Source organism: Mytilus galloprovincialis, chromosome 2, assembly GCF_965363235.1.
Source record: "Mytilus galloprovincialis chromosome 2, xbMytGall1.hap1.1, whole genome shotgun sequence".
Lineage (NCBI taxonomy): Eukaryota > Metazoa > Mollusca > Bivalvia > Mytilida > Mytilidae > Mytilus > Mytilus galloprovincialis.
Genome location: NC_134839.1, coordinates 114,195,651 through 114,484,008, shown reverse-complemented (window position 1 = coordinate 114,484,008; position 288,358 = coordinate 114,195,651). Strand labels below are relative to the sequence as shown.

At 32.7% G+C, this 288,358-nt stretch overlaps 12 protein-coding genes and 1 long non-coding RNA gene across 17 annotated transcripts; 6 read left to right on the top strand and 7 right to left on the bottom strand.

Annotated features, from left to right (window-relative positions):
• Positions 1 to 15,549: 15,549 nt before the first annotated feature.
• Positions 15,550 to 30,169, bottom strand: LOC143065488 (lysosomal acid phosphatase-like). 2 transcript variants are annotated; one of them, XR_012975484.1, is made up of 12 exons: positions 30,017 to 30,169; positions 24,954 to 25,049; positions 24,304 to 24,390; positions 23,241 to 23,399; positions 22,341 to 22,436; positions 22,005 to 22,094; positions 21,108 to 21,252; positions 20,429 to 20,511; positions 19,331 to 19,505; positions 18,986 to 19,105; positions 16,272 to 16,450; positions 15,550 to 15,771 (listed from the first exon to the last, which is right to left on the bottom strand). XR_012975484.1 is itself a non-coding variant. In XM_076239073.1 (11 exons), exons 1-11 carry the CDS (start codon positions 30,110 to 30,112, stop codon positions 16,338 to 16,340), a joined length of 1,260 nt encoding a protein of 419 aa, XP_076095188.1. In that variant the 5' UTR covers positions 30,113 to 30,169; the 3' UTR covers positions 16,226 to 16,337. The 2 variants fall into 2 exon arrangements, 1 of the variants encoding a protein (XP_076095188.1); XM_076239073.1 differs by lacking the exon at positions 15,550 to 15,771 and having other exon boundaries at positions 16,226 to 16,450.
• Positions 30,170 to 44,234: 14,065 nt separating this feature from the next.
• On the bottom strand, positions 44,235 to 47,386 carry LOC143062503 (uncharacterized). Of its 2 annotated transcripts, none has more exons than XR_012974794.1 (3): positions 47,238 to 47,386; positions 44,978 to 45,066; positions 44,235 to 44,500 (listed from the first exon to the last, which is right to left on the bottom strand). It is a non-coding gene; the product is annotated as an uncharacterized LOC143062503 (long non-coding RNA). The 2 variants fall into 2 exon arrangements; XR_012974793.1 differs by lacking the exon at positions 47,238 to 47,386 and adding an exon at positions 46,214 to 46,252.
• Positions 47,387 to 53,072: 5,686 nt separating this feature from the next.
• Positions 53,073 to 81,378, top strand: LOC143065487 (putative HTH-type transcriptional regulator YjiR). Its single transcript, XM_076239071.1, has 10 exons — positions 53,073 to 53,280; positions 66,169 to 66,281; positions 70,125 to 70,279; positions 72,753 to 72,905; positions 73,714 to 73,840; positions 75,898 to 76,020; positions 77,565 to 77,679; positions 79,104 to 79,175; positions 79,600 to 79,703; positions 80,969 to 81,378. The coding sequence occupies exons 1-10, from the start codon at positions 53,125 to 53,127 to the stop codon at positions 81,105 to 81,107; spliced, it is 1,257 nt and encodes a 418-aa protein (XP_076095186.1). The 5' UTR covers positions 53,073 to 53,124; the 3' UTR covers positions 81,108 to 81,378.
• On the bottom strand, positions 59,775 to 62,205 carry LOC143061963 (zinc finger CCHC domain-containing protein 12-like). The gene is made up of 2 exons (XM_076233819.1): positions 62,191 to 62,205; positions 59,775 to 62,140 (listed from the first exon to the last, which is right to left on the bottom strand). The coding sequence occupies exons 1-2, from the start codon at positions 62,203 to 62,205 to the stop codon at positions 61,316 to 61,318; spliced, it is 840 nt and encodes a 279-aa protein (XP_076089934.1). The 3' UTR covers positions 59,775 to 61,315.
• Positions 81,379 to 85,994: 4,616 nt separating the features above from the next.
• LOC143065486 (uncharacterized) lies at positions 85,995 to 89,313 on the top strand. The gene is made up of 3 exons (XM_076239070.1): positions 85,995 to 86,210; positions 86,793 to 86,881; positions 89,008 to 89,313. Exons 1-3 carry the CDS (start codon positions 86,073 to 86,075, stop codon positions 89,192 to 89,194), a joined length of 414 nt encoding a protein of 137 aa, XP_076095185.1. The 5' UTR covers positions 85,995 to 86,072; the 3' UTR covers positions 89,195 to 89,313.
• A 7,876-nt stretch (positions 89,314 to 97,189) lies between these two features.
• LOC143065480 (uncharacterized) lies at positions 97,190 to 105,957 on the bottom strand. The gene is made up of 2 exons (XM_076239061.1): positions 105,619 to 105,957; positions 97,190 to 99,268 (listed from the first exon to the last, which is right to left on the bottom strand). Exons 1-2 carry the CDS (start codon positions 105,661 to 105,663, stop codon positions 97,520 to 97,522), a joined length of 1,794 nt encoding a protein of 597 aa, XP_076095176.1. The 5' UTR covers positions 105,664 to 105,957; the 3' UTR covers positions 97,190 to 97,519.
• A 5,399-nt stretch (positions 105,958 to 111,356) lies between these two features.
• LOC143065481 (secernin-2-like) lies at positions 111,357 to 143,881 on the top strand. Of its 2 annotated transcripts, none has more exons than XM_076239062.1 (6): positions 111,357 to 111,459; positions 114,534 to 114,706; positions 118,032 to 118,219; positions 121,313 to 121,512; positions 141,143 to 141,349; positions 141,879 to 143,881. In XM_076239062.1, the coding sequence occupies exons 2-6, from the start codon at positions 114,548 to 114,550 to the stop codon at positions 142,397 to 142,399; spliced, it is 1,275 nt and encodes a 424-aa protein (XP_076095177.1). In that variant the 5' UTR covers positions 111,357 to 111,459; positions 114,534 to 114,547; the 3' UTR covers positions 142,400 to 143,881. The 2 variants fall into 2 exon arrangements, with proteins under 2 accessions (XP_076095177.1, XP_076095178.1); XM_076239063.1 differs by lacking the exons at positions 141,143 to 141,349; positions 141,879 to 143,881 and adding exons at positions 122,780 to 122,986; positions 123,791 to 129,409.
• A 7,730-nt stretch (positions 143,882 to 151,611) lies between these two features.
• LOC143065478 (integrin alpha-8-like) lies at positions 151,612 to 187,685 on the top strand. Of its 2 annotated transcripts, none has more exons than XM_076239057.1 (21): positions 151,612 to 151,898; positions 155,170 to 155,306; positions 164,902 to 164,966; positions 166,067 to 166,249; positions 167,278 to 167,323; positions 172,537 to 172,635; positions 173,058 to 173,171; positions 174,937 to 174,995; positions 175,356 to 175,511; positions 175,875 to 175,986; positions 176,318 to 176,497; positions 176,987 to 177,202; positions 177,663 to 177,826; positions 178,947 to 179,084; positions 180,124 to 180,617; positions 182,207 to 182,372; positions 182,965 to 183,102; positions 184,548 to 184,676; positions 185,123 to 185,212; positions 186,620 to 186,745; positions 187,357 to 187,685. In XM_076239057.1, the coding sequence occupies exons 1-21, from the start codon at positions 151,762 to 151,764 to the stop codon at positions 187,516 to 187,518; spliced, it is 3,111 nt and encodes a 1,036-aa protein (XP_076095172.1). In that variant the 5' UTR covers positions 151,612 to 151,761; the 3' UTR covers positions 187,519 to 187,685. The 2 variants fall into 2 exon arrangements, with proteins under 2 accessions (XP_076095172.1, XP_076095173.1); XM_076239058.1 differs by lacking the exon at positions 151,612 to 151,898 and adding an exon at positions 151,963 to 151,980.
• On the bottom strand, positions 187,248 to 201,871 carry LOC143065479 (cyclic nucleotide-binding domain-containing protein 2-like). Its single transcript, XM_076239059.1, has 12 exons — positions 201,206 to 201,871; positions 200,331 to 200,516; positions 197,562 to 197,731; positions 196,961 to 197,120; positions 194,836 to 194,984; positions 193,786 to 193,864; positions 193,559 to 193,624; positions 192,825 to 192,963; positions 192,056 to 192,150; positions 191,001 to 191,174; positions 189,233 to 189,393; positions 187,248 to 188,269 (listed from the first exon to the last, which is right to left on the bottom strand). The coding sequence occupies exons 1-12, from the start codon at positions 201,764 to 201,766 to the stop codon at positions 187,702 to 187,704; spliced, it is 2,508 nt and encodes an 835-aa protein (XP_076095174.1). The 5' UTR covers positions 201,767 to 201,871; the 3' UTR covers positions 187,248 to 187,701.
• Positions 201,872 to 215,142: 13,271 nt separating this feature from the next.
• LOC143065477 (uncharacterized) lies at positions 215,143 to 224,259 on the top strand. The gene is made up of 4 exons (XM_076239056.1): positions 215,143 to 215,222; positions 216,287 to 216,393; positions 217,317 to 217,458; positions 220,441 to 224,259. The coding sequence occupies exons 1-4, from the start codon at positions 215,169 to 215,171 to the stop codon at positions 220,579 to 220,581; spliced, it is 444 nt and encodes a 147-aa protein (XP_076095171.1). The 5' UTR covers positions 215,143 to 215,168; the 3' UTR covers positions 220,582 to 224,259.
• Positions 224,260 to 227,604: 3,345 nt separating this feature from the next.
• On the bottom strand, positions 227,605 to 244,582 carry LOC143065476 (D-3-phosphoglycerate dehydrogenase-like). The gene is made up of 10 exons (XM_076239055.1): positions 244,237 to 244,582; positions 241,733 to 241,884; positions 241,123 to 241,188; positions 239,209 to 239,365; positions 238,455 to 238,587; positions 237,603 to 237,904; positions 237,045 to 237,177; positions 233,546 to 233,691; positions 231,454 to 231,670; positions 227,605 to 230,345 (listed from the first exon to the last, which is right to left on the bottom strand). The coding sequence occupies exons 1-10, from the start codon at positions 244,369 to 244,371 to the stop codon at positions 230,185 to 230,187; spliced, it is 1,602 nt and encodes a 533-aa protein (XP_076095170.1). The 5' UTR covers positions 244,372 to 244,582; the 3' UTR covers positions 227,605 to 230,184.
• Positions 244,583 to 254,681: 10,099 nt separating this feature from the next.
• On the bottom strand, positions 254,682 to 270,591 carry LOC143065475 (pyridoxal phosphate phosphatase PHOSPHO2-like). Its single transcript, XM_076239054.1, has 3 exons — positions 270,532 to 270,591; positions 257,717 to 257,903; positions 254,682 to 255,312 (listed from the first exon to the last, which is right to left on the bottom strand). Exons 2-3 carry the CDS (start codon positions 257,901 to 257,903, stop codon positions 254,744 to 254,746), a joined length of 756 nt encoding a protein of 251 aa, XP_076095169.1. The 5' UTR covers positions 270,532 to 270,591; the 3' UTR covers positions 254,682 to 254,743.
• An 11-nt stretch (positions 270,592 to 270,602) lies between these two features.
• Positions 270,603 to 285,523, top strand: LOC143065474 (cilia- and flagella- associated protein 210-like). Its single transcript, XM_076239053.1, has 9 exons — positions 270,603 to 270,755; positions 276,077 to 276,297; positions 276,621 to 276,794; positions 277,291 to 277,496; positions 278,220 to 278,430; positions 278,934 to 279,019; positions 279,770 to 279,962; positions 284,107 to 284,271; positions 284,939 to 285,523. The coding sequence occupies exons 1-9, from the start codon at positions 270,710 to 270,712 to the stop codon at positions 285,293 to 285,295; spliced, it is 1,659 nt and encodes a 552-aa protein (XP_076095168.1). The 5' UTR covers positions 270,603 to 270,709; the 3' UTR covers positions 285,296 to 285,523.
• Positions 285,524 to 288,358: the final 2,835 nt, after the last annotated feature.

The window sequence follows — 288,358 nt, the reverse complement described above, 5'->3', positions numbered from 1 at the left end:
AGCTTATTGATGATTGTAGATGTGAACTGGTCCCATGCTATTGACGATATGATATCCCATTATTAACCTGACCATTAAAATATATGCGGTTTTCTCGCATTCTTGTTGACAATATCTCAAATTTTAGGGCCTCGAATAGTTTTTCTGGTTCCTTTAGATTTTTATTACAAAATAGTGCATATTCAACACAGTTTTGATATATAGTATACATTAACTAAGTGGCTCATTTAAAATATTTTTTCATTCAGTTTGTTTTACAAAAAACTTATATGATATCATTCAACATTTTTTTTATGTTATTTCGAATAGACAGAAAAAATATTACAGTCATTTCTTATGATTTTGTTCTCAATTCCATTTTAAACAGTAGAAAAACATGAAAAAACGTTGACGACGTCACGGTCACATGACTAAATTATGTCTATGGGCTGATAACAAAATAACGTCAGCCAATCAGAAGACGCGTTACTTCAAAAATTAAATTATATTAAAACAAGAATGTGTCCAAAGTACACGGATGCCCCACTCGCATTATCATTTTCCATGTTCAATGGACCGTGAAATTGGGTAAAAAATCTAATTTGGCCTTAAAAGTAAAAAGATCAACCAAAAGGGAACATGTGTACTAAGTTTCAAGTTGATTGGACTTCAGCTTCATCAAAAACTACCTTGACTAAAAACTTTAACCTGAAACTCGCACTTTTAATTTCTATGTTCAGTGGACCATGAAAATGGGGTCAAAAGTTTAATTTTGTTTTAAAATAAGAAAGATCATATCATAAGGAACATGTGTACTAAGTTTCAAGTTGATTGGACTTCAGCTTGAAGTTCATCAAAAACTACCTTGACCAAAAACTTTAATCTGAAGTGGGACGAACGGACGGACGGACGAACGGACAGAAGGACGCACAGACCAGAAAACATAATGCCACTATACTATCGTAGGTGGGGCATAAACTAGAGGCTCTAAAGAGCCTGTGTCGCTCACCTTGGTCTATGTGAATATTAAAGGAAGCAGATGGATTCATGACAAAATTGTGTTTTGGTGATGGTGATGTGTTTGTACATCTTACTTTACTGAACATTCTTGCTGCTTAAAATTATCTCTATCTATAATGAACTTGGCCCATTAGTTTCAGTTGAAAATGTTAGTAAAAATTTACAAATTTTATGAAAATTGTTAAAAATTGACTATAAAGAACAATAACTCCTAAGGGGGTCAATTGACCATTTCGGTCATGTTGACTTATTTGTAAATCTTACTTTGGTGAACATTATTGCTGTTTACAGTTTATCTCTATCTATAATAATATTCAAGATAATAACCAAAAAGAGCAAAATTTCCTTAAAATTACTAATTCAGGGCCAGCAACCCAACAACGGGTTATCCGATTCATCTAAAAATTTCAGAGCAGATAAATGTTGACCTGATTAACAATTTTACCCCATGTCAGATTTGCTCTAAATGCTTTGGGTTTTGAGTTATAAGCCAAAAACTGCATTTTACACCATGTTCTATTTTTAGCCATGGCGGCCATCTTGGTTGGATGGCCGGGTCACCGGACACATTTTTCAAACTACTAACCCAAAAGATCATTGTGGCCAAGTTTGGATTAATTTGGCCCAGTAGTTTCAGAGGAGAAGATTTTTGTAAAATATTACTAAGATTTATGAAAAATGGTTAAAAATTGACTATAAAGGGCAATAACTCCTAAAGGGGTCAATTGACCATTTCGGTCATGTTGACTTATTTGTAAGTCTTACTTTGGTGAACATTATTGCTGTTTATAGTTTATCTCTATCTATAATAATATTCAAGATAATAACCAAAAACAGCAAAATTTCCTTAAAATTACTAATTCAGGGGCAGCAACCCAACAACGGGTTATCCGATTCATCTGAAAATTTCAGGGCAGATAGATCTTCACCTGTTTAACAATTCTACCCCATGTCAGATTTGCTCTAAATGCTTTGGTTTTTGAGTTATAAGCCAAAAACTGCATTTTACCCCTATGTTCTATTTTTAGCCATGGCGGCCATCTTGGATGGTTGGCCGGGTCACCGGACACATTTTTTAAACTAGATACCCCAATGATGATTGTTGCCAAGTTTGGTTTAATTTGGCCCAGTAGTTTCAGAGGAGAAGATTTTTGTAAAAGTTAACGACGACGACGGACGACGGACGACGGACGACGGACGACGGACGACGGACGCCGGACGCCAAGTGATGAGAAAAGCTCACTTGGCCTTTTAGGCCAGGTGAGCTAAAAAACAAGAAACGAGAAACACGTTTATATTACATAAACAAACGACAACTACTGTAATCAGATTCCTGATTTATGTTCATTACTCAGGAGCCAAATAAATAAAGACTGTTCGTCCATTTGTTTCTTGTATTAAAACATATCATTAGATAATTACATTCTTTTCTGAAATTTTGATATTGAGATTATAATATATAAATGAATGATGGTTGTCAAACCATTTCTGCCATTATACATTGAGTCCTAATTTGCGGGACAGGACAATATTAGTATTTTTCCAGCACCGTCTTATATTTCATGTTTTTAGTCTTGTTTTGACCCGGTTAAATATTAAGTAGAAATTTCTTGCCAAGTGACAGTAATATATTTGCGAAGTTGATAAGGAAGCCCGTTCCAGCGACACATCTATATACCTTAATAAAGGAAGTGACACACCTCATTGCAGGTTTGGTGACCAGTACAGTAAACAAACATGTTTATACGAGGTTACCTCAATATAAAACCGAGTCCCTTTTATACATGCCATATAAAACAAACAATGTATTTATCTATTGTTATCTTTTATATGTATGCGCCGTACATAATTGATTTTATTCCTTTGGTATGTATTCCATATGGCGGTGCTCCTACTTACAGGAGGCTTATACACAGAAGAAGAAGCCGAGCGCCATCTGTCGTCATAATGATCGTTAGCATAATACAACGTAGTCTCGATAACCCAGACGCATATTTAAATATAGCGTCTGGGGTGATTAACCGGACTGGTCAGATATTTATAGGGGGCGTAACAAATAATTAAATATAGAACATATCTATAAATAGCACTTCCGTTATCCCCATTATATTTAAAAAAAAAAATAATAACAACAGTAAAGATCAGTAAACAGTGTAACGTTACATGTATATCTATTAAAACTGACATTCTTGTAGCTGATCCTGTTGCCCAACTTGCAGATGGGCAATCTTAAAAGAACGATAAAAAATACTGTAATTAGCGGCGATCTTTTTTTCTGAATTTTTGTCACATGTAAAAAAAAATTAAAGACATGATTTTTTTTCGTGGGAAAAATTTGGTTGATTATGTCATATAAGGAAACACTGTAGCATGACTGTATAGTGCCCTCCTTATAACAAGTTCTGGATCCGCCACTGGTCGTGTATAGAGGATACCACGCTCTCTGTGCGCTAAGAGAGGGATCCGTAGGTGGACCGTTGTACATAATCCAATATACCTCAATTTTCTGGCGAGTTATAATTTCTCGAACATGTATCCCCAACGGGCTATAATTTAGGACCTCATCTTTATAATTATTGTTATTTTTTTTTTTCGTCCTGAACATTACCATGATTACCATTATTTACCACAAGACGATAACCAAGCAACCCAACTTGAAGATCTATTTTTATATTTTAACACACCACGTTTAATATTCTCTTATCTTCATACTATAAACTACCATTTTTCTCTATTTTCATATTATAGCACACCACTATATATATTCTCTATTCTTTATATTGTATCACATCGTCCTGAACATGCATGAAATATTTGCCACTTGACGTTAAGCAACCAACAGTCGGTATATTGTAGCCACGTTAGTCTGTATTCCTTAATTTTAATTTTTATCCATTTTTCTTAGTTTTGTCTCATTCTTATTTCTGTAAATTCTTGTTATAATTTATGCTTTCCTTTTTATAATAATCTTTCAAATATCTGATGCACTTACCTTACTCGAAAAGCACACATCAAGTTACGTTTATGGAAAGAAAAACAACTCTAAGATTACAATGTAAAATTTAAAAACCCTGTTTAACAACTTATCACTGGCAGATCAGTGAGATCACACAATGAGTCAACTCAATTTTTATTTACAAAATTAACTGATCTTAAAATTGCTAACGACAGAATAGTCTGAATGTTTCACCAATAATCTATATCGCCTAATCCTTTTGGGAATTAAACATTTGGGGACCAACCTTCACACAATACCACTTTGCCAGTCTCCGTGTCTATGAAGAAATACAGAAGTTAACCAGTCATTCATGAAACCCAATACTCTTTGAATGCATGTTTGAATCAATCACATTGAAAAGGTGGAATGGGATTTATCCCATACTGCATGATAACTTATACAAAAAATAACTGAAAAGTGTATTCTCCTACTACAAACTATTATAATATCCATCATGACTTTTGTATAAAAGGGCAGCTTCACAAAAACAACAACTTCGAATTCTCCTGTACATGTGAACCTTTATATAAAATAAGGAGATTGCTAATGAGGCAACAACCCAGCAGAGTTCAAATGACATGGATATTCGCAAATAGAATCACTGCTCGGCCTCCAATATTAAGAAAACTCCATACCATATAGTTAACTGAGAAGGGCCAGACATGTAAATGAGATACAACGCAAACATGAAAACTGTTAAATTGTTTATATGATTTTTAATTTGTTAATACAAATCTTTAAAATTCTCCGACATATCTGACAACAATGTGTTTTTTGATGTTTGTTTCATTTACTTAATATATGTCTGTGTACCTTTTTTCGCTTTGTGGTTGCTGTCAAAATAATGTTAACCCAACATTTTTGATACTGTGATTTATTTATAATGATTGCTGCTGCAGTAATTAAAAAAAAAATCTTTGAATCTTTTTTCTTATAAAATTGAAGCTGTTTATGATACAATGAAAATTCGAATATTTATATAGTTTTTTTTTTAATTCTTCACATTTTACACATAACAACTGTGTCCCGAAATCATCATTGGTTTGTCTACAAAATAAAGTAAATGTTAAAATCATATTAATTTTTGGTCACCAGCATAGCATATATGAAAAACAAAATGTTTGGAAAAAAAACATAAATCATATAGAAATATACATTTAGAAATGTCTTGGTGCAAGCTGAATTCCGCTACGGGATGCGAGATTATCTCGCTGTGGTGATGACACGACCCATTGGTTGCATTGGGTTGTTTCCTCCTCTCTTGTCGGGTTAATGTCTCTTTGACACATTCCCTGTCTGTATTCTCTATCAAAATTATGCATGAATTTTTATCATTGTTAAAGGCCATACATGCAGTTGCCTATACTTGCTCTCATCCACCTCCTTTGAACTTGGGGTGGATAGTTGTCTCATTGGTATTCATACCGCATGTTCTTGCTTGTATAATGTTGACCTTTTGGTACTTTTATTCTCAATTTTTGTTTAAGTCAACAAGATGTCCTCTTAATCATGTTGATGTCTACTTTTGGTAATGTATGTCATTGGGTTCACCGGTTGCTGCCTCATTGACACCTCCTTTCATTGATGCTGCATCTATTGTTTTACTGTCTTGTTTTACATCAAAAACAAATTTACAGTGTATTCCTCATGCCATGGTTTTGTTTCAAGGTTTAGATAGCCAATTGGTATATATTCACTGACAACATTTGTATTCTTTTAAGGACTTTTTTTAGTGTGAAAAAAATGCCTCTTAAAAGTGCAAAAAAGTATTTTTCGTTTTTAAGTTGACCAGTCCAGACTTTGTTTACTAACAGTATATTTAAATTACTTTTCATAACAACGTGTCGCACTTCTTAAATGTTTGTATAAGCTAAATGCATTTGTTTTAAAAAAAAATCGAGCATAAATCATTTTGACCGTTTGGTCAGGTGTATGTACAAAATCAGTGGCATCTTCTAGATATACTTTGTTTGTTTTTCGTCTGCTTATGTTTTTGAATTGCGTTCCCTCCTTCCCCCCTTTTTTTTTTACACATATCAAAATGCAAACTCATTTATACATTACATATAAATACAACAAACTTATCTTGGATGAAGTTCATATTTCGGCGTCATATTACTTTTCCATCAAGTATTTTTAAAGTTAACAACCCCAAAATGTATTTATAGCGTACACACGACTGTTCGAGTGGTCCCAGTCAATACAAAAATTGCCATTTATTGTATGATTATTAACTTGCTTACGTAGCACGGACATGCATGAAAGAATATATAACTACTCGTTGTTTCAGTTTGCATTAAAATTTATGTAACAGTTTGTGGTGTTATATCATCTTACATACCCGTAGCTAGGGGGAGTTCGAGGGGTTCGTCCGAACCCCCCTTGAAAACAAATAATGACTGTTAAAGTCAACGTTCTGTTCGAATTGTGACTGTTAAAGTCGAGTTTTTGAGGCCAACGAACCCCCCTTTGGAAATTTCCTGGCTACGGGCCTGTCTTACCAAGGTTTGATGTGATGTTATTTTCCTTCGCGGTCATGGAAGCCATGCTGTCTGGTGTTTTCCACGACTTGTATGTCGTCACAAACAAAATATAAATAGCTTTAAACAACAATCGGTACACTCGGGCTTTTCAATAGTATTATCGTAATATAATTTCTTCCGAAGTCAATAACCAACTTCTTGGTTATTCGTCTTGGACATTATCTTTAAAAACAAGCTAAAAAAGCCGATACTATTCCGAATGTCATAAATTACCATTTTTATATCACTTGTCATCCAGACGCTCTACTTTGAAAAATAAAGCGGCTGGATGATCGAGACTAAATACAACGATGACATTTAACACTTCGACATTTCACACATCGACAATTCATGAATCGACAAGTCACTGTGTGACATGTTACAAGTTACAAAACATCAATATACAAAAAGGCAATTTACCAATAAAGAATTTTGAAATCTACAAGTTACAAATTGACAATTAACTAATGAAGGATGTTGAATTTTGATACAAAGATACAAGTTACAAATCGACAATTTACGAATGAAGCATTATGAAATTGCACAGTTACAAGTAACAAACTGACAATTTACCGATTAAGAATGTTGAAACTACAAAGGTGCAAGTTACAAATTGACAATTTACGAATTAAGCATTATGAATTTCACAGTAACAAGTTACAAATTAACAATTTACGAATTAACAATTTAGAAATTGCACAGTTACAAGTTACGAATTGACAAGTTACGAATTAAGAATTTTGACCCCGTTGGCTTTCCATACCAATGGGATACATTTGATCTGTTACTTGTTACCCCGCTCCCATGTTGAGCAAATGGTATATATATATTGATACTCCTTTTGCTAAACAGTTCATTTTAGGGGTCTCTTCAAGTTCGCCGTATATACTATGTCGATTTCTTTTAGAAATTAAAGACAATGGCTTAGACTTTAGCAACTAAAGATTCATGTGTTGGGTGTAAATTCAGGATAAAAACAATATATTTACAACGTCGAACAATATTCAGTGTACTCACGAGGAATCAGAAGAAAAATCGACAAGCCTCGCTTTTCGACATGTTTCTAAAGCTCATACAAATAAATTTTATATTTTCCGACAATGTTCATATATAGTTTATATATATTTAGACTTACTTGTGAACGTTAATATATCTTTTGACATGATTATCTTACATACTGTATTTATTCAATTCTATTCTTTTAGTGTATGTTTACTTGTTTTTGTTAATACTTCAATCCAATCGAATAAATAGATAATAATGTATTATATTATTCATAGAAATTATTATCGTGTTTATGTGAGTCAGGCTGAAATGAACACTGTGGTGAAAAAGAACAACATTAAAACGATGCAAATAAGAGAAGTGGGTTTAAATCAAATAAGACAGAAACGAAACAACACCTGTGACAGAAATAAGAAATCTAGCAGTCGACTTATAGTATTATTGAGAAGGAAGCAGGGAATTTGTCAAAGGCTCAGACCTCAACTGTAAACTGATTGAAAGATTATGTCATCTTATGAGAAAATCATATGAAAATCAAGCACAAAACCCGTTAAGGGTTAATTATTATACCATCATAAAATATAAGAATAAGAATAAGAATATTTATTATTCCAAGCAAGGGCCGTTGATGGGCAGCATAACATGTATACACGTAAAACAGTACATCATGATTTGTAACAATTTTTTTTTTATATATTGAACTGAAACATTAAAAACTGAGTTCCGACAGATGGTATTATCTTCATTCTATAACAAAAAATCACAAACATTTAATTCCAGGCAGGATAATTACCACTGTTATTATATACATTAATTAACATTTCGTCTAACATCTAGACATGTAATAATATAGCTCCATAAATATTTAAGTACAGACATATTTTCATTAGTAAATAACCAAACAAATTTTGCCTCAATTAGGACAAATACAGTTTATCTCCTTGAAAAATATCTCCCTATCATTTTTGTATGCTGGACAACTAGTAAAAATGTTGTTCATCTTCAAACAGATTTAGAGTAAATTTCTTACAAAACCTTTGGTCTCTTTCTAAATATAAAGTGTTATACCTGTCTCTGATTCTATGGCACTTCTCAATTGAAAATTGTTTAAAGATAGATACATAAATATACGACATGAACATGCGACTGCTTTTAGAATAAATGTGTTTATTCCCGATGCAAAGACCCAATATCATTTTAAACGACCTGACAGCAGTATCGCTATATCTCTTCTGAGTAAGTGTGTAAAAAGGATTTGATAAGCTTTTTAGGCCAATGACGACATTTTTGTGTCTTGTATAGAATATTACCATAAAAGCCGGGTAGGATGTGAAATACCTGAACGTATACTGAGATGTCTGCACGTTGATTTTTATTTACGAATAATGTCCTTGTAACGATAATAAGGTTTAGCTGAGACTACTATAACACATATAGTAGTCTCAGGATTTAGTAAATATTTTGACACGTTTGTGATATGGAAAACCCTTGTGTAATAAGTTTTCAGCGATACTGAGATTTCTTTCGTAAAATCAATTACATTGTTACATATAAAAAAAACAAGCAAATCAAACCAGTTGAGACGGATTCATATAAGTTTTACCAAACTTTTTTTCCGAATCCCATATTTGAACTTCATGTAACATTCTACTATTTATTCTTGTAATTTTTCACTAATAGACACTGTTTAAACGAAGGAAACGTCACCATCTAAAAAATATCATACAATAGGAAACGAAAAAACATCTCTGTTATCGTAAATTTTGGTACGAGGCTTCTTTCATGTGAGACTGCAAGACAAATACATCACAATTCAGCGACGGCGACGGCGGCATCTGACAACTATTTATATTTAATGGTTTTTTTTTTTATATCAAAAGTATAGAAGACATAGAAGTTTAATACCTTGTATGCAAATCCCTTATATTTTTATATCACGAAGTTTTCTGTCTATCATATGCCTATTGCTATTTTCATGGTTAATCAGCTGCTTGAATATATACATGTATCTCCCCTATCGTAGAAGTTTATGTTTGCACTTCATCCATCCGTCTGTCTGTCCACCGTGCAAGTACAGCAAATCAGTTTTCAACGCTTTTTTCATCCGTGCTTGCAGAGTATTGATTTTTTTTAGGCTTTTCAATATCCCATTCGTATTAAACCGAGACTCCAATATAAACCACAAGAGTTCTGGCATTGTAATTTATAAAAATATTTCACAGTGTCTAGCTTAACTGTTCTTGGTCGGGTTGTTGTCTCTTTGACACATTCCCCATTTCCATTCTCAATTTTATTGTTTTTTCACTATTTATATTGGTACCCCAAAACATAGAATCGACCGGGCCTTTTCCCCCTTAGAGCCCCCAAACTCTTTAATTAATAAAGCTAACGCAACGCTATTCAGAAATCAATAAAAAGTGTCAGTCATTTTTAAAATTTGAAACATCGTTTATTGCTGACCAGTTTTGCTGTTTATAATTTATGCCTTCATATCATAATTTGAGATAAAAGAGCCGATGATAGCACTAGAATTTATATATAAAAAAACATCGCTTAAGGGTTACCATGTTGCCTTTAGAAATAGTCTGGTATTTTTAATGAAAATTGGAAGTAGGAGAAGATTTGGACATTCTGTGTTTTTCCCCTTTCCACCAAAAATATTTTACATTATATCTGAGACTACTATAACACAGTAGTCTCAGATTATATTTATTGCTTTGAACACTAGATAGATTCATACATTAGTTTATTGACGGAAGTATTTTTATACACGTACACATCATTTTTGTCCAGTCTGCTACGAAAGTTGCAAAATGCGATAGAAACACTGAATTGTTGTAAAGCTTTATATTTCTTAAGGCAGAAAACTTGGATGCTTCATACCTTATGGTACAAAGATCCCTCGTCATATGTCCACTGTCCTTGACCTCATTTTCATGTTTAGTGACTGCTTAAAAAAAATTGAAGTTTTTTGGTCATATTAAAATACTCACTTATTATGAGTAATATGATAACAGTTTTTGGTATATGCCATAATATGGAATCCCTGCAATGTCTACATGTCTGCCAGACAGAGTTTAATGGATCAATGATCAAAGTTAAGTTTTCGTTGTCCAGTCTGTATCTCAGATACTATAAGCAATAGGTTAACTGTATTTAGGAGTATAAAAATTATTGTTAGATATGCATATGTCCGTCTGGCAGTTTTCATATGATCTTGACCTTTATTTCATGGTTCATTGGACATTGTAAGATTTTGTGGTTTTGTCTATGTGGTCAGATGCTATGAGAAATATGGTCACTATAATTGATATATGGAATCATTGTAAGGTTACATGTCTGCCTGGTCGTGACATCCTTTTTCATAGTTCTTTAGTAAATGTTGATTTCATGGTTTTGTCAGTTAATCAGATACTTTAAGCAGTGTGTCAACTATATTTGGTGTATGGAATCTATTTGGTGTATGGAATCATTGTAAGGTGTACATATTCGTTTGGTAGGGCTTATCTTGCATACATTTTTTTTCAATATACATTGGTAAATCAAATGTAAAGTTTTCATGGTTTTCTCAGTTTCACAGATACTTTAAGCATTAGGTCAACATATGGTGCATTGAAAGATTGTTAGGTGTACATGTCTGTCTGGCAAGGTTCATCGGACCTTGAACTCATTCTCATAGTTCATTGGTCGTCAATGTAACATAGATACATCTCGTCTTGCTGATCCTTTTTGCATTTTACACTCGAAACCTGTGTACCTCATAAATTGACATACACAAATAAGGCATGCACAATTTGATTTCAATCTAATGAGCAGTTTCAGAAAAAAATTGTTTAAGAAAAAGTTTATGTCAAATGGCAGTTAAACAAGAGAGATCATACCAAAGTGACAATCAAAACCACAAAGGATGAACGACAGACAGCAACATGACCAAAAGAAATAAGAAAAGACACACAACAGTCTACAAAACCCTACACACAAAAACATACCAAAGGACATCAAAAGTTCCAGTGAAAGTTCAATTAGGTGATGTCCCCAACTGTTTCACCAGATGACATATCTGGTACCAAATGAGGGCCCTGTATGTAGTCATCTATAATATTGTTATTTCTTGTGAAGCCAATCTGACAGTCTTCAGTATTATAGTATATTTTTTGTGAAATACTTTTTACAGTCAACAATCATGTTGTTTTGAATTTTCAGCCATGTCAAATTTTGGACCACTGACAATAGAAATGTCATGGTACTAGATCTAAAATACTGAAAACTACAGTGTAATACATTGTACAAACAGTGATACGATAAATGCTTCTGTTTGATTGGCTCATTTACGCCTGAAAAGGACATATAATGTCAAACTGGTGTGTGCAAGACTAGATCAATGATTCACTATGTGTTTTGCTCAGTTTGAAAGTCATATGGCAACCTACATGTATATATAGGAATTGTTGCTTTATCATTTTTGGTTTCTGGTGTACGTTTGTATCATTGGCATTCTTACCCCATCTCCTTATTTTATAAGGCTAAAAGAAAATCTTGCTGTAAAGTTTTTATTTTTTGTATTTGTTTAATACATGTACATAAATTGTGAATTTACAATAAAAATACATTACCAAATACATATAATGCTAAAAATTTGCTCTTTGGAATGACACACAATTTTGATCATATATATATATATTCATATGTACAAATGTTAAAAATATATCTGCATATCTACAAAAAACATGAGACAAATTTTGAGCAATTCTGAAGAAAATATGAACTTATAATAATATAAATTAAATTTTTACATATATACAAAAACATTCCTTTTTATAAATCATATATGGAGGCTTAGTAAAGTTTAGTGTTTTCTGTTAGTTTTTATTTTCAAGCAAGAAAGCAAAAATCAAAGAGCAGAATGCTCTGAGGGATACGATTGCCATAGTTTTCATTGACACATGTATAGCAGTTCTGCCAACTTTTCATTAAGCAAATGCATGAGATTTGGCCGAAATTGAAAAGATCAAAGAGGAAAAAAAAAATAGATCAAAGGATACTGCCGCAAAAAAGCATGAACATGCGTGAGTCTCAAGCATTTTTGGCAGCCCTGGTACAGCTTGATAGTATTATTTTCAAAATTAATTCAACTGCACAGGCAAAATGTAATAATCTGAATAGTTACTCAACTTTAAAAGTAGCCAATCCCGGATACACGTGTATGAGAAATGTACTTATTGTGTTTTATTTTTGTACTATCACATACATGTGATGGACTGTGAAACTCAGATCAGGAGATTGGGACTCAGATCAGGAGGTTTTTTATCGACATTAATTTTGTCGTTAATGTAACCGTACAATGTAGAAATTGTCTTTTAAAGTGTTCTTTCATTTACATCATAATGTAATGTGTTTATACACCCTAGTACCCTTGTTGCCTTTCTATTGAATCTATCTGAATGATTATCAAATAAAAATATTGAGAAGAATCTGTTTCTTGTTTAGTGTTGTGTTTGAAAATTAATTGTTCACTGCTTGCAAATAAATGACTATATACAAATAAGAAAGAAATATGCTATACATGTATATTTTAAACATCATAAATTAATTAAAAAATAACTAACAATAAAAATAGTAAATTGTATGTTTTTTTTAGCATTATAAAAGTATTTTTTCTAGAAACTTGAGACTCTGTGTTAAAGATTTTGCTTTACTTAGTTGAATGACTGATAATCTATTTTACTGACCAAAATTATTGAGACATTTCTACACCTTTTGTTTAAGGGATACAGAGTTTAATTCAGTCTGTTTTTTTTTTTTATCTTTATTCTTTCTTTACAGTTTAATAATTCAGTCTGTAATTATGTATTTAAAATGTTCTGTTATGATATACATGTACATATTTATGATATACCTATAAGCTGTATTGCTTTTGGATTGAAATAAACTATTAAACTATTAAATTATGTACAATTCTGCATATTAATAGATTTTTGTAAGGTCAGAATTCTTATATAAATTTCAATTTAATCTTTGAAAAGAAGTCTAGATTCCCACAATATTTTGTAAATTTATATTATTTTGTTTGTCCAAAACATTTGAGTTCATTTAATTACCATCCTTTTATGGTTATTTGATTAAAATATAATTCATTTATTTTACAATTTACATTTTTGAACGATAAATAACTTATAATAGGATAAATCAAAGGGAAGTAACCAAAATTTATTTCAAAAATTTAATACACAAAGTTTTTATCACACAACAGCAATTAGCGATCATTAGCCAGACGTAAGCATCGTTGATTACCAGTATGTTTGACACCCAAGCTGCCAAGAGAAGCCATATAATTACACATCTTCTTTGATTTGCAGGTAAAATTTGACACAGGTGTAAATTACACCTGTACCGTAGTAAGAGATTATCAAAAATGGAAGCTGAAAATTTTCTTTAGAGAAATATTTCATACACTGGATTTTTTTCTCCTTAACGGGAAGACGGGAGGAGACCCCTGAAAACGGGAGTCGGGAGGTTCACATGTATGCTATCAATTCCAAGTTTACTTTCCACAGCAGTCAGTGAGAGTGAGAGAAGGTATTTCACTTCATATCTTATCGTCGTTAATTCTAGGAGGAACCCAATTTCTAACGCTTTAAAAATTATTTTTTGGGGTCAGTGGGCATGACTCCTTTCCGTACACACTCCTCTGTTTAAATTAAGATCATTCTTCATATGATACGACGTTTATGAGTCGTAGTGTATTTCGTTGACGGAAAATACTTCCGGAAGGCCAGAAGGGAGACAACTCGAAACGATAATATGGAAGATTCCATTTCGGCTGAAGGGGTGTTATAGGTAAACATATAATTTAAATGTAAATATTTTAATTTAAATGATGCATATGATTTAAAATCATGCAACAACAATAACCCTCAATAACAGACAGACATAGAAAGAATCCCATGAGTTTCAAATTAATCAATGAAGTGGGGAATCCAGAGCAACCACTCAATCTCATACCCCTTGAAATCAAGAAAACTATACGCATGCGCATTAATACATAAACAAACCCCCGACTTGCTATTTGGAACAAGAACGTTTATTAAATGATATGATGAATGGTTCTCCATTTCTTTATGAGAGTACAGTATCAAATATCAGCTTCATAACGGTTTAATATAGAAAAACTCCACTTCAGTTCTTATATGACAGAAATAGAATTATCGGAATTCAGAGAACTCTCGCATTTATCTAAACTGGGGAATTCCCTCTGACGTGTTTCTAAATTTATAAAAACACTAAATATAAATACTGCTCAATTCTGATTTTCCGTGTTGTTAAAAACACGCATATAAGTCAAGGGAAATATCAAACATGAAGATTATGAGAAGAACATTACAGGAAAGTTGTTTATGTTCATTTTTTTTTGCTTCTTTTTACCATTTAAAGCAAGACAATCATAAGAATCTGAGATGTTGCTGAATGTTTAGAATAAAACGGTTGACGTGAGGGAATGAGCCCTGAGTCAATGGTAAAAGTCTACAGATTGCTTAAAAGCAATCGTATCCCAAAAAGTGTTTTACTTTTGAAAGACATGTAGTTAAAGGTTGTCCCTATAATAAATAGTTTAAAAAGCATTGCAAAAAATCGTAATAAATGTGCTATTGATTAAGAATTATTTTCTAGGATTAAGGTTAAATAACAGTGAATGTTAATGCTGATTGTTAAATGAATACAAAGACCTCCAACTACGATTCTCAAAAACTATGTGAAGTTTGAAATCACATCATTCAATTCAATACTTCAGCTTGAGGAAAATTACTATAATATCAGCAAAATTGATTATCTTTTAAGATTGCACAGATCGGAGAAGAGCTACACATTTACAATTCATTACAACTCATTACTGTTAGCATGCTTGATGAATGTGGATGGACAGACAAAATGATTGCAATATAGCCCTCATTTTGAGAGTGGGGGTGTAATAAATAATTCCTGAGAAAGAAAGGCTTGTTGTGTATACGTATGTAAAAATGATAAAAATTCTGGCTTCAAAACTCATTGTAGTATTGCAATACTGTCATTGTATATTTGTGACATTCAAAGTGTATCCCTGTACACCAGATAGTGTTGTAACTGTGCAAAAGCATAGAAAAATAATATGACATATTAATCAACTGTATACCATATTGACAGTTATGTAATACTATTGTTGAATTGAGCAACTATTAGGTGTCAATCAATAGAAATATCTGGTGTACAGTATTACTGTAATCAGTCATATATCTGGTGTACAGTATTACTGTAATCAGTCATATATCTGGTGTACAGTATTACTGTAATCAGTCATATATCTGGTGTACAATAATACTGTAATCAGTCAAATACATGTATCTGGTGTACAGTAATAGTGTAATCAGTCATATATCTGGTGTACAGTAATATTGTAATCAGTCAAATACATGTATCTGGTGTACAGTAATAGTGTAATCAGTCATATATCTGGTGAACAGTAATACTGTAATCAGTCAAATACTTGTATCTGGTCTACAGTAATAGTGTAATCAGTCATATATCTGGTGTACAGTATTACTGTAATCAGTCATATATCTGGTGTACAGTTATAGTGTAATCAGTCATATATCTGGTGTACAGTAATACTGTAATCAGTCAAATACATGTATCTGGTGTACAGTAATAGTGTAATCAGTCATATATCTGGTGTACAGTAATACTGTAATCAGTCATATATCTGGTGTACAGTAATAGTGTAATCAGTCAGAGTAATCATCATAATATTGTAACTGTACATATTCATATTCTGCAGTTGGTCATCTAAAGTTTCTGTATGACACTTGTATCTTCCTCATCCGAATAAACACCACAACCAGGATAACGAGTAAGATCAAGATTACACCTGCTAGTACGGCTGTAGTGATCTGGTCTGAAAAATACAAAACACTAATGTTAAAATGAGTAAGATCAAGATTACACCTGCTAGTACTGCTATAGTGATCTGGTCTGAAAAATACAAAACACTACAGTTAAAATGAGTAAGATCAAGATTACACCTGCTAGTACTGCTATAGTGATCTGGTCTGAAAAATACAAAACACTACAGTTAAAATGAGTAAGATCAAGATTACACCTGCTAGTAGTGCTATAGTGATCTGGTCTGAAAAATACAAAACACTAATGTTAAAATGAGTAAGATCAAGATTACACCTGCTAGTACTGCTAAAGTGATCTGGTCGGACAAATACAAAACACTACAGTTAAAATGAGTAAGATCAAGATTACACCTGCTAGTACTGCTATAGTGATCTGGTCTGAAAAATACAAAACACTAGAGTTAAAATGAGTAAGATCAAGATTACACCTGCTCATACTGCTATAGTGATCTGGTCTGAAAAATACAAAACACTAATGTTAAAATGAGTAAGATGAAGATTACGCCTGCTAGTACTGCTATAGTGATCTGGTCTGAATAATACAAAACACTAGAGTTAAAATGAGTAAGATCAAGATTACACCTGCTCATACTGCTATAGTGATCTGGTCTGAAAAATACAAAACACTAATGTTAAAATGAGTAAGATCAAGATTACACCTGCTAGTACTGCTATAGTGATCTGGTCTGAATAATACAAAACACTAGAGTTAAAATGAGTAAGATCAAGATTACACCTGCTCATACTGCTATAGTGATCTGGTCTGAAAAATACAAAACACTAATGTTAAAATGAGTAAGATGAAGATTACGCCTGCTCATACTGCTATAGTGATCTGGTCTGAAAAATACAAAACACTAATGTTAAAATGAGTAAGATCAAGATTACACCTGCTAGTACTGCTATAGTGATCTGGTCTGAAAAATACAAAACACTAATGTTAAAATGAGTAAGATCAAGATTACACCTGCTAGTACTGCTATAGTGATCTGGTCTGAAAAATACAAAACACTAATGTTAAAATGAGTAAGATCAAGATTACACCTGCTAGTACTGCTATAGTGATCTGGTCTGAAAAATACAAAACACTAATGTTAAAATGAGTAAGATCAAGATTACACCTGCTCATACTGCTATAGTGATCTGGTCTGAAAAATACAAAACACTAATGTTAAAATGAGTAAGATCAAGATTACACCTGCTAGTACTGCTATAGTGATCTGGTCTGAAAAATACAAAACACTAATGTTAAAATGAGTAAGATCAAGATTACACCTGCTAGTACTGCTAAAGTGATCTGGTCGGACAAATACAAAACACTACAGTTAAAATGAGTAAGATCAAGATTACACCTGCTAGTACTGCTATAGTGATCTGGTCTGAAAAATACAAAACACTAATGTTAAAATGAGTAAGATCAAGATTACACCTGCTAGTACTGCTAAAGTGATCTGGTCGGACAAATACAAAACACTACAGTTAAAATGAGTAAGATGAAGATTACGCCTGCTCATACTGCTATAGTGATCTGGTCTGAAAAATACAAAACACTAATGTTAAAATGAGTAAGATCAAGATTACACCTGCTAGTACTGCTATAGTGATCTGGTCTGAAAAATACAAAACACTACAGTTAAAATGAGTAAGATCAAGATTACACCTGCTCATACTGCTATAGTGATCTGGTCTGAAAAATACAAAACACTAGAGTTAAAATGAGTAAGATCAAGATTACACCTGCTAGTACTACTATAGTGATCTGGTCTGAAAAATACAAAACACTAATGTTAAAATGAGTAAGATCAAGATTACACCTGCTCATACTGCTATAGTGATCTGGTCTGAAAAATACAAAACACTAATCTTAAAATGAGTAAGATCAAGATTACACCTGCTCATACTGCTTTAATTATCTGGTCTGAAAAATACAAAATACCAAGATTAGAATGGATTGGTTCAAGAATAAAAGTGAGCATCTGCTTGAATTCATATAAAGTTATAAAGGGGAATAACTCTAGAACAATAAAAGTGTGCTGACCAAATTTGTACTTGATCTGAGTTTTGTGGTAATAAGCGTTGTGTATAAGTTTCATTACATTTGATTTAGTCAAACTAAAGTTAGAGAACAGAAACTAAAAAATACAGCAATTTTTCCATTTGTAAAGGGACATAACTATAGATTGGTTTAAGTCACACCACCAAAATTCAACTTGATGGTATTCAGTTTTTTGAGTTATAACAAATCTATGTATCAAGAGTCAATGGAATTATAGCACTTTAAAATGAATTAATTCTGCATTCCTGGAATTGATTTGAACTATAGCCATTTAATAATAAGTCACTGAATTCTTTTATTCAAATTTACAAGAAACCTATATATGGTATTGACACTGTGCATGAAGTTGAATATAAATCTGTTAAGGCAGTATCAACTTTATATAGAAAGAGATAGAATTGAAGACGGATGGACAGACAGTTTTATTACTGTAGGCACTGCTGACAAGCAGTAGCTCTAGTAATCAACTTACAAGTTGTAAATGAAACTGTATTATCATCAGACTTGACTCCACATTCTTTTTTCCAGTCCACAGGTATATACGGTTTGGTTATTTTCTGGAAGTCTTCTAAAGGACAATCTTCAGCACATCCTGAAATTAATATATTTATTCTTTTAATTCAATTTATTGTTTGAAAAATTTATTGATTAAGTATCTATCAAGAAGTTGGTTAAAAAAAAGATTTCTATTAAAAAGTTTACCAAAAATATTGAATAAGTGATGTTTTGATGTTCATTGAAAGGGAGGTAATCACAAGGTTTTGAGATGCTCTATCAGTGGTATTTTGATAGATTTATATGAAAGGAAGATATTTACCTGGTACAGTTAGAAGATATGCTCTATCAGTAGTATTTTTATACAGAACATTAACATAGTATTTCTCTGCAGAGTTCTGATGGAGTTCTACTAAAACAGATGCTGCATATGGCGGACTGGTTCCATTCGCAAATAGATTTAAAGCAGAGAGCAAAGCAGCAACAGTTGTATCATGCTGTAACAGATAAAAGCAATTAGTCACAAGAAGCAACATTTCTGGTAACACAGGAAAACTACAATCATCTAAATTTTGTGAAAAAGATCTATTGATATACATGTACTATGTTGTTTTGAAGATAGTTGCTAAACTCAATAATATTCTTATGTTGTCTATAAGTCTTCAAATGATGTTATTTAAATTTAATTTTCCCTAACTATCTTACAACTATTTCCACCTACACATTGTAAAGTGATGAAGTTCAATTACCTCTGAAAACAAATGTTCAGAACCTTTGCAACAACACTTTGAGGGGTCTGTATGTGGCCTTTTTAACAAGTTTAAACTTAGACTACATGAAGATTATAATACTATTGATTTTGTACAGAAATACACGAATTTGTTTAGGTTTTTTAGTTGTGTATATAGCACTTTTATAAATACAATAATGAAGCATTTCTTTTGGTAATAATTTTGGCTTTCTCCTGCCTTGAAAGTGACTTTGTAATTCATAGCAGTCATATCACATTGTTATAAGATAAACTTTATCCACATCAATAAATTCCTTACAGTTCATTCTTCAAGGCATTTAAATTTTAAATTGTTCTCCATTTTATTTTTACCAAGCCTCTACAGCAAACATTATTTTTGCCATGAAATGAGCTGGTTAGATAGAAATGCTAGTGCAAGTATACATGTACATGTGCAATACTTTGATTGATTTTGGAACATTCAAGTACGAAATAAAAGATGAAGTTTTAATCTGGTTTTTTTATGGATCTTATAACACTCAATTTTCAAACAGTGACAGACTTCCAATAGACATTTTTCAACCTGATTAAGGTTAAACATATGTATTGATATTCATTTGCATAAGGTCGATTTTTATCTGATGCAGCTCAAATGTTATATCAAATGAAGAGACTTTTATTTTATCTTACCCCTGAATACATAAACATTTTAGTGTTAGTTTTATTTTGAGAGGCAGCTACCATCTGCTGGACAAATTCACCAAGAATTGGACCTGAAAAAAATAATCTTATAAGATGGACCTATATATTTAAGAGTCTGTTTGATAGTCACATTATGGAATTTGATGTGATTGTCATACAAGTTAGAGGTTTAGCTAGCCCTATAACCAGGTTTAATCCACCATTTTCTACATTATGCATGTACTTAGTCAGGAATATGACAGTGGTTATCCTTTGATTTGATGTGTTTGAGCTTTTGATTTTGACATTTTATAAGGGACTTTCAAAATTGATTTCAATATTTTTGTTATTGACTTTTAATTGATTCCTTTTATCCTTTTTATAAAACTTCTCAGGGTTGTTTATAGTCATCTGGAGATGATTTTATATCAGACAGATCTTTAATACTGTAAATTCGTTATTATTTGTGGAGTACCAATTTTTGTTTAAATTCATGGGATAGGGAGTAGGGGCATTTGATCCCAGTTTGTATCCTAGAAAATAAAGTTTTTGAGAACTACTGGTGTTTGGAATTCACCATGAAGAGAATCTTAAACAGATAGTGAAAATCTTCTAATGTTCACAAATGATTTTGTAATTCAATTGTAACTACATAAAATAACTCTTCCATAAAACTAGAGAATCATACCTCCCATTAGTCGACTTTTTTCGAGTCCACTGTACAGAAGTCTGAATTGCCAGCTGTCTAGGAAACGTAATTTCTCATACACAGTCATGTTTTCCTGTTTCCATTGCTGATTAGCCCAGGGGGATACTGTTAGGTTGTGGGCTTTCTGAAAAAATATGTCAAATCTCACTATAAACCAAAAGTGCTTGAGTTGATGATAAAAATAAACAGATGTGTTATGAATGCCAATGATACAACTAGCAATCAAAGAATGACAGTGTAAAATTATCAATCCTTTAAATATTGTTTTTAGTGGTACTAACATTGATTTTGTTATTAATAAATGAAATCATGACTTAATATGTATTCATATACAGTTCTGTAAACTAACTATCCGACATCCTGTTGATACTCATGGCATGGCACAAGATCCTGTTTTTCTCAGACTGTTTACCAATTCTTTAAACTAAATCCAATGGACATATGCTGATTGATAATTTAGTCTGGGAAACATGATGGACTTTTTAGTTGTAAATAGTTTTTTAACTTATAATCAGTTATTGAAGGTTCTCTTAGATTGATAATTTAAATGTGAGTCTTTAGTCTTTTTGGTAGTTCTTATTGTGCTTTGCTTGTTCTGATTTTTAATCGATTTTTAGTTTGCTCTTATTTTATTCTGATACACCACTGTTCTGGGTGGGGTTGAGTGCTCATGAGTGCATGTTTAACACGGTCAAACTCTGTATTTGTCTGTCTGAAGTCAGGAGCCTGTAATTCAGTGGTTGTCATTGGTCATTGTCGTTTTATACCATTTGTCCTTATTTCTATATTGAGGATATAAACATCTGTTAGTTCGTCAATAAAGATTGATCTAAACAAAAACAAGTATTTACAAAATATGAATAGATAATTGTGTACCTCACAAAACAGTGTATCAGCAATCTGCCAAATGTTAGAAATATTTTCATGATCCATTCCTGACATCTGTCCCACAAACTTGTAAAAATCCTGAAATTATACAAAATAATAAACATATGATACTCAATTGTGAGTCATTCTTAATTTCTACATTTCATCCACAAGTTAGTATAATAAAAAAAAAAGTTTTTGATTTAATTTTGGATGTAACCTGTCTTCTGATTGCCCGATAGTCTATTGTCTATCAGCTTGTACACATAATTCTGACATGTTTACTCCTTAAAAATGGAATGATAGATCTTTTGATTTTTTAGTTTAAGAATGATTATGACTTACTTTGTTTCTCATTTCCTCTTGAGCTATCTCTTTTGTTTTCATGGTTTCCTGGTACAGTTGATCATATCGTGGACAATTCTCACCCATATTTATCACCTACCAAAACAAAGTATTTATGTAGATACATGTAGTTGTGGTATTTATACTGTTTTGGAAATTTGATATCTGCTATTCCAATGGATCCTTTTTTGGGGAGCCAGAAGTTTAAAAAAAGATGAAAAAAGACAACACAATGGCCAAAATAAAAGAGAACAAAAAATAAACTGTACACAAAACAGTTATTTCAAAAGAAACCTTAATATGAGGCAACATAAACCCAAACCACAGCCAAAATAAAGAATGGTGCCCCAAATGGGTCAAAATATTTTGTCTGGTATGTACTGGTATAGATTAGAAATGTCTGTATTCAAAACTTAGTCTCCTCTAGGGAGTATAATCTTACAATGTCATATCTGTTTTTCATGAATTGTTTTGTTAGGAATTAGGCCATTAGTTTTCTCAATTGAAATGTTACCTACTTTTAATGTCAGGGCCTTTTATAGATGACCATAGAGTATGTTTTCTTTTCATTGTTGAAGGTCATTGCATAGCCTATAATTGCTTACAGCTACTTCATTTGAACTTTAGTGGATAGTTGTCTCATTGGCAATCATACTACATTTCCTTATTTTTATAAAATCCTCTTTCTTGGGTCTGGTATATACTGGTATGGGCTGCCAGTTAGTAAGGTTTGTATTCCATACTTGGTCTCCATGAAGTGTGTGTGTGGGGGGGGGGGGGAATCTTACATTGCCCTCTTTCTTGGGTCTAGTATGTACTGGTATGGGCTGCCAGTTAGTAAGATTTGTATTCCATACTTGGTCTCCATGAAGTGTGTGTGTGGAGGGGGGGGAATCTTACATTGTCCTCTTTCTTGGGTCTGGTATGTACTGGTACGGGCTGCCAGTTGATAGGTAGGTTTGGATTCCATACTTGGTCTCTGTGAGGAGGGTATAAACCAGCTAGGTTACAATAGGCACTCATTAGACATCGGTCTTCATTTGAACTGGCAACTTCTATCTACAGTAAGATGTTTCTGTTTAATTCAAATCTGTCTACTACATCATTATACGTAATGTGATTTTATTTTAATGCACATTTAGTGTATCAATTTTTAGATTGCTTAAATTTTCTGTCAAATCAACAGTAAACATGTCATAACAAAGGAGAGATACCATATTGTATTGCTTGGATTAACAAATGTTGGATTCATTCACTATAAATGAAAATAAAACAACACCAAACTTAAAAATGCTGTTTTGATGTAATTTAATCCGCATTTTAATTGTAAGAGGAACATAATATCATTGTTTGGTATTTTCATATGTTCAACATCACAATAGTCTATTTATCTATTCCTGTAATTGATCCTGTAATTAGGGATCCCTTTTTTGGTTGTCTCCCTTAGGAGGGACATGAAATTGACAATGGAGAGCTAGCAGAATAGGCAATTTTATCTGTGCGTAATGTGTGTTACCTTGAAGTTTTTTTTTAATTTGCTGTTAAGCTAAACACTTTTGATATTTTTTCAAAATAAATTTTGTTAAACGCCGATATATCACTTTAAACTTATCATACTTTGAGTGGGCAAAAGGAAATTTTGTCTTGCATGGAACCAGTCTACGATTGACAAAGTAAAACAATTTGTTTAAAAAGTGTGTAATAACTGAATTAAATCGGTAATTGACAAATTGATTATTGGTCATGTTGTTTATGCACAAAGATTGCTCATGAAGTAATAACGAAATTTTTATTTTGTCTCCAATTTATGATTTTCTTCAACCTCTTTACATCTCATTTTTTTTGTATTTAACAAAAAAAGATCTATTTCATTAGTATTGAGCACCTTACCCTTTAAATAACAATATTTCTCAACATTTCTGAACCTTTACTGCAATTGTCCCGTAATCATGCAATGACTTACTTCAGTGTGTACATAGGAACTATTCAGGAAACCTTCATATCTTTTTCTTAACCATTGACCAAAATTGTAGTGCATCAACATCCCTTTCTGAAAACAATAAAAACAACATATAATCAGAAGTAGTGCATCAATTTACCTTTAAGAAGAAATTACAGTAGCAGACAGACAAAGAAAGAAACTCCTTCTGACCTGGTCGACTTTGAAACTTGTCCGCCTATTTTTATCAATCAAGACGTAAATATGAAAAAATACAAACTAATATCATGCAAGTCATGTGATCATTATTACAGAATCATGTGATCATTATTACAGAATCATGTGATCATTATTACAGAATCACAATCATGTAAATAAGGCTGACATTTGGAAATTTTTTTTGCCTTTAATTTTTTTTTTTAGTGCAGACTGATTAAAGATAGACGGATGGATGAACAGATAAAGAGACAGACATGTAGACAGAATTATGAGGGTAAAACTTGATGCTTCCTCTAGACTATGTTCAGAAACACACATAATTTACATGGTATAAAGATGGGGTTTTCAGCCATAGTGTCCTTAAGAAATCTTGTTTTGAGGCTAATTTTTACCTTTCAAAAGCATACATGTATATAGAATAGCAAACCTCTTGTCATATACATGTAAGTACCTACCTTAGTTAACCATCCCAATCCTTGTGGCCACTTGTCAACTTTGTTTTTATCTGTAGGATATATAACCACTGGAGACCTATCTCCATGACGATACACCTAAAACAAAATAACTTTACAGATAGTTTATTTGACAAAAACTCATCTATACACTTTTTTCATATTACCAACATTTGACTATGTAGTTTGTATTTTCTACAGACCTACTCAGTCTGTGGTATAGTATAAGTTATCTACGTTCATATCCATAGATATGGGTATTTTAACACCCTGAAATACCCTAGTACACCCTTGAGGCGCAGACGAAGGGTGTACAGGGTACTTTAGGGTGTTAAAATACCCATATCTATGGATAGGTGTACAGGGTACTTTAGGGTGTTAAAATACCCATATCTACGGATATGAACGTAGATAACGAATTTATCCACGGTCTAAGTCCAATTTGGGCGATTTTTAGGGAAATTCGGGTACAAAGTTTTTACATTATTCAAAAAAGTTTTATTGAAATTTGGAAATTTCACATATTTTTTACAGGGTGTAGGGTACTACCTTTGGAATAATAGGATAAAATTGTTTGAGGATTACATATTTAATTACATATATTAATGGATCATCAACAGAGTATAATTTATTCACTGGAACAACACGAAATTTAGGAAAAATAGACTGTTATTGTTCTGAATGACTGAAAAATTATGAATCAACTCAATATTCTTTACATACGGACGTGAAAGTTATTTATTTGTTGTTCATATTTATGTTGATGGATCCAATATAACAACCATGGAAAACTGGCATTTGTGGAACAGTGTCATAGTTGCTGAGCAACTCATTAAAGTTTATTCCAGAGAGCTGATTTCTGAACTCTGTCATTTGCGTTACTTGTGAAGTGGACGCCATTATTGAGGTTCTAGCCGAAGTAGGAAGTGCCAACGGTTGAACAGGCGAAGGTAATGTTAGTTGTTGATTTGGGGCAGGTAAGGCATTTGCATCAGGATCTCTTCCATTCATTGCAGCATCAATTATTTGTCCCATTTGGAATTTTGCCTTGTCGGAAGTTCTTTGATTATATATGGCCAAACTCGACATACTTTTGTGGCCAGTGACAGACATAATTTGTGCATCAGCAAAGTACCTGCTTTCTGTAAGAATTGTTGCACCGGTCGCTCGGATTGAATGATTTGTGTAAACTTGTGATAATGAACAAAGTTTACTTAACTTATTCATAAATTGAGCCAAAGTGTCACGACCAACTGGATCCCAGTGGTCTTTGCCATAAACTGTTGCATTTAGGATGCAATTTTGAAATGTATTTCTGAAAAGCTGCCACTGGATAGAACACACTATGAGGTTGCTCTGGCATAATTGCAGTGACATTTTCCTTGTCATTGAAGCAGTGATTCTTGGTAAGTTCGTCCATTTCTTTTGTCATGTACTTTGTTTTTGGATCTGTTTTAACTATAAAAGTGTCTTTTGTCATATTTTCAGCCCCTCGTCTAAAGAAGTACATTCGTATGTCAAATTGTACTTTATTTAATAAACCAGTAGGGGAATTTGTTTGCATAAAAGTTGAAGAGTACAATTTTGTCCTGTCAATTTCTGATATTATTGGAAAGTGCTGTGTGGCTCCTTTTCCGTTGGCTTTTTATTCAGTAAGGGCGGTTTTAAATACTGATTTGATTCATTAAAGGCTTCATGTTTCATGATGTCAAACTCCTTTAAAAAAAGGGGAGCCTTTAGATATCTATTTAGAGAGTATCGGAATGAATCCAGCGAATTTACTTTATACATTTCTCCATCTGGTTTACGGGCGTCAAGATAAAAATGTTTCAGAACATCATTTAGCCGACCAGGCCCATACTGTTCAAACAGTGTGTCTTCATTTTTCTCTGCGAGATATTCTCGTAGTAAGTTACCAGCCCTTTTGTTTGCTTTTTCTGTTGATGACGCAATGTTTTTTTATCTTTTGTCCAGAATTTCATTTTCTGTGTGAGAAGCAAAACGCTTTGCCATTTTCAATATGGACGCCGTCAGCGTATAAACGTGCGTGCCATCCCCCGGGTAAATGGATAGCAACGTCCGGGGATATGGGTTAGCAACACCAAGGGGCTACGGGTTTTGTAACGACGTGCGTTAACCAATCAAAATCCTAGATATATACTAAGACGGGGATAATATATGATATTCTGATACTTCGTCAACTAAGAGCAACTGAAAAGAGTAAAATCAAGCTCAGTACAATTTTTTGGATGTCTTACCATGGAGTAAGTAACCTGTCGGAAAAAAATAATCAATCCCGAGTCAAAAAAAGTAATATTAAAATAGGTTTTTTTCTGTAAAACAAAACTTAACTTTAGACGTTTGTTGTTAGATGAAGTTCAAAGGTTAAATTTTGATATAAAGTTTAACTATAAATTGTCATATATATACACACAAACACTATGACTTCTTATCAACTATGTGGCTCATTGTTTGTCATGCTGTCTTGAATCAAAATGTGATAAGTCCCTTGCCAAATCAGATAAGTGGGGAAACACTAAGAAGTCTGTTACCATTCTAATCTGTGAGTTATGGATTTTTGAGACTTAAAGCCACATGAAACTTCAAATTAAAAAAAGGATGCATATGTTTTTTTATAACTAAATGACTAGTTTTTATTATAAAACTTTTGTACATATACTTTTTTCTAAAGAAAATTCTATAATTTGTTCAAATCTAGAGGAAGTTTACTTTTTTTAATTGTTTGCTTCCAGTAAACAATTCGCTGATGTGTTTTCCGTATGCAGTGAACTCAGCGTGACCTTTCTTGTAAAAATCTGGTGATCACAATACGCAGGGATCTGTCTTTCAAACAAATTATTATCTTTTTGTAAATGTTATACAAATGCTCAATATCCATGCTTTTTTGTTGATTGTTTACTGAGGTGACAATCGGTAAACTACAGCTTCTAAACACAACAATTAATTAGCTGCCATATTTTCACATCATAACAGACCTAGAGAAATATTTTTTTTGACAATAATAGGATATGGAAACAATGATAAAATCGTACAAAGAAGACTAAGTTTATGACATATACATACATTGGTTGAAGAATAGGATAAACATTATTTTTATAAAAGAGATGATTTTTCATTTCCTATCGTTAATTATCCATTTTTAGATGGTGACGTTCCCTTGTCACCATCTTACGGTGTTTATATATCTCAACTTGTACGATTCGCTCGTGTATGTAACAATGTTTTAGATTTTACCGAGAGAAATGTATGTATTACTGAAAAATTATTACACCAGGGTTTTCGATATCACAAACTAGTCAAAACATTTACTAAATTTTATCATCGGTATAAGGACATCATTCGTAAATATAGCTCAACATGCAGACTTCTTATACGTTCAGGTATTTCACATCCAATTTTTTATGGAAATATTCTTTTTAAAGCACAAAGGTGTCAGTATTCACCTCAAAAACTAACAAAACCTTTGAATAGACTTATTAAGAAGGGATATAGTTACGATACTGTTGTCAGGTCATTAAAGATTGCATATTTTGGCGTTAATATTGATTCACTTATACGGTCTTTGCATCGGAACTAAACACATTTATTCAAAAACCAGCTGTTGGCATGACACGGGTTATGTTCTTCTCATATATGTTATGATGGTATGATACTAAACCCCTAACGGGAAGGATTGTGCCTGATGTTCATATGATGAAATCATAATCTTTCAGTCAGTTTAATTGAAGTCTGGAGCTGGCATGTCAGTTAACTGCTAGTAGTCTGTTGTTATTTATGTATTATTGTCATTTTGTTTATTTTCTTTGGTTACATCTTCTGACATCAGACTCAGACTTCTCTTGAACTGAATTTTAATGTGCGTATTGTTATGTGTTTTCTTTTCTACATTGGCTAGAGGTGTAGGGGGAGGGTTGAGATCTCACAAACATGTTTAACCCCGCCGCATTTTTGCGCCTGTCCCAAGTCAGGAGCCTCTGGCCTTTGTTAGTCTTGTATTATTTTAATTTTAGTTTCTTGTGTACAATTTGGAAATTAGTATGGCGTTCATTATCACTGAACTAGTATATATTTGTTTAGGGGCCAGCTGAAGGACCCCTCCGGGTGCGGGAATTTCTCGTTACATTGAAGACCTGTTGGTGACCTTCTGCTGTTGTTTTTTTCTATGGTCGTGTTGTTGTCTCTTTGGCACATTCCCCATTTCCATTCTCAATTTTATTGGTTGAAGAATAGGATAAACATTATTTTTACCAGTCACTTATTTCATATGACCAAGGATTTACTATACAAATCCTTGATATGACTTAAATGTATGCCTACACTTTGTAAAAAATTGAAAATATGGAATTAAAAAAAAAGACTTTATTCCACAGTTGGGCCCAAATAAACGTATTTACACTTTTGGTATTTAGCTGAATCTTGCTTCCAAATGACCTTAGATCTACTCTGAATCACCTTTTGACGTCAAGCAACAATCACTTTTAAATTGTGACGCCAAATATTTTAAATTATGATGTCAAAGTTTACGGGAACCTGTGTGATTGTACGTAATGGCGGACAAATTTGAATACAAGTGTAAATATGTCTATAGGGAGTCCATGTGCCAAATACCAGTCACGCATAGGCTGATCCAAATTATTGTGCTGTGAAAACGGGAAATGAAGTCTACCAGGACATGGGAAATTACAAAAAAAAATGAGAATTGCTGACGTACATTGTGTAAGCGGGATACGGGAATCTGACAAAACAGTAAGCAGGATCCGGATCAGAACCCCCAACGAGACCCCCTTACAAGTGAGAGGTTTGGCTAGCTATCAAACCAGGTTTAAATCCACCGTTTTCTACATTAAAAAATACCTGTACCAAGTCTGGAATATGACAGTTGTTGTCCATTCGTTTAATGTGTTTGACCTTTTGATTTCGCTATTTAATTAATCCATTTTGAATTTTCCTCGGTGTTCAATATTTTTTGCGATTTTACTTTTTAAAAATTGTATAAATTATTTGATTTGATTTGAAAGATCGGGTTCATAAATATTTGACATTACCAAGTTAATCAGACGGAGGGTTGGATCTGCAGTAGTAGATGCTGCAAACCCCGCGAAGAAAAGCACCAACAATTTAAAATTCACTTGAACTTTCATTTTATGGACTGTACGTCATTCTTTCGACACCTCTCTTATCCCTACGATTATAGAGGATAAAATCTTATGACTTCCGAATAGACAGGGGAGTTAATTTCCCGCCATATCGAATTTTCTTTGAATAATAGATTATGTAAACTCTGTCATGGTCTGTAATGAGGAAATTATGGTGGCAAGATGCGGCCATTTCGCCTTTTCGCGTTTTCGTGTTTTCTTCCTTTACTTTGCAAACGCGAAATCGAGAAATCGAGAAAGCGAAATCGAGAAATTGAGAAATCGGGAAATAGGGAAATCGAGAAATAGGGAAATCGAGAAATAGGGAAATCGTTATAGGGAAATCGGGAAATCGAGAAATCGAGAAAGCAAAAACGCTAAAACACGAAAACGAAAACGCCAAAACGCGAAATGAATTTCTCGATTTCGCGTTTTTCCTTTCTCGATTTCCGCCCGATTTCCCGATTTCCCGATTTCTCGATTTCTCGATGTCTCGACTTTCCCGATTTCCCGATTTCTCAATTTCTCGATTTTGCTTTCTCGATTTCTCGAATTCCCGATTTCGCGTTGGAAAAGTGAGAGGAGAAAACGCGAAAACACGAAAAGGGGAAATGACCGCATCCGGCCACCATAGGAAATGGAAGATGAGATGAATTGTCCCAAGTAAGGAGCCTCTGAACTTTCTTAGTGTTGTATGATTTTTAATTTTAGTTTCTTGCGTGTATAATTCGGAGTTTAGTATGACGTCAATTATTACTGAACTAGTATACATATTTGTTTGGGGGCCAGCTGAAAGATGCCTCAGGGTGCGGAAGTTTCTCGCAGCATTGAAGACCCATTGGTGGCCTTCGGTTGTTGTCTGCTCTATGGTCGGGTTGTTGTCTCTTTGACACATTCCCCATTTCATTCTCAATTTTAGTATTAAATAAAAGATAGCTATCAAGGAAATGGTCGGTTTATTAAAAAAAAAAAAAGGATAAATACAAATCATATTGTCACATAATAATTAGTAAGTATAAACATTAACAAGTTAATAGGTAAAATAAACAAGAATGTGTCCCCAGTATAGTATAGCGTGAAAATGGGGCAACATCTCTAATTTGGCATTAAAATTAGAAATATCATATCATAGGGAACATGTGTACTAAATTTCAAATTGATTGGACTTCAACTTCATCAAAAACTACCGCGACCAAACACTTTAACATGAAGCGGGACAGATGGACGAACGGACGGACGGGCGGACGGATTAGCGGACGAATGAACAAACGGACGCACAGACCAGAAAACATAATGCCCATAACTGGGGCATAAAAAACTTTAAGTTATATAAGAAGTGGCACACTTATAATTCATAAATAATAGTTGAAGTTATGAAAATAGCATTTCACATTTACATGATGATCACCGGTACATTAAAAAACGCAAATGGATTAAAACTACTATTGAAGATTCAGTATTAGATTTATACAGTATGTATAGCAAACATGCATAGCCTGTACAATGTCATTGATTGTCACTTAAGAATCGTACACTGTGAACTTTTTAACACTTAACACAATATTTTAAAGACTGAAATGCTGAAAACAAAGTTCAAAGTTTTCGATAAGGTCAGGGTTTAAGACGTTAAAAACTCATGTAGACGGAAGAGGCATGAACATCTTCAAGCTTCTCTAAAAATTCATTATTTCTACGATATAGATCCTGAAATTAGCACATTGATCGCCGGTGTATAGTACCATGTGCAATCATATCACATCTCCTTATCTTATGTTATGCTTTTTTTAATGAAACAGTTGTTGGTAAGTAGTATTTCATGAAACCCCAAAACAATCGAATTTGATTAGAAACGTAGACATACTTCATTAAAGGCTCTCGGTGGCCGAGTGGTCTAAGAAGTTACTTCTGTAATCGCTAGCCAGTCAACACTGATGTTGTGAGTTCGATCCCCGCTCGTGCGGGTGCACTCGTTTTCAACCTTAATTTATCCTTTCAATGTTGATCTATTTATTATTTTCATTCTGGATGTCTTCACTTGCAGGACTGAATGTCCAGTCAAAAGGTTTCAACTTTAAGTTTACAGCCGATTTCATTGAGTGTGAAGCCAAATTTAAAATCTTTGGTAAGCTTGCTTGTTAGCTGAACCGTGAAGTCATTATTATCCAAGGTTTACTACCCTCCTTTCGAAGTAACATAGTCCATCAGACAGATAGATTGGTAATCTGCTGGACTAGTATATTCTTAAAGGAGGGTAGTTAACCTGACCTAACAATGACTTTATGGTTCAAGCTAACTAAAAATATTACCTTTGACTTCACACTCAATGAAATCGGCTGTAGTATTCACCAAGTTCAACCTTTCCGGTATTGAATAAATATTTGAAGTTACTAAAAAAATCTTATTTATTGCATTAGGGACATTAAACTGTAGTACTAGTAGTGCAAGTTGTGCCTTCATTAGCAAGTGAGAGGGAAAACAAGTTCAACTACCGTTTTTGGTGAATATTCAACAACTACCCTAATTGTTTTTTAAGTAGCAAGAAATATTGACTAAGTCCAAAAATCTGACATTTTTAGAATATTTGAAGAATAATAAAAATCTGATTGCAATACATGCTTCAATTATGTGTACAATAAACCTATTAGGTATTAAAGCTGTATCTCAAAAACTGTAGGAGGATAACCGACTCTATATATATATAGCTTGTACCAAAAATACCGGACATTTAAAGAAAATTTTATAAAAAAATCAAAACCCTGTAGACAAACACACCTCTGTTATAAATGAAAAGCTTTTTAGGTCAAAAACTGAAGGAGATAGCTAGACGTATATATCCGGACAGAAACAGACGAACGGACGGATGGATGGGCGGACAGATCTAAATTAACGAGCGTGCTCGACATTTTGTCCCGTGAGGGGAGGGAATATGTGAAATAGTATTAAGAGGACATACTTTACATGTACATTAAACAGCTAGGTAAGAAGTACCAGTGCACTCCAGGAATCGGTAAAGGTTTGGCATGAAATTTTGTCACTTACATATAACTCCAGACAAAACAAAATACACATTCGAAATGGCAAAGAAATACACATGTTTTTTCGCGCATACTTCATAAGTTTGTTTGCCATTGGTCTTATCCAATTTGTATTTATGCAAGTAAAATATGTTAAAAGTAATTTCGCTATAGCATGTTTGACGTATTATAATGACTTGTCTAAATATGTAAACATATCGGATTATTTTTTAATTTTTGCATGAACCCCTTGAGGGGCTCATGCTTATATATTGGCGAGTTTTGGATGTGTCTATGGGCCACTCGATATCTCTCGGCCGGAAGTCAGAATAACATTCTCGGAACGTCTCTAAAGTTTTCGGTCATTTATACAGGTCTTAACAGGTTGTTATCTATGTCTTTGATATGGTCCCTTGATGGCCCTTGACGACGCAATTATATTTGTTTTAAAACGACCACTGTGCATTGTGTGTATCTGGGTCAATTATAACGTGGTATTGTCTGTTGTCTCGATAACATGTAAACTAATTATGTTTGAAATTTAACCACGGGATACTGTGTACTTCATCATACTAGACTTACGGGAGATAACGTTCTGGTTAAAATATTAATTTTAGATCGGAAACCAGAAGATAATATTAGATCGGAAAACAGAAAGATAATATTCTTATCAAAAGTATTTAATTCAATCGGAATCAAACAAATATATACAAAATAAATACTGTATTTATGTTTCTGGAGAAACTAACAATGATTGAAATCAGAATATTTTCAGAGTTATAATTAAAGTATTTTATATGACAAGATACTCTGCTTTGGTGTTTTATAATATTCATTTGTAAAGGAAACATAAAAAATAAAACTAAATAAATTCTTGCATCGTTCAAAAAAAAAATTGTGTATAAACAATAATCATTATATTTCTACATTAATTATTTCATACCATTTTAGTTTTTATGTTTTATGAGTAATTATTATTTATTTTTTTGTCTTGTAATATATCCATAAAACGGAAAGTAAGATCAATTTATTAAATATTTTAAAAATTTTATACGGTCTTGAATAAATATACTTGTGTCTGTGTTTTCAATTCATAAAGCATGATTTTAAATCCTTGCAGCTCACAACAACCTTACAAATAATTTACAATAATTACAACAAAATTTAATTACAACCGCAATGTTGATTATTTTATACTGTTAGTATGGATTTAGAAGTCTTTGCTTATATTTTGTATAGTAATATATTCACATTGGAATGTTAGAATTTAAAAATAGATTCATTTGATAAATAAAAAGTCCATCCGTAAATACTTGACGTTCGTGTTTATTGATATTATATGATTCAAAAGAACTAGAGCACACCCGCGAAATCGCGGGCATATACAGCTTGCGAACTGTTGTAGGATGATTTTTTGTAAAAGATATTATGTATGGAGAATTTCATAAAAGGTATCAAAAGCTCTCTCCCTTTTTCCCTCTCCCTTTTTCCAAAGTCCGATATTTGTTTCCTTTCTGTTAAATTCAATTATTTTTGTGTGTCTGGCCTCAGACCACAATTATTCTTCTCCTTTGCTACAAGGCTTCTTTTGGTAATTTTAAGTCAAATTAAAGTCAAAATTTGCACCGTTTCAAACATGAAATAAATGTAACTGCTTATATATAGACCAATATTACGGTCTAATAAAATATGCTTCGAGGACAATTCTATCAGTGCTTTTTCTTTTGAGGGCCTTATTTACATGCCAATGGTAGGATATGAATCATGTATAAATGACTAAGGCTTATTTGAGGGGTGGTCGGAGGGGGCCTGATCCCGAAATCCCGAAATCGAAAAATATATTCCCATAAGGATCAATCCCCAAATCCCGAGCTTAAAAACACCAATCCCGACGCCTCGAAAAAGGTCCTGTCTGCCTCTAATCTCTACCTTACTTTCATTTTTGCCAAATCACTATTTTCCCTTTCAACAATAAATTTTTTATGCCCCATTTATGGGCATTATGTTTTCTAATCTGTGCATCCGTGTGTTCGTTCGTTCGGTCGTCCGTCCGTCCGTCTGTCACGCTTCCGGTTAAAGTTTTTGATCGAGATAATTTTAGATGAAGTTGAATATGTTTTACTTATTTTAATATATATGCAAGTGGTATGAACCCTTAAATAGTAAACATTCAAAGAAAGCAGTAGAGAGAATACAATATATTAAAGTAGTATAATTGTAGTTTACATGTAGATAAACGCGAAAAATAATTGTCCTCTATTGTCCTCTATAAGGAGGTATAATAGTTGTGATTCTTGCGATCTAAACACCATGATATGGAGAACGCTCTGGATGGCTTATTTATTTTTCATTTTTGTTATCCATCATATGATTGGTTGTACTTGTGTCACGTTTTCCTTTTTTATATATATGCAACTGGTATGACCCCTTAAATAGTAAACATTCAAAGAAAACAGTAGGAAGAATACAGAGAGTCTCTATATATTCAAGTAGTATAATCGTAGTTTACATGTAGATAGACGCGAAAAATTATTGTTCTCTATAAGGAGGTATAATAGTTGTGGTTCTTGCGATCTAAACACCATGATATGAAGAACGCTCTGATTGGCCTATTTATTTTTCATTTTTGTTATCTATCATACCATTGGTTGTATTTGTGCAAACCGGAAGTCTTATATATGACTAAAGATCAGTCCGATGACGGAATCATATCCGGACTCCTTTTTTGTAGTTTTTCTCCCAAAATATCTCAATCTGAATAATCATAAGAATGGATGACAAATGCGACTATGCATGTTACCTATAGGACACAGAGGCATGATGATTGATTTACTGTGGAAGGAAGAGAAGCGACACACAAAATGAGGTCTTCTCGTTTAATAGTATAGATTTGAAAAAAAATACTAACAGGAACGTTATAGGGAAAATTCGCGATTTTTTTCTTATGGTTTAAATATGTTCATAATGACATAAAATATATATTTACAAAGTTTTATCGCTAAATGTGCAGTAATAAAGGAGAAATTCAATAATTAATGAAAAAATATTAACTACTTCCTGTAGGTCGTGACGTTTTCTCCTGGTTTTTGCATGCCGGGATTTAAAATACAATCATTAAAAGTCTTGGTTTTTAATCATATTTTAACGTAATCGTAAGCGCGCCGATGACTTATGCTTTATCTAATTACCAGCCGATAATAAGAAGATAAAACGCACAGACGTGCAATTGTACACATTCATGAGATAAATTTTCTATGTTAAACGTATATATTCGAATTATTTTTTTAGACAACACAAAAAGTTATAAAATTATTTTTAATTAATGCATTTTCGGACTGATAAGGTGAACAAATTAAAGTACAATAATCTGTAAAGACAATAATTTGGTGTACTCTTATTGCCCTTTTACTATCTCTGCTATGACTAGGTTTATACAATGTGTGTATTCACGGTTCTGTGGCAATACTCGTAGATGGCTTGTTTAAAGGTAAATTGTTATTTGCACTTCGGTATTTAACCACGCCTCTAGGGCACACCTTGCCAGGTGTGACTGTCTATTCGGAGCAGTGGATTATAAAACAAGGGAGCATTTAATACACACATTAAAAATACAGGTGACAAATAAAAATAGATCGCCGTGGAATTATTAAAATATATTTGGTGCTATTATTTATTTGAATTCAAATAAATTAATTTACTAAGAAATAAACAGTTTTCGGTTAAAGACGGGAAACTTAATTCATGTGTCAGAATAAAATGATATACACCTCTTGTCCTTGATTTAATTCTCATAAAAAAAGGGGAACTTAGAAATTAGAAATAGCTTTACCAAATCATTTTGATTGTCTTTATTAGGCAAAAAAATGTACGAGAACACTTTCATTTAGACTTTTGAAGCCCATGTATTAATTAATATCTGAAACTATCTAAAGATAACTCTACCGAAGCGGAATATAATTGTACGAATAAAGAAAAAAAAAATGTTTTTAAATCTTTGCACATTTATGATTAATTATTGTTATCTATTGTTCATTTAATTATACTTAATTAGTACCTTAAATATGTCTACCGCTCGGCATTAAATCTTGGTGTGGTAGGAAGGGATTATACATATAGATTATATTATTTGGATGAGGATTTGAGCTAGCCTATAAAAACACATTAATTAGTTAACATACATTCGAGACCAAAGGATATTAACTTTGCTAATTCAATTAACTTTTACTCACATATAGTTTCTCTCATGATTTGTGCGTGCTTGTTTCTATAGGACAGTGTATATATTGTCCCAAAATTAATCATAAAATCGTAACTAAAAATGTCTAGTTCGGAGGTTGATAGTAAAAAAAAAGAGGTTGATAGTACTAACAGTGGTTCCAGTCCGGTCAAGAGAGGCAGATTTTGACGAGTATGGTCAATTTGGGTACGCACTAGAGCCAGAGTATACCGAAGAAGAGCTCCATAAAATGGAAGCTGCAGAAAGTTCCCGAAATCAAGATATCCTTAGCAACCCTCGCCAGTTTAACACAGCCGGATTGGTGTTCGTGTACTAAATGCATAGTTATGCCGTAATTGACGGAATGTCTTTGTTTGCCCCGAATTTACTCTCTTTGATGGTAATATTGAATTGGGTGAATGCATTAGTGACAATATCGATTTCAGAACAGTTTGTCTGAACCCGGTTGTTCTTGAAACAAGCTGTATAAGTTTTCCGAGGTACAAGCGCCATAGAGGGAGAGCTCCAGACGTACTAACTCACAGACATGTTCACATTTAGTTGAATTATACAATATGCTTTTAATTTTGTTCACTGTTGAAGGCCATACCGTGACTTATATAGCTGCTTAAGTCCACTTCATTTGGGTAAGTGTCTCCCAAGTAAACAAACCACAACTTCTTATTTAATCAAATGACTTATCTTTTTGCGAAAGTTTGGTATGCAAAAGTGCAAAGTTATAAATGGGTGTCTTGCAATATCGAAGTGATAATGTATTTGTCAGATCTCTTATATCTTTTGACGAAATCAAACCATCATGGTATATTCTGCATTTGTATAGACCGAAGTGTACTAAATGATATTCATATTATAAATGTTAAATGAAGAACAAATATTAAACCTATCTTTTTATTGTTTTCCGCCCATGTCTGCTCATCGCCAGAAATAAAGTTTGTCGCACGAAAAAATGGTATTAATTCCAGAGTTAAAACTTATTTTCCATGTTTTCTGGTATTGTACGAAAGAGAATTGACCTAACAAAAGAATTGCTATCTTAGGCTGTTAGTAACACATGTAGAGCAGTGGGTCGTTGTTGGACATATAAATCTTAGAAAGTGTATCATCTGTTAAATTTGCAGGTCACTGAAAGGGGAAGTCCCATACGGAAGTAGGTGTTGAGGATGATTTTTTTTTATCCAGTGACACATATTACATGCGTATTCTTGAACGTTTGATACATCATTTACTCTCAAATTGCAAAAACGAAAACTTCCAATTGTATTTATAGTATTTGTATTTTTATCCATCTGATGAGTTAACTAAAGCCTTTTTCAACTGATTTGTATAGTTTGTTCTTCTTCTTCTTCTTTTGGTATACAATAGTCTATCGAATTCGTTGATTACACACTGTTGGCTTACGTGGACTAGTCTATTTACAAAACTTTTACCCCAATTTACACAAAATGTATGTTTCTTTCTTATGTTCAATGTATACATGTATATAATTTAAATTGCGCTATAGTTCCGTAACTTTCTATCCAGGCGTATAAACGAATCGTCGGCAAATGCGTACATTTTTTAAAATCAATATTTCTGGTATGTTCCAATCTGTCCTTTACTATTGACAACGAGTTTATAATACATTTTCCTAAATTAACCCTTGGAAAAAATATGTAAATAGATTTTTATTTCTTCAAATCTTTTTTTTTTATGATTATTTATAAATAATATTCTTTACACCAGAAATGTTATTTATAAACAAGCGTATGAGTTAAGTAATGACTAGTATATTATATCACTTTCGGACACGCAAGACAGAGATGTATATTATAAACCTGATAGTTCAAAATGGAAAGTTATAAGTTATCGGCCGTGTACACCGATCAATACCTACAGAAGTGAAACGATGCATGAACTTGCAAGCCCGACAGGAAATCGCTTGAATACCTGGACGTGTCACCTCACATCCCTCACAATACCTTTGGGAGTAATACCTTAAGCCATGCTGGTGATCAGATGAGGGAAGATCCGAATTTATTTGAATAAAGTTTATTACTTTAAACAGGAATATATATATTAACTTAGATATACTGTTCCCAGCTTTAAAGAATTATGAACGAATTACATTTTCGAAAACAATTTTCACGGAACACTTATTTATGATTTGAACTTTGACTTTTTAATTAATTCCAATATTAACAGTTTAAAAATAACAGACTATGGTTATTTAAAAAATTGATTCATTCACATTATAGATCACATTTCAAAAGCACACTATCGGTTTGCGTTCTCAAAAATTCCGGATAAAATGTCAATGCATCCGGAGTCAAAACATTTAATGTAAGCCGTTTGACATTCGATTTCAACTACATGTATTAGATTAAGATATGTGATGACGCAAATGCGTATTCTTTTCCTGGGTATCAGTGAGATGCTTTCTATTTTCTATTTCGTGCGCTAAAATACTACTTAATAAAATTGAGAATGGAAATGGAGAATGTGTCAAAGAGACAACAACCCGACCATAGAAAAAACAACAGCAGAAGGTCACTAACAGGTCCTCAATGTAGCGAGACAGTCCCGCACCCGGAGGCGTCCTTCAGCTGGCCCCTAAACAAATATATACTAGTTCAGTGATAATGAACGCCATACTAATTTCCGAATTGTACACAAGAAACTAAAATTAAGAAAATACAAGACTAACAAAGGCTAGAGGCTCCTGACTTGGGACAGGCGCAAAAATGCGGCGGGGTTAAACATGTTTATGAGATCTCAACCCTCCCCTGCATGCTATACTACTAAATTCACTCGTGGAAGCTTATTTTCGTTTTTGTTATCTAAATTCAGGACACGGCAGAAAGAGCTTTACATGCGACTTTCAAGCACGGTCATCATTACTAACGGTATTCTGACCTCGAGTTGTTTCTCTTTTGTTTCTTTTTTGAGTAACTGTCCTATTATAAACTTTGACCTTTTCAAAAAGCTGAGGACTGTCTACCCAAGGAATAGATTCCTTAACTTTGTAATGTATTTAGCCTTTTAATTTTTTTCATTCGAGCGTTACTGATGCTTTTTTTTTTGAAGACTTAACTCGTGTCTGGCGTTTTTTATATCTACATACCTTTTTATATAAATTGGTTATTTTGAAAGTGTGTACAGGTATTCATAAACTTCTGAATTAAGAAATTTTTTGGCAAAACTAAGTTTCTCTGTATAATGTTTGAATTGATTTAAGTAAAATCAGGAAATCCTTAAAATTTGAGATGTTTTATGAGACCAAAATAAGTCTCTTCATAAGAGGTCCCAAACATGCATGCCACAGGTTTAACCGCATACAACATCTATACCATGAGTAAAGACAGCTTCAAATACGAGTTGAGAATATAAAGGCATTCATTTAGGAAACAAAATATAAAGATGTGATAGATCAAATAAATGCATCCAGAATTCCAGATTATAAAGCAAACTGAGTGCATAAATTTATATTGCGATAGGTTTGTGCAATTTGCATAAGTCATCCGGTTAGTAGAAATTAGGATTTGCCAATGGGTTATAATCGGAAAAAAATATGTACATTCCCAAGTAATATATAAAATAGTCGAGCTTTAAAATAACTATTCAAATAGAAGCTGTAAATATATACGTCCAACTGGCTTCTTCTATTCACAGTCAATTATTTCAATTCAAAAGCAAACACAAATTCAGCAACAATCTTTTGGTGACCCGGCAGTCAGCGGTCTTAGGTTCATGTATTGCTTTTCTTTTTTTTAAAGAAAGCAACTTGTTTTAGACATGAGCGCCAACGTAGACCACCATGATATTTTATTATGTGAAAGATACATAAGAGTACAGTTGATGGTTGAAAATTTCAAGATGGTCTACGTTGGCGCTGATATCAAATTTTGTCTCCGAACATAACGAAATTGTAGATTTTTTTACACTTTTCGTCGTTTAGGGCTTTTCAAGGTCTCAGTTTGATAATATTTGAGTACATAACACCTAAAAATAAGGTTCTACATGGACGATCAGATACTGCAGTTCATTACACAGGCGTGATGGGTTTCAACTTCAAAGTTTAAAAATTCTGGAAAAAGGGGGGCCAGAAACGGCCCTTATCATACCTTGTCCTTTGAAGCCACGTCCGATCAGAATGGAGACGTTAAATCCAGTGCCTCGTATAAAGATAATGCAACGCTCTTTGCACGTTAAGAACCCTAGCAACAACTCTTTTGAGCAGGGTGACCTGTTGCAAGTCTAAATTTCTGTCCCTATTCAATATACCCTTATTTCTCGTGGTAACCGTTTAAATTCAATCCCGGACGCCTCTATTACAGAACCTACCTATTGTGTTTATTCAACGTTTATTTAGTTCCCGTCCTGAATATGCATAAACTTGAATATTTACCAATGGACGTTATAGGCAACCAATAAGCAACCACTTTATCGTCTAATTAGTTATTAGTATGAATCGATATTAGTAGAAAATGAAGCCGTGCTGTCCAATAAAGGACCCAAAGTAACAAAGAATGGGTCATTTATATATATATATATACTTTTATTTATACTTTGATATGAAATCTCTTATTTCAGTTACTAACTATACTTAATATTAATCAATTTAATCAAAAATAAATAATGTTATATATGTATGTCCTTTGTTTAACCGATTTTTAAATTATATTTTAATTATTCTGCTCATTTTGGGCGTCGTGATTGGCAAATACCATATTTGATTGTTGTTTGTTTGCATATCTTACTATGCAAACCAGAGATTTTTAGTTATGAAATCAGTTTACATTTCTTTCAATTTAAGATGTAAAATAATTATATGCCTGACCCACGTCAGGAGCCTCTGGCCTTTGTTAGTCTTGTATGTTTTTTAATTTTAGTTTCTTGTGTATAATTCTGAGTTTAGTATGACGTCCATCACGTTATCACTGAACTAGTATATATATGTGTTTATAGGGACCAGCTGAAGGACGCCTCCGGGTGCGGGAGTTTCTCGCTGCATTGAAGACCTATTGGTGACCTTCTACTGTTATTTGTTCTATGGTCTCTCTGACACATTACCCATTTCAATTTTCAATTTTATACACTCTAACGTCAAGGATTTGGAAATAAGTTAATTTAGGACATCAATAAAAGATCATATAACTGAATTAGACACGATAAAAACAGTTACTCTCTTTACATCTTGGATTGCCAATGAGACAATCATCAACAAGAGGATAATTGACGTTGTCGTAAGCAGTTATATACATCACCGTGTGCCTCCAACAATGGGAAAAACCCACACCGCTGAAGTTAATTTAATACTTACCAAGGGCATTTTGACGACTCAGTTGAGCAGGATCGATTTTACCCGTGTGAAAATATCAATAGTTTTAAGAGTGGTCTCCCGTCGTTCAGTCTAGTCTATTCGTCTATTTTTAGCCACTGCTTTGTCAGATCTACTTTGACTAATGAGATTTGAGTGTCTGCTTGGTGAAGGTACCTTCCACGTCTTGTTTAAATACGAGTGCATTGGTCACGTATAATGACAGAATATAGACAGTTACTGAAAACAAGGAAAATGCGCCCCATCATGCTTTAAAAACTCTAATAATACAGTTTACATGAGCTTAATGTGTTCTCTGTGACCATGCTTGCTTTTTTTGTAGGCAACAGAGTGGATTTCAGATGGACCAGGATCACAGGCTAAACAATGATTTTGTAAACCATAAAAGTCATTTTTCGTATGTCAAAAACGGGGGCGGGTAATTATGAAATCCATACTGACAGTAAAAGATCAAAAAGCAACTTTTGCATAGCTAAAATTTGTCTTTTTGTTAATATTTCTTTTGATTGACTTAGGCCGTTTCAATTCATATTTCATAGTGTGTCTTTTTTTCGAAGTTGTGATGTTACACTATTTTTTCAGGTTGGGTGAAGGTTGGCGCCTAATAAAACGTTCAAATCCGCTGCATCTTTTTGTACATGTCCTATACGTCAGGAGCCTGGTGGTGTTCAGAGGTTGTCGTGTTTTGATGTGGTCCATAAGTGTTTCTCGTTTCTCGTTTTTATATAGATTAGACTGTTGATTTTCCTGTTTGAATGGTTTTGCACTAGTAATTTTGGGTCCCTTTATATTTTGCTGTGAATTGTGAGCATAGGCTCTGTTTGAGAACCGTACAAGTTTGACCTATAATGGCTTACTTTTACAAATTTTGAATTTGATGGAGAGTTGTGTCATTGGCACTCATACCACATCTTCATATCTCTAAATATTAGAGGGGAAAAATCAATTATACATTTGAAAACTTATTTAAATAAGAATAATACAAGTGTGGTAATAAAAAATCGAAAAGGACGATATGGTGAAATAAAATCCTTCCAAATAATAGATTTATGTTACATTTGCATTTTTTGAAAATTCTGTTTTTAACAATATCAATGGTTATGTAACGAGTTAAGTTTAACAATAGGTACATTTACTTATCTGGTCTCGAAACGGATGTGGCCTACATTATACCACAACAAGGAAGAATTATTGGAACTAGTTTATTTTTAAAATTCAGAATTTCACTTGACTTTTAATTTTATTTCCATTTCTAATTAAACATGTAAAGGATGCATTTGTGTTCAAAATAAAAGAAGCGTATCTATTTAACGATAGCTTGTTTGTTGTTGACAATAACTATACATTGTACATGTACATAATAATGTAATACACTCAATTTATCATTAATAGAGTGTGTTGTGTCAGAGCATCTTCGCTAGCCAAGGGTTACGATCCACTCCCGAGAACGGGCTAGCGAAGATGGATAGATACTTGAAACATGGAATATATTTACCACTGTCCGTCAATTGAAGCAAACAACCATTAACAAAGATGTAGGCTAGCAAAACTTCTTGTTCATAATGGCAAAATATAATTTTATTCATTACAGTAAGTATATGCATCGTCACAGTGGTGAAACCAGATATTGATATGAATGTCCTACAAGCACACTGGACAACATTGACCTGGTATAGACACAGCTCGCTCACCACATGCAGGTCTTTCGCACGTCAACTGTTGGTCGATACATAAAATAAGGCCATCACTGCATTTACATCCATAACAGTCGTCATGGAAACCTATGTCTTCACCATCCCCATACCAATTACCGTCTCTGTAACAGGCTGAAATTAAATTCATTTTAAAAAAAAATATTGATTTCCATTTCCAACCCCATTCCCGAAATAATGTCGCACTTACATTTTTATATTGTTAGTTGAAATATTGTAGAACCGAATGAATGAACTTGAGTCGCATTGACCTATGTTTTTAGCATGTTGGTTAATATTGAACATAAAACAAATGACCTTGAACAAAACATGCCCCAAAACTCTTAATTTGCCGCAGTCGTACAATGCTGTTGTTTGGAATGAACAATAAAATAAATATTAATTTCATTATATGTAGGCTGTAAACAGGGGCGGATGCAGGAATTTTCGAAAGGGGGGGTGCTAACCCAGGGCACCCAGGGCAAAGGGGGGGGGGGGTGCAAAACATATGTCCCGATACAAATGCATTGATCGGCAAAAATAAAGGGGGGGGTGCGCACCCCCGGAACACCCCCCCCCCCCTGGATCCGCCACTGGTAAAATAGAACTTACCATTTGACGCCAACGTTGATGAAACAATCAACAGCATGTACATACAAACCCCAAGGTATTTAATCATAGTTAATGTTCGAATAGTCAACCTGAAATATATAAGTCGAACGATGACCACTAAATGTATAATTTAAATCATCCAGTATACACAAAAATGGTCATTGTATATGTAGTTCTTGAAGTAAATAAAATGTTTAAAATTACTCGGCACATCTCTGGAAAAATCTTCATCGGTTCATAGAAGGATCCAAACAAAAACGCCGAATGTGCTTGAATAAGCTGCAACTTGAGTTAATTGCAACTACACCAGAAGAGATAATAAAAAAAATCTCATTGAATCCATAAAAGACTGATCTACCATTGCCGCGGCTGGCAGGTCAACAATACCACTGCTAGCCCATATTTGTGTCTGATTGTCAATGTTCTATATGGTCGTTATTTACATTATTACCATTGTGTCCGTATCGCAGCTGGTGCACTGTTTGTCCATAATGGTGCCTGGTAGCCAATGCTTCAATATGGTCGTTATTTACATTATTACCATTGTGTCCGTATCGCAGCTGGTGCACTGTTTGTCCATAATGGTGCCTTGTAGCCAATGCTTCAATATGGTCGTTTTTTTACATTATTACCATTGTGTCCGTACCACTGATGGTGGACCGTTGTCCACAATGGTGCCTGCTAACCAATGCTTCTTTATAGGAGTGTTTTTACATGTACTACCATTGTGTCCGTATCGGTTGACTGTTTGTCTACAGTGGTGCCTTGTATCCAATGTTTCTTTATGGACGTTATTTTTAAAAATGTATACTGCCATTGTGTCCGTACAGCTGATGGTAGACTGTTAGCCCTTTCTAGTGCCTCGTAGCTAATACTTTTATATTGACGCAAACAAAGAGACAGATTTTGATTTCATATTTTTAGTTCTTAATTCTGTTTTGTAGTAAAATTACATGGTTCCAACTGGCTTCATGAAAATTTATCAGCTGATTAATGTCTACATTTTCTATGTCCAATTAATTTTGATGTATTGGCTTTTTAATGCATGGCACTATAGTGCAGTTGGTCGTGTTTCATGAACAGAAAAAAAAAGATAATAATCAAAACAAAACAAAAATGATGTAAACTCAAAGTTGTTTTTGACCAAACAATATCAAAACTGTCTTTTATGTATTTGTATTGTAATTCATTATCAATTAAATAGATATACACAAAGCTAATACTAGTATTACTTACAGCGCAGTGATATTTACAGTGTCGTTATAGTCAATACACTAACAACCAGTATAAATAGTGTATTGAATGCCTGCAGACATGACAACATATGTCTGTAATGGTTTTCATAAAACAGAATTGACATTGAAATTCGGCAAATAAAGCCATAGATGACACAGTTCACCATGGCATATGTATTAACTACATTCTCGAAACCATCCTTGTGACAAGTGTATACCATTACAGATTTGATTAAATATGCTGTTAATAGCTTTCATTGAAAAAAAATTCAGCCAGGACCGCTCACAATAAACCGATTGTAAAAGCTTATTGCGTTGTGAGAATACAGAGATATGGTATGGCTGTAGTTGTCGGATGTAGACTTTGGATCTCACCTTTGAGTTCATTCATGCCAACCAAGAGAGAATTTGACCAATCAGACATCAAACGGGTCTTTTACCATGATAAAAGACTTTGACCACTCAGAGAACTAACGGGTCTTTTGTCATGATAAAAGACTGACCGCTCAGAGAACTAACGGGTCTTTAACCATGATAAAAGAATTTACCCACTCAGAGAACTAATAGGTCTTTTGCAATGATAAAAGACTTTGACCACTCAGAGTACTAAATAAACTCATCATAGATACCAGGATTAAATTTTGTATTTACGCCAGACGCGCGTTTCTTCTACAAAAGACTCACCAGTGACGCTCGAATCCAAAAATGTTAAAAAAGCCAACGGGTCTTTTACCATGATAAAAGACTTTGAAAACTCAGAGAACTAACAGGTCTTTTGTCATTTCAAAAGACGTTGAACACCTCTTTTTAAAGCAAAGGGAACATGAATATATAGACTTAATATGTTAAATTAACAAGAATCAGCATTACATTCTTTCAGCTTTTCTTCCATTTTTTCGCCTATACCAAAACAATAACTCTGTTTGAAATAATATTAGTTACATAGTGTGTTAGTGACCTAATATGATATATACAGGGTCAGTAAATTCGTCACTATAGCACACTATGTAACGAATTTATCTTACCGACTATCTTTATTTGTTGAATTTAGACTGAAGTTGTCTTGTTTGCCTTCATACGATATCTTCTTATTTCTGTATTAAAGTGTTCAAGTGTTCAATTTTAAGAACCTTCTTCAATTGGTCTGCACTAAAACTAATGTAAACGATAAATATCTATAATCAACAACCTTGATATAACAATATTAAACAGAACTTCCAATACTTTTAAATAATCAAACACTGCCTAAGTCGTAAATCCACTACTAACCGTGTATTGAAATAAGCCCCGTCTCCCTACTAACCTAATATGGAATATACACGGTCTCCACGAGGTCGCTTTTAACCAATCATATTCCTAGAAATGTATAGGAGGTAAGATAAAGTTGCATATGGTCTATCTGAAAACAATTTCGAATCTGCTTTGTATTATGACAACAAATCAGTAGCATTTATCTTACCTTAGTTTTATGTCCTAATACATCTTTGTCTGGAATATAGGTTTTCATTGTTAAATTGGACCTTATATTAACCATTATTAATATTGTTTGCTTGTATTATCAATTAGTTTTTAAATGCAAAAATTGTATTCAACAGTTTTTGCGTCATGTTTATCACTTAAGTTAGGCGCTAGTTCCCTAGTGGATTATGCTTAATGCGGTTATACACAATTGACTTCATATCTTTCCTGACGAATTATGCGGTTTTGAATTAATAAATAAGACAAGTAAATCAGAACAAAGGAACATATATTTTTTGTCTTAATAACAAGTGTGGACACAGATGAGTGTGGATAGTATGTTTGGATGTTTGACAGTGTTTTATGATAAATGTAGTTCTATGATTTTCCTATATGTGTTATTAACTGTGTTGCACGATGACAACCAACCTGAGCATTAGGAGTGTTGTTTATTTTATATTCAGTTTAGTTTTTATGTTCCAAACGGGCATGGAAGAGACACTAATTGCATTAGTTACCAAATGATTAGGATAGAATATGTTCCACATCTTTGATTTTGGATACATTTGATAGCTAGGAGGGCAACACATAATAGGTTCAATTTTTCGTGATTTTTTTAAATTGAGAGATGATATCTGAGAACATGATATAAGGAGACTGTAATTCAGTGGTTGTCGTTTGTTTATGTGTTACATATTCGTTTTTTCTTTATTTTTTGTACATAAATGAGCCTGTTATTTTTCTCCTTTGAATTGTTTTACATTGTCATTTCGAGACCTTTTATAGCTGACTCTGCTGTATTAGCTTTGCTCATTGTTGAAGGTTGTGCGGTGACCTGTAATTGTTAATTTCTATGTCATTTTGGTCTGTTGTGGAGAATTGTCTCATTGGCAATCATATCACATCTTTTTGTATATGTATTTGCTAACTATTTGTATGGTTCTATTTATATATCTTTGTGGTGGCTTGTCAGTATCATTAGTAAAACACTTTAAAATGTTGAATTGATCCTCAGATTAGAAGACATTTATTGGTTTTTAGTAATGACAATGCCTAACATGATGCTTGGGCCTGATGAGCTAGAAAGTAAGCTTCTGACCTGTGCTGTTTTCTATCAATTCTTTGATAATATCTCCTTCAAAGCTGGTGAAAGCAAAACAAAGTTTTGACCAATACGAAAATGATATCACCGAAAGAACCTTTGTGAGCATGCATTAAAGACTCATAACTGCTCCAAAAGTTATCTGAAAGAATTTCAAGCATGTCAAGTGGATATTATAAACATTTACTTAATATGTCCAAATATCTAAATAGTTATAGTATTCAATATGAAAATGGTATTGAAAAATTATTCTCTTTTCATTTTTTTGTTAATATGTGGATACAAATATAAGTGATACCAATACAGTATTTGTTGTGGTATGAAAGTGTTGCTGTTGTAATTAACATTTACTGTTACAATGTTAATTCACACAAAATAAACAAACGAGTAATAATGTTGAAATTTTGGTCTAATTTTTAACATAATTGAATGACCATTTACACTCAGGACCAAGTCATCAGTAGGCATTACAGATGTATTAATACAACCTAGCATCATTTTGCTAGTAGCGGGAGTAGCATTGTTGTGTAAATTTGTTCTTTTTTTTTTTAAATTTGGTCAATGGACAAATAATGTTTGGTTCAAACAAAAAATAAAATGCTTTTATCGCCCTGTTACTTACATTGTACATAGAAATGATAATACTTTGAGATATCCTTGCACATGAGAGTTGTCTGTAAAATCTTTATTTCACAAAGAATGAATTGCATAACAATGAACCGAGCTCAAAGCAAAGCACTTTAATTATACACTTAGACAGAGAGCTCAATCCAGTGATATACTTTGTACAACAGGTCCTTCATGAACATCCATCAACCAGAACCATATCTCAATAACATGCCATACTACATTTGGAGCAGAAGTCCTGAAAAAGACATGATTTTTTTTTATCGTATTTAAAGTATATATGCATAGGTTAAAACTTTCACAAATTTGTGGTATAATCATTCAGTGTCTGGTTTGTCTTAATAAAAAATGTAGAAAATGGAGTTGTAAGCCCGAAGTAGTGATATGTATATTTGTACCATTTACTGTAATCAGAGACATATATACATATGTGTATATATGTCTCTGCTGTAATCAAATAAGAATATCCTCTCTATCTCATTGCAGAATTAAAGAAGAATGTGTAATATAGTACACTAATGCCCGTCTTGCACTATCAGTTTCTATGATTAGTGTACCGGGAAAGTGGGGTCAAAAATCTAATTTGGCATTAAAATTTTGGAATAGGAAACATGTGTGCTCAGTTTCAAGTTTCAACTTCATCAAAAACTACCTTGACTAAAAACTTTAACCAAAAACTTTAACCTAAAACTCGCACTATCATTTTCTATGTTCAATGGACCGTGACATTGGGTTCAAAAATCGAATTTAGATTTTAAATAAAAAAGATCATATCATAGGAAACATGTGTACTAAGTTTAAGTTGATTGGACTTCAACTTCATCAAAAACTATATTGATCAAAAACTTTAACCTGAAGCGGGACAGACGGAGGAACGAACGGACGCACATACCAGAAAACATTATGCCCCTCTACTATCGTAGGTGGGGCATAACAATACTGACTTATCAAGAGCAAAACTACATAGAATGATAATGGCGATACTGTAAAAGAGGGGCGAAAGATACCAGAGGGAGATTCAAACTCTTAGATAAAAAATAAACTGACAACGCCATGGCTAAAACATAAAAAGACAAACAGACAAATAAAAGTACACAAGGAACAAAATAGAAGTCTAAAGACTAAGCAACACGATCCTCACCAAAAAATTGGTGATCTCAGTTGTTCTGGAAGGTATAGCAGATCCTGCTCCACATGTGGGACCCGTCGTGTGTGTTGCTTATGTTAATACAAATCAGGTATATAGTCTAATTCGGTAGGTCACATTCGTGAAAAGGGAAAGGTATTGTAGTTACGACATATGAAACATATCCGATATCATCTGTGAAACGTTTATTCCATAACGGTCAACCAACTCGTGATGGCGTCCGTAAAATTTACGAAGGGATGATTTCAACTTCACCATTTGGAACTCTTGGTTTAATAGCTTGCTTGTGAGCACAAACACTTATATATCAAGGAAATCATGATAGGAAATACAAGCCCGGGAATATCGTATCAATTGGGAGATATATACTCCGTATGCCGGCGCTGCTGGAATGTTGCTACATAGAAATGGAAAGTTCAAAATTGGGTATCTGAAATCATCTCTTTAGTCGTAAAGTTATGTTTTCAATAAACTCATCATAGATACCAGGACCAAATTTTATATATACGCCAGACGCGCGTTTCGTCTACAAAATACTCATCAGTGACGCTCGAATCCCCCCCCCCCCCAAAAAAAAATAAAGTACGAAGTTGAAGAGCATTGAGATCCAAAATTCCTAAAAGTGTTGCCAAATACAGCTAAGGTAATCTATGCCTGACGTAGAAAAGCCTTAGTATTTCAAAAAATTCAAAATTTTGTAAACAGTTTATTTATAAATATAACAATAGCAATGATAATTCATGTCAGCACAAAAAGTGCTGACTACTGGGCTTGTGATACCCTCGGGGAAATAAATCTCCACCAGCAGTGACATCAACCCAGTGGTTGTGTTTAAACTAATCATAGATACCAGGACTAAATTTTATATATAAGCCAGACGCGCGTTTCGTCTACAAAAGACTCATCAGTGAGGCTCGAATCCAAAAAAGTTAAAAAAAAAAAAAAATAAATAAAATAAAATAAAAAAAAAAAAGTACGAAGTTGAAGAGCATTGAGATTCCAAATTCCTAAAAGTGTTGCCAAATACAGCTACGGTAATCTATGCCTGACGTAGAAAAGCCTTAGTATTTCAAAAAATTTAAAATTTTGTAAACAGTTAATTTATAAATATTACAATATCAATGATAATTCATGTCAGCACAAAAAGTGCTGACTACTGGGCTTGTGATACCCTCGGGGAAATAAATCACCACCAGCAGTGGCATCAACCCAGTGGTTGTAAATAAACTCATCATAGATACCAGGACTAAATTTTATATATACGCCAGACGCGCGTTTCGTCTACAAAAGACTCTCAGTGACGCTCGAATCCAAAAAAGTAAAAAAAAAAAAGCCAAATCAAGTACGAAGTTGAAGAGCATTGAGATCCCAAATTCCTAAAAGTGTTGCCAAATACAGCTAAGGTAATCTATGCCTGACGTAGAAAAGCCTTAGTATTTCAAAAAATTCAAAATTTTGTAAACAGTTAATTTATAAATATAACAATATCAATGATAATTCATGTCAGCACAAAAAGTGCTGACTACTGGGCTTACAACCGACCCTCATTGTAAATTTCTAGATGTCAAATCAATATATGAGGCAGACTTAACTGTATCTGTAGTATCCTTTATCTCTAGTTCGATGGGATAGATTCGTTCAACATAGTCACCAAACTTTTTATTATTTAGTGAGAGATCATCATAGTCATCAAATTTTGTATTATTTAGTGAGAGATCATCATCTATATAGCGGAACATAAAGTTAAAGGATATTGCTAACTTCTTATCTTTCTTCCTAAGAAGTTCATGTATGAAGTCAGCATCATAATGACAAGGAAACAAGTCGATTACACCTTATTGCTAATCCCGGCTGCTTGAACTTTTGACGTCAACAACAATCACTTTTCCATTGTGGCGTCAGATATTTTGCTTTATGACGTCAAAATTTTATGGGAACCTGTGTGATATCCAGTAATGGCGGACAAATAGCGATAAGGTGTATTGGTTCCCATTGGAATTCCGACAGTCTGTTGAAAAACATGTCCTCCAAACGTAACAAATATGTTATCAATGTTGTAAAAGTTACCTTGTTTTGTTACCTCCACGACGAAATGGTTACATCGGTTACATGCAAGTGGTTACATGTGTCAAACATTGAAAAAAAATATTTCTCTGTGTTCATTGCAGGGGAAGTAATTTGTTGCCACTAGATTTTACAATGAAATCGTACTGAAATCGCTGAAATAAATGAAATCTCATGATCACGCTGAAAAGGAATGAACTGAAAATCGATATTTTGGGATAGATATCTGTAACTTGTATAATACCATGTGATTTTGATAATGTGTAAGGTTCATTCTATTTTTGTTTGTTTGATTTGTTTCGTTTTTTAATTGTTTTTTTTATTTAAATTGACACTCTAAAATGATTGTAATCAGGCATAAAATATCATAAATCGCCCAAAGTGACTTTTATATCTGAATAGGTACAAGAACGTTTAGTTTCGATCAGTTTTATTCAACGTTAAACTTATCAGTAAACCAGGGTGTCCCTTACTGTTCTCCATACATTATATTTTTCTACCGGTTAACATTGAGATGGCGAAACAGTCCAAAAGAGATTTATTTGAGGACTTAGAACTGTACAATGAGAAAGAAGATAATCCTGTTATTCCACTTGCAATGGGTGCTCCAGGCACAGACACAATCTCTGGTTGTAAGGAGATCTTACTGGAATCGACCAGGATAACACTGGTATGTAAAAATAACACGAGTTATCTCCCTGTTTATGTGTTTTAAATTCATTGAAGTGTTGATGTTTCTTGTTTGAGGACAAGAAGCATTTTTGCATGAGTTTTTTAAAGTTATTTTGGTTTGAGACGGTTAATGTGGATGAATACTGAATTAAAATCAATAGAAATTTTAATCATTTGTCAAAATGTTGTTTATAGTGCCTTTTTCCAAAATATAATAAAAAGTATGGGTCACCACACTTTTTTCACGCTTCATCAAAATTGACAGATTTTGTATAGATTATGCACAGGCACTTGTCTCTCAAAAAAAAATCCTACATACTTTAATTTAACACTTTATATTAAGGTATATAGAGGAAAAAAAATTCTGAAGTCTTAGACTAGCAAATATTGCATCAATTTGAGAACCAAGTCCTCATTTTTCTGCCTCTTCTACCAGGCCACACTGTTCAATTATTTTCGAATTGCAAATTCAAACAGTACTTTATTTTTCACCACTCCATTCAAGTGCTCTGGGTCAATGTAAATTATCAAACTTTCTATATCATCTTTAATTTTTTTTATCTTGGGACTGACCAGGGTTTTAGCTTGGTGAGAAGTGGCCACTCTTGTTAACTTTCGGATAAATTATAAATAGGAGACAGAAATGAACTATATTGGTTAGAGGTACACATAGGGGAGGGTTGAGATTTAACAAAACACTTTTAACATCGGCACATTTGTTGTACCTGTCCCAAGTCTGGAACCTCTGCCATAGTCTTTAATTTTTTTTTTCAATTTTCATTCCTTTTTATGTTTCTGAGTTTATTGTGACGTTCATTTTATATGAACTAGTACACATTTTTGTCCAGGGAACGACCATTTAACTTCTACCCTCTCCCAATTTCTTGACGTTAAATGATTGCTCTCTTAGGAACCAGCTTCCGACCTCCTACTGGCGCATGATGTTCTCGCTGTGTCGAAGACTCGTTTTTGTTTTGCCTTGGGCTGTTTTCTACTCTTTGGTCGGGTTGTTGTTTCTTTGACACATTTCCTATTTCCATTTTCAATTTTATCAATGTCGCAGGAAGAATGGAACACCATATAAAATCGACTTGGGATGAGGGATAAATCACCATAAACCCATAAACTTGTCGTTGTAATGCGTGTGGGCCATTTCTGCATTTAATGAGTCGTCCAATATATAAATACTTTATTATATAATCTGCAAGTATACAAATTGTAACCCAAGTTTACAATTATGTTCCAATAAATATGAACAATATCTATACTGAAATATTTGCATGCAACGGAGCTTTATTCTGACCTTAACTTATATACCAAAATGCGGCTTTCAAGCCATACTGAATTCTATATATGAAATACTAAAATAACTTTACTTTAATTGAAACATTTTAAACATTGCTAAAAGAATAAATAAATTTACAAGTACCTGCAGCGTAGACATTAGTCTGCCGCCTCGGGGGGGCCACTTGCTATATAATTAGTGGTAGGGATGAGCCGCTGGAATAGGTCACTTTTTCATGCTCTACGATATATGAAAAGGGTTAGAAATTCAGATGAAATATATCAATAGGTTGTTATTATCACTTGCTTGATTATATCATAAGTATCTGAAACTAATCAGATGTCCGTATTTATTTTTGATGCGGTTAAACCACAGTCGTAAATGCATCAGTTATTTGTCAAACCAATTAAACTCTATTTATTCTGATGTGGTATTTCCACTGATGCCAGTGATAGATGCAATAAATCCAACTATTTTGACATTTGCACCTAATTAACATTCAAGGGTTTGTATACATAAAACATGATAACAATTATTTAAAGAAATTCCATTGTGACAGCGTCCTTTAAGAGGGAACGGCAATGAAACTTTTTATCAGTTTTTATCAGTTTTAAATTAATATTTTAACATGTTAAAATCAGTGAAGGTGTTACACTCTGCATGCTCTGGGGGTGATATTACATTTATCTGACCACAGATGTAATACCATCTATGATCTGACCAAACGTCTTTTATATGTATTGTAATTTGGAATTGAATATCTTTATAATGAAAGATGTAAAACGGCAATAAGAAAAAAGTGTTTAAGATGACACGATTGTGACCAATTTATTGGAAAAGAAGGTGATATTATTGCGACTATTTACAAGATGATGAGCGGGGAAAATATTGGAAAATATTGAAATATATCTATAGGTCTGTTTTTTTGTTAATTAATATATGACAAGGTATATATTTTTGATTAACAAAATATATGAAAAGGGTGGAGTACTTGATGTCTCAGCTGCTCACCCCTACCAAAAAAAGTTTGAAGTGGCCCCCCCGAGTCTGCCGCCTCCCCGATTGTAATAATGACCAGTGACTAACTTTAAAAGTGAAATTGTATTAATATATATATGGTTAGTATTGCCGCGCTTTGAGCTCATGCAAAACTCATGCTATTTAAATATAAATATATATCATTTAAATAATAAGAATCGCTTTAACTTTCTATTGTACTAATTTAAATATTGAGTACGTAAAGCAAAGCATAGCGTATAAAGCTATAGTCTATTTCAAAATATGCAGCGCAAAACTATTGTCGTCAATCGTCAAGAAACATGATGATATGAAATATGAATATGATATGAATGGAAAACATATAACACGGAAAACACAATTAATATGAAATGCATAATAATGAACCAAAATGGATAAATATATCCGGTGACATACACCCCCTCCTACAAAAAGTTTCGTCTCGAAACTATATCGAAACCAATATATCAAACCTTATACAACAATATGACACTTGAAATTTGGGCATTCTAGATAGGTATGCGGCAAACGCCTCTATACCATATAGCAATGACCAAAATTCAAGACAACCAATAGGATTCACAAACAAATAACAGAGCAAAAAAATATCAAAAAGTTAAATAAAATTAAAAAAATCTTTCCTCATTGCTTTGAATTGCCGTTGACAAACGATCAATCCAAATTCTTGCCAAATCAAATGTAGGATGTACCCCATCCACTAATCTGTTATACAAATATCTAAATTTTCCACTCTTACATTTATGTACAGGAGAATGAAAAAATGGAGTGATAACATGATTTGTATGATTAAATTCTGTAATAAAATTATTTACATCCTGTATAATGGAGTTAAGTTCTAGCTGCATCCTATCGTATGCATTCTCATACTTTAAATGACTTGTTTTTCCAATAGACAATCTATGTAAATTCCAAAGACAGAAACTCATAGTTGTAATAGTAGCAAAAACTACCTTACAATTTATACTTTTCAATTTAGTTTCTGTATTTACTATAGTATTCTTTAGTCTCAATGCATGTTCAAAACAACTATTGTCAGTTCTTTTAAGAAATGATTCCTCATAATTTGATCTACGATTCCTTTCTAAAGAACAAATATCCGGTATTCCAGCTATGAAATACACGATTTTCAGACCGTCTATATCTTTAAGATCCTCATATGCATATTTGCACAAAGTTTCCAATTTTCCTCCAGGCACTACACGTACTAACGTTTTACAACGAACTTTGCCTTCTAGAACTTTTCCTCTACTAGACGTGTAAATATATGTATGCTGATTCATTTCTGTGAAACAAACAAAAATGAAACTAAATAGAAATAAAACTAAATTCCAAATATCAATAAAAAAATATTCAAAGGTTAAAACATTAAAATACTAGTATCTAACATAATCTTGAAAACGGACTGGCGGTTTCACTTGTCTACTCGACCGCCGCACTTGAATTTCAGACTCTGGTTGGACATAATCTAAAGCGCTCGGCGCATGATTATCAGAGGCGCTTGACGTTTGATTATCAGGACTGGTTTCTGATTCACTACTGACGGGAACTGGGTTGCTAAACTCAGATACATCTAAAATACTTGACCTCTGACCATCAGATTGTTCAATACTACTGTCAGGACTACTAGATCGCTGACTTACTTCATCTAGATTCAAAATGCCCGGATGAAATTCATCCGCTAAAGGGTTCAGAGGCAGTACTATATCTACTCGACGCCTCGGGCAATCGTGCACTAAAAACTCTTCTTCTGAATCAGATTCAGAAATATCAGATGAAGTAATTGAAACAACTTGGTCGTCCGTAGTGATTTCGTCCACTGTTTTATCAGAGTCTAAAACTTTGTCTACTAATACAGACGGACAATCTTTCTTCTTTGAAACTACATTTCTCTTATCTTGGGAGTTCTCACTACACTGAGGGTTTAAAATGGGAATGGAAGTAATGGGAAGTAACATATTCCTATGTACTGTTTTACGGCCCCGACCGTGTTCCTGTCTGATGATATAAACCGGAATATCAGAGTCAGGTTTTGAAACTATAACATAAGGTTGTTTACCCCACTTATTTTCTAATTTATGTTTCCCTCTAAACGCCACATTTTTAAGTAGAACTCTATCACCAGGCTCCAGTACTGACTGTCTGACTTTCAAATCATATCGCGTTTTATGACGTCTCCCAGTCCTTTCGGCTGATTTTTCAGCTGTTCTATAGGCAAACTGCAGTCGTTTTTTCAAATCACTCACGTATGCAGAGTGATCTTTTGTAACAGACTGGTTTGGATTACCTATAAAAGCATCAATGGCAAGCCGCGGGTGCCAACCAAACATCAGATAATGTGGGCTGTATCCAGTTGTATCGTGTTTTGTTGCATTATAGGCATGTACTAACGGCGCAACATACACTTTCCAATTGGATTTCTTTTCATCATCAAGAGTACCCAACATGTTTAATAAAGTCTGGTTAAAACGCTCGCACTGACCATTCCCTTGCGGGTGATACGGAGTAGTGCGAGATTTTTTTATGCCTGCTAATCTACACAGTTCCTGGATAACCTTACCCTCAAAATTTCGTCCCTGATCACTGTGAAATCGAGATGGAAAAGAATAGTGCTGAATAAAATTTTCCCATAATGCTTTAGCTGTAGTTTTAGCGGACTGATTTTTCGTAGGTATAGCTTGAGCGTACCTCGTAAAATGATCCGTAATGACCAAAATATTCTCATACCCTCCCTTTGACTGCTCAAGAGTTAGAAAATCTATACAAATGAGCTCCAAAGGGTAGGAAGAACATATATTTACCAATGATGCAGAATTCCTGCACTTCGACTTTCTGAGTATGCAGTTCTGACAGTTCGAAACTTTTCTCTCTACGTCTCTATCAATACCCGGCCAAAAATATCTTGATTTCACAAGTGATAAAGTACGATCGCGCCCCTGGTGACCTACATCGTCGTGCAGAGCAGTCAGTACTAGTTCATGGTAAATAGAAGGTAATACTAGTTGAAACACAGCTTCATGATTAATGTAGCTTTTCCTATATAAAACCTTATCTTTCAGACAAAGTTTATCCCATTCTCTCAATAATCTTCGGACAAGATCCGTCTCATGAGACATCTGACGCTTAGTGAGTCTATGACCGGTTGTAACTAAATCAATAACTCTACTTAAGCATGAATCTTGTCTCTGCTCATACGTCCAATCTATATCAGCGAATTTGGATGTATCGGCTAAAATCTCGCTATCGCTGTCTATAAACTGAATATCATGTGACAAACATACAGTTTCAATAGCAGGGTTTGTATCTGGAGTTAATACTATAGATTTACAAATAGCCTGAACTACGTCACTAAAAACTTCTTTACAATCGGACGGAAGTCTAGAAAGAGCGTCAGCGTCAATATTTGACTTGCCTGTTCTATACACAATGCTGAAATCATAGTTTGACAATGAAGCAACCCATCTATGGCCGGTAGCATCTAATTTAGCTTTACCGAGAACGTACGTAAGTGGATTATTATCCGTTCTAACGGTAAATTTGCTACCAAAGAGATAATCATGAAACTTGTCAGTTACAGCCCATTTAAGCGCCAAAAATTCTCTTTTATGGGCTGGATATAACTTCTCTGGGCCACGTAAGCTACGACTAGCGTAAGCTATCACCCGTTCTTTACCCTCCTGTTCTTGATACAAGACGGCACCTAAACCGGTACCACTTGCATCAACGTTTACAATGAAAGGTAATGAAAAATCTGCATATGCAAGAACTGGTGGGTTTGTCAACTTTTCAATAATAAGATCAACAGCATTCTGTTCCTCGGGACCCCATTTCCAAGGACTAGGCTTACTAGACTTCTTTCGTTTAGACCCAAGGTTCTTCTTGTTCGTAGGGTGTCCAAGAAATAGGTCATTAAGAGGCTTTGCAATCTTAGCGTAGTCTCTAATGAATTTCCTGTAATAGGAAGTGAAACCTATAAACCTACGAAGGTCCTTAATGCTCTTTATAGCTGGCCAATTTTGGACTGCTATAACTTTCTCTGGGTCGGTTTTGATACCGTCGGCGGACACTATAACACCAAGATATTTAATCTCCTTCTTAAAAAATTCACACTTGCTACCTTTGAGTTTTAAGCCGTGGTGTTTAAGACGACTAAAAACAGACTCAAGCCTAGCAAAATGGTCATCTATGTTACGTGAAAATACCACAATATCGTCTAAAAATACTAAGCATTCACGTAAATGAGCTTCTCCCATGCATCTTTCCATCAATCTTTGAAACGATGCCCCTGCGTTTGTCAGACCAAAGGGGAGCCTATTAAATTCATAGAACCCCAATGGACCTAACGAAAACGCGGTCTTATGCTTGTCTGACTCTTTAATGCCCATTTGCCAATATGCCGATCGAAGGTCCAGTCGCGTAAAGTATTTAGCCCCAGCTAGACAATCAATTGTCTCGTCAATGCGAGGCAAAGAATAACTGTCCCGAATTGTCTTCTTGTTTAAAGATCTAAAATCTAAACAGAAGCGCAAAGAACTGTCCTTCTTACGCACGAGAACCGCGTTACTGGCGTAAGGACTGTTAGACTCCCTTATACAGCCCGCCTCCAGCATTTCACGTACATGTTCTCTTACCTCATCGAACAATGCTGGAGGAATACGCCTGTAAGGTTGTCTAAAGGGTTTGTCATCTGATAACTGGATCTCGTGCTCCATCAGATCTGTGAGCCCAATGTCAGTGGGTCCTTGGGAGAAAATAGACCTATACCTGCTAATTAAACCTTTCAATCTGAGTTTAGTATCCTCAGGAACATCGAAACTCTCTAAGTTAATTCCTAGGGATGATAACTCCTGATCAGACAAACTCCCTTTCTCTTCATCAACAGCGCTTTCAGCACTGTGCACATCTACATGACGGACAACCTTAACCTCGTTCAGAGAACACAAGTGTGTTTTAGGTTTTATGACCATAGCTTTGGCCGTCATGTTAAATATTCTAACTGGGACCCGACAAGTTGACCCCTTAACGTTTACTACCCGTGGACATACTGACACATCTGACAAGTCATCTGACAGACTCTCAGTCACTACTGTACATGCTTCTGGTGTCTTAGACCTTGCTAAACCAGATACATTTAAGACAGATAAAGGTTTGATCTTGATGGGATTTTTATTCGTAGAGTAAACTTGACCTATTGCTTCATCTTTGCTAGAATTAAAAGCAATATCCCACTCTCTTGGGATCTTGTCTATGTTAGTTTGCTGTCTACCAACCATAGAACATGAATCTAACAATCTGATAACATTTGTACCAATAATAACAGGTACATTTTTGTTATAATCAGTAAGAGAGACAACCAACAATGGTATCATAAAATCTTGCTCTACAAAATCAACCTTTATACTAGCTTCTATGTAACCTAAATACGGTAAAGTGGTACCTCCTGCCACACTAATTGATAAGCTAAAGTCATCTAAACTTTTCAATTCAGGTGGAGGTGTTAACTCATTCAACATACCTTCAGATATTGTTGATATCATGGACCCTGTATCAATCAAAGCCTTACACTTTGTATTATTAATGTAAATAAAAGATTCATTTGCTAAACCAATCATACGTTGAGCAAGAATGCTCTGCGTACAAGTATCAACAAGTTTGGGACTAGGCACATTCTCAGGCCTATATAAGTCTCTGGTTTGTCCCTCAACCGAGACCTTTACCCGTTTAAACCCCTCGTCTGAGAATTATAATTCTGGTTTTGTTGGTTTCCTGTATAACCACGGCCACGCCAGCCACGGTTATTATTAAATCTACCCCTTCTATCAGACCCTCGATAGTTCCCGCGACCTTGGCCACGAAACTGACTATTTGACGAACTTGTATGATCATCAGGTTTACTTTCTTTTAATTTCTTTAACTCTCCCTCAAATGATTCCATTCTAGTATTCAAGAGCTTCATGGACTTAATCATCTCTTGCATACCTGACTGTTCAACAACCGCAGGTTGATGTTGAATCTTATTGTCAGAACCTGAGGCATAATTTGATAAGTCCAATTCAATAGATCGGATCTCTTTTAATAACTGATCAAATTTTTCAACAGTATCGTATTTATAACGACTAGCATTTTTCAAAAGGGGATCTCTGAGACCTGACCACAGCTTTGATCTAAGCATGTCGTTTTTAGCCTGTGAGCTAATTTGACCTTTTTCAACAGCTTTTTGGGCAATATCTTCAAGTCTCATACCATAATCAGCAACAGACTGACCTTGTTTCTGAGTTTCCATGTAAAACTTTTGAAGCAATGCTTCACTACTGAACACATTTCCATATATCCCATCTAATTTTTCAATAATCTGTGTGGGTGTAGCCCCATCTGGGAGTGATAACAATAAACCCCTAGCTTTACCTTTTAGGGACCCTCTTATACACTGCAATAATATAGTATCTGTATAATTACCTTCCCGTATTATACATTTAACTTCGAACTTCCATACGTCAAAAGACACTTCACTTTTTTCTTCCCCAGAAAATACAGGTATCTTGGGTTTTGCATATGAAGAGTTTGAACAAGAAACGGTAGTATTATTACCAAAACCTGCAGCATAAGTTGCCACTCTTGCTATAGACGAAGACCTAACAGGTGCCAAAGGAGGCTTAGTATGAGCAGTAGTTCCCCTTATAGGAGTACTATGTCCAAAAGATACATGCTTCTCACTACTTAATTTATCAAACTCATCTGATGTTACAACTCTAAAGCTTGTATTATGATTCAAAAACTCAATCATTTTCTGAACGTGTTCTTCTGAAATCTTAGGTTCAGTTTTTAAACCTTGTTTTGACTCCGCTTCAGCCATCACTTGAACTTTAACCAACGACAAAAACAACACAAAATAAACAAAACAAAACAAGGACAATACACATGAATGAAATGAAAATGATGTAATGATGATGAACTTACTCATATATCTGTGTCAATGCAAGTCGCTTTCTTACGTCGCTGCTGTAACTATTAGTGCGTAACTTGTTAAATCAGGTGCGTGCTTCTATTCATGCACAAACAATAATCAAATCTGTAAAATACAGTAAAGATGATAAAATATATTCAAACAATAAAACACAATGAATTTTTAAATCAATAAATATTTATAACAGTTTGTTTTCATAAATGAATGTCAAATAAATACTACTACAGTTCACCGGCAACAGTTGTAAAAATCTCCATCCGTGCGGAACGTTGATCGATTAAATTCCTTCTATGTCTAGGTTGTCACGTGATAAAGCAATACACATTCACCTTCACAGGTATGCTGACCGTGCATGTTTCAGTTGAAATTTGTAAATTGACTTTCACTAATAATAAATAACATCAAACATATTTACATGATGTAGTATGAGCTTCCCGGTAGATATGCGCACTATAAGAAATATGAATTTCAAATATACCTTTCAAACAACAGGGTTTCATAGTCGTAAATTCACAATATATAAAGCAGTTGCTGACATCAAAGTTGACAAGTGGTTGTTGTCTCACCATGAAGTAGCGGTACTAATTGTTCCGGAACCATTTTCTCGAATTTGACTGTATAACAATAAACGTTGGACGATCTCGGTGGAACCTCCAAAATGTCGCAGGAAGAATGGAACACCATATAAAATCGACTTGGGATGAGGGATAAATCACCATAAACCCATAAACTTGTCGTTGTAATGCGTGTGGGCCATTTCTGCATTTAATGAGTCGTCCAATATATAAATACTTTATTATATAATCTGCAAGTATACAAATTGTAACCCAAGTTTACAATTATGTTCCAATAAATATGAACAATATCTATACTGAAATATTTGCATGCAACGGAGCTTTATTCTGACCTTAACTTATATACCAAAATGCGGCTTTCAAGCCATACTGAATTCTATATATGAAATACTAAAATAACTTTACTTTAATGGAAACATTTTAAACATTGCTAAAAGAATAAATAAATTTACAAGTACCTGCAGCGTAGACATTAGTCTGCCGCCTCCCCGATTGTAATAATGACCAGTGACTAACTTTAAAAGTGAAATTGTATTAATATATATATGGTTAGTATTGCCGCGCTTTGAGCTCATGCAAAACTCATGCTATTTAAATATAAATATATATCATTTAAATAATAAGAATCGCTTTAACTTTCTATTGTACTAATTTAAATATTGAGTACGTAAAGCAAAGCATAGCGTATAAAGCTATAGTCTATTTCAAAATATGCAGCGCAAAACTATTGTCGTCAATCGTCAAGAAACATGATGATATGAAATATGAATATGATATGAATGGAAAACATATAACACGGAAAACACAATTAATATGAAATGCATAATAATGAACCAAAATGGATAAATATATCCGGTGACATAAAGGATTTGCTATTCTCAAAGATCTCCATAGACATTTACGTATACATATTAATCCAAATAATTATGACGTCTTGAAAGGCTATTATATTTTTTTTCAAAATAAAAAATAAAATAGCCTTTCAAGACGTCATAATTATAATTATTAATTATGACGTCTTGAAAGGCTATTATATTTTTTTTCAAAATAAAAAATAAAATAGCCTTTCAAGACGTCATAATTATTTGGACTAGTTACATATATGCTGTTTATGTCACTCCTTTGAAGAAGCACCGTAAATAAAGAAATGGACAGTAAATTTAATGTGATTAGTGTGAATCTTAAAATTCTTTTACATTACAGTTAAGATCAGATAACAGACAGTGGGTTGAAAACAGTTAACACTTTAATTTTATCTCAAATTACAGTTAACAACACCTTGAAAATGGTTAACACTTTAATTTTATCTCAAATTACAGTTAACAACACCTTGAAAATGGTCAAAACAGGTTAACAGTGAAAGGTATCCCCGCCTTTCTGAGATTATGCATGATGGAAAATCCAATTATGTGTGATAAAAAAAAAACTACACCATATAATTTTAACTTGTTGCACATGTAAATATGTGTCTGAGTGTTTCCAAATAAAGTATATTGTTATTGTTATTGTAATTGTTATTGTTAAGTAAAAATGTGAGAATAAAGCTCTTATGAAATGCTTTCAGATAAGAAAAGGAAAATAAACGTCGTCACCAGACTTGTTTTCTTAAGTACATATCAAAATAGGTAAATTCACAACACTTTTTATTATAAAAAAGTACTTTATCTCCACTTCAATCTGAGTTATCTTATCTTATGTCGCAAAGTTGGAAAAAATACCGAATCAAACAAAAATATTGCTTTTTTGTTGAAAATATACAGCTGTGAATATGATAAACACGTAATTTTCTATATTAACATAAAAATTCTTACACGTGAAATACATACTTCTCTCAAAATTTGCACATTTCATTAAAGATCTAGACCAATTATTATCTGCTAAGTACTACAAAATCCAAGATACCCCAGTCACCTTAATATGACGATCAGTAAGTAGGCCACGGTGTTATAAGAAAACCCACACCTGTGACAATTCAATATTGACCTAAACTATGTAAGACATAATATACAATACAATACAATACAATATTTTTATTTTCCAAATTAAAGAGCCCATTAAGAGCATAACATTAATTACAACATAACATATTCATTACAGAGTGATTAAAGAAACATAAAATAATAATTCAAATGCATGAGGAAAGAATCAGTGGGCAATAGATGTAGCATCAAACGAACAAAATATTTCATTAATTTTTAGTATAACTGACACAAGTTTATAAAAACTTATAAAAGATGCACATTTTTTAAAGTTGCATTTTTGTGGACGTCGCATGCAATGTTTCCGTAGATTTTACTTTTTTTTCAGTGGAAACAACATCTGTTTCTATATAATGTGGACGTGTTGCCGTGTGCATTCAAATATAATAGCTATGTTGAAAGACGTGCGCAATGAACAATTATGAATATACGAATTGTTTAATCTCTAAGATAAAACTGTATGATGCTTGCAAAGGTACTCGGTGAAATTTTTGAAAACTGTTATAGAAGGTTAAAAAAACACAAAAATAAATAGCAAATTTACCTTATTAAACAATGCTCAAGTTACTGAAAGCGTCTGTTGGCCAACGTTGGGTGTAAAATTTCGCAACACCATTCGGTCGGAATGGAGACAACGATTCCTGATGGAGAATATAAGCTCTGCTTGGGCTCAGTAAATGCCTGTTTGTTATTTCATGGATTTGTTTTTGGTCATGGTATTGCATAGTCTGTTCCTCCCTTGGAACTTAACACATCGCTCTATCAAGGTCACAGTCGATAAACTTTGACAATAAAACACGAAAAGTTAATAAGAAGGCAAAATTTAAACGTCCAGTATGTTAAGAAAAATAAAATCGTTCAAAGAGGCTTGACTTACAATTCAAATATACATGACCGTTCAATAATTCCTAAACATTATAAGAAACTCGTTTGACTTTAATTCATTGCAATACCGATACTTGCTGCTGTTCATCATTTCAGGAGCAAGATCATATGTAAATCACATAGGGTGTTTTTCTGGATTTATCAGGATGTTTTTAATTTGTAGACAAATGAAGATGAGAAATACATATTCCAGTACGGTCCCATGAAAGGGGATCCAGATTTTTTGGACGAGTTAGCGAGGTTTCTATCATCAGAATACGGGAATGACGTAGACAGGTAATTGCGTGTCCATAGTCTTGTGTTGTCCAACGAAAATCGATCAAAACTGTTTAAACCAATAAAAAAATGCTGAAAATACCAAAAGAGAGAACCAAACTCCTAAGTCAAAGTGAGACCGACAAAATCATGGCAAAAAACAAAATACTACAGTCTCCAAAAACATAACGAATGGAAAACGAAACACTATGGTCTTTAAAAACACCATGAATGAAAAACAAAACACTAGACCTTCAAAAACACCACGAATGAAAAAAAAACTACTGTCTTCAAAAACATCACGTATGAAAAACAAAACACTTTGTATACAAGTCTCTAAAAACATCACGTATGAAAAACAAAACACTACAGTCCTCAAAAACACCATGAATGAAAATCAAAACACTACAGTCTTCCGAAACACCACGAATGAAAAAACAAAACACTACAGTCTCCAAAAACACTACGAATGATAAACGAAACACTATAGTCTTAACAAAAACCACGAATTGAAAAACAAAACACTACAGGCTTCAAAAACACCAAAAATGAAAAACAAAATACTATAACTTTTCCTAAACACAACGAATGAAAAACGAAACACTACAGTCCAAAAACACAACAAATGAAAAACGAAACACTGTAGTCTTCAAAAACACCACGAATGAAAAACAAAATAGTCTTTAAAAACACCACGACTGAAAAACAAAACACTAGTCTTCAAAAACACCACGATTGAAAAAAAAAACTACTGTCTTCAAACACATCACGTATGAAAAACAAAACACTTTGTATACAAGTCTCTAAAACATCACGTTTGAAAAACAAAACAATACAGTCTTCAAAAACACCTCAAATGAAAATTAAAACACTACAGTCTTCCAAAACACCACGAATGAAAAACAAAAAACTACAGTCTCCAAAAACACCACGAATGATAAACGGAAAACTAAAGTCTTAACAAAAACCATGAATTGAAAAACAAAACACTACAGGCTTCAAAAACACCAAAATATGAAAAACAAAATACAATAACTTTTCCTAAACACCACAAATGAAAAACAAAATGCAACAGTCTTCAAAAACACCACGACTGAAAAACAAAACAGTAGTCTTCAAAAACACCACGATTGAAAAAAAAACTGTCTTTTAAAACATCACGTATAAAAAAACAAAACACTTTGTATACAAGTCTCTAAAACATCATGTATGAAAAACAAAACACTACAGTCTTCAAAAACACCACGAATGAAAACCAAAACACTACAGTCTTCCAAAACACCACGAATGAAAAACAAAATTTTAGTCTTCAAAAACACCACGAACGAAAAAACCAAACGCTAGTCTTCAAAAAACACCACGATTAAAAAATTCTACTGTCTTCAAAAACATCACGTATGAAAAACAAAACACTTTGTATACAAGTCTCTAAAAACATCATGTATGAAAAACAAACCACTGTAGTCTTCAAAAACACCACAAATGAAAAACAAAACAATACAGTCTTCAAAAACACCACGAATGAAAAACAAAACACTACAGTCTCCAAAAACACCACGAATGATAAACGAAACACTATAGTCTTAACAAAAACCACGAATTGAAAAACGAAAACAATACAGTCTTCAAAAACACCACGAATGAAAAACAAAACAATACAGCAGTCTTAAAAAACACGAATGAAAAACGAAAACAATACAGTCTTCAAAAACACCACGAATGAAAACCAAAACACTGCAGTCTTCAAAAACACCACGAATAAATTAAAAAAAAACCAATAGTTTTCAAATCACCACGTATGAAAAACAAAACACTACAGTCTTCAAAAACACCACGAATGAAAAACAAAACACTACAGGCTTCAAAAACACCAAAAATGAAAAACAAAATACAATAACTTTTCCTAAACACAACGAATGAAAAACGAAACACTACAGTCTAAAAAAACACAACAAATAAAAAACAAAACACTTGGTATACAAGTCTCTAAAAACATCACGTTTGAAAAACAAAACACTATAGTCTCCAAAAACACCATGAATGATAAAATGAAAACTATAGTCTTAACAAAAACCATGAATTGAAAAACAAAACACTACAGGCTTCAAAAACACCAAAAATGAAAAACAAAATATAATTACTTTTCCTAAACACAACGAATGAAAAACGAAACACTACAGTCTCCAAAAACACAACAAATAAAAAACAAAATACTTTGTATACAAGTCTCTAAAAACATCACGTTTGAAAAACAAAACACTACAGTCTTTAAAAACACCACCAATGAAAATCAAAACACTACAGTCTTCCAAAACAACACGAATGAAAAACAAAATACTACAGTCTCCAAAAACACCACGAATGATAAACGGAAAACTATAGTCTTAACAAAAACCATGAATTGAAAAACAAAACACTACAGGCTTCAAAAACACCAAAAATGAAAAACAAAATACAATTACTTTTCCTAAACACCACGAATGAAAAACAAAATGCAACAGTCTTCAAAAACACCACGACTGAAAAACAAAACAGTAGTCTTCAAAAACACCACGATTGAAAAAAAACTGTCTTTAAAAACATCACGTATAAAAAAACAAAACACTTTGTATACAAGCCTCTAAAACATCATGTATGAAAAACAAAACACTACAGTCTTAAAAAACACCACGAATGAAAAACCAAACACTACAGTCTTCCAAAACACCACGAATGAAAAACAAAATACTAGTCTTCAAAAACACCACGAATGAAAAAACAAAACGCTAGTCTTCAAAAATCACCACGATTAAAAAAAGTCTACTGTCTTCAAAAACATCACGTATGAAAAACAAAACACTTTGTATACAAGTCTCTAAAAACATCATTTATGAAAAACAAAACACTGTAGTCTTCAAAAACACCACGAATGAAAAACAAAACAATACAGTCTTCAAAAACACCACGAATGAAAAACAAAACACTAGTCTTCCAAAACACCACGAATGAAAAAGAAAACACTACAGCAGTCTTAAAAACACGAATGAAAAACGAAAACAATACAGTCTTCAAAAACACCACGTATGAAAAACAAAACACTATAGTCTTCAAAAACATTACGAATGAAAAACAAAACACGACAGTCTTTAAAAACACCACGAATAAAAATCAAAACAATAGTTTTCAAATCACAACGTATGAAAAACAAAACACTACAGTCTTCAAAAACATCACGAATGAAAAACAAAACACAACAGTCTTCAAAAACACCACGTATGAAAAACAAAACACTACAGTCTTCAAAAACATCACGAATGAAAAACAAAACACAACAGTCTTTAAAAACACCACGAATAAAAATCAAAACACTACAGTCTTCAAAAACGCCACGAATATAAAACGAAATACGATGTTTCTATTATTTGAATACACATATGAAGTAAACAAGCAGGTGTTAACTCAAGAATAAAATAATGAAACATTGCGTGAAATTATTTTATAGTTAAACCAACGGATTGGCTGGCATATAGCAATATTGTCACTCCCATCTGTCGGTAAACTTATCATATCTACCAGAACTAAAAAGAAAGAGATGCATTTGAATCAGAGCAATATATAATTATTCAGCCATTTACAGTCAGAACAGTCGTAACATCCGATGCCTAACGGACCTCTCTGCACGTTATAACATTTGCAACAACTACTAGTAATTTTAAAAGGGGTCAGTAGGTGGCATGTTGCAATGGAAAATATGTATCCTTACATGTTCCAGTGGCAGCTTAAATTTTCAACCGTCTATCATGTGGACCCACTTTGCAGAAGTACTTTGTGATTAAAGTTTCTTTTAAGAATATTTTTTTCTATTAGAACTTTATTTAATTCCAGCGACAATTTGATGGCCACTGCTGGTGCCACACAAGGCCTCCACCTGACAGCGAGTGTAATGTTTGATAGGAGTACTCCAGTATTCGTTGAAGATCCAACATATTTTATAGCCATTAAAATACTAAGGGAAGATCTAGGAATGAATATCATACCAGGTAAATATACTAGTATTAAAAAACTATGCCAGCAGATTTCGATAAGCTTGTTTTCCATTAAGAGAGGTATGGAAGTTTGATCACCAATTTTGTTTTTATACGGCCGCAAACAATTTTTTGTGGTCGAATATTGGTATCACGTTGTCGTCGTCTGTGTCGTTCGAAGACATTTGGTTTTCGGACAATAACTTTAGTTCAAGTGAATGGATCTCTTTGAAATTTAAAGACAAGGTTTGAAACCACAAAAGGAAGGTTGGGATTGATTTTTTTGGGTTATGGTCCCAACAGTTTAGGAGTTAGGGGCCTTCAAGGAGTCAAAATAAGCATTTTTCTAGTTTCCAGACAATAACTTGTGTGTTAGTGTATGGATCTTTCTGAAATTGTACCACAAGGTTTTACATCACAAAGGGAAGGCTGGGATTGAGTTTGGGGATAATTGGCCCACAGGTTCACAAATAATGGGGCAAAAAGGGGAAAAAAACAAGCAATTTTCTAGTATCCAGACAATAAATTGTGGTTAAATGTTGGATCTCTCTAACATTGTTATGCAAGGTATCACAAATAAAAGGGACACCTGGGATTGAGTTTTTGGGGTATAATTGTCCCGAATGTTCAGGAGTTAGGGGGCAAAAAAGGGACCACAAACAAGCATTTTTCTATCTAGTTTCCAGACAATTACTTGAGGTGAAGTGTATGGATCTCTCTGAAAAATAGTACAGCAAGGTACCATACCACAAAGGGAAAGCTGGGATTGAGTTTGTGGGTAATTACTGAAAGGGCGGTTAAAAAGAATGTTGGTTTTTTTTTGGGGGGGGGGGGGGGTATTTTTTTTTATAATATTTTTTCTTATGAAATTTTCCGTTTTTCCATTGATTTATTGTCGAGCCTGCAACTTTTGTTGTAGAAAGCTCGACAAAGGGATAGTGATCCGGCGGCGGTGGCGTTAGCTAATTTCTTAAAAGCTTTATATTTTAGAAGGTGGAAGACCTGGAATCTGGATGCTTCATACTTTGTATATAGATGCCTCATGTTACGAAGTTTCCGTCAGTCACATGTCCAATGTCCTTGACCTCATTTTCATGGTTCAGTGACCACTTGAAAAAAAGTTCAGATTTTTTGTAATGTTGAATTCTCTCTTACTATAAGTAATAGGATAACTATATTTGGTATGTGCATACCTTGCAAGGTTCTCATGCCCATCAGACAGTTTTCAGTTGACCTTGACATCATTTCATGGATTAGTGAACAAGGTTAAGTTTTGGATGTCAAGTCAATATCTCAGATATTATGTCGCAATAAGTCTAGTATATTCGGTTTATGAAGGACTGTAAGGTGTACATGTCCAACTGGCAGGTGTCATCTGACCTTGACCTCATTTTTATGGTTCATTGGTCAAAGTTAAGTTTTTGTGTTTTGGTCTGTTTTTCTCATACTTTATGCAATAGGTCTACTATATTTGTTGTATGGAATGATTAAAAGGTGTAAATGTCTAGCAAGCAGATGTCATCTCACCTTGACCTCATTTTCATGGTTCAGTGGTCAAAGTTAAGTTTTTGAGTTTTGGTCTTTTTATCTAATACTATATGCCATAGGTCAACAATATTTGTTGTATGGAAATATTTTATGATCTATATGTCAGTGCACAGGTTTTATTTGACCTTGCCCTCATTTTCACGGTTCATTGCTCAGTGTTGAGTTTTTGTGTTTTGGTCTATTTTTCTTAAATTATAAGCAATAGGTAGACCTCATTTTCATGGTTCATTGGTCAATGTTTAGTTTTCTTGGTTAATGTTAAGTTTATGTGACAGTTGACAACTGTTGTAATAATGCTTTATATTTAGGAGCATCAACATAGTATCAATGATTAGTAAAGAAGGCGAGACATTTCAGTGTGTGCACTCTTGTATTTCTTATTAGTATTTTAAAGCAAAAAATACTGATATGACAGGAGATACACACCAAAAGCAGGAAATTTTCAATTGCATAGTATTGCGCTATAGCACAGTAATGCGTATTAGCAAGAAATCTTCAATTGCACAGTATTGCGCAATAGCAAGAAATCTTCAATTTTACACTACTGTGCAATAGCACAATATTGTATCAAAGCAAGAAATCTTTAATAGCACAGTATTGGGCAATAGCAAGAAATCTTCAAAAAAAAAAAAAATGAATACAAATATTTCTACCCATATCAAATTTTAAAGATTTTTCACCACATTTATTTTGTGTCAGAAACCTATATTATGTCAAAAATTTGATCCTAATCCAAATTCAACCAGTATCATGCTTGAATGTGTATCCAAACTTGCACCAACTGTTCAAGTCCGACCTCTGCGGTCGTATTAGGCTGCGCTCAGCGAAGCATTTTATTTTATGAGTTATAATTATTGAAAATCATAATGTAACATAAAAAAATACCAGCCTGTCAAATTAAAGTACTTTCTATTCTTGATATAAACATTTTCATTTTCAGTGCCTACTGACGGTGATGGTATTATTCCTGAAGCATTGGAAACAGCTATAAAAGAAAAAGTTATAGCTGGTTCTGAGACGAAAACACCTTTTAAAGGAATGGTGTATCTGATGACCACTTTCTCAAACCCTCGAGGGATTTCAACGTCTCCAGGTACGTATTTAGCGGATTTTAACATAAAAACAACGTATCCTGGTACGTATTTAGCGGACAACGTCTCCAGTATTTAGCGGATTTTAACATAAAAACAACGTCTACAGGTACGTATTTAGCGGACAACGTCTCCAGTATTTAGCGGATTTTAACATAAAAACAACGTCTCCTGGTACGTATTTAGCGGATTTTAACATTAAAACAACGTCTCCAGGTACGTATTTAACGGATTTTAACATAAAAACAACGTCTCCTGGTACGTATTTACCGGATTTTAACATGAAAACAACGTCTACAGGTACGTATTTAGCGGATTTTAACATAAAAATTATTAAAAAAAAAACCAATAAAAAAAAAAACAACTACTGTAAAGATTTTGTAATTTAGTTCAAATTGTACACTACCTATAAACAACTTCTGATATATACCTGTTATAATTTATAATACAGTCCAGAAAGACTAGAAGACACCCAAGTAAACGAGGGCATGTGAGTTAGATCAGTGTGTTAATGGCTGTTTGTTGCTCTATGGTCGGGTTGTTGTCGCTTTGACACATTCCCCATTTCCTTTCTCAATTTTAACCTTAAAAACTCGTACTGTCAAGTGTTGGGCATAGGTGTAATGTCTATACATTCGAGGGGGGTGTCACGCCTTTTGGAATACAGGGGTTACCAAAGTGGAGAAGTCGGGCTGAGAGATATAGGGATAAAGAAAGTTGAGTGTTGGATTGTGGGTGGTGGAGGTAACAAATTGGGATCTGGAAAAAAGAAGGGAAATAATAAGAATTACTATTTATGATATTTTTCAGAAAGATGTCGTAGACTAGTACACCTTGCCAGAAAATATGATATGTTATTGTTCACAGAAGATGTGTATAATTTATTGTCCTACACAGGAACATGTCCACCACCTCGACTCATGTTCTACGATGACAAGTAAGCGAGAAGTCTGCCTGTAAACACATCAATTTTGTCTGTAAACACATATATTTGGGTTCCATGAGCAGTCTCTTAAAACCTGATGAATTACATTTAAAACTTGAATTGAATTTTTGTTTAATAAGTGCTACGTTAGTTGTAAATGATGATTAAATCTGAAATAGAAATTGAATAAAGTTTACAAACATAATATTCAGTGGTCTGAAAAGGACAACGATTTATCATAGTCAGGGGCGTAGCTAGGTATTCAGTCAACTGTAGGCACCAATCGGCAGGGGGTCTGGGGGCCGATTAAGGCCACCACCAGGTCCAGGACAGAGCCCTTGAAGGGGTTCAGGGGTCGAAGCCCTCGACGGAAAACGGTTTTCAGCGTTTTAGCTGCAAAATTTTATGTACAAAAATATTAAATTTACTGGTTATTTAATCATAATAATTATAATATACATGATGAAAAGCTCGAAGAATTATGGATAATGTACCATGTTCATCTGACTGGTGAATTGAATAACGCAGTACAATCCGTAATATATATATATATATATATATATAAAATATACAATATGCATTGCCATTGGCGGATCCAGGGGGAGGGGGGTTCCGGGGGTTGGAACCCCCCTTTTTTTGGCCGATCAATGCATTTGAATGGGGACATATAGTTGGAACCCCCCCTTTTGTCCTGGGTTGGGAACCTCCCTTTTTAAATTGGCTGGATCCGCCCCTGATTGCCCAGCGTAGATCAGCATATCCCTTTAACTAAGCAGTGCACTCTGTTTGCTATTATCATATCTATTCCGTTCTGATTGATATATACGTTTAACTTATTTAATACTAGTAGTAAATATTGATGATCCTTCTTTAAAAAAAAATAGGCACGTGAACAATGATACTACTGTATAATAGAACTATCCTTTTGGCTAGACATCAATCATCAATCTTTTGAATCTTTAACCTTCATCCTAGCCACACAAATACATACAGCCATAGTCGATGCCTAACAAAATTCAAGAAATTCGTATTTCTTTATATCCTCTACTGTAAAATCCCTACCTGCTTAGGAATTTTGAATAATTGTCAGAGGCAGATTTAGGGGGGGGGGGCGCAGGGGGCCCGCCCCCCCCTTTTTGGGAAAAAATTTGGTTACTTATATAGGGAATCACTGAAGCGTGACTGGAGCGGGCCCCCTCTCAGGTCAGTCAGTGGGCCCCCACTTATGAAAATTTCTGGATCCGCCACTGATTGTGACCATTAAACGCAGATTTGAGAGTCCTCAAAATTACTGGAAGCCAGTTGATTGATTGATTTTTTTACAACCAGCGTCAAATATATATGCAAGTTCAGGACCGTTGAATTTTTTTTGCCAATAAATACAATTTGGAGCTAGGTCCTATAATAGGTGTCGTCCAGGACGAAGGTCTGGAAATTTAAAAATGCCATGCATTGGAAAATGAGGGATTATTGGATAGGAGCAGAAAATTTGCCTTTCAGTAGACCAACTACGAACTCATCAAAGAGTTGCATTCTCTCTACAACTAAGCATCGGATTTAGTCCCCATTCTGACCAGACGTGACTGCGTATTTATACATCCTGCACAGCCAAACGGACGACCAATATTTGCAAGTCGGGTGAAGACAAAGTGGAAAGATGGTTGAAAACTAACAACAACTAATTAAAAACTCATGTGTCTAAGTTTAGGTTCTTTCAAGTTTTTCTTGGTAGAAGTGAAATGATCTGAACCAAAGTTCTAGTTTATAGTTTCAATATAAGGTAAAATCGTAATAACATTCAATTCTATCCAATATTCAATTCACTAAGGACGAGAGACTAGTGTACACATGACATTCGATAATTAAAGAGTTTTGACAACTTCACCGGCTTTCATCTACAGATAAAGTTGTTCATTATTTTTTTAAACAAAAAAAAACTATTTGTAAAAAAAATATGTGTAGGCACGTGCCTAAAGTGCCTAACGGCAGCTACGCCCCTGATAGTGTTTCCCTCATCAATGCTGATTCAGACTTTTGAATTCCATAAGTATAATTTTCTTTCTTTTTAGGAATGATGACGATTTCAAAGGTAATGTATTATCAAACGGGACTTTCTCTAAAATCCTAGCACCAGGCATAAGACTAGGATGGATAGAAGCTCCAGAGAGAATTCTAGAGCTTGTTGCTAAATGGTAAGTTATACTCTAAGATTGTAAGTGGATTAATAATTACCGCAAGTTAATTCTCGATATAGTTGTTTAGTTTTGGTCAGTATTCAACTCGCTGAATGCAGTTATCTAAATATTGTACTATAACTGGTAACTGGTACACAATGAGAAATTTGAAAACCGTATACGACAAAAGAAACTACTTCTAACTTAGCCATAACAAGTTTTTATGACGATATTCCTCTTAGCGCATCCTTTGATGTGAACATTTTAAAACTTGTACGGCTACAATTTTAACAGTTCTGTGAAAAGAATGATTCTCAAAAAAACGTAAAATTTTATATTGTTAAAGATGCCGGGCATTTCACACCTTACAATATATTTTAATATCGTAAATAAGAGCTTGAAAAAATGAATAGAAATATATTTATCCTGTTAGTAGCTGGACTCAAAAGCTTGCAGAGATTTCTAATGTGTTTTACTTATAAGACCAATTGTCCAGATCAGCAACGGGTCAGGCTTTCATTTTCATGTGTAGTTTGTTGTTGTTTGTCTTTGTTTTCTTCGTAATCGGGTGTTTTTGATGTATGTGCTGTTTTCTCGGGAGTCTGTTGACGAATGGTGTGGTGTAATGCTTTTTATCTTACCTCCTATACATTTCTAGGAATGTGATTGGTTAAAAGCGCCCTCGTGGAGACCGTGTATATTTGATAATAGGTTAGTAGGGAGGCGGGGCTTATCTCATACACGGTTAGTAGTGGAGTTACGTCCCTTTATATTCCATATAAGGTAGTAGGGAGGCGGGGTTTATTTCATACACGGTTAGTAGTGGTGTTACGTCCCTTTATAAAAACAAAACGGTACTGAGAAAAAATCGTAAAGGTTTCAACAGACGAAGAAATTGATGATTAAGATTGAAATAAATTCATATAACACATTTAACCCTCACAAGTTGTTATTGTTGGTATCTGTTTTTGTAGGATCAATGGAAGTAGTTTCTTAATGCTAACAGTATTGAGGCCTTCGCTCTCACCCCATATGGAATTTACTGACCCCATATATACCGTATTAGGTCACTAGCACACTATGTAACTAATATTCTTCGGAGTCAGGTGTTCGTGTGGTATGTTATCTTTCGCATCAGTCGAGTGTTGATGGTTGGTGGTGTGTTTGGTGTTGGACGTATGTGTTGTCTGGTGTGTTTGGTGAAAGTCACGTGTTGTCTGGTGTGTTTGGTAACGGTCAACTGTTGGTAGTTTGTGTTGTCTGATGTGTTAGGTGAGAGTCAGGTGTTTGTGGTTGGTTATCATTTTTTATGTAGTTGTTTTGGTAAAATTTATATTTGTAAGCAAAGACAACAGTGAAAGAAGTTAAAACACTTGGTTCCGCGAAAACCTTACGAATGTAATATCTTATTTTCTGTGGCTAAAATTTAAAAAAAAAAATCTTCCTATAAAAATGAGGATGTTTGGGTTGTCTTAAGAAAACAATAGTATCGTCGGACGATTTCTTTCGTTTCAAAAATAAATATATTTATGAAGAAAGTTAGGGCTTGATTTTGCTTACAGTAACACATCATGGAGTGGAGGATGTTTTAACCACTACGCTTCAAGACTGATGACAACAGCGCTGAAACAAGGGATGCTCACTAAACATCTACATAAAATCCGGAGTATATATGCGGTAATAATACTATCAATTACATAAAATCAGGAGTATATATGCGTTAAAAACACTATTAATAACATAAAATCCGGAGTATATATGCGGTAAAAACACTATTAATAACATAAAATAATGAGTATATATGCGGTAAAAACACTATTAATTCATAAAATCAGGAGTATATATGCTGTAAAAACACTATTAATAACATAAAATAAGGAGAATATATGCGGTAAAAACACTATTAATTACATAAAATCAGGAGTATATATGCGGTAAAACACTTAATAACATAAAATAAGGAGTATATATGCGGTAAAAACACTTAATTATACAAAATCAGGAGTATATATATGCGGTAAAAACACTTTTAATAACATAAAATAAGGAGTATATATGCGGTAAAAACACTATTAATAACATAAAATAAGGAGTATATATGCGGTAAAAACACTATTAATTCATAAAATCCGGAGTATATATGCGGTAAAAACACTATTAATAACATAAAATAAGGAGAATATATGCGGTAAAAACACTATTAATTACATAAAATCAGGAGTATATATTCGGTAAAACACTTAATAACATAAAATAAGGAGTATATATGCGGTAAAAACACTATTAATTACATAAAATCAGGAGTATGTATGCGGTAAAAACAAGTTATTTATTCATAAAATCAAGAGTATATATGCGGTAAAAACACTTAATTATACAAAATCAGGAGTATATATATGCGGTAAAAACACTTTTAATAACATAAAATAAGGAGTATGTATGCGGTAAAAACACTATTAATAACATAAAATAAGGAGTATATATGCGGTAAAAACACTATTAATAACATAAAATAAGGAGAGTATATGCGGTAAAAACACTATTAATTACATAAAATCAGGAGTATATATGCGGTAAAACACTTAAAAAACTCTATTAGTTATGCAAAATATCTACATAAAATAAGGAGTATATATGCAGTAAAACACTAATGATTATACAAAATATCTACCTAATTAAGGATCATATATGCCGTTATAACACTTTTAATTATGCAGAACATTTACATAAAATAAGGAATATATATGTGCGATATGTATAACAACACTATCAGTTTTAAAGAAAAAACTAACTTGCATTTGATTAAGTGTTTTAAACATTAATTTATCCAATGAAAAAAAAAACAACAAAAAAAAAACCCTGTATCATGAAATATCATTGTCTTGAAGACTGCTAATTCCGATATGACCAATATTGATTATGAAGTCACAACCATTTTTATTTAGGATCGTGCATGTAGAAAGGGAAAAGCACCCTTATTTTAATTTCTTGTATATGCTGATATGCTGTGGTTTTTTTTAATTTGACACACGTTATTTTTGTTCGTTTACTCTTTTGATTACTTCGAGATATATAATGCTAATTATAAAGTATAATTTCAGCGGAGAATGAATTTGTTGTATGATTTGTTATGTGAAGATTTCCCTGTACCTATTGTTTGCGAAAAACCAAAGGTAATAATATATATGTTGTTAAAGGAAATTTGTTTATACTGAGTGATACGTTGTTGTACATATAGCTATACCTTGGAGTGGATTTGGGGTGGTATTTAGAGAAAATATCTTCCCAAATAAAAAACACAACAATAATACAAAACTAGAAAATGGGCGGCAATTCCCACGTTAGACTTTGAAATATAAGTATTTCATTATATCTTTTTGGGGGCCATGAATGTACAGTCCAGCTGTAGAATGAACTTAGGTTTGAGTTTTCTAGGTAATGCCAATACATACTTATCTTCGGTTCACTTTGTTCATTTTATATCTTATTTTTATCGATAAATATAATAAGATGGCATTTTGATGTCTTTTCTCTATTCTTTGACTCTTTATTAAGGGTAGATTTAACATTTATTTTAACAGTTTCATTGCATTTTAGGGTGGATTTTTCTTGTGGGCAGAATTGCCATCGTCGTTGGATTCCAAATTACTTCTTCAGATTGGGATAGAGAAGCATGGCGTCAATTTTATCATAGGATCAAGGTAAATATTATCTGTTTAGTTTTAATATTTTTTTCACTTGTCGGATTTTATTTTATTGATATTGTAAGGGAATTACATGTTTAACCATCCAAATGGACCAAGTGGAACACCACCAGTTCAGCTATTTTGGACATATGGAGCACCATCAGTTCAGCTTTTGTATATTTATGGAGCACCACCAGTTCAGCTATTGTGGATGTATAGAGTACCATCAGTTCCGCTCTTGTGGACGTAGTGAGCACCACCAGTTCAGCTATTTTGAACGTATGGAGCACCACCGGTTCAGCTATTGTGGACGCATGGAGCACAATCAGTTCAGCTATTGTGGATGTATAGAGCACCACCAATTCAGCTATTGTGAACGTATGGAGCATCACCGGTTCAACCATTGTAAAGTTATATGCATATGCACATTCATGGATATACAATCTGTCGATACATCTGTCCTGGCATTGTATAAGGTCATGTTTTTCTTTGACAGTTTATGATGTCTTTACACTAAATCCATTGGATGTTGGATGTTTACTGATTGATAATTTAGTCTTAGATGCATGTTTTTTTAAATTTATTATTAGTTGTTTGTGGCTTTAAACTAGCTGTTAGTAACATCAATTACTCTCAGATCTGTACTTGGTGTCTTTTTGTTGTTGTGATGTTCAAGTACCCAGCCATGTTCACTATAGATTTGTTTATGTTAGATGTATTTCTATTTGTATCCATCTGATCAGTTAGCCTTTTTAAATGATTGTTATAGTTCGTTGTTATGTTGTACGGTTACACCACTGTCATAGGTTAGGTTGAGAGTTGGGATCCCTCTAACATGTTTAACCCCGCCACATTCTGTATGTGTGTGTCTGTGTTAAGTCGGGAGCCTGAAATTCAGTGGTTGTCGTTTGTTGATGTGTTACATATTTTTTTTTCGTTCAATGCCGTTAGTTTTCTCGTTTGAATATTGTCTTGCATTTGTTATTTTGAGGCCTTTTATAGCTGACTATGCGGTATTGACTTTGCTCATTGTTGAAGGCCGTACGGTGACCTAATTGTTAATTTCTGTGTCATTTGGTCTCTTGTGAAGAGTAGTCTCATTTGTAATCACACCGCGTCTTCTTTTTATAAGTACATTTTAGGACATTATATTAATATCGGATTTAAACTAAAAAACTGGACTGTTTTCAAAATGGACAGGAATTATCATTGATACTCATTATGTTGATTGGACTAGTAACTTTACTTGAAGTAAAATGTGTGTTTGTTTTATGTTTTAGCACATCACCAACGGAAAGTTATAAAAACTGTATCAGATTGTCCATTAGTTTCTGTGATGATGAGAAATTAAAACGAGGCGTCCAGAAACTGAAAGATGCTGTGAGAGAATACCAATCAATATGGGGCCAAGACAAATAGGGGATAGTTTACTGAGACAATCATTTTGTTTTATTTTTGTTGGTTAGAGGAATATAATAGGAGCTTACCAGGACATATCTTTACAGTAAATTAAAATACAATCACAAAAATATTTCATATGAATGATTTTGAATTTTATTGTTATAATTTTCACCAGTATTTTTCTTACTGAAATGCAATAAGAGTATAAAATATTGTAATGCAATAAGAGTATAAAATATTGTAATGATTTTAACATTTATATACAGAATAAAAGACGATGCAAACCAAACGAGGTAATATTTGAAGAAAGACGAAAACTTGAATTACAAAATTAAAGAGAGGACAACAACAATTTGCACTGATAATAATTAATAACATCATGCATAGTTAATGACACATAATGAACACGGCATACGAGACTAAGAATGAATATTGCAAATGAGACTAAATCATGAAAATAATAAACAAATCTTAAAAGGTTCCTCCGAAACTTACGTACCAATTGCTAAGGTTGCTGTCAGGATAAACATGTAATGCTGTCTTCTAAAATAAAGAGCTGCGCCATGAGCGCATGATACGCCCGTCGCTTTTTCAACTAATAAAGTTCCATTACTCCTCAATGTTTTATCAGAAATTTATTTTTAAAACTAAAGGGAGGTAATTATAAATATAAAACTAGTCATCAAAATTTCATGAAATCTGCTCAAAGCACTTTTGAGTTATTTTCCAAAAACTGGAGAATCCCATCTTTTTTATGAATAAAATCTCATAACTCGGAAACGCAAAATCTAAAATTTATAAAAATTGAAATGGAGCTTGAGTCAATAAATATAAACTATTCTACAAAGTTTCATGAGAACAGCTCAAAGCATTTTTGAATTATTGTACGAAAACTGGAAAATCACAATTTTTTAATGAATAAAACCCCAAAACTCGGAAACCTCAAATCTCAAATTTATACAAATCGAAAGGGAGCTCACGTCAATAGATATTTCCAATCCACCAAAGTTTCATACAAACTGAATTAAGCGTTTTTTTAAGTTATTGTACGACATGTGGACGACGGACGGACGGACGGACGGACGGACGGACGGACGGACGGACGGGCAACGGTATACCATAATACGTCCCGTAAACGGGCGTATAAAAATGAATTAAGTTATCAGTATGCAAAGGGTGGGGTGGCTTCCTCAAGACGCTATTTCTAAATTTTGAAGAAGCTTCTGTCGAATTTTTCAAATCTAAAAGTTTGACAAAGTTATTGATGTTTTAAAAACGCAAACCCTCTCTAAATTTACTAAAAGTAAAAACTCCATGAAAAAAAAACCGTTTAAAATATGGAAAAACGAAAATATTTTTTTGTCTTCGGAATTTTTCATTAGACTTTTATTTTATGTCTTAATTATAAGAAATGTTTGGACATTACAAATGAGATAATAATAAAAATGACCATTTGAGGGTATCAGCTAACAAAACCTAAAAACATATCAATATACATGTCTATGTAAGATTGACAAAATAGACATATGATAGTAAGCAGTAAGGAATGACAAACCTGGACATACGAGTATAGTAATCATTAGCCTATTAAGTAGTAAGGAATGACAAACCTGGACATACGAGTATAGTAATCACCAGCCTAGATAGTAAGTTGTAAGGAATGACAAACGTGGCCATACGAGTATAGTAATCACCAGCCTAGATAGTAAGTTGTAAGGAATGATAAACCTGGACATACGAGTATAGTAATCACCAGCCTAGATAGTAAGTTGTAAGGAATGATAAACGTTGCCATACGAGTATAGTAATCACCAGCCTAGATAGTAAGTAGTAAGGAATGACAAACCTGGACATACGAGTATAGTAATCACCAGCCTAGATAGTAAGTTGTAAGGAATGACAAACGTGGACATACGAGTATAGTAATCACCAGCCTAGATAGTAAGTTGTAAGGAATGACAAACGTGGACAAACGAGTATAGTAATCACCAGCCTAGATAGTAAGTTGTAAGGAATGATAAACGTGGACATACGAGTATAGTAATCATCAGCCTAGATAGTAAGTAGTAAGGAATGACAAACGTGGCCATACGAGTATAGTAATCACCAGACTAGATAGTAAGTAGTAAGGAATGACAAACGTGGCCATACGAGTATAGTAATCACCAGACTAGATAGTAAGTAGTAAGGAATGACAAACGTGGCCTTACGAGTATAGTAATCATCAGCCTGGCCATACGAGTATAGTAATCATCAGCCTAGATAGTAAGTAGTAAGGAATGACAAACGTGGACATATGAGTATAGTAATCACCAGCCTAGATAGTAAGTAGTAAGGAATGAAAAACGTGGCCATACGAGTATAGTAATCACCAGCCTATTTTAGTTTAGTAATGATATAGTGATAATAATAAACAGTCACTAGAGAATTAGCAAAGAACATCAATCACTTAATCCACTGTTATGTCAAATATAAAATATGAAAGAAGTATTATATAGTAGTACATAGAAACTGAGAATAGTCGAATCTTTGATAAGAAGACGAAAGTAGGTATTAGTACAATAATTAGATATTTAATTCATAACAGAACATAATATTACATTGATAGGGTTTTTAACGGGCGATAGCATTACAATGGCATCACGTACTACTGCATAGAATGAAAATTTAAGATTTAGTGGACCCAGTTTAGAAATAATACATTGGAATCAAAGACTGCTTTAATTTTTCCTTTTGGATTATGAATTGCCTCAGTTTCAAAAGCTACCTAACAGTTGAATCTTTAAATGACATATTGAAAACACCAAACATATTTCTGTGGTAATATTTTGCCTTAGTGTCAGTGTGTTCCTTGTCAAGAGAAGTCTTTACTTGTTTTATCTCACAACCTATACATAGACTTGTATAGTGGTGAGACACAGTGATGCTGGATTTGTATTGCCTCTTTCGCAAATTAACCTGTAGCACATTTGCTTCGATGTCCCATGGTTTTGTCGTTGGATCATTTATAAAGCATACAATTCTAATGATTCAGTCGTTTGACCAACTGACAGGATCCTGTCCACAAGCCCCATTTTATGTTATGACACATGTACATTTACTTATAACATAAACTTTATAAGATCTACTTATTTGGTGTACATGGTTTACTTATTACCCATCACTACACACACTTATCTTGTATCTACATGTGTATCGGGTTAGATTTGTCATCTGTTTAGCTTCTGGGTATAAACATGTGATGATGATTCAGATAAGACATGACGAGAGAATTGTATTCAACGGATCACCATGTAGGTCCGAAGGCTGTATAGTGGCTTGTAGTTAGCCTATCGTATAATTGAGGCTATACAGTGGCTTTTCGTTCTCCTCTCATTTAAAGGCTATCGTATCATTGACGGCTGTAAATGGGCTTTGAGTTTTCCACTGGGTACAGGTTATCGTATCATGAAAGGGTATATAATGATTTTTACTATTTAGTTATATCATTTAAAGGCAATCGTGCCATTGAAGGCTGTAAATGGGCTTTGAGTTTTCCACTTGATATAGGTTATCGTATCATGAAAGTGTATATAATGATTTTTACTATTTAGTTCTATTATTTAAAGGCAATCGTGCCATTGAAGGCTGTAAATGGGCTTTGAGTTTTCCACTTGATATAGGTTATCGTATCATGAAAGGGTATATAATGATTTTTACTTTTTAGTTCTATCATTTAAAGGCAATCGTGCCATTGAAGGCTGTAAATGGGCTTTGAGTTTTCCACTTGATATAGGTTATCGTATCATGAAAGGGTATATAATATTTTTACTCTTTAGTTCTATTATTTAAAGGCAATCGTGCCATAGATGTAAATGGGCTTTGAGTTTTCCACTTGATATAGGTTATCGTATCATGAAAGGGTATATAATGTTTTTACTATTTAGTTCTATCATTTAAAGGCAATCGTGCCATTGAAGGCTGTACAATGGCTTTTAGTTCTTTTATCACGATTGTTTCGATATAGTGCTTCCTCATTGATACTTTACTCTCATCTCTTTTGCATAAAAGTGTACACAATTAAACAACAAACACACTGAAATAAAATAATTGGTTTTACATATATGCTATTTGCCTCTCACCAACCATCAATATATATAAGTTATAATCCCATATGTAAGAAATTAAATCTAAAATAATATTCTTACATGTTTGTTGCTTCGTCCATATCTTTTCAATCGATAAAGCTTTATATCTGATAGTTTACATGAATGAATGAAACAAAGTGTCAAAAACAACTTTAAAACATGTTGTTATATCAATATTAATTTGATATATCTGTTTATACTTTAACAGTTTACACATTCAGTGATTTTCACTGTTTTGACATGGTGAAATATCTTATTTCGACTTCAAATCCTCGTAGATTTCATTGTTTAACCAGAATTTAATATTTTATTCCAATAATGCATCTCGGGACAATATTCTTTTTTACGACAAATTGAATATAAATTTATCGTACGAAAGACATGTATCAACATCTTCTCTCAATTCAATTCAATGCAATTCTTTGAATTGAGTTACCACCTAATTTCTTGAGAGAGAGAAAAAACCAGTCAAGGTGAAAATTGTACAATTCAGACAAATATATACAGGGAAAAAATAGTTGGTCCATAAGAGCAATAGTTATTTTTATTTGTCACCTGACACGCATTTTTACATCGTAATATTTTACTTATTTCTACGCAGATTATTTTGGACTGAATTTCCTGGTATTTAGTCATAAATGACCAATGACTTTTTCGAGGAAGAGTTATATAGCCTAACATTATAAACCCTCCGAGAAGGCATTTAAAATATTATACGTATGAACGGTTTCATCGTACAAATATGTGTTAACACAGGTAATAAACCGACCAGGTAAAACATTTCATTCATTTAAAAGTTTGTAACGCGTAACAAGAAAGTCGTCCTATTTTTCGCTGAACCTTTCCAAAGTACACAATGCCTATCAGTGAGTCTGAAGCCAACAAGATCTTTGATGTCTGTGATGCCAACAAAGATGGCAACGTAACAAAACTGGAATTGTTAAAGGGATTAACAAGCTATTTCCAGAAAAGCATTTCAGTGGAAGCTGCAACTGTAAGTTTTATTTTACAAACATGTAATATTTTACAAACATGTAACTTATTTGTTATGCATGTAACTCATTTTACCAACATGTAACTACTTTTACTATTGACTATAATTGCTTGAAAATCGTTGAATCGTTCTTACAATTGGTCATCTAGGACAGTTGATTTCTGGAGTCATTGATAATATCAAAATTTCTACACTGATAATTTTCACTATATTCATTTATTATTCACTTTTCACTAAAATCAGCTACGATAAGTTTACCATTGTCCTGTTAGCCAGAATTCAATCTAAAATCCAAATTGGCAATAAAGCATTTCAACCTTGTTTTACAAAAACTCTAGAATTGACGAGTTGTTCCCTTACTCTATCAACATATAAAGTACACTATTACAAACCTTTAAAATCTTGGCAGAACCTCTTTTAGTTCCCTATATGCTGACAGAACGTCGACAACTTTTACACATTCCAGTGTAACACTTGCATCATAGTTTCAATGAAATAACCTGGGTTGCCGCCCTTTTGTCATGTCCATGCATAAAGTTTCAAATTATATGATCTGACTGTGTCAATACTTTTGGATTTCAGGATATCTTTATGGGTTTGGATGACAACAAAGATGATAAGATAACTAGAGATGAATTTCTGAACCAGTTATGCAGGAAGTTAAATAGACGGTATTTATCACCCTAATAATTTTTGTCTGCTTATTGATTTTTTTAGTGTCGTGTTTTAATGTACTTTAAAGAGTATTTTTCTGTGATTTTATCAAATATTATAAAATGTTTACCATGATTGATTGTAGTTTTTTTAAAAGGAAATTAAAATTTAAATCTTCATATTTTACCTATTTATTGTGACCTTAAATTTTTAAATCTCGAATAATTTTAATTCGCCAGTAGAATATGTTTCTACACCATTTACAGATGTGCGACAAATATAGGTTTATTATTCACTCCCAAGGTATTTTTTCATATCTGATTTTAGTGAAGTATGCCAATTATTAATCCAAAAGACATGTATTGATAGACAATATAAAAATAAGGAGATGTGGTGTGACTGCCAATGAGACAACTATCCAACAAAGCTTATTATTACGTAATGTTGCCTTAATTTGACGGATTTATGGTTTAATCTTCTTACAGAATAATGTACATATTTTTATATGACATACTCAATACTAAGTAAAGTGATTTATACTTCACAGCAACCCATACAATAAACTTTCAGCATAGAATTCAAACGACATTGGTTTGAAATAACGTTACTATCGTTAAGAAAAAAATTAATGCAGCACGGATGATGAAAAAACATATAGTTCACTCCCACTTAAGAGTGCCAGTATATGAAATAGAAAGTGTTCATTTCTTTGATTGCGATAAATGGACGTGGGAAAACCCTATATTCCAACAAACACAGTAGTATTTGTACTTAAAGTCGCACTTTATTTGGAATATAATCATATTGTCAATTTACGTGGAATTTCCTGTAATTAACACCCAATTTTACTGCAATATGACTGCAGTGGATGATCAAAGATATGGAAGTATTTTAAAATACACAAATGTATTCATGTTTTCTGAAAAGTTAAAGATTGATTGCGTATGACATATGAACCAGATGTTAGAATACAAGGAAAGACTTGGAATTTTTGAAATACTAAGGCTTTTCTATTTCAGGAATAGATTACCTGAGCTGTATTTGGGAAAACTTTTCGGAACTTTGGTCCTCAATGCTCTTCAACTTCCTTATCTAGCCTTTTAACTTTTTTCTTCGAGCGTTACCGATAAGTCTTTTGTAGACGAAACGCGCGTCTGTTTAATTCTGGTATGATAAGTTTATTAAGTTGGTAGCGGATTCAAATCTGTTTCTAGTATACACTGTAAATATCGTGCTTAGAATTTAAACACTTGTGATACATGTTTAGATCTAAACGTGTTTAGGATTGTGTTTAATTTCTAAACACATTTTTCAGTAAGCACATAATATTTAAACATGACGTGAATTCAAACACGTTTAAAAATGAAAGTGTATAGAAATTAAACACATTTTCTAAGCTAAACACGATTCTAAACACAATCCTAAACACATTGTACTGAGACACGTTTAGATCTAAACTTGTAAAAAAAGTGCACAAAAGATGTGCTTAGAATTGTGTTTAGGATCTAAACACAATTTTTACAGTGTATATTCTTAAAAATAACGTCGAACTAGTCGTGAACTAGAGGTGCATGGAGAGTGTTCTGATTAATGATTGACTAGTATACAAGTTTAAAGGTTTTATCCAGGAGGGGCCATTGACTTCACTGGAGACTAGCTGCATCGTCGTCTACTTACAGCTGTGGTCTAAATACCAAGGGGTTTCGACATATTCAAAGGTGTTATATTTCGGATTCAAACTCAATGAGTAAACTAAGATGTCTATAAGGGAGCTACCATTTGATTTTTATGGGGGGGCTAGGATGAAATTTGAAAAAAATAGGCAGGACAGGAGTTTTGAGTAAAAAAAAAGGCAGGATGAGACACTTTGCAAAAAAAAAAGGACGGATGACAATTTAGGTAAAAAAAGTCAGGATAAACTAATAAAAAAAAGGCAGGACCGAATAGAGTGAAAAATAAAAAGGCAGGACAGAGATTACAACTAAAAAAAAATGCAGGACAAAATTTTTCATCCTAGCCCCCCCCCCCCATAAAAATCAAATGGTAGCTCCCTAAAGGAGGAAATTCAACTCTTTAATGAAATAGCTAATTGTTATGTTCAAAATGTTATCATGCTTTCATGAAGTTTCTTTTTTCTTTTCAGTGAAGCATTTGATAAGGCGTTCAATGAAATGGATAAAAATGGAGATGGTACTTTATCACGTGCTGAGGTAACCACCGCCTGCCGACAATGTGGTTGTAGTGACGCTGAAATAGATGACATGATTAAAAGTATTGACAAAGATGGAGATGGCCAGATTTCAAAAAAGGAATTTATGACATTAGTTTAAATTTTCCATTTATTGTAAATAGACACGTCTGGTTCCAGTTACGTTCGATATGAAAATGTTAATTGAATTATGTTTGTGTAATAACTGACGAGAACAACATCGGATAATATCATGGCCTATCCGTTTGTTGTGGTGTAAAAAAAGCATTTATGTAATTAGATCGGTATATAATGACTACAATAATGATTTTAGAATCCGATAGAAATATGGAGATATGACAGATTATATATTTTATAAAAAAACATGCACAAATAAATCATTTAAATATTTCAGTCAGTTAATTTGCATATGACGATAATAGTTGGTTCAAGTTATCACAAAGATTGCACCCATCTATAATACTAAAATAACGAGGTCCAATTTGTCAGCCGTCATCACGTAAAAACGACAAATCAAAGAATTCAACTTTATATATAACTAATATAGTACAAAGGTGTAGATTAAAAATTACACCACTCCAGGCCCTTTTGTTTTCCACGTAATTAATATTGCCAATAATTAAGAAGTTCCGGGTCGAGTCCGATACCGATACCAATAGTATATTCACCTGTCACCTATTACATTATCTGTACGTTCCGCATCTGACAGGCGCACCACCAAACGGTGTATTCAGGATTTATATGCTATATACACGGGTCATAATCACAGGGTTGATACTATTAAATTGTCAAATTGTTACCTATTGTAGTATTTTAATCAGTAAGACTTTCTTAGATAACAATACGAATACTAAAAATCTGGACTAAAAATAAGGCGTATACTATAGGTACAGTTTTCAATTTGTTAGCGGGCATGACCTAAAACAGCGAATCAAAGAATTCAACTTTATTTATAACTAATATAGGACAATGCTGTTGATTAAAAAACACTCCATTCCAGGACCTTTTGTTTTCCAAATAATTAATATTACAAATAATTGATAAATTCCAGTTTGACGGGTTCAAACAGAAAGATTTGAAAGCAGAGAAAACTGTGTATCTTATAATCGGCATGACTTTATCGTGACTTTATCAGATCACAATACTAATATTAAAATAAGGCTTGCGCATAGTTATATACTTTAATTCAGTCGCGGACCCGCGATATCACGGGTGTGTTCTAGTGTAGTATATATATATATATATATATATATATATATATATATATATATATATATATATATATATATATATATATGTCTTTGCCTTGAGAACAGAGATCCCCTTGAATTTCTAAGAGTTTAAACGTATACTATAATTCTATACCCCCTCTTTATCTCGAGTCGTCCTAGGAGTTCAATTTGTCCACTATCCAGCAGTATTTATGCTGGTAAAACTTAATTTGTGTCTTTTTGAGATGAAACATTGAGATCATATCTGGGAACAAGTATAGGTTAACAAAACAAAATATCTATGAATATAAAATCTCCCCCCAAAAAGGCGTGGTTTATGAATCAGCTGTATTTACAAAGTGCAAGTATAATAGATAAGAGAATATATGATTGGAATAAACTGATCGATCCTTTCAACTCATTTCACCAAAGCCATCAAATAACACATCAAAGAAGGCGATTTATATCTAAGAAACATTCATACCAATAAGTCGAAAATAAATGACAACGACATGGTAACAAAAAAACAAACGAAAAAGGCCGAAGACAAACACATGTACACAAAATACAACATAGAAGACTGAGTAACATATGTACTCGCACCAAAAATACAACATAGAAGACTGAGTAACATATGTACTCGCACCAAAAATACAACATAGAAGACTGAGTAACATGTACTCGCACCAAAAATACAACATAGAAGACTGAGTAACGTATGTACTCGCACCAAAAATACAACATAGAAGACTGAGTAACATATGTACTCGCACCAAAAATACAACATAGAAGACTGAGTAACATATGTACTCGCACCAAAAATACAACATAGAAGACTGAGTAACATATGTATTCTCACCAAAAATTGGGGGGTGATCTCAGGATCTGCAGAAGAGTCATAACATCCTGCTCCAAATAACGATTATTCTGCTCTTTGTTTTTTATTTTTGCTATTTAAGTTTCATGGTTTTTTTCACGGTAACATCTTTTCTTTCTCCAAGGAAAACTGTCTCAAACGTTCATATTCGGTCATGTATTAGGGTTAGTTTGAACAATATTTATTCAGATAAATCAATATTAAATGATATTGTACAAATGAAGTAAATATTAAGGATTCAGAACAAGCAATTTTCTTTTACAAGTCTGTCTCCTTTTACACAAAAAATACTGGCATGCTCTGTAATAAGTATATGAATATAAAAAAGGTGGAAAATGCATTTGAAAAGAAGACGGGGGGAAAATACAAAATTTTTTTTTTTTGTAATGTATACAGTGTGAAATGCTTGAGTTCCTATTGAATGGTGAATCAGTAACACCAAGGATTATCACGTTTGCTTTTGATAATATATTTCTGCACCAAGCTAAATAAAAGACTGTTTTGCTCATCTGAGACTACGTAATTTTATTTCAAGTTTGCGAGAGATTGGAAAAGATTTTGCTTCAGACGAGCTCAAAAACAAGCTGACTGGTAAAATTAGTTGACATTAAAACACTGCATCCTTTGAATTCCAATCCTCCAAACATGTATTTGTCAATGCAATGTTAAAAATTTTGTTGATGTTAAGTCGATAAGATGAGTTAGTTCCCCTTTCCCTGTAGTTGACAATTATTTGTGTACATGTTTCGACTGACTTATTTTGTTTTGTATTAAATATGAATGAAATTGATGGAACCAGTTGAAATTAAAAAAATAATCCTTATTTTTCATGTATCTATTCACCTTTGTCTTCCATTTAATTCTTCACTCGTGGCGTTTTGGATGAATGCAGTTCTAACATTACAAATGATGTGCAGTAAAATTAAAGATCTAACGTTTACTTACTACACTTGGACTGGTACAACTTCTGGACAGTCCGATTGAGCAGTATCAAATGCACTAAATGTATTTTGTTATTAGCCATAATTTTAAGACCTGTAGATTTTATAATTTCGTGGTTGCTTAAAAGACCCCCACCCCTCCCCCCAAAAAATCCCCGAGGTCTTTCAAGACTTTACAAAAGCTGGCCTTAGATCGTGTGGTTCCTTTTGTGAAGCTGGTTGAAGATAGTATGACTCCTTTTTGGTTATATGAATAGCTGTGTTTGTATCCAGCTTCGGTTTCTCGTCTTGTATAGCTTTAAATATTTTAGGCGAGAATCATATAACGATGGACACATTTTCCAAGACGCCGTTTGTATCTGACGGTAGGGGATCACACAAAGCGGCATTTGGTTGTTATGTTAAATGGGAACAAATTACATTCACTGCAAGAGGATTTTGACGTAAACTTGTTATAGTTTCTTTAGCATATTTAAAAATGCACATTGCCCATTCATCTTAACAAATGTAGCAAGTCATATTCTAAGATTGTTAAACAGCCCGAGAGACTAAGCATCAAGAACCCCATTGAAAACGGTGAACACAAACGTGTACCCCGGAAGATTGAACAACAATAATTCAATTGAGAATGGAAATGGGGAATGTGTTAAAGAGACAACAACCCGACCAAAAGGCAGACAACAGCAGAACCATATTTAGCCGTGATGAACACACGCCTTGTACCCTGAAAACCCTATACGAACCATGATGAACACAGGAGACTGAGCAACAAGAACCATATACTAGTAAAAACCATGATAAACACACCGTATACCCCGGGGAAACTGAGCATGAAGAATCATATAAAAACCATGATAAACACACCGTATACCCCGGGGAAACAGAGCATGAAGAATCATATACAAACCATGATAAACACACCGTATACCCCGGGGAAACAGAGCATGAATAATCATATAAAAACCATGATAAACTCACCGTATACCCCGGGGAAACAGAGCATGAAGAATCCTATAAAAACCATGATAAACACACCGTATACCCCGGGGAAACAGAGCATGAAGAATCATATAAAAACCATGATAAACACACCGTATACCCCTGGGAAACAGAGCATGAAGAATCCTATAAAAACCATGATAAATACACCGTAAACCCCGGGAAAATGAGCATGAAGAATCATATAAAAACCATGATAAACACACCGTATACCCCGGGGAAACAGAGCATGAAGAATCATATAAAAACCATGATAAACACACAGTAAACCCCGGGGAAACTGAGCATGAAGAATCATATGCAAACCATGATAAACATACCGTATACCCCGGGGAAACTAAGCATGAAGAATCCTATAAAAACCATGATAAACACACCGTATACCCCGGGGAAACTAAGCATGAAGAATCCTATAAAAACCATGATAAACAAACCGTATACCCCGGGAAAATGAGCATGAAGAATCATATACAAACCATGATAAACACACCGTATACCCCGGGGAAACAGAGCATGAAGAATCATATAAAAACCATGATAAACACACCGTATACCCCGGGAAAATGAGCATGAAGAATCATATAAAAACCATGATAAACACACCGTATACCCCGGGGAAACAGAGCATGAAGAATCATATAAAAACCATGATAAACACATCGTATAACCCGGGGAAACAGAGCATGAAGAATCATATAAAAACAAGATAAACACACCGTATACCCCGGGGAAACAGAGCATGAAGAATCATATAAAAACCATGATAAACTCACCGTATACCCCGGGGAAACAGAGCATGAAGAATCATATAAAAACCATGATAAACACATCGTATAACCCGGGGAAACAGAGCATGAAGAATCCTATAAAAACCATGATAAACACACAGTATACCCCGGGGAAACTCAGCATGAATAATCATATAAAAACCATGATAAACACACCGTATACCCCGGGGAAACAGAGCATGAAGAATCATATAAAAACCATGATAAACACATCGTATAACCCGGGGAAACAGAGCATGAAGAATCATATAAAAACAAGATAAACACACCGTATACCCCGGGGAAACAGAGCATGAAGAATCATATAAAAACCATGATAAACTCACCGTATACCCCGGGGAAACAGAGCATGAAGAATCATATAAAAACCATGATAAACACATCGTATAACCCGGGGAAACAGAGCATGAAGAATCCTATAAAAACCATGATAAACACACAGTATACCCCGGGGAAACTCAGCATGAATAATCATATAAAAACCATGATAAACACACAGTATACCCCGGGGAAACAGAGCATGAAGAATCATATAAAAACCATGATAAACTCACCGTATACCCCGGGGAAACAGAGCATGAAGAATCATATAAAAACCATGATAAACACATCGTATAACCCGGGGAAACAGAGCATGAAGAATCCTATAAAAACCATGATAAACACACAGTATACCCCGGGGAAACTCAGCATGAATAATCATATAAAAACCATGATAAACACACAGTAAACCCCGGGGAAACTCAGCATGAATAATCATATAAAAACCATGATAAACACACAGTAAACCCCGGGGAAACAGAGCATGAAGAATCATATAAAAACCATGATAAACACACAGTAAACCCCGGGGAAACTCAGCATGAATAATCATATAAAAACCATGATAAACACACAGTATACCCCGGGGAAACAGAGCATGAAGAATCATATAAAAACCATGATAAACTCACCGTATACCCCGGGGAAACAGAGCATGAAGAATCATATAAAAACCATGATAAACACATCGTATAACCCGGGGAAACAGAGCATGAAGAATCATATACAAACCATGATAAACACACAGTATACCCCGGGGAAACAGAGCATGAAGAATCATATAAAAACCATGATAAACACACAGTATACCCCGGGGAAACAGAGCATGAAGAATCATATAAAAACCATGATAAACACACAGTAAACCCCGGGGAAACTCAGCATGAATAATCATATAAAAACCATGATAAACACATCGTATAACCCGGGGAAACAGAGCATGAAGAATCCTATAAAAACCATGATAAACACACCGTATACCCCGGGAAAACAGAGCATGAAGAATCATATAAAAACCATGATAAACACACAGTAAACCCCGGGGAAACTCAGCATGAATAATCATATAAAAACCATGATAAACACACAGTATACCCCGGGGAAACAGAGCATGAAGAATCATATAAAAACCATAATAAACAAACCGTATACCCCGGGGAAACTGAGCATGAAGAATCATATAAAAACCATGATAAACACACAGTAAACCCCGGGGAAACTCAGCATGAATAATCCTATAAAAACCATGATAAACACACCGTATACCCCCGGGGAAACTGAGCATGAAGAATCCTATAAAAACCATGATAAACAAACCGTATACCCCGGGGAAACAGAGCATGAAGAATCATATAAAAACCATGATAAACACACCGTATACCCCGGGGAAACTGAGCATGAAGAATCCTATAAAAACCATGATAAACAAACCGTATACCCCGGGGAAACAGAGCATGAAGAATCATATAAAAACCATGATAAACACACAGTAAACCCCGGGGAAACTCAGCATGAATAATCATATAAAAACCATGATAAACACACCGTATACCCCCGGGGAAACTGAGCATGAAGAATCATATAAAAACCATGATAAACAAACCGTATACCCCGGGGAAACAGAGCATGAAGAATCATATAAAAACCATGATAAACACACAGTAAACCCCGGGGAAACTCAGCATGAATAATCATATAAAAACCATGATAAACACACAGTATACCCCGGGGAAACAGAGCATGAAGAATCATATAAAAACCATAATAAACAAACCGTATACCCCGGGGAAACTGAGCATGAAGAATCATATAAAAACCATGATAAACACACAGTAAACCCCGGGGAAACTCAGCATGAATAATCCTATAAAAACCATGATAAACACACCGTATACCCCCGGGGAAACTGAGCATGAAGAATCCTATAAAAACCATGATAAACAAACCGTATACCCCGGGGAAACAGAGCATGAAGAATCATATAAAAACCATGATAAACACACCGTATACCCCGGGGAAACTGAGCATGAAGAATCCTATAAAAACCATGATAAACAAACCGTATACCCCGGGGAAACAGAGCATGAAGAATCATATAAAAACCATGATAAACACACAGTAAACCCCGGGGAAACTCAGCATGAATAATCATATAAAAACCATGATAAACACACCGTATACCCCCGGGGAAACTGAGCATGAAGAATCATATAAAAACCATGATAAACACACCGTATACCCCGGGGAAACAGAGCATGAAGAATCATATAAAAACCATGATAAACATACCGTATACCCCGGGGAAACAGAGCATGAAGAATCATATAAAAACCATGATAAACACACCGTATACCCGGGGAAACAGAGCATGAAGAATCATATAAAAACCATGATAAACACACCGTATACCCCGGGGAAACAGAGCACGAAGAATCCTATAAAAACCATGATAAACACACGGTGCACCCCGGGAAACTGAGCATGAAGAATCCTATTAAAACCATGGTAAACACACCGTGTATCCCGGGACACTGAGCACGAAGATTCCTTTAAAAACCACAATTAACATGTATGCCACCAGAAGACTGAGCATCAAGAACCATTTAATAGAATAGGATGAACACACGCCATGTACCCCGGGAGACTGAGCTACAATGACCCTATACACATACAGCAGTTGGTTAGGAAGTATCAAGTTTTCCTCAACTAATTCTCGTCCTCTTGCTCATTTTAAGTAAAACACTGGTGATAAGATAATGTGTTAAAAATGTTAAGTTAACATTGTATGTGACATGTATAAATAATAATGTGTTTAGAAAAGCGAGTATTACCGGTATTAAACAGGTTTTACTATAATGTGTCTGTTTTTGGGTTTTATTTTCTTAATTTTTTTTATATACTTTCTCCAAATTTCATTTGAAAACCACGAGACGTGTATAGTGGTAATACTCTTGATTGTCATTCTATTAACTACAAACATTTATAAATATAATCTCTATTTCTTGAATAAACAGCACACATGTTTAATATAAAAAAAATACAAATACAAACATTGATTCATTGTATTGCAAAATCCACATGCTATTCTATGTGCAAATGTGACCATAACCGACTTCATTTCTGCTCGGTGCATATTTCTAACTTTTTCGGCTACTAAATTTCTGGACGAAATGGTTTGGCAGTTGCATATAATTATATGCACTATGTATGCAGTGAAAATTGTGATTCTCTAATAATTTGCAACTACTGAACAATTAAACCAACAAGATTTGATTAAGCTCTATAATTCACATGTATAAACTGAATTTGCTATGAAACTTTTGCTCGAGGTTTCTGTCGATTCTGAGTTGGTGCTAAAACACTTTCTGCTATTCGTGGTTTTCCTATGATATCTTTGCGCATGTGTGGTTTCGTTATTCCCGCCTTTTCTCCATCAGCATCATAGAAAAATTGCAAGTCTGATTCCGATTGTTGTCGACCTTCGTCGACGAGATATTCAGCAAGATCAACCTCAGAGTCGGTATACGTCGTTCCCGACGCAGCACTTTTTATGCTCCTTTCGTCGTCCTGTGATTGAGCCATTTCTAACCGATGCGTAACAGCCTCGAGATCATATGCTAGCTCTCCGTTCAAATATTTCTGCATAGATTTATTAACACTAGCGGATTTCGATGTTTTGATTAAAACTATTTGCTTTTCGAGTTCTTTCTTCGCATTTTGTTTTTCTTTTACTTCCGTTTTCAACGTTTCTATCTTATGCTGTATGTCTCCGATGTAATGAATAAAATGTGGTCTCATTTCCAGTTCTAAGAGGTAGTCCTCCTGAACCACCGATTTTTCGTATTCCAACATCTGTAGGGTGTTCTGTTTGTTCTCAATATCAATTTCAATATTTTTACATCGTTTGAATAACTCTGTGTATTTAGGGCTATTGTTTGGAAGGAATTTAATCTGATCATTCATTCGGTCAAGATCTGCTACTGCTCTTTGAAAATCTCGCTGTGCTCTTTGCATTTTATTATCGACTTTTTCAAAACTATTCGTTAGCGCGTCGGATCTCTTTTCTCTTTTTGACAATTTTTTTTCATCTTTAGCTAGACTGACGATTATCTCCTGTTTTTCTGTTATATCTTTATTTATAATGCTTATATGCTGTTTTACCTCGCTTACCCTCTTGTCGACCTCGGCAGTTGGAACTCTACTTCTTGCAGTCGGTGTATTTAGCACTTCCGGTGGCGGAGGAGGAGGTGAATGTGTTTTAGGCTTAGCTTTCCTAAGAGGAAGACGTTCTCCGTATATTCTGACTGCAAGAGCAAGCCATTCTCGTCCTAAATCGATTCCTCTGTAAGATTTAACAAACACATCTGGAACCAGCCGGAGAATGGGTTCAAATGAATGGTAATTTTCAAATTGCAGAAGTTCATGATGACTGTCTGGATCAAAAATAGAAATGTCTAGATTGCCATCACTGAGTAGTTCTCCCCAAACTCCACTTAAATCCTTGAGTTCTACTACCACGGACGGTAAACGCGCATGGTCTCTTGTCTCCTTTGATGCCTTGGAAGTCGTTTTCCTCGAACGAGAGGACTCTGGAGTGGCGAGGCCTTTTAACTGAGGTACAGCGGCAGCATTCGGAAAATCGACAGGATCGTAATACTCTTCATTCAAACTTTTTAAAATGTTACTATCAAAATAGGCTTTTAGATCTCTTAAATATCTAACATCGCGGTCGAAAGTTTCAAAACTTTTCAGACATCTCAACTCGTGATCGGAAGCCCTTCCTTTAATAGCTGCTTCCTCTATAGATTTGATCAACTGGCGGACTTGTCTCATAGACTGAATTTTTCTGTTTGGATCTCCTGTGTTAACTCGTTGACCACCCCGTGACCTTGGAGTGTCCATTTCAGAATTTAAAGTCAGCAACATGTCATAAAGATTATCCTTAGAAAATCGTGAAATGGCATGTCTAAGTAGTTTCTCGAATGCCATTAATTGCTTGGGTATTCTGTCAGGACCCTCGATACTGGAGCTCATGTCTCCACCAATAAGACCTGGTGTCTGAAATATATAATTAAATTTGTATACTTATTATGAAAACTTATATCCTCAATTATTTCATTTACTATTATGAATTTTATATCAATATACTAGCATATATATATACTAGACGTTCAGAACGTTTAATATAAGAATATCGAGATGCAGTTTGAATGTCAAGTTTAACAACTAGTGAACCAGAGACCAATCGACGAGGATGTACACAAATATAGTGCAATGAATGACCTTCAATAATGACAAAAAACACCGCGTATCGTTTATTGGTTAAATACGAGAAATTAGAGATAAAATCAAAAGTTTATCCTACACGGTAGTAGAAGCCTTTAAAAAGGTTCGTGAAATTCAATGATGATTTGAAAACGTATATTGATGTTTTTGATATCTAAAAACCCATGACTGTACTAAAACAACTAAATCAATTTATTCTTAAAATACACCCAATTCAGATGCTATTTACTGAAAAATGTATTGATATCTAAATAACATTAACCATGTAAAATACTGTATTAAAACATGTAGGCCATTCATCAGTGAAATACAGAAAAAGGAAAACAAAATATTTAAAAAAAAATCTTCAAGTAGTGTCTCTCAGTTTATCATGAAAATATTCTGTCCATTTTTAATGTTATCTTTTGAAAGTATGATAAAGTTGTAGACCACAGACTGCGAGCAACTAAATTTCAAGTAAGTGCATTTATAAGTAAATTAGGTTGAACATTTTTTTTTGCTCCAGATGCTATCACTTGATCATGAAAAGAACTTCTCACATAGTTTTGTATTACCTTTCAACTAAAAACCCACATTTTTTAAACGATGATATTCGCAGTTTTATTAATTCCACACAAAATAGTCCAAATCGGCTACATTGAATGGAATTAATCTATATAACTACACTGTAACTGAATTTGGAGTGTGCTGTCCCCTTGGAGGATATCATAAAACAAACAAACAAAACATATCATTTTTCCCATATTTAAAATAGTAAATGTGGCAAATACAACGTAATAATTTATAGCATTGTGAGACATTTGGCAATTCTTTATGTGTTCTTGACCTGTGAAGGTCAAACAGTACCGAATTGTTGTTATTAAGATTTCAATCACTATTTACATAAAACGTTTAGCTGCCTGTCATTGTCCACTATTAATATACATTGTATATCTCTAAAATCACACCACGTTGTTTAACAATTATCTATTGTAATTTCGTTGACATGTTTGAAGTTCATTAAATGGATTTTATTGTTGATGCTTATGTGTGGTTCGTATAAACCAACAGAATGAACTTAAGTTCGTTTTAACGCCATTGCTTTATCTCAGAAGATGGTTTTGTCACCAGCCTTGTGCCCTTTATAGCTGACTATGCGGTAAGGGCTTTGCTCATTGTTGCAGGCCGTACCAAGAACTATGGTCTCTTGTGGAGAGTTGCCCATTGGCAATAAAATCACATCTACTTTTTTTTATTGTGAGGAAAACTCAGAAGAAGATACCATAACTAGGTTTACCAATAAGGAATATCTGGACCCGGGGAACGGCTAGGTTTATCACTAGCAGATATCTGGGGTTACGCTTTCAAATAATGAAACATTGAGCTACGTTTATCAAAGACATATACATAGGGTTAGGATAGTGGGGCTAGGTTACCACTGATGGATACGTGGGGCTAGGTTACCACTGATGGATACGTGGGGCTAGGTTACCACTGATGGATACGTAGGGTTAGGTTACCACTGATGGATACGTGGGGCTAGGTTACCACTGATGGATACGTGGGGCTAGGTTACCACTGATGGATACGTGGGGCTAGGTTACCACTGATGGATACGTGGGCTAGGTTACCACTGATGGATACGTGGGACTAGGTTACCACTGATGGATACGTGGGGCTAGGTTACCACTGATGAATACGTGAGCTAAGTTTAAAACCACTGATGGATACGTGGGCTAGGTTACCACTGATGGATACGTGGGACTAGGTTACCACTGATGGATACGTGGGCTAGGTTATCACTGATGGATATGTGGGACTAGGTTACCACTGATGGTTACGTGGGGCTAGGTTACAACTGATGGATGCGTGGGCTGGGTTACCACTGATGGATACGGGGGCTAGGTTACCACTGATGGATACGTGGGCTAGGTTACCACTGATGGATACGTGGGGCTAGGTTACTACTGATGGATACTCGGGGCTAGGTTACCACTGATGGATACGGGGGCTAGGTTACCACTGATGGATACGGGGGCTAGGTTACAAATGATGGATACGGGGGCTAGGTTACCAATGATGGATACGTAGGGCTAGGTTACCACTGATGGATACGTGGGGCTAGGTTACCACTGATGGATACGGGGCTAGGTTTCAATTGATGGGTACGTGGGGCTAGGTTACCAGTGATGGATACGTGGGGCTAGGTTACCACTGATAGATACGGGGGCTAGGTTACCACTGATGAATACGTGGGCTAAGTTTAAAACCACTGATGGATACGTGGGCTAGGTTACCACTGATGGATACGTGGAACTAGGTTACCACTGATGGATACGTGGGCTAGGTTACCACTGATGGATACGTGGGGCTAGGTTACAACTGATGGATGCGTGGGCTGGGTTACCACTGATGGATACGGGGGCTAGGTTACCACTGATGGATACGTGGGCTAGGTTACTACTGATGGATACTCGGGGCTAGGTTACCACTGATGGATACGGGGGCTAGGTTACCACTGATGGATACGGGGGCTAGGTTACCAATGATGGATACGGGGGCTAGGTTACCAATGATGGATACGTAGGGCTAGGTTACCACTGATGGATACGTGGGGCTAGGTTACCACTGATGGATACGGGGCTAGGTTTCCATTGATGGGTACGTGGGGCTAGGTTACCAGTGATGGATACGTGGGGCTAGGTTACCACTGATGGATACGGGGGCTAGGTTACTACTGATGGATTCTCGGGGCTAGGTTACCACTGATGGATACGGGGGCTAGGTCACCACTGATGGATACGTGGGGCTAGGCTACCACTGATGGATACGTGGGGCTAGGTTACTACTGATGGATACGTGGGGCTAGGTTACCACTGATGTATACGTAGGGCTAGGTTAACACTGATTTATACGTGGGGCTAGGTTAACACTGATGGATACATATGTATAGGAGAAGGGGTTGTTGTGATCTTAGCCTTGAGACGCTGCTTGTGCCTTCGACAGCTTTACAGCAATAGATGTTTATAATATTTCGTTTCAATACTATATTAATTTTTCATTGGTATTTACTGAAGAGCACAGTATCACTTTGGTCTTGTTAATTATTGATTTAAATCGTTAAAGCAGTTTTCAATACATAAATCGAATTCGTTTGTAATGTTATAATTCTAAAGCAACAATGCAGGACTGATTGTTTCTATAGCTATAGATCGTTTTACACAGGTTTGTTTTTAGTTACTAAAATTATCTTATTCAATTTTTTCATTTATGGCATATTTTAATTATTCATCGAGGAGTAAAGTAATCACGTTTATCTCTCAATTGCTATTAATACAAATCGTTCTACAGCGGACTTTTTACCTAAACATATTGTTCTTTAAAAAAGCCATTTTGAAGGAAACAATGAAATTTTGATTGTTTCTAGTTATGCGTCAAAGTAATCATTCAGTATGTAAAAACCCAGTTGTATTATTTTTTTTTTATCTTGTATAACAATTCTCAATTCTGTTTTCTAAATTATTGACTCAATGTGTGAGTAAAAGAACTATGATACAGCATATAAAACTATTTAACATGTGTTCTTTACAAAAGTATAATATAAAATGACATATACCTCATATCACTTTTATTCATACAAAAATATTATACAAATATAATATAGATATCAATTATTATTATTACATACTATTCAAAACTTGTTCTCAGCTTTTCAAAATTGATCTTTTCATTTATTTTCATGTTCTATAAATTGTAATACGTGTTACTTTCTTCAACCACACGGGGAGCTATTTTGTAAACATTAAAAATATTGTAATGAAAGAATCATTGTGATTTAATTTTTATTCGTTTTATCCATATAATAGGAAATGACAGTTGAACCACAGACTCTTTTATTACACAATTGGTTTGTCCAAATAAAAAAAAAACAATTCTCGTTTTTTAAGGAGAATTTGCACACCAGAATTTATATATGTTGTATAATATACACTCTATTTTGTCCACAGCGCTAAAATATGGTATATGCTATTGCAAAGTCTGTAACTTGTTTTCAAGTTGGTTGCTCTCTATCATATTAATTTTTTTTTTGTAAATTCATGGTAAAAGTTTTATAATAATAAAAGTGCTACGTCAGTCTGTGTGTTTGTGATAGTATTCCTCTTACTTTATCCAAGGTTCATATTAGAACCTCTTTTCTATATACAAGCTGACATCTTGTATTGTGCACCACAATCCCACCCCCTTAGCCGCTTAGAACCAGTACAACCATCTCAGCGATCCTTAGACGTTAACATTTCTACTTGAAATCATAGAGAATTTGATCCGAGTATTATAGGGTATAAATTTAATTATTTTTAAAGGAAACTCTTATTAATTTTAGCCAAATATTTATATCTTAAATAAAGTTTGTTTTCCCAGTATATTAATATCTAATCTAAATAAATGCAGCCATAAACTTTTATCAACGTATTACTTTGTTTGCCGAAGTGAAAAGGTTTTAAATTAACCAAACTATCACACTTTTGAAAGCCTTGACGAAATTTTGCTTTAACTTTTTCAAATACAATTTCACTGTCTAGAATAAATAATAAACCCGACAAAGGAATAACAAACTTATATATGTAATCTAGTCTGTGCGTCACAGTAACATTTATAAATAATTGATAATCTTATTGGTGTGATTTTATTATCAAACTTGCAGATTTTAGGTATTGCTTCAGTTAATTAGATTTCATTTATTAGAATTCTTTCATGTTCAATAAAAGACCTATATAACAGTATTAAGAAAACAATGAAGTCCAATAAACAGAAGGTTAAACGGGTCTATCTCGTCTAACATGATGTAATAGCACGGGAAAATCAATGGAAAATGGTTATAATAGGGGCTAACGAAAAGTAATTAAATTTCTACCGATATAAAACAAAACCACAAAAACAGTATAATGGGGAAATTGTACTAAGTTGAAGGCCGTACGTTGACCTATACGTTTACGTCATTTGGTGAATGGTGGATAGTTCTTATGTTTCTATTGAATCTCATTAAGTGAATACTGGATTAGTCCATACTGAATTCAGACACGTTTCTACATCATGTATATACTAAGCTGAATTAAAAAAAAACTTGAAATAAATAGAGCAGTTATTCAGAAACTAAGGTTCCAACTGACCAAGACAAAGTTGATATTAAATGAATTGGGGTTTTGTTAAACTGAGTCTTAAAGTGTTTATGTCTTATACCTCCTTGGCTTTCGTATACTTTTGGTATGAGTGTTCACAATGAAGGTAAATCCAGAAAAAAATATGAAGAAATCAGTAGTGATATTTTCTTTTTCTATTGATGTCTGAATCTATTACATTTCACAATTCAAATTCTTTACACATATCAATATAGGCCATGTTTGACATATAGTAAAGTAATGGGCTAAATTCCAAAGAATACTAAAGTTAAAGTCCAGAGATTGAATCGTATATTTTTTTGTAAAGAAACATAAAACATAAATCATTATTAAAAAGTTAAAAAAAAACAGAACCGAAAATGTATGAAACTAATTAGGACATACATCAACAAGTTAACATCCCAACAATGCCAATAACACTAGAATACCCATATGTCCATTTGCCTAAGTTTACCAAGTCATGAACCACCATTAGAAGCTGGCATATGTATATCATAATGTTTTTCGTAATTTTGATAATTATGTGTAAAAGGAACACCTGTTAGTGTATCTCTTAACTTGTATAGAGCTTGACATAATTCTACTAGGTGCATGTCTTTAGTTGAAGACTGCAAGTTTTACTTTAGGGGTCTTTTTTGTTATTTTGTAGTTGGGTTGCTGTTTCATTAAGGTATACCTTCAATCTCCTTTTATTAACATAGAACAAGCCTTTATATGCCATATATTTATTTTAGAGTACACGATACATATTTCTTTTGATATTCCAGAACATGCATGATATATTTGCCACTGGACATTCGAAAACAATGACCAGTCAACGATAGATATTTCTGAAGTAATGATCACTAAGCACAATAACTGACAAACACACGACTATAATATATGTTAAAATATAAATGGTTCGATTTGAAAGACTGCGAGCAGTAAACTTTGAGTGAGTATAACCGTTATATATATAATTCTTACCTCGAGGAGCATGTCTATATCATGAGATACTTGGTTGGTCAGCATCTTGTTGTGGTATTTAAATCCAAATTCTATTCACAATTACTCTTTATTTCATTTTTCATTTACCAGTTTAAACAATAAAATATTTAGCGAATGTTTGTTTTCGTCGAAAGTTTATCAATACAATAAGACGTGCTTAATCCATCTCTAATTTAATCCTTCGTTCTAAACAAACACTTGTTCTGTAAAAGAGTTGTCAATTATCTGCACATGTAAGAAATCACAACACATGAGTTATATTAGACTAATCTAACTCTCAGATAACGGTTTATTTGTCAGAATCAATAAATTCTGAGTTGTAATCAATGAAAATAATTTGTCTCCATTCGTTTTTCTTAAATTCGATATTGAATAGGTTCGTGTCAATAGAAACCTGTCGTACCTAAATTCCTTCTAATAGACCGTAAGTTAAAAGGTGTGATCAGTTGGAACTTGTACTTACAGGCTAAAATCTTTTATTTATATAACATTGACAATGCCTAGCCATTCATATGGATCGTTAGAACTGGCTTATATGCTAAAATGGCATGTAAAGAAATTAAAGTCTGTGGGTTTTAAATTCATTATCTCTTTATTATCAGTCATTTCCCCGATAAATCAGTCGCTGATAAATGAACAGGACTTTTTTAATATGTGTATTTTTTTTATAATCTAGCGTCAAATTTAAAACTTCAAAGTTTTTAATAATGTAAATAATAATCTCCAAGTTTCTTAAAATTTTGTTTTTAATAAAGATATGAAATTACATTTTGTAGATTTTAACTTTATATAATGACATGTTTTTTCGATCTATTTAGAAGATATTCAATATATATAACTATAAACGGAAACATTTATCTTAAGCATTTATTAATCAGAATAAAGCTTTAGATCCAATATATTAGATAAAAAGCCATTAAATAGGATTTAGATTATCATTACACAACAATATTACTTTTTTTTTTGAATTTCTAAAGATTTTTAACAATTCTGGTTTTGCGTCTGTATATATGAAACCAAGACTTTGTCTAGGTTATAAATGCCCCATAATTTGGAATGTTGCTTCATAAAAATGAAATTTAAAGCGGACCACAAAAAGAAAGTTAATGTCATCTTTTTTATTGAGTATATTTCATTGGGCCATTTCTGTTTTGCCTGTAAACGTTCCCAATGATTACTATAATGTTATTTCTGTTGTTTTTTTCTGTTTTCATTTTGGGGGAAAAGGGGGGGGGGGGTGTTTGGCGTTTAAAAAAAGTGCTGTAGACGTCAGTTATGATCTATTATTTTTACTGTTAAAAATCTTTGACTACACCCAAGTCGTTAGCCAAAATAAAAGGGAAAATATGACTGGTAAATTAGAAATTGTTTTACTGGATGGTTTACAGTATCACACTTGCACGTTATATAGGATTTGATGTTGCCACAATATTTTATCGTATTGCAGAACATATAACCAGGTTATAAATGCTTAAATGCATTTAAAAAGAGAGGCGAGATATACCAGAGGGACTTTCAAACTCATAAGTCGAAAATAAACTGACAATGCCAAAGACAAACATAAAACAACAGATAAATAATAGCACACAAAACACAACATAGGAAACCAAAGACTGAGCAACACGAACGCCACCAAAAAAATGCAGGGATCTTATGTGCTCATGAAGAATAAGCATATCCTGCTTTACATGAGGCACCCGTCGTGTTGCTCATTATAGTACAAACTCGGTATAAATAACATGCACCAAGGCTTAAAATAGAACATAGAGACAAAATGAAAAAATTGTCCAGTATCTTGAAAACCGTCAGGTAGGGGATATCTGGCTAGGCAGGAATGTTCAAAATATCAAAATATACCTACTGTCCATTTTGTACAACATTGTTTGACGAATCCATATTGAAGTTATTGTGATAAAAAAAACTTTTTATCAATTTATGCCGTAAAAAGTTGTTTCCCCTAAATCAAAATTTCAACACGCTTCTTCTATTTTATAAAAAAGAATATGTGGTATGATTGCCAATGAGAAAACTCTTCACAAGAGACCAAATGACACAGAAATTGAAAACTATAATTACATAAGGTAGATAGTAGGAAACTCGGTCAAGTAGGTTGATTGAAAAATGCTGGGTTATTAATACAGAGTCTTTGAATGCTGTATTTTCCCCTCAAACAATCGATTCAAAGATATATAGACAATAACTGTTTAGTGTCTTTAAATATCAGCTGTATTTGTACGAGGCTAGGAAACAAGGTGTATGCGAGCTTTTAGCGAGCTATTACACCTGTTTCGAGCCGAGTACAAATGCAGCTGATATTTAAAGACACTAAACAGTTATTGTCTTTATCCTGCAATAAGTTCTGTATATTGTTTGTGTTTTGAAAGACACAAAAACTAACATATTTAGCATTTATTTTCGATTTATAATCCCTTGAGGCCCGCGTAGTAATATCAAAATCACACATTACGCCGAAGACGGTTTCACAAAAAAGAATCTCGAATGGTCAACAATAATACATCGCTCAAGGTGAATAATTATCTATTTTAACATAACAATTAATTTCAACAGTAAAAACAAATAACAAAACATTGTCGAATTTAAAACAGAAGTGTACGAGTTGTCCTACGCTTCAGACTTGACATTCACTAAACATGCATGCTGAAATCGACATGGTTGATTTTGTACACAGACATACACATTCAAGTTTTGAAATCGACAATTGTCATCGTCATTGGAATGCAACTGGAATACACATTCTGAGGTCACACAGGTTCAGTCCGGCAGTGGGCGGAGCTTTAAAGCGATATCTGTATACTATACAGATATAGGATAGCGATATCTGTAGGGCTGTATCTGTATAGTAGGACACCTAATTGCAGGATAAAATGCATAATACGAAAATCTAAAAGCATGTGTGTCTGCTATCTATGTCTTTAAACAGACCGATTAGTCAAATCTAGGTCTGTTCTACCGGGTCGACACGTTCCTTGATATTATGTGGTACAGAAAAAAGTTAATGTTCAATAAAATGTTCCCATTTTAGGTAAGATAACACGTGCATGTACTTAAGTGAAAAAAAAAACGACAAAATATCAAAGAATACTTCAAGTACTATATTGTACTCGAGTCACAAGTAAGCTATAAATGCATTAGAATACTTAGGTTTTAAAACGAAATGTTTGTTTTCAATGATAACAAATCAATCATAAAATAAACGGTACAACAAAATCATTTTAAATTGTCTCCGTCGTTTAAAGTTGTTGTGTGGGTATATCACAAATTACTGTAAAAGTCCCTGATATGAAATACAGGTATAAACTATGTGAGACTTAAGCATTTACACAAATTTACATTCTACTTCATGATACTATGATATAGTCTATACCTTGTGATGAACATCATGTTTGCTAGGTTTGGTTGATTTGATATTCCAAGATGCAGCCAGTATTGCAATGTGATTTGTTTTTGTACTCATATGAAGCAAAGGCATACAAAACCTTCTCTAAGAAAATTAATAAACCTGCAAAGTTCTCATAACATTGAGAATAGAAATGGGGAATGTGTCAAAGAGACAACAACCCGACCATAGAAAAAACAACAGCAGAAGGTCACCAAAAGGTCTTCAATGTAGCGAGAAATTCCCGCACCCGGAGGCGTCCTTCAGCAGGCCCCTAAACAAATATATGCTAGTTCAGTGATTATGAACGCCATACTTATTTCCAAATTGTACACAAGAAATTAAAATTAAAATAATACAAGACTAACAAAGGCCAGAGGCTCCTGACTTGGGACAGGCGCAAAAATGCGTCGGGGTTAAACATGTTTATGAGATCTCAACCCCCACCCCCTAATACCTCTAGCCAATGTAGAATATATGTTAATGATGTCCTGCCAATCAATAACCCACATTCAGTGAGTGCTGAACTTGAGATTTAGTATCCAACCGAAATTTGAAGGTCTGCCTACTGCCTTGTCGACGCATCTTATTTATGGTATATGATTTTAAATGGTATATTTTATAGACAATAACTGTTTAGTGTCTTTAAATATCAGCTGTATTTGTACGAGGCTAGGAAACAAGGTGTATGCGAGCTTTTAGCGAGCTATTACACCTGTTTCGAGCCGAGTACAAATGCAGCTGATATTTAAAGACACTAAACAGTTATTGTCTTTATCCTGCAATAAGTTCTGTATATTGTTTGTGTTTTGAAAGACACAAAAACTAACATATTTAGCATTTATTTTCGATTTATAATCCCTTGAGGCCCGCGTAGTAATATCAAAATCACACATTACGCCGAAGACGGTTTCACAAAAAAGAATCTCGAATGGTCAACAATAATACATCGCTCAAGGTGAATAATTATCTATTTTAACATAACAATTAATTTCAACAGTAAAAACAAATAACAAAACATTGTCGAATTTAAAACAGAAGTGTACGAGTTGTCCTACGCTTCAGACTTGACATTCACTAAACATGCATGCTGAAATCGACATGGTTGATTTTGTACACAGACATACACATTCAAGTTTTGAAATCGACAATTGTCATCGTCATTGGAATGCAACTGGAATACACATTCTGAGGTCACACAGGTTCAGTCCGGCAGTGGGCGGAGCTTTAAAGCGATATCTGTATACTATACAGATATAGGATAGCGATATCTGTAGGGCTGTATCTGTATAGTAGGACACCTAATTGCAGGATAAAAAGATGTAAATTGTATTATCTGGTTCTGTCCTGGCCTTTTATAGCATTTTTAATAGTATTAAACAATGCTGTTTTCTTATATGTCTCTAATTTATGTCTAATCTTATGTACTTGTCATGAAAGCCCTTTAATTGGAAATGAAATATTCGTATTCTTATTATTATTCTATTTATGAGTTCATGCGATTCCCTCACCTTTTTTGTTAGCTATGTTTGGAAATAATAATTATAATACCAGATGTAGTAAGATTAAACTCACAATTTATTACAAAAACAGGAATTCAAAAAGTATGTTTATTTATGTACAATGTCTCCTTGAGAGAGTTTGAAGATGTGGAATATTTTAGATGTACTGAATTTTTTTCTGACATCTTCTAGGTTTGCACTGACCGACATTTCTAAATTTGTACAGGTCCAATGTTACTATGTATGGATCATCTGGATTCATCAATAATGTTTGGTTTTCAATAAGTATACAATTAACTAACTTTTCCATTGAAATTTTGAAATAGGGTTGTTCAAATAGGTAGATATGTATGTTATGTAACATTTTAAGCATATTTCCTTAGTTTTTATATAACAACTATGATTGTTGAGAGATTTTACCTTAGTTATTGTCTTTCAGCTAACCAAAATTCAATGGAATTAGTGTAACTACGTTAAAAAAATACTAAACTACGAGGAAAATTCAAAATAGAAAGTCCGGCTCTAATCAAATGGCAAAATCAAAAGCTCAAACACATCAAACACATCATGAAACGAATGAATAAACGAATAAACGGTCTGCGAAATGAATTGCATATTTTTTTTTATATAATGAATAATACAATCTAATGAATAATACTATCTATGAAGTATAGTTGGAAATGGTTATCGAAGGTGTCCAAAATGCAATATTTGAATATCTGACAAAAGTGATATAATTAATATTTTCGGAAATTGTTCAAAGCTGTACCGGCAATTTCTGTTATTTAATATTGGACTGGGTCCCAGTTCATATTTCGCATCTGTCCCTTGATTAATATGCATCTGTATCAGTTTATGTCAGAATCAATTCATCAGATGACTGTCTGTGCATTGTAATTTTTAATGAGATATTGGTCATAGGTATGTTATTTAATTGTTATGCAAAATCGTTCACCAACCCCATTTGTTTAGTCAATATTACTGTTACTGTTTAAAAAAAATGTGCTTTGAATAAGTGCCTCAGTTTTAGTTTCTTTAGTGAGGGGGGATAGGACCTTTATCGGGACACCGGGATCGGGTGTTTTTAAGCTCGGGATTTCGGGATTGACCCTTTCGGGATCCGGGAATCCTTTTTTTCCGATTTCGGGAAGTCGGGATTTGCTTTATTTAAATTCGGGACCTTGGGATTTCGTTTTTTAAAGTCCGGGATTTCGGGATCAAGACCCCTCCTATCCCCCCTCTTTAGTGGTGCTTTGCATGTATTTCCATATGTCTGTTCTGATTCTTTGCAATGTTATGGGTATGCTGCTTATACTGATCGAGCCGGTATCCATAATAACTTACAACTTGTATTCACATTGTGAAAAAAATAATCATATATATATCCATGTCTTCTTCTTTCTTCTTTTTTCCCCACTATCTGGAGTACCACCACTTTTGTAGTGTAGCACGGATAAGCAACTGATTGATACTGTAAGCAACTGTGTGCATGTCCATGACAATATACCTAGAGTTATCACATTGTTATTAATATTGTCTAAGACATTATGCAGTGAAATCATTTTGTAACTATACATGTCATTTTGTAGTGTTATGACATTGTAATCATACATGACATTAAACAGTGTAATCACATTTTAAAAACAACTATCATGATTTGTAAATACATTGTAATAATATATGACACCATACAGTGTAATCACATTGTAATTATATATGACATTATTCTGTGTTGTCACCTTGTAATTATCAATGACATTCATGACAATATGCAGTGTTATCACATTATGAATATCCATGACATCACACAGTGTTATCACATTGTCATTATAAATGATATGCAGTGTAATCACATTGTAATTATCAATTACATTATGCAGTGCAATCACATTGTAAATATACATAACAATATGTAGTGTAATCACATTGTAATTATCTATGACATTATGCAGTGTAATCACATTTTAATTATTTATGACATTTAGCAGTGTAATCACATTGTTATAATAATGACATTATGCAGTGTTATGACATTGTTTGGTTATAACTATACATGACATACAGTGTAATCACACTGTATCTATCCGTTTTATTATAAATAAAGTTGGTGTTTTTACTATCTTCTGAATGGTTAAAAGAATTAGCTTTATTTTCAATGTTATCAATTTTTATGAAGACACTCCCACTCTAACGTTGTTTTATTCATACGTAAACATTTGTGTACGTTGTTATTCGTATCAATATATATCTTTGAGCCTAATTTTTGATAGAAATTTATTTATAATGAATGGCAATAATTTATTTTGAATTTATTGAACCATAAAATTAATTTTTGACTCTTCACATTTAACATAATCCGCTTCGCGGATTATTCAATGTGAAAAGTCAAAAATTAATTTTATGGTTCAATAAATTCAAAATAAATAACAGCCATTCATTAATGCAGTGTAATCACATTGTAATTAATCATGACAATATGTAGTGTAATCACATTGTAATTATACATGTTATTTTGCAGTGTAATCACATTGTAAAGTATACATAACAATATGCAGTGTATTCACATTGTAAATATACATGACAATATGCAGTGTAATCACATTGTAACTATACATGACATTTTGCAGTGTAATCACTATGTAACTATACATGACATTTTGCATTGAAATCATATTGTAAATATACATGGCAATATGCAGAGTAATAACACTGTAATAATACATAACAATATGCAGTGTAATCACATTGTAATTATACATGACATTATGCAGTGTTATCACATTGTAAATATACATAACAATAAGCAGTGTAATCCCATTGTTATAATTATGACAGTATGCAGTGTTATGAAATTGTTTGGGTGTAATTATACATGACAATATGCAGAGTAATCACATTGTAATTATACATGACATTATGCAGTGTAATCACATTGTAAATATACATGACATTATGCAGTGTAATCACATTTTAATTATACATGACATTATGCAGTGTAATCACATTGTAAATATATATGACATTATGCAGTGTAATCACATTGTAATTATACATGACATTATGCAGTGTAATCACATTGTAAATATATATGACATTATGCAGTGTAATCACATTGTAATTGTACATGACATTATGCAGTGTAATCACATTTTAATTATACATGACATTATGCAGTGTAATCACATTGTAAATATATATGACATTATGCAGTGTAATCACATTGTAATTATACATGACATTATGCAGTGTAATCACATTGTAAATATACATGACATTATGCAGTGTAATCACATTTTAATTATACATGACATTATGCAGTGTAATCACATTGTAAATATATATGACATTATGTAGTGTAATCACATTGTAATTATACATGACATTATGCAGGGTAATCACATTGTAAATATACATAACAATATGCAGTGTAATCACATTGTAAATATACATAACAATATGCAGTGTAATCACATTGTATTATTATACATGATATTATGCAGAGTGATCGCATTGTAAGTATCTATGACATTTGGCAGTGTTATCACATTGTAATTACACATGACCTTGTGTAGTGTTATCACATTGTAAACATGTATGATATATTCAGTGTAATCACATTGTATCTATCCATGATATTATGCAGTGTAATGACATTGTAATTATACATGACAATATATATGAAGTGTTATCACAAACTTTAATTATCCATGACATCATGCAGTTAAATAGCTTTGTAATTGTTTAGGAGAATGTGAAGTGTAATCAGAATGTAGTTTTCAATTTATATATCCAGGACAAATACATTTTACTCCTATTGAAACAGTCACTGGAGAACTACTACATGTATGGTATTATCTACAGCTACATACAGTTGATTTAATGTAATTGTTAATTAGAATTTAAGCAATGGATTTACATTAATTTTCATATATAAAATGAAGTCATTCTCACTTGATATGCCTTAATTGATTTTTAGAAATGTATTTCTTTTTCAGAATTTAAATTGAAGATGGCTAAACCTCAGTCTTGTGACACATTTGTTGCTCTTCCACCGTCCACTGCTGATGGGTGTATTATATTTGGGAAGAATTCAGACAGACCTGATGAAGAAGTACAGGAAGTGGAATATTACCCTAGTAAGGAACACCAGCCAGGATCTAAAGTTATGGTAGGTATAGAGAATATTACCCTAGTAAGGAACACCAGCCAGGATCTAAAGTTATGGTAGGTATAAAGAATATTACCCTAGTAAGGAACACCAGCCAGGATCTAAAGTTATGGTAGGTATAAAGAATATTACCCTAGTACGGAACACCAGCCAGGATCTAAAGTTATGGTAGGTATAGAGAATATTACCCTAGAAAGGAACACCAGCCAGGATCTAAAGTTATGGTAGGTATAGAGAATATTACCCTAGTAAGGAACACCAGCCAGGATCTAAAGTTATGGTAGGTATAGAGAATATTACCCTAGTAAGGAACACCAGCCAGGATCTAAAGTTATGGTAGGTATAAAGAATATCACCCTAGTAAGGAACACCAGCCAGGATCTAAAGTTATGGTAGGTATAAAGAATATCACCCTAGTAAGGAACACCAGCCAGGATCTAAAGTTATGGTAGGTATAGAGAATATTACCCTAGTAAGGAACACCAGCCAGGATCTAAAGTTATGGTAGGTATAAAGAATATTACCCTAGTAAGGAACACCAGCCAGGATCTAAAGTTATGGTAGGTATAAAGAATATTACCCTAGTACGGAACACCAGCCAGGATCTAAAGTTATGGTAGGTATAGAGAATATTACCCTAGTAAGGAACACCAGCCAGGATCTAAAGTTATGGTAGGTATAGAGAATATTACCTAGTAAGGAACACCAGCCAGGATCTAAAGTTATGGTAGGTATAGAGAATATTACCCTAGTAAGGAACACCAGCCAGGATCTAAAGTTATGGTAGGTATAAAGAATATCACCCTAGTAAGGAACACCAGCCAGGATCTAAAGTTATGGTAGGTATAGAGAATATTACCCTAGTAAGGAACACCAGCCAGGATCTAAAGTTATGGTAGGTATAAAGAATATTACCCTAGTAAGGAACACCAGCCAGGATCTAAAGTTATGGTAGGTATAAAGAATATTACCCTAGTAAGGAACACCAGCCAGGATCTAAAGTTATGGTAGGTATAGAGAATATCACCCTAGTAAGGAACACCAGCCAGGATCTAAAGTTATGGTAGGTATAAAGAATATTACCCTAGTAAGGAACACCAGCCAGGATCTAAAGTTATGGTAGGTATAGAGAATATCACCCTTGTAAGGAACACCAGCCAGGATCTAAAGTTATGGTAGGTATTAAGAATATTACCCTAGTAAGGAACACCAGCCAGGATCTAAAGTTATGGTAGGTATTAAGAATATTACCCTAGTAAGAAACACCAGCCAGGATCTAAAGTTATGGTAGGTATAGAGAATATTACCCTAGTAAGGAACACCAGCCAGGATCTAAAGTTATGGTAAGTATAGAGAATATTACCCTAGTAAGGAACACCAGCCAGGATCTAAAGTTATGGTAGGTATAGAGAATATTACCCTAGTAAGAAACACCAGCCAGGATCTAAAGTTATGGTAGGTATTAAGAATATTACCCTAGTAAGGAACACCAGCCAGGATCTAAAGTTATAGTAGGTATAGAGAATATTACCCTAGTAAGGAACACCAGCCAGGATCTAAAGTTATGGTAGGTATAAAGAATATTACCCTAGTAAGGAACACCAGCCAGGATCTAAAGTCATGGTAGGTATAGAGAATATTACCCTAGTAAGGAACACCAGCCAGGATCTAAAGTTATGGTAGGTATAAAGAATATTATCCTAGTAAGGAACACCAGCCAGGATCTAAAGTTATGGTAGGTATTAAGAATATTACCCTAGTAAGGAACACCAGCCAGGATCTAAAGTTATGGTAGGTATAGAGAATATTACCCTAGTAAGGAACACCAGCCAGGATCTAAAGTTATGGTAGGTATAGAGAATATTACCCTAGTAAGGAACACCAGCCAGGATCTAAAGTTATGGTAGGTATAAAGAATATTACCCTAGTAAGGAACACCAGCCAGGATCTAAAGTTATGGTAGGTATTAAGAATACTGAGACACTAATGTAATGTGAATTGTCCTAGTAAGGAACACCAGCCAGGATCTAAAGTTATGGTAGGGAGACACTAATGTAATGTGAAATGTCCTAGTCAGGAACACCAACAAGGATCTAAAGTAGGTATTAAGAATACTGAGACACTAATGTATTGTGAATAGTCCTAGTTAGGAACACCAACAAGGAGCTTAAGTTACGGTAGGTATTAAGAATACTGAGACAATTCTGTAATTTGAATTGTATTGATTGTTTTGAACTTAAAGATAGCAGTAACTGTGAGTAGAGTTGATACTCCATGTCTTTTTAGCTCACCTGGCCCAAAGGGCCAAGTGATCTTTTCTCATCACTTGTCTTCCGTCGTCGTCCGTCGTCATTGACTTTTACAAAAATCTTTACATCATTACAATGATGAATCGGATAACCGGTTGTTAGATTGCTGCCCCTGAATTGGTAATTTTAAGGAAATTTTGCCGTTTTTTGTTATTATCTTGAATATTATCATAGAAAGAGATAAACTGTAAACAGCAATAATGTATAGCAAAGTAAGACCTAAAAATAAGTCAACATGACCAAAATGGTCAATTGACCCCCTAAGGAGTTATTGCCCTTTATAGTCAATTTTTAACAATTTTCATAAAATTTGTAAATTTTCACTGACATTTTCCACTGAAACTAATGGGCCAAGTTCATTATAGAAAGAGATAATTGCAAGCAGCAAGTATGTTTAGTAAGCAAGATCTACAAACACATCACCATCACCAAAACACAATTTTGTCATGAATCCATCTGTGTCCTTTGTTTAATATTCACATAGACCAAGGTGAGCGACGTCTTTTATATTTTGTGCTTAGTACCAATCCGATGAGTCAATAACTTTCCAAATGAATTAAGCTGTGTTCTTATGATGTGTTGCTACACCATTGTTCCAGATAAGAGGAGGGGTTGAGCACGCACAGACATAATTAGACCATGCAACAATCTTCATCTTAAGTGTGACAGTGTCTGTCCAAAACCAGCTGAATGTGTTATCCAAATTTTGTCTTTGATGTCTGCTATAATTTTCTCATTCTTTGCTGCATTATAAAAGTTTTTATCAATCACACTTTATCATATCTAGGACTTTTATAGATTGTAGCTAACAGAATTATAAGATATTGTTTTTTCTAATTTTTAAAGGGTTTATGGTCATGATGGTGACCTGTAGATGCTCGCATCTTTTCAATTGCTTTTTTAGTCTTTAGGAATACGCATGTACACATGCTGTCACATTGACAATTATATCACATCTCCATATTTTTATTAAGCTATATACAATGTTTATACTGATATTTTCCCTGTGTTTCTAGTGTACATACATTGAGATAGACCAAGTACCAAAGACAAATGATGTAATCCTCAGTAAACCTGCTTGGATGTGGGGGGCAGAGATGGGAGCCAATCAACATGGGGTCTGTATTGGAAATGAGGCAGTGTGGACTAAGTTAAATAGTGATGATGATTTGACAGAAAGGCTGCTTGGAATGGATATAGTAAGGTATGTCTAATAACCATACAAGTATTTGATATGCCAAATCTAACCATGTACCAGGTATTCTGATTGTGGGTCTCATGATAAAATAAGTCCACATTGAAGTCCAAAGGGTCCAAATTCAACTTGATTTGATTTCGTAAAATTTAATTCATGAGGTTCTTTGATATGCTGAATCTAACCATGTATTTTGTCATAAATTATTTGGCTTTTTATAGCTGACTTAATACAGTATGGTTTTTGCCCATTATTGAAGACCATACAGTGCCCTATAGTTGCTTACGCGCAGATTATTTGGACGCCCGTGGATAGTTGTTTTATTGACAATCATACCACAGCTCTTCATTTGTTTATGTAAAGCAGATAAATATGCACTAAGAAATGCTTATAAAGATGAACAGTAATAGTGGCAATTTCATATGATCTTACAGCATAAGGCCCATTGATTCTTGATATAAATTTTTTATTTAGTAATTGACTTTTGCTTTGATGGAACCATAAAGCTATATTATTCTGCTTATTGATTGTGACCCAAGTATTATAAAGGAGGATCCATAAAGTTATTCACATTTATACTTTTTTTACAAGTCAAAGACCAGGAAATGTTATTCAGTGCATGCATCTTTTTATTCAAAATGAGATAACTTTTTAATAGATATATATATTCCTTGACATCTACATGTACTTTTCCTTGATAAACTTTTACATCATCTTTGTGGTTTCCTGTGTTAAACAATAAACAAAAGTACACAACACCAACTTATAAAACAAATAGTCATTTGAGACAGTGTAATTATGATAAAATACTTGATTCATCAGGAAATTGAGACACTTGTTTTATTATTATCATGTCTGATAATATTGTCCTGTCTGTCACATAATATGAGACAGAGAAGCTTATCTATGGGATGCATTGCAATGTCTGTATAAATCTTCACTTTTCCATTTGTCTTCAGAACAGCTGAGAAGTTCATTTCTTGTATATGATGTGAGGTTTCTGTCTGCTTATGGTTATTCTCCTTGACAATATTTCCCTGGTAAAATGACCGTAGAATGATTTTAGGGTGTCTTGTCCATCTAACAACGTTCATCTGATTCTGACCTAATTCACATGGTACATAGGTAAAAGATATGTTTTCATGATTGGGTCTGTTTCTCAGATGATAAAAGGTCAATTATATTAACATGGTTAATGGGTATTGTGTGTGGAATAAAGATTGTAAAGTACAATCTAACAAGGTTCTTGAGACTGACCATGACCTTATTGATGTTTGAATTGTTTCTGTTATACCTGTTGTAAAGAAGACAGGGAGATTAAGGAATTTCAGGAGAAATAAATGATTTCATTATTGTGTCACATACTGATTGAACATTATATAACATCATAATAAAAATATACATTAAAACAACCTATACCCCAGCATTGTGTTTAATTTAAAATCATGAACTGTAATTACTTTGTTTTAAAATTTCAAATCATATTAGATTTTTAGGCTTCTTTCTAAAAGAATAAAGACGACCAAAAACAGATGGAAGTGATTTATGAATTACATTTTAGGTGAAAAAGACTTATTGGCATGTTTTTTTCATTATAAAATTACAATTTGATATGTTTTACAGAAATAATACATTATGAATTATGGTAGCAATATTTTGTGTGCAACACGTCTGAGTTCATAATAATAAATCTCAAGTTTGTCTGGTTTCTATACGACTGCAAATTTTTTGCTGTCGTATATTGGTAGGTCCAAAGACGAATGGTTTCCGGATAATAACTTTTATAGTATAAGTGAATAGAAATCAAAAATTTTAACACAATGTTTATAACCACAAAAGGAAGCTTGGGATGGATTTTGGGGGTTATGGTACCTAAGGTTTAGGAATTAGGGGCCCAAAACAAGCATTTATCTAGTGTCAGGACAACAAGTTGTGTAAAGTATTTCAATTGTTCTGAAATTGTTCCACAATGTTTAATACCATAAGTAGAAGATTAGGATATATTTTAATGGTTAATATGGGGCAAACAGTCTAGAAATAAAGGGCAAAAAAGGGGCCAAATACAAGCATTTTTGTAGTTTCAAGACAATAAATTAAAGTTATCTTTCTTTGTCCAGAATGGTTGTTGGATCACCTAAAACCAATGCTTTATGAAATCTTTGAAAATTGGTATCTTTCTTTGTCCAGAATAGTAGTTGAATCAACTTCAATCAATGATATATATATACAATATACAATGTAATATTCACTTTACTACCAACTGATAAATAAAAGCAATCTTTACCATTCAGTGATTACAAGCACTTTGATTACCATTCTAGGGTTATGCCCCGTTACAAGTGGAAATATTTAAGAATTTTTTAGTTTCTGTTTCTTAACTCAAGTTTGTCTTAACTAAATTTAATGACATGTGTATATAATGCTTTATTCCTCTAAACTTAGTTTAAGTTCATTTTTTGGAAGCTTCACTTTTACAGTTCTTGAGTCCCTTTATAATGTTATATGCTAGCAGGGGCATCCTCTGTGTCCCTTTGGACACATTCCCCATTTATTTTTTTAGAAGTTACTATTAATTAATATTAGTTTTAACCATGACTGTATGATATTTTATATTTTAATATTTTATAAAGTATATTAATGAGTAGTTATTGTTGCAAACTCCATTAGAAATTTGAATTGAGATCATTTTTGGAATAAGGGAAAGGGGGAGTGAAAAAAAATTGGGGGGTGGGTTAAATTTTTCTCATTTCAGATTTCAGAAATTAAAAAGAAAATTTCTTCAATTTTTTGTTGTTGAGAGGATTAATATTCAACATCATAGTGAATTGCTCAAAAGCAAAAACATGATTTTAAGTTCATTAGACCACATTCATTCTGTGTCAGTAACCTATGCTGTGTCAACTATTTAATCACAATCCAAATTCATAGCTGTATCCAGCTTGAATGTAGTGTCCCTACTTGCCCCAACCGTTCAGGGTACGACCTCTGCGTTAGTATAAAGCTGCGCCCTGTGGAGCATCTGGTTAAACTTTATCACAATATATAATGAATGCACATATTACAGTAACTAAGTATTGATAATTAATTTTGTTTTCTATTAAGACTTGTTCTTGAAAGAGTGAAGACATCAAAAGAAGGTGTTGAACTGATAGGAGAATTATTAGCTAAGTATGGACAAGGGGGATCCTGTTACGAGTCCACACAACGGTCATCTTACCACAATAGTTTTCTGTTAGCAGATAGAACAGAAGCCTGGGTCTTAGAGACAGCTGGCAAATTCTGGGCAGCTGAACTAATTAAAGGTAATCTTACATTTACATGTTTGACAATATCATCTTATTCAACATTGTATGGGAAATCCCATTGAAGGCTAAGAAAGAATAAACAAAAATAATTGGAAATTGTAAATTTAAGACATTCAGCAGTCTACAGGGATCTAGTCCATAATCATTTCAATAAGGCAGCCATTTGTTTTTTTATCTTAAATAAAATAATTGTAAGAAGACTGTGTTGAATGCCATACTTTTATACATTGTGACGTGGATGGAAAGTTGTCTCATTGGCACTCATACCACATCTTCTTATTTATTTTTAGTATGGTTGCCTAGGTTTTGTCCATTTACAGACAAGGTTGGATTTTGGAAACTCATGTACAATGTATACTAATTTTAATGCACTGAAAATATAATGATCTCATTGATTTATTGGAATAATTATTGACCTTTTAACCTGTAAAAAAATGTGCCGTTTTGTTTAAATCTCTCAGGAACATTCGTCAAAATTATGCACACAAATTAGTGAACATTAAACAATACATGCATTCTGGACCTTCCAGTTACTTAAACTTTATTTGATAATACATGTTGTCTTGAAGTATATGAATTTTTACTTCAAAGATATTTTTATACAAAGCTTTCTCACCATCATACAGTACGTGTTTGATAAATGATCTTGGACATTCAAACATGTCATAAGTTAGTATTAGTGATTGCAAAGATTCATTTGGCAGTGGGTAAAAATGTTTTAGTTGTTGCAGTCTAATGACTTTACCCCAGAGTAGTTTAAAGCCTTTTTTCCCCAGAAATAGTTTTTTTTGTAGATTTATATATGCTTGACATTTTTTCATCTTAAAAAGAATTAATAATGAAGCATGAAATAAAATAATTAGTATCGCAGTGTTTAAAGACATCATGGAATTAATGGAATCCAAAAACACAAAAGACTCAGGAAAGGTGAGTTCAACAAAAAAGTTTATACACATTGTAATTTGGTAATAAAATAATATGAAAAGATTACTTTAGTAACATATCTTATTAGGAGAATTTATTTTTTTCATTGTACATCATAAACTATTCACATATCTACTAATTATCTTGCAAGTGGTTTTTTGCAACTGGATTTTTCTACATTTCTACTGCAATATTTTTTCTCAGATAATTAAATGGTTTCTTCCTGTTAGTTTTATATGTTTACATGATGGTAGTTTTTAAAAATACTTCGATGATGTCTTGAGCACTATCATTTACTGCATGGGTCCAATCTGTTAGTCGGTTTGTTATTTATTTACAGAGGGAGTAAGAAATATTTCTAATCAGCTGACTATTGGTACAAAAATAGACATGATGTCACCTGATCTTATACAGGAAGCAACAGCGCTGGGGTTTTACAGTAAAGAAAAAGGCGCCTTTCATTTTAGTAAAGTTTTCTCTGATGACTACTGCCTTGAAGGGAGATACAAACATGGTAGAAGAATGTTACAAGAATATTCTAAAGAAGGTAAATAAGTGTGAAACAAATCATGAAGACGTTTCCCAGGTATGAGAATGGTTGAGCGCTCACAAACATGTTTAACAGCCCACATTTCTATATCTCTCATATCTTGCTGTCAGTAATCAGATTTCTTACCTGGAAATTTTAATTGACGTTAAAGACCATCAATTATACATGCCCAAATTTAGGTATCAGGCAGTTGGTATTTAAGTGTTTAAATTGTTTCTCATTTTTTTATGTTTGAGCATCTTTTACAGCTGACTATAAAAAATGGACTTATTTTCATTTTTGAAAAGTATACAGTGACATCTAGTTAAATACATCCACGTCATTTGGACTTTGTTGGACAGTTGTCTCATTGGCATTTAATCAACAATAAATTAGATAAATAAGATCTGTATTGCCATGTAAACATCATTAGTTTGTGTAAAAAATAACCAACAAAAGACATAAGGTAGCAAAGAAATACCAATTTGTAAGAAATGAACACAAGGAAAAAAATTAAGACTTCTGTCCTCAGTTCTAGTGACTGTTTTATATATATTTTCATCATGTTCCATTAAAGAGAGGTTAAGCAATTCTTTTGCTTTTAGCTCTGACATTTAGTGAACCATATCAATTGGCATTAAGAAAGGCAGTCAATAACAATTGTTGATAAAACTTTGGGTGTAACACATTTAGAATCGATAAGATTCGATTGCTTTATTTTATAAACAGATATTGATCTAATAAGGTTAAAGCAATGAAAAAGATGGAAAGTTCTATATAATAATTTGTTGAAATGAATTAAAATTTTATTTTACTTTTCAGGCAAATTTGGAATGACGGATATGGCCAATATTTTACGAGATGAAAGCAGTGGCATATGTATGACTGGTGGCTATACATCAACAGGAAGTCAGATATCTGTGATCCCCACTGGTGCCTCTCAAGCAGTACACTGGTTCACTGCTACACCTAATCCTAAGCTCAGTATATATAAACCATTTATCTTCTGTACTGGTGTAGATATCGGTGACCTCACTGTCTCACCCAAATATGGAGCAGAAGATCCGATTAACATGAAACCTAGATTTACCAAAGAAGTGGATAGAAGGCATAAACTATATAAAGCACATGGTTGTTTTGTGACCTCTAGAAAATCATCTGTGGCAGGAAAATTAAAAGATCTGGAGAAGAAATTCATACAGGATATGACAGAAATAAAAGAGAATTATAATGAAGAGAAAAAGGAAAAAGCTTCAGAAATCTTTAAAAATATGTGTACTCACGAGTTAGATTTCTACAGAGAAATTGGGTAGGGTAGACATAGTAATTGTGAAAGAAAACAAAACTCAATCAAAGGATATTGCTTTGATATTAATTTTGCTTAATATTTTCTCATCAGAAACTTATTTTCCACTGTTTTGGAAACAAAGGCAGGAAATGGCTTTGCCAGTTTGGATGTAAAATACATGTACTGACATCAACCATATATCGGTTGATGTTTTCTGTGAGAACTTCTAATTGGTTGATTGTAGCTATGTTGCTGGTCACCTGTGCTACTGATTTCATTTAAGGACATTCTTTAAGCTAAATTTCATAGTTTGTCATCTATATATATACCAATATTATTTAGTAACATACCTTTTATTTTTGTCGAGCCTTCGACTTTAGTCGAAAAAGCGAGACTAAGCGATCCTACATTCCGTCGTCGTCGTCGTTGGCGGCGTCCACAAATATTCACTCTGTGGTTAAAGTTTTTGAAATTTTAATAACTTTCTTAAACTATACTGAATTTCTACCAAACTTGGACAGAAGCTTGTTTATGATCATAAGAAAGTATCCAGAAGTAAATTTTGTAAAAATAAAATTCCATTTTTTCCGTATTTTACTTATAAATGGACTTAGTTTTTCTGCAAGGAAACATTACATTCACTCTGTGGTTTAAGTTTTAAAAATTTTAATAACTTTCATAAACTATCCTTGATTTGTACCAAACTTGGACAGAAGCTTGTTTATGATCATAAGATAGTATCAAGAAGAAAATTTTGTAAAAATAAATTTCACTTTTCTGTATTTTACTTATAAATGGACTTAGTTTTTTTGCTAGAAACAAAACATTCACTCTGGTTTAAGTTTTTAAAATTTTTATAATGTTCTTAAACTATCCTGGATTTCTACCAAACTTAGACAAAAGCTTGTTTCTGATCATAAGATATTATTCAGAAGTAAATTTTGTAAAAAAAAAATCACTTTTTCCGTATTTTACTTATAAATGGACTTATTTTTTCTTCCAGTTAACATTACATACAGTCTGCAGTTAAAGTTTATAAAACATTTATTAGATTCATAAACTATCCTGGATTTTTTACCAACCTTGGAAGCTTCTTTCAATCAAAAGACAGTATCGAGAGGGAAATTTTTATTGACGTTTTTCCTCATTTTTGTTGAGTCTGCGATTAAAAGCAAAAGTAGTCGAGACACTGGGTTCCCTGGAACCCTTACGAATTTTTATTAATTTTTTTCCAAATATGTTATTATGCCAGATATTGTTTTTTCTATATATATATATATATATATATGATAAAAATTTTAAATTCGCAAACTACATTTCACATCAAATAATAACAGTTCATTAAAATATTGTCACTAGCGCTTTCATGCCTTCTGGCAATCTTCAGGCGACGTTCTAACAATGTCCTTGACGACACTGCCGTTGGTAACGTTTATTACGTTACAATAACGAACTGTTATTATTTGATGTGAAATGTAGTTTGAGAATTTAAAATTTTTATTATATACATTCTGTACACCGTCTTTATTTACTTTTGCATAATATAACATATTTATGCATAATATAACATGTTCATGCTGTATTTTTAGCTCTGGTATGTGAGCTTATGCCATCACTTGGCGTCCTTTGTCGTCCTTTGTCATCGTAAACTACTAAAAAAAACTTCTCCTCTGAAACTACTGGGCCAAATACCTTCAAACTTAAATAAATCTTCCTTAGGGTAGTTTATAAATTTTATTCTAGGTTTTGATCCATCGACAAACATGGACAGAATGGCTAAAAATAGAACATAGGGGTCAAATGCAGTTTTTGGCTTATATCTCAAAAACTAAAGTTTTTAGAGCAAATCTGACATGGGGTTAAATTGTTCACTTGGTCAAAATCTATCAGCCCTGAAATTTTCAGACAAATGGAACAACCCACTGTTGGGTTGCTGCCACTGAATTGATAGTTTTAACATAATTTTGTAGTTTTTATACGACCGCAAAAATTGAAAATTTTTTGGTCGTATATTGGTATGACCTTGGCGTCATCGTCTGCGTCGTCTTGCGTCGTCGTCCGAATACTTTTAGTTTTCGCACTCTAACTTTAGTAAAAGTGAATAGAAATCTATGAAATTTTAACACAAGGTTTAGGACCACAAAAGGAAGGTTCGGATTGATTTTGGGAGTTTTGGTCCTTACATTTTAGGAATTAGGGGCCAAAAAGGGCCCAAATAAGCATTTTCTTGGTTTTCGCACTATAACTTTAGTTTAAGTAAATAGAAATCCATGAAATTTTTACACAAGGTTTATGACCACAAAAGGAAGGTTGGGATTGATTTTGGGAGTTTTGGTTCCAACAGTTTAGGAATTAGGGGCCAAAAAAGGGCCCAAATAAGCATTATTCTTGGTTTTCGCACAATAACTTTAGTATAAGTAAATAGAAATCAATGAAATTTAAACACAAGGTTTATGACCACAAAAGGAAGGTTGGGATTGATTTTGGGAGTTTAGGTCTGAACAGTTTAGGAATTAGGGGCCAAAAAGGGGCCCAAGTAAGCATTATTCTTGGTTTTCGCACCATAACTTTAGTGTAAGTAAATAGAAATCTATGAAATTCAAACACAAGGTTCATGACCACTAAAGGAAGGTTGGGTTTGATTTTGGGAGTTTTGGTCCCAACAGTTTAGGAATAAGGGTCCCAAAGGGTCCAAAATTGATCTTTGTTCGATTTCATCAAAATTGAATAATTGGGGTTCTTTGATATGCCAAATCTAACTGTGTATGTAGATTCTTAATTTTTGGTCCCGTTTTCAAATTGGTCTACATTAAGGTCCAAAGGGTCCAAAATTAAACTTAGTTTGATTTTAACAAAAACTGAATCCATGGGGTGTACTTTGATTTTTGATTTTTGGCCCAGTTTTCAAGTTGGTCCAAATCGGGGTCCAAAATTAAACTTTGTTTGATTTCATCAAAAATTGAATAATTGGGGTTCTTTGATATGCCAAATCTAACTGTGTATGTAGATTCTTAATTTTTAGTCCCGTTTTCAAATTGGTCTACATTAAAGTCCAAAGGGTCCAAAATTAAACTAAGTTTGATTTTAACAAAAATTTAATTCTTGGGCTTTTTTGATATGCTGAATCTAAACATGTACTTAGATTTTTGATTATGGGCGCAGTTTTCAAGTTGGTTCAAATCAGGATCCAAAATTATTATATTAAGTATTGTGCAATAGCAAGAAATTTTCAATTGCACAGTATTCAGCAATAGCAAGAAATCTTCAATTGCACAGTATTGTGCAATAGCAAGAAATTTTCAATTGCTCAGTATTGCACAATAGCAAGAAATCTTCAATTGCACAGTATTGTGCAATAGCAAATATTTTCAATTGCACAGTTTTGCACAATAGCAAGAAATATCTAATTGCACAATATTGTGCAATAGCAAGAAATTTTCAATTGATTGGAGTTATCTTTCTTTGTCCAGAATAGTAGTTGAATCAACTTAAATCATTGTTTTATACAATATACAATGTATATTCACTTTTACTACCAACTGATAAATTAAAACAATCTTTACCATTCAGTGACAACAAGCACCTTTTGTTACATTTTAATATTTTATGATGTATTTAAATGAGTAGTTATTGTTGCAAACTCCATTAGAAATTTGAATTGAGATCAGGGGGGGGGGGTTAAATTTTTCTCATTTCAGATTTCATAAATAAAAAGAAAATTTCTTCAAGCATTTTTTTGAGAGGATTAATATTCAACAGCATAGTGAATTGCTCAAAGGCAAAAAAATATTTTAAGTTCATTAGAGTAAGACCACATTCATTCTGTGTCCGAAACCTATGCTGTGTCAACTATTTAATCACAATCCAAATTTAGAGCTGAATCCAGCTTGAATGTTGTGTCCATACTTGCCCCAACCGTTCAGGGTTCAACCTCTGCGGTCGTATAAAGCTGTGCCCTGCGGAGCATCTGGTTTGTCATTATCTTGAATATTATTATAGATAGATATAAACTGTAAGCAGCAATAATGTTCAGCAAAGTAAGATCTACAAAAAAGTTATCATGATCAAAATTGTCAATTGACCCCTTAAGGAGTTATTTCCCTTTAAAGACAATTTTACACAATTTGTTCATCAAGTTTGCTAACATTTTCGCTCCTCTGAAATACAGGTGAGCGATTCAGGCTCTTGAGAGCCTCTTGTTTTATATTACATATGGTGTAGCATCCTCTTTTCGTTGGATATTAGGATCATGTGTTTCAAAGGTTATTTTATTTATCAAAAGCCTTGTTTCTATTTTTAAGTATATTGATGCTATGTTTCTATTTCTATGTATATTGACAGTCAATTTAAAAAGTCTTGCTAAATTTAGATTAATAATGTCATGACGTCACACATAACAACCATGGAAGGAGCACTGCAGCAGACGTAAAGAAAATTTCAAGTTTATCAGAAGGAGATATAAAGAATTTTATGTTAAATGCATATGCTAAAAATACAAGAAAGCTAACACAACAAGCCACAAAGTTGTGTAAAGAATATTGATATTTTCAATTACATGTTAAAATTTTGGCAAAATACAATTTAAAAATACCTATAAAGAACATTGAACACCATTTTCCTAGTACATTATTTACATATGTAATATATAAATTAAGGACTTTTGAAGAGGTGAATAAAAATATATGAAACAGGTCAATATACAATGTATTGATCTCCTCAAAAGTCCATAATTGATAAATTACCTACTGACATAATCAAGATCATTGTTGATACATTTGAAAAGTTTTAGCAATTACGTAAACTAGCTATTTATTCTAGAAATATGTAAAAGATATGAAGTACTTACAAGATTTATTAATACTAGACACAACTAAGTCAATGAATAGATTGAAAATATGATTATCGAAAGCCAGAATATTTTTGTAAGACCACATTTTATATCTAGAAGACAAAATAAGTAGTTACGATTACTTTAGATAATTATTGATCAATAAAACTTTTGTTATATTTCAGTGTAATTTGTTGAAATATGCAAAACATACTGTTGTTTTAGGGGTTGAATGTTAAAGTTTTAATACAATTTAATGGTTAAAGTTGTTTATTTTTCTTGGGATATATATTTTGCTTCAAGATTAAAAATTTTAAACTAGAAATTGTTTTTATAAATATTGTTATTGACTCAGATTTCATTTAACTCACCTGGCTCAAGGGCCACTGCAAGCTATTGCCATATTGATAAGATGTCTTTATCCAAGATGGCTCTCATGTTTGACAGGTCTTTGTTAGGACTTGCACAGTCAATATTTAACATGGAAATTGCCGTTCCATAATTAGTGCTGTAACTCTCTGTCTTTTTAAAAGATCCATTATAAGGTAGATTATCCTTACTTCATTTTCTTTATTGTTCCCTTATAAAATATGCACCTTTTATTCATTTTTATCAAATCCACTATGGCTGAATAATAATAATAACATTAAGATTGGTCATAAATCAGTTATTTATCAAGAATGGTTCAAAAGTGGTATAAGATTTGTAAATGATATAGTTGACCAAAATGGATGGTATATTTCACTTGACCAATTTAAGAAAAATTATAACATTAAAACAGATTTCCTTAAATTTCAGTGTAATTTCAGCAGTAAAAGAGGCATCAAAATCTTTCCCTAAAGGATCTTACAAATTAGTTTGTCCTTTTATACCATCATGTCTGCAAGTATTTTTAAAACATTATTAAGTAGCATATTAATCTATTGCAATAAAATAGCATAATATATTTGAATAAAGTAGTTAAAGATTATTCGCTTCTCAAAGTGTAAGACGCAATAAAAATCGTATGCTTGCACCATCTTACCGAAATACGGATTTAATTAAGTCCTGAACATTTCGACATTTCTTCGTTTATTTTTATCAAAACTGGTTTTAAACAAATCACAAGTACGTGTTAAGATCCGACTAAATACCTATTTCCTGATATGGTCAGGTAAATTTGCTATATAAAGGATCAAAAGATATGTATTCTGTACTGACAAGAAATAATGTTATTCCTAGTGGACAGCTAAATTGGGTTAAAATTTTAGATGAACAGAATCTGAAGAGTATAGTACAGTATTCAACAATCGATTGATTCGACACATTTTATTTTGTAGTATAATTATCTTGTCAACTGTACTCGATCGTATCAGTTTGTCTATTCAATCAATTGTTGTCCCATATTAACATACTTCATTCATGTCAGGATATATCAACTCAATCAACTGTGCAGTCGGATCAGGATTGTGTCGATTGTATTCAATCGTTAGGATTGTGTCACAGTTTAACAATATAATCAACTCAGTCAATTCTATTTTCTTATTTCAAACCCTACACAATGGTATCGATCCTATTCAATCTTTACGATTGTGCTACAGTTAAACAAAATAATCATCTCATTCAACTGTATTTTCATATTTCAAACGTTGCACGATCATATCTATCGTATTCAATTGTTACGATTGTGCAACAGTTGATCAATATAATCAACTCTATTCTTATTTCAAACTCTGCACGATCATATCAATCGTAACAAATTGTTACGATTGTGCCACAGTTTAACAATATAATCAACTCAGTCAATTCTATTTTCTTATTTCAAACCCGACACGATCGTATCGATCGTATTCAATTGTTACGATTGCGCAACAGTTGATCAATATAATCAACTTAGTCAACTCTGTTTTCATATTTCAAACGTTGCACGATCCTATCGATCGTATTCAATCGTTACGATTGTGCCACAGTTGATCACTATAATCAATTCATTCAACTCTATTTTCATATTTTAAAAGTTGCACGAGAATCCATCGTATTCAATCGTTACAATTGTGCCACAGTTGAACAATATAATCAACTCAGTCAACTCTATTATTTTTTCTAACCCTGCACGATCGAATCGATCGTATTCAATCGTTATGATTGTGCCGCAGTTGAACAATATAATCAACTCAGTCAACTCTATTTTCATATTTTAAACTCTGCATGATCATATCGATCGTACTCAATCGTTACGATTGTGCAACAGATGATCACTATAATCAACTCAGTCAACTCTATTATTTTTTCAAACCCTGCACGATCGAATCGATCGTATTCAATCGTTATGATTGTGCCGCAGTTGAACAATATAATCAACTCAGTCAACTCTATTTTCATATTTTAAACTCTGCACGATTGTATCGATCGGATTCAATCGTTACGATTGTGCCACAGTTGAACAATATAATCAACTCAGTCAACTCTATTTTCATATTTTAAACGTTGCTAGATCGTATCAAACTTGATCAATCGTTACGATTGTGTCACAGGTGATTAATATAATCAAATCAGTCAACTCTATTTTCATATTTTTAACGATGCACGATCGAATCAATCGTATTCAATCGTTATGATTGTGCCACAGTTGATCAATTTTATCAACTCAGTCAACTCTATTCATATTTTAAACGTTGCACAATCATATTCAAATGTACGATTGTGCAACAGTTGATCAATATAATCAACTCAGTCAACTCTATTTTCATATTTCAAACGTTGCACGATCCTATCGATAGTGTTCAATCGTTACGATTGTGCCACAGTTGATCAATATAATCAACTCAGTCAATTTTATTTTCATATTTAAAACGTTGCACGATCCTATCCATAGTATTCAATCGTTACGATTGTGCCACAGTTGATCACTATAATCAATTGAACATATTTTAAACGTTGCACGATCGTATTCAATCATTACGATTGTGCCACAGTTGATCAATATAATGAACTCAGTCAACTGTATTTTCATATTTCAAACGTTGCACGATCCTATCGATTGTATTCAATCGTTACGATTGTGCCACAGTTGATCACTATAATCAATTCATTCAACTCTATTTTCATATTTTAAACGTTGCTCGATCGTATCGACCTTGATCAATAGTTAAGATTGTGTCACAATTGATTAATATAATCAAATCAGTCAACACCTTTTTCATATTTTTAACGTTGCACTATCGAATCAATCGTAATCAATCGTTATGATTGTGCCACAGTTGATCAATTTTATCAACTCAGTCTACTCTATTCATATTTTAAACGTTGCACAATCGTATTCAATCGTTACGATTGTGCCACAGTTGATCAATATAATCAACTCAGTCAACTCTATTTTCATATTTCAAACGTTGCACGATCCTATGGATAGTGTTCAATCGTTACGATTATGCCACAGTGATCAATATAATCAACTCAGTCAACTCTATTTTCATATTTCAAACGTTGCACGATCCTATCCATAGTATTCAATCGTTACGATTGTGCCACAGTTGATCACTATAATCAATTTATTCAACTCTATTTTCATATTTTAAACGTTTGCACGATCGTATTCAATCGTTACGATTGTGCCACAGTTCATCAATATAATCAACTCAGGCAACTCTATTTTTATATTTTAAACATTGCAAACTCGTATCGATCTATCTGCTGTTTCTACATATTAGAAATATGGTCTAAGATTAATCAACTCTGTAAATTGTTCACGGTGCTAGATGGCATATTGATACAGACTACAATGCTGTATGGCACATTAACACGATCAATGGAGCTAGATGGGACACAGACACAGCACGCATTGCTGGATGGCACATTGACACAGCTAACGGCACTAGATTGCACATTCAAAACAGTCGAACCCTAGCTCTAATTCTTGTTTTAACTATAACCCTAACCTATACTCTTAACTCAAGAACACAATAATGAACATACGGCACTTAGAGATATATTGAGACAATCAAAGGATCATGCAGTCTAATGATTTTTATACGACCGCAAAAATTAAAAATTTTTTGGTCGTATATTGGTATCACGTTGGCGTCGTCGTCTGCGTCGTAGTCGTCGTCTTGCGTCGTCGTCCGAATACTTTTAGTTTTCGCACTCTAACTTTAGTAAAAGTGAATAGAAATCTATGAAATTTTAACATAAGGTTTATGACCACAAAAGGAAGGTTGGGATTGATTTTGGGAGTTTTGGTCCCAACATTTTAGGAATTAAGGGCCAAAAAGGGCCCAAATAAGCATTTTCTTGGTTTTCTCACTATAACTTTAGTTTAAGTAAATAGAAATCTATGAAATTTTGACACAAGGTTTATGACCACAAAAGGAAGGTTGGGATTGATTTTGGGAGTTTTGGTTCCAACAGTTTAGGAATTAGGGGCCAAAAAAGGGCCCAAATAAGCATTATTCTTGGTTTTCGCACAATAACTTTAGTATAAGTAAATAGAAATCAATGAAATTTAAACACAAGGTTTATGAACACAAAAGGAAGGTTGGGATTGATTTTGGGAGTTGAGGTCTGGACAGTTTAGGAATTAGGGGCCAAAAAGGGGCCCAAGTAAGCATTATTCTTGGTTTTCGCACCATAACTTTAGTGTAAGTAAATAGAAATCTACGAAATTTAAACACAAGGTTCATGACCACTACAGGAAGGTTGGGTTTGATTTTGGGAGTTTTGGTCCCAACAGTTTAGGAATAAGGGGCCCAAAGGGTCCTAAATTGAACTTTGTTTGATTTCATCAAAAATTGAATAATTGGGGTTCTTTGATATGACGAATCTAACTGTGTATGTAGATTCTTAATTTTTAGTCCCGTTTTCAAATTGGTCTACATTAAGGTCCAAAGGGTCCAAAATTAAACTTAGTTTGATTTTAACAAAAATTGAATCCATGGGGTTCTTTGATATGCTGAATCTAAAAATGTACTTAGATTTTTGATTATTGGCCCAGTTTTCAAGTTGGTCCAAATCGGGGTCCAAAATTAAACTTTGTTTGATTTCATCAAAAATTGAATAATTGGGGTTCTTTGATATGCCAAATCTTACTGTGTATGTAGATTCTTAATTTTAAGTCCTGTTTTCAAATTGCTGTACATTAAAGTCCAAAGGGTCCAAAATTAAACTAAGTTTGATTTCATCAAAAATTGAATAATTGGGGTTCTTTGATATGCCAAATCTTACTGTGTATGTAGATTCTTAATTTTAAGTCCTGTTTTCAAATTGCTGTACATTAAAGTCCAAAGGGTTCAAAATTAAACTAAGTTTGATTTTAACAAAAATTGAATTCTTGGGCTTATTTGATATGCTGAATCTAAACATGTACTTAGATTTTTGATTATGGGCCCAGTTTTCAAGTTGGTTCAAATCAGGATCCAAAATTATTATATTAAGTATTGTGCAATAGCAAGAAATTTTCAATTGCACAGTATTCAGCAATAGCAAGAAATCTTCAATTGCACAGTATTGTGCAATAGCAAGAAATTTTCAATTGCACAGTATTGCGCAATTGCAAGAAATCTTCAATTGCACAGTATTGTGCAATAGCAAATATTTTCAATTGCACAGTATTGCGCAATAGCAAGAAATATCTAATTGCACAATATTGTGCAATAGCAAGAAATTTTCAATTGATTGGAGTTATCTTTCTTTGTCCAGAATAGTAGTTGAATCAACTAAAATCATTGTTTTATACAATATACAATGTATATTCACTTTTACTACCAATTGATAAATTAAAACAATCTTTACCATTAAGTGATAACATGCACCTTTTGTTACATTTTAATATTTTATGATGTATTTAAATGAGTAGTTATTGTTGCAAACTCCATTAGAAATTTGAATTGAGATCAGTTTTGGAAAAAGGGAAAGGGGATGTGAAAAAAAATAGGGGGGGGGGGTTAAATTTTTCTCATTTCAGATTTCATAAATAAAAAGAAAATTTCTTCAAACATTTTTTTGAGAGGATTAATATTCAACAGCATAGTGAATTGCTCAAAGGCAAAAAAAATATTTTAAGTTCATTAGACCACATTCAATCTGTGTCCGAAACCTATGCTGTGTCAACCATTTAATCACAATCCAAATTTAGAGCTGAATCCAGCTTGAATGTTGTGTCCATACTTGCCCCAACCGTTCAGGGTTCAACCTCTGCGGTCGTATAAAGCTGCGCCCTGCGGAGCATCTGGTTATTACATGTTGACAGCCTTCACTCTTTCCTAACCTAATTCTGTCACAAGAAAAAAGCCTACTGCGCTAGTTTGCATATTGACATAGCCTACGGCGCAAAAGGCACATCAACACAGTCTACAGCGGTAGATTGCATATTTATTACAGTCTAACTGTTGCCCTAGTTCTAACCCTAGCCTGAGTCTGACACAAATACATAGACTACGGCGCTAGGTGGCATATAGACACGGTCTACGGCGCTAGGTGACATATAGACACAGCCTACGGCACTGGAAGGCACATCAACACAGTAGACAGCGCTTGATGACATTTAATACAGTCCTACTATTACCCCTTTTAGCTAACCTAACCTAAGTATGACACAAAAAATAGCCTACGGCGCTAGAAAGCATATTTATTACAGTCTTACTGTTACCCTTAATCTAACCCTAACCTAAGTCTAACACTATAGCATAGCCTACCGAGCCGCTAGGTGGCATATAGACAGAGCCTACAGCACTAGAAGGCATATCAACACAGTCTACGGCGCTAGATGGCATATTTATTACGGTCTAACTATTACCCTAACTCTAACCCTAACCTAAGTTAGATACAATAACATAGCCTACGGCGTTAGGCGGAATATACACACAGCCTATGCCGCTAGAAGGCACATCAATAGTCTACAGGGCTAGATGATATATTTAATACTGTTTTACTATTACCCTTACTCTAATCATAACCTATAGCTAAGTATGACAGAATAAAATAGCCTACGGCGCTAAGTGTCATATTGACACAGCCTACGGCGCTAGACGGCATATTTATTACAGTCTTAATAATACCCTATCTCTAACCCTAACCCAAGTCTGATACAATAAAATAGCCTATGGCGCTAGGCGGCATATACACACAGCCTATAGCGCTATCTACAAGGCACATTAACACAGTCTACGGCGTTAGATGGCATATTTATTATAGTCTTACTATTACCCTAACTCTAACCCTGACCTAAGTTAGATACAATAGCATATCCTATGGCGTAAGGCGGCATATACACACAGCATGTGGCGCTAGAAGGCACATAAACACAGTCTACGTCGGTAGATTGCATATTTATTACAGTCTGAATGTTGCCCTAATTCTAATCCTAACCCGGGTCTTTCTATTACCCTAACTCTAACCATAACCTATAGCTAAGTATGACACAAAAAATAGCCTACGGCGCTAGAAGGCATATTTATTACAGTCTTACTATTACCCTAAATCTAACCGTAATCTAAGTCTAACACAATAGCATAGCCTACAGCGCCCCTAGGCGGCATATAGACACTGCCTATGGCGCTAGAAGGCACATCAACACAGTCTACGGCGCTTGATGTCATATTTATTACAGTCTTACTATTACCCTAACTCTAACACTAACCTAAGTCTGATACAATTAAATAGCCTACGACGCTAGGCGGCATATACTCACAGCCTATGGCGCTATTTAGAAGGCACAACAACACAGTCTACTGCGCTAGATGACACATTCAATACATTCTTTTTATTATCCTAACTATAACCCTAGCCTTAGTATGACACAATAATATAGTCTACGATGTTAGGCGGCATATTGAGACAGCCTACGGCGCTAGGCGACATATTGACAAAGCACACAGCCTTACAGGGCATAACCAATACAGACTTACGATTACCCAAACTCTAACCCTAACCTTAGTCTGATACAATAACATACGCATAAGGCGCTAGGCAGCATATTGACACAGCGTACGGCGCTAGAAGGCATATTTAATATGTACAGTCTTCCTATTACCCTAACTCTAACTCTAATCTTACTAAGTCTGATACAATAGCATAGACTACGGTGCTTGGCGATAAATTGACACAGCCTTTGGTGCTAGAAGGCACATCAACACAGTTTACGAAGCTAGATGGCTTATATTTAATACAGCTATAAAAAAAAATGCACAAGGCGCAATTAAGCAGACATATCTTTACATACTACAGCACAAGCAAGCAAATTGGCCTTACTTTCCTATAATGTTCATTTGATAATAATTTTGAAATAATTTTGAAATAATTTTAATGTTGGTTTGCTCATTTCAGTTTCCTCATTTTAATGTTCTATATATATACTGCTGTCATAAACTGGCTACTACTACCAATTTTTGTCACACAAATGTTTTTCTCTTCTGAAACTGGTGCTATGAACCTTCTTCAAACTGGAATTAATGTTAAAAATGATTTATCAGTGTTAAAAGTTGTTGAAACAGCAAATTCCTATGCTTTAACTTTTGTATACTTTTCAATTGTGTGTACTTATTATGTTCACTATGTACTAATACCCATTCTGACATATATAATTTTCATAGTGTTAATCTCCATAAGTGCTGAAGTGGGAAATATGTAGTACTATAACTTATTTTGTCTTTATCCATAATATTTATTAAATAGTTACCATTAACAAATTGAGTAGATTGATTCAATATATGACGTTCAATCATTATCGATAGTATCGATCGTTACGATCGAGTCTTCATCAAAACACATTGAGTTGATTGATTCGACATATGATGTTCAATCTTTATCGATCGTTATGATCGAGTCTTCATCATAACACATATGCATTGAGGTTATTAAATCGACAAACAATGTTTAATCGTTATCGATCATATCAATCGTTACGATCAAGTCTCAATCATAAATAAATTTAGTTGATTGAATCGACAAAAGATGTTCAATTGTTATCAATCGTTACGATCGAGTCTCCATCATAAATAAATTTAGTTGATTGAATAGACAAACAATGTTCAATCGTTATCGATCGTATCTATCGTTAAAGATTTGTTGAATAAGTCGATCGTTAATGTGTCTATTCAATTTATTCTTTTTAATTGAATTGAATTAAAACCTGAAGGAAAAATCAACTTTTGTCAAATCAATCGATTGTCGGATACTGTACCTTAATGAATCTGAACTGGAAAAAGATTTTCAGACTGCCTTTTGCTGTTATTAAAAATGTAAATTACAGTGGTTGCAATATAGGATTAACCATTGCATTATTGCAACAAATCAGTATTTAGTTAAAATGAAATTGAGCGATGATCCTTAATGTACATTTTGTAAATCAAATAACAAGTTTTTAGAACACCTATTTTTGGGATTGCAATACTGAACAAATTTTCTACAGGATATTGATAACTGGTTCCTTTCCAGTAGAATAAGTCTACCAATCAAAAAAATAAACTTTCTTTTTGGAGACTTATCCAAGATATTCCCCAATAACCCATACAACATGATTTTTCTTTATATTAAACAATATGTGTATAATTCTAGATGCTTTAAAAAGAATCTCTCATTGCAAGCAATGATAATAAAGCTGAAATATATGTATAAATTAGAGAGCATGATAGCTGTAAAAAATAAAAAAGATAGCTGAATTTGACAATGTATGGAATAATTTTGAAAAAGGTTTATTGAATACCAGCTAACGTCTTCCTTTTTTTGGTTATAATTACTTATTGACTGTCCCTTTGGTATCTTTCGTCCCTCTTTTATGACTATTTAATTATATTTTTTTTTAAAGAAAAAATTATTGTCATTATTGTTACAAAAGAAATATGTCTCGTTAATTTTGAAAAGATTTTTTTTTTCAACATGAATATGGGATATTTAAAATATAGATAGGGATGTAACTGGATAATCCTTTTTTGTTTTTTGTGTTTTGTTTTCCTTTATTTTTTTTTATTTTTCTTTTTCTTTATCTTTTCAATAGAAAATGTAAAATATTTCCAATTAAGATATATTTATAATTATGACATTGTAGTTATATTATATGTATTATAATGTATGTATGTCATGTATATTATCTTTTTATTGTTGGAAATAAAAAAAAAATTAAAAAAAATAATAATATAATTATTGAAAGCCAGAATATTTTTGTAAGACCACATTTTATATCTAGAAGACAAAATAAGTAGTTACGATTAGTTTAGATAATTATTGATCAATAAAACTTTTGTTATATTTCAGTGTTATTTGTTAAAATATGCAAAACATACTGTTGTTCTAGGTGTTGAATGTTAAAGTTTTAATACAATTTAATGGTTAAAGTTGTTTATTTTTCTTGGGATATATATATTTTGCTTCAAGATTAAAAATTTTAAACTAGAAATTGTTTTTATAAATATGGTTATTGACTCAGATTTCATTTAACTCACCTGGCTCAAGGGCCACTGCAAGCTATTGATATATTGATAAGATGTCTTTATCCAAGATGGCTCTCATGTTTGACAGGTTTTTGTTAGGACTTGCACAGTCAGTTTTTAACATGGAAATTGCCATTCCATAATTAGTGCTGTAACTCTCTGTCTTTTGAGATTTTAAAAGATCCATTGTGAGGCCGATTATCCTGACATCATTTCCTTTGTTGTTTCCTTATAAAATATGCACCTTTTATTCACTAAATACTGCTCAATTTCACAAAAAAAAATCTGTATACTCCTTAACCCATTATTTTCAACTACAAAACAGGTACTGGTAAACAAATGCAAAGGGGGCAATGAAAGTGCTTATTTAAGACAACTTGGCAAAAGGAAAAGGATGAAATCAAACAAAAGTCTCAAAATGCTAAACAGAAAAACAAAAGACTGAGCAATAAAAACTCAGCACTCTAGGAGAACACAGTATCACCACACCAGTTACACAGTTTGGAAGATTATGAAATGATGTTTGGTTTATTTTTGTACAGTGAGAAGTTTAGATTTGATTTTGATAAGTTCCTCTTTCTGTAATAAATCAGATCTTTTTCAAGAATCTGTAGGTTGCATTTCTGTAAATATTGACAATGCAATTTCCCATAGGAACTCCTTTTACGGCTAAAACTGTACCACTTTTACTATGAAGTTTTGAAAAAAATCTTATCCTAGAATTGAAAGTTCATATGCACCACAATTTTTTTCAAAGGTCAAAATATAGGGCTGTGCGGCATATTTTCAATGTTTATATGCCCTGAACTTCTCAGAGTTTAAACTTACACTAATTTTCTTAACTACCCCTACCTCGAATGAAAGGTTACCACAGATTTCAATGTAAACAATGTGCACGTGTTTATTTACTGGTAACATTCCCAAGTTCTGTCTCTGCGATATGGAACACAGAGAGCATAACTGGGAACCAGTATGTAAACAAAATTAATTTTCTATGAATATTCTATTACTCCCCAAAAAAGGCGTGTTTTGAGAAACAGCTGTATTTACAAAGTGCAACCTGTAAGGTGCCACTGCTGTTAACCTTATCAAGTTAATTACAATGAATTTATCTAATTGTTACAACTGTACTGAAGTCACAAATGAAGATAAGAATACAGTATAACAAACTGAATTGAAATATTCAATATTTTCTAGTTGGCATCCGTATAAAATAACTACTTTGTCTCGAAATATAAATTTTATTTGTGCAAGGCTTAGAAACAGGTCTTTGCAAAGACATTATGGGAATTAATTTGAAATAGAAATTACAAAGTTAAACACAATATGAACATCTCAGGTTTATTTATGTTCTATTGTGAGAAAGGATTTTGTTTTTAAAGAGCAATACCAGACAAAAAGATTTTTTTTTTTAAATTCTCTATAAAAAAAAATGTTACACTAAACCGACTTAGTTTCTTAGGTATTTTAGTTTGCATGTAGCCTTCTTATTTATTTTTTGAGTATATATAATAAATTTTGAAAGAATTCATGTAACCTTAGAATTGTTTGGTCATTTTTATCAAACAAATTATATTTCCAGCTATCCAAGTGGTGTTTCCTAAAATAAAATAAAAGAAAATGAAGAAATTATTGTTTCCATTGATTACTTATTTCAGAGGGAGTAAGAAATATTTCCAACCAGCTGACCATTGGTACAAAAATAGACATGATGTCACCTAATCTTATAGAGGAGGCTAAATCATTGGGTTTGTACAAGGAATCTGATGGAAATTTTAATTTCTCTGTCGTGTTTGCTAAAGATACTACACCTGTCAACAGATTTGTTAATGGTAAAAGACTTCTTGAAGAATATTCTAAGGAAGGTGAGTGTTTCAAACATACCAGAGACTTAATTAAATACAATAAGAAATTCTATTGATTCCAAAATCAGGAATGGTCACCTTTTTCATGGTGTCACAATAGCAAAATAGAAAATATGACATTATAATTGAATTTATACTAATAAAGAACCTAGATTAAGTAAAACACTAATCAACTGTTTTGAGAAAGTAAAAATCAGCTAAAATAAGAGAACGATCAGTATTACCCTACATCATATGGTACCATCTTTATATATTACAATCAGTATTACCCTACATCATATGGTACCATCTTTATATATTACAATCAGTATTACCCTACATCATATGGTACCATCTTTATATATTACAATCAGTATTACCCTACATCATATGGTACCATCTTTATATATTACAATCAGTATTACCCTACATCATATGGTACCATCTTTATATATTACAATCAGTATTACCCTACATCATATGGTACCATCTTTATATATTACGATCAGTATTACCCTACATCATATGGTACCATCTTTATATATTACAGGTATATTTGGAATGAGAGATATGGCTAAGATTCTACGTGATGAGAAAAATGAAATCTGTCGTCTGGGTGGTGGAGGTTTGAGTCTGTCGACAGGAAGTCAAATATCGGTAATCCCAACTGGTGCATCCCTTTCCCCACCTCTACATTGGTTTACAGCCACACCTAATCCCAATGTTAGTATCTACAAACCATTCATCTTCTGTCCTGATGTAGATCTTGGTGATCTTACTGTTTCTCCTAAGTTTGGTGCCGATGATCCATTGATTATGCAGCCACGTTTTAGTAAAACTGTTGACAGGAGACATGCCCTTTACAAAGGACATGAAAACTTTGTCAAGTTGTTGAATACGGAGAATCCTATGGGATTAATGATTTCACAGAATCTGAAAGAATTAGAAGATAAATGTGTTGAGGATATGATGGAAATCTTACAAAACTTTGATGAAAATAGCTGTAAGAAAGTGTCACAAATCTTCAAACATATGTGTAATATTGAACTGAATTTCTACAAGATTGGATAAACTAGCAACTTTTAGATATTTAAATAGTATGTGATGTCTTGCAATAAATGTGTATGTGCTCTTGTGCTAATGATGATTAATTCACATTACAAATTGTTTCTTGTTTTATAATATCAATCAATGTAATGTAATGGTCAATGTGATTGTGTTTTGATATATTTATTATTTTTGTAATTTATTTATTTTTTTAATAAAAAAATCTTTTGCAATCTAATGAAATATTTCATATTAAAATTCCTAAAACATTGAAATGAACTAAACTTACACCGTGTAATTTATGATGTTTTTGTGGTTAGAGAATATTGAATATCTTTATGTTCCTGTCCTTTTTAATCGATCTAGCTGATAAAAGATCTTATATGAATCATAAAATGAAGCAAGCATAGAACGTGATATTTGATTGTGTACCTTATTACTTGTATTGTACACTTGTGTTAGGCTGTATTGTTGTATTATATTTGTTAGAATATAACGATTTTTTGAACATTCCAATTTGTACAGTTGTGTCCGGTATTTATATTGGTAAAGTATTAATATGCAGATCAATGACATATTATATATATTTGCTCACATTTTTACATATTTTATGATAGTGTAATGCTCATACTACAGAACTATAATGTTAACTTAAGAATTATTATACTGAATCTTAAATAGTCTCTCAAAGATTAACAGCAATGCACTCCATTGCAGTTTTGCTGTTCCTGTTAGCTAACAAGTTTGTACAAAACAAAAAAAGTCTAAATAGTTTTTTCTTTGATGAATTCTTTTTTCTCAAAACTTTCATACAATTTAAACATGCAGTTTTAATTATACAAAACTGATGAAAAAATGAAGACTTTAACTGTGTTAGAAAATCAGCTAGTGTAAGATGTTATTTTTGTTGTAATCTGTTATTCATATATTACGTTTCTCTATGCAAAGTTATTCAAACATCTTGTCTGAAACAACTGCAATCAATCAATCCCTAAAACCCAAAAGTAACCTTGTTTTACTAAAACAATGTTTATTTACATTCCTTCCATGTATGATGTTACCTTCCAATGGACCAGCATGAACAATGTTATTAGCAACTATTGAATATTGATAATAATAAGATAAAAAATAGCTTCTGAATTGTTACTAGTAATTACCCCTACGAAAATAATTGGTAGTAATTCAACAAACATCACTTTCTAAATCTACAAATGCTGTTAAAAAGTGTTTATGTCAGACATATGTTGACATTTACCTTTCTTACCAATGTGTTTGGAACATTTTAATCAAATTAAATCAAAGTAGTAGTGCATAGAAGCCAGTGAACAACACAGACTTTTAAAGCATTCACTTTTCAAATTTATATTAAGAATTGTGATGTTTTACATATGCTGTTAATATATTAACCGGGACGTGCAATGTTGTCAGTCATTCTTATTAACCATAAGAATGTGTATGTGTATGTGTTTGATATACAAGGCTTAAGAATAAATCAGTCAAATAGTGTTTTTGTTTTATTAGAAATACTTAAGTTGTAGTCCATATAATAATGGGCACATATACTCCTAAAAACATCTATACTTCATTGAGTTTTGCTCATTGTGGAAGCTTTACAAACAAACAGTTTTATTTAATACCGAATTCCTGTATACATTTACATTTTTGGCCTCTTGTGGATAGGTGTCTCATTGGTCACCATACAACATCTATTTATATTATATGGAATTACCTTATAAAGAACTTGTAGAAGAGAAGACAACTAATCCGATATCTTTATTTATATTATATGGAATTACCTTATAAAGAACTTGTAGAAGAGAAGACAGCTAATCCGATATCTTTATTTATATTATATGGAATTACCTTATAAAGAACTTGTAGAAGAGAAGACAACTAATCCGATATCTTTATTTATATTATATGGAATGACCTTATAAAGAACTTGTAGAAGAGAAGACAACTAATCCGATATCTTTATTTATATTATATGGAATGACCTTATAAAGAACTTGTAGAAGAGAAGACAACTAATCCGATATCTTTATTTATATTATATGGAATGACCTTATAAAGAACTTGTAGAAGAGAAGACAACTAATCCGATATCTTTATTTATATTATATGGAATTACCTTATAAAGAACTTGTAGAAGAGAAGACAGCTAATCCGATATCTTTATTTATATTATATGGAATTACCTTATAAAGAACTTGTAGAAGAGAAGACAGCTAATCCGATATCTTTATTTATATTATATGGAATGACCTTATAAAGAACTTGTAGAAGAGAAGACAACTAATCCGATATCTTTATTTATATTATATGGAATGACCTTATAAAGAACTTGTAGAAGAGAAGACAACTAATCCGATATCTTTATTTATATTATATGGAATTACCTTATAAAGAACTTGTAGAAGAGAAGACAGCTAATCCGATATCTTTATTTATATTATATGGAATTACCTTATAAAGAACTTGTAGAAGAGAAGACAACTAATCCGATATCTTTATTTATATTATATGGAATGACCTTATAAAGAACTTGTAGAAGAGAAGACAACTAATCCGATATCTTTATTTATATTATATGGAATTACCTTATAAAGAACTTGTAGAAGAGAAGACAACTAATCCGATATCTTTATTTATATTATATGGAATTACCTTATAAAGAACTTGTAGAAGAGAAGACAGCTAATCCGATATCTTTATTTATATTATATGGAATGACCTTATAAAGAACTTGTAGAAGAGAAGACAACTAATCCGATATCTTTATTTATATTATATGGCATTACCTTATAAAGAACTTGTAGAAGAGAAGACAACTAATCCGATATCTTTATTTATATTATATTGAATGACCTTATAAAGAACTTGTAGAAGAGAAGACAACTAATCCGATATCTTTATTTATATTATATTGAATGACCTTATAAAGAACTTGTAGAAGAGAAGACAGCTAATCCGATATCTCTATTTATATTATATGGAATTACCTTATAAAGAACTTGTAGAAGAGAAGACAACTAATCCGATATCTTTATTTATATTATATGGCATTACCTTATAAAGAACTTGTAGAAGAGAAGACAACTAATCCGATATCTTTATTTATATTATATTGAATGACCTTATAAAGAACTTGTAGAAGAGAAGACAACTAATCCGATATCTTTATTTATATTATATTGAATGACCTTATAAAGAACGTGTAGAAGAGAAGACAGCTAATCCGATATCTCTATTTATATTATATGGAATTACCTTATAAAGAACTTGTAGAAGAGAAGACAACTAATCCGATATCTTTATTTATATTATATGGCATTACCTTATAAAGAACTTGTAGAAGAGAAGACAACTAATCCGATATCTTTATTTATATTATATTGAATGACCTTATAAAGAACTTGTAGAAGAGAAGACAACTAATCCGATATCTTTATTTATATTATATTGAATGACCTTATAAAGAACTTGTAGAAGAGAAGACAACTAATCCGATATCTTTATTTATATTATATTGAATGACCTTATAAAGAACTTGTAGAAGAGAAGACAGCTAATCCGATATCTCTATTTATATTATATGGAATTACCTTATAAAGAACTTGTAGAAGAGAAGACAACTAATCCGATATCTTTATTTATATTATATGGAATGACCTTATAAAGAACTTGTAGAAGAGAAGACAACTAATCCGATATCTTTATTTATATTATATTGAATGACCTTATAAAGAACTTGTAGAAGAGAAGACAGCTAATCCGATATCTCTATTTATATTATATGGAATTACCTTATAAAGAACTTGTAGAAGAGAAGACAACTAATCCGATATCTTTATTTATATTATATGGCATTACCTTATAAAGAACTTGTAGAAGAGAAGACAACTAATCCGATATCTCTATTTATATTATATGGAATTACCTTATAAAGAACTTGTAGAAGAGAAGACAACTAATCCGATATCTTTATTTATATTATATGGCATTACCTTATAAAGAACTTGTAGAAGAGAAGACAACTAATCCGATATCTCTATTTATATTATATGGAATTACCTTATAAAGAACTTGTAGAAGAGAAGACAACTAATCCGATATCTTTATTTATATTATATGGCATTACCTTATAAAGAACTTGTAGAAGAGAAGACAACTAATCCGATATCTCTATTTATATTATATGGCATTACCTTATAAAGAACTTGTAGAAGAGAAGACAACTAATCCGATATCTTTATTTATATTATATTGAATGACCTTATAAAGAACTTGTAGAAGAGAAGACAACTAATCCGATATCTTTATTTATATTATATGGAATGACCTTATAAAGAACTTGTAGAAGAGAAGACAACTAATCCGATATCTCTATTTATATTATATGGCATTACCTTATAAAGAACTTGTAGAAGAGAAGACAACTAATCCGATATCTTTATTTATATTATATTGAATGACCTTATAAAGAACTTGTAGAAGAGAAGACAGCTAATCCGATATCTTTATTTATATTATATTGAATGACCTTATAAAGAACTTGTAGAAGAGAAGACAACTAATCCGATATCTTTATTTATATTATATTGAATGACCTTATAAAGAACTTGTAGAAGAGAAGACAGCTAATCCGATATCTTTATTTATATTATATGGAATGACCTTATAAAGAACTTGTAGAAGAGAAGACAACTAATCCGACATCTTTATTTATATTATATTGAATGACCTTATAAAGAACTTGTAGAAGAGAAGACAACTAATCCGATATCTTTATTTATATTATATTGAATGACCTTATAAAGAACTTGTAGAAGAGAAGACAACTAATCCGATATCTTTATTTATATTATATTGAATGACCTTATAAAGAACTTGTAGAAGAGAAGACAGCTAATCCGATATCTCTATTTATATTATATGGAATTACCTTATAAAGAACTTGTAGAAGAGAAGACAACTAATCCGATATCTTTATTTATATTATATGGAATGACCTTATAAAGAACTTGTAGAAGAGAAGACAACTAATCCGATATCTTTATTTATATTATATTGAATGACCTTATAAAGAACTTGTAGAAGAGAAGACAGCTAATCCGATATCTCTATTTATATTATATGGAATTACCTTATAAAGAACTTGTAGAAGAGAAGACAACTAATCCGATATCTTTATTTATATTATATGGCATTACCTTATAAAGAACTTGTAGAAGAGAAGACAACTAATCCGATATCTCTATTTATATTATATGGAATTACCTTATAAAGAACTTGTAGAAGAGAAGACAACTAATCCGATATCTTTATTTATATTATATGGCATTACCTTATAAAGAACTTGTAGAAGAGAAGACAACTAATCCGATATCTCTATTTATATTATATGGAATTACCTTATAAAGAACTTGTAGAAGAGAAGACAACTAATCCGATATCTTTATTTATATTATATGGCATTACCTTATAAAGAACTTGTAGAAGAGAAGACAACTAATCCGATATCTCTATTTATATTATATGGCATTACCTTATAAAGAACTTGTAGAAGAGAAGACAACTAATCCGATATCTTTATTTATATTATATTGAATGACCTTATAAAGAACTTGTAGAAGAGAAGACAACTAATCCGATATCTTTATTTATATTATATGGAATGACCTTATAAAGAACTTGTAGAAGAGAAGACAACTAATCCGATATCTCTATTTATATTATATGGCATTACCTTATAAAGAACTTGTAGAAGAGAAGACAACTAATCCGATATCTTTATTTATATTATATTGAATGACCTTATAAAGAACTTGTAGAAGAGAAGACAGCTAATCCGATATCTTTATTTATATTATATTGAATGACCTTATAAAGAACTTGTAGAAGAGAAGACAACTAATCCGATATCTTTATTTATATTATATTGAATGACCTTATAAAGAACTTGTAGAAGAGAAGACAGCTAATCCGATATCTTTATTTATATTATATGGAATGACCTTATAAAGAACTTGTAGAAGAGAAGACAACTAATCCGACATCTTTATTTATATTATATTGAATGACCTTATAAAGAACTTGTAGAAGAGAAGACAACTAATCCGATATCTTTATTTATATTATATGGCATTACCTTATAAAGAACTTGTAGAAGAGAAGACAGCTAATCCGACATCTTTATTTATATTATATTGAATGACCTTATAAAGAACTTGTAGAAGAGAAGACAGCTAATCCGATATCTTTATTTATATTATATGGCATTACCTTATAAAGAACTTGTAGAAGAGAAGACAGCTAATCCGATATCTTTATTTATATTATATGGAATGACCTTATAAAGAACTTGTAGAAGAGAAGACAGCTAATCCGATATCTTTATTTATATTATATGGAATTACCTTATAAAGAACTTGTAGAAGAGAAGACAGCTAATCCGACATCTTTATTTATATTATATGGAATGACCTTATAAAGAACTTGTAGAAGAGAAGACAGCTAATCCGATATCTTTATTTATATTATATGGCATTACCTTATAAAGAACTTGTAGAAGAGAAGACAACTAATCCGATATCTTTATTTATATTATATGGAATTACCTTATAAAGAACTTGTAGAAGAGAAGACAACTAATCCGATATCTTTATTTATATTATATGGCATTACCTTATAAAGAACTTGTAGAAGAGAAGACAACTAATCCGATATCTTTATTTATATTATATGGCATTACCTTATAAAGAACTTGTAGAAGAGAAGACAACTAATCCGATATCTCTATTTATATTATATGGAATTACCTTATAAAGAACTTGTAGAAGAGAAGACAACTAATCCGATATCTTTATTTATATTATATGGCATTACCTTATAAAGAACTTGTAGAAGAGAAGACAACTAATCCGATATCTTTATTTATATTATATGGAATTACCTTATAAAGAACTTGTAGAAGAGAAGACAACTAATCCGATATCTTTATTTGTTCAATGATTCAGCAGCCTAAATAGTTCATATAAATCCTGGATAAGAACTAAATAATGCATAGCAGTTTATTTTTTTTTGTTTGGATTGTAATATGAATACGAGGTAAGGTATGGTCAAAAGTTTCGATTTGTGATGGGTTACCTTCAACGAAGCACCTTCAACTCGCTTTGAATCATTGTCATGTTTTATTATAGAAAAAGAACATTGCATTCTCCAAACGGAACAACATGTATATGATTTAACGTCCCCATCAGCACAGTACATGTTTTTATATAGATTAATACCTCACAACGCTATACTTTGATTTTAAACTACCATCCCAATTGGACATGGCTTAGTATTTATACACATATCAGTACAAGACTGATCTCACCTTTTCATCCTACAAAACATACCCGATGAGTCAATGCAAAATATTATAAAAAGTTAAATCACCAAAATACAGAACTCCGAGAGAAATTCAAAACGGAAAAGTATCTTGGTACAGACATTTTTATGTAGAAAAAGTCGGGTCAAACCTGGTTTTATAGATAGCTAAACCTCTCACTTGTATGACAGGCGCATATAATTCCATTATATTGAAAACGATGTGTAAACAAAACAAACCGCATTATAGGTAAACATGTCATAAATAAGGGTACAACAGTCATTTTTTAATGAACCTTTTCCTTTTCAATTTTCCAAATGGGTGATCTGAGCTTCTTTTCTTAATGTTGGGCATTTGGTTGTAATGTTGTCTTATAATAACATAAAATCCTCACATTCAACACAAAAGAAATCAAACACTTTTCAGAAATTCTTGAGACTGTGATCTTAGGGCAAGCTACATGTAGAATTAATGTAGAATCAACAGATCCAATGTTAGAGCAATTAAAAATATTTTCAAGAATTCAGTATTTTTTTTTTCATTTTTAACGCAAAATGCAGATGTGATGATTTATAAGGTAATAACATGTGATTTTTGTATCACCGGTATCAGGAACAGCAATGATTTTATACTGAAATCAATTTTTAGGCTAGGGCCATTTTTTCTAGTTAGTGAACCTTCTCCTTTATAAGATGACAGTTAAAGCTCTAGATGGCAGTCTACTATCAAACAACCAGTCAAATAACAAGAAAATATTGGAATGGTATGGCACGAAAATGACAAAAATCTATCAGAATTTCTAAAGAATAGTTGACAAATCGATTCGACTATATGTAATATGTACACTAATACAAAAACGAGAAATGTGTATAAAGTTACAGTATACGGGTGTAAAACATGACAAACGTCAACATAAAACAAGTGAATCACATTTTATTTCCGTAAAGTATAACCAAATCAAGTCATTGATCTGAAATATTTTAGTCATGTTTTATTGTAAATTAATTTGATGATATTATGATTAAGCTTTTCGGGTCAAAATAATATAATAATGTTTATCAAAGTAAAATTGAGAATGGAAATGGGGAATGTGTCAAAGAGACAACAACCCGACCAAATAAAAAACAACAGCAGAGGGTCACCAACAGGTCTTCAATGTAGCGAGAAATTCCCGCACCCGGAGGCGTCCTTCAGCTGGCCCCTAAACAAATATATACTAGTCCAGTGATAATGAACGCCATACTAATTTCCAAATTGTACACAAGAAACTAAAATTAAAATAATACAAGACTAACAAAGGCCCGAGGAATTCCATTATTAAACTCTTGAGCTTCACTAACAACAGGAGGTGCAATTTACCATACCATTTACTATTTTGGGTTTCATAATAAAACCGCTACTGAGTCTAATTCTTTTTGAAACCACGTTTGATTTCTACAAGTTTGTTAAGAAATCTGCATACAGTTTGTTCTGTTGTTATAACAGCTGGATTATTTATACTTCATAAACATAGTTTTTCATAATTATTAAAAAAAAATATGAGGATACATGTTAAGACCATTCCTTTCTTTAACTTCTAATTTCATCCTGTCAAAGTTATACATGTTTGCAAAGAAATATTAATTTAGCTGACTATTTAGAATAACAGTTTCCATTATGTATACCACTGATCAAAAGTGAGACCGTAGATACTTGTTTAATTATTGCCCAATTGAAAGTATAATACTCATTTGGGATGCATATTTATAATACTTCCATTGTCCTTATTGCATATATAGATTGTACAAGTTGGGGTGATGCAAAATCATATCCTTTATCGTTATTTGGACGATTTTTTTACGGATGAAAGTCGTCATACTGAAGGACAATGAATAATTATACAAGTTCACAATTTGCCGATCGATATATCGTGCTATCAATCCATATTTGTTAAACGATTTCATCACGGATAGGTTTTAGGGTGATACATAAAAGTTTATAACATCTCGATTTACATAGAACAGGGAAGAAAATGAATATTGGAGGACTCTTTTGGCTCTCTATAATTGTAGCTGTAAATAGTTTTAATGTTGATGTTAAAAATACGTTAACATTTTCTGGTCCTGAGAAGTCTTATTTCGGATATAGTGGAATATTACATGATAATTGGTAAGTTATTTCGGATATAGTGGAATATTACAGGATAATTGGCAAGTTATTTCGGATATAGTGGAATATAACAGGATAATTGGTAAGTTATTTCGGATATAGTGGAATATTACAGGATAATTAATTGGTGAGTTATTTGGATAATTTTGAGAAAAGATTTGTCAATTTTTACTTTTGTTCCTTAACCTTGTGTTGAATGTTATAATATCAATGATAGCATGAGAGAGAAGATATATATGGGTACATTTAAATGGCTGAATAATAGGCATGTGATCAGAGTCGGAATTTTCAAATTGTAATCGTCAAAAATACCACACGGCTGTATCATATATAATTCGATTAAACAATCTGTGTACTTTGAAGATGAAGAATGTCGTCAAAAGGAAAAAAAGTGCAGTTTTTGGAATACGATTGCTTTTAAGCAATCTGTAGACTTATACCAGTGGCTCAGGACAATGCCCTCGCGTCAACCGTTTTATTCTAAACATTAAGGACCATCTCAGATTCTTATGATTGTCTTGGTTTAAAAGGTAAAAACAAACAAGGGGATTGAACTCAAACAACTTTCCTATAATGTTCTTTTCGTAATCTTCATGTTTGATATTTCCCTTGACTTATATGCGTGTTTTTAACAACACGGAAATTCAGAATCAAGCAGTATTTATATTTAGTGTTTTTATAAATTTAGAAACACGTCAGAGGGAATTCCCCAATTGCGATAAAAATGCGAGAGTTTTCTGAATTCCGATAAATCTGTTTTACTTATATGTCACCGTTATTAAACTGATATTTGATATTGTACTTCCTTAAAAAATAGAGAACCATTTAGGTTTAATATACGTTCTTACTACAGGGTTTGTTAAGGTAGTTATGCGCATGTGTATAGTTTCGAGTTGTCTCCCTTCTGGAAGTCACTTCCGTGAATTCCGAATCAAACAACACGTTGAGAAAAATTAACTCGTTCTGTCAATAAACGTCGTATTATATTAAAAACGATCGCAATTTAAACCGAGGAATGTGTACGGAAAGGAGTCATGATCACTGACTCAAAGGAAATTAAATATTTAAAGAGTAAGGAATGGGGTTCCTCCTAGAATTAACGTAGGAAAATAGGTGATAAGATACGAAGTGAAATACTTCTCTCACTCTGAGTCTCAGTGACTGCTGTATAAAGTAAACTTGGAATTGATAGTACAAAAATAAAACACAATAGCCCTTAGTACATTGTTCATACACTTTTAACCGGGATTGGCAATTTTGTAACTATTCTCATTACGTAAATTACTTTTTACATGTGCAGTTGAATTAGTTTTGAAAATAATATTATCAAGCTACCTGTATACATGCATGACATGTGTCAATGAAAACAATGGCAATCATATCCCTCAGAGCAATCTGCTCTTTGATTTTAGAAATCAAGATGAAAGGCAATCTTTCGTTTTCAAGGAAAAAACAAAATTGAATATTTAATTCAATTTAAATACCTTATGCAATTGAATGATTACACAGCTTTTTTTCTATTTTCTTCCTTATTTAATTGTTCATAAAAAAAAATTAAACCAATTTTAAATGTGTTTACCGAGTAATGGCATCTACTTTACAAAATGCGTTTTTGACGAGCCTGCAACTTTTGTTGCAGAAAGCTCGACATAGGGATAGTGATCCGGCGGCGTCGGCGGTGACGTTAGCTCACTTCTTAAAAGCTTTATATTTTAGAAGGTGGAAGACCTGGATGCTTTATACTTTGTATATAGATGCTTCATGTTACGAAGTTTCCGTCAGTCACATGTCCAATGTCCTTGACCTCATTTTCATGGTTTAGTGACCACTTCAAAAAAGTTCAAATTTTTTGTAATGTTGAATTCTCTCTTATTATAATAAAAGGATAACGATAACTATATTTGATATGTGCGTACCTTGCAAGGTCTGCATGTCTGTCAGACAGTTTTCACTTGACCTCGACCTCATTTCATGGATTAGTGAACAAGGTTAAGTTTTGGTGGTCAAGTCCATATCTCAGATACTATAAGCAATAGGGCTAGTATGTTCGGTGTATGGAAGGACTGTAAGGTGTACATGTCCAACTGGCAGGTGTCATCTGACCTTGACCTCATTTTCATGGTTCAGTGATCAAAGTTAAGTTTTTTAGTTTTGGTCTTTTTATCCGATACTATATGCCATAGGTCGACTTTATTTGGTGTATGGAAATGTGTTATGATCTTTATGTCAGTCGCGCAGGTTTTATTTGACCGTGACCTCATTTTCACGGTTCATTGCACCGTGTTAAGTTTTTGTGTTTTGGTCTATTTTTCTTAAACTATAAGGAATGGGTCAACTATACATGTTGTATAGAAGTATTGTTAGCTGTACATGTCTGCCTGGCATGGTTAATCTGACCTTGAACACTTCGGTGTTGACATGAATATCAATAATGTGGTCATTTTTATAAATTTCCTGTTTACAAAACTTTGAATTTTCGAAAAACTAAGGATTTTCTTATCCCAGGCATAGATTACCTTAGCCGTATTTGGCACAATTTTTAGGAATTGTGGATCCTCAATGCTCTTCAACTTTGTACTTGTTTGGGTTTATTAATATTTTGATACGAGCGTCACTGATGAGTCTTATGTAGACGAAACGCGCGTCTGGCGTACTAAATTATAATTCTGGTACCTTTGATAATTACTTGACCTCATTTTCAAGGTTCATTGGTCTTTGTTTATTTATCTTGGTTAATGTTAAGTTTATGTGACAGTTGTAATAAAGCTTAGCTTGATACTGAGGATTCTCAACATAATATCAATGATTAGTATAGAAGGCGAGACATTTCAGCGTGTACTCTCTTGTTCTATGACTAAATGTTAAGCCGTGTAATATGAACTGAAATTGAACTCCTTCAAAATTCGATTTTATTTCCTTTTCCGTCACAGCACTTTAAAGTCGAATAACAACATTGAGAAAAGACAAAAGACATAACAGAAAAAAATAACCTACAACGCCAAATACCCCTCAATGTAACCAACGTCATATCTTCCAGCCAGAATACCCTGTGAGTACTTTGTATACACGCGATCCAAAGAAAAAATAACCTACAACGTCAAATACCCCTTAATGTAACCAACGTCATATCTTCCAGTCAGAATACCTTGTGAGTACTTTGTATACACGCGATCCAAAGATTAAAAGTAACATGTGCAATTATTTAAATGCATTAAAAACAAAACAATAATAATGAATGAACATGTAACATAGCATATTTTTTTCGTCGAAGGATGGTAATTGGCGCCCCTAAAGATAATTTGACCAGTGCATCTAACCTCGTTTCTCCTGGAGTCGTGTATAGATGTCCTGTCGACTTTAAAGGATCCACTGTCCCACAGTGTACTCAGCTACCCATCAGTACACCAGGTAATGTATTTACTGTTTCTAAATGTACTAATTACCAGTACACCAGGTAATGTATTCACTGTTTCTAAATGTACTAATTGCCAGTACACCAGGTAATGTATTCACTGTTTCTAAATGTTTTAATTACCAGTGCACCAGGTAATGTATCTGTTACAGTAAATAGGTGAAATTAGGAATTACACGTAATTACTAAACATTTCAGTAAATACCTGTAATTACTAGCCAATTTAGTAATTACATGTATTTACTAGTTGTTTCAGTGATTACTGGTAATTACTGATTTTTTTGGTCATTTTTACAGCTATTTACTAACTTGATGTTTTTGTTTTGAAATTGTAAACATAATTCAAGATACCAAATAAGAAAGTTTAGGGGTAGGGATTTTAAGGGAGCTTACTTTAGGATGTAGGAATATAAGGCACATCAAAAGTGCATACTCTTTAGTGTTTTTGAATTGAAACAGGAAAATGGTTGTTTTATAAGTCTTCAAACTCCGTAAATATATGCATGCACGACAATGATATCAATCCGAAATTGATTTTCATAATTTTGTTAAACTAAAATCTCAATCATGCACTGTGGTTTAAAACTTTAAAATAACTTTCTCCAAATATCCTTGATTTCTACCAAACTTGGACAGAAGCTAAATGTTTATGATCGTAAGATAATATCCGATAGTAAAGTTTGTAAAAAAATCCTTTTTATCCTATATTACTTATAAACATGATAAATGAACTAGTCTTTTTCCCAGTTAACATTACATACACTCTGCAATTAAGTTTTTAAAACATTAGACTTTATAAACCATCCTGAATATTTACCAAATTTTGACAGAAGCTTCTTATAAGTACTAGTAAAAAGAAAGTATCTAGTGGAAAATTTTATAATATTTTTTTCCTCATTTTTGTTGAGCCTGCGATTAACAGCAAAAGTAGGCGACCCTATTTGTTCTGCATAAAACCTTACAATTTTAATAGCTTAATACATCGATAACCCATCTCCAGCTTGAGGTTGAATTGGAGGTCACATGAATACGTATTCCATGAGGTCCAAATATTCACTCACAAGTGCGCAACTCATCAACCTTGATTCTCAGCTAATTTAACAAAATAGAAACAGATTGGCTGCTAACAGTGAATTATAATTTCACTATATCATTTTTATTTATGATTTAAATTATTTATTTATTTTATATCTCGAAGCAATGCACATAACAGTTAATTCCAGTTCCCAACCTACATAACGTTATCTTATCTTTATAAGGTAATGAGTCTAAATATTCTTCAAACTCCAAGTTTTTTTTAAAAGTTAAAACACATTGCTTTGGGAGAATTTTCCATTTCTGATGTCTGCTGAAATTGCTCCAAAATATCTGTATAATGCTCAACTTTAACCATTTTTGATTAAAACTAAAGTTACTCTGATTTATCCATATATTTGAAAGTCCATATTTATTCAAGATATTTTTTATACAAATCAACCATTCAATATTTTAAGAGTACTAACTGATCTTCTAGTTAGTATTACCATTACTTTTGATCATCTGACCATAATACAACATTGTTTTAGCAGTCAGTAAATAGGTGTAAAAATTCATTTTAAAATTAGTAATTACTGGTAATAACTGGGCCGTTTCAGGAATTACTTGTATTAACTAAGTGCATCGGGAATTACCTGTAATTCCTAAATTTTAGTAATTACATGTAATTCCTAATTTCACCTATTTACTGTAACATATCCACTGTTTCTAAGGGACCGTTCAATATTTACCAGATGGATGGGCCGGTGCATTCTTAATATTGTTTCATTAAAAAAGCTAACGCCCATCCCTTTAAATTCTGAAAAAAGGTCCTTGCCCATCTAAAAAAATCTATAAAAAAAGTCCTTGCCCCTCTAAAACTATAAGACAATCAAAAATGATTTAGGTTCTTTTTCTATTTTAAAGTTTTTAAAATTTTATGTCTTGAAATCAAAGAATAAACTTTGGTGTTAATACAAAATTTAAAATGTGCTAGTTAATTCCATATATATGTATACATTTAGCTCAAATATGAATATTCCTTTATCTGTTCTATTTTTGGAAAAAGAAATTATGATCCTTTTAAGCAAATATAGGCAGGCATGTTTTTGAATTTGATGCAGCCTTTTTCGCCTATTAATTAATTCCCTAAATTTGACAACTAAACACCAAACTATCAAAAAACCTAGCATTCTGTAAGATTGATATATAAATGAGAAAGCTGTACAGTTATATGAAAATCTAAGTTATTTGAAAAGGTAAAAAAAAAATTTAAAGGTGACCAGTCACCATCCAAATTTGGTCCAAACTTAAAATTGCAGCTTTTTTTAAAGCTATTAACTAAATCCATAAAAATGACAGCAAAAAAACAAAGTACTAAACAGCCTGGCATTCAGTAAGATCAATATAAACATGATTTAGCAGTAGAGTTTTATGAAAATGCAAGTTGATTTGAAAAAGTTATGACCAAATTTAAAGATGACTATCTTGAAATAACCTAAAACAGAAAATTTAGCTTTTACTTAAACCTTTTTATTAAATCCATAAGAATGACAGCAGCACACCAAACTACCAAACAACTTGGCATTTTTTTAGATCAATATTTAAATGAAATAGCTGTAAAGTTTTATGGAAATCCATGTTGATTTGAAAAAGTTATAAAAAAAATTAAAGATGACTATCTGGATTTAGCACAAACTGAAAATTTGAGCTTTTTCTTAAACCTTGTTATTAAATCCGTAAGAATGACAGACATACACCAAACTACCAATCAACGTGGCATTCTGTAAGTTCTATATATAAATGAAAAGGCTGTATAGTTTTATGAAAATTCAGGTTGATTTAAAAAAGTTATAAAAAACATTAAAAATGACTATCTAGATTCAGCCTAAACTTAAAATTCTAGATTTTTTTTACCTTTTTATAAAATCCATAAAAATGACAGCAATACACCAAAGTACCAAACAACCTGGCTTTCTGTAAGATCAATATATAATTCAGATAGCTCTTGAGTTTTTATGAAAATCCAAGTTGATTTGAAAAAGTTATAAAAAAAATTAAAGTTGACTATCTGAATTTAGCCTAAAATGAAAATTTGAGCTTTTTTTCTTACCTATTAATTAAATCCATAAATTTAACAGCAATACACCTAACTACAAAACAACCTGGTTTCCTATAAGATCAATATATTAATGAATAAGCTGTATAGGTTTTTAAAAATCCAAGTTGATTTGAAAAATTTACAAAAAAATTAAAGTTGACTATCTGAATTTATCCCTAACTAAAAATTTGAGCTTTTTTTCTTACCTATTAATTAAATCCATAAATTTAACAGCAATACACCAAACTATTAAACAACTTGGTATTCCATAAGGTCAAAATAATTTATAAGATAGTCCGAACAGAAAATTTTAGCGTTTTTAATCCTTAATTAAATCCTTAAAGTTGACAGAAATGAACCAAGCTACCAGTTTTTGAGTGCCGGCAAAAGAAATTTCTTACACACCGATGAAATGGATAAAAAAAATTCCTATAAAATATGTTCTGGCCCATCCACTAAAAATTTAAAAAAAAGTTCTCGCCCATCCAAATATTTCCACAAAAAAAGTGCTTGCCCCGCCCCATTTTGCACCGGCCCATCCATCTGATAAATATTGAACGGTCCCTTAAATCCTAAGACTGTTTGCCCAATAACCCCTTAAAATATATCCTAACCTTCTGCTTATGGTATTAACATTGTGGTACAATTTCAGAACAATTGAAATACTAATACACAACTTATTGTCCTAAACTAGATAAATGCTGTTTTGGGCCCCTAATTCCTAAACCTTTAAGACCATAACCCCCAAAATCAATCCAAAGCTTCCTTTTGTGGTTATTAAAATTGTGTTAAAATTTTATTGATTTCTTTATACTTATTCAAAAGTTATTATCCAGAAACAATCCGTCTTCGGACGACGCTGACGACGAAGTGATACCAATTTACTACCATATAAAGGCATATACATGTACATTAACTTCCACTTTAAGAAAGTTTGTGAATGCAATTTTCAAGTCTAATCTAACTATTTAAAGAAATAGGTTATTTCTTGGGATGAAAGGTTGGACTTAATGTAATCAAACCAGAAAAAAAGGTTTGAAGCATGTTTGACTTCCTAGATCTTCAGGAATTTTCAGGGAATGTGAAAAAAATACTTTTTTTTAACTAATTTATACATTGTGTTATAAGGCAAAATGATTGGTATTCAAACCTTAAACCATGTAAACAAAATTAAAATATTAACACATTTACTGTATGTACTTGAACAAGGAAATATAAAGCATGCTATTCACATCTTCAAGTATATAAAAATTAAAAAACAACTTCTTAAGTAGCATAAGTGTTTCCCTAGCCTGATCATATCAGATGTAAAAAAAAAAGAAAATTAAATGACAACATGAACAAGAAGTGCTACAAATTAACTGCATATATGCAAATAGAAGATACACATGATACAGATCTTATCAATTTGATGTGTACAATGTATGTACATGTACATGAACCATGTGTACCTGAAACAATTCAAAAGTAATATTTCTTATTTTTACATTGGATTAGCTATACATGTATATGCAAGTATTGAATGCCAAAAAAAGTATTATACACTCAACATCCATGTAGTGATATACAAATAACCAAGGGCTAAATGTGTTTCCTCGTTGAAAACTTTTCATTACACACATAATGACATATATACATTTTCTGATCTGATGTTTATAAATCAAAAGTGAACAATGTCTCTAATATATTTCATATAAAATCTCAAATTCAATGTGAAAGTAAAAACTAGAAAAGTTTACACCAACATGTCAGCATGGACTTTCCTTAAGCTTGCTTAAATTTTTAGTGTGATTCACATACATTTGTAGAAAGCAATTCATGTTCTTGTGGTGTCATAAACAATGATAAAGGAGAAGGTAATGATTTTTGGCTAGTTGATTTCAAAAAGTGTTTTAAATCTGACAAATTTCATCATTCAGATGTGCATAACACAATAATTTGTCGGATATCAGTATTCATATTTTTTCAATTTTGTCTTATATAATGACATAAGGGTTTTAACTTTTTACAATAACGGCAAAACAGCAGAAAGATTATGTCGCAAAATTTGTTAATTTTTAACAAAAATCTTACATGTAGCTTGTACATGGTATACATTGTACATGAGCATGATGATATAGTCATTTACAAATTTTTACACAAATCCATTTTTTTCTGTAATGAATCAATTTTGAAAAGTGCATCATACATTCTATGAACATCCTTAATTTACCCTGATCATTTAATTCAAAACAACCTTTTTCTTAGAATTCCAGGAATTTTAATGCCATAAACATGGTATCATCACCTGCATTATATTTTTAAATCTTTTAAAAAACACTAAATAATAGTAAAAAAGATTGATAAAAATAAGGTACATGTACGATGTACCTGGCAGATGTACAATGTTTTAGACCAAAACCTTTATTATCTTCTTTTGTTTGGTACATTTTGCATTTGTTAGTAAGAAAAAATATTAAGCACCACCGTACTTGAGAAAAATTGGAAAATCAGTTGAATTGATAAAAACTTATTTATTAAATTGATTTAATAAATGAAAATCCTACTTGTTTCAAAAGTTTTTAGTGCATGAATGCTCCACTTCAACATTATATAGTGTTCCAAATTCCAGTTTCTGAATTAGTCATGTTAATGGGAAGTTTATTACTACACAGACATGACAGAAACTGAAACTAATACATGTACTTCCTAGAATAGTTTTAATAGTTATCAAAGGTACCAGGATTATAATTTAGTACGCCAGACGCGCGTTTCGTCTACATAAGACTCATCAGTGACGCTCATATCAAAATATTTATAAAGCCAAACAAGTACAAAGTTGAAGAGCATTGAGGATCCAAAATTCCAAAAAGTTGTGCCAAATACGGCTAAGGTAATCTATGCCTGGGATAAGAAAATCCTTAGTTTTTCGAAAAATTCAAACTTTTGTAAACAGGAAATTTATAAAAATGACCACATTATTGATATTCATGTCAACACCGAAGAATAGTTTTAAAACACTCCTTCCCTGTCATCAAGATTTTATCTACATGTTGTATTTATTGTTTATTTTACTCAGTTTGCTTGCTGTAATACCATCATAACCACTAAGTCTGCCATTATGACATATACATAGAAAACATACAATATAAAGACAACATATGGGGTGATCACTTGAAAATGAGGTAGTACTCATAGTATAGGGTCTCTGATCGGTGCTCTTATCTTATAAAGTGAAACTATAAACTCTTAACTGTTCAATATTATATGAAAATCATTGTTTGAATGCTCATTTATCACTAATAGTTATGATTATTTATCATCGCGAATTTAAAAACTTTGTAAAACTGCCTCCTAACAATCAATTTATTATTCTTCCGGACTTCTGAATAACAGTGAGCAATATTTTCTAAGTAGCAACCCACCCAATCGGTCTACCATGTTGACAGATGACAGCTCAACGATGTGCAACACATGAAAAATCTATCGAAACGTCTAAAATAAACTCAGTCGACGGGAGAGACAATGGGGAAAATTCGGAACGTTTCTCTGAAGTCGGGTTTTCAATAAACTGCTTAATATGAGTTATATGGGACCGTTCAATATTTACCAGATGGATGGGCCGGTGCATTCTTAATATTGTTTCATTAAAAAAGCTAACGCCCATCCCTTTAAATTCTGAAAAAAAGTCCTTGCCCATCTAAAAAAATCTATAAAAAAGTCCTTGCCCCTCTAAAACTATAAGACAATCAAAAATGATTTAGGTTCTTTTTCTATTTTAAAGTTTTTAAAATTTTATGTCTTGAAATCAAAGAATAAACTTTGGTGTTAATACAAAATTTAAAATGTGCTAGTTAATTCCATATATATGTATACATTTAGTTCAAATATGAATATTCCTTTATCTGTTCTACTTTTGGAAAAAGAAATTATGGTCCTTTTAAGCAAATATAGGCAGGAATGTTTTTGAATTTGATGCAGCCTTTTTCGCCTATTAATTAATTCCCTAAATTTGACAACTAAACACCAAACTATCAAAAAACCAAGCATTCTGTAAGATTGATATATAAATGAGAAAGCTGTACAGTTATATGAAAATCTAAGTTATTTGAAAAAGTTAAAAAAAAATTTAAAGGTGACCAGTCACCATCCAAATTTGGTCCAAACTTAAAATTGCAGCTTTTTTTTAAAGCTATTAACTAAATCCATAAAAATGACAGCAAAAAAACAAAGTACTAAACAGCCTGGCATTCAGTAAGATTAATATAAACATGATTTAGCAGTAGAGTTTTATGAAAATGCAAGTTGATTTGAAAAAGTTATGACCAAATTTAAAGATGACTATCTTGAAATAACCTAAGACAGAAAATTTAGCTTTTACTTATGAAAATCCAGGTTGATTTAAAAAAGTTATAAAAAACATTAAAGATGACTATCTAGATTCAGCCTAAACTTAAAATTCTAGATTTTTTTACCTTTTTATAAAATCCATAAAAATGACAGCAATACACCAAAGTACCAAACAACCTGGCTTTCTGTAAGATCAATATATAATTCAGATAGCTCTTGAGTTTTATGAAAATCCAAGTTGATTTGAAAAAGTTATAAAAAAAATTAAAGTTGACTATCTGAATTTAGCCTAAAATGAAAATTTGAGCTTTTTTTCTTACCTATTAATAAAATCCATAAATTTAACAGCAATACACCTAACTACCAAACAACCTGGTTTCCTATAAGATCAATATATTAATGAATAAGCTGTATAGGTTTTTAAAAATCCAAATTGATTTGAAAAATTTACAAAAAAATTAAAGTTGACTATCTGAATTTATCCCTAACTAAAAATTTGAGCTTTTTTTCTTACCTATTAATTAAATCCATAAATTTAACAGCAATACACCAAACTATTAAACAACTTGGTATTCCATAAGGTCAAAATAATTTATAAGATAGTCCGAACAGAAAATTTTAGCTTTTTTAATCCTTAATTAAATCCTTAAAGTTGACAGAAATGAACCAAGCTACCAGTGTTTGAGTGCCCGCAAAAGAAATTTCTTACACACCGATGAAATGGATAAAAAAATTTCCTATAAAATATGTTCTGGCCCATCCACTAAATATTTAAAAAAAAGTTCTCGCCCATCCAAATATTTCCACAAAAAAGTGCGGTCCCTAAATGTACTAATCGCCAGTACACCAGGTAATGTATTCACTGTTTCTAAATGTACTATTCACCAGTACATCAGGTAATGTATTTACTGTTTCTAAATGTACTAATTACCAGTACACCAGGTAATGTATCCACTGTTTCTAAATGTACTAATTACCAGTACACCAGGTAATGTATTCACTGTTTCTAAATGTACTAGTTACCAGTACACCAGGTAATGTATTTACTGTTTCTAAATGTACTAATCGCCAGTACACCAGGTAATGTATTCACTGTTTCTAAATGTACTAATCACCAGTACACCAGGTAATGTATTCACTGTTTCTAAATGTACTAATTACCAGTACACCAGGTAATGTATTTACTGTTTCTAAATGTACTAATCGCCAGTACACCAGGTAATTTTAACTAGAATATTGAGAAAACAACTTTTCATTAAAAAAAAAGGTAAAGACATAATCATGTTAGCAGAATAAAAACCACAAAAAACAACATAAAAAAAACAACAAAAAATAACAACAGACAAGTGGAAAACGTAAATAATCTAACCAAGATAAGAAGTAGAAGCAAATATTTTGCTGAGTAACATAAATCGTGTCACTTGATTGATTTTGATAAACATATGTTCTTGAAAAGAGGGCCGAAAGATACCAGAGGAACAGTCAAACTCTTAATTCGAAAAATAAACTGACAACGCCATGGCTAAAAATGAAAAAGAACAAACAGACAAATAATAGTTCACAAGAAACAACATAGAAAACTAAGAACTGAGCAACACGAACCCCACCAAAAACTAAAATGTATGCATTGCACAATCTGGTTGGTTAAATCGAAATACAATTATATGCAAACAGTATAGACAAACGAGTTAAGCGCTTTTCAATTGATTTGGAAAGTTTTCATATGTTGTGCTGTTACACTACTGTCTGAGGTTAGGAAAGGGTTTAATAGATGTCCACAAACACGTTTAACCCTCTACAGTCTTGATGTTCCTGTCTCATGTCAAAAGCCTGTAATTCTGTGATTTTATCGTTGGATGCTGTGTATCATATTTGTTTTTAATTCATTGTTTTGTATATAAATTAGGCTGTTAATAGTTTTTTCGTTTGAACTGTTTTATATTTATCATTTTCGGGACTTTCCTAGGCCATAGACAACGATTAAGGTCCATATTTGATCTTTAATGGGTCTTTCTCATTGTTGAAGAACGTAGGGTGGTCTATAGTTGATATAAACTTAATTCATAAGTAGTCATACCACATCTTATTTTCATAAAAGTACAATTTTTCGACTATTAGAGGCTATTAAAGATGTTTTATTCATTTAGAAACACATACTCAAGACAATCAATTTCTCGGAGGAAGTATGGTTGATATTAACGGAAATATAGTGGTAAGATGTATCATTTAAAACATTGTGAATCTACAGAAATGATATAATCGAGTTGCCTTATATTTAATAGTTAAAAAAACATATACACAACCTTAAAAATCAATATTATTTTAAACACCACAAATTAATCATTATAAATATTTAGTTATAATGAATATAAACACCAACAATTTAACAAACACAATAGAAATGAATTTTTTTTTCTGACGAACAACGGAATAGATTCGAAGATTCTGTTAAATCAAGATCGCCTGACAGAAAGGTAACCAATTACGATTTAACCAGACATAAAACGATGTTGTTTTTGAAAAGATACAGATTTACTCCATTTCAAAAAGAATCAGTTTTTGGATGACTTCAGATGCCACATACCATAATTCGCCCAATGTACATCAAAATCCGTCGCAAACACATTGGATGTACTCTGTGGCTGGCAACTTTGTGTTTATACTTTGCCAGGATGGCCCATATCATCATGCTGTGCATCAAGTACGATATGTATGCGCAGATGGTAATACCAGCTGTGATTTTCTACTATCGCCATTCATTATACCACTGTATTATATGTGTGAAAGCATCGGTCATATCTATTTTATTTAAGATTGAACCCTTGTTATGCGTAGCTAGGGGTATTTGAAATAGATAATGGATGCTGTATCTTTATCAATCATTTGAATAAGGTGACTATTGAACTTTATTTTTTTGTAATAGCTTGGATGTTGTTAACAACTAAACAAGTCATTTGTCATACCGATACAGTCTTTACTTAAATAAAACCGTATAATAATGTACAATTTTTATTTTTATTTCCAGTATAAACATGTGCATGACTTCTAGATATAAGAAGATGTGGTATGAGTGCCAATGAGACAACTCTCAATCAAATTCACAAATCTTAAATGAAACTATTAAAGGTCAAAGTACGGCCATCAACACGGAGCCCTGGCTCACACCGAACAGCAAGTAACACTCAAAAAGAGCTTGTTGGGAAGGACCTTTAATATGCAAAGAAGGTGGTACTCCCTGAACACGGGACATCGATTTTGACGTCCCGATCCGACATACATTGATATTTCTTTTGATATTAAACAATATTGCAGGTATGTGCTCATCTCTGGAAATTTCCCACTAACATCGATTATACTGTTGGTCGTTGTCACGTGATCACCAAAACCAACGTGGATATAAATCGGAGATTTTCATTCACTCTGGATGATTTGTATGACTCAAATGGCTTTATAACTGCATATGGTATGATAGGATTCAGTATTGCCAGATCCAAGGTTAGTACACGTTACTTTATATTATATACTGTGGATTCAGTATTATTCGTTGGATTCTAATTTTTATGGGTTTCGTTGATACGAATTCAAATGTTCAACGATTATCAAATTTTCTATATGCTTTGTATGAAGAGATTGACAAAACCACGAAATCAAATATCTTCAATATTTCAAGTTTTCTTCAATCAATATTTGCATGGTTATATTGATAGCAAAGAAAAAGGCGATTGTCTATAATATCGTACGAAGTCGATTTATAGACCTATTGACAAACATACTTATTAGCTAAAAGGACAGACATAGGAAAAATAACAACTACAGAGTCTATTACAGCATGTCGGAAGCAATGTTTCCCCATGTAAGCGGTTGTATGTGCAAGGTGTACTATGTTAAAAATATTGACCATTAAAAGTAATATAACAAAAATACCGAATTTCAATGAAAATTTTAAAACGGAAAGTCCTTTATTTAATGGAAAAAATAAAAAAACTCAAACACATCAAACGAATAAAAAACCAACTATCATGCTCCTTATAAGAATCATTAAAGTTAACATTATTGTCCATTGGATAATACAGAATTATGATAAGAAACAACATAGTGCATTGGGTAATACATAATTATAATAAGAAACAACATAGTTCATTGGGTAATACAGAATTATGATAAAAAAACAACATAGTTCATTGGGTAATACAGAATTATGATAAGAAACAACATAGTTCATTGGTTAATACAGAATTATGATAAGAAACAACATAGTTCATTGGGTAATACAGAACTTCATAATGATAAGAAACAACATAGTCCATTGGGTGATACATAATTATGATAAGAAACAACATAGTTCATTGGGTAATACAGAATTATGATAAAAACATTATAGTCCATTGGGTGATACAGAATTATGATAAGAAACATTATAATTCATTGGGTAATACAGAACTTCATAATGATAAGAAACAACATAGTTCATTGGGTAATACAGAATTATGATAAGAAACAATATAGTTCATTGGATATTTCAGACTAGTTCTGTGGCTATATTGGGTGCTCCAGGAATGAATGTAAAAGGTAAGAAAAGTAATAAAAACAATTGTATTTTATGCTTCATGACTGAATGAAAATGATAACTGGAGAGGTAATGATAATTTGATCACAAATACGCCGTGGCAATGGTCATCTTTATAGCGGAAAGTAAAGATTAAGGATATTGCTAACTTCTTATCTTTCTTCCTAAGAAGTTCCTGCAGGAAGTCAGCCTCATAATAATAAAGAAACAAGTCGGCAAGTAGAGGGGCACAGTTGGTTCCCATTGGAATGCCGACAGTCTGTTTAAAAACACGTCCTCCGAACTCAACAAATATGTTGTCAATCAAGAAATCAAGCATCTTGATAATATCAGTTTAGGATTTATCCCTCCCTAAGACAAGATACTTGTATCTACGTTGGCCATTCTTTTTTACGAAGCAAAGCAATACCAACTCTTTCAATTTGTCTTTTAGTTTGGAATGTGGAATACTAGTGTAAAGAGTTGAAAAGTCAAATGTTTTAATACTGTTACAAGATGAAAGAGAGTTAGATTGTTTGTACTCTAAAAGATCTTTGGAATTTTTAAGTATCCACATCTGATTCACGCCCCTCTAGAATAGACAGTTTCACAATAACTTTGAAGCCCGTCTTTGATTGCTGATAAAATAGATGTTATTAATTTAGAAAGAGGTTTCGTGGAGCATTTGGAAGTCCCAGCAATATATCGTTGTTTGTAAGGACACTCATGTAGTTTAAAGTTTTAAAGGTTTTTTTTCTTCCTCCAAGTAAATCTTTTCACATTGGGGTATAATTCTCTAAATGGATCAACTAGATTAAAGTCTTCCATTAGCTGTGATACTTTTTCTCTAGACTTTGGGTTGTTGGTATTTAAAACATAATTATGAGTGTCAAGATTAAAACTTTGAATGAGGTTAAAATCAACACAAAGAATACAAGATTGGTTATCAAATTCCTCACTCTGCCACATTTTGATAAAAGCAAGCAGTGTCTATGTTCCAGACCATATGAGTATTTGGACCGTACGCGTACGGTCCGGACCGTAGACGTATACTCGTACGGTCCGACCATACGCGTACGGTCGGACCGTATGAGTATACGCGTATGGTCCAGTACGAGGTAACCAGCTAACTATATATGTTATTAGATCATATGGGTTAAATTTAAACAAATTAACCTTAATCACAATCTTTATTTTTAGCTTTACTAATTAATATTATTACAATTACACGGATAAAATGAACAAATGAACAATTGAAATTAAATATTTGTTTAATTGTATATATCTTGATCCTTATTTTGGTACTCTCAACCAATGTTACACTTGCTACCACAAGTAACGTACTAATATTTTTTACATTTACATGTTTGCAGTTCGTGTATGTTTCTTAGCATTTGCATTTTTCGTAAAGTTGCTAAATATTCTAAAACATTTGTCCTCCCACATTATATTTACTTCCAATATTTTCAATTTTAGTGTTCATAATTCAATCATTTTACTGAGTGATCGACATGCTAAATACAAGAGATTAACAGATTCAATTAGCGTGAATTTTTTAAATCAATAAAATATAAAAGTGTTTTTTTTTCAATTACAGTTAAACTTTTTTATATCAATTTGAGAAGTAAGTTATATTGATCTGTTATATGCATCTATTTAACTTTGCCAACTTCTTAATATAAGTCAGACCGTACGCGTACGGTCCGACCGTATGAGTATTTTGAAAAAGTACGCATACGGTCCAGACCGTACGCGTACGGTCCAAATACTCATACGGTCTGGAACATCTACATTTGGCCCATAAATATTTACTAAGATAATTCTTTGTTCTTCAATTCTAATGTCCAATCCAAGGAGATTTCCACCCTCATCTTGTGAATTTGAAGATCAAAGTTTTCATTAAAAAGGATGACCACACCTCTCTGATTGGATGTAAATGAATTGATTTTTAATGTTTAATTCATCTTGTTCTGTAAAAAGTGTGTCCTGAAGATAGTATATATTAAAATTCTTTGACTTTAAATAGTTCAAAACATCTCTCTCTAGGTGTAATACCACCATTGATTTTCTCTTATTTGTCTTTGTTAAATTTGCACTTTTCAAAAAAATGTGCAGAATTTATCTCTGTTTCAATAAAGAAATACTTGGCATGAGTAAAGTTTAATCTTATCCAGTACTATAGAAAAAATTTCACATAACATTTCATTGCATATAAGAAAATAACCATCATTGGAAGTTAACCAATCAAATTTCTCCCCTTATTTTATCTGTGTACAAGGTTTAGTCACCATGTAACTTCAAGATTGCAAAATTTTCTATAGAAATCCCAAATAAAAAATAATGGTCTTTTGAAATACCCAAGACATATGTTTATGACACAGAAATGATTTTACTGCAATAAAATGTAGGATTAATTACCTACAACTGTCAAATTCAAGGGAATATTTTTTTTCGACCTACTTTCGAACTTTTAGAATTCTTTTCCTTTAAAACTGTATAGTTTTTCAAGATCTGTGAAACAAAGATCTTTTAGAGTACATACAATCTAACTCTCTTTCATCTTGTAACAGTATTAAAACTTTTGACTTTTCTACTCTTTACACTAGTATTCCACATTCCAAACTAAGAGACAAATTGAAAGAGTTGGTATTGCTTTGCTTTATAAAAAAGAATGGCCAACGTAGATACAAGTATCTTGTCTTAGGGCGGGACAAATCGTACTTTGTAAAGGACCACGCTGATTCAAAAAAAAAAAAAATTCTCTGAAACTGATATTGTCAAGATGCTTGATTTCTTGATCGACAACATATTTGTTACTTTCGGAGGACGTGTTTTTCAAAAGACTGTCGGCATTCCAATGGGAACCAACTGTGCCCCTCTACTTGCCGACTTGTTTCTTTATTATTATGAGGCTGACTTCATGCAGGAACTTCTTAGGAAGAAAGATAAGAAGTTAGCAATATCCTTAATCTTTACTTTCCGCTATAAAGATGATGTTCTTTCACTAAATAATTCAAAATTTGGTGACTATGTGACACGCATCTATCCCATCGAGCTAGAGATAAAGGATACTACAGATACAGTTAAGTCGGCCTCATATCTTGACTTACATCTAGAAATTGACAATGAGGGTCGGTTGAAAACAAAACTTTACGACAAAAGAGATGATTTCAGCTTTCCAATTGTGAACTTTCCATTTCTAAGTAGCAACATTCCAGGAGCACCTGCATACGGGGTATATATCTCCCAATTGATACGATATTCCCGTGCTTGCATTTCCTATCATGATTTTCTTGATAGAGGGTTGCTGCTCACAAGGAAGCTATTAAACCAAGAGTTTCAAATGGTGAAGTTGAAATCATCCCTTCGTAAATTTTACGGACGCCATCACGAGTTGGTTGACCGTTATGGAATAACCGTTTCACAAATGATATCGGATATGTTCCTTACGTCGTAATTACAATCCCCTTCCCTTTCATGAATGTGACCTACCGAATTAGACTATTTACTGGATTTGTTATCACACAAGCAGCACGACGGGTGCCACATGTGGAGCAGGATCTGCTTACCCTTCCGGAGCACCTGAGATCACCCGTAGTTTTTTGGGGGGTTCGTGTCATTTATTCTTTAGTTTTCTATGTTGTGTCATGTGTGCTGTTGTTTGTTTGTCTTTTTCATTTTTAGCCATGGCGTTGTCAGTTTGTTTTAGATTTATGAGTTTGACTGTCCCTTTGGTGTCTTTCGTCCCGTTTTTAAGACATATTTGTAATTTACAATAAATGCATATATATGAAAACATAAGATACAATAGCAAGACAGAGTTCAACATTAAAATCAAATATTTAGTCTGCACTCTGAGACATTCACTCAGGATATTCACTCTAAATGGTCTAAGGGAGATAACTCAGAAGAAATTTTGATAAATACATTGAATTCAGATGGAAATTTAGATTGAGCAAACCTAACAGTGAATATCTGTAAAGTTCATGTTATGTAGTTATTTTGAAAGATTATTTCATTCCTATAATTTCATATTACATTTTATTTCCTTACTGTCATTCTTTCCATCACACAAAACACTTTTCCATTATATATGGTTATGGCAAAAAAGAAAAGATCACACAAGAAGCACAAGTATACCAATATCCAATGTTTTGCCTTCAAATCTGATCCAGTCAGATTTGTCAATATATTTATCATAAGTTGTTGTCTGTCTAACGCGTTCATTCTTTTTGAAAAACAGTTTTAGTAAAATGAACTACATGTATATATAATCTAAATAAGTCTATTATGCACAATATTTCAAGACTGTCAGAGTTGTTCAATTGACTACATGTAGATATTGGAATTTCTATGTTTGTCCTTTGTATCTATGTATTAAAACTCCCATATCCAATATACAGATTTATAAGATCCTATGTCTATTTAAGAAGGCGGAAATGTTTTATACTAATTATATCTCTGATACATTTGTACAATGAAAGATCAATATTCTTTATGAGATGTAGCTGTAAATATATAAGATTTATCTAAATGTTAATATTTCTCGTTTAAAAGAACAGTGCGTACTTGAGAGATGATTTCAAAAAATTAAGAACTCTGACTTTTCTGTGCTTTTGAATTTGCCATTTGATTAGGGATATTCTGATTTGATTTTCCTCTGAGTTCAATATTTTTGTGATTATACTTCTTAGAAAGGACTTCTATTTATGGTGTATGTTTCTTGGCGTTATGCTGATATAATGACTCTTGATGTAAGAGAAGTGTGAGGGGATTGCTTATTTGAGTAGTAAAACATGGCTAGCTGTAAGCGGTTGAGCTAGGGAGGTACTTCAATTACTCAGTCGGTTAGAGCGAAGAAAACTGAGATCTAGACTTCATATTCCGAAGAAGACAATAGAATTTTCTACTTAATTCATCCTCTCCAGTTACATCCTTTAAAGAAAAAAAACTAAAACAATTATCATTAGGGCTAAAGAAATGAAGATAACAGAAGAAATTCCTTGAAACAAACAAATTATCCTGTGACTTTTTATTAATTTTATTTCGAGTTAGCATGTCATCTTGTTATTTCAATTAAAATATAACCTTGTCTTCTATTTGCATGTTTATAGCGGCAAACGGACAGTTTTTTTAACTAACTAATTTACATAGAATTGATTTGAATTCTGTTTAAAATTCATCATGTTAAATTTAATCCTATGAAAGCTTTGTATTATCAGTGTCTTTTTTTAAGGTGGATATGTGAGTTTTAATGTTAGCCAGTTTGGGTATCACATCTACAAAGCAGAGGATGGTGCAGACACAAAATTTTTCAAACCGCAGTCATATATGGGTATTTATATATAAACGAACTTATTCCAATAAATGTAAAAGAGGTACGAAAGATACAAGAGGGACAGTCAAACTCATAAATCGAAAATAAACTGACAACGCTATGGCTAAAAATGAAAAAGACAAACAGACAAACAAAAGGACACATGACACAACATAATTATGTAAACTGATTTACATAATTGACAATGATGGGCAAAGTTAGTTGTGTGTATTTTTGCATATAAAATTGCAAGACAAAGTACAGAACTAAATGTAAAAATCTTATTTTTAAAACGTAAGTTCCAAAATTTATTCTGTTATACATTATCATTTTTCATGGGTTAATAGTTTAATAAATATGATATTTACGAAAAATAAGTGTTTTTTTTTAAGGTGAATACCAATTGCTTTTTTGTCCAATTATAAATATAATAATTTCAGGGTATTCAATAACTGTAGGACATTTTTCTGGGTTATCCAGCTGTAATAATGATCACATATTGATGGGAATGCCGCGGTTTGCAAGTAGTACAGATGGTCATGTGGGCTCGGTAGGTAAAATCTGAGCATCTATAGATGAGCGTGACAGGTTTTGTCAGTGGTACATATAGTCATGTGAGTTCGGTAGATATAATCTAATCATGTTAAAGAGCAGGGTAAGTTGGTAATTGTTAGAAAGCTTTGTCCAGGAGAGGTAATGATTATGAATACAACTAGCTTCGGCACAAATCTTGTGTCTTTCATCCGATTTGAAAACTTTATGAACAGAATTGAAATATTGAATCGTTCTATCTACCATAACATGGAGTTCAGATGACATATATTCTAGGATTGACTTATTTAGATACTTAACCATTTCGTGTACAATTTTGTTTACATTGGTGATGTCCTGTCGGCCACTGTACTATCTTTTTGTAGACATATTTGACCTGTGTAGCTCCTAGAAAAATATAACTAAACACCTTTTGATCTGCAATCGAATATGTGTTTTCTGGTCACTCAGTACATGTATAATTCTATGTTGTGATCTGACGCTATTGTTTCTGGTAAAGTTGATGGTAGGCGCCTATTAAAACGTTTAAACCCGTTTGTTTGCACTTGTCCTAAGTCAGGAACTTGATGTTCAGTGGTTGTCGTTTGTTAATGTGGTTCATAAAATGTTTCTCGTTTCTCTTTTTATATATAGATTAGGCCGTTGGTTTCTGTATGAATGGTTCGATGTGTTTAAGGCTATACGTTTTTTTTTTACAAATTGTGAATTGGATGGATTATTGTCTCATTGGCACCCATACCATATCTTCTTATATTTATATAAGGCCACACAATCACTTACAGATATAGCTTGAATAGTTTCCAGGTGCAAAACCAAAATCAATGTAAAACTATCACATCACAATTGCTTATTTAAAAAATAGACATAATTAAACTCCCCCACTACAGTAACATTACGGTAAGTCCATCAGCAACAACAAACAATAAACATAAACAAATCCTACAACGCATTTAATAGACATTACACTAGACAGAGAAGTAGATAGTCTGTTATGAAACCATACCACCTACACTATAATATCGTCAACTGTCCGAGTAGATGCCATACCGAAAAAAGAAAATAATAACAGACTCACCATAAACAGAGCAGAAAACATGATGTTGTAAATCAGCGAATCGATGTCAACCCAAACATGTCGAATTGAAAAGACAACGACCTGAAAGAATTTGTTATATATTTTTTGCTTTATATGTGAACTTATCGTTTACGGCAAAAAAATCAGCATGTGAAAAAATACGTTTGCTCTGTTTGCGTCAAATGCAGAACTCGAAATGATTTACATATTTAACATTTATGTTTGTTATACAGTTCGGTATATCAAGGACATGTGGATTTTCTCATATATAAAAAATAAAATCACCTAATAACGAACTACGAGGAAAATAAAAACGGAAAATCCCTAATCAAATGACAATATTTTTGTAATCACATCAAACAAATCGATACCAACAGTCATATTCTAGACATGTTATAGGCGTTTTCTTACGTAGAAAATGGTGGATTAAACCTGGTTTTAAAGCTTGCCAAACCTCTCACTTGTATGACAATCGCATAAAAATACATCATATAATAGTAAAAATGTCAAAATAGGAGAACAAAAGTCAATATTGTGATAAAATCTTAATCACGAAAGAACTAGAAACAAATATGGAACAAATGAACAAAAAAATTCATAAAGTCAAAGACCACAAACCAAACAAAAATAGAATAATGAAGAGGGAAAATCGTAAGATTATTATAAATGTTAAGGTTTAATATTTCAGGTAGTGTTAGTTTGTGGATTTAACCAGAACATGGTCATTTCTAAGCAATTCTCTGGGAACCAGGTAAACTTTTACGTTAAAAATAGAGGGTAGATTGTATTAAATGCCATACAATATATATATGTCTTTGCAACGTACTAGTTGGACCTAAATAATTGCACACCAAAACTATTTTTGTGCATGCATGTTTTTGATACAATGTTATTGTCTGTGATTATAATTGACAGATCGGTTTGGATACAATGCTTTTGTCTGTGATTATAATACTAGTACACAGATTGGTTCAGGGTTTGGATACAATGTTATTGTATGTGATAATTATTGACAGATAGGTTTGGATACAATGTTATTGTCTGTGATTATAATACACAGATTGGTTCAGGGTTTGGATACAATGTTATCATATGTGATTATAATTGACAGATCGGTTCTGGGTTTGGATACAATGTTATTGTCTGTGATTATAATGGAGATGGAAAGGATGACATAATGGTGGCAGCACCATTCCAGTATTTAAAACGGAATCCTGTAGGTACTGCGGACACTGGAGCGGTGTATATCTTCCTTGGAACTGGAAATGTAAGTGGACATACTCATTATATAGACGGAATTGCTTTCATACATCTTCGATTATAACGAAGTAGAATAAATGCGAATTTAAACAATACTACAAGGATATAACATGAACATCCTAGATATGGACACATATTTAAACTTAACAGTAGGAACAAATGGATATTTCAGAGGGGTTTCTTTAGTCCCAAATTCTTAAATCTATCAAATATCTGATTTGATTAAATGTTGGTTTCTCTTTTATAAGACTATCAAAATGTAATAATTGTTTCTGAATTGAAGATGTTAGCTGTTTGCTGATACCGTAAATGTCAATACCTACATTAGCTAAATGCAACATGATTAAAAATTTGAATGAATTACTTTCAGATTGACATTTTGGATCCAATAAATGCCACACTGTCTGGTGACAATATCCCTGGTGGTAGATTTGGAACTTCCATGGTAAATCTTGGTGATATAAATGCAGATGGTGTGGATGGTAGGTTATGATTGAAAAACAACATTTAACTTGGTGACTGTTTTAAACATTACATTCAACAAAATTACTGTAATCAATTGATGATTATGACACTGATTTGAATAGAACAAATTTCCCCTGTCAATAATTCATTGGAAAACTACTATGCAGAAGCTAATAAAACTAACGAAATCCAGCAAATAAAACTTAAAATTGGGCATTTTGAAATTCATTAAAATTTAATTCAAAAACAGTGCTCTTCAAAGAAAAAAAAACATTATAAAAGGAAAGCAGTGCCTTTAAATTCAAACAAATATATTTGTCTGTATATTTGTGCTCTTATTTTGAACAGACATAGCAATATCAGCTCCAATTGAGGGTTCTGGTGTTGTCTACATTTACAGTGGGAAATCTGGTGAAGTCAAGATGAAATATTCACAGAAAATATACGGACAAAAAATTGATTCCGGATTAAAGAATTTTGGTTTGTTTATAAGCCAATCTCATGACATGGATTCAAATTTATATTCAGGTAAGTTGTGATATTTGATATAATGTCTTGAAACCTTATTACATTATATTTCCAAATAAATGAAACAACTGCAAAGTGGGAAGGGATTAGTAGATGTTGTAATAACTTGTTACCCAATCCACTATAATAAATAAATATGTTTAAACTAACTGTTTCAATAACTTAATTGCAAATTAAAACGTAAAACAGTTTCAGAAAGACAATCTAAAATTAATATCAAATTAAAATTAAAAAAGGCGGATTATAAAAGTTATTTTGACAGGTAAAAAAAAACGAAAGCCGACAAACAAGTTCACAAAACAATGAATAGAAAACAAACGTTAGACTAAGCAGCGCAGATACTTCCAAAAATACCCAAAACTGGGTGTGATCGTAGTAATGGTAAGCATTTCCCACTAAACTACTGGCATCTGTGGTGTTGCCTATGGTTAGTTACAATTTTGGTGATGTCACTATCGAATGTAACTATGTTTGTCATTTTATTAACAGATTTTACAATAGGTTCACCAATTGACAATAAAATGATGTTATTCCGATCTAGACCAGTTGTAGTGGTCACACCCCGTATGCAGATATTACCCTCTCCAATTCCTCTAAATTCTAGTGCACTCGATTGTTCTGATGGGAGTAGCGTGGAACCGTGTACAACTGTAACCATATGTTTTTCGTTCAATGGAAATAAATTGGATTCCGTTAACAGTATAGGTATGTATGTCTTAATGGAGTAAACAGGTCAGTTAATACATAGGGTCTAAATTGAGTAGTACACAGGTATATTGAATATGTGTAGTCTAAAACGAATAGTCTAAGCCTCAATTGTCGTATAATCTAAGTAATAAGAACAACTCTTTATTTGCTCTGAAACATCGGTCAACTTACTATTACTAATGATATCAGCGGAGACATATAGTCCAGTAGAAATAGTATTGACACAGTGCTAGAATATTCAATTCAAACATAAAAAATGACAGACATGTATTTATGTCAGACCGATCTTAACATTTTGTTCAAGTTTAAGCTAGTTGATATGAATTCACGAATAAGGTAAAATATTGCCTTTATAAGAAGAGATTTAAGGATTAAATGTAATCATGGTTATGGTTGCTTGGAGGAGATGAACGGCTAATACTTAATTTATTCGTTATTTATTAATATACAATTACAGAAGTAAACTACCATCTGTATGCTGATACAGAAAGAACAAAACAAAGGAAATCCAGCAGAGTTCATATTGTTTATAATTCAACGGCAGTAAGAGAATTATACAGACAAAAATTAATTATCACAAAAGGTCGCCAAGTTTGTGACATGGTTTATATTCGAATAACAGTACGTATTCACATCTATATTGAGCAGTTTATTTATGAGTCGTTTATCAAAATAATCGGACAAAAAGCAAAAAAAAAGAAAACGGACAAAAAGCACCATATCAGTTGTTTGTGTACAAAGTAAATTGTTTTCAGACGAAAACGCACAATTTGATCTAAGCTATCTAAAGAGTATTAGCAGACAGACGTCCGGTCTCCTACTTTCCTTTCAGTAACTTCAGCATGACAGACGTCCGGTCTCCTACTTTTCTTTAAGTAACTTCAGCATGACAGACGTTCGGTCTCCTACTTTTCTTTCAGTAACTTCAGCATGACAGACGTCCGGTCTCCTACTTTTCTTTCAGTAACTTCAGCATGACAGACGTCCGGTCTCCTACTTTTCTTTCAGTAACTTCCGGTCTCCTACTTTTCTTTCAGTAAGTTCAGCATGAGAATGATACTGAAATGAAGCAGTAATATTTAAAAAGTTTTTTCATCGTGAACAGCAGCTCAATTATAAATAAAACATAGCTATGATAATTTACGATCTGAAAAAGTATAACAAAATAACCCCAAAAAAGCAAATTACAAGGCAAATCCAAAAATAAGGGAAATCCATAAAAAACTGACAAAAATCCAAATTAATCACTCTACACAACAAGTGTACAGCAAGGGACATATTCATGACTTGATACATGCAACTTGTATATGTATTGCAAATATATAAAACAAAATGTAAGACCTTGCCAATTAAGGAATGCGTTAAAGAAAACACTATTTAACTAACTGAACATCAGGTTTTACTGTAAATGATTACGCTTATTAAAATTGATTAAAACTCGGTACGTTTCGAAGATATATGTTAATACCCCGCTATATTTGCAAGCCCTATTTATTTATCAGCTTAAAAGTAAATATTTTTATCGATAATAAAAATATATGTGCATAGAACTGGATTTTAACGTTAACCAATATGGTTTATATCAGAAAATACTCTCAGTCGATGACCAAAAATGAAATACGATAAAAAAAAAAATTCCACTGACTTTACCGAACAATTAAACAAATATGACCATTTTAGTCAATATTACATTGTTTATATGCGATTATACATAGAGTTTTGTTTTCCATCTGATTGATAGGCAGCTGACAGACAATTTTTTGCGTCTTTAGAGGATGACATGGTGGTCAAAATGAACTACAGTTTACAAGAAGACTCAATATCTGAACAAGTTTTACCAGTCCTTAATCCTATTTCAAAAATTAGTGTATCTGACAAGGTATTAAGCACGTATCTCACTGTAAAACACATTTATATCTATCGTTGATGCGATACTCTATGCGTTTTCGTTTTTGATGCGTTATTTCTTTCATTATCAATTAATGGCTGATTATGAGAAGGTAAAAAGTAAAATCACAATAACTCCGCGGAAAATTCAATCGGAAAGTCCCTAATCACATGGCAAAATCAAATGACAAAACACATCAAAAACGAATGGACAACAACTTTCATATTCCTGACTTGGTACAGGCATTTTCAAATGTAGAAAATGGTTGATTGAACCTGGTTTTATAGCGCTAAACCTCTCACTTGTACGACTGTCTCATCAAATTACGTTATATTTACAACGATGCGTGAACGAAACAGACATAATAAATAAAATAGTCAAAATATGGGTACAGCAGTCATCACTGTGTTCCAATTTAAAAAAAAAACAATTTTACTATTGGACCAATGATTCTGATCGACAAAATTTAAGTCATCTCTTCAAAAACAAACGTATGATTTGGTTGAACCTGACTTCTTTACTAAAAGATAGAGTCATATAGTGTAAAGATTGCATGTGTACAGTTTATACAAATTAGAATTATAAGATTACACGTTCTTTGTGTACAAATAAAAGGCAATTAAAAAACAAAATTTTCAGACCAATCTGTGGTGTTAAATCTCTAATGATTGTTTCAAATGACAATAATTTTGGATTTTTTGGGGAGGGGATACATAATTGTACAGTATATCTATCTTTTATTTGATATTTTAGATACTCAAAACAATTTGTCATTGAAGGTTTCTCTTATTATTTCGAAATAATAGGTTACGGGTTTTTCAATCCTTCGTTGTTCTGGTCGACTGATCTAATTCATAAAAGTACTCTTGAACATACTTTGAAATGTCAAATCATTCAAATGACCACATTTCATGCGCATCAAACAAACATACAAGCATGCATTTACTTCTCATGAATAATAATAAGAGTTTTAACGCAATGTATTTAAAATTTTCCATATGACACTATGCTGGAATCCTATTTGATTTAGGCAATCTTTCAAACTGGCTGCCAGGGCCAATGTAATCCTGATTTGGTCATTAACCTACAAACACAACAGCATAACATTGTTCATGGTCAAACAAGACAATTGCTAATAACAGTTGTACTAGAAAACAGAGATGAACCGGCTTTTGCTCCAAATGTAGTTGTCAAACATAGTAATAACACTAAATATGTTGCTCATCGAGCACTGCTTCAAAGGGGATCCGTGCCGATTGTTTGTGAACAGGGAATGGATAATACAACTATCCGATGTGACTGTGGAAACGTTTTGTATCAACAACAGAAAGCTATATTTCATCTCATATTTGATGTTTCGGTTGAGTCTTTGCACCAAGGAGATTTAAATGCTACAGACATTCTTCTTAATGTTGAACTTAATGCTATAGCTCGTGTTCCTGCAGGCGTGGACAATAATATTGGTAATAATGCAGCTCAGCTAATTGTACCCATTGAGTTTCATTCATTAGTACAAGTAACAGGGTAAGGATAATGTACTCTGTTAAATTAAGTTATCTATTACTTTGTCATTTGATATCCAGTTGTCTGATTGGCGATCTAATGTTTATATTAATGGTAGTAAATTTGACTATTTCGGGTTATCTAAACATTATCGTCTCCAGTAGAAAGTTGTCTCATTGGCGATCTAATCTTTATATTAATGGTAGTAAAAGAGGGACGAAAGATACCAAAGGGACAGTCAAACTCGTAACTCTAGAACAAACTGACAACGCCATGGCTAAAATGAAAAGACAAACAAATAACAGCACACATGACACATCATAGAAAACTAAAGAATAAACAACACGAACCCCACCAAAAAACTAGGGGTGATCTCAGGTGCTCCGGAAGGGTAATCAGATCCTGCTCCACATGTGGCACCCGTCGTGTTGCTTATGTGATAACAAATCTGGTAAATAGTCTAATTCGGTAGGTCACATTCATGAAAGGGAAGGGGATTGTAGTTACGACGTAAGGAACAAATCCGATATATTTTGTGAAACGGTTATTCCATAACAGTCAACCAACTCGTGATGGCGTCCGTAAAATTTACGAAGGGATGATTTCAACTTCACCATTTGGAACTCTTGGTTTAATAGCTTCCTTGTGAGCAGCAACCCTTTATCAAGAAAATCATGATAGGAAATGCAAGCACGGGAATATCGTATCAATTGGGAGATATATACCCCGTATAAATGAATATTTCGGGTTATCTAAACATTGTTGTCTCTTCAATTTAAAAACAAAATTATCGAACGCAAAGATAAATGAAAAATGACAACACCAAACGCTCGACTATATAAATTAGTTTGGGTATTTTTCTTTCTCGTGTAACGATAGTTTTATCCTCCGTTCTTTTACGTAAAAAAAATGTTTAAATTGTTTCTAAATATTCTTATTTTAACGTCACATATTGAATTGTATTATCTATTTATGTATTTCTATGTCCTGGGTGTTCTTGCGTTTATATGTACTGTATTCCTTTCACGAAATATTGCAGTTCTAGCGGTATTTTTTAACAAAGCCATATAAGCAGGAAGTTTGGCTAGCCATAAAGACCGGTTCAACTCACCATTTTGTTTTTAAAATGTTCAAGACAGGAATATATTTCATGTTATCAAATAGTCTGTTTCAATCTATACTGGTGTTTATTTTTGGTTGCAGTTTAGTGTTTTTTTGCTGTTCCGTTGTTTATCTATTACAGTTGATGTGTTTCTCTTGGTTTAAGCCTTGTTTCCTTTGATGACTATTTTATATAAAAAAGAAGACGTGGTATGATTGCCAATGAAACAACTCTCCACAAGAGGCCAAAAATGACACAAAAATTAACAACTATGGGTCATCTAACGGCTTTCAACAATGGCAAAGCCCATACCAGATAATCAGCTATAAAAGGCCCCGAAATGACAATGTAAAACACTTATTTATGTACAGAAAATGAACGAAAAACTTTAGTTTGTAACTCGGATTTGTTTTCGCGTAATCGATTCGTGACTATTGCTCAGCGGTATCCTACAGTTGACTTTGTGCATGTCATACAATTTAACGTCATATTGTTTGTAAATTTTCAGGAAAAGTCAACCAGAGCAAGGATTTGTTTCAACTAACAATCTCTCGTTCATTCATACTTATGATGTATATAATACAGGACCTAGTCCAATGATTACATCAGAAGTCTTTATAACACTGCCACAATACAAGAGCCAAGAGAGGGTTTTGCATGGATCCTCCATAAAAGTGAGAATTAGTTAGAAAATAGACATTACAATTATCGTCCATATCATATTTTACAACATATCTGTATTCTAGACATAACCTTTCTATATAAATTGTCAACATTATATATACTTATGAATATTGTAAAATCATGTAAACTTAAAGGTATTTGTTTTTAATTTGCTGTTGTAAATTCGTCTCTCTCGTGCATAGTTCTGATCGCTTTTATTTTATCAACGTTTTAATTAAGCATTGGATCTTCAAATATTTTACATATGGCGTGTATAGTACGATATTGCCTTTATGCATTTATTCTGCAAAGTTATGAATTAATTAAAAATCTGAATGAGATTGATGCCTTCATATATCACCTACGTACAATGCATACGTTAAAACAAATTGAGAATTCAGATAGATTTTGTTTCTTTACTGTTCGTTTTAAAAATATTTCTATCACCCGCAAATTTATCACATTTTGAGACGTAAAAGTTTGTTTTTTAAATATGTTGTTATCAAATGTGATGTTTTTTCTTAAGCTTTGTAGATATTTGTAAAATCTTTATATAATCTATATTGTCGTTTTATTTACTTTTAAACTTTTGTTATCCTGTAGGTTGGTACTAGCAGTAATAATACTGACTGTACACTTGTGTCGATAAACAACTCAACAGTAAACCCAAATATGAATGATGGAAATGTTATAACAACACCTAGTTCTACAGTTTCTACAGTAATACCAGTGAAGAATATAGTAAATTATTTTTTGTTTTCGTTCAATAAAAGTTGGTTTCAAACGCTTATAAACTTATTAAGTCATGAAACATGATTGTAAGGGTCGATAAGTCTCTGAAAAGTTGGCAGGTCAATGGAAAAAAGCAATTCAGTTTTTATTAGATAATTGTAATATTCCTAATTGTGATCATTTCCATTACACGTATTTCTCAAATTGAATCATTATAATTGCTTCATCTTTAAAAGTAACTGATAAAGTTAAGACTGGCTACGATTTGTAGAAAATAAGTCACAGGTTGTTTTTTTCTGCCGGAGAAATATTCTTTATTATATTTTAAAAAAAGAAAGAAAAAAAAGAAGAATACCCCATTGGAACAATCGAAGAAAACCCAACAATACATATCAGGAAAAGAAAAAACACAAATCCAAAAACATGACATATACAACTTAACTAAGCAAAAAGTAAAATCACAAAAATACTGAACTTAGAGGAAGATCAATTGGGAAAGTCCATAATCACATGGCAAAATCAAATAACAAAACGCATCAAAAACGAATGGACAAAAACTGTCATATTCCTGACTTGGTACAGGCATTTTCAAATGTAGAAAATGGTGGATTAAACCTGGTTCTATAGCGCTAACCCTCACAACACAGCACAAACCCTACAAAAACCGATGGTAATCTCAGAAGCTCAGGCACATCATGTGACAATCTATCACTTTCTGTGACAGGAAAACAAATATGTATGCCTATATGGAATGACTGTTAATAGATGTATAATGGACAAAATTGTCAAGAATTCGGCATCACCCATATGAATAGTTGCATACTTCTTTTCTGATGTGAGCTTGGTTATTTCCTATTTTATTTGTCCACTGCCAGTCCTTTTATCAATCATGCATTTCCAAAGAATCATTGCCAAAACAAAACCACCAAATTTACCCTCATCCTAAGTTAGAAATAGTAGTTCTTTCTTTTCTGTGTATTCAGTAATTCAAAAAATATCTAAATAACTTCAGGTTAGAAAGATAGTTCATAATGAGGTTATCTCCTGTTAATTCTAGAGCATTTCAACTATAAATCACTTCTTGAAATACCAGAGAAGGTTAAAGGCAATGTATATTATATTCTTGCACCATTATACACTCTGAACTTAAGTCAATATAAATTTGAGCATGTGTTTCTTTGTCATGTTTTCACCACTGATTCTTAAGCAAATTGGCCCTCAAACAGTGCTGGCTAAACACGCTTATTTTTTAAAACTATGATACTAATATGCTTTAAAAAATTTCAGACCATACTTTAATATGTATATCTATTGTCAGTAAAACTTTTATATTTGATGTGTTTCCCGCAGTTTTAATTTGTAGCCCGGATTTGTTTTTTTCTCAATCGATTTATGAATTTCGAACATCGGTATACTTCTGTTGCCTTTATTTTATGAGATCATTTCCAATACAGGTATGTGATGACATATACGATATGAGTTGTCTCCTAATCAGATGTTCTTTACAACGACTGGCTGTAGATAGATCTACCAGAATAACTGTATTGTTTGAATTAGATTCAACTAAGTTTAGTTTTATACAGGTAAATCTAATAGACTCCATTGGTTATTTGCGTTTTTTATGTAAATATATTCATCTTTACAGAGTATACTAATGAATAGAAAAACAAACTCTTTTATCGTTTAACCTATTGGAATTTTTTTGTTTTCAATGATGTTTAACATTGTATTTGATGTGACAACTGTTTTGATTCCAGTTCCAATAATGTGTCGTATAGACGGAACGCATTTCTACTGTGCAGAATAGTGTTGTAGCGTGTGTGTATCAAACGTCGTGTTTTATAATTCATTGCAATATGCAAAATGTTGCTTTAATATTCAGCTTTTAATAATACAACCTTCAGAAATAAAAAATAAAATATTTGGAAATGAAGATAGAACAAAAAATACAAAGAATTCAGTCTGTTGAATGTTGAAGTTTTTTTTTTTATTAATTTATTACTGTATCGTTTGTATTACAATTTTAAAGGAGCAATCGGTTTATTTCACAACAACAGCATATGTGTTCCCGGCTGAAACTGATTTTCCCTTTGAACTTCTCCGTAATGACACAACAAAGGTAAGTGATTCATTTTAATAGACAGAACGGTTTTGGTTAGAACGAGATAAAATGGATTCTATTTCGATTGTTTTATCTTTAGTTCTACGAAAAAAACTTTAAAAGGAACAAACAAGGCTGTGCAATATATGTTCATGCAAGTTCATTAAAATGAAACGTAAAATGATAACTTTGAAGCATATATTTTCAAGGAAACAGAAAATATATTTTTCAACTCTGTACTCCACCAGAGACCAAATGTTTTATTAGTTAGCAACAACAGGTCACCGTAAGCCCTTCCACTAATCCAATACTATATAGCTTGTTATCAAAGATCCTGATATAACAAATGTGAAACAATTCAAAGGGGAAAACTAACAATCAGATTTATGTACAAACAATAAGCGAAAACAAAGTAAATACGGTATACAGCAACAAACGACAACCACTAACTTACAGACTTCTAAATTAAGGATTCAAACACGTTTTCGGGCTAACAAAACTACCCTTACACGGGACAGTGGTTCTACAGGTTAAAATTAACTTCCAAACCAAATTCTGTATCTATGAAAGAATAAAAAAAAGTGGCACAGGACTAAAGTTTTTATTATGTTTTTGTGCTTTATAAAATAGTATAAAAATACATATAAACTCATAATGGATACCAGGATTAAAATTTTGTATCTGCGCCAAACGCGTGTTTCGTCTACAAAAGACTCATCAGTGACGCTCGAATCAGAATTAGTAAAAAGGGCCAAATAAAGTACGAAGTTGAAGAGCATAGGACTAAAAATACCTGAAAGTTTTGCCAAATACAGCTAAGGTAAAAAAAAAAAGAAAAAAAGGAGGGGCACAAAAATGTTGAAAGGGGCAAACAACAACTTGACTTACAAGAATAAACGAATGGACAGTTAAATAAACTTCACATTAAACTTAATAAACAACGCTTTAGTGAGGAAGGCTAACCTTTTTATGAATTTAAGTGTTATATATGATATAGTAAAATGCTGTACAACACTTTTTTTTATCCATTTCTAAGTTACTTAATAACGAACTTGTTTTACCAAGAAAATGATTAATATTCTATAAATAAATTTTCTATTATGTACTAGTATGTAAATGTTGGGTATACGTCAATGAGACAACAATCAAAATATATCTAATGTCATGAATCGTTAACACTTTGTTTTTGTTGAGTGTACTGCCTCATTTTTAAAAAGACCTGCATGGAACGCTTTTTAAAAGTGTGAAGAGCTTATCAGGAAAGGAATTAAAGCTTTGCATGAGGGAGATACATTCCTTAATTTGATATAAGTTTCAAAAGTTTGTAACGACATATATGCGACATTATTGTAAAAAAAAATAATGTAAGTTACGACTAAATAGTAAATTCTTAGTCAGAACAAAATAATCTATTTTATCTTATAGGTCAGTAGTATATTATATCCTGCCAAAACTGAGCGTGCAGTACAATCTATTAACTTGTGGATTATTGTTGGAGGTATTTTAGCTGGAATAATCTTACTTGTTGTTATTGGCTTAGTTATGTGGAAGGTTTGTATATCTTTATTCGTGTTGATACGACCACTTAAACTAGGTGATGATTATCAATCACTGTTTACGATGATACTCAAGAAACAAAGAAAAAATCTTTCAAAATTAAAATAAATAAATAATTCGTTTTTCCCCAAGTTTCATACTTTGTTTCTGAATCTGGTTATAGGCATACTCCTTTTTATTTACGCCTTTGTAAGGATTGATGTTGATACAAATTTAAAGTTTAATCCAATACTATGCTTCCTTTGTGTATGTGAATATGATAATGCAATTGCTTGTGTTGTATTTTCAACTTTAAATTTATTTGAAAATCTAAACTATGTTTATATATATATATATATATTATAATATTCTCACCAACAATATAAATCTTCTATAACTTTTGATTGAAAGTGATTTGTGCAGGTCATTGGGGTGCTATGTCATTGCCGTATCTTCTTTCTGTTGATATTTAGTTTTGTTTATATTTCTGATTATTTTTTTTGTCTTTTTCAAAGAATAATACAATACTTCTTAGTATGATTTTAATGATGGATATGTATACATGATTTAAACTGAAAATTTGACCGAAAGTATATTTACAAAATTGTTTTTTTTCTTTCCTAAAGGTTGGATTCTTCAAGCGGAAGAAGAGAGAACAAGTGAACGAATATAAGAGAAAGAGCCAATATTATGAGAAACGAAAAACGCAAAGGCTTGAAAATGCTAGATCAAAAGCTTTGTCCAAAGTAATGTCGCGATCAGATGAAGTAATTTTGCACGAAACGTAGAGGACATTTATTTCAGATAAATTACACACAGTTTGTTACAGATATTAAAAATACTATGAACATATTAACATTAACATTAATTCAACTGTCAAATCATTGGATTTGTTTAACAAATGAAATATTATCTGCAGTTGTTGAAACTTAATAAATCTGAATTTGTGCGTTTATTTATGTGACGTTTTGTCATTTATAATCTAATGAAAAGTTGCTTGGTATTGGTTTGTCGGATGGAAGCGGTAAACAGGCACCTAACGATGTTGTTTGTGAATATCTCCTTGACATTCTCCTTTTCGGTAAACAATCCAATGCAGGTGCATCACGAACGTCACGGATTTCTTGTAGCACTGGATTAACCGGTTGTGCTGATGTCATCGATGAAGTCACTGTGCGTCTGCCTATTACGGTATCGTTTCTATCCTTCCTTACAATTTTACACAGTTGGAACTGTTGTTCACTTACAGACTTCTGTTTTAGTCTCAAATTTTCCAACATTTTGTTTCTTTTTTCTCTTTCTTCGCTATCTTCTTTTTCTTCAATCTTTTTAGCTATTTTGTTATTTTTCTCTAGTGTCTTTAACAATTTGTGTGACCTTTCCCGTCGCTCATGAACTACGCGTATTTGATGATGGGTTAACTTCTTTCTCAAGTTTTCTTTGTTTGGACCAACAGATTCTTGTACAACTCGATACTTGAATTCATCCCAGCTGGCCATCTCTTTATAGGCTTCAAGAAGCTGTTCGTCAGTCACAAATCTATAAATTTAAATCAAGCTAGTTAAAATGGATGTAAGGCTAAATTTTCTAATATCGGTCATTTTCACGACGATTGAACATTATGAAAAGTGACACGGAACAAATGTATCAGGAAGGAAATCAAGTAATTCAAATAATGTTACACTTATGAATTGAAATATAGGGTCCCGTGTTAAGGACTTATCAATAGACCCGGGTACCTCTAAAATTCTAACACTCTTCTTATATTGATGATTATTGATTGCATGTACGTTCATTGTCTTTGGTGGATAGCATAACTCATCTTTTTTTTTTATCTTGATCCCAAGATCTTTTAAACTGAGCTAGATGATACAAATATCTTAATTTGCATTTTTTAAAAGATTAAATATTCTTTGACGATGTCCATGTAAAATACAGGAAATTTGCAAAAGAGGCAATATCCAGATATTATAACCAGCTAAAAAGTACCTGTACATTAGTTATTTAACCTTATCATTACTGAAAAGATATTATATTTGTAAAAACATCACAAAATACTGAACTCAGAGGAAAATTCAAAGAGGAAAGTCTCTAATCAAATGGCAAAATCAAAAGCTATACGCATCAAACGAATGGATAACAATTGACATATTCCTCACTTGGTATAGGCATTTTCTTATGAAGACATGTTTTAAATCTAAATCGAACGATGTAAGATTAGTCGTCTATGTGTAATTTTACCTATTCCCGATAGTGGCATTTTGACTAAGTGTAGATTCATGGCGGGTAATGCATTCCCAGCAGGATCCATTTACCTTGTAGACGTACCCAATCTTGCTCTTTTGTGAAATTCGTGTGATTCCCTCAAATTGTGTCTGGCGTACTAAATTATAATCCTGGTACCTTTGATAACTTTTTACCTTGATTTGTAATTTCTTTTAATCATTGTATGAATTTTCAAACTTCTTATAAACTAAATTCATATAATAACTAATAAAATACCTTTCAAGTTTTGCAACATTGTTGGCTAAAGCTTTAGCTTCTCTTGTAGCTATTTTAAAGAACACTTTTCTCCTAATCCGCATTAATGTTGAGCCGGTGCTGACTAAAATCACCGAGCTGTGAGGAGGAGCTCTCGATGGATATAAAATAGCGTAAAAATTCTGAAATATATAAAATATAAACCAAATATCCCACAAAGATGTCAAATGTCATCTTATTCGCATATCTGTGTTTTTGCAAAAACCCATAAAACAAATAGATACCAACTGCCATATTCCTGACTTGGTACGTGCATTTTTTTCTTGATGGTGCATAAAACGTTTTATAGCTTGCTTTACCTTTCACTTGTATGACAGTCGCATTAATACAACATTTGATAAACGTCATGCATCTGTCGCGTTTTTCTGGAATAGCATGAACGTTCAAAGCTCAATTTTGAAGGTAGTGATGTATATGAACCGACTCAGCAACTGATCTGTTATCTGAGCTACCTTCTAAACAAATTAATTCAGAGCTCTTCAAACTTGATGGAGAACATTTAAAAAATTAATAAAAAAAAGATTTGGAGCGATCGAGGAGGGAATCAATCATTTAGTTGATATATATATAACTGTATAATTAAAAATAAATATATATTCATAAAATTCGAACAATTAGATGATTTTTCTATTGGCGCAAATGATACCTTTCATTCTTAAATTGGAGTGGCGCAATAGCAGCATTGGTGCAAATAAGTTTTAGCGGAAATGAGTTCATTTTGGCGCAGAAAGATATCGCCCGAATTTTGTGTATTTAATGTAGACACAAAGTTGAATTTATGATAACAGTTGGAAATATTCTAAAACGAGGCAACAAGACCATTAAGAATGTCGTTCAAATCTTGACTTTTCCATTATTTGTATCAAGGTAATTTTTTTTATGTTTAATCAACAGTGTAAGACATATTTTCTTTCAATCTTGCATTGTTGAGAACCACACTGATTCCGACATTTAATACAAAGAAGATGATACCATAAAATTGCTAGATATTTTGATAAAATATTTTTCATTTGATATTTCAACATGTAGTTGGTATTTCAAGAGATTCTAATGGTGCATCAATACTGTCCGACTTTTATGAAGAAGAATGCATACAGAACCTCAACTAAAAAATAGCTTCTTTGATTTTATGATGAGAAATCGACATTTCAGGGAGCAGAATATATAACATACGATCTCACCTTTTGCATCAGTATCCTTGCCCTATCGCAAGGTGATATGATTAATACGTTTCGATCTTGTACGTACTATACGGACTTTATAACAGGGTTGTGTTACTGATACAAAACACTGTTTCGACAGGAGTAATTGAAAAAAAAACCGACTGAAACCGACATCACATATAATTTTCAGTCCATTTTACGAATTGCTTGTATAATCTGTAAATTAGCGATTATGTCATATTATCCATTGTGGCATTTTGACTGAGTGGATTAGCAAAGCATGTGATGCTTACATATCAATTTCCACCTTTGATGTTTTTTAATTTGATTTGTATCTTCTTAAATTAAATTATGAGATAAACGTCTGTTGTTTCTTAGTATAAAAGGGAGGCGAAAGATACAAGAGTGACATTCAAACTCATAAAAATGAAGAAAGAAAAAAACCAGACAAATAATTGAAAACAAAACACAACATAGAAAACTAAAGACACAATTTGTTGTTATCAGGACTGTATAATTTTCATAACGTCGTGTTCTAATAAAAAGAGCTTTATGAGATAACTTACAAATATTTCGTTTTTCTTTAGTTCACCTATATGAACATAAATATAATCCTTTCCATCTTTGCTTTTCTTATCTTGGGTCATTAACGATGTCAGAGTTGTAGGACCTGTCAAGGACATCAACTTCTTCTTTTCTACTTCTTTATTGTCGTCAGCTTTTTCTTCCATTTTTTTACGCTGCAAGAGAGAACAAGTGGCATTGTATTAGAGAAATATGAATATATTTACTTAATTTATTCATTGAAATTGAAACTTGATTATTATAAAAATCACTAAATATGCATAGAGTCCTTGTATGTCGTATGTTCTAAAAATTAAGGATGATATACAGAGACAGAACTATATATCATATCATCGCTTTTTCTTGAAATTGAACGTAAAGGTCTTGACCCATGCTAGATGGACTCAAGGGTGTGGCACCAGCTAACATATTAAAATCAACAACATTATGTAGTTGTTTGACCACAAGTTAGCTGCCTATCACATGGTCTCAGTTTATCGATATCCAAGATAAATATGTACAATACTGTTCATCTGAAATAATTCGCAGTGTCTCATATATTAGCATTTTCTACCATATATCTTTGGAATCATATAAAAAAAAAACTGAAGTCAACAATACTAAATAGAAAACTGAAGTCTGAGCATCATAAATCCCACTAAATAATGTTAGTGATCTCATGAGCACCAGAAGGATAATCAGATATTGTACCATCCCGTCATGTTGATCCTATCAAATACAATTTAGGTTATAAATCTCATTCGGTAAGGTCAAAACTGAGGGATTTACTCCTTAAAAATGGAACTTTAAATTAGATTATAAGAAATTCTTGTAATATTGTATCTATCTGTTCGAAATAACACAAAACTGTTGTGCATACTTTTAGATTAAAACGCTATGTGGGCTATTCAGTGTGTACCACATATTTGATGTTATTTCTACATGGACTGAAAAAAATATTAATTCATTCCGAAAGTAGTATAAAGGAACACTTTTAGATAGTAGATAATATCCCTAGCAAGATAGTTGACAAAAACATATAGAGAGAATTATTCACCTTTCCGTCACGTCTATAATCTAGTGCCATTGATTCTAACATTCTTTCTTTTGTTGCCTCTTCATCAGATGAGTCTTCTTCTTCCTCTTCCTCTTCTTATAAAACATGCAGAGTTATCATTCAGTATAAATTCAAATACTTCATAGAATCTTTTAGTAAAGGTATCATTGCAGATTTAAATATCTGACCTATCCCATTTAAAGTCATCTCTCCTTATATTCAATTGTAGCTGTTTTCATTGTTTCATTTGTATTTTAAATTCTTAGTATTACTAGACTTTTGCACAATGTTGACGATCGTTTGTTGACAGGTCTTATCTGAGTTATTTAGCATCTGTCTAGTATTTACATTTAAATTCTGATTGTTGTGCATTTGGTATTTTCCTCATATGGCAACTGTTTTGGGTCTCTATTGAACTAACAGTAAGGTGTTGGAGCTTCTCATCTTATATATTTTAAAAAGTTTGATCACAAATAAACTCATTATAGATACTAGGATTTAATATATGTATTTACGCCAGACGCGAGTTTCGTCTACAAAAGACTCATCAGTGACGCTCGAATAAAAAAAAGTTAAAAAGGCCAAATAAAGTACAAAGTTAAAGAGCATTGAGGACCAAATATTCCTAAAAGTCCTCGTAATTTTATAATTATTTTAAATACTAGTATTTATTTTGAAAAGGATAAAAGTTGTTTCCCTTAAACCTACTCCCCACGTTATTATCGTTTCAAATAAAAATATCATCACATAGTTATTCACATATACAAACCTTCATCTTCGTTGATTTTATTGATATTGGTTATAATATTTATGATTTCATCTGACAAAACTGGTGTTGAATGTCTTTCCTTCTTTCTGTGATGATGTGTCTTATCCAACTCCAATCGTCTAATTACTGAACATTTACCCTGTTGATGTAATGTTGATAACATATTCAAATAACTGAGAATCAATTGACGTTCCTGTCTTCTTTCAATTCTTTCTATTGTATAATATTATTTTGCATTTGTTATCATCGTTTGTAGTGAAAACAAGTTTGTATTACACAATCATCTTATGATGAAAATAGAGTGTGATGACAAAGATGATGCAGATTATTTCATGCATCTTGCATTTTGTTGGAAACATTCTCAATAGTAGACGTTAATAATTAAATATCTGTTTCAATGTCAATATGTGATTATTTTTTTTAAGAAGTCTAAATTTCTGTTTGTACATTAACCAAAATGATGTGTTTGAGATTTTCATTTTTTTCATTTAATGGATAAATAAAGGCAACAGTAGTATACCGCTGTTCAAAACTCGTAAATCTATGGAAGAAAAAAACAAAATTGGGGTAAAAAACTAAAACTGAGGGAAACGCATTAAATATAAGAGGAGAACAACGACACAACATTAAAATTTAACATACACAGAAACGGACTAAGCATAAAGGATTTTCTGTTTATAAATTTTCCTCGGAGTTGGTATTTTTGTTATTTACTATTTTTTCAAATATCCTACCTCCATACAGATGTAAATCCATTCCTCATCTTCACTGTCTATTGAAACCACTTTGTTGGTTTTGTACTGTCACAATGATAAATATAAACAATTAGTCATTTACACCTTCAATTACTATATTATAAAAAGTATTTTACTCAATTCCAACCATGGTACTAAAGTAAGGCAATATATTAATTAAACCACAATAAATACAACATAAAACTGTTTGAACTATCTGCACTTACTTGTTGGATTTGAGCATCAGCACAAAGTCCTTTTAACATTTCTTTATTCCAAATATCGTTTCTAAATACACGTAAACTCCTACAAGAATTGTAAGATAAAGATAAGATAAATTCATCCTGATACAATATACATAATATATATCATCACAATTACATTTCAATGGATCAGCAATAGTATACTATATCAGCCAGGCAATTGAAGCTTATGATAACACTAACAATATTTATACAAGCATATAAACATGAAAAATAAAATATAAACTACTTAGTATAAAAATAGGTGAAAGATATCAAAGGTATATTCAAACTCAAAAGTCTGAGTTCACTTGAAACTCTAGAGTTAACTTTACTAACTCGGGTTTCAACAATCCGAGATTACTCGAAACTCTCGAGATAATCCTTCTTACCCCGGTTCCAACCCTCACTGAGCCAGGGTTGAACTCGAGAAACCCTTGAATGACGTCAAACCAATCAGATTTTTTTTCTTTTTTATGCTTAGTCAGGGCCTTCCCCTTGAGTTACTAAGAGTTGTTCCGAATACTTAGTAGCAACTCGAGTGCGTTCACGTGATACTCTTGAAACTCCAAAGCAAATTCAAAAAGGGGAAGTCCTTAAAAAAACTGACACAAACCAAACGCTAGCGATCAACGGATTATGAGTGAAAAACAACTGTCATATTCCTGACTGGGTACAGGCTTTTTCTGACGAAAATCGTGTTTTAAATCTGGTTTAAGAGCTACCTATACCTCACACTTGTATGAAAACTGTTTATAGATCCGTTATATTGACAAAATCGAGAGAAGGAAACCCAAAGAGACATAATGCAAGCATTCAAATATCGTATCAACCGAATCCATATATACTCCTTATGCAGATACTGATGGAATGTTGCTACATAGAAATGGAAATGTCACAATAGGGGAAGCTAAGATGAATTTATATTATTCTTTTTATCTTTGTATGTCTATTTTTTGTGTTACTTTGGGATAAATCAACCATGTTCAAATCTTAGTTACTAAAGCAAATCAACTTTGAATTTCAATAGCTTACATCAAAAATTGTTCTTTTTCTTCCATTTCTTTTTCAAATATTTGCGGACAAACTTTGGCAAAAGTTTCCTTGTCAACATACAGTAATTCACAGTTTTCCCGACATGTTATTGATGCTGTTCTCCGTATATTCTGCAACAGGGCTAGTTCCTGTAATATAGATTAGAACAATAACTTTACAGTCTACGAAACAGACATGTGCCTGCAATACAGATCACAGTTTTCCCGGCATGTTATTGATTCTGTTCTCCTTATATTCTGCAACAGAGCCAGTTCCTGTTATATAGATTTCAACAGTTAACTCCTGATACCTTGTGTTGAAGAGTTGACTTCGTAACCTCGACACAGAATGGCCTCCTTTAAACAATGTGCTGCAGAGATGATTCATTGAAGTAACCTATCAACAATTTGACAAAGATAACTTTTACATGCAGAGTTAACTCATTGACTCATTGGAGTAATCTCGACACATTGTGATCTCAAGATACCGTGTGAGACAGAGTTTTAGAAAAAGAACGAGATGTTCTTTGGCATAACCATTGTTCATCAATATTCTGCTCAGACACTGGTGACGTTAAATAAAGTCTGGGTAGCAGCTGCATTCTCTTGAATACCGAATGAGTTGGAAAATGTATGTCGAATATGCAGGTGAAGTTGTTATATTGCTACTAAGGACGGGGACATTGATAATTTCAAAATTAAAATCGTCTCGCTTTTCAGAGATTCTGGTACTGAGATGACAGCACATGTCAAATTTGAGTTATAATTCTAAAATAAACGCAACAGTAGTATACCGCTGTTCGAAAGTCATAAATCGATTGAGAGAAAACAAATCCGGGTTACCAACTTAAACTGAGAGAAACACATCCACTATAAGAGGAAAACAACGAAACTTGAGTTATAATTCTAAAATAAACGCAACAGTAGTATACCGCTGTTCGAAAGTCATAAATCGATTGAGAGAAACACATACACTATAAGAGGAAAACAACGAAACAACAGAAACGCTGAATTGCAAAAAAAAAGACGACAATGCAATACACACAGAAAAAAACTATTAGATAAAAACGGCCATTTTCCTGGTACAGGACATTTTAAGAGAAACAAAGTGAATTGAACCTGGTTTTGTGGCTAGCCGAATCTCGTACTTTTATGGCAATATTAAATATAACACCTAAATGACAGGACTACAGTACAAATATATGAAAGAACATTCAGAACAGAGAAATACGCAAATAAAAAATAGAACATTTCGACATTTTTATAATTATCAAAGATACCAGGCTTATAAACAGTTGTTTCTAGTTCTGGGGGATATACCAATGGAACCCCAATCTTAATTTTTAAATAAAAAGAAGATCATCAATATTTCTGAATGTAAAATAAATTGATCTGGCTTCTTTGATTTCCTAGTTATGACACGTGTATGAAAAAAGAGGTCGACAATGAGAGGCGCAGTTCGTTTCCATAGGAATTCCGACAATTTGTTAAAAAGTATACTTCCAAATTCAACAAATTAACCCCACTTATCTTTATCCCAGTTGAATTTTTTTTTGACACAGATTTTATTCGTATATATTAATATATATTGAAAAGTTTTTAAATTTTGTCCACGCTGTGCACCGGCAAAATAGGGGGGGAAATATGACTGAAAATGCCATTTTCAGCCTTATTTTTATTTTCCTATTTATATATATTTATCCTGCAATGAACCAACTATTGTGCAAATTACAGGTATACAAAAAAAAATTTGATTTATTTGTACTTGTACAAATAAAGTCTCCTGTTACCGAACTTCCATGTTGAGCGAGTGGTAATATGAATATTTCTGTTTCCAAACCAGTTCATTTTGGGGTCCTCTTCGCCGTCAGCGTTTCTACTAAAGGTTTCTTTGAGAAATTAGAGACAATGATTTAGATTTTAATAACTAAATTTTCATGTGTTCGGAGTAATTTCAGGATAAACACAATATGTGTATATTTTGTCAGAAAATCTAAAATTTATTTGTACTCGCTACGAAACAGGAGAAAAGCTCGACAACATACATATATAGGCTATTGAATATTTTTGTTCTGTATATATTTGCTATTTCTGGAAATGTAACTGACATTAGAAATTAAACTCACACCAAAAGCATCTCCTCTGACAAGAACCGATACTGTCCTGTCAAACTTATTTCCATCTATGTTCACGTCTTCTATGTTGACAAACACAGATCCAGAATAGATAAAGTAATAATTAAACCCGACATGTCCTCGGCGAAGTATAACTCGACCGGATTTTACCCTGGAAATAAAGTGAAAAAAGTCAGATATTATTTGACAACTGAATTTATTTTCATTCATGAACAAAATGGTTTTGCAATATTAAATCTATTATTTTTTTATTTCACAACGCATGGATTATATGTAGTTGAAATGCTTATTATTTTTCCTTAGTCACTGGTGACATTTTTTTCTGAATTTTGATTGCACTTGATCACCTTACCTTTGGTAGCTGAAACTTTTGCGCGTAGACAGTTGAATTTGTTCCGTTTGACCACCTTACCTTTGGTAGCTGAAACTCTTGCGCATAGACAGTTGAATTTGTTCCGTTTGACCACCTTACCTTTGGTAGCTGAAACTCTTGCGCATAGACAGTTGAATTTGTTCCGTTTGACCACCTTACCTTTGGTAGCTGAAACTCTTGCGCATAGACAGTTGAATTTGTTCCGTTTGACCACCTTACCTTTGGTAGCTGAAGCTCTTGCACATCGACAGTTGGATTTGTTCTGTGAATTTGTCGAAGCTCTTTAGTCCACGAAGCAAAGCATGGATACGTCTACAATCACTCTCTGACCTCTCCTGTGGTTCTGTTCCAAGTATGTGTGATGCCCATTTTGGTACTCGCGCAAATGCCTTAAACATAGTTTAGTAAGATTAAGAATAAAATAAAAATGAAACGTAGTTGCATTCATGTAGCAAAAGTCAGTGGCGTAGCTAGGTTATTTTTACGTGTACGCCCGAACCTCGGTAAGGGGCCTGAATGCCCAAACGGTTCCAGGCCAAAAAAATAAATACTGGAAGTTGATAAGCAGGGACAAGCCTCCGGAAGTTTTAGAGTAATAGAGAATGTCATAAAATTCCTGTCATTGAAAACTCACCAATAACAACATTTTTTAGATTCAATATAATTTATTTTTTATGTTTAATCTATTTTTGTGTTTAAAATCTATTTAGAATGAATCTAATGAAGGTCATTGGTTTAATTTGGAATAAACCTCCAAACCAGTTACCTTAAACTATGATTAAAGGGAGCCGTGGATAACCTTCAATCATTACCGAAGCAGTATGCGTGGTCTTTCATTTAGAATTTTTTTACTTTATGAAAACAAGATGGATCAATCGCAGAAAAGTGTTCTCGACTTCTTTCGTAAAATGTTTTCATCTGAAATTGAACCTAGCAAAGCGATGGCTTCTGCATCTGTCGATCTGATGTAACAACGTAACTAGATCTTACAACTATTTGAAAGCTTGCAATATGTTACTAAACGGTGACCAAATCAAATCAAATCAAATATATTTTATTGTCAATTAAAGACGCCCATTACAGGCAGATTAATCACAAGTTAAATTTGGTACAATGATTACAAAATGATAACAATTATTTGAGTACATTTAAATCAATGATTACAACGAAGAGAAAAGAAAGACACACTTATGTATATTTATAAAATGTATCATGTTTCAACTTTGACAAATACAGTGATCCTATCGTCTGACTTAAATCGCGCTAAAACTAAAATAGAAACGGAAAAAAATGGCTTCTGAAATTAACCATGAAAAAAAAACTTCAAGGAAGTTTAAGTGAATTCGACGAAGGTTTAACAAAGTAATTGTTATGTTATATTTTAACGTCAGACTGTAAAGGAAAAAAAGATAAAAAAAAAAAAAATACGGGAAAACTCATCATATATATATAATTTCGTCATTATGCTCTGGATACTCGTTTGAGCATCAACAGTTTTTGTCCAGCTACCGTAAAATTGCACAAATGTTTGACAAAGTTATTTATATCTTAAAACTAAAACAACGTAATGAACCTGCATGTACATAGTTATAATATTGGCACTGCCGACGAAATTTACGATCAAAATAGCTCGCTTTCGCGACATAAATGTCAATGGCTCGACAAAAAATGAAAGTCACATATCCATAGGCGGATCCAGGGGGGCCTGGGGGAACCGGGCCCCCCTTTCGTGGGAAAAATTTGGTTGATTATATAGGGAATCATTGAAGTATGACTGGAGCGGCCCCCTACCCCTTAGGTCAGTCAGCGCCCCCCCCCCCCCTTTAGGGAAAGTTCTGGATCCGCCACTGAATCGAATTTTACCTCATAATGAATTGCTTAAAAAAATTAAGGAGAGAGAGTATAGAATTAACAGTATATTTAGAATTTGACAGAAATAATATGAAACTAATTTTCGTCACTTTTTTATTCGCAATTACAAGCCATTGAAGAAAGAATTAGAATGTTGATGTACCAATTCCTTTATTTTTATTTATATGAAAATATTTTTTTTTACCAAATTCAAGTGTACGCCCGGGCGTTTTGACGTAAACGTAGCTACGCGCATGAAAGTTAAAAAAAAACGATATATAAATGACAGCGGGAAAATAAATGGCTATGCCTGTCAAGTACTAGAAATGAAAATCTTATAGACGATAATAATGTTTACGGTAAGATTGCATCCAGAACGGACTATGTTAAAAAAGGGAATTAAAAAGTTTGACCTGGGAAACAGTTGATTTTTAGGCCTTCTTTTACTTTAGGGGTCCCAACCCATATAGAGCTATACTAAACTTTCCTAAACCCCAAACCTTACCCTAACCCATACGTAAACCTAACACTAGCTCTAACCCTAAAACCTAACCCTAAAACCTAACCCTAACCTAAAACATCTCCTAACCTAACCTAACCATAACCATGAATGAACTGTTACTCTAAAGTATAGGGACCCTTAAAGTAAAAGAAGGCCGATTTTTAATTGAAGACAATTGGCATGCCCCCATCCAATAACAGAAAACTGGATTCCAAATTGACTATATAGGACGGTGATGTTGTTTATTGGGTCCGTACGTTTAGATAAGATCCGGTTAACCTTGTCCCATTAATTAAACTTATTCTAAAAGGTAACCGATTTAAAAGGGAGAAAAAGATACCAAAAAAGGACATTCATACTCATAAGTCAAAAATTTAACTAACAACGCAATGGCAAAAGAGAAATACATCTGAACTAAAAAAGACAATCAACACTATACTCTCAGGTCTTGTGTGTTTTTGTTAAAGTGTTGTTTTCTGATGATAAAAGCCCTTTAAAAGTGATTTTTATAGAGTGTTCTTGTGCTGTAGTGTTATCCACTGTTCCAGGTAAGGAACAGGGTTGGAGATATATAGCTGAACTGTCTGTTTGATAATTTACGAGAAATTCTAATTCTAATGTAAGCAACTACTTACTTGTTCACGAACAAACAAGTTCTTGTTAAATGCTAGCTTTTGAGCCTCTAAACTTGTATATAAAGTGTAATATTGATGTTCTGCTGCCGTTCGTGGTGTCTTTGTATAGCTGTTTTCTGTGATCGCTTCAAACCATCTTATTACAAGTTTTACTACAATCACAGCCGTTCGGAAACGTTTTATAGCCTAAAATATAACTTTGTAAATTAAATTCACCTATCGTGAATGAACAGCGCTTTTACGTATGTGCTTCATCTCAAAGTCGCAGTGAGACGGAGCTAACTAGAACATTCACCTCGCTGTTATAAAATTGAAAATAAAAAAGGGGAATGTGTCAAAGAGACAACAACCCGACCAAAGAGCAAAAAACAGCCATGTGTGTATGTATTCTTTTATTATAACATTTCTTCAGACTCGGTGCGATTTACATCTTGTAACCTGTAAATCTTTGAAAGCTATATGTTGCTCATTAGATGTATTTTTTGTTACTTTCATCGTGGGGTTGCTGTCTCACTGATTGTATTAAACATCTTATTTCCTCTTCAATTTTTACTTCTATGTATATTGCTAGATAGTTTTATTACATATCAAGTATGGTGTGTATATAGATTGGAAATTCAAAAATTCAGGAATATATTTCATTTTTTTTTATATATATATTCACCTGACCCAGTACTCCTACCTGTTTAACGTTACGACATTTGTCGTTGGTTTGCTGTCTCAATGATTTATATCAAACGTCTTATAATCATCTATTATTGTGTATCTCTATTTAGTTTTATGCATATAAGTATGGTGTGTACATATAGGTTGAGGATTTCAGTTATATGTTCTAAAATTCGAATGTGTTTATATATACTAGCACATGTATTTACCTGCCCCGGTACTTCCACCTGTTTTGTCTCCTTCTCGTCATCCAGTAGGGTGAATACACCGCCTTTGGATCTCTGTCGTTCTGATCCTGGTTGATCTCTTTTCTTCAGTTTTCTGTGATGGTATTTCTCTCTCAGCTGTTCTGTGACTGTAGTACTTCCCCAATAACAACAATCTTTTGCATTCCATGTCAGTGATCTCGAAAGTCCACAATGATTGGGCACAGTTGTTAGTTTAGCCAATCCAGGTTTACTGATATACAGAGAAACGGAATCATTGTTTGACGACCAAACATCGGATGATGAAGTTTTTCCCGACATAACACTGTGGGGTCTGCTACGGGCGTTTTCTTTTCTGGTTTCTTTAGTATTCGGTGTTACAGTAGGGCTATATGATCTCTGGTCTCGATCAACTCTGGGCTCTCTGATGATGATGCTATTTGATCTAGTCTCGCGTTTTCTGTTTCCCTTATGGTTACAAGGCGCCGAATGTAAAAGTCTAACTTTTCTCTTTTGATTCAATGCATCCGACTGAATCTCACATTGTTGGATATGGTCTTCCATGCTGAGATTTTCTCCTCTTCCAAATATACCTTATCCAAACGTTCTGTTCATGTAGAAAAAGATAAATTAAACCTTAACATTGCATACTAGCATTTCTTTACCACTTAATATGTTTTTCCACCATTTAAATTTGAAAGTTAATTAAAATTCTAAACGTGTGTGTGTATGGAATAACTGATATCGAATCTAAATTTGTTAACTTCATTCGCTGTTTATTACGACAACAAATGTTTATAAATATAGATCCTTTATAAACCCTTTTCTTTTGAAGAAACCAGCTTGAATTAAATGAATTTTGTTGATTTCAGAGATTAGTTACGTTTGTGATGTACGCAGGTTAACTTTTATAATGTGTTATGCCTGATGAGTTTATTTTCAATTCCCCTTTATCTTGCAGTAGAGTCTTAAGCTTTATTTGGTATATATTGGTATATATTGGTAGATATATATATATATATATATATATATATATATATCTCATTCCTGGTGACCATTTAGGAATTCTAAATCTGTGTTACATTGTTTGCACTTTCAGTACAGTTTTTTCTTTAAATTTCCATTTCAAAATTAGAAATGTGTTCCTATGTCAAATTTTTTTTCGTTAAAGATCAGCTTTTGTAGATGATCTGAAGATGATCTGTCCTGTAAGTACCTAATATTCATGTCAATTTTGGAGAACAAAAGTTCATAACATTACTCAAAAAGCGTAGCCCTTCAACTGGTCTATTGAAAAGTCAAAATAGATGAAGCGTAGGAAATAAATCTCCGATATATGTCCTTTTGACAGCCATAATACATAAAATATTTGTATATTTCATTTATTTTCTATATACCATGAATATGTTGTAGATGTGATAAGTTTCATTTTCTTTCTTCTGTCAACTTGCATTGAATTCTTAATGCTGCTTTTTGTCCCGCATGATAATAGGATTTTGGGTTTTAATACGGTCTTAAAAGACAATTATTACACATGAACTGACATCAATATACGATTATGTAGTCATCCTATAAATCATGATTTCACTCTAACTTTTGATAAAGCTAGTCTCGTCGAACGTCAGTGTGCTATCAAAAGTTGATGCTTGGAGTGTTTAATTCGGTGCACTTTAAACATATTTTTTTTCTCTAGAATCTTATACTAGTAGTTTTTCTTTATTTCTTCACCATATATAAATATAAATTTTTGAGCAATGATACTAAATTTTATAAAAACTAATTCGTTTAAAATGCATATGATAAAACATGAAAGGTCACAATTAACGAGTGAATACAAACACTTTGATTGGTAAATATGTTTCATTTTGCATGACACGTACACCCCATTGCAAGTAACACAAGTCTATAAAGTCGGAAATCCACGTTTTAACAAAACACGAATACAGAGAGGCAAATAAGTTGAAAACAGTCATTAAAACAATTTTTATTAACCTGAAATTACAATGCTTTATAACATTCGTGTATCAAAGTTTGCCAAAGACACTTTAGTTCATCCCCTTACTAATAAAACAGATCTGAAACACGAAATGAGTTTTACATTCAACGTTTGATTGTTACATAGATTCAGATTGAAATAAAATATCACTTAGAAAATGACTGTGAAATGAAGTTTTTCAGTAAATTGCTTTTTGATCAAAGGTAGTAATTTAGGTACTAATAATTTTACAATTATTCTGTTCATAGAGGACGGACATTTCCATCGATGATTTCAGCGCAAGTTATGAATTCAATTCATGTACTAGACATGGTCGAAATATTGGAAATCATTCGATATTTTATCATATTCAAAATTTAAATACTCGTGTAAATGGGTGGCATTTCGAATTGTGATGAAGTGTTGTATACATTTAGAACTCGTTGTCCTGCATCTGAATATCGAAAAAAAGATGAAATCTGTAGCATTTGTATTTCCATAGTAACAGCCAATAAAAAAAGGTATAGCAATATTGTAGATCTCTAAATGCACAAAATGTACGTAAGTAGTGAAAGATGTGCATTTTGCGCCTTTTCTAAACGAATGAGAACCCCCACAATATTTACTTTTCATCACAACGGAAATGTTAATCGCAAGAACCTTTTCATCAAATCTTAAATACCACCCAGAAGCGTATAACTTGTGTTAATACAATGACCTCTTTTTAGACTGGTTTCTTAATACAATGACCATTTTTAAGCCTGGTTCCAACTACGTTTTAATATCAAGTCGATAATGTATGGCTAAAAACATGATGATTCAAAGTTGCATATCTTTTTTTGGTTTAGGATTAATTGAGAAGCTTTCAAATGTCAAAACCAAGTTCATTTGGGAGATTTGAAATGTCCTTCGATACAATTGTTGAGGAAATTAGGTGTCTTCTGTTTTACTCTTGTAATTGTATAAATACTGTACTACGATACAGTGGCAGATCCAGGGGGAGGTCCGGGGGTTTGAACCCCCCTTTTTTGGGACGATCAATGCATTTGAATGGGGACATGTAGTTGGAACCCCCCTCTTTTTCCTGGGTTAGGACCCCCTCCCCCTTTTTTTCAAATGGCTGGATCCGCCCCAGCGATGTGTCTGTATCATAAATCACTAGCGACATGTTTTCGCGGTTTTAAACCTTTAAATACATTCTAATAGTTGTCTGATTGGCAAATTAACCGATTGTGCCCGATTCAATAGCGATAGTTTGACTGAAAGTGGATTCGCATGACTGATGTTGTAAGCATACCAGAAGAAGCTTATAACGACCGGCGCCATCGGTTTTGCACCTTTTTGGAGATTATGCGATCCCCCAGTTTTGTTTGTTACTTTCAGTTGTTTCTGTTTAGTTGATTTATGAAATTTGAACATCGGTCAACTAATGTTGTCTACATTTAACATACAAAAACCATAATTACTGGTGAGCATTTATGGTAAAGTTCCTGTCTATCGCGAGGTTATACAGAGTCAATGTTTGTGAGATTGTTAAAACCCCAAAACTCTTTCTTTCCATTTTGAAAAATAGAGATCTATCTATATATATATAGATAGAGAGAGAGAGAGTTTGTACTAGATATATAAATGCGGGGGGAAAAGAAAGATTAGAGATGTCGGATCACTGTTTAAGTATGTGTTACCACTGCATAGGCATGTCAACGTTTATAGACATGCAAATAGCATCTTTTAGATACTTCGATATTATATAAAGAAAGAAACCAATTTAAATATCTAAAGTATCTTACAAAAATAATAACATGTGTTGTTACAATACTAACATATAAAAGTAACAGTTACTAACATTACCTTCCATCTCTAATGACAGGTAGTAAAAAATAGAATAAAAGTCACTTATCTCCAAATTCCTTAATAATCCACATTTGAAATTTAATAAAATATAGAAATGTTCTTTTTCTGTTCATTCAAATAAAAACGTATGATAAACGCAAAATTGTTCAAAACGGTTCGTCTACAGATTAAAAGTTATTACTAGTATTAGACATTCGTCTATTCTCTCGGATAATAAATGATGTTGGTTTTTTTCCACGTGGAAGCAAAACGGTGTGATTCGTTATAGAAAATGAAGTCTAATTTCCTTTGTACAATTCATTCGAAAATACAGTTTGGTCCATCCCCTTACCAATATTACAATTATAAAGTGAAAAAGGTTGTACTTTCCACAAAGGAATATTTTGTGAAATGCGATAAATTCGTTCACAATTACAACTGCTTAAATCAAAAATGAAGAGGAACTGAATAGAACCTTGTTGTATAGTAATAACTTTTGTGGAATGGTAATAACTTGTCACATGATTACTTTGTGGAATGGTAATAACTTGTAACATGATTACTTTGTGGAATGATAATTACTTGTAACATGATTACTTTGTAGAATGGTAATAACTTCTAACATGATTACTTTGTAGAATGGTAATAACTTTGATTACTTTATGGAATGGTAATAACTTGTATCATGATTACCTTGTGGAATGGTTATAACTTGTAACATGATTACTTTGTAGAATGGTAATAACTTGTAACATGATTACTTTGTAGAATGGTAATAAATTGTAACGTGGTTACTTTGTAGAATTGTAATAACTTGTAACATGATTTATCATTACTTTGTAGCATGGTAATCAATTGTAACGTGGTTACTTTGTAGAATTGTAATAACTTGTAACATGATTTATCATTACTTTGTAGCATGGTAATCAATTGTAACGTGGTTACTTTGTAAAATTGTAATAACTTGTAACATGATTACTTTGTAGAATGGCAATAACTTGTAACATGATTACTGTGTAGAGGCAATAACTTGTAACATGATTACTTTGTAGAATAGTAATAACATGTAACATGATTACTTTGTAGAATGGTAATAACTTGTAACATGATTACTTTGTAGAATGGTAATAACTTGTAACATGATTACTTTGTTTTATGGTAATAACTTGTGACATGAATACTTTGTAGAATGGTAATAACTTGTAACATGATTACTTTGTGGAAAGGTTATAACTTGTAACATGATTATTTTGTGGAATGGTAATAACTTGTAACATGATTACTTTGTAGAATAGTAATAACTTGTAACATGATTACTTTGTAGAATGATAATCAATTGTAACGTGGTTACTTTGTAGAATTGTAATAACTTGTAACATGATTACTTTGTAGAATGGCAATAACTTGTAACATGATGAGTTTGTGGAATGGCAATAACATGATAACTTTGTGGAATTGTAATTACTTGTAACATGATTACTTTGTAGAATTGTAATAACTTGTAACATGATTACTTTGTAGAATGGTAATAACTTGTAACATGATTACTTTGTGGAATGGTTATAACTTGTAACATGATTACTTTGTGGAATGGTAATAACTTGTAACATGATTACTTTGTAGAATGGTAATAATTTGTAACGTGGTTACTTTGTAGAATGGTAATAACTTGTAACATGATTACTTTGTAGAATGGCAATAACTTGTAACGTGATTGCTGTGTAGAGGCAATAACTTGTAATATGATTACTTTGTATTATTGTAATAACTTGTAACATGATTACTTTGTGGAATGGTAATAACTTGTAACGTGGTTTCTATGTAGAATTGTAATAACTTGTGACGTGGTCACTTTGTAGAATTGTAATAACTTGTAACATGATTACTTTGTAGAATGGCAATAACTTGTAACATGATTAGTTTGTGGAATGGCAATAACTTGTAACGTGATGACTTTGTAGAATTGTAATAACTTGTAACATGATAACTTTGTGGAATGATAATAACTTGTAACGTGGTGACTTTGTAGAATTGTAATAACTTGTAACATGATTACTTTGTAGAATGGTAATAACTTGTAACATGATTACGTTGTGGAATGGTTGTTACTTGTAACATGATTACTTTGTGGAATGGTAATAACTTGTAACATGATTACTTTGTAGAATGGTAATAAATTGTAACGTGGTTACTTTGTAGAATTGTAATAACTTGTAACATGATTACTTTGTAGACTGGCAATAGCTTGTAACGTGATTCCTGTGTAGAGGCAATAACTTGTAATATGATTACTTTGTAGAATTGTAATAACTTGTAACATGATTACTTTGTAGAATGGTAATAACTTGTAACATGATAACTCTGTGGAATGGTAATAACTTGTAACGTGGTTTCTTTGTAGAATTGTAATAACTTGTGACGTGGTTACTTTGTAGAATTGTAATAACTTGTAACATGATTACTTTGTAGAATTGTAATAACTTGTAACATGATTACTTTGTAGACTGGCAATAGCTTGTAACGTGATTCCTGTGTAGAGGCAATAACTTGTAATATGATTACTTTGTAGAATTGTAATAACTTGTAACATGATTACTTTGTAGAATGGTAATAACTTGTAACATGATAACTCTGTGGAATGGTAATAACTTGTAACGTGGTTTCTTTGTAGAATTGTAATAACTTGTGACGTGGTTACTTTGTAGAATTGTAATAACTTGTAACATGATTACTTTGTAGAATGGCAATAACTTGTAACATGATTATTTTTTGGAATTGTAATAACTTGTAACATGATTACTTTGTGGAATGGTAATAACTTGTAACGTGGTGACTTTGTAGAATTGTAATAACTTGTAACATGATTACTTTGTGGAATGGTAATAACCTGTAACATGATTACTTTGTAGAATGATAATAACTTGTAACATGATTACTTTGTAGAATGGTAATAAATTGTAACGTGGTTACTTTGTAGAATGGTAATATATTGTAACGTGGTTACTTTGTAAAATTGTAATAACTTGTAACATGATTACTTTGTAGAATGGCAATAACTTGTAACATGATTACTGTGTAGAGGCAATAACTTGTAACATGATTACTTTGTAGAATAGTAATAACATGTAACATGATTACTTTGTAGAATGGTAATAACTTGTAACATGATTACTTTGTAGAATAGTAATAACTTGTAACATGATAACTTTGTAGAATGATAATAAATTGTAACGTGGTTACTTTGTAGAATTGTAATAACTTGTAACATGATTACTTTGTAGAATGGCAATAACTTGTAACGTGATTACTGTGTTGAGGCAATAACTTGTAATATGATTACTTTGTAGAATTGTTATAACTTGTAACATGATTACTTTGTAGAATGGTAATAACTTCTAACATGATTACTTTGTGGAATGGTAATAACTTGTAACGTGGTTTCTTTGTATAATTGTAATAACTTGTAACGTGGTTACTTTGTAGAATTGTAATAACTTGTAATATGATTACTTTGTAGAATGGCAATAACTTGTAACATGATGAGTTTGTGGAATGGCAATAACTTGTAACGTGATGACTTTGTAGAATTGTAATAACTTGTAACATGATTACTTTGTGGAATTGTAATTACTTGTAACATGATTACTTTGTAGAATTGTAATAACTTGTAACATGATTACTTTGTAGAATGGTAATAACTTGTAACATGATTACTTTGTGGAATGGTTATAACTTGTAACATGATTACTTTGTGGAATGGTAATAACTTGTAACATGATTACTTTGTAGAATGGTAATAATTTGTAACGTGGTTACTTTGTAGAATTGTAATAACTTGTAACATGATTACTTTGTAGAATGGCAATAACTTGTAACGTGATTGCTGTGTAGAGGCAATAACTTGTAATATGATTACTTTGCCTAATTGTAATAACTTGTTACATGATTACTTTGTAGAATGGTAATAACTTGTAACATGATTACTTTGTGGAATGGTAATAACTTGTAACGTGGTTTCTATGTAGAATTGTAATAACTTGTGACGTGGTCACTTTGTAGAATTGTAATAACTTGTAACATGATTACTTTGTAGAATGGCAATAACTTGTAACATGATTAGTTTGTGGAATGGCAATAACTTGTAACGTGATGACTTTGTAGAATTGTAATAACTTGTAACATGATTACTTTGTGGAATGATAATAACTTGTAACGTGGTGACTTTGTAGAATTGTAATAACTTGTAACATGATTACTTTGTAGAATGGTAATAACTTGTAACATGTTTACGTTGTGGAATGGTTGTTACTTGTAACATGATTACTTTTTGGAATGGTAATAACTTGTAACATGATTACTTTGTAGAATGGTAATAAATTTAAACGTGGTTACTTTGTAGAATTGTAATAACTTGTAACATGATTACTTTGTAGAATGATGAACATGGCTAGGATGAAAAAAAATCCAGCCTTTTTTTGTTGTAATCTCTGTCCTTCCTTTTTCTTAGTTGTAATCTCTGTCCTGCCTTTTTTGTATAGTTTATCATGATTTATTTTTACAAAAATAGGCAATCTTTATTTGGAGTCGGGTTGCATATATACATAACAACAAGGAACATGACCTCTTTATCCGACTGATATTGATAAACAGTACATTCCACTTGAATTTTTATCCATCTGATGAGTTAAGCCTTTTTCAACTGATTTTTGGACCTGAGATTCTCTGGGTTTTTTACAATTCAAGATGGCTAAAGACACCCATATCACCTTAAGACTTTTTCAACTGATTCTTTTAGTTCGTTCTTATGTTGTAATGTTTAGGGGGTTGGGATCCCGCTAACATTTTTAGACTCGACACATTCTGTATGTATGTGGCTGTCCCAAGTCAGGAGCCTGAAAATCAGTGGATGTCGTTTGTTTGTGTGTTACATACTTAGTTTTCGTTCATTTTTTTGTATATATATAAGACCGTTAGTTTTCTCCTTTGAATTGTTTTACATTGTCATTTCGGGGCCTTTTATAGCTGACTATGCTGTATGAGTTTTGCTCATTGTTGAAGGCCGTACGATGACCTATAGTTGTTAATTTCTGTGTCATTTGGTCTCTTGTGGAGAGTTGTCTCATTGGCAATCATACCACATCTTCTTTTTTATAAAACATACATGTAATAACATCAGATATACAACACACACATACAGACAGACAGCACACACATGTATTAAGACATAGATAGCACATGCAAAATATATATTAAAACAAATGTCAAGAATCAGCATAGTAGCACACAGTATTTATATCCGAGTCGCACATGCAAAATTAAACACTATAATCACAAGCAAAAGACTGCAAGCAGCTACAGCACAGGTAATCCTTACGCAAACAAATAAATAATGAATATAAATGACTGCAAATAAATAAAATTTAAAACTAACAGGCTTCAAGATCAAGTCATGGGGCAGCAAGGAGTTACATTATTTACAAGAACTGCAGGTACAATTTTCTGGGGGAAAAAACACCTGGTGGCGATAAAAAAAATAAACTGACCAAAAGTTGACATTTGGCAAGGAGTTTTAGTCTTCCTGTCTAATGACTAAAGCCTTTCTTACGCATACCTTGTTCTTTTTGGCCATGGTATATTCGCTGTGCTTTTGTACCTGAAGTTTAATGTTTACTAAATTTTATAGGAATTCTGGACTTATAAGTCTCTAATGCCATGGTTCTCATTCTTCTGATTTTTAGTGCTAGTAGCTTAGACTGTTCAAGAAGTGTATTGTAAGAATTTGTGTAGTCGTCATAAATAAATCTGAGTGCTCTATCTTGTATTTTTTCTATTTTCTTTATGTTTTGTTCACTGCAGAAGTGCGGCATGTGAGAGGGCAATAGCTGAGGTTTGACAAGATAAATGAGTGTTGTATTGTAAGTTTGGAAAGTCTGGTGGGATGAGTGCCAATTCTTTTTAGTACGTTTAGTTGTTTTCATGGTTTTTTTAAAATCCAGTTTAAAGTCAATTGTTACACCAAGAAGTTTCACCTCGTCTTCACATTTTATGTATGTGTATTTGTATGAATACGTTGTCGATACCAATACTGGCTTTAATACAACGGTTGATTTGGGTTAAATATGTTGAATGATCAATTTAGCGGTTGAGTGTTTGTTTTTTACCTATGGTAATTCCCTGGCATTTTTCAGGGTTTGCCAGCCTTTTTTTTTTTTTTTTTTTAAAGAGAACCATCCATGATATTAAAAAGTAAAATCACAAAAATACTGAACTCCGAGGAAAATTCAATCGGGAAGTCCCTAATCACATGGCAAAATCAAATGGCAAAACACATGAAACGAATGGACAAAAACTGTCATATTCCTGACTTGGTACAGGCATTTTCAAATGTAGAAAATGGTGGATTGAACCTCTCACTTTTACGACAGTATCATCAAATTCCGTCATATTTACAACGATGCGTGAACAAAACAGACTTAATAAATAAAATAGTCAAAATATGGGTATAGCAGCAAGGGCACTTGTTTCTGTCAATATCGGGTTTAATATCCATACCCGTACGAAAAATCACTTTTCATACGGGTATGGATAGTAAACCCGATATTGACAGAAATAAGTGCCTGTGCTGTGTACAGCAGTCATCAATGTGTTACAATCTTAAAACAAACAATTTTACAAAAAAGCACAAAAGCATCTATCAAATTAAAAACACAGTCTTTGCTTAGCGTGTCTGACGTCAGAAAATTTATACGTCATATATATAGAAAGAAATTTTTTCGTTCAATGTTTACACAAAATAATTTTATAATTTTACATGGGGAATGTTAGCATACAGGGTTAAAAAATCAAAAGTATGTTAGAATTAATTTCAGAAATAGACCGAGATTTAAAATTCTCCAGAAGTTCTGTAGAATTTCTAAAGAATCCACAAATGGTTAATACCACTACTCGATTAAAATAATTTTGTCGTTTGTCGTTCAACGTTTTTTCTAATTTATAATTGAACTATAACATAATGACAAATAATAGAAGAATAACATAATGACGGGATCTTTTAAAGTACAGAGTCACGTTATAAGAACCAAAGAATCACAAAAAGTCGCATATATAAAACACACCTGCAAAAATGAAAGAATTAGATAATACAAAAATATTGACGGGGTATATAAGTACCGAGTCACGTCAAATGGATATCACAGAAAAAACAATCCAAACAGTAAACGTAATATTAATAATAAAACAAAGACAAATGAAAGAACAATATAACACGTTGTTAAGATAATAAACAATGTCAGTACGCATAATCTATACATCAAGACCACCATGTATTATTTGTGAAGTTGATACGGAATATTTATCAACAAGGTCTTGGTATCTTCCGATAAACTTTTTTTAGGAAAAGGACGAGTCGTTCTTTGACATACCCCTGGTTCATCAACTTTCTGCTCACTGACAGGCACTGGTGACGTTTTACAAAGTCTGGGAAGGAGCTGCAAGCTCTTAAATATCGAATAAGTTAGGAAATGTATATCCCATATGCAGGTGAAGTTGATATATTGCTACTAAGGTGGGGGAAATTTATAATTTCAAAATTAAAATCGTCTCGTTTGTCATAGATTCTGGTCCTGAGATGACTGTGTATGTCAAATTCGAGATATAAGTCTAAAAATGAGAGGGAGGAAGCCGTGTCTTTTGTTTCTTTAATTTCTATTTCTGGAGGGATATTAATGGAACCCAATCAGAAAAGTTCGGATTGCTTATGGAAAGAACATCATCAATATATCTGAAAGTGAAATTAAATAATCTGGCTTCTTTTATCTTCTTGTTTTGACAAGTGTCTGAAGGAACTCCAATTCATATGAAAAAAAGAAGAGGTCGGCAAGGAGAGGCGCACAGTTAGTTCACATAGGAATGCCGACAATTTGTTGAAAAAGTCTACCTCCAAATTCAACAAATATGTTGTCGATAAGAAACTCCAGCATACTGATCTCTTGTTCTTCTGTGTAGCATACTTTCCCTTTTTTCACTATTAACAAAATATGCCTTATGATATCCCAAAGTAATAAATTTATAGCGTATGCTACCATTTTTATGTTGAAAGGCATTGTGGATTATGCGATTTTTCAATTTCAAATGGGGAATGGTGGTATACAGGGTTGAAAAGTCAAAAGTTTTGATAGAACTGATTTCAGAAAAAGACCGAGATTTAAAATTATCTCGAAGTTCTTTAGAATGTTTAAGAATCCACATATGGTTAATACCACTACGCGAGTAAACAGTTTCACAGTTTTTCTTAAGACCCTCTTTCACTGCGGACTGAAAGTCAATCTAATGGACAATTCTTTAGTGGATCATGAAGATGAGCCGACAATGTACTGTTGTTTGTACGGAATTTTATGAAGCTTAGGTATCCAATACAAACAAGATAAGTCCTCCGATTTTGTGTTCAATGAAATGTTCATTGAATCCATGAAGGACTTATGATTTGCTAAAATTTCATCCTTGTCAAATGATATGTCTTTGTATGTGGGATTACCTGAGTGCTAATTTATTCCTAATTCCTTTACAAGACATTCGATTCGTAATTATACGATTTACATACAAAGACGATATTACTTGAAGCTTTGTCCGCAGGAACAACAACATACTTATCATGAAGAGATGATAGACATTTCACTGCCTCTTTGTCTCTGAAAACGGACTTTGGTCGATCATTCACACAGTTTTACAACTTATGAATGCGACGTTTTATCAGAGACCTGATAGTTTTGGCCCATTCTAACAAAGTGTCCAGTTCAAATTCTTCTCGTTTAGCCCATGCTCGCGTAGTCCTCGATGGAATCCATAATTATTCTGAAGTTATGGTTCCAATTGATGTGTTGGGGTTCTCTAAACTTAGGACCATGCATGAGAAATCACCTTTCGGAGATTTTCATGTTGAATTATGTTTAAATCCCAAGTTATGACATGGCCAGGAGGGCTGTAATTACAAGGCGAGTGGGAACAGTCAAATGTCGGAGGTTTTTTTTAAGGTATTGTTCTAAGTCAAGGTCCTGCAATGCTTGTTTATAAGTTAAATATACTTTAGGTGCAATGGTTTTGGTGTAACTGTAGGATACAATAGGAACAGACTGATTTTGAAATAGGATTTTAGATGTTACCTCCTTATGATGTAGAACGTTGCAGATGTTGATTGCATCAATTCCTCTATTGGTAAAGTGAACCGGAAGGAATTTCCTCTTCCTCAAGTAAAGGTCCCGATCTTACTGGTTTGAAAAGACGGAAAAGAGCTACATCACAAATAATACTGACTTGTCTGTATATTGAAGAAAATGTATTGATGCCGCTCCTTTGTCAAGTGCATAATCTCTCAAACATTTAAGAAAATTAACAGGCAATGAAAAAAGAATAGTTCTAATGTAATGTAACCCTGGTGGTTGATGAAGATGTGAAAGAAGGTCGTCAAAACTCCCAGAGGACGATCTAGATTTGGAAGACTTTTTTTTATATTAGGCCGATGGTAATGTTTTTGTCCATGACTGACGTTGTTGTCGTAAGGTAGTATTAAATAAACTCATTACATTAACATCACTGCAGGCAGGACTTGACAAATTTTCTTCTCATTTGACATTATCATTGCAATCATATGGCATTGCAGTCCCCAATTCCCTTATCCAGAAATATTCTCTATCTTTACGCAAGGATTTGTACAGTAAGATCTTACTATACAAATCCTTGCTTTACGGAAAGGAGTACTTAGTACATGGCTATTTGTGGTGATAAATTTTCTCGATGATGCGTACTTTCATAGATCTATAAAGAAGGATCATGCTATTCATGGTCTGGTTGATTCAAATGGTTATAATCAAAGAACCCTAAATAGGGAGTTAGTATAACCGCCGTTTCATCGGCTCTATGGGTTAATTACTGATTCCAAAGTAGTACCTGTCCTGCCTACTTTTTTCAAATTTCATCCTAGCACCCTATAAAAATCAAATAAGTGAGTATAATTCGAAATGAATAAGAAATATTATGTATGAATTAAATATAGTGAGAAAATGGGAGACACTGCTGTTTTATATTTGGAACTCCCGCCATAAAACTTTTTCTCCGACAGATGGCACCCCGAAATGTTTTCAATGTCAAAGGTCAGGAGAAAAAATGGCGTCGGATCTGATGTTTTGGTTTTTCTTTGCACATTTTTTAACAGATTTGGTAAGTTGTTGAACGAAAGTGTTAAACTGATTAGTGAAAACAAATAAAATAAAACTTCTTTTCAATATTTCTTTAGTTAAAAGCGAATAATTTGAATCTATGCTCTTGCAAATTTGAATTTTTTTATGGAATACGTGGAACAAAGAACAGCTGATCGATCGCCTGATTTTGCTATTTTATCGTGAAATAAGAGTTTATTACTCAGTCGTTCATAGGTTTGTATATAGTTGCATATTTAATGAAAGAAATGAAAGATATTAATACATTATAGCAAAATAATTTTTGAGATAAATTTATAAAAAAATCTTGGCAAACTATCAAAAAATGCAAAAATGACAAAATTTAAAAGTGATATTATTTTATGTATTAGCTGGGACTATTATACTAACAAGGCAGCTGTCACTGTCAAAACAATATGGTGTATTGATAAATAGCACAGGTGAAGTTCTAATGACTGTGATGTAGATATAATGTCTTTAGTCTTTAGATATTATTACACTGATTGGTGTAACGGTTTCCAGTCCTGTTGGTATAATATAGTTTGATACTGACCTCCAACGAATCCCAGGTGCTAATCTATGGATCTGTAGGGGGTCAGTAATTAACCTTATAACGAAGTTATTGTATGCAGGATTCTTCATTCTTAGTGTTGAGGGAAGGATGCCTTTTATCGTCAGGTGTCATACAGCGATTTTTGCCTACCATTAGCATCAAATTGGTTTGAATTTATCTGTGATTAGTCAAAATATGCTTGTCATGATTTGTCAGAGGTCCTATTTTTTTATCTTCATTATTGTAACCTTAATTTTTGGACAAATTATTTGTCAAAATTAGTCTATTATTTTAATCATCATTCCCATTGCCATTGAAGCCATAAACTGGCAACGTGCAGATTCGTGTAAAAGTGAAAAAACTCAAATATTAATGTTCACCCTACATGTAAGTTGGTTTGGCAGTTTATAATTAATAGTTTTGTTGTGTGTTCTCTTGGTACACAAGTTCTGATATCCATGATATCTGTTATACATGTACATGTTATTGTAATTTAAAATAAAACATTACAGGTAGAAGGCTATTACTGTGACAGTGAAAGATGTTTGGAGAATGAGTATTGTTGTGGAGACAATATATGCTGTGTGTCATATACAGTTTGGGAACTGTGGTATTTCTGGTAAGTCATTTTGTGCTGTGTGGCATATACAGTTTTGGAACTGTGGTATTTCTGGTAAGTCATGTTGTGCTGTGTTTCATATACAGTTTGGGAACTGTGGTATTTCTGGTAAGTCATGTTGTGCTGTGTGTCATAAACAATTTGGGAACTGTGATATTTCTGATAAGACAATATATTCTGTGTGTCATAAAAAGTTTGGGAACTGAGATGTTTCTGGTAAGACAATATATGCTGTGTGTCATATACAGTTTGGGAACTGTGGCACTTCTGGTAAGACAATAGATTCTGTGTGTCATATGAAGTTTGGGAACTGTGATATTTCTGGTAAGACATTATGTGCTGTGTCATTTACAGTTTGGGAACTAAGGTATTTCTGGTAAGACATTTTGTGCTGTGTGTCATATACAGTCAGTTTGGAAACTGTTGTATTTCTTGTAAGTCATTTTGTACTGCATGTCATATATATGTATATACAGCATGTACAGTTTGGTAATTATGGTTTTTCTGGTAAGACAGTGTGTGCTGTGTGTCATATACCATGTATACAGTTTGGGAACTGTGGCACTTCTGGTAAGACAATATATTCTGTGTGTCATATACAGTTTGTGAACTGTGGTATTTCTAGTAGTGAGGACAATATATACTGTGTGTCGTACATGTATACAGTTTGGGAACTGTGTGGTATTCTTGGTATGAAATTTTGTGCTTTGTGTCATATGAAGTTTGGGAACTGTGATATTTCTGATAAGACATTATGTGTTGTGTGTCATATACAGTGTGGGAACTGTGGTATTTCTGGTAAGACATTATATGATGTGTGTCTGTATATATATATTTATATAGCTTTAAAACATGCTATAGACATGATAAACTACTTTTCTCATGCCGGTTCTGTATCAATGTCTATATATTTATCATTGTAGGTGTGGTATAATTTTCTTCCTTGTACTGCTGTCCATGTGTTTATGTTTATGGAAGACAAGATACAGAGACAGTCGAATCTTTATTGGTACTTCTCAACCTATATACAGTCCATTATCAAGCAAACAGCCATCCCTGGCAAATGTAAGTCACACCCAACCTATATACAGTTAATTGTTGAACAAACAGAAATTTCTGACACATGTAAGTCAAACCCAACCTATATTCCACAATTCTCATTAAGAGGCATACATGTGTCCTGGACACATAAAAATTGAGCTGGACGCTAATAATACAGTACATAAGTACAAATAGCAATCTTGGGCACATATAAAATCATAATCAGTCTATAAAGATCTATAAACAGTTTGCTGTCAATCAAAAACAGCCACCTCTGGCACATGTATGATCTTAAGTCATACAACCTACCTATATAGTTTATTGTCAAAAAGTTATTCATTTTGCACATGTTAGTCATTGAGAATCTAAATAACATACATTTTTTTGTACAACCCTCAATTGAATATTAAATGATTCATAACACTATGTATGGTCCACTCCTGAGAAGCACATTTGAGACATTTTTAAAGCAATTGCTTTTATGCCGTCGCGTATGGCCATCTTTGTGACCCAGATCAGAGACTCCGCCCAGATCAAGCCATAGTATTTTGTTAAACAGGCTCCTGGTCAGTCATTCTTTAACACCTATGTATGTTTTCTAATGCAATACATAGCTTGAAACTTAAAAAAAACGTTAGTGGATTTAAGAAGTTTCAGAATATGTTCTTGTAGATGTATTTTTGTATTTAAAGGGTCAACCGTTTGACTATCAAATAACATAGAAGTCCGAGTGAAAAAAAGTACATTTTTATAAATGCGATTCCGTTTTCCGCCGTTCGTACAATGTTTCAACAAAATATGGATTCATTTCAGTTGTTGATTTAGTATTGAAAATTTAACTGAATTATCTCCTAATAAATACGGTTTTTTATGTTTAATTTGTGTTTCTTTAAGAGGTCAGGTGCTCTTGTTCATTCATAAAATTATCGTTCATTCATACATTTATCGTAAAATCAAAATCACTACACAGGTTAATGCGTAGTGTCAAATTATTACCTGTAATCTAAAAATAGACAAACTTTATTTGCGCAAATAATTTAGCGGAACGAAACCCTTGTTGAAAACACATAACAATAAGTTCGTTTTCCTTTTCTGTCAAAACTCCGTAATATTTATCGATTACCTTACTAATGAAATGGACCCGTCCAAACGTAGTAGATGCTAAGTCGGTCCAGATGAAGAGATATTTACAATTTGGAATTTTCTAGTTTATTAATACATAGATTGAAAAAAAGTACGTCTTTTTAAATATCATGATCAAAACTGGGTTTGCATAACAAATGTCAGATGAAACCATTATCCTCGTCTTTTCAGTGAACAAGTCTACTACGTTTGTTGACACTCGACGGTCCACCGTGTTAGCAATTTTATTTCACATGTTTTCGAAATATTGAAGATCATTTTTCGCAATGTTTCCTGAAAATTGATAAATATCAAAGCAACGTAGAGCTGTTTGTTCTTGTTCGTATAATAAAATTGAGAATGGAAATGGGGAATTTGTCAAAGAGACAACAACCCGACCATAGAAAAACATACAACAGCAGAATTAAGGTCACTTACAGGTCTTCAATGCAGCGAAAAATTCCCGCACCCGGAGGCGTCCTTCAGCTGGCCCCTATACAATATATATACTAGTTCAGTGATAACGATTTAATGTCATGTTTGTCTGTGATGACCCCCCTTTTCGGGATTGCATGAGAATTGTAGTTATCTCGTACCCACATGCACTTGTTTCTATTCATAGGAAGGTCGACTATCCATATAAAACTATTTACTATTTATATGGATAATCGACCTTCCTATGGATAGAAACAAGTGCCTGTGCTCGTACCGCATCAGAAGGACACATATCAACTGAGCAATAATGTTTGGAACTTAGTTTTAAAAATGATGACAAAGTAACATTATGAAAATATTTTTATTAAGCTGAAATATACATTTATTCTTTACATGTTTATGTCTTGTAAGATATTTTATTTCTTTCCTGTTTTTTAACATTTGCGTCTGGAAAGTTGAAATGTTTTAACTTAATCGATCTTAATCATTTGTGTTAATGGTTAAATATAAATTAATAATGAAAATTGTTAAAATTAAATCAATAAAGGAAATTATTGCCAAGGAAGTTACAAACACTACCAGGGGATAATCCATGATGATTTCTTTTTGAGTTATATGTTTCAGCACATGTATATTTGACCCCAACTTTAACCTGGTAAACGTGTTGTCTCCTTGTGAAATATAAAACATATTAAAAATGACTTTCTGCTAAAGTCTTTTATTTATATAAAGTTAAAACCTTCTTACTTTTAACTAGACAACACTCATGTCAGGTTTAATTCTTGTATATATGTGGATGAAAAATAAAAGTCCCCAAACATTAACATGGCAGCAATTGCTTTTACAGCCTTTAAGGCTTTGATTGATAAGGTTCACACTCTGACTCACATAAACAGCCTGTTTGGCACTTGCACAAATGTACGTCATTGCTTTATACACAGTATCAAACAGACATCATATTAAATTCTATTTGAAATAATTATACAGTTATCATGAGAAATCCTGTAATAGTCTAAGACATACATGTACCTCAACTGTGACTATTTACAACTTAAATAGAGTCCTGTTTCATAATTCCAGTTTGTAAAGTTGCTTCAAACATTTGTCAAACCACAATCATGGAGTTTCATTTATTAGAAACAAATTTTGAGAAAGGCATTCAGTACAATAGATTTACTTCTATCGACAGAACACTTAAGTAGGGGATATTTCATGGTGAATAAGTGATGCACTGAAAATATTTGCAAAGGTATTTCACCAAATTTTGGTATTTCCTCAAAGTCAAAGACTTTGGGCATCACTTGTGTCAACAGAATCATTACTACAAACTGACCATATTCATTCCATGCTCACTTGAATTAGCAATTGTATCCAATGTTAAAGATACTACAAAATAATATAAATAAAAATTGATGCTTTTCTTAATACTTATTATATTGTGTTATATAGGGTGAAAGATATAGAGATGATATTACAGAAGCAGAGTATTACAGAACCCCGCCCCCTACTGGTGTCTATGGATACAACACAACAGTCCCTCCCACTTATGATGATGTCGTCAACAATTACAAAGAAGATCACAAGAAATAGCCTACCGATGTTGAGAGAGGGCAAAAGTGCAATTGAAAACTTTGACGATATCTGATGCTAGGATATCTATCTGAATGACGAAATATATACCATATCTCAGGTCAAAGATCACAGACATGCAAATGTTTTATTTTTTTGTCTCAAATATCTGTATACAAAACTGGTACACATCCAAGTTAAATAATGTGCTATATGAACTTTGAGGTAATGAATATAATGTTTTTATTATTACATTTGTGTTTGTACAAATCCTGAGGAAGCATGTCTATGTGATAATGATGGACAATTAAAGTTAATGCTGGACAATTCAAGTTAATGCTGGACAATTGAAGTTTTCTTTCGTTTTCTGAATTCTTACAATCAGAAGAAGCAATGTACAACATGATTTAGTTGAGGGAGAAATTTCTGAGAATTTTGAATGACTGGTATTTCATTATGTTCTCAGAAGTATTAACATCATTCTTTATTCATATGATATTTTTTTATTAATTTATGAATATTTTACTTTGAAGAAATTTCTAGGAACTAAATTTGAACAGACATCCTAGTCTGTTATAGACAATGCCTAGCATGTAATACACAATCTGTCAATGTGATGTTGTTGGATTGCTGTCACATTCACACCATTTCTCTTTGAAGTCATATTTATTGATGTAAAATAATACTAAAAATAATATTATTTTGATGGAAGAAACAGTGATCATAAATATTAGTCGTTTTTATACACATTAGAAATATATTTGAGCAACTTCAATGTATTTTCTATGTAATCTGCCATTTTCAAAATGTGTTTTGCTCGTATGACAGCTGATGTTGTTTTCAGGACAAATTATAAATAATCTGATTTTTCTTTCCAAAAAAGTTGTTAGGAGAGCTACAATGTATGGCAATATATAGTTTTGGCAATAAACCTTTCTGGAAGTCAACTACAAATCTGCCTAGATTGTAACTCAGTTTAATGCTTATTCTCAAGTTTTCTCTTATCCAAATGAATTACACAGAAAAAAGGTTGAAATTCTGTTAGCAAAGTGATTGCTTGAAGGATAAATTATATCTTAATTCATTAAGATTTTCTTTATCCAATGTACAAAAACTTAAAAAGTATCGTCCATAATTTGTATGAAATGTTGTCACTGGACATTGAGCAAAAAACAATCATTTTATTTGTCAATATTTTGTCCATGGATAATTTATGGTTGTTTTCCCTATTCAAACCAGTGATATAGTTGTTAAAATATTTTTGTGTCACAAATGTTTTGTCATGCATCATTATTTCAACATTAATATAGATTTTTGTTAAAATTGTTTATCCATACCATCTTTATATGAATGTGTAAGCTTTATACTTTGAAAAATTTGAAAATTTAGGCTTTTGTAGATTTACATCAACAATTTTGGGCGTTTAAAAAGACATCAGAATGAATAAATGCCCTCTTAAAAAATAAAGCTAATGTTTACCATCATTTGTTTGAGAGAAAAACAGAAATGCCCTCGCAATTAAATAACATTATCAATTAAATGATTTGCTAGATCCACACTTCAAAACAGTTCATTTATTTTATATCTGTTATTGTTGGTAAAATTGCACGACATGTTTTTTGTCTATAGAATTATTTTCACTAAATATAAAATGGTCATTCAATTCAATTTACATTGAGAAAGTGTAAACTACTTGCTGTATATAACAATATTGTGTATGTTTCATTAATGCTTCAGTGAGGGATAATAGTATTCTAAAACTTGTATAAATTGGGAAATTGTTATGTTTGTTCATAAATGTTAGTTTCCCAAAAAATAAGAACAATTCAACCTTTATAAAAATATGCATAAACTGAATAAAAATGCATGTTTTAAATCATCATTATTATGGTTCAATTTTTATAGCATTGATAAATAAAATGAATTTATTTTTGAATTTACACATATTATTTTTTTGTGTGGGGGGATTTATTTTTTGTAATTAAGATAGAAAGGCTTAATGATAGTGCTCTATATGTAAGAATTTAAAGAATCTTTATACATAAAGTCCTGCTCATATAGGAATGTCCTATCAGAAGAGGAGTGTACTGTACTTATGGTTTACAATTTTGTAGTTAAAAAGGACCAAGATGAGATGATAGAAACCATGATATATAACGAAATCTCATATGAATTGATATGTTTATTGACTACTGTAATATTGTCCTCTTTTTATTGACTACTGTAATGTTGTCCTCTTTTATTGACTCCTGTAATGTTCTTTTATTGACCACTGAATGTCATGGTCCAAATCATATAGATCTGTCCTGTACATAATAAATTCTATACAATTTTACCGTTGGCAATGTTTTTACTTCTTTAATAATATTTCCAGGTATAGTGGATTAATCCAAGCTAAGCAACCGAAATAAATAAAAAGCTTGTACTGCAAAATAAAGCTACCCAAACTGAACACCAATGAAAACAAATAACTTAATTTCAAAAGTCAATATTCCTATGCTTGGAAGGACAAATAAATATGTTCTTGATTTGCCTGAATAAATACCTGTGTTTTTGTTTAACAATATATAGTGGGATACCAACAGGAAATTAAAACAAAAAATCTATTTAAGTAACAGTGATCTTGACCTGTAACCTCTTGATCAAAAGATCAATAGGCATCTTCCCATTCCCTAAATATTTCATCTATATTAATGTCATTCCAACAAGCATGGGAAACTTGTTACCATATTGAAACCATTTTTCATATGTTTATATACTTAGTAATAGTGACCTTGACTTGAACTTTTGACTTCAAAATCCATAGGCCTTTACCCTTTCTTTAATTAATATGCCAGCTGTATAAGTTTTATTTCAAACCAAGCAAAGGTAACTCAAATTACCTCTAGAAACCATTCCCCTCCCCAACCCTAAATAGAATTGTATTTTAGTAACTGAACTTTAGTTTTTACCTATTAAACCCAAGTCCAATGGGCTTCCCCCCTCATATCTTCCATCTTTATAAGTTTCATCCCAATTAAGAAATAGGTGTACTAGTTTCCATCTGGAAACTTTGTTTCGGACCCTTTATTTTAGATGCATGGAAGGAGGAACTATTGGACAAAGCAATTTACTATATGCTCCTGAAATTTTTATAGGGAGCATAATGAAAGTAAAACAAAAGTCTTATAGCATTACTGTCGTACAGATGAACTGTTCTTTGTTATCAATTCTAACCATTTGTTGTACCTTAGCTGTATTTGGCAAAACTTCTTTGAATTTTTAGTCCTCAATGCTCTTCAACTTTGTACTTTATTTGACCTATTTAATATTGTTTAAGTCGAGCGTCACTGATAAGTCTTTTGTAGACGAAAAGTGTGTCTGGTGTAAATATAAAATTTCAATCCTGGTATCTATGAAGAGTTTATTTACAGTTAAACTCTTTTTAAAAGTCTAAAATGGCAATTATAAATATTTTTTCAGTACTTTGCATCTATCTATCAATACGCCCATCATGTAATATTTAATACTATATAGTGTTTCTAATTTCAGCACATATTTAACAATGTTAAATATAATGAGGGGATATATTTTGTGGACTATTTTTGTTTATCATGAGGAAACTGTGATCATGTTATTATTTTTGTCATATCTATTTTATTACAGATTGTTATTTCTTATTCATGTGTATATTTTCATGCAGTAAAAATTAGATTCTCACTTGACTTTTGTTTATTTCATTCACTGGACGTTGCACCTGAAATGCATTTACAAGTAGGGCTGTATCACTTTTAAGAGCCACCATAACAGAATAATGCGAAAAAGGAAGCATTGTTTAGCAGTTTCTGTCCTATTTATAATAGTTCTAAGATAATTGGAAGAAACCCTACAAGATACAAATTGTCATTTATGGAAAGGACTCAACTCATGGATTCAGTAAAATTTGATGTTTTATGGGTCTTTTTTAAATTTGTATGGCTGACCTTTGTTAATGTTCTACTTTGTGTCTAAAATATTTTTCAAGATAAAAGGCTTAAATGACTAAAAATTTGTTTACCCAGTTATGTGTGGTCCCTTGCTTGTTATCTTTGGAAAATCAGTACAGAAAGCAAATACATGTAAGGATATTTAATTTATTTTTAGATTTTTATTTTTGTTAATCTATGGTTCTTTAATGTCCAGTGGATAACTTAAAGAACATGCTTAAGCAATATGAGTATGCTTCACAAACCCACTGAGCCATATTTCTGAAGTGCTAGTCCACAAGGTCTGGAGGAAACATTCTGATTCTGAACACTTTATGCCACAAACCAAGCAGAGAAGCAGCAAATATCAGTATTAAAGTCTTTAGTTTGTTGTTCATCTCTTAGACTAGTAGTGCGGTGACAGAAGTGTAAAAAGTTGTCTAGATCGCGAGTTTAATCTCCCCAACTAACACACGGCTAAATATGGTCTTAACTTAAAGACAAATATGTCTTCTTTAGTTTTTGCCCTGTCGTCAGAATTTCGTACGGTCACATTTTTCTAAAAAGTCTTTTTAATGACTAGTAGTATATTAGAGAGTTTCAACCCCCCTTTTTTCAAAATGAAAAATTGTGTATGATTCCTAACATTTAATTGAAATAGTTTTTCCTGAAGCTATTTTTATATGTCAAAATATTCTATTCAGTATTTTATTTTCTTCTAATCTATAAAATTTTCGAAGTTTGGACTGTTTAAAATTGAGATAATTTTAATTGCAAATTCAGACAAAAACTTTTGTTTCTTCTTCATAGTAGTAATAAAAATTGTCCCATAATATTTTAAGCATATATTTCATAAAACTAATAAGTGATAAAAATTTCGGAACCAAAATATGAAAAAAAACTTAAGAAATCAATGGAAAAAGAATGGAGTAAAAAACTTCAATTTCAACACGGAACTTAATCACTTGCCTTCCGTCACATTTTATGTATTAGTCAATAATTAGCTCTCAAATGATATATGGAATTACTACCTTTTTCGCTAATATATACACATATTTTCAATTAAAGTGAACTGTTATATGCCACATACTTTGTTTGTGTATGTTTATATTTTATGTTTTTTTGTTATAAAACATCAAAAGTACTTCGTCAGAAAAGTCTTATTGTAAAATCAAAATAATTGACGGATAGTTTCAGTAAATATTCCGTGATATAACAAGTCTGTTGGAACTTACCCGATTAAGTCCAAAGTAAAGACAAAAGTAGTTAAATAATATGCCAAAAAAAAACTTGACTGAAATTTTGAGTCAATTTACCAGTATAGGGAAGTCGGTTTATGTATCTTCATTGAATAAAAGATTCGATGAGGCGAACATCAAGATGTTTCATGCGATAGCTGTTAATTTGAAGAACTCTGTGCAAGCAGTTTATCATCGTTCATACTGCAAAAGTTACACAAGTAAACATATCTGTTCCCCCTTTTAGAGCGAGGACGCTTCTAATCTAATATTTAATGACGACATACAATTATCGGACTGTTGTCCCTCAGTTTCGGGTATTTGTACGCTTTCTAGAATGCATTCGTTCAACTGGAGCGCTTGTATATTTTGTTGCAACAAAACATTTTAGAAAGATAAAAATACTACTCAAGTTTAAATCAGATGAGCGTTTTAAGAATGTTTTATCCGTGTCAGATAAAGTGAAAGTTGAAATAGTTTCCCGTCCATCTTTTAAACATCAAACACTCTGTCATTTTGGTTGCATTACAAATTATTTGCCAAAAACAAAAACAAAAACTCAAAAAAATCCAAACCCGTGGAAGCAAATATCTCAGATCACGATACTGCTTTTGCTAATTTTATATTGACTATTGACAACGATTTAATGGCCATTCCTCATGACATCGTTACTTGATAAATATAGATCTTTTCTTCCGGCTGATTCTTATTTAAAATATTCAATGCAGTCTAAACTCATTGATTTCTATAGAAATTCAGTTGTCAAAGAACTTCAACAAGTTCAAGGCAAATATAACATAATATTTAGTAGCAAAATAACTACCATATTTGAGATGCCATATTAGCTGCTAGTCAATTGAAAACTGACCTCAAAATCTCAGTGTCAACTGTAATAGACACAAATAACGAACAGGTGTTTCATTCCGCTGCAAGTATACTTAGAAAAGACATCGAAGCTCTACAGAAGAATACCTAACTTTGAATGAATTGTCTCTTCCTTCTTCAATTCAGTCAATGCCTTCGTATTCATTGCAATTCATTTTATGGTTACTCGATGAAACTGCAAGGAAAAGGGGGGGGGGGGGGGTATAGGTACAAAACCTATTATGTAATAGATATTAACCAGAGTAAAATACACAGCAACATATAATACTATGGAAGCAGTAATAATTGTGAAAAAAATCCAAAAGCAACGAGTAGTTATAAAAATAACTGAAGTATCCGCAAATTCAATTTGAGGTCATATTTGACTGTTGTGTTCTGTTGCTTTGGTTTGATACCTCACCCATTATGATAGTTTAAAAAATAATTTTTAAGTATTGTCCTGCATGACACTCGATTTTTACCTGAAATCGAAATTTTTCATAAGGTTAAGGTGCTCTTAACATTTTATAGGTTGAAAACTTGATTTTGGAAGTTTTATTTATAAAACTTAGGAAAAAAAAATTCATAATAAAATCTCAATGATTAAGGTTTATGTATAATAACAAACATTACTAAAGCCAAAACAGTATCATTTGTATTTAGGTAGTGTAGAAATAGAAAAAAATGTCAAAATAGAAACCCTCCCAAATTTTCAGAGATTTTTACATATGACCTTTGACCTCAATTTAAAAAAAAACGTGACCATAACAAGTCCTGACGATAGGCATATTGTTATAGTACACGATTTCCTCTTTCCAATGATATATTATATAGGTGTGTGTTCGGTGGGGAGATTCAATTCAAAAAAATTTGCCTTCAGTCACCGCACTATAGCTGTATTTTGTTGGTTTGGGTTTCTTTGCATTGGCTTGCAATATCATTGTTTACACTTAGTATTCCCCTTTGTTTATATATTATCTTCCTAATCAATAACATAACAAATATTCAGCCTGATGTTTATTGTTTAAACAGACATCAAGAACAATGGCAATAACGAAAACAAAAGTTCTTGAAATTACAAAATATAGGCACAAGTGAACACAGTCATACATAAAATATTTATTTTCAATTTTACATTCGAACAGCTTTAATTATGTTAACTATAATGAGATTAAACAGTACAAATCAATGTGTGGTAATTATCTGTCTTTATCAAATCAAACAACTACATGTAGTTCAGTTGGTTAGCAATTAGTTAACCCTAAACTTAAATGTTTAAATATAAGCCCTCAAGCCTCATGTCCTCTTTGATAGTGGCTGATTTAATAAACTGTTTTTATTAATGTTTTATTGAAGATCATAGTGTATACAGTTTACAAACAAATCAGTATAGAAATTATAAGACTAGATAACAAAAATTATTGCTCAACTTTCTTCATTTGCTCACAAAATAACAAAATATAACTAACTAGGCAACAGTTGCACCAAAATATAAACAAACACACTGGGTAAGCAGATTTGTAAAGAACTTGGCGAATAAAAAAATCCCCAATCAAAACTAGGCAAAATGTATATTTATTTAATTATAACTAAATTTTTAATTCCTGGTGATTTCCTCTATAGGCTTTATATGATTTTTTTTAACTGCCCCAAAGAAATTTTGTATATACTGTATAAAAGTGTTTTCCAATTGATTTCTCAATACAGATTACAGAAAGTCCAGGATAGGTACACTACTTTAACACAAAAAAGTTTTGATGTACTTGCTGAAAATTCATGGTACATATTTAGCATGTTTAGTGAAGATAATTTGAGAACAAAAATGATAATGTAACAACTGTTTTCATCATCCTCAATGAAATTAATGCTTCATGGAATCAAAAATATCAATGTAAAAATCCGAAAAATATATCTTGAGTATGCACAACTTGTGAGATTCAATCAGAAATAAACGATAATATTAAGTACACTGGTTATGTGACCTTTCCACCCACACCTTAATGCTTTAATACTGGTCAAATGACCTACCAATTACATACCAACACCTTCAAGCTTCAATACTGCTTTCAAAAACAGAATTTGGCTCTATAATTCTGTACCAAATAACATATTATTACATAGCAATATAATATTTCCCACAGAAAGTTACCAAAAGTTAGCCTGCAATAAATTCCAATATTGCACTAGTGCATTAAATCTTCAAAATTCATGACGTCATCAACGACAAAATCTTAGTTTAATCCAATTTTTACTTTCAAATATTATATTGCTATACAATAAAAGGGTTATTGCATAAATATTGGGGAATATTGTCCCTCATAGAACATATATTGCACTCGCAAGCTTGTGCAATATAAAATTCTACAATTTCCCCCAATATTCATGCAATAACCCTATATTATGAACTATTAATATACCATTATTTTCATTATGGATTGAATTTCGTAATAAAATCTTAAGATTAATAAATTGCTCCTTATATTTTAAAAATAATAATGATTCTAATGAAAATACACAACCAATCTTCACAGCTGTTGCAGCTTATATTTGTCATAAGTCTGAATAATGAGGTGACTATGTTTAGATGAACAATATATAAACCTCAATGCAATGCAAATTATTTTTATTTAAAAGTATATCACAATGTAATCAAACTTAACAATGTAACCAAATTATTACAATGTAACCAAATCATTACAATGTAACCAAATTATTACAATGTAACCAAATCATTACAATGTAACCAAATTATCACAATGTAACCAAATTATCACAATGTAAACAGAATAGTAATCATTGATTATCATTCAAACAATTCTTTTATTAAATGCAACCAATTTTGTATTAAGTCTCTAAAGTTAAGCCACTATAAATTTTAATGGTATTCTGTTTCATACAAAAAAGTAATAAACCATAAGAATGCTTGTTCTGACATCTTACTTCACTTAGTATTAATTTTTAAACATAACAGATTGTGGATTATTTCCCTATTTGTAATGCCTATACAACTACAGCATTGGTTGATTATTCAATGATTGGAAGACATATCAGACAATCACAATATTTTGGCTTAGGTTTTTGAAAATATGACTTATACATCAAACTGTTAAGGATCTTTCATTATGAGGGGATGCTTATGAAAATCAAAATGTTTTATAAAAATAATATATGAAACAAAACCATATCAACAATTAACATTTTAATATCTTAAAAATTAAAAAAATCTTGATTTCTGAAAAATGGATCCTGACACAAACAAAAGTTAGCCCGAATAATTATTTGTCAAGCATAAGGATACTGCAAATACAGGGAAAAAATGAAAAAAAAAAAAAAAAAAAAATTCAATATCATGAATATTGAGATCGAACATAACACCTATACCTTTAATAACTAATATAATAACAAAACATGCAATAATATATACGTGTGTGTGTGATTAATTGCCCTATTTTCATAATTTTTATAATTGTCTCAAAAGTAAATAATAACCTGAATTTTTCTTTCATTTAGACTTGCATATATCTTAAGACCAATCCAATGGTTCTTACAAATAACTAAAATAAAACTACATATTATTCTCATAGAGTTACAAGGACTGCAGCATTTACAATTGTCTTCAAAACTTCCAGACATTTTTCTGTTGGAGGTGTGGCAAAAGTGGCCACACCCCATTTCTGTCCATCATTCTCAACGGAAACTGTCAAACTTGATACACACATTCCAGCATTAGCCAAAGCTCCTAAAAAGAAACATTTCATAAATGTCATTCAGGTTCCATATATATAATGTCAAATAAAGTGTCTTTTTTACATCCTATATTGAACATTGTCTATTTCAAGCTATATATAGCCTGTTAATTTAAAATATACACTGTTTTTATGCCCCACCTACAATAGTAGAGGGGCATTATGTTTTCTGGTCTGTGCCCCTGTCCGTCCGTGCGTCCTTTCACTTCAGGTTAAAATTTTTGGTCAAGGTAGTTTTTGATGAAGTTGGAGTCCAATCAACTTGAAGGTTAGTACATATGTTCCCCATGATATGATCTTTCTAATTTTAATGCCAAATTATAGTTTTGACCCCAATTTCATGGTCCACTGAACATAGAAAATAATAGTGCGAAGTTCAGGTTAAAGTTTTTGGTCAAGGTAGTTTTAAATGAAGTTTAAGTTACATCCACTTGAAACTTAGTACACATGTTCCCTATGATATGATCTTTCTAATTTTAATTCCAAATTAAAGTTTTGACCCCAATTTCACAGTCCACTGAACATAGAAAATGATAGTGCGAGTGGGGCATCCGTGTACTATGGATACATTCTTGTTTATAGATTATGATTGGTCATCTCAACATAATTGATTTTTCCGCTTGAGGCGGTACAGTGAAAGTGCGAAAATCAGTGGCTTTGAGATGACCAATGATAATCTGTTTATTGTATGACAATGTTGTTAATTTCATTGACAATTGCATGTGCACTCTAAAGTTTATAGCATTAACTACTGACTGAGAAAAATATTTGTCAATCAGTAAAATCAAGGGAAAATTTGGTAAAATAGCAATAAGGAACTGTATAATCCTCCTTATGTTGACCTCATCTATCTTTTTCACATAATTACATTGAGAACTTCACAAGAGGTATTTTTCATGTCTGCTATTGATTATTACTGTATGATATCTATTATGAAATACAACAGGTAATTTTACCAAGATTGTTACATCACCAGAGTAGGTACAGTGAGCTTGATTTAATTAGAACCAGTAGCTAAGACGTATTCTAAAATTCTTTGTCTACTTGTACAAATTGAACTCTTCTTTCTGTTGTTAATTGAGAGTTTTGAGTAATACTAACCTGCTACAGTTGGTAGTAACTGAGGGTTACCAGTTCCTTTGAAGAGTAAAGCTACATCAACTAGTGAGGCAGGTACAGAGAACTGTTGACCTTGGACTTCAATGAGAAGGGCATTACCACCAGAAGTTGTTCCTGACAGACGGAATCCATTGTTGAATATCACTGACACTACATTAGTATATGGAGCTGGAGCTGCTTCTTCATGGGTGTTCTTTACCTGAATAATTAATTACAACTTTAAACAGTGATAGAAGCTAAAATCTAAAAAAATAAACTCGACCTTCATTTTGTTTCAAGAAACAACATGTCTTGATTTGAAAAGACTTCTTCAAAGAGTTTTCAAATGATTGCCTGGACAATGCTTAAATATCACTCTTGGCTACTCAACAATGATAACAGCAACAGTGTTCTCCCCAGAAATTTTGGATAGCATCACATTTTGCGTAAAAAAAAGTAACTGTATTTTTTTTAATGTCGTTTGTCGCGTCGCGTTGATGCTCTATTTCCTTTATATGTTTTAGTTTATATTGGTCAATTCATAACTGAGAATACAATTAAACTATAACCTATAACCACAAAAACAGTTGTTTCTGTTTATGTCTTCTTTATTCATTTATAGTTACAGAATTATTTTTTTCCTCTTGTGCCAAATAAAAATAAATATGTGGTTTCAGTTACCCAACAATAAGTCAAATGAATGAATGAGTGCAACCTGTATATATACAAAACTAAATTATCTAGTATACAGAATTAACTACTTTTTATATTATATCAAGTAAAGATAAAGTAGCAAAAGAAGCAAAAAAAAATCAATTTAAAAACTTTTTTTATCATGTTTATGAAATTCATTGTTTCATGCCACTCAATGAATTAGTCCCAGTTGTTTCTTATCTTTACATCAAAGTCATATGTATTTTTAACAAAGTTATCTAACAAATAGTTTGTTAATGCGTAGTTTTCTCTCTTGGTTTAATTTTTCTGTCTACTGTCCATCTGTTGTCATTATCGTGAAAATGCGGATTTTTGTCATATCTGGTCCGGTTCCGATCCGTAGTTTACACAAAAATGTGCAATGGCGGCCGTAGTAACATTTACGAAAATGAGTCCGAGAATAAACATTGTTTGACAAGAGATTGTGAATGAATAAGACGCTTGTAATGCATTAAATGGATTAAACATAAACTTAAGCCAATTATGATAACTTTTTAAAGAAGTATTAGACTTATTTTAGCTCTAAACCAAAATTCTCGCTCTCGTATTACCAGAAGAGAAAGAGAGAGTTGCACAAATAAACGACCTTTTTTTAAAAAAAAAAAAAAAAGAAATCGTTTCAATCTTTGAAATTTCGTAATACAAAACGTAGATTTCGAATTGTTTTGTGATTGCATTTCTCCATGTCGATATTGGTGATTGCAGACACGTGGTATTAGTCATGTCACAAGTGTCAGCTTGGGATATTCGCATCCAAACAGTTATCACCCTGAGGGCAATTAACACCTAGCTATTTAATCTCTTAATTGCCTTTAGTGTCCGACTTAAAGGGATTACAATTAAAGGTGATATGATTTTTATGATCATAATCGATAATAGATGAAAGTTCAAAATTGAGGATAAGTAAAATAGCATCTTCAAAATAATTATAGCGTCGCGGGAATTATTATAGCATCACGGTGAAAAAATATAGCGTCGCGGTACCGCGACGCTAAAACGGCCTGGGGAGAACACTAAGCAAAATTCATGAAAATTAATCTGGACTTTCATTAAGTCACAGAAAAAAAACCATTTCTAAATTTAAAAAAAAAATGTCAAAGCATTCAAGTTATTGCCCAGCCACACCTGTACATCACTAAATTAATAACCATTATCTTCCTTCAGAAATCTGTTTAAAAAATACAGAGCACATGCTATCACATTTATGGAATTAATTAATATCAAATCCTACAAATTTCATACAGCATTGCTAGGGTTTAATAAAATAGGTGCAGACAACAAAAAATGACAAACTTGAAGGTAAATGCTGTTTGCAAATAGATTTCACTAATTACCAAACTTAAAGGGAAAACAAATATTGGTATAATAAAAATGCACTCACATTTAATCCAATTTGTTTTGCCAAAGCTGGAGAATTAACTAAATTAAGAGTTGCACTATCCCCTCCTCCTATTGCAGGAGAGTTCTGTAGTAATCCTGAGAGTATAGCTGCACTCAAGTAGGATCCAGCTTGTTTCAATGATGGTCCTAGAAAAAAAATCAACTTGTCAAAAATGTCACCTGTTCTAGATAATTACCAGTAATGTTTTAATATGTTTCTAGCAAAAAAAAAATCATCATTAATACATATTAAAATATGCTAATAAAATAGAAAATGATTTAATATTGAATTTGAAAAAAGTTATAAGCTGATATAAAGCCTCTTTTTTAAACCACTAAACATTTATTAACAGTATACCATTATACGTCCTGTTAAGTCGTATAAAATCAAAAGTTGCTAAAAGCAAGCTATGGTTGATCACTAACAAACATGTTTTACCCTGTCACATTCTTATTGTGTCTGCCCCTAGTCAGGAGCATGTATTTCAGTGGTTGTCATTGATTCATGTCTGTCATATGATATTAATTTTTCATATTAAAATGTTTTGTTATAAATAAGACCTTTGGTTTCCTCGTTTGAAATGTTTCACATTTTTCATGTAGAGGCCTTTTTATAGATGACTATAATTGCTTGCATACACTTTATTTAAACTCTGTTGGATAGTTGTGTTATTGGCAATTATACCACATCTCCTTACCTTCATATAGATATTTTATGATTTATCAATCTCTTGTGACAGGTTATTTTAAATATAAGCCTAGCAAAGTACTGATTACATACTTTGAGAGAAAAAGCATGACTAGTTTATGTTCTGTAATGTTATATTTATGTAAAAGTCATAACTTGTTCTGAATACCGTTATAAAATCTGTTGTAAAGGGAGATAATTACATGAATTAACTGTTGTAAAGGGAGATAATTACATGAATTAACTGTTGTAAAAAGTAAAATCACAAAAATACTGAACTTAGAGGAAGATCAATTGGAAAAGTCCATAATCATATGGGGAGATAATTACATGAATTAACTGTTGTAAAGGGAGATAATTACATGAGTTTACTGTTGTAAAGGGAGATAATTACATGAATTTACTGTCGTAAAGGGAGATAATTACATGAATTAACTGTCGTAAAGGGAGATAATTACATGAATTAAACTGTTGTAAAGGGAGATAATTACATGAATTAGGCCCAAGACCACAATTAATGACCCCGCTTTTCGTTGTTCACGAATATAGTTCCCTTTAATTATAGTGTATTTCTTCTTAAATTTTTTTCTTTCCTTTTCTCAAACATTTCTTAGCTTTTATAAGGTGGAAATGAAAGAAGAGAGGTGAAATAAATTTTTAGATGTTTAATTTTAACTGATTTTGATATGGAAAGAGTGATTAGGTCAGGTGCAAAAAGGTGATATTTACAGTTTTCGGAACATCTCTTGACTTGTCCATAGGGGTATGGATGTGTATTGGCTAAATTTGTAAGTTTTATACGTGCAATTTTTCTGAAACTTGGACATATTTTTGGACTTGTACTGTACATTACACACACAAAAAATTAGACAAAAAGAATAGGCAAATTTTTTTTAATGCGACAAAACATTATAAAGAAATGATAGAGGAATTAATTGTGGTCTCGGGCCTAAGAGGTGCATTTCAGCAAATTTTTAATTTATACTTTGACAACTTCTCTGAATGATCTATTGGTATTGATTTGTCAAACTATATGAGAAGAAATGATTTCCACTTTTATTTCATAGAAATTTGTAAAAAAAGTCAATCAGCTGATATGCCCAAAAAGTAGCTTTTTCACTTTTTTCAATATTTTTGCAAAAGCAGCATCCTTAATTTTTCTCTGACATTTTTTTTTTATATCTATTTGTGTTTGTGGTATTTATTTCATGTGTTTTACTCATTTGTGAACTCTGAACACAAAGAAAAGTGGATAAAAGCATTAAAAGAGTGCAAAATGTGCTGTTTTAATAGTCTAGGTCTAACGGTCCGTATGAAGCAAGTGAAATATGAAGTTCTATGCACTTAAAAATTGTATTTCTTTAAACAGATTGCACTGAATCTATATCAAAAGCATTTATTACTGGTTGTTTAAACTTGTCTGTTTCACAGAATACCTTTATTTTCTTCTGTTGGATGGCTGGTGGTTAAAATATTGGCATTTTAAGATTGAAATTTCATGCAGGTTTTAAACAGTAAATTGAAAAAAACTTTGCATCAGACCATACTGTCTACATACATAGTTAAAAGCAACAGTCTTGTAACATCCAGGCTTCATATTTGATCATATCTCAGCAAGGATTTGAGCAAAAAGAAGCATATTTCCATCTCCAATATCATTTATATGCAATTTAATATGGAAATATAGGGAACGGCCCAAATTGACAACTTGTTATTTTAAGCTTGACATTGCTTAAGACCATGTAAAACTCATGTGTTATGCTATTTGAAACTTATATTTACATCAAAAGAACATTTATGATATGTAAAATGTTTTGTTTTAATTTAACAACTTCAGAAAATTGTTGTAAGTGGAAAATATTACATTTCATATAAGGCCTCACTTCATTTGAAAACCTCTATTTTTAGGCATAGGCACATATAAAATTAACTTTTGTCAAATTTTTATAAGTCTCATACATTAAGTATGCTATCATGTACTTTGAATAGATAATATCTTATCCATTGAGACATTAAAAAGTGCAATTTGGTGTTTTTTTGGGATTTTTGAAGCCAAAATTTGAAAGTTGAAATTGTTCTATTTCAACGTCACAATTCAGCAACCAAAGTTGAGATATAAAAAATGCCACATTTTCTATAATATATATCATATGGCTTTGAAACTTTGTAAACTGACTCATAATACACTAAGCTTAAATCATGCCAAGTTTTATTGGAATTGGTCAAGTTTTTGGCCCCTAATAGGCCCAAGACCACAATTAATGACCCCGCTTTTCGTTGTTCACGAATATAGTTCCCTTTAATTATAGTGTATTTCTTCTTAAATTTTTTTCTTTCCTTTTCTCAAACATTTCTTAGCTTTTATAAGGTGGAAATGAAAGAAGAGAGGTGAAATAAATTTTTAGATGTTTAATTTTAACTGATTTTGATATGGAAAGAGTGATTAGGTCAGGTGCAAAAAGGTGATATTTACAGTTTTCGGAACATCTCTTGACTTGTCCATAGGGGTATGGATGTGTATTGGCTAAATTTGTAAGTTTTATACGTGCAATTTTTCTGAAACTTGGACATATTTTTGGACTTGTACTGTACATTACACACACAAAAAATTAGACAAAAAGAATAGGCAAATTTTTTTTAATGCGACAAAACGTTATAAAGAAATGATAGAGGAATTAATTGTGGTCTTGGGCCATTAACTGTTGTAAAGGGAGATAATTACATGAATTTACTGTTGTAAAGGGAGATAATTACATGAATTTACTGATGTAAAGGGAGATAATTAAGAAGTTATAAAAGATTCTCTTTATACCGTAAGTTGTGACTTGCATATTTTCTACATTTCCTGGATTTAAACCTGCTGCCACTTGTCCTAACTTCCTACCAAGTACTACCCATGGTCGAGATTCTGGACTCAAAGCATTTGTCATGGCATGAGCATTTATCTGCAACATAAAACAACAAAAGTGTGAACTGAAACATCATGACAAAAATTTCAAAACACTTTCCATGTTTACATCCGTTCATGAAGACTGTTCTCAAACCTGTTTTCTAAACAGCTAGAAAGATAAATACTACAGTTTGTATGGCAATTATACTTGTACAAATACATTTGTTAGTGGTTGTGTGATACATACCTACATATGTCTAAAACTATCTATTTAGGATAATGCATAGGATAGATGTCCCATTGTGTAATTTTATTAAAAGTAGATATTCAACAGAACAAGAGATCTGTTAATTCAGAAAATTCAAAGGTAAATGTTTGGATGACCTAAAGAGTATGAGCAGACCAAATAAAACCCTTTTTATTTTAATTTGACAAACCAAAAGTAATTTTGAAAAAACTTATTTTTAACCATCTACTTACAGCACCAAATAAACTTTTTCCTCGCACCACATCAACAAATTGTTCTGCAATCTCAACAGCCACTCGTTTCTGTGCTTCAGTGGTACTTGCTCCTAAATGTGGAGTTGCTAATACTTGGGGCATCTTTGCTAAGGTGAAATCTTTAGGTGGTTCACTTTCAAAGACATCTAGACCTGCTCCTCCACATTGACCAGATTCTATAGCTCTCTTGATGGCAGCCTCTTCTATGATTCCACCTCTTGCTACATTTACTACTTTAACACCTTTCTTACACACTGAGAATACTTGGTCATTAATTAAATCTGTAAAGACAAATAAACCTTTACCTTACAGAATGAGTTACTGCTTTAGCATTCATTTACTACAAATGTAGCATACTTGGTCATTTATCAATTCTATACAACAAAGACACAACAGATTTTATCTTAACTAATAAGTACTTGGTTATTGATGAATACTGTATAATAATTTCCAAATCCTGTAGTCTTTTTGTTGGATATGTTTCTCAATACTGGACTAATTTTGATGAATATTGTCTTGTCAACTCTGTTGAATTATTAAAATATCAGGATTATCTGTACCCTTTTATCTTATATGCTTAGATTTCTAATATCTCTATTAGATTATCATTTCAAATAGTCACTTTGCTGAAAAATTGTGAATAATATCAAAATGATACAATCTAAGTGAGATCCTTACATTTCTCAAATATTCTTCAACAGGTATATTTAAAAAAAAAATCTAAACAGGCTTTATCTGAGGAAAAGCACTAATTTGTTTCCAACCAAAGATGCTGTTGACTTCTAATAAAAGAAAATAGACCTAAACATGACCTGGACCACACCGACTTACTTCTGGTCTGTGGAATGAGTGGTGTGTGGACTGTAATATAATCAGCTAGTGGCCAGATCTTCTCAAGTGGCATCCATTCTGTGTTAAACTCTGCACTAACTTCAGCAGGAATGATAGGATCATAACCAATGGTCTGAAAATACAGATGGAAATCAAGTTTGTGATCAAAAACATTATGACTATAAGTTGTTCATTATGTCCATTGGTGTTTAATTTTCTAAAGACTTCAAATAGTCTTTGAACAGATATGTCCTGATGTTCCAGACCACAAAATGACTGTATAGACTGATCTTAATCTTTTTTTAATGAACGATGGTCGCATTGTTTATTTACTCAACATTTCCCCAAGAAATATCACATAAATTCTGTCATAAATGAAAATTTCAAATAGTATTTTGCTGTTGTATATAATTGTGTCAAATGAAAAACAAATTTAAAGCAACTTTATGAAATAATTTTGTGTGAATTCTTATGCTTAAAAAAATCTTGGGAAAACACTATTATAACAAATGCCATCACTCTTACAGCCACAATTTACTTGAAATTTTGTTAATTCTTGGTAATCCTACAATGGCCAGCATTGAGATGTGTAGCCTGTATATATCTTGTAGGGATCAGAATTCTTGGTAATCCTTCAATGGCCAGCATTTAGATGTGTAGCCTGTATATATCTTGTAGGGATCACATGTTCTTATCATAAATCATACTAAATTTACCACTTATTGTTTATCTTTCCTTCAGTATTTTTACTTACTGTCATTCCAAATGACTGCATCCTTAGAGCCACTTCTTTACCAATTCTTCCTAAACCTATAATTGCCAGGGTTTTTCCATAAAGCTCATTACCCATCAGAACTTTTCTTTCACTCCATTTTTCCTCCTTCATAGCTCTATCACCTCGATGTATATGTCTGAAAAATTTACATTTAAATTTTAAGATTTATTTATAACATTTTGTTATGGAGCTACGACAATTAATAAACACAATGGAATTTAACATTATCTAACTACAAAAATATACTATCCAGAGTTCTTGAAATTTTTTTCCTCTGGTGGTCGTTGAGGGAAATATTTTCTGTTGCAAAATACTGAAACTGTGCGAGTCCTTTGCAAATTTTGGTGGACTTATCATAGGATCACCACTTTTCAATAACTCTGACTATCTGTTATGGTCTTATGTTTCTCAAGACAATTTTTTAGGACAATTGGATATTGAACCTCTGCATGTTCTTATATGTATATACTAAGAGGAAAAGACATCTTATTCTGCACATTTTCAGTAAAGATATTTAACTTTTTTAGTCATTGCACATTCTTTCAATACTCTTTAAAAATTGCTTTATAAACTAATATGTGTTCCAAGACAAAACAAGTGAAAATGTAAGCCACTGCTCACTGATGATACCCCGCCAAAAGTGGATAATCTTAATAGTGTAAAATTATGCAAGTGTTCAGTAAACAGGAAGTTGTTGAGTGATGAATCAGCAGTATTTACCTTAATTAATCACAAATCAATGTGCAAGTATGTTCACCAATATTTACCTTGATAAAGCACAAATCAATGTGCAAGTATGTTCACCAGTATTTACTTTGATAATGCACAAATCAATGTACAAGTATGTTCACCAGTATTTACCTTGATAATGCACAAATCAATGTACAAGTATGTTCACCAGTATTTACCTTGATAAAGCACAAATCAATGTACAAGTAAGTTCACTAGTATTTACCTTGATAAAACACAAATCAATGTACAAGTATGTTCACCAGTATTTACCTTGATAAAGCACAAATCAATGTACAAGTATGTTCACCAGTATTTATCTTGATAAAGCACAAATCAATTTACAAGTATGTTCAGCAGTATTTACCTTGATAAAGCACAAATCAATGTGCAAGTATGTTCACCAGTATTTACCTTGATAAAGCACAAATCAATGTAGAGGTATGTTCAGCAGTATTTACCTTGATAAATTAAATTAATGTACAAGTATGTTCAGCAGTATTTACCTTGATAAAGCACAAATCAATGTAAAGGTATGTTCAGCAGTATTTACTTTGATAAAGCACACATCAATGTACAAGTAAGTTCAGCTGTATTTACCTTGATAAAGCACAAATCAATGTGCAAGTATGTTCAGCAGTATTTACCTTGATAATGCACAAATCAATGTACAAGTATGTTCAGCTGTATTTACCTTGATAATTCACAAATCAATGTACAAGTATGTTCCGCAGTATTTACTTTGATAATTCACAAATCAATGTACAAATATGTTTAGCAGTATTTACCTTGATAATGCACAATTCAATGTACAAGTATGTTCGGTTGGTATTACTTTGATAAAGCACAAATCAATGTATAAGTATGTTCACCAATATTTACCTTGATAAAGCACAAATCAATGTACAAATATGTTTAGCAGTATTTACTTTGATAATTCACAAATCAATGTACAAGTATGTTCCGCAGTATTTACTTTGATAATTCACAAATCAATGTACAAATATGTTTAGCAGTATTTACCTTGATAAAGCACAAATCAATGTACAAGTATGTTTAGCAGTATTTACTTTGATAATTCACAAATCAATGTACAAGTATGTTCAGCAGTATTTACCTTGATAAAGCACAAATGAATGTACAAGTATGTTTAGCAGTATTTACCTTGATAAAGCACAAATCAATGTGCAAGTATGTTCAGCAGCGCTAAGAGTGTTTCCACCTGGTGTGCTGAAATTAATAAAGATGAAAATTTGTTAACATACATAAATAAGAAGCTATGTTTCTCTTTTTTTACTTGTGTGTTAGTATGCAACAAACAGCTATGGCTTCCTTTAGTGGCTTCTTAAATCAGTAAATATATTTTGCATGTAAAACCAGATTTGGATAGGTTAAAGTGTTTGTAACAACATGAACAAGATGTATGAATTTTTGTTGAAACTAATAAAAATTTAGAACTATTAAAATATATGCATTTAATCTATAATGGTTTACTTTTACAAACTATGACTTGGATGGAGGAGAGTTGTTGGCACTCATATCCCTTCTTCTTATATCTATTATATAGATTATGGTATTCTCTTTGATTTCATTGGTGTTTCAAAGGACCTCAATCAACAATAAAGAAGCTATATGGAGTATGGTAAACCAGTGTAATGTGGATCTAGAATTGCTTTTAACACAGAAATATGTAATATTTTTGGTTGTGAATATGCTGAAATTTAATAGAAAAGTTTAACTGTATGACAAAACAGGGCTGTACATGGATTCTTACTTCATCACAATAATTCCTCGTTTTGTAGCAACATCACAGTCGATGTTATCGACTCCTGTACCAGCACGACCAATTATCTTCAGGTTGGTTCCAGCATTGATGACATCAGCTGTTACCTTAGTAGCAGATCTAACTACCAGTCCATCATATTTCTATAGATAATAAAAAACATATTCAGCTAAACTCAATAAGAAAGGAATTTTCATAGTATTTTACCAAAATGTTTAAATAAAATCTATGTTATTAAAAAAAAAAAATAAGAAGTGATAATGAGATAGATCTCTAAAGCTTACAACACTAAATACCAAAGACATGTCCTCAACATAGAGCCTGGGCTCATACAGTACAGCAAGCTATAAAGGGCCCCAAATATGTCCATCCTAAAGCATAAATAATTAATGGGTTTTAGAAGAGAAAAAATTCAGAAGTGATAAAAAGGAGAGGTTACTCGATGAAGAATGCTGAACATCACTGATGACAACAGAAAACAGATACATTGTACATGCAATATTCTGTAATTATTAATTACATCATCATACTCCATCTTTAACATGTTTAATTATTCAAAGTAAGCGCTTTAAATCCTCCTCTAAATTCAAAGTAAAAGAGCAGATTTTCTTGTCATAAGATGTAAACAGTTTATGGGATTAGTGAACAGGAAAGAGACATATAACTTTTAATCTTGAATAAATAATTTGTACATTCTAACAAATATACTACCACTAGACAGGATGCAGACTATTGGTAACCAGATTAAAAAGAGTTTAACAGGATCTGCTTTGGATACAATGTAGTGAGGTTTTTTTCATATATAAACCAGGGTATAACACTTATGATATAATATCATATTCATCTTTGAGACCAGTGACTAAGAAAGAAATTTTTAAAATAATATTTTGTGTTTTAAAAAGATCATCCAATAAACAATGAGAGTAACACATTGGAATTCTTCTTTACTTTTATTTTGCAATTACACATTTAATTCATGAAGATTAATGACTTAAACTTTATTACTTGGTACAACTGACCATGGGTACTATCACTATAGTATTTAAAAAAATGGCAGGCAAAGACATGCCATGAAAACTGGTTACATCAGATGATCTGGACACAAATGGTAAACACGAAGTAGTAGCCTAAATGCATGTATATAGACAAAGTGCCATGAAAACTGGTTATAACAGGTTACAATTAAGTTTATTCATACTTCAGACAAAAGTTTTCATTATATGTTTATTTTGTAGATGTATCATTATTCATTATATGATTTCACCAATTTAATTTTGAATCCATATGGAATCATAGAAAAATTGGACTAAACTGACCTCCAAACCATCAATGATTCTGAAATGAGGAGTACCCAAATTGCATCCATGCTTAAATTTGGCATTGTCAAAAGTATAATAACAGAGCTTTTGTTTAATTTTTTCAAATATTTTGAAGAATTGGATATTTTTCCATGCTTACTCTTCGTTTTTTAAGAAAAGGATACTTGTAACATATTGTATTTGCTCATTTTAAAAAGATGATGTTTTGATGACGTCGCATGGTGACGTTTCAGTAGATTTTGCTTTTTCAGTAAACACTTCATCTGTTGATAAATACTATGAACAATTTGTGCATATCTTAATATTTTTACCTATGTTGAAAGATGTGCATAGTATCAAATTATAAAAATACAAAGTGTTTAGTCTCTAGGAAATCTTTTAAGATTTCCGCTGCTACTTTCACTAAAAAGGTGCAATTTGGGTACTCGTTGCAATTTTGGTACTGTTACGTTGGAACCCAGAGATATAGCGTCAAGATTTCTACTCTTGACACATACAATGTAGGTGACCGTGATGCATGCATTAAGGGCATACGATACAGTTACAGGGAAGGTAATGACGTTGCTAACGTAAAATGTTATTTTCGCGACGTCAAACTATGACATATCGGGAAAAGATGCATTTTTCGACTGATTTTTATCATTCAAACTGTTTTAATTTGAAAACGAGTGCATGTACCCCTATTTTTTAAAACAGCAATTTGTTTCATTTTGCAAGGAGATTATGTGACCAAAATTTTATAAAACTGTAAATAGAGCATTTTTTTTAATTTTGATAAACATGCAGCAAAAAATGACGTTTTTTCCCTATTCATGAACATTTGATAAATATAGAGTTATTTCGGAATAAAAGTTGCATAATTTTTAATGATACTTATAAAATACAGAAATTACCGATTATTTAACAAAAAACAATTTGTGTTTATCTTTTAAAACAAAAAAGTTATGTCTTTCTTTCGAAAAAGAAAATACGGACACAAATCTGAATTTTGAGCAAATATACAAAATTTCGACCTCATTTTACTCAAAAAGAAGCACATGAAGGTATATTTTTATTACATATTTGATTTAATCAGATAAAAAATAGCCTATATGCAAATTTTCATCAACTTGTAAATACAAAACTGTATCGTATGCCCTTAAATCATATGAGACACCTGAACTTGATGATACTTACAGGAATTTCCGTCAAAAGTTGTTCTTTCGTTAGCTTAGTATTTTTCACCACTTGAATTCCATTCTTCTGTAAAATTTCGACACACTGAGTGTCAATTTCATCTGTGATTAAAACTGATTGCAACTGAAAGGACATTGTTCTAGTCTTGCAAACACGTTACAGTAATCGATGTTTTCTGTAGCAGTCGGCAATGCAAAACGGTGTATAGTCAAATTCGAGCAAGCACCTGTTGGTGTAAAAGTTCCGACTTTTAAAAATAATCAAATTGTTTATGCAAGTATGATGTACTACGACTTGAAAAAAAGGAAGAACATAAAACATGAACCACTTGGTTCAGTCATAATAGTTATAACAACAACAAATCAGTTGAATGGATAAGTGTAAGCGGACATAAACACTTATATAACACTATTTAGATGTACACCGTTGCGAATGTCATCGGAACTTTTTGATGTCATCCGGAATATTTTGGGAGTTTTCCTTGAAAGTAGGTCAACACTAGTGCATGATGGAAAATTTCACAAAACGTCCAAATGCAATTTTTTCTCAACTGAATATTCAAATTAAATCAAGGACAACCCAATTCCAAGATTAAATAAACTGTTATAAGTGATTAAACCATGGTCCGTCCAAACAACATAATAATATTCATGTTGATGAAGGTGACATGATGTTTTAAAAGTTGACAAAATTTGTGAATCAAATGTGTGACAATAATAAACATTGTACTTCATGAACTTATCTGGAAATATATTTGCTACTGCAATATAAATCATAAGTTGTGAACTGTAAGGTAATATGCTCAACTTTCAGTCATAATTCATTGATATGGCCATTAAAAAAAATGTTACTCTGGCACTGCGGAGAGAACATATAGCTTCGAGATCTAAAAAAATATTATTTTAGTTAATTCAGTAATGAAAGTGAAATAGTGAAATAGTGAAATGATAATTCGCTTTTAGCTCCAATTTGGTTCAATTTTGTCAAAATAAGCAAACTCGGAAACATCGCTGATGAATTATTCACTTGCAAGTGACTGAATAATTCGACCTCATTGAATCTGTTTTCATGCCGTAACTTTCAATTTTACCCTTAGCTAGAGTTTGTTTACGCCTAAATCATACGTGTGCAGTTATCAAACAGAAAAGAATGTAAACATTGAAAATGAAACACGGGTTAATGCTGTAGGCTTTAATAGGTCATGTTTAAGAAGTAAAATCACAAAAATACTGAACTCCGAGGAAAATTCAATCGGAAAGTCCGTAATCACATGGCAAAATCAAATGACAAAACACATCAAAAACGAATGGACAACAACTGTCATATTTTCAAAGAATTTGAGTCTGTTTGGACTTTTTGTTTTTTCCCTACGATACAGGGTAACATAGTTTGCCCCATAACACCGATTGTTCTTTTCATTTAACACTTTAATAGCGCTTAAAGGTTACTACCAGAAAAATTCTGAGCAGATTCTAGATTTCTTTTTTTTTTCTTTTTGAGACTCAAATAATACCATTTCAAATAGAATCAAATCTAAGTAAAGAGTCAGTAAAGTACGAGTCGACCTTTTGCCGCCTTAAAAAAAAATCTCGAAAAGGAGCTCAATAGCATACAGAGGTGGATTTCGAGCCCATTTTTTTCTAGGAAACATTTGGTTGGTTATATCGGCAATCACTGAAGCCTAATCGGAGCGGACATCCTCTTAGACAGTCAGAGTCAGTGGCCCCCCACTTATGAAAATTTCTGGACCCACCACTGACCTATCAAAAATTTTAGCTTATTTTGTTTCTTGGATAATGCCATTGCGACTTATAGTATCAATTTTAAATTCTACATTATTTTCATTTCACCTTCGATCCACAAAAAACATTCGTGTACAGGTGTAACAACGATTAACATTCATGTTGTATATTATTAACGTACTACGGACCCCTTTGATGGTGTCATCAGAGACTCATATACAAATCTATTGGTCCCAGGTGTCATAGAATGCAATTTATAACGAACGATTAGGCAAATTTTACCAAAGATATTCATGATCATTCATGCTTTAGACTAGTCCCAGATTCCAGAATAAAGATAATGGTTTACTTTTATAAATAGTGACTTGGATTGAGAGTTGTCTCATTGGCAATGACATTATATTTTAATTTTGGCATTAAATTTCATTCCCTAGTTTTTGACCCATTTTTCAAGGTTTTCAATTTCTTGTTGGAGGCTGATATGATTTCTTTTCTGTTGATTTCCTTTTCTCTGTATAAGTAACAGTGGCGGATCCAGAACATTTCTTAGAAAGGGGCTGACTGACCTAAATGGGGACCCGCTCTAGTCATGCTTCAGTGATTCCCAATATAATCAACCGCTTTTTCCCAATAAAAGGGGGGGGGGGGGTCAAGATGCGTTCAACATAGTCACCATTTGAATTATTTAGTGAAAGAACATCATCTATATAGCGGAAAGTAGAGTTAAAGGATATTGCTAACTTCTTATCTTTCTTCCTAAGAAGTTCCTGTATGAAGTCAGCCTCATAATAATTAAGAAACAAGTCGACAAGAAGAGGGGCACAATTCGTTCCCATAGGAATGCCGATAGTCTGTTGAAAAACACGTCCTCCGAACGTAACAACATAGGCGGATTTAGGGGGGGGCCAAGGGGGCCCGGGCCCCCCCCCTTTTTGGGAAAAAAATTGGTTGTTTATATAGGAAATCACTGTAGCGTGACTCAAGCGGGCCCCCTCTTAGGTCAGTCAGTGGGCCCCCACTTATGAAAATTTCTGGATCCGCCACTGCACAAATATGTTGTCAATCAAGAAATCAAGAAATTTGATAATGTCAGTTTCAGAGAATTTTTTGTTTGAATCAGAGTGATCTTTACAAAGTAGGATTTATCCCTTCCTCAGACAATATACTTGTATCTTCGTTGGCCATTCTGTTTTATGAAACAAAGAATACCAACTCTTTCAATTTGTCTTTTAGTTCGGAATGTGGAATACTTGTATAAAGTGTAGAAAAGTTATATAGAGATTTCTATAAATACCAGACACGTAAAAACAAAATACCTACCATTTCTTACTCAGGATGAAGGTTATTTCAAAATAGGATGGCAAGGGCGGCTGTTTTTTTCAAGCATTTTTTTAAATTCTTCTAAATTCCTTGATCCTTTCAAAGACTGGCATTTTAATGACAATTTCATTCATGTTGACATATTTTAAGATGGTATCCTGCTTAGCATTTTTCTTTTTTAATTCCTTTTTTATATTTTAGTTTTTAAGATACATGTAATAGCAAAAATGCCCCCCCCCCCTCCCTAAAAAAAAAAGGTATTTAAAATGCTTCGCTGAGCGCAGCCTGTTATGACTGCAGATGTCAAACCCTGAACAGTTGGGGCAAATTTGAACACAATATTCAAGCTTGATACTATCTGAATTTGGATTGTGATCTAATTTTTGACATAATATAGGTTTCTGACACAAAATAAATGCGGTCAAGGATCTTACAAATCTATTGCGCAACACTGCGCAATTGGAGATTTTTTCTTGAAACTTTCAAAAATTTGAAATTTGAAATTTTTGAACTCTTAAAAAAATGAAAAAAAAAATCCCCACCCTCTTCCAACTTTTTAACCCCCCCCTTGGTGCAATTACCCCAAACTCAATCCCAACCTTTCCTTTGTAGTATGGAACCTTGTAGTACAATTTTAAAGAGATCAACATACTTGATTTGATAATTGTCAATGATCTTATTACTTAGTAAGATAGCAAATTTTGAACACTTGGACCCTTTAGGAGCTAGTGACCATTGCTGTTTAAGATATGATTATATGTGTTACTTTAAATACACAGAATGTGGTATAGAGAGATTAAATTACTATAAAGCAGACTATGTTGCTTTGCGAGAAGAGCTTAACATAGATTGGGAAAAGAACTAGATCATAAAAATACAAATGATATGCTAAAAGCTTTTATGGACAAGTTTAACCAGGCTGTGAGAAAGCATGTATCAAAGAGCCGACCAAAAAATTCAACAGATAATACAACACTGACTTAGTAAAGAGACTCTTAGTAGTGTTAGACGTAAGCATATACTTTGGGAAAGATACATGGGAAAAAAGAATGAAGATAGCTCTAGGGAATTTTGCAAGGCAAGAAATAAGGTTGAAAAATTAACAAGAAAAGAGAGAAAAGACCAGGAAAGAGAATTTGCAGAAACAGCGATCACAAATAGTAAAAACTTTTGAAAATAAGGTAATGCTAAAAGAAATCCAAATCTGATTTGTCAGAACTACATAAAACAGAAAACAACACATTAAAAGTTGCAAGTAGTGACTCAGACAAAGCAGACGTTCTTGCTGATTTTTTTAGTAGTGTGTTCACTAATGAAAATGATAAAAATATGCCAATAACGGAAAAGGTAGATTATAGCCAACAGTCAAGTGATGATTTATTAACTAAAAAAGACATAAATTGTTGTTTAATTTGAACATATCCAAATCACCACACCAAAAACTACTATTTGAATTAGCCTCTTTTGTAGCCAAACCTTTATGTATGACTTTCAAAAGTTCATTTGTAAATGGGGAGACACCGAGGATTGGAAGATTGTTATAATAACTGCTTTATCTAAGAAGGGAGATAAGAAATCAGCTTCAAACTACCGTCCAGTTAGTCTCACAAGCATGCAAAATTATGGAGAAATGTATCCTAGCAATCAACAGTTTGGCTTCATGGGTGGTAGATCAACTTGATTTCAGTTGCTGAAAGTCCTAGATAAGTGGACAAAGGTACTTGACAAATGAGGTATATTACACTCGATTTATGTTGACTTCATGAAAACGTTTAACAAGGTTCTACATATGAGACTACTACACAAGATTTAACACTATGGTATCAGTGAGCAAACTACAAACTGGATAAGAAGCTTCCTTAGCAATAGACAACAGTGCGTACAGATCAATGGGTCAAGATCAAGTTGGTGGAATGAAACCACTGGAATTCCCCAAGGCTCTGTATTTGGACACATTTTATTCGTTTTTCTATTCATTAGCGACTTGCCAAACAATGTTATATCATATGTATCCATGTTCGCATACGATACCAAATTATTTAGAGAAATAGTCGACCAGAGAGACCAGAACCTTATTCAGAAAGACCTCGACATCCTATTTGATTGGAGCAAAACTTGGCTATTGAAATCCCACCAGACAAGTGTAAAGTTTTACCGATTAGTGGAAGGAATACTACACACGAATCTCCAAACTACACAATGAAAAAGTATGAAGGCGGTCGCAATGACCTTGAAAATGTTTAATCAGAAAAAGATATTGGTGTAACTATTGACATGAATCTGACATTTGCAAATCAAATTCTAAACCAAGTTTATAAAGCTAAATAGATCCTAGGTCTCACTTGTCGTTCATTTATCCACCTAGACAATCGCACATTTATATAATTATTCAAGGCACTTGTAAGACTGGAGTATGCAAACAGTATATGATCACCCTATAGGAAGGCTGACATTACAAGTATTGAGAATGTGCAAAAGAGAGCGACCAAAATGTTGCCTACAATGAGAGACTTGCCATACGAAGACCGATTACGAAAACTCAAGCTTTGAACCCTCCGTTTCTGCCGTTTACGAGTTGACATGATAGAAGTGTACAAGTTATTGAAAGGGTAATGCGACACTAGAGTAACAAATGCTTTATTGAGGGGGGGCAAGGGGTTTAACTGTTATGCTGTTATGGGGCATTTTAATTCTTTGTTATCTGTTATTCTGAAAATATATTTACTGTTAGCTGTTATTGTCTTATTCTTTGTTATCTGTTATAGGACTATTATCTATTTTGTTATCTGTTATTGTGAGAATCTATTTGCTGTTAACTGTTATTGAAAATTGGAATGTTAGCATTTTGACAGCCAATCTTCCGTCGAAATTGAAGATAATTGAAAATTGTGATTTGAATGGATAATAGTCTCATTGGCACGCTTACCGCATCTTTTAACAATGTATATCTATTGGGGTCTTTCTACTGGTAATATCGGGTGGACCTGTATTTGCAGAAGAATTTCAGTAACATACATCACATAAACATATAAAATCAATTGGACCAAGGACCATTCCAGTATATATTATTATTATCCTTTGTAATAAATTCCATTGTCTGTGAACATGTAGCAGTTTGTACAAATTATAATTCACTTATTACTTGTACAATAACTTATAGTATGGATTTTGTTATATAAAAGGCATTGGTACTCCCTATAGATTTTTTTATTCAATGACCACATAATAATCTTTATGTTGTACTATTGTCCCTGATTTGGGGAGGATTGGACACCAACTAGCATGCTAAAGTTGACGCAGTCACATTCTGTATGTGCCTATTTCCAAGTCAGGAGCCTGGATTCAGTGGTTGTAGTTTGTTACTGTGTTACTAAGTTTCTCGTTCACTATTTTGTGGATAAATTAGGCAGTTAGTTTTCTCCTTTGAATTGTTTTACATTACTAAGTGGTGTGGGTTTGAATTATGGCTTTGGGAATTATACAACATCTTTTTCTTTTAGCATTTATATTATAAGTGCTACTCCCTCTCTTTTCATTTACATGAAAGAGAATCCTGATCACCATATTTTTAAAAGCTTTTTAGCTGCTTCACATGGCGAAAATTGAAGCTCAGAAACCATTGATGCAAATACAGATGTGTCTTCAGTTTAATTTTTCGACAAATACCCTTTTTAAAATCCTTCAGCTTCTCCATTGCTGTACCCAAATTTTCCATATATTATAATTTCACATAAGATACATGATTGGTTTTTCACTTGGTGTCATCCAAATTTTCACTAGGTCCAATTTCTATTATACTATCAGAATTGTCACTTGAGTCAATTTCTATTATCAGAATAACCACAACTGGCATGCGTGTTTCAGTTACATGTCCTGTCTCCACTGATCTGGGTATTTTTGTATTTTATAAGTAAGTTTTATCATGAGGTCATTAAATAAAAAAAATATATTGTGCATCAATGTTTTTTTTATTACTTGTAAAGTATATATATTGCTTTTCAGAAAAAAAATAATCTAAAAATCAAATTGATAATAAAGTTTCACTGGCTGCACTATTTTCAAAAATTAAATAAAAAAATCTAAATCATTAAAAATTGATCCCTCAAATGCCCTAGATTAAAAATATCCCTATATCAAAAACAGAAACTAGTAATTTCGTTCAGAAAAATTCAACATCCAAGTTACGGAAAAAAAATCAACCAAGGCAGAACTGCCTCAACGGCCGAAACGTCTTGTTTGCACAAATTTTCTAGGTCCATACCACAAGTTATATACTAAGATCTACGAGTCATCTACTGGATTGGTCTTTGACAGATTTATTTTCATATTTCATTACTGTTATCTGTTATTATCCCTTTTCAATTCCTTGTTATCTGTTTTTCACCAAATCAATTCACTGTTTTGCTGTTATGGGGACCCCCCTTGCCCCCCCCCTTTATTAGAGACGCACAACAAAACTAAAACGACTCAATGAAACTTATGAAACAACGACGTCGTCTGGATCTGAGGAAGTATTTTTTCACAAACAGAGTAGTGGACATATTGAAGAAGTTATATCAGCAAAAACTTTAAACTTTCAAAAATAAATTAGATAAATGTTGGGCCAACCAACTATTATTGTATAATTTTGAAGCAGAATATGAAATCTTATCCAGTGGCGGATCCAGAAATTTTCATAAAGTGGGGGCCCACTGTTTGCCTAAGAGGGGGCCCGCTCCAGTCACGCTTTAGTGATTCCCTATATAAGCAACCAATGTTTTTCCCAAAAAAGGGGGGGGGGGGCTAAATCCGTCTGCTTTCCGGAAGTGAGAAACGTACAATTAAATACAACAATGATGAAGAAGAGCAGACTGTAATGGTACAACAGTGCCATCGTTCTGAAGATGCATAGGAATCCATAGGTAAACACAAGTTATGGTCTGGAAACTAGAAAAAATGTTTGTTTTTGGCCCTTTTTGTGCCCCTAACTCCTGAACGACTAACGATTACAGTCATGTTGAATAAGTTGTAGATCCTATCTTGCTGGTCATAATTTTTTTGCCATTTACAGTTTCTATCTATATATTTCAAATTTCAAGATAATAGGCCAAAAAGGGAAATACAATGTCCATAAAGCGCAATAACTACAATAATGAGGTGACTTATGATTTCAACAATGTTGTTTTTCGAGCTTGTCTTGCTTCACATTTTAAACCGGAAAATTCTATTAAAAGATTTGGGGATGTACGGCGGGCGGTTGGACAGGTTCCAAGCAGTGTGTGTTCATAAACATGAAAACGCTTTGACGATTTATTTTCAAAATTTAGATATGTTGTTTCCTGAGATTTAATGGAGGTCACCCTGAACGGACGAATAAACAGATGCACAGACAGAAATAAATTGCTTCGCCAAGCGCAGCTGGATACGACTGCAGAGGTCCAAACCATTGGGGTAAAAATGGACACAATATTCACGCTTGATACGTCTGAATTTGGATAGTAATTAAATATTTGCCACTTAATAGGTTTCTGACACAGAATAACTGTAGTCAAAGAACTTAGAATTGGTTAGATGATTTTGACTTTTTATTCTTTTTTTTTTTTTGCTTTTATGCAATACACTATGCTGTTGCATATTGACCCCAACCCGATAATAACAAAAATTGTATCACCCCCCTTTGTTTTGCAAAAATATATAATATATAAAAAAATCTTTTTAATTTCTAAAATCTGAAAAATTTATCCCCCCTTTTTTTCAAAAAATTCTTTTGCACAAGATATGGTCATAATTTCTATTCAAATTTCCATTGGAGATGCAACCATAATAACATACTTAAATACACCATAAAAGTCTTAAAAGAGAAAATTAATATTCCTTAATCAGCATAAATTTAATCAGTGGCGGATCCAGAACTTTTCCTAGGGGGGCCCGCTCCAGTCATGCTTCAATGATTCCATATATGTTCAACCAATTTTTTTCCACAAGGGGGGGGGGGGGGCCGAAGGCCCCCAGGCCCCCTGGATCTGCCTATGTTAATAGTAACTTCTTTAAAAGTAAATTGACAGCTAATCACCCCAAGACAATACAAAAGTTCTATTATATGATTTTAAAGCAGTGTAAGGGAGGTAATATGTTTGGATTATCTCAATATATTTGGATTACCTCCCTTACACTGCTTTAAAATTGTCTTAATTGTCTATTAGCCAAGAAACCCTTGTTTCCCTCGCCCTCTTTTGCCCCTAATTCCTCAACAGCTAGACCCATAACCCCTAAAGCCAATCCTAACCATCCCTTTGTGGTATAAAAAATTGTGGTATGATTTCAGAGTGATCCATACACTTTTAAACCCAAGTTATTGTCTGGAAACTAGAAAAATGCTTTTGTGGGCCTCTTTTTGGGCCTTAATTACAAAACTGATTGGACCATAACCCCAAAAATTACTCCCAACCTTCCTTCTGTGGTTATTAACATTGTGTTTAAATTTCATAGATTTCTATTTATTTATACTAAAGTTATTGTCAGGAAACCAACTGTCTTCGCTGACAACGACAACGTGCTACCAATTTAAAACCACAAACTCTTTTTTGCGGTCGTATCAAAACATTATGCACTGAAGTGTGGCATAAAAACACAGGCACTTGTTGGATAGTCAATCTTCCTGTGAATAAAAAGAAGATAAGTATGATGTAATTATGAAACTGTATCAGTGTTTATGGACCAAATAACTATAAAAAAGAACTGGTGAAAAGTATGATGAATTTTTGTAACTGTATCAGTTTTTTTATCGACCAAATAACTATAAAAAAGACTGAATATAAAATATGATGAATTTATGTAACTGTATCAGTGTTTTTATCGACCAAGTAACTATAAAAAAGACTGAATATAAAATATGATGAATTTATGCAACTGTATCAGTGTTTATGGACCAAATAACTATAAAAAGACTGAATATAAATATAATTAATTTATGTACCTGTATCAGTTAACTAGGTTTACCATTTAATAGGTTTACCATTTAGTTAAATAGGTTTACCATTTAGTTAAATAGGTTTACCATTAAGTTAAATAGGTTTACCATTAAGTTAACTAGGTTTACCATTTAGTTAAATAGGTTTACCATTTAGTTAACTAGGTTTCCCATTTAGTTAACTAGGTTTACCATTTAGTTAAATAGGTTTACCATTTAGTTAACTAGGTTTACCACCATTTAGTTAAATAGGTTTACCATTTAGTTAACTAGGTTTACCATTTAGTTAACTAGGTTTACCATTTAGTTAAATAGGTTTACCATTTAGTTAAATATTATTTTGTCTCATTATCAATCATACCATATTTTTGTTTCATATTGATCTAAAATATATAGTCTATTCCCTCCATTATATATTTAAAGATACTGAATAATAGGATGTTTAATTTTTTATTAAATAACTGGCTATGGAAATGCAACATGTCACAGAACTGAATTACTCCAGTTGTTTAATTTGTTCAAGTATGTCTAATCCACTACTCCAGTTCAGTATTTGAGCTTTCAGTTGAGGTAATTCTTCCTTTGAAGATTCTGAGGATTCTGGATTTTTCAATTTCTGAATTTTCTTCCATAATCTGAAATTAATTCTTGGACACACATAATCTGTTTCCTTTAATGTTAAAGCTGGACAGAAATCATTAGTTCCATCTCCTATGTAGAAGATATAATCAAAGTTAATTCCTTCTTCTCCTCGCTTTTCTAAATAACTTTGTAAAATATTCCCTTTACATAGATTTATGGTACTCAAGTCACACCAGTCTTGATGGTGATAATATTCTATTTTTAGACATCCAGTATCATCAAAGAAAGCAGGATTTGTGAATACTTTAGTCACCATTTTTTGTAATTGTGTATGCTCTAGAATCATATCTATGAAAACTGAGTTAGAATCAGATATTATTATTATTTCATAACTTTTGTCGTTACAGTATTTTAATAAGTCTGCCATGCCTTCTGTTAACAGAATTTCTTCCATACACTTTCTTATGTCATCTTCTTTTATTCCTGAAAAAAAAAATAGATCAAAAGACTTACCAATAAAATTTATGTAAGGTGACTTGAAGGTACTAAGCTTAAGGAACTATTATAAATAAAATGCCGAAGTATACATAGTACCAAATAGTAAAATACTTAGTTATGTATATATATATAGTTATGGAAACAATTCTGATTATAGATAATTAAATAAATACTAAAAGGAACATTATTAGCATTGGTGAGTCTAGATTACCACAATGCCATCTTTGGGCCTAATGAAGAGAACCTAGATCTATTATAGCTACAGAGCTTTCAAAAGATTTCCTCTTAAGATTTTCTATAAGACTTTTTTGTGGACATAACATTTAATATCTGTACTTTGTTTCTCTTATAAGATCATTGTTTACCATCATATTATAATACAGAGAGTATGTCTGCTAACCCGTACATATTTAAATTTAAAGAATGTCATGCTCCACCGTATATGTAAAGAGGAACTTTTGTAGATTTAAAAAAAATGCTACAGAATGTTAACTTTTCACCAATCTCCCATTTGCTGTTGTTATTTAATTTTAAAGCCCCACCCCAAATCAACTTAAAAACATGGAAAACTGCTTCTCACATACAAATAGTATTCTACATCGACATATAAAAAACATTGAAAAAAGTTTGTATAGACCATAGCACTTCAGCGTGACCATCATCACACATCGACGTTACTATCAACAAGATAGCGTCACAATGCCACCATCGCACTTGAGCGTGATAAAAAACACACTTCAGCATGACCACCATCGCACCTCAGTGTTACTATCAACAAGATAGCGTCACAATGCATCCATTGCACTTCAGCGTGATAAATCAAAGTGCTGGATAGCACATGTGGAAAGATTGGAAGATGAGTTTGAATAATTACATATAAAGGTATGGTGCGGACAAAAGAACATCAATAAAACAGTATTGCTGAAAATTGCATAAACAGCAGGTCTCTAGCAGGAATAAAAGTGCTTTTCCAGTATCAAGATAAAATGAGCTCAAATTAAATAATATGAGTCTCTTTATTTGCACAATTTTATTCAAACTGCAATATAATTTAATCCAAATATAAATGTGGCCTGTTTTGAACATGTTTAAAAAAAAAAAATTGCAAATCAAAAATTCTTCTAGTAAATGTTACCAAATCCTTGTAAGACATATATAAGTTCTAGACCAACAGCTAAGAACTTTAAAGTGTCAACAAAAATAATCATGAAATGTTGTTTTGGGGCATTTTGTTAGTTGAAACATTAAGTTATATGACATTGAAGATTAAGAGTTGTAGAGTGCTTTTTGATCAATTTATAAAGTATTAATTCAGCACAGGGCATTGAAAACAAATTAAAAAAAAACTTATTTTATTGAAATGCTGATTTTTCTTGATAGCAAAAATATATCTTCACTTCTTATAAAAATTCAAATGACTAAAATAGACATAATGATTGATGGGGAATAAATTAATAAAAAATGGTTTGTTATAATTAAAAGTTTTAAAATTTTAAAACTGTTTCCAGCCAATTTCTGATAAAAAAAAAGTGAACTGACCTAAATTGTTGATTTATTACAGATGATTATTGGTTTATCGAGTAAATTATAGGCCTAACTTGAATACCTTTTATATATTCATATTTATATTTCATTTTTTTTTTAAAGATCGTGTTAATCCTTAATTAATCCTTTATCTTTCAGACATAATTTACAGAATAACTTTATGTAATGTAGATCAAAAGTAATAGGCAATAAATAAATCTATTATCCTTATATATCAAGCATCTAATATGCATGATATATACATTTGTGTATTCAATTATGAGGTCAAATATTTGTGTATTGAAATGTATATTGGGTCTGTATAATTATGTAACACTGATGTTGATAAGTAATGTGGTCAATTTGATTGACAGTTTAGGAGGTAGGCCATTGTAATTTAAGGTCCACCTTGTCCCTGATTGTTTGGTGATAATGACAGTTGTCAATCATACTAGTATTATATCAATACTCAATTACCTAATCAAAATGCTTTAAAAAAGCCTGCACATCAACACACCTTAATTACATACATTCTTGAATGTACTGCTCCATAAATATACCCATTTTTTACAGTTTATATGTGTATTATGTGCACATACATGAGAACTAAGGGAACTATATTTCAGTGTGAATACATGCAGAAATAGTAGCTAACCTGTTGTGTTGTTAGGGAGGCCAGTACCTAAGGAAAGATTTAGAACAAGTTCCAATCTTTCCAAAAACGCACTTCAGCATCAAACCATCACACCTCAGCGTGACCATCGTGATTCGGAGTACCATCGCAGTTCAGAGTCCTTCATATATAACTGGCATTAATTGTGATAAGTATAATTATGTTCATGATATAAATCAAATAAGAACATACCAATATCATATAAATATTGAAAAATAGATCCCATGTACTCTGTCCATCCTGTTGAACTATACAGAGCCTCAATGTGATCAGGGAGTTTCCCATCTGGTGCTAATCTCTTCACCCATAAATCACTGTTTTCATCTATAAGGGTATGATCAAAGTCAATTGCAAGCAACATTTTTCTTGAATTTTCCATCTAAAAATAAATTAAATTAATAATTTTAAACATGTTAAATATGTGCAGTGAATGAGTATTTTAACCTTAAGTATACGGATTTGTAAGGCCACAATTAAAAATATTTTGGTTTGCCCAAACCCTACCTAAAGTTGAGACAGTGGGTGGGTAGGTAGGTAGGCATTTTCATTCTTTTTTTCTTTTTTTTTAAGAAATTGAAGTATCAGATGTTTATTAGTCATCATGCTTATCTGATTAAAAAAAAACTTCAAATCAGGACAATAAAAGAATTTGAGTAGGCAGCTTTTTTCTGGGTAGGTAGGGTTTGGGAAAACAAACCTATTCTTTTTTATGGCCTAATGTTTATTGTATAGATTTGATATGGGGAAGTGTTATAGGAGCAGTGTTTAGGACATTCTTGTTTGATGAAAAAACATTTATAGAGGTTTACATTAATTGTTAATTATGATGAATAAATTGAAATGGTCACTGTTAGTATCAGAAATAGTGTTGTCATATAACAATATGAGTAAGTTTAGAACAGAAATGAGGGGTAGAGTTGTACAAGAAGGTTACAGCAAGCTAAATTTAAGCACATAAATATGTTATGTTCCTTTGAACATTGTAAACTAAGAACATATATACAAATGTATTATACTGTATACAATTTTACAAGAAGTATTTTACAAATTAAAATGTTAACTTTAATTGTTAAAATGTATGTCTGGATCTCTTAACTTAAAGTTCATGATGTGGTTAACGAAAAATTTAAATGTCAATCCAACAACTCCAAGAGAACTTTTAAGAATGCAAATGTATTAATATCTGTTTGATAAGTCTAATTTCGGTGTCTGCATATATTATACTTGGTATATATAGTTGTCATGGAAACTTCTATAGCTAGAACATTGTAAAAAGGAAACTCTTAGAAAACTGAAGAAGGGAAACTTCTAGAATACTACATGTACATAAGTTTAAATTATACATTGTAGATCATTCCAGAATTTATATCGTGTTTGTTCCTGAAACAGTTATATTAAAACTGATTTTAAACATTAATAACATTATTTTGTAAACAACTACAAATGTAGTGGTTACAGAGAAGTGCGATGGTTTATACAAACTTTTTTCAATATTTTTTTTATGTACATGTATATAATTCTATATAAATCTTTTCTTAAATTCTTATTCTCTTATAATTGTTACGAATTTACTGTTTAAGAATATAATAATAGTTCTACAGTTATATATTTTCCGATATCTCTATTAGTTTCCCATATCATCTTTTTATCGTTGAAAACTGTATCTAAAATCACCCCTTTATCCTTGGTTGCTATCAGACGCTTTACCTGTACAGTTGTTGCTAGGGTGCTCTCTTCGAGGTCCGCGTTAGAAGTATAAATAGTAGGTAGCTATTCAGTGTAAATTGTCATTCTTATCGGAGACGTTGATAGAAGAAGACTAGAAAGGTAGGACCGTTAATGTTTGAAGACGAGAAGCAGGATTTGTCAAACAAAGTGGAGTGTTTGAAACCTGTTGAGAAAATATAAATAGTTTCGGTTCCGTAGAAGTTGTATAAACAGGGTTAGTGCTAAGGTTTTGCGTTCCACATCTCTCACTATTGCAGTGAGTGTTTGCTGTTAAACCATACCTTAGTGCTACCCTGTCCAACAGTTATATAAATATATTTTAATAAAGTTCATACGTCGAAAGTTTACAACAGTTTGAATAGTTTCCATACATTCGTTTTATTCAGGTTTCAGCCCGTTGATACATTTCGGTTTCAGACCAGTTCCAAACATTTAGGTCTCAGACTAGTTCCAAACATTTAGGTTTCAGACCAGTTCCAAACATTTAGGTTTCAGACCAGTTCCAAACCGTCAGACCAGTTTCATACATTTAGGTTTCAGACCCGTTCCATACATTTATGTTTCAGACCAGTTTCATACATTTATGTTTCAAACCAGTTCGATACATTTAGGTTTCAGACTATAGTTTCAAACTGTTGGTTTTAAACAGTATTAGACTGAAAGTGTTTTTAAACAGTTTTCAATTCAACAAGTTCGGGTTAGGTTGATAGGTGTTGAAATTCGTTTTATGTAGTATAGTATTTGTTTCATATTTGATAGTGATAGTGTAAACTTTTTATTGACTTTAGAACTTTTGAATTGCTTTTCAAATCCCAGGAAACTGGTACGAACCCGAGGATAAAAATATCTAAACGTCCCCGCCCGGTTACACGTTACAAATGGTGGCTTAGCGGTGGGATTTGTCTAGCATTTCTCAAGCGTATTTTGTATATATATATATAAATTGTATGTTATCATGAATTCAAATAGGAAAGATAGTGTTTTATATGATCCTGACATAAGTTTAACTGAGGAACAGTTAAGTCAGGAAATAGATATTTTAACTGCCGAATTAGAAAAATATCGGCATGTTAAAGACAGATCAATTTCCCATGTTGATACACCCCGAACAGTGTTTAGACATAGTGATTCGGGGATAGGTTCAGTCAGGCGTTCCGAACAATTGTCAAAACAAACAAACTCTCCGATTTATGAAAAAAATGTAAGTAGTAGTGTAAATGGAGGCGGTTTAGGAGCCCGACCTAGATCTTCAGTCAGGTTTGAAACATCAACACCTGCTACAGAAAAACATTTTATTGAACAATTACAATTCCCAATTAATGACAAATTTGTCACAAAAAGAGCAAGTAAAACTGGTTTAACTCGTGATACCGAGTTTTGTGAAGATAAACAATCCTATGCTTCGGATGGATACAAAAATAAAAACATAGTTAAAACTGCTACCTATGATGGGAAAGGTCCTTGGCTTGACTTTAGGTCACATTTTGATGCCTGTTCCCAAATTAATAACTGGACAGACAAAGAGAAAGGTCTGTATTTGGCCGTTTCTCTCAGGGGTCAGGCTCAAGGTGTTTTGGGAAACTTAACCCAGGAGTCTAGACAAGATTTCAAAGAATTGGTTAAGGCATTAGAAGAGCGTTTTTCTCCGTCTAACCAAACGGAGCTGTACAGAACTCAGCTCAGAGAGAGACACCAGAGAGCTGTAGAGACGTTGCCTGAGTTGGGCCAAGACATAAGAAGGTTAACTAACCTTGCATATGCAACTGCACCAAACGAAGTGCGGGAGACATTGGCAAAAGAACAGTTCATAGACTCGTTAATAGATTCGGATATGAGGCTTCGAATAAAGCAGGCAAGACCTACTGATTTAAATGACGCTATCAGACATGCAGTTGAGCTTGAGGCTTTTAACAAAGCTGAAAGCAAAAGGATTGAAGGTCAGGGATATTTAAGAACTGCGTCTGAAAATAGACACAGTGCTGACAACATGACAAGTCAGCTTTTGAAAACAATGTCAGAGACATTAATAGAGTTGCAAAAAGAAATGAGAGACTTGAAACAAAACAATAAAGGTAGGAAGCAGGGTGGTGCCCCGCAGCCCTTTCCATTTAGGTGCTATGCTTGTGATGAGGTAGGCCACAGAGCTTTTGACTGTCCTACTTATCCAAACTTTCAATATAATTATCAGCAACCTAGGTATCAGACCAAACCTAAAACAAGGTATACTAACCAAAACTATGAAAATTTAGATTTGACACCGGGAAAAGTGGGGGTCCATAAACTATCTCCTGATGCAGGTATGTTCTTGAAAGCAAAAGTAAACGGAATTGTCACAGACTTGTTAATAGATACCGGGGCCACAGTTACAGTTATCTCCACTAAAATGTTTCAGAAAATGTCAAATATGCCACGTATAATTCCAACTGAAAGGGATATAATTACAGCTAATGGAGATTCCTTGCATGTGTCAGGCAAAACTGAACTTGAAATTGAAACTGACAAGTTCAAATGTACAAACACGGCCATAGTTGCTGACATTAATGTAGACTGTATACTAGGGTTAGACTTCTTGAGGACACAAGAAGCTAACATAAATATATCTAAGGGGACTCTAACTATCAAGGGACACGAAGTTAGATTTTATGTCCAAGGTCACATAGGCTGTTATAGAGTTGCAGTATCAGAAACTGTTAATATTCCCCCTAGAAGTGAGATTGTTGTGAATGGAGCTATAACTGATGACGTTCCTGACTCATTTGAAGTAGGGATTGTTGAACCTGCCGATGACTATAAAAGAACTGATAAAGCAATAGTAGGTAGGGCTCTTGTTGCAAAAAGTAAAAACATTCCGCTTCGACTTATGAATTTGTCTTCACAGATTCAAACTTTGTACGGCGGAACGATCATTGCTAAAGTAAGTCCGGTTGACAAAATTTCAGAACCTAATTTTGATTTAAATCAAACATCAGAAACCCCTGTCCCTTCACATTTAACAGATTTATACAATGAAACGGCACAGGATTTAACTAAGGTCGAGGCTGCAAAAGTTAGAAAACTTTTACAAAAGTTTTCACACATATTTGCCAAACATGACGCAGACTTCGGAAGGACAAATATTGTGAAACATAGTATTGAGGTTCAAAATGCTAAGCCCACAAGAGAACCTCCCAGAAGAGTTCCATATCATCTTCAGGGGGAGTATGATCAGGCTATAAATGATATGCTAGATAAAAATGTGATAGAACCGTCAACAAGTCCTTGGGCATCAGGGGTGGTACTTGTTCAGAAAAAGGATGGATCGACACGCTTCTGTGTTGACTATCGTAGATTAAATAAAGTTTCCACCAAAGATGCATATCCTCTTCCCAGGATTGATGATTCATTGAATCAGTTGTCCGGAGCAAAGTGGTTCAGTACTATTGATATGTGTTCTGGATACTGGCAAGTAGAAGTCGAGGGTAATGACCGTCCTAAAACCGCTTTTGCGACACGGAAAGGACTATTTCAGTTCCAAGTGATGCCGTTTGGACTTTGCAACGCCCCAGCCACTTTTGAACGATTGATGGAAACCGTACTAGCAGGTTTGCAATGGGAGGTTTGTTTAATATATTTAGACGATGTAATTATTTTCGGAAAAACCTTTGATGAAATGTTAACAAACCTTAGTTCAGTTTTTGAAAGACTCTCAACTGCAAATCTAATACTCAAACCAAGAAAATGTAAACTGTTTGCAAAACAGGTAAAATACTTAGGTCACATTGTTGCAGAAAACGGTATCTCAACTGACCCAAAGAAAATTGAGGTTGTCAAAAACTGGCCAGAACCAACAACTGTTACAGAGTTGAGATCATTCATAGGTTTTTGCAGCTACTACCGCCGGTTTATAGAAAACTTTGGTAGCATAGCAAAACCTTTACACAGCCTTACACAAAAGGGTAAGACATTTGCTTGGACAGATGAATGTCAATGTTCGTTTGACAAATTGAAACGGTTCTTGACTAGTGCACCAGTGTTGGCACATCCAGATTTCAAGCAACCTTTCATTCTAGATACTGATGCAAGCGCATACAGTATTGGAGCAGTTCTTTCGCAAATACAACATGGACACGAAAGAGTTATTGCTTTTGCAAGCAGAAGTCTCACAAAAAGTGAGAGGAGATACTGCGTTACAAGAAAAGAACTGTTGGCAGCTGTTTGCTTTACACAGTACTTCAAACATTATCTGCTTGGCAGGAAATTCACAATACGAACGGACCATAGCTCTTTGAAATGGCTCATTAACTTTAAGAATCCTGAAGGGCAGATGGCAAGATGGCTTGAGGTGTTATTTTCCTTTGATATGGAGATACAACACAGAGCTGGTCGTAAACATAACAATGCAGACCCTTTGAGTCGTTTGCCATGCAAACAATGTACACATTGTGAAAATCAAGACGACGATGCTAATGTCATATGCCTTATATCAGGAAATCAAATATCACACGGTGATGTTGAAGACAATTTAAGCATGAAAGATGCACAACGTGCTGATTCTGATATACAAGAAATTAAGACTTGGCTTGAAACTGACAGAAAACCAAGTTTTGAAGAAGTATCAGGCAAGAGCTACGCTGTTCAGTATCTGTACAGTCAACTGAGTAAATTAACACTCAATGATGGTTTACTATGTAGGAAATGGACAATGTATGAATGTTACATTTCCTATTTACAAGCTATTGTACCCCTAAAACAAAGACGGAAGGTGTTACATTTTTGTCATGACACTAAAACATCTGGTCACTTAGGAGTTAGAAAGACTCTTAGTAAAATTAGACAACATTTTTATTGGCCAGACATGCAAAATGACGTAAGACGATACATTGCTGGATGTGAAATATGTTGGAAGCGAAAACATCCAATTAAAAAGAAGCAGGCTCCAATGCAGTTAGTCAAAACGGGTGTTCCAATGCAAAGAATTGCAACAGACATTTTGGGCGAGCTTCCCGAAACAGAAAATGGCAATAAGTATATACTAGTTGTCTCAGACTATTTTACAAAATGGACGGAAGCTTTTCCAATGCCCAACATGGAAGCACAAACTGTTGCAAAAATCATTGTTGAAGAGGTTGTTACTAGATTTGGAGTTCCCCATTACATACACTCTGATCAAGGGAGGCAGTATGAAAGTAAATTGTTTCAAGAAATGTGCAGACATTTAGGAATTACAAAGACTCGAACCACTCCATATCATCCCCAGTCGGATGGTATGGTAGAACGGTTCAACCAAACATTAGAAAACATGCTCAGCGCTTATGTATCAGACAATCATAGGGACTGGGACAAACAGCTCCCGTACGTAATGATGGCCTACCGATCAACAGAGCATGAGACAACTGGGATGAGCCCAAACATGCTCATGTTAGGTAGGGAAAGTGTAACTCCATTAGACTTGATATATTGCATGCCACCAGCTATAAAACCAACCCCTTCAAACATATGGGTATGGGAACTTCGCGAAAGACTAGAGGACGCACATGCCTTAGTGCGCAAACACTCCGACGGTGCGGCAGTCAGACAAAAGACCTATCACGACCGCCGGACGTCATGGGAACGGTTTGAAAAAGATGATAAGATATATGTCTACTTTCCACAAAAGAAGAAAGGTTGTACACCTAAATTTACTTCTTTCTGGAGAGGGCCCTTTCAGATCTTAGGAAAAGTGTCTGAAGTTTTATACCAAGTGGACTGTGGTAGGAATAATCAATCACAAATAGTTCATTGTGATAGACTTAGGAAAAAGGTTGCACAATCAATGAGAGGAGAGGATTCATGCGATGCAAGTGAGGCACATGAACCAGACATAATTGAAGTTGAAAATGTTGAGGAGGTTGAGGAGTTGGTACAGGAGTCGTGTCGACCAAAACGAAATATAAGACCTCCAGCTAGATTTAATGATTTTGTTGTACAAAGTGTTATATAAAAGTCTTTATTCATATGTTTATATGTAAAAACAAAAACAAACAAAAAACAAAAAAAACAAAAAAAACAAAAAAAAAAAACAAAAAAATAAATAGTAACCATATGCAACTAAATATGTTTATGTATTGTTAGATTAACAATTAAGTTTCATTCTTGTTTCAGTACAAAATGCCTCTTACTAAAGTTACAGCAAGGAAGACAAAAGAAGTTAGTTTGGTGTCGCCTTGTATCCTCTGTCAAAAGGAGTTTGGCAGCGAGGAGGATTTGAAGACCCATTTACTTCTCTGTGTTAAAGAAAAATCGGAAATAAGATGTGAAGATTGTGGAACCATCTTTAAAAAGCATGAATATATGAAAAGGCACATGAAAAACATTCACGGTGTAGAGACTGGGAAAAGGAGTTACAAAGTTATTGAAAAGAAAGCTGATGTTTCACAAGATGATCTGGATCAGTATGATCCAGGGAACCTGATAGATGATATTTCAGATAACAGTAGCAGTGCAGTATTAGATACTTCAGATGATTCAGATAGCGATGAGCAGGATTCTGAACGAAAAGCAGGCTATATTGGTGAAGTTACAGACAGACCAGTTAAAAATATTTATGAAGAAGACACATCACAAAAGAAAGAAGAAAAGAAGGTTCATACACCAGAGGATCAACAGAGTGACCCTACAGTAAGGAAAAGGTGTGCCCCATTACCAGTCTCGGCACCAGCAAAACGAAAGTCTCAGTTCTGCATACGTGTAGACAATGTTGATAAAGAAGCGAGTGGAGAAATGACACATCAGAAAACACAAAAGTGTGTTACAAAAGAACAGGCCACACAAACAAATGTAGCCAAAGAAAGGAAAATGGTGAAGATTGTAACAAAATATGTTGAGAACGGTCACCAGATAGAAAAGGTTGAGGAGCATGAGACAGTTTGGATGGTTTGAGAAATTGATATCTGTTTATTGATGCAGGAAGCATCATATATATTAAAACTGTATCATAAAACATGTTTTTTTATTGCTGTTGTTTATAAATGTATATGTCCGTCCGTCGGATGGGGACGTTAAATCCGAGGTCCCGTGTTCAGGAAGTACCACGTCCTGTGCACGTTAAAGAACCCTTTACAACAACTCTTTGAGGGGTCCGTAAGTGGCCTGTTGTGAGGCAAAATTGTTTAAGCCGGTTTTTTTTGACAACACGTCTTTTCAAGTGGTATTCCAAATATAATTTTTGAAACGGTTATATCTGGTCAAAATTTAATTTAAGTTCAGTATTCAGTTACTTGTACAAATGTGAATTAAAGTAGGATATTTTGAAAATAGAACCTTAACAAACAAAACAGAAAGAACATGCTAGTTGAAAGAGGCTGACAGGAACCCCGGAACTGTGAGTAGGCTAAGGTACCCCTAGGTCTGACGCTTGTCGACAGATTGTTGTAGGAAAGCCATTAGTTGGTTATCATGGTATAACTCTCGGTGTACAAACAGTTGCTGGGAGAGATATTCTGCGGAATGAGTGGATACATTGAGGTTTAAAGTAGGACCTTGTTATGGTGTCAGCTAGTGTTAACGAGAACGGTTTTGATGTGTTTTGATTTACTCAGTACAAAATTGTAAACTCATGCGAGGACGCATGAAATCGGAGGCGTGGGTAGTGTTACGAATTTACTGTTTAAGAATATAATAATAGTTCTACAGTTATATATTTTCCGATATCTCTATTAGTTTCCCATATCATCTTTTTATCGTTGAAAACTGTATCTAAAATCACCCCTTTATCCTTGGTTGCTATCAGACGCTTTACCTGTACAGTTGTTGCTAGGGTGCTCTCTTCGAGGTCCGCGTTAGAAGTATAAATAGTAGGTAGCTATTCAGTGTAAATTGTCATTCTTATCGGAGACGTTGATAGAAGAAGACTAGAAAGGTAGGACCGTTAATGTTTGAAGACGAGAAGCAGGATTTGTCAAACAAAGTGGAGTGTTTGAAACCTGTTGAGAAAATATAAATAGTTTCGGTTCCGTAGAAGTTGTATAAACAGGGTTAGTGCTAAGGTTTTGCGTTCCACATCTCTCACTATTGCAGTGAGTGTTTGCTGTTAAACCATACCTTAGTGCTACCCTGTCCAACAGTTATATAAATATATTTTAATAAAGTTCATACGTCGAAAGTTTACAACAGTTTGAATAGTTTCCATACATTCGTTTTATTCAGGTTTCAGCCCGTTGATACATTTCGGTTTCAGACCAGTTCCAAACATTTAGGTCTCAGACTAGTTCCAAACATTTAGGTTTCAGACCAGTTCCAAACATTTAGGTTTCAGACCAGTTCCAAACCGTCAGACCAGTTTCATACATTTAGGTTTCAGACCCGTTCCATACATTTATGTTTCAGACCAGTTTCATACATTTATGTTTCAAACCAGTTCGATACATTTAGGTTTCAGACTATAGTTTCAAACTGTTGGTTTTAAACAGTATTAGACTGAAAGTGTTTTTAAACAGTTTTCAATTCAACAAGTTCGGGTTAGGTTGATAGGTGTTGAAATTCGTTTTATGTAGTATAGTATTTGTTTCATATTTGATAGTGATAGTGTAAACTTTTTATTGACTTTAGAACTTTTGAATTGCTTTTCAAATCCCAGGAAACTGGTACGAACCCGAGGATAAAAATATCTAAACGTCCCCGCCCGGTTACACGTTACATAATGCTGTTTAAACTTTCCTGAAATTCCAACTTAACTGCTGATTATTTTGTGAAGAAACAACATAAATAACTACCTGTGTAGAGTTAAAACAACACACTTGTTAAGTACGGTGCAGACCGGTGAAACCGTGAACCTAAGATTTTTGACTTCAATTCATTCAACTGATAAAACCAATTATTGGATAATATTGTGTGAATACATTCGTAACAAACTTTTATTTCATAAAATTAAAAGTTTGTAGGGTTTCACCCTCAAGATTTTGTGTAATCTTTGTCCAAAATTGGGGAAACCCCTGTTCTGAGAATTCCTCCAATGTCCGGTGATTTTGTGCATGCCTACCAAAAAGAATTTATTTTGAATAGAGGAAAGATTAGCTGCTACAAAAGGTAGCTAAATTCAAATTAAGCACACTGCCAAGGATGCAGAGCAAAAATTATTTCAATCTGATAAAAATTTGACTTAAGTAAAACAAATTTTATCTGATTTTGTATTTTTTTTAATGGACATTGGCCAAATATTGTAAATCACGGGATTGCAGTTATTATTTCGATCTGGAACTTATCAATTTTACTCTTTTTTATCCCTTCAGAATGTTAAAACAATAACAAGAACAATTTTATTTGCGTTACCTTGTTGATATAATGAAATCAGCTTCTGCACGTATCACTGGCCGCGGGGACTCCACTGTGTGTAAATTGATATGAGGACCAAGTCCCCAATAACAGTAGAAAATTTAAAAAAAAAAAAAAAAAATCAGGAAAATTTTCCCGATATTTTCATTGTACTAATGAACTCAAAATCGTTCAATTTTTGTCAAGCCTGCAACTTTTGTTGCAGAAAGCTCGACATAGGGATAGTGATCCGGCGGCGGCGTTAGCTCACTTCTTAAAAGCTTTATATTTTAGAAGGTGGAAGACTTGGATGCTTCATACTTTGTATATAGATGCTTCATGTTACGAAGTTTCCATCAGTCACATGTTCAATGTCCTTGACTTCATTTTCATGGTTCAGTGACCACTTGAAAAAAAAGTTCAAATTTTTTGTAATGTTGAATTCTCTCTTATTATAGGTAATAGGATAACTATATTTGATATGTGCGTACCTTGCAAGGTCCTCATGTCTGTCAGACAGTTTTCACTTGACCTCGACCTCACTTCATGGATCAGTGAACAAGGTTAAGTTTTGGTGGTCAAGTCCATATCTCAGATACTATAAGCAATATGGCTAGTATATTCGGTGTATGGAAGGACTGTAAGGTGTACATGTCCAACTGGCAGGTGTCATCTGACCTTGACCTCATTTTCATGGTTCAGTGGTTATAGTTAAATTTTTGTGTTTTGGTCTGTTTTTCTCATACTATATGCAATAGGTCTACTATATTTGTTGTATGGAATGATTGTAATGTGTACATGTCTAGCGGGCAGATGTCATGTGACCTTGACCTCATTTTCATGGTTCAGTGGTCAAAGTTAAGTTTTTGAGTTTTGGTCTTTTTATCTAATACTGGGTGTATGGAAATATTTTATGATCTTAATGTCAGTCGCACAGGTTTTATTTGACCGTGACCTCATTTTCACGGTTCATTGCACAGTGTTAAGTTTTTGTGTTTTGGTCTATTTTTCTTAAACTATAAGTAATGGGTCAACTATATATGTTGTATAGAAGCATTGTTAGCTGTACATGTCTGCCTGGCATGGTTCATCTGACATTGACCTTATTTTCAAGGTTCATTGGTCTTTGTTTAGTTATCTTAGTTAATGTTAAGTTTATGTGACAGTTGTAATAAAGCTTAGCTTTTTACTATCAACATAATATCAATGATTAGTATAGAAGGCGAGACATTTCAGCGTGTCCACTCTTGTTTTTTTTGTTGCGTTTTTGAATTTCCGGATCTGCGCAGAAATCTACTTCCGTTTTCGTTCTTGTATGCATGAGACTTTGAATAAAATGTATATTTATCAGTTTAAGATAGGAACTCAATACTAGTCTAATTCATTTTTAAAAATTGTTTGTAATAAAAAAAAACATTACCTGATGACAGCATTTCTTTGTTTACATTGAATATGACGTCATAACTTAAATAACGTCACAACTAAAATCCCTAACAACAGAACCAAAATCGGAAACGCTACGTTCTTTGTTTACATTGAAGATGACGTCATAACATCACAACTAAATCCCTAACAACAGAACCAAAATCGGAAACGTTACGGTATTTCTGTTTCTCTTTTTAACATGTTTGATTTATAAAAAAAAATCAGACTTCGTCCCCATTCACAGGTTATGTCTGCCTCATATTAAAAGTAAACATGTCATAGAAAGTTGAGAAAACTTCAAACAATTAGCTCATGTATTTTAACTGCTTGATGATTTTTAACTATGTAATGAATAGACCCCAATTTTGTTTTTAGAAAGACGGTATACATATTTAGAATTATTTATAAAAAAATATATATCAAATGTTATTATAGATGCCGAATTGACTTTTGATAGGTGCCGATTTGACCAGTGACCAGCTGCAGATTTTACTAAGTGCCGATTTGACTTTTTCTGTGGGTGTCGATTTTACTTGTTACCCCTAACATTATATAAATTGCCTAGTATGTAGGTCGTTTGTTTATACCTCAGTTACAAATCTTTCTAGATACTCCGAAATCTTCAATCCGGAAGTTTAAATGTTTTTGTTTGAGGTCAAGGCCTTTTCCTACAGGAAGTGGATGTGACGTCTATCTATTTAGTTACATGGCTGTTTTCCCTGACAACGTCATTCTGGAGCGGTGATCTATAATTATTTTTTTACAATGGCAGCCAGTGTTATGCACGGTCGCAGAAAAGGCCAAAATAGAGGTGAGGGTTTATGAAAATTGACTCATAACTTTACGGAAAGAAAAATATCAATATAAATAATTTGTCCATTTGGGGAATGTAATTCTTTATAATAATAATAAATTCTTTATTTAATGAGTTACCCTCTTTAAATAAAGAATTTATTATTATTATTATTATTATTATTATTATTATTATCATCCAAGGTTCCATGCATCATGACATAAACTTTTCGTAAATATGGCCATATTTACACCACAAATTTCATCCTGACAAATCTGTTTGCCTTGAAAAGTTTTAAAGCATGGCTAGACCTGGATAAATATAGAATAATATATGGCTGGTGCTTATTCAATATCCCATTGGTATCTATTAGAAGTCTCATACACCTTATCGCTATTTGTCCACCATTACTGGATATCACACAGGTTCCTGTAAAATTTTGACGTCATAAAACAAAATATCTGACGCCACAATGGAAAAGTGATTGTTGTATGCGTCAAAAGTTCAATCAGCTGGGTCAGCCGGCCGACAAGGTGTATTGGAGGTTCTGATTGGATCCCGCTTATTTTTTTGTCAGATTTCCGTATCCCACTTACACAATGTATGTAAGCAATTCTCTTTTTTTGTAATTTCCCATGTCCCGCTAGACTTCATTCCATGTTTTCATGGCTCAATAATTTGACTTTCACATGTCACACTTACAAAAAATGGCAATCCCGCATCATTTTTAGACCCCAATACACACACTCTATCAGTATCAACCTGAGACATCAATATTATTGTTGAGAATAGTTCGAAGTTATAACGTTACGTTTCCCGTATTTACGTTCTAATGTTTGTGACGTTTCTTACACCTTGTATGGGCTTCGCCATTGTAAATATTATACGCAAAGTAAACACAACGCAAAGTACATATACGACTTATTTAGTTTATTCCACACATTTATGGTGCCGTGACCATTGGATAAGATGGACAGCAAGCTAAAAGCAGTCAGAGCTGGTCACAAAAGTGCAGTAAAGAGACTTTTACGGAAAACGGAAGATGATTCAAACTTGGACAATGAAGAAAGTGCTGAACTTTTAGAAACATTAATTCAAAAACAGAAAATTATTAGTGCATTGGACGAAGATATTATGAATTCTTTAAAGGAGGAGGACATCGAGGAAGAAATTCTAAATGCAGATGAGTACAAATTCTTTTTGAACACCAAAATACGACATTTACGGAAAACATTCGCAAACAAATTATGTACTGATAATGATATCCCACCGCATGATCACGGATTACCTTCTCACACTTTTGAAAACATTAATCAACACAGTTCTGTTCCGTACACAACACAAATGTATCCCGTTCAGCAACCTAGCAACCAAAATCACCATTTGCCGAAACTTACACTACCCATGTTTAACGGAGAAATTCTGACTTGGCAAACATTTTGGGACTCTTTTGAATCTTCCGTCCATTACAATGTAACACTCACAGACGTACAGAAATTTAGTTATTTAAAATCCCAGCTTGTTAATGATGCTGCAAGAACTATTGACGGGTTACCACTCACAAACTCAAATTACATGGAAGCTATTAAACTTTTAAAGGAGCGTTTCGGACAATCGCATAAGATTACAAATGCTTATATGCAAGCTATGCTAGAACTTAGAGCACCACAAAACAACCTACTCAGTCTAAGGGGTTATTACGACAAGTTAGAGGCATACATAAGAGGTCTTGAATCGTTAGGCCGCTCCGGAGAATCGTATGGTGCATTACTTATTCCGATAATACTGAACAAGCTTCCGTCAGAAATACGACAACACTTAGCTCGTGAAAACGGTTCCGATAATTGGGAATTGATTGATTTGAGACGTGGAATTTTGAAAGAAATCACTATAATTGAAGCTGGACAACGCTCGTCGTCGTTTATGGATTCAATGCAGCCTACCGCAATGACCGCATCGTTTTTGACATGCGTTAATAGAAAATGTGAACCGAGTAAAGTAGTTACATTCGATAATCGCGAGAGACAAACACAAAATATTCGACAAAAACCTTGTATATTCTGCCAGAATTTACATGACCCTGCAAAATGCCCAAATGTTACAGATCACGATACACGCCTATCAATCGTCAAAGAAAAGAAGTTATGTTTTAACTGTTTAGGATCACACCGTTCCGTAGATTGTAAATCGAAATTTCGCTGCCGCCAGTGCCATCAAAAGCACCACACAAGTCTTTGTCATGGAAATACCTGTACTAATGATCAGCAAATGTCAGTTAATGCCGTAGTTGATGATAGCGAAAATACATTGATCGCCGCAAGTTTTCATTCGTCTGAAGAAAAATCACGTTCGAACGTGCTTCTAAAAACAGCCGTTGCACCAGTTGGGGGAAATCGATATGTTGATACGCACATTTTGTTTGATGAAGGAGCACAGCGCTCTTTTGTTACCGAGGAGTTAGCGTCGAAAATAGATTTAGAAATACTAGGAACTGAAACCATACATTTATCGGCATTTGAAAGTACCGACAGCAAAGTCCGTCATTTGTCTAGAGCACGCGTATACGTAGAGTCGATAAATAGAACGAAAATTCCAGTTGAGGTTCTAGTAGTACCGAACATCGCCAGCCCGTTAAGCAATTACATCGGTAATGGTATACGAGAATTCAAGTACCTGAAAGGATTACGTTTAGCTCATCCGTTTACAGAAGACAACTCTTCTTTTGAAATATCCTTGCTCATCGGAGCTGATTTCTATTGGGATTTCGTAGAGGATACAATATTAAGAGGAAATGGTCCAACCGCCGTAAAATCCAAACTTGGTTATTTGTTGTCTGGTCCAATTCCGACGTCTTATCGTCAACTGAGTAATGTAGGTATGTACAACATATTGACATCGCACAAACCAGAGGAGTTGAATTTAGAAAGATTTTGGGAATTAGAGTCGTTAGGAGTAGATAGCAATACCACAGATGTTGAAACGGTAGACTATATGGAAACAAATCAAAAGTCAGCAATTGAATTCCGAGAAAACAAGTGCATAGCAAAGTTGCCATGGAAACCAGATCACGAACCCTTGCCTACAAACTTCTTCGTTACGAAACGAAAAACTGAAAACGTCATTCGAAAATTAAGTCAAGATCCCGAAATGCTTAAGGTATATGGACAGATAATCAAGGATCAAGAACGCCGAGGATTTATTGAGAAGGTTAAGGATCCCGATATTAGTAAAGGTATTGTACATTATATCCCGCATCACCCCGTCAAGAAGAAATAAACGAAGTAACACCATCTGATGAATATGTGGAAGAACCAAACAACGAAGAAATACCGACAAGAATATTGCCCTTGCGGAAGGCATCAATTCGTGCAAAGGAAAGAATAAAAACATGGACTCGTTAAAGTTTAATTCAGATTCCTATTTGTGTTTTTGAAGAGACAGTAATTCCTGCAAGTGTAAAATTAAATTACTTTTCTTTATGGATGAACATTTAAAGTAATATTCTATTGTTTTGTACATAAATACACTTTGCGGGCCCCAGTATGTTGAGAATAGTTCGAAGTTATAACGTTACGTTTCCCGTATTTACGTTCTAATGTTTGTGACGTTTCTTACACCTTGTATGGGCTTCGCCATTGTAAATATTATACGCAAAGTAAACACAACGCAAAGTACATATACGACTTATTTAGTTTATTCCACACAATTATCTTAAGGGATCATATTGTACGATAAAGATATGATATGAAAGTTTTATTTTGATCTGGTTCACATATAACAATACAAACTTAAGATCTTCTTCTTCTATATGTATATCCTTCCAATTATGGAACACCTCCTCAATGGATATTATCCAGACAGGAGTTAATTAAAACTTATACACAAAAATTTTCCCCAAATAACTTAAAAAATTTAGATTCACTGTACACGGATAAAATCTAAAATATTTAAGGACAGATAAAATAACTTACGCAATTAAAACTAGGTAAAAATATCTAGGCCCTATCAATATTTGTTTATAAGATTTACTGTACACAACTAAAATCTAAAAAAATTGAGTGCTTTATACAATGGAAAGCAGGACACCCCTGCCTCTACCTATGCTCATATTGTTCATTTCATATCTTTCCTTATTTCACTGAATGTATTGTCTATACATATATTTAACTACATGTAGACAGTTATTATTTTCCTTGTAATTTCCATACACGCTGAGAATGAAGTCTATAACACATGTCCGTAGCCAATCTTTGGATCTTGAGAGCCCTTTTTGGTTGAGGGTTGATCTTCTTTAAGTTTTCCAGTCTTCCATCTGAATAAAGATGGAAATAACTGGTATCGCCATAAAATAGGTGTGATATTGAAAAAGCCATATCATATAACTTTATTATACATTATGTGGGCTACTGCAGGTCTCTTGACCACCATGGCAGAGAAAATAGATAAAATTAAATTTAACAGGCAGAATTTTTCATTGTATAACTCAAGCAGTTGTTTTTTACACATGACATGATGAAATATAGATAAGGCTTAGAGCCCTTATAATCATAAGGGGTTTAATAAAGGCTAAAGTAAAGATTTTGATACCAAGACTGATAAAGTTATATCAATGATGTGACATCATATTGATGAGGAGTATATGTATCTAGGTCAAACCAGACTTTAAAACTTTCCAAGATGAAGATGCATCAGTTTGTTTGAACTAAAGAGTAGATTTTGTGGTGTACACACCACCATATATTTTAATGCCTTTAGATGAACCTGAACATCATTATCAAACTATCAATCATGACTGTCAGGACTATGACATGACCTTGTTGCAACAGTCACTCAGAACGACCCTTATCTTATGGCCAATCCCATTTCTTGTCGGATAAAAGATTTAATGTGAAGCAGTGGTAACTCTTGGCAATCAGATATACAACTTCGCAAAAAATCCTTTAATCCTATGCCTCAACAGCAGCCTCCATCAACAGGATCTTGTTTCTGTCCTGTAGTAAACATGAGTAGGACATGTATATGTCAATTCAATTTTATGAATGAACTGCCCTGTCTTCTCTGAGGTACTTTGGGAAAACGCATCATAGAACATACATATGTAGTGACATAAAGATATTACTTCATGACTAGAAGTAGTATGAAGGTTGTATATATTTTTATTATTTATGTACTCAAAGACAAAGTCCATAATATTCCACAAAACTTAGAACCAACTTATCTTAGATTGACAGTGTTCAAATTCAGTATTATTTTTCTACATACAAACTATTAATAATTATTTAAAGAAAAAAGTGTTTGCTTCAAATTGAAATGAAAAATATATTTGTACTTATATTTAGCCACTCCAGAAATGCCAACAGAACAACCTGGAATAAGAATGGGGGAAGGTGTAGATCTACGTCAGGTGACAGTCCTGTCTAAAGGGGACTGGGAAAGAATCCAGTCACAGCTCCACAGAAAACAAATAGATGAAGATAGATTAAGGAGGAAACAAGCTGAAATTGATGAAAAGAAAAAGAAATCAAAGGAAATGGTTGATACCTGGGGAAATACAATCATAGTGAGTATTGAGTTTGGTTGTCATAGCCATGTAACTGACCTAATAACAAAACATGACCACATTTTCTGTCCTCTAAGCCTACTTACTATAGTTAAAAATGGTGCCTATCCTCTTGCTCGTTTTTTATAATTTTTCACAACACAATTAATCTCCTGTCACAGAAATTTATTCAGATAAAGAAAAAAAAGAATGAAAAAAGGCTGCTTTAATAAAAATACACCTTATTTGCAGAAATAATTGGTATTGATTTTTTACCCCACTTAAAATAGGACATACAGGGTTAGGGTTTGTTACATAGAATTATAATAAATTGTTCTCAACAGGGTCAAAGACAGAGGAAGTTAGAAGCCAGAACCATTCGGGAGCAAAAAGAGGAAGAAGAGAAGAAATTAATTGACCTTGAAGAGGCCCAATACCAGGCCCAGCAGAGAAGGGAGGCCATAGAGAAAGCTAAAACACAGCAGTATTATCAAACAGACAGAGTTAAACAGTTCCATGTAAGTTCTTTCAGTATTCAAGATTGTAACATCACATTTTAAAATGTTCCATATTATATATAGGTTGTTCTCACTTAAAAGTATATAACTAGGTAACAAAGCACACTATCTAATTTTTATTTCAAAAATCAAAATCATGATGGGATCATCATCTGTAAAATTGTGTACAGCTGTTCTTTCTATCTGGCAGTGGTCAACTGAGAAAATCTATTTTTTTCCTGATATATCTCTATTATTTGTTAGTAAAGGTTGAGTTTTCTTTATACATGCAGAAAGACCATATCCAAAAAATGATTATCAATTACGAATAGGGTTGAATAAAGGTCAAGTAAAAAAGAAACTCAATCGTAAGTACTGGATAAGTTAAATTGGAGATCAGTTGCTATAATCAGTGTGTGCATATTTGTGGTTGGTTTTATATATAAAAAAAAAATGAATATATTTGTGGTTTAAAATTGTCAAACACATTCTTAAAAAAACTTTTTTTTGTTGACAGAGTGCATTACAATTAACTGAAGTCCTCAAAGAAAGAGAAGCACAGATTGAACTTAAAAGATTAAAAGATAAGGCCAATATAGGAAAAGATAATGAGTACCTGGAGCTAGAGAGACGAGAGTATGAACAGTCAATAAAGGATGACCAGGCTAAAGCCATGGAAAGAATAATCGCAGCACAAAATACAAGACAGTTCCAAGTAGCACAGTAAGTTTAGTATGATAAAAGGAAAAGGCTGTCTCAGATGTTATAACTTCATTCTTAAATAAAACTACTATAAAAGGGTTTATAAACTTTAAGTATTGATAATTACATGAGGCTGAATAAGGGAATTTGAAATGAAACCTTATTTCTATGGATGTTAAAAAATATGCAAGAACAAAAACAGCAAGCCAACACGACAGATCAATTAGAAAGACCTATAGAAATAACTGTACTATCATTCCTCATTAATAATATGACTGAGTCGTCTCTTCTGATAAAGCTTGATTTTAATCATTAGAAATTATATGTATTCTCTGTAATGTCAAACTGGGTGTAAAAATAACATAAAACCACCAGAATTTTTTTTTGCATCCCTGTTTTAAAAATTGCTAAATTACCGGTAATTAAAAATCTAAATTGATGCTTTTCTGCTACATGTTTATTTATGTCCCAAGATGGTGGGACTAATTCTATACTAGCTACTTAACTAGTTGTGCATGTTACTTTCAACAAAACTTGCAATTATTCACATTCTTATGCCTTAATTTCATCAAAAGTCAATAATTCTATAGTATTAAAGGCCAAAATGGAGGTTCTGTAATACCAAAGATACTGGTTTAGATCTGTTTAAAAAAAGAAAAATCTGAAAGAAAGTGAAAAATATTTTTTTTTACTTTTCTTTTTGTTTTCTTTATTAATGCAAGAGTATTAATTGTGTACTTTTAGAGTTCATGAGCACCTTAAAGCCAGAGATGTAGAAAGTAGAGAAGACAGGAAAGAAGGAGAAGAATTGAAGAAATTAGGAATACAATATCATCAAGAGAAAGAAAGATTAGAAAATATCAAAAAAGATGAAAAACAACAGTTAAAGGTGGATAATATGAAACAGATCAGAGACAGAGATTCCATTAGAAACATGCAGAAACAACAAGAAGAGGTAAGATCGGCTTCACTCTAAATTAACATACTTTGTCATGCTGTACCATAAGCTATCCTGATGACAACAGTCAAATAGACAATTTTGTTGTTGTTGTAAAATATGTGTTCATTTATTTGTAAATGTATTAGGTGTATAGTCTTCAAAATTTACATAGTTAATTTTTTTTTCAGAAGAACTGATCAATTTTATCTTGTACTTTTATTAATATATAAAGATATAATATGTGATTTTTATGTATTCTTGCTAAAAGGGAATGTAGATCCTGTTTGTCACACTTTGTCTTTCATTGGTCTAGCGATTCTACTGTCTTTAACTATTTTGCTTAGAACTAGGCTGAGAAAACTTCTGAATGTTTGTTAAGTACCCTATATATGTTGATGTGCTATTTTCATAAAGGGAGAGAACTCATTTGGTTTTATTTATAGGATGAAGTAAGTACCCTATATAACTTGATGTGCTCTTTTGATAAAGGGAGATAAATCATTTGGTTTTGTTTATAGGACGAGGATGAAGAGTGTAGAATATTTGCTGCTGCCAAGAGAAAAATGATGAAACTAAGAGCTGAAAAAGAACTGGAAATTCATAAGTAAGTCTAAAAAGAACTGGAAATTCATAAGTAAGTCTAAAAAGAACTGGAAATTCATAAGTAAGTCTAAAAAGAACTGGAAATTCATAAATTAAGTCTAAAAAGAACTGGAAATTCATAAGTAAGTCTAAAAAGAACTGGAAATTCATAAGTAAGTCTTTTATCAAAGTAAACTCAATATCAGCAAATAGTGTTTTCTGAAGTCCTTTTTAATGTCCATCTTCACAGTTCAGAAAGCCTGAAATGAAATGCCACAAACAATAGTTGGTTATAATACATGTAGCCTTTAAAACACTTAATGTTGTTTTCTATCTGAATAGGATATGAAAGTCTTCTTTATTTCAACTTTTAATTGATTGTTTTTTTATGGGCTATTAGATGTCTCAATGTGACAAATTATTTTTAATCTATAATTTACTCTCAATATTATTGAACACTATAAATAGCTAGCTGATGGTGATTATTTTTTGGACACAAATGTAAATGTTTGAATGCCTTATTTTAAATAGTGATGTAAGGATGTAAATGTTTGAATGCCTTATTTTAAATAGTGATGTCAGGATGTAAATTTGATTAAAATTATTGATAAGAATGACATATCTGTAGATTTATAAAATCATTCCAAAATTACAAATAAATAGAAGTAGTGAATTAAAGATGTTTAATATCGTTCAATTGAATGAACTTTTATATGTGATGGTAATATTCATACAATTCAAGGTTTTTATAATCAATTGTATTTAACTTTAGTGAAAAACAGAAGAATCTGGACAGAATTAGAACAAAACTTGCTGCTCAAATGACACAGAAAGTCAGTGATGAAGACGATAGGATACATAAAGCTGTCCAAGAAGCTGAGGAGAAGAGAGAAAAAGAAGAAGCTGAAAAAGAATTTAAGATGAGAAAAGCCATGAAGGAGTCTGCTGATCATAGACATGTACAGGTAATTTATGCTAGCAATAGACATGTACAGGTAATTTATCCTAGCAATAGACATGTACAGGTAATTTATCCTAGCAATGATGATATGGGAAGCAGTGGCGGATCCAGCCATTTTAAAAAAGAGGGGGTTCCCAACACAGAGTAAAGGGGGTGGGGTTCCAACTATATGCTCCCATTCAAATGCATTGATCGGCCAAAAAAAGGGGGGTCCAACCTCCGGAACCCCGCCCCTGGATCCGCCACTGGGAAGGAAAAAATCAACCAAGATGAGGAAGCCAGAAAATCTGTATCTGGCCACTCACTGTCTTGTGCATTGTATTTAGCTCAAATAAGATCAGTTATTACCAAACCTAATCCATATCTGAACACTGCCTAATTTGTCTTTTTCTCTTTAGTCCATACTTGGTAAAGCTATACAGCTTCTAAAATCCATATATGATGATTATTTTATTAAAAGAGAGTTAATGTTATAAGGCCAACATTAAAAATATCTGTTTCCCCTCTCCCGACTGAGGTTGTTAGGGTATGGGTAGGAAGGTAGGCAAATTATTTTATTTTATTCCTTGATATGGTTTTCTATATTGAATTTGTACAAAATTCAAGAGGTAAGGCTCAAGTCAAGAAAAGTGGGGTATTCCCTGTATTCTAATTCAGGGTACACTCCAGTTTTCTGGTGTTAAAAAAAAAAACAGTATACAGGGACCTCCTTTTTTCCTATTCATTTAATGTAATGAAATCTACAAAAGCGCACATTCTACAGTGTTCTCCCCAGGCCGTTTTAGCGTCGCGGTACCGCGACGCTATATTTTTTCACCGTGATGCTATAATAATTCCCACGACGCTATAATTATACCCGCGACGCTATAATTGTTTTGAAGATGCTATTTTACTTGTCCTCAATTTTGAACTTTCATCTATTATCGATTATGATCATATAAATTATATCACCTTTAATTGTAATCCCTTTAAATCGGACACTTAAGGCAATTAAGAGATTAAATAGCTAGGTGTTAATTGCCCTCAGGATGATAACCGTTTGGATGCGAATATCCCAAACTGACACTTGTGACATGACTAATACCACGTGTCTGCAATCACCAATATCGACATGGAAAAATACAATCACAAAACAATTCAAAATCTACGTTTTGTATTACGAAATTTCAAAGATTGAAACGATTTTTATTGTCGAGCCTGCAACTTTTGTTGCAGAAAGCTCGACATAGGGATAGTGATCCGGCGGCGGCGGCGGCGGCTACGGTGGCGGCTACGGCGGCGGCGTTAGCTAACTTCTTAAAAGCTTTATATTTTAGAAGGTGGAAGACCTGGATGCTTCATACTTTGTATAGAGATGCCTCATGTTACGAAGTTTCCGTCAGTCACATGTCCAGTGACCTTGACCTCAATTTCATGGTTCAGTGACCACTTGAAAAAAAAGTTCAGATTTTTTGTAATGTTGAATTCTCTCTTATTATAAGTAATAGGATAACTATATTTGATATGTGCGTACCTTGCAAGGTCCTCATGTCTGTCAGACAGTTTTCACTTGACCTGGACCTCATTTCATGGATCAGTGAACAAGGTTAAGTTTTGGTGGTCAAGTCCATATCTCAGATACTATAAGCAATAGGGCTAGTATATTCGGTGTATGGAAGGACTGTAAGGTGTACATGTCCAACTGGCAGGTGTCATCTGACCTTGACCTCATTTTCATGGTTCAGTGGTTATAGTTAAATTTTTGTGTTTTGGTCTGTTTTTTTCATACTATATGCAATAGGTCTACTATATTTGTTGTATGGAATGATTGTAAGGTGTACATGTCTAGCGGGCAGATGTCATGTGACCTTGACCTCATTTTCATGGTTCAGTGGTTATAGTTAAATTTTTGTGTTTTGGTCTGTTTTTTTCATACTATATGCAATAGGTCTACTATATTTGTTGTATGGAATGATTGTAAGGTGTACATGTCTAGCGGGCAGATGTCATGTGACCTTGACCTCATTTTCATGGTTCAGTGGTCAAAGTTAAGTTTTTGAGTTTTGGTCTTTTTATGCCATTGGTCAACTATATTTGGTGTATGGAAATATTTTATGATCTTTATGTCAGTAGCGCAGGTTTCTTTTGACCATGACCTCATTTTCACGGTTCATTGCACAGTGTTAAGTTTTTGTGTTTTGGTCTATTTTTCTTAAAATATAAGTAATAGGTCAACTTATATGTTGTATAGAAGCATTGTTAGCTGTACATGTCTGCCTGGCATGGTTAATCTGACCTTGACCTCATTTTCATGGTTCATTGGTCTTTAATTAGTTATCTTGGTTAATTTTAAGTTTATGAGACAGTTGTAATAAAGCTTTATACTTAGGACTATCAACATTAATATCAATGATTAGTATAGAAGGCGAGACATTTCAGCGTGTGCACTCTTGTTTTTTTAAAAAAGGTCGTTTATTTGTGCAACTCTCCAAAAATTACTTTCTTTCTCTTCCGGTAATACGAGAGCGAGAATTTTGGTTTAGAGCTAAAATAAGTTTAATACTTCTTTAAAAAGTTATCATAATTGGCTTAAGTTTATGTTTAATCCATTTAATTCATTAAAAGCGTCTTATTCATTCACAATCTCTTGTCAAACAATGTTTATTCTCGGACTCATTTTCGTAAATTTTACTACGGCCGCCATTGCACATTTTTGTGTAAACTACGGATCTAAACCGGACCAGATATGACAAAAATCCGCATTTCCACGATAATGACAACAGATGGACAGTAGACAGAAAAATTAAACCAAGAGAGAAACTACGCATTAACAGACTATTTGTTAGATAACTTTGTTAAAACATGTAAAAATACATATGATTTTGATGTAAAGATAAGAAACAACTGGGACTAATTCATTGAGTGGCATGAAACAATGAATTTCATAAACATGATAAAAAAAAGTTTTTAAATTGATTTTTTTTTTGCTTCTTTTGCTACTTTATCTTTACTTAATATAATATAAAAAGTAGTTAATTTTGTGTACTAGATAATTTAGTTTTGTATATATACAGTTTGCACTATAATGAACCATTCATTCATTTGACTTATTGTTGGGTAACTGAAACCACATATTTATTTTTATTTGGCACAAGAGGAAAAAAATAATTCTGTAACTATAAATGAATAAAGAAGACATAAACTGAAACAACTGTTTTGTGGTTATAGTTTAATTGTATTCTCAGTTATGAATTGAACAATATAAACTAAAACATATAAAGGAAATAGAGCATCAACGCGACACGACAAACAACATTAAAAAAAAATAGTTATTTTTTTGTACGCAAAATGTGATGCTATCCAAAATTTCTGGGGAGAACACTGTTCTAATTGTGATAACAATGCTTAATGATAGCAAGTGTTTTTTTAGTTAAAAAATCAAGCTTATTTCAAGTCTAATTTGATGCATAACTCACAACAAAACAATTTCTTTGTTCACCAATTCATACCTTGATCATCAATTATGAGATGACAAAAAGATACATGTATGTTAATCACTTGGGAATTAAAATTCAATGAATAAAAATTACAGAAAGAAACAGTTGAATTATCTCCCCCTGAATTTAACACAGCTCTGCAAATGTTACCTTTTTGGCTAAATCATGGATTGTATGATTCCTTAATATTATTAATAATTCTTAAAATTTAGGAACAAGATCACAAATTATTTTAATAATAAAAAAAGCCTTAATAATTGCCAGTGAGACAACCTAATGATGTAGACGTTAGCTATTATAGGTCAGATTACATCCTTCAACAATGAGATAAAACTTAAACTGTAGAGTAAGGTATAAAAATGCCAGTCATGACAAAAATGTGAAACAAATGTTGAAAGCTACCTGACTATGAGGTACAAAAACAATATGACTGTGTTAGACATGTTTGTCAGCACTTAACATTCCCTGACTAACTATGGACAGTATTGTAACCACACAACACAATAACAAACAGTACAAATAGGAAACTAAGTTAATAATAAAAGCAACTTATGGAAGATGGCTGAGTGATTGATCTCTCATGACCTATTTAAGCATGTGTAGAAAAGAAAGCATATTACCAGTTGTGTCCAGGAGTATTTTTGATGAGATATAATTTTTCTCTCTTTTAAGCTCAAAGAGGCAGAAGACAGGAAAAAAGAACTAAGGAGACAAGAATTAGAAACAATTAGAATCAGACAAGCCGCTGATGAGATCTTCAGGAGAAATGAAGAAGAAAAACGTGTCAGGAAAAGGGAAGATAATGAAACTCTGAAAAATTTCCACTTTGACCAGACGGTATGTTTACATCCTTTAATACATTTGTTAGGCTTTATTGATTTAAGTTAAGTTTTATGAGAACTAAGTCTGAGTATTGCCAGTAGTTTTGAAATTACTTTTTTTTTTTAAGTTACAAGAATTCTCAAATTTGAGTATAAGTTTTGTCAAATTCTAAAACAATATACTATATTTATTTTCAAAGATCTCATTTTCGAATACTTAAAATCACTAATCCATTAAAATAACCATACAGCATGACAATGTATCAAGTCAGTTCTTCAGGTACATTTTTATTTAACTCCTCTTTTTGTTCAACAATTCACACAAGCACAGATGTTTTAGAAATAGAATAAACTTTGGCTTTATATAGTATATATGTATGTTGAGCAGCCTGGTGGGTCAGGAACAGAAGACTCAATAGCTTTCAAACAGATGCTGCTTAATAATTGGGTCATTACAAATCACAATTAAGTATTGCTGACTGGTCATTTGACTCATTAAATGTATTAATTGTCCATGTAAGTAGATCTCTTTCTTATATAGCTGTCTGAATTTCAAACACAAAGGTACTGTAGAATAAAAATGCACCTTGAACAAAATAAAATATTTGTATGCTATTTTGAAAAAAAGGCTACTCATGAATGTTCTTTTTTCATCTTATTTTCACTTTTACATCTTTTTACAGAATGATAGAAAGGGTAAAGAAATAAATAAGAAACAGAAAGAGTTAGCCTTAGATAGAGCCAACCTTGAATTAATAGCTATGGAGGAAGAACAATTCCAGGAATATGCCACCAAAGTTATTGACCATTGTGAAAAAGGTGGTCGTAATGTGTATCCCCTGAGGAAGGCTGCTCAAACAGGAGCAGGGGGAGGGGTTGGTCCTAAGTTTGAGGGTAAAGGAGGAATAAGACCCAGCTACATGGTTTCAGACAAAACTGGAAGACAGATGCCTCACTATCAGAGGGATTCTACAGAGGAGACCAAGGATAACATTTATGGAAAAGCTCAATCCAAAAAGAGGCTTGGATTTGTATGGTAGAGAAATAAGACTGAAAACAATTCATTGACATGTTATTAATGTAGCCATTTTATTTAAATGGCTTTTAAAAAACACTTCTGGTCATTTGTTAAAATGGAAGCAAGTGTTATCTGTTCAATTTAACAACATTTCATATATTAAATATTTTTAAAAAGGGAACAAATGTATTAAAAGATCCAGTTTTGTACTATTGAATAACAGATTTTATACACAATTTTTCATTTTTTTGTCGAACCTGCAACTTTTGTTGCAGAAAGCTCGACATAGGGATAGTGATCCGGCGGCGGCGTTAGCTCACTTCTTAAAAGCTTTATATTTTAGAAGGTGGAAGACCTGGATGCTTCATACTTTGTATATAGATGCTTCGTGTTACGAAGTTTCCGTCAGTCACATGTCCAATGTCCTTGACCTCATTTTCATGGTTCAGTGACCACTTGAAAAAAAAGTTCAAATTTTTTGTAATGTTGAATTCTCTCTTATTATAAGTAATAGGATAACTATATTTGATATGTGCGTACCTTGCAAGGTCCTTGTGTCTGTCAGACAGTTTTCACTTGACCTCGACCTCATTTCATGGATCAGTGAACAAGGTTAAGTTTTGGTGGTCAAGTCCATATCTCAGATACTATAAGCAATAGGGCTAGTATATTCGGTGTATGGAAGGACTGTAAGGTGTACATGTCCAACTGGCAGGTGTCATCTGACCTTGACCTCATTTTCATGGTTCAGTGGTTATAGTTAAATTTTTGTGTTTTGGTCTGTTTTTCTCATACCATATGCAATAGGTCTACTATATTTGTTGTATGGAATGATTGTTAAGTGTACATGTCTAGCGGGCAGATTTCATGTGACCTTGACCTCATTTTCATGGTTCAGTGGTCAAAGTTAAGTTTTTGAGTTTTGGTCTTTTTATCTAATGCTATATCATTTACTATATGCCAAAGGTCAACTATATTTGGTGCATGGAAATATTTTATGATCTTTATGTCAGTCGAGCAGGTTTTATTTAACCGTGACCTCATTTTCACGGTTCATTGCACAGTGTTAAGTTTTTGTGTTTTGGTCTATTTTTCTTAAACTATAAGTAATGTGTCAACTATATATGTTGTATAGAAGCATTGTTAGCTGTACCTGTCTGCCTGGCATGGTTCATCTGACCTGGACCTCTTTTTCAAGGTTCATTGGTCTTTGTTTAGTTATCTTGGTTAATGTTAAGTTTATGTGACAGTTGTAATAAAGCTTAGCTTTATACTTAGGACTATCAACATAATATTAATGATTAGTATAGAAGGCGAGACATTTCAGCGTGTGCACTCTTGTTTTACAAAAATAAAAATTTGTTTATCACAAAGGTGATGAAATAAAAGAGACAGGTTCATCTTTAACTAAAAAAAAACATTTTAAACATTCAGAGAGGACAAGAAACTTAAAATGAACAATTACAGTAATTTTATTTTAGGTTGAAGTTATTATGTGTTAGTGCTTTTGTTACTAAACTGGAAGTAATGATAAATAAAGCTTCAATGAATTCTTATGTATCTGACATTGCTTTTATCCCCATGTTATCAATGATATCTTACTATTTATTGTCCAGTTTTAATTAAAGCAATCACTGTGATAACTTATGCATTTTATGTGTGAGAGAGTTGTGTGTATATACTTTTAAACATATATGTTTATTTTCTATTGTTACTATGTCACATTTAAACCTATATAGAAAAAAATCATGTTTAAAAATTAAAACTTCGCTTTTATGATTTTCTTGAATTTTTTAACATGCAATATTAGTTATATATAAATGAATCTTTTAGTTTTGTCAGAATTATAACCAATGGATTGTTAAATTTATTGCTTACTGAGCCTCAATGTCAAATATTAAATGCAAATTCAGGACAAGAACCAATTGACAATTTCAAAAATGTAGGTCAACTGGGAAGAAGGGCTGACATTTTGACTACCACTGGATAATACGTGGGTACTTGACAAAAGCAGACATGTTTCCTTTTGTCAGACCAAGAATAAAATAGGGTTATTGCATGAATATTGAGGAATGTTGTCCTGAGTAGAATTTTATATTGCACGAGCTTGTGAGTGCAATATATGTTCTACGAGGGACAGTATTCTCCAATATTCATGCAATAACCCTTTTATTGTATAGCAATATAATATTTGAAAGTAAAAATTGGTTTAAACTAAGGCTTTGTAGTTGATGACATCATGAATTTTGAAGATTTATTGCACTAGTGCAATATTGGAATTTAATGCACGCTAACTTTTGGTTACTTTCTGTGGGAAATATTATATTGCTATGCAATAAAATAGAATATTGAAGAAGGCATTAAATAAAATGATTATAGTGCAGGAGGATATCTCTAGCTATTAGGCTTAGAAAAAAATAGGCTGCATTGTTTTAAAGACTTGATAAAAGTTGCAAAAACAGACAGCACTATATCCATTACAAGTGTCTTCTATGATTGGTGCATGCTTTTATGACATCAGAATATATTTCTTATTGTGCACATATTAAGCATTTGTATAGAATGTGCTTATAATGAAGAAATTACTATAGACCGTTGATAAGTGACAGATATTTGTACTGGCAGTCATTCTTTTTAGTTTCAAACACAATCTGATGGTTTGCTTAAATTCTTATCTTATCTTAGAATTATATTTTTAGTATTCTATTTAAAAGATTTGTTATCTTACATTTGGGATGTAGCTGGGTTCATGCATACATCTTAGTTACAAGATAAAAGATGTGGTATGAGTGCCAATGAGACAATGTGTAAAAGTAAACTATTATAGGTCAAATTACTGTATTCAACACACAGCCTTGGCTCACACCTAATAGCAAGCTATTTTAAAGGGCCCCAAAATGATGTAAAACAATTTAAACAAGAAAACCAACTGTCTCATTTATATAAACAAGAGTGCACACGCTGAAATGTCTTGCCTTTTTTATGAACCATAAATATTATGTTGATAGTCCTAAATATCAAGCTTTACTACAACTATTGCACAAACTTAACATAATCCAAGAAAATGATGTGAAGTCAGATAAAC

Coding starts and splice junctions, on each gene's coding strand:
- LOC143065475 (XM_076239054.1), bottom strand. CDS start 257,903: ATGGAAAATTCAAGAAAAATGTTGCTTGCAATTGACTTTGATCATACC. Junction 255,313..257,716: donor TCAATATTTATATGATATTG/GTATGTTCTTAT, acceptor TTTTTTTTTCAG/GAATAAAAGAAGATGACATA.
- LOC143065474 (XM_076239053.1), top strand. CDS start 270,710: ATGGCAGCCAGTGTTATGCACGGTCGCAGAAAAGGCCAAAATAGAG. Junction 270,756..276,076: donor CAGAAAAGGCCAAAATAGAG/GTGAGGGTTTAT, acceptor ACTTATATTTAG/CCACTCCAGAAATGCCAACA. Junction 276,298..276,620: donor CCTGGGGAAATACAATCATA/GTGAGTATTGAG, acceptor TGTTCTCAACAG/GGTCAAAGACAGAGGAAGTT.
- LOC143065476 (XM_076239055.1), bottom strand. CDS start 244,371: ATGTCCTTTCAGTTGCAATCAGTTTTAATCACAGATGAAATTGACACT. Junction 237,905..238,454: donor ACTCATTCCACAGACCAGAA/GTAAGTCGGTGT, acceptor TTGTCTTTACAG/ATTTAATTAATGACCAAGTA. Junction 237,178..237,602: donor GAAAAAGTTTATTTGGTGCT/GTAAGTAGATGG, acceptor TTTATGTTGCAG/ATAAATGCTCATGCCATGAC.
- LOC143065486 (XM_076239070.1), top strand. CDS start 86,073: ATGCCTATCAGTGAGTCTGAAGCCAACAAGATCTTTGATGTCTGTGAT. Junction 86,211..86,792: donor TTTCAGTGGAAGCTGCAACT/GTAAGTTTTATT, acceptor TTTGGATTTCAG/GATATCTTTATGGGTTTGGA. Junction 86,882..89,007: donor TGCAGGAAGTTAAATAGACG/GTATTTATCACC, acceptor TTTTCTTTTCAG/TGAAGCATTTGATAAGGCGT.
- LOC143065488 (XM_076239073.1), bottom strand. CDS start 30,112: ATGAAAGTTCAAGTGAATTTTAAATTGTTGGTGCTTTTCTTCGCGGGG. Junction 23,400..24,303: donor GTTCCTATGTACACACTGAA/GTAAGTCATTGC, acceptor ATCTTACTGTAG/ATAGAAGTTGCCAGTTCAAA. Junction 19,506..20,428: donor AAATGTTTATGTATTCAGGG/GTAAGATAAAAT, acceptor TATCTGTTACAG/CATGATACAACTGTTGCTGC.
- LOC143065477 (XM_076239056.1), top strand. CDS start 215,169: ATGGCGTCGGATCTGATGTTTTGGTTTTTCTTTGCACATTTTTTAACA. Junction 215,223..216,286: donor CACATTTTTTAACAGATTTG/GTAAGTTGTTGA, acceptor AAAACATTACAG/GTAGAAGGCTATTACTGTGA. Junction 216,394..217,316: donor TGGGAACTGTGGTATTTCTG/GTAAGTCATTTT, acceptor TTATCATTGTAG/GTGTGGTATAATTTTCTTCC.
- LOC143065478 (XM_076239057.1), top strand. CDS start 151,762: ATGAATATTGGAGGACTCTTTTGGCTCTCTATAATTGTAGCTGTAAAT. Junction 167,324..172,536: donor TCCAGGAATGAATGTAAAAG/GTAAGAAAAGTA, acceptor TCTTTTTTTAAG/GTGGATATGTGAGTTTTAAT. Junction 186,746..187,356: donor TTGGCTTAGTTATGTGGAAG/GTTTGTATATCT, acceptor TCTTTCCTAAAG/GTTGGATTCTTCAAGCGGAA.
- LOC143065487 (XM_076239071.1), top strand. CDS start 53,125: ATGGCGAAACAGTCCAAAAGAGATTTATTTGAGGACTTAGAACTGTAC. Junction 66,282..70,124: donor TACGGGAATGACGTAGACAG/GTAATTGCGTGT, acceptor ATTTAATTCCAG/CGACAATTTGATGGCCACTG. Junction 72,906..73,713: donor AGGGATTTCAACGTCTCCAG/GTACGTATTTAG, acceptor GATATTTTTCAG/AAAGATGTCGTAGACTAGTA.
- LOC143065481 (XM_076239062.1), top strand. CDS start 114,548: ATGGCTAAACCTCAGTCTTGTGACACATTTGTTGCTCTTCCACCGTCC. Junction 114,707..118,031: donor AGCCAGGATCTAAAGTTATG/GTAGGTATAGAG, acceptor CTGTGTTTCTAG/TGTACATACATTGAGATAGA. Junction 141,350..141,878: donor TGAAGAATATTCTAAGGAAG/GTGAGTGTTTCA, acceptor TATATATTACAG/GTATATTTGGAATGAGAGAT.
- LOC143065480 (XM_076239061.1), bottom strand. CDS start 105,663: ATGCTGACCAACCAAGTATCTCATGATATAGACATGCTCCTCGAG. Junction 99,269..105,618: donor ATATAGACATGCTCCTCGAG/GTAAGAATTATA, acceptor TATATATTTCAG/ACACCAGGTCTTATTGGTGG.
- LOC143065479 (XM_076239059.1), bottom strand. CDS start 201,766: ATGGAAGACCATATCCAACAATGTGAGATTCAGTCGGATGCATTGAAT. Junction 200,517..201,205: donor AGGTGGAAGTACCGGGGCAG/GTAAATACATGT, acceptor GTTATATTTTAG/GCTATAAAACGTTTCCGAAC. Junction 197,121..197,561: donor AAGAGCTTCAGCTACCAAAG/GTAAGGTGGTCA, acceptor CTTTATTTCCAG/GGTAAAATCCGGTCGAGTTA.